Genomic DNA, 288,358 nt, shown 5'->3' on the forward strand with positions numbered 1-288,358 from the left:
TCCCTGGGGAGACTAAGATGCATTCTAATAGAGCTCACACTTAGTTTTAGCTTGTGCCACTCTGAAGTGTACAATTGAAAGGTTACAACTCAAAGGCAGCAAATAAAAAGAGTTTCTTAAATCACAAAAGATTGCCTTTTCTGTCAGAAATGCACATCCTGCCCTTTTCAGGAATGGAGTCAATGCAAATATCAGGTGAATGCTAAGTGACTGCTCAGAGTGACTCTTGTTCAGCTAGTGGCGATAATCCAGCCATTGGACACACATTAAACATCAACTAGGTGTAAAGACAGCACATTCTGGCAGTAACAAGCACTTCAGCTATTCAGAACTAATTCAGGAATGATTTCCTAGCACATTCCTGCTGTGATGCTGAAAGCAATGTCCAGGGGCGGGTGTACAGTGAGACAGCTGCTGGTGACTGGCATGAAACTCATCTGATCTGGAGGAGAATTTGCAGAACATGACAGGAATTAATCATTCCAAAAGTCTCATTTTATAGAGTACTGAGAGTTTGGCTCCAGTACCCAAAAACTCCAGCTGTTGGGTTTTATACCAGATTAGCCAGTGAAGACAAGACAGGTTAATTATACATTGCCAGTCTTTTAGCAAGAGGCTCCCAGCAGAGTTTCCCATGTGATAAATCCCATATACATCCTTAAAAAGATTTGTCCCTTTGGAGAGACATTACTGGCTCCAGGGGCACCTCCTCAGCTGATATAAATTGGCCTAGCTCCTGCTGAGGATCTGGCATCAGGACTCAGACCAGCAGCCCTTCCAAATGGATGGAGCTCTTTCAGAGGCTTGGATGGAGCGTGGGACTAGGGATGTGTGGTGTGGAATGAGAAGAGAAGCGATTCAATTGTAGCTGTAATGAGCTGGGTGAAATGCTTCAGGTTTCTGACCTCCAAAAATGTGACGAATTTTTCACGCACAAAAAAATCCCAGCCATACCCAAGACAAGTCATTGCCACTTGGCAAGCTCACTAAAACTACACGCATATGCTGGAAATCTTCCTCCAGTTCCGCACAAGACCCCAATCATGGTAGCCACCCCACCCCCAGGTACTGCACATTACATAGCAAGAGCCTGTCCCTGCCCCAAAGAGTTCACAGTCTCAGGGCAAGATGGCGCCTTACACTATGCATAATCCACAGTCTTCTCTAGCATCATGGCTCCATCTCCAGGCTCTTCTTTATCTTTCATCAGGGCCATCCTACACTTCACCCCATAGGTGGGCCATTGTGTCCTGCCCACCACAGGAGGGGGAGAAAAAGGAGGATGGGGGTGGAGCAGTTTTAGAACACACAAGTGGCTGTTATACCTATGGCTTCACCAAGCCACACCTAGTTCCACTTCCCTGAGTACTGGTGCCCCATGTCTTTTTCCTCTGGAGTGTCAGTAAGTTCTTTAAGCAGACAAGCCCCTAGCTGTAAGACCTCAGTTCTAAACCCCATAGCTCCTTCTCCTGGGCTGCCTTTCCTAACACTCACCCAGCACTCCTTTCTCTGGTGCTGCCTCTCTTACCACAGACTGAGAGGCCAAGAAATGGGTGGAGCCTTGACTCCGCCACAGATACTGCCCAGAACAGTTGAGCCAGTCCGAGGTGGGAAATGACCTTGTCTGTCCCTGCAGCGGGCTAAGGGAAAGCTTTTGCTCAAATACTCTGACACGCATTTACAGCAAACAAAATAAGATGGAGGCTGCAAGTGTTGTAAATCAGAAGATAAAAAATGGGAGTGTTAGTTTAGCAGTCTGCACACTAATGAGAGGTATACGGGTAACAAAAAATAATGGATACTTAGAGCTTAGTTACTGCTTTTCGTCAGTAGATCTCAAAGCACTTCACAAAGAAGGTCAGTAGCATTACCCCCATTTTACATATGGGGAAACTGAGGCACAGAGTGGTGACATGACTTGCCCAATCACCAGTAGGCCACTGGCAGAGGCAGGAATAGAACTCAGGTCTCTGAGTTACAATCCTCTATCCACTAGTCAACACTGCCTCAAGCACACTAGAAGGGATAAAGAAGAACTGCGATCTCCTGGGCATATCTGAAATATGGGGAGCTGGTTAGTGCAACTACCACATCAGTGGAGAGAGAGAGAGAGAGAGAGAGGAGAAATGGAGGTGGAATAATACTACAAAACCCTTGTCCTAGAGAAGTCAACAGTCTATAGAACATCTGCTCTGGGACAGCGCCTGAGCATCTGCTGTGGGTGAACTCTTCAGCCTCTGAGTGTGGCCAGCACGAGAGTGGGTGCCCACTTTCAGTTGTTGGTGAGGTTAAGTCTTTCCCAATGCTGGTGAGTTAGGAGGACTCCAAAGTTTATTGGGCAAACTCCGTGTTTCTTGCTCTGCTATCTCATTGCCTTTCAAGAGGACCAATTTTTGAGCAATTGGAAAACTGCAGCGGCAGCATCTCAGTTCTTTTCTTTTCGCAATGAAAGCCCCCGTTGCTTCATCGGGGGCGGGGGGGGGTGCCGGGGCACCTAGCTTCAGCAGAACATCTACCAAAGACTACAGCCCAGACTGTACTCTATTGGGTTCAAATGGAGTCTGTCCTCCAAGGTATTCCTTGGGGCAGGTGTCTCTGGAAGGACTTTTCCTCACCGCTTGGAGACCTGCTAAGGCGGAGCCAGGGGCTGGAGCAAGGCAGTGAGGCGGTGTGATAAATTAAACACACAATGTTTTTCATTCAGCTGACCAAGGTCAGCTTGAGAAAAGGAAAGCCAGCCTCTGCCCCTACCACGTACAGCGGCCAGGTCTGTGCTATTTGGGGAGGTTTAAATGCCCCAATGGGAGGTGGGTGCCTCCCTCCCGTGACGACTGTGCTCTCTAGCTGTATCAATAGGTTGTTTGTAGCCAGAGGGCCAGAAGCTGCTGCTCAAGAATAGGTTTCACGGACCTTGGGCTTTCACTGTCGTCATGCACTGCAAAAGGCTTGCCCTGTGCAGCTCTTTCTACCCGCTTTAACCACGCCCTGAGGCACCTTTAATCATTTTGGCAGCCTATATAGGATGGGATTTAAAAGGCACCTAAGTCCCATTGACTCTCAATGGCATTTCCGCTCCTAAGCCAGCTCAGTGCTTTTGACAATCCAGCCCCAAGACCCAGCCACAGCTCACAGCCCTGCACTGTGGGGTGAAATCCTGGTGTCCTTACCCATGTTTGACTTTCTCAAACTCCCATTGCCTGCATGCCCCAGTAGGGCCCTAGTGCTTAGCCTCGGGTAACTGGAACGTAGGGTCTACTGAGCAGTGCTCCTTTGCAGTGCACCCCATCGCCCCCCTCCCGTGCAGCGTGAACACAAACTCAGGAGGAAACTCACCAGGGTGTGGAGACCCTATGCCATGCCCTCTGCACTAGTGACATTCTGAGGCGGGGCTGTGCAAGGGGGCACTGTTGCAGCTCCATCTCCCTGTGTGTCACAGGTCGTGGGGTGGGGTGCATCTCAGCGCCAAATCCTGTTAGGCTAATATGGAGGAAGTCATTGGGGGTGACGTGGGGAAGGACCAGGAGAATCCACCCTTAGGCAAACCAAATGGCCCAGGACCCCTATGGGGGAGGTGCAAAGGGTAAGAAGCCACGCACTGACCTAGTGGCTGTAAAAGGTGTCTGCTGAGATAGAAGGGGAATAGAAGGGAATTCCATAGTCATGATCCCTCGCATAAGGCCCAGTTACTACGCAGGGCCAAGTGTAATTTCTCCCAGAGTGACTGACCCATCACATACAAAACCAATACTGATGCAACTTAGAAGCTGCACAGTTAGAATGTTATGCAATCAGGAAAAACAGAAGTGAAAGTGCCTACAAGATCATTATCTCAGGCACACAACACCTCTGATTAATTATCTATAGTCATTTCTTTGTTAAACAGTGACAGCGTGTTAGTGTAGTGGTTCATGTCTACTTTTCTTGTTAAATGTAGGAGTGTTTTTTTAACATACAATATCCTCTCGAAGCAAAATTAAATACACCGCACAGTTTGAAAGAAAATGCCTATTGAGTTGTCGGAGCATAAATCACTCACTTTCTATCCCGGTCATGCTGCAGAGAATGGATAAAGTGCTGCAGACTAGGAATGCAAAAGAAATCTATTGCAGAAAAAATCATTCTCCCAAATATACATTAGCCAAATCACAAGTGGTTTCTTCAATTTTTCCTTGAAAGTTTCATAGATTTGTGAGCTGATCTTACCGTCAGTTGCCCATTCAACTCCTGGACTACATTAGGAATTGCAGCAATCAATCTACATTAATAAATCACCCTTCTTGCACAGTACAACTTGCAGCCCAGCAGTGAGACACATGGTTAAAAGTATTGTCAGTGACAGACTCAAGGGCCAACGCAGAGCACATGAAATAGCTCACAGCACCTTCCACGCACCAACAGGGAGCTGGGGTGTGCAAGGCGTTTCACTTGTGTTGACTTGCCATCTAGAGGGGTCCCCCAGCCTTCCTCAGGCCAGCAGTCACCGAGGCAGCACATTCAACCCCTGGGAGGAGGCGTGGTGCACCAAGTAGCATCTGCACATTCAGAAAGAAGTCATATCCAGCCCTCTTTGGTGCCATGGCTGCAACACAAAGAGCTCTTTCAGGTAGGTGTGAAACTCGCCCAGGGCCCTGCAGAGATCTATCCTGGTCATAGGAACTGAAAGGCTGCATGCAATCTGAAAGAGCTGCTCCAGCTCCTTTATTTGCTCCATTCAGGGCCTTTTCCATACACCTGAGCAAGCCAGAAGGATTAGAAGAGGGCAGGGGTTACTGCCTTTCTGGGGCAGAACAGAGCACCGCCCTCAGAGCTGTGAAGATAGATAGATAATATGCATGTAGACAGATGGACTACCCTAGTTCACCTATCAGCCTGTGTCCATTAGAATATTAGTGTGGCATTCGAGCTGTGGAGCTGGGTGACTCATTTCCAGGTGAGTTGAGCTCTGCTCCCGGAGCTGACACAGCTTGGGGTCTGTGACATCATTTTCGCAGATGACTCCAACTTGATGTACAGAGCTTTAATGATTCACGGCTTGTGTCGGCAGGGTAAGGAACCCTCCACCCTGGGGACAAATGACAGAGAAGGTGGGAGATGGATGGGGAAAAGAGGGAGAGCGAATTCACTTTGGAAGAGCTGGATTCTCCATCACTTGGAGTCTTCCCATCAATATCAGGTTGCTCCTTCTGCTCAAGATCAACCAGTAATGGGCTTGAGGAAGGAAGCCCTGAGTGGTGTACTCTGGCCTGTGCTATGCCGGAGACTAGATAGTCATAATTGCCCCCTTCTGGCCTTAAAATCTGTGAATCTCTGAAGATAATAAAGGGAGGGAGGGGCCAGGGTTAAAATGGCTCAAGATAACATTACTCATGATGTTGCAAATGTCATTCACTGAGGCAATCGGCCCCACACCACTGAACAATGATTGGCTCTAGGAGATCATTTGGCCCTCATTTTTCACCTCACTGTGTTCCATAGCTGGGCTACTTTAGCATCATTCATTTCCCCCTCCTCACAGGCCTGCTTTAATCTGGGGCTTCTTTTCTCACCAATAGAGCACAGAAGCCATTCGCATTTCCCTGAGCCCAGCTGGCAGCACTAACATGCTCTGCATTTCTGCTGCCCTTCCTCTCTCCCTGCACTTTAACTGACCCCTTCTTTCCCAGAACCACCAGAGGCCAGGCAGCAGCACTTCAAGCATTCTTGGCACTATTTGTTCATAAACTTGCCCTGCTGTTTCAGGAACCTCTCTTCTTGTCTTGGTAAAATGAAAGCTGTTGCATTCCAAATTTGGACGCTGAAGGTGCAAATTTGCCCACCTCAAATGCTGCCACAAAAGGCACGTTCTTTATGAGTCAGTCATATGAGTAGCAGCATGCTATAAACAGCCTATTAAAAGCATGCTTTCTCGGGCAAATGCTGCTTCAGTGGCTAGTCAGAAGAGTATTTCCTTCACTGAGACACTAAATTAATATTGGTGCCTGGCAGACATAATGATGCTGAGTAAATAACCTGCAATTGAGTTTCATTGTTATGATGCTTTTTGTTGTTGTTTTAGCCCCAAGAAAATGGCAATGAAATGGAAAGAAAGCAAACAGAAGTCGGTGAGAGCCTGAAATAAATGTGTGTTTTGAGAGAGAGATTAATACTGAATCAAAGGTGGTTTAATATCCCTTCCAAAGTGTTTGTTAGCATTAACTGTTGTAACATCTTACCCACGTAAGTGTCCCATTGTTTTTCGAATCTTGCAAAGTTCTTTATCTCAGTGATATCACGTGGCAATAAGTTCCGCAGTCTAATTGCATTCCACTAAGACCAAACAGCGAGTGTGTGGGTTTGGGATCTCTAAGTACTGACACAACAGAGAAGCCATAGTAATTCCAGTTAACCAACAGAGTGAGTCTGGATTGAAGTAGAATTTGGCTCAGTGCAGCTAAAGCACAGAGATAGAAACAACGTGGCAAAGGGGGACATGGTCTAGTAAATAAAGTCTGGCTAGCACCATAGCATTTAGCAGCTCCCAGCACAGGCCAGGATGCCATTGTGCAGGGCAGAGACAGTCCCTGCCAAAGGAGTTTATAATCTAAGTATATGACAAGAGATAACGGCTGGAGACAGATCGGACAGCACAAGGAAATAATGAGACACTGCTGCTGAGCAGGGTGGGCAGGGCTTTCTGCCCCCCAGCAGCACGACTGCTGTCAAGTTCTTTGTGTTCTGTTCTTGGTACTGCCATAAGCTTTTGTGTGACCTTGAACCATTTGTAACACTGGCCTACATCCGTCACCATGGCTGGTTTGAGGAAGCTCAGTTCAATTCTCACAGGTCACCAAATAGCTGCCATTTGGGTGGTTTTCAGTCACTGCTCAGCAGGGCCAGATTGAACCCAGTTCCCTTTCTGGGCTGGTTTTTCTACCTGTGGGTAAGTGCTCGTTGGTTAGCAGCAGGAGGTGTATTTGGCACATCTGAGCTGATGCCAGTTGAAGAGGGGTTCTACCCTTTTGTAGAATAGACAGACTGGAGGTCAGTCAGGTAGCGATGGGCACAGCAGTCATATTAATTTACGGCGTGTTATTCTAAAAAGATGTTTTAAAGACCTAACATTATTGCCATACAAAGTGGCATTAGTCAAGTAGAATAGAGGCATCTCCATATGGGAGGTTAACATTACAAAATACACATTAGGGTTTTTTTAATTAATCAGTATAAGCAAGAAGAATGCATTTAAAAATCTAATTAGAAAACTCATTTACTTTAAAGAACCAGAATGAATTAATATTAAACCCCAGAGCCATAAAGTCGATAGAGCAAACTACCATGAGGTGAATTATGGACGCTTCCTTTCTTTTAAAGAGTCATCTTGTGAAAATGACAGAAGAGATCATGACATAGTTACCAAATTTGTCTGTTACTTTGGGGTATGCTTATTTATTAGGGTTACTCTTCTGGGGCAGGGTGCTGTAATTCTATCAATGTTCTGCTTGTGTCACTTGTGTTCTCATACGGCGCTCTACTTCTCCTTTCTGCAAGTCCCCGCCCCATGGAGCTATCCTGCAGGACCTAGGCTCCCCAGCACTAGGTTCTTCCAGCCCCAGAATCAGACAAACACACACACACACACACATTAACTGAGCCCATCTGAGAGGACCAGGTTAATCAGCACTCCCAAGCTGACCCTTTATATATCCCTGGACCTGGTAGGCTGAGTTGAGCAGCACTTCCAAGCTGTCACCCTCATATGCCATGGGCACCACACCGGAATAGAGCACACATGAGCAGACTGGGTCGAGCAGCACTTTCAAGCTGCCTCCCTTATACGCCACTGGACTCATCAGGCTGGGTCAAGCAGCACTTTCAATCTGCCACCCTCATATGTCCCAGATTCAGCACGTCCTTATCCCCACTTTCACATTACAATTGTTCTGGTAGTAACCCACTTGATGAGCAAACCCCACAGGATTTTTGGGCGCTGCAGGGATCTTTGGCTTATGTGTGAGAAGCGTTGCTGCAGAGCGAATGGGGAAGCCCAAAAACACCCACGAGGAGGGGGAGAGAGAGGCAAACAGCTTAACCATGAAATTTATTTATTGCCAGGTAATAACCATACAAGGGGAGCCAAAAAAACCCCAACCAGTTATGATATTAAATCTAACTTAAATTTGATTATAAAAGTCAGGTTTAGAAAACTATAACTGATCACACAAATCAGCATCAGAACCTAGAGAGAGAGAGAGAGCTGGGTTCTCACCACTCCGTGGAGCTTGAATCAATCAGGGGTCCCAGGTGATGGTGGTAGCTGAGGGTCTGGAGTGCTGGAGACAGGCAGAGCCCCCAACATGATCAGTCAGGAGATGAAGTCCCAATGAAACTGATGCAGATTTTGGATCCAGGCATCAGAGCACTTACTTGAGCATGGGTAGGGGTTTTTGTAGGGAAAGAACAATGGTCCAAGGGAGAACACCGGATTTCTTTATGGGTAAACTGATGGCTCAAGGGAGTATACCAAAGTTGTTTTGTTCAGGCTAGACAATAGAAACTGATCATTCCTGGCTATGGGAGGTGTTCCCTCGAGGGAGCTCACAATGCAATTAGGCAGCTTCAGTATTTAGGATACCAATAAAGGATTTATTACTAGAATTGGTCTGATAACTACTGAGCTGAGTGTGCAGGCGTGGGTTCATTAACATCTGGAGCAGAGATCCCCCATCATGCAGTGCTTTCCTGGTCCCAGAGTTCAGTGCAGTTCTTGCCTTGTAATCTCCGTTCTCCATTCTGTATGCTAATGCAGATTCCTCCCTCTCCTATCTTCAATGCAAATGAAGCTAGGGGAGTTTCCTTAATCCTGTCACTCTTGTCCGAAGGGTGGGTCTCCCACTGCCTTTCCATTGCTTTTTGTAAGTCTTTCTTCTGATTGGCTTTGGTTCAAGCAGAGGCTGGGACGGGGTGTGGGGGCAGGAAGGTCTTTCATGAGTCAGACAGGCTTCCCACGAACACAGAGCTGACAGGTAACAATATTTGATGCCCTCTCATGCTGTATTTCTAAAACCAATTGTGAGTCTTTCTGTAACCTTACAGAATAAATAAAGAGGAGACATCTTCCTAACTGTCAGGATGATTAAGCACTGGAATAAATTGCCCAGGGAGGTTGTGGAATCTCCATCGTTGGAGATTTTTAAGAGCAGGTTAGACAAACACCTGTCAGGAATGGTCTAAATAATACTTTGTCCTGCCATGAGTGCAGGGGACTGGACCAGATGACCTCTCAAGTTCTCTTTCAGTCCTATGATTCTATGTCTCTCTGCATCCTGTGAAATAATCTGCAAACTTCTGTCATTCTGGGTCAGCAACTATACCTGTGTTTTAGCAATAAGAAAATAAAATAAAATACAACACAGTAGAGAATCATAGAATATCAGGGTTGGAAGGGACCTCAGGAGGTCATCAAGTTCAACCCTCTGCTCAAAGCAGAACCAATCCCATATTAAATCATCCCAGCCAGGGCTTTGTCAAGCCTGACCTTAAAAACCTCTAAAGAAGGAGATTCCACCACCTCCTTAGGTAATGCATTCCAGTGCTTCACCACCCTCCTAGTGAAAAAGTTTTTCCTAATATCCAACCTAAACCTTCCCCACTGCAACTTGAGACCATTACTCCTTGTCCTGTCCTCTTCTACCACTGAGAACAGTCTAGATCCATCCTCTTTGGATGGTAGTTGAAAGCAGCTATCAAATCCCCCCACCCCATTCTTCTCTTCTGCAGACTAAACAATCCCAGTTCCCTCAGCCTCTCCTCATAACTCATGTGTTAGAATCATAGAATCATAGAATATCAGGGTTGGAAGGGACCCCAGAAGGTCATCTAGTCCAACCCCCTGCTCAAAGCAGGACCAATTCCCAGTTAAATCATCCCAGCCAGGGCTTTGTCAAGCCTGACCTTAAAAACCTCTAAGGAAGGAGATTCTACCACCTCCCTAGGTAACGCATTCCAGTGTTTCACCACCCTCTTAGTGAAAAAGTTTTTCCTAATATCCAATCTAAACCTCCCCCACTGCAACTTGAGACCATTACTCCTCGTTCTGTCATCTGCTACCATTGAGAACAGTCTAGAGCCATCCTCTTTGGAACCCCCTTTCAGGTAGTTGAAAGCAGCTATCAAATCCCCCCTCATTCTTCTCTTCTGCAGGCTAAACAATCCCAGCTCCCTCAGCCTCTCCTCATAACTCATGTGTTCCAGTCCCCTAATCATTTTTGTTGCCCTTCGCTGGACTCTCTCCAATTTATCCACATCCTTCTTGAAGTGTGGGGCCCAAAACTGGACACAGTACTCCAGATGAGGCCTCACCAATGTCGAATAGAGGGGAACGATAACGTCCCTCGATCTGCTCGCTATGCCCCTACTTATACATCCCAAAATGCCATTGGCCTTCTTGGCAACAAGGGCACACTGCTGACTCATATCCAGCTTCTCGTCCACTGTCACCCCTAGGTCCTTTTCTGCAGAACTGCTGCCTAGCCATTCGGTCCCTAGTCTGTAGCTGTGCATTGGGTTCTTCCGTCCTAAGTGCAGGACCCTGCACTTATCCTTATTGAACCTCATCAGATTCCTTTTGGCCCAATCCTCCAATTTGTCTAGGTCCTTCTGTATCCTATCCCTCCCCTCCAGCGTATCTACCACTCCTCCCAGTTTAGTATCATCCGCAAATTTGCTGAGAGTGCAATCCACACCATCCTCCAGATCATTTATGAAGATATTGAATAAAACCGGCCCCAGGACCGACCCCTGGGGCACTCCACTTGATACCGGCTGCCAACTAGACATGGAGCCATTGATCACTACCCGTTGAGCCCGACAATTTAGCCAGCTTTCTACCCACCTTATAGTGCATTCATCCAGCCCATACTTCCTTAACTTGCTGACAAGAATACTATGGGAGACCGTGTCAAAAGCTTTGCTAAAGTCAAGAAACAATACATCCACTGCTTTCCCTTCATCCACAGAACCAGTAATCTCATCATAAAAGGCGATTAGATTAGTCAGGCATGACCTTCCCTTGGTGAATCCATGCTGGCTGTTCCTGATCACTTTCCTCTCATGCAAGTGCTTCAGGATTGATTCTTTGAGGACCTGCTCCATGATTTTTCCAGGGACTGAGGTGAGGCTGACTGGCCTGTAGTTCCCAGGATCTTCCTTCTTCCCTTTTTTAAAGATTGGCACTACATTAGCCTTTTTCCAGTCATCCGGGACTTCCCCTGTTCGCCACGAGTTTTCAAAGATAATGGCCAGTGGCTCTGCAATCACAGCCGCCAATTCCTTCAGCACTCTCGGATGCAACTCGTCCGGCCCCATGGACTTGTGCACGTCCAGCTTTTCTAAATAGTCCCTAACCGCCTCTATCTCCACAGAGGGCTGGCCATCTCTTCCGCATTTTGTGATGCCCAGCGCAGCAGTCTGGGAGCTGACCTTGTTAGTGAAAACAGAGGCAAAAAAAGCATTGAGTACATTAGCTTTTTCCACATCCTCTGTCACTAGGTTGCCTCCCTCATTCAGTAAGGGGCCCACACATTCCTTGGCTTTCTTCTTGTTGCCAACATACCTGAAGAAACCCTTCTTGTTACTCTTGACATCTCCGGCTAGCTGCAGCTCCAGGTGCGATTTGGCCCTCCTGATAACATTCCTACATGCCCGAGCAATATTTTTATACTCTTCCCTGGTCATATGTCCAACCTTCCACTTCTTGTAAGCTTCTTTTTTATGTTTAAGATCCGCTAGGATTTCACCATTAAGCCAAGTTGGTCGCCTGCCATATTTACTATTCTTTCGACTCATCGGGATGGTTTGTCCCTGTAACCTCAACAGGGATTCCTTGAAATACAGCCAGCTCTCCTGGACTCCTTTCCCCTTCAAGTTAGTCCCCCAGGGGATCCTGGCCATCCGTTCCCTGAGGGAGTCGAAGTCTGCTTTCCTGAAGTCCAGGGTCCGTATCCTGCTGCTTACCTTTGTTCCCTGCGTCAGGATCCTGAACTCAACCAACTCATGGTCACTGCCTCCCAGATTCCCATCCACTTTTGCTTCCCCCACTAATTCTACCCGGTTTGTGAGCAGCAGGTCAAGAAAAGCACCCCCCCTAGTTGGCTCCTCTAGCACTTGCGCCAGGAAATTGTCCCCTACGCTTTCCAAAAACTTCCTGGATTGTCTATGCACCGCTGTATTGCTCTCCCAGCAGATATCAGGAAAATTAAAGTCACCCATGAGAATCAGGGCATGCGATCTAGTAGCTTCCGTGAGCTGCCGGAAGAAAGCCTCATCCACCTCATCCCCCTGGTCCGGTGGTCTATAGCAGACTCCCACCACTACATCACTCTTGTTGCACACACTTCTAAACTTAATCCAGAGACACTCAGGTTTTTCTGCAGTTTCGTACCGGAGCTCTGAGCAGTCATACTGCTCCCTTACATACAGTGCTACTCCCCCACCTTTTCTGCCCTGCCTGTCCTTCCTGAACAGTTTATAACCATCCATGACAGTACTCCAGTCATATGAGTTATCCCACCAAGTCTCTGTTATTCCGATCACGTCATAGTTCCTTGACATCACCAGGACCTCCAGTTCTCCCTGCTTGTTTCCAAGGCTTTGTGCATTTGTATATAAGCACTTGAGATAACCTGTTGATCGCCCCTCATTGCCAGTATGAGGCAGGAGCCCTCCCCTCACAGACATTCCTGCCTGTGCTTCCTCCCGGTATCCCGCTTTCCCACTTACCTCAGGGCTTTGGTCTCCTTCCCCCGGTGAACCTAGTTTAAAGCCCTCCTCACTAGGTTAGCCAGCCTGCTGGCAAAGATGCTCTTCCCTCTCTTCGTAAGATGGAGCCCGTCTCTACCCAGCATTCCTCCTTCATGGAACACCATCCCATGGTCAAAGAAACCAAAGCCTTCTCTCCGACACCATCTGCGTAGCCATTCGTTGACTTCCACGATTCGACGCTCCCTACCTAGGCCTTTTCCTTCCACGGGGAGGATGGACGAGAACACCACTTGCGCCTCCAACTCCTTTATTCTTCTTCCTAGAGCCACATAGTCCGCAGTGATCCGCTCAAGGTCATTCTTGGCAGTATCATTGGTGCCCACGTGGAGAAGCAGGAAGGGGTAGCGATCCGAGGGCTTGATGAGTCTCGGCAGTCTCTCCGTCACATCACGAATCTTAGCCCCTGGCAAGCAGCAGACTTCTCGGTTTTCCCGGTCAGGGCGGCAGATAGATGACTCAGTCCCCCGGAGGAGAGAGTCCCCGACCACCACCACCCGCCTTCTCCTCTTGGGGGTGGTGGTCGTGGAACCCCCAACCTCAGGACAGCGCATCTCATGCCTTCCAACCAGCGGAGCCTCCTTCTGCTTTCTCGCCCCAGACATATCATCTGGTCCACTCTCCGCAACGATACCTGTGGAGAGAACATGAAAGCGGTTAGTTACCTGTGTTCCAGACCCCTAATCATTTTTGTTGCCCTCCGCTGGACTCTTTCCAATTTTTCCACATCCTTCTTGTAGTGTGGGGCCCAAAACTGGACACAGTATTCCAGATGAGGCCTCACCAATGTCGAATGGAGGGGAATCATCATGTCCCTCCATCTGCTGGCTATGCCCCTACTTATAACAGCCCAAAATGCCATTAGCCTTCTTGGCAACAAGGGCACACTGTTGATTCATATAGAATCATAGAATCATAGAATATCAGGGTTGGAAGGGACCCCAGAAGGTCATCTAGTCCAACCCCCTGCTCAAAGCAGGACCAATTCCCAGTTAAATCATCCCAGCCAGGGCTTTGTCAAGCCTGACCTTAAAAACCTCTAAGGAAGGAGATTCTACCACCTCCCTAGGTAACGCATTCCAGTGTTTCACCACCCTCTTAGTGAAAAAGTTTTTCCTAATATCCAATCTAAACCTCCCCCACTGCAACTTGAGACTATTACTCCTCGTTCTGTCATCTGCTACCATTGAGAACAGTCTAGAGCCATCCTCTTTGGAACCCCCTTTCAGGTAGTTGAAAGCAGCTATCAAATCCCCCCTCATTCTTCTCTTCTGCAGGCTAAACAATCCCAGCTCCCTCAGCCTCTCCTCATAACTCATGTGTTCCAGTCCCCTAATCATTTTTGTTGCCCTTCGCTGGACTCTCTCCAATTTATCCACATCCTTCTTGAAGTGTGGGGCCCAAAACTGGACACAGTACTCCAGATGAGGCCTCACCAATGTCGAATAGAGGGGAACGATCACGTCCCTCGATCTGCTCGCTATGCCCCTACTTATACATCCCAAAATGCCATTGGCCTTCTTGGCAACAAGGGCACACTGCTGACTCATATCCAGCTTCTCGTCCACTGTCACCCCTAGGTCCTTTTCCGCAGAACTGCTGCCTAGCCATTCGGTCCCTAGTCTGTAGCTGTGCATTGGGTTCTTCCGTCCTAAGTGCAGGACCCTGCACTTATCCTTATTGAACCTCATCAGATTTCTTTTGGCCCAATCCTCCAATTTGTCTAGGTCCTTCTGTATCCTATCCCTCCCCTCCAGCGTATCTACCACTCCTCCCAGTTTAGTATCATCCGCAAATTTGCTGAGAGTGCAATCCACACCATCCTCCAGATCATTTATGAAGATATTGAACAAAACTGGCCCCAGGACCGACCCTTGGGGCACTCCACTTGATACCGGCTGCCAACTAGATATGGAGCCATTGATCACTACCCGTTGAGCCTGACAATCTAGCCAGCTTTCTACCCACCTTGTAGTGCATTCATCCAGCCCATACTTCCTTAACTTGCTGACAAGAATACTGTGGGAGACCGTGTCAAAAGCTTTGCTAAAGTCAAGAAACAATACATCCACTGCTTTCCCTTCATCCACAGAACCAGTAATCTCATCATAAAAGGCGATTAGATTAGTCAGGCATGACCTTCCCTTGGTGAATCCATGCTGGCTGTTCCTGATCACTTTCCTCTCATGCAAGTGCTTCAGGATTGATTCTTTGAGGACCTGCTCCATGATTTTTCCAGGGACTGAAGTGAGGCTGACTGGCCTGTAGTTCCCAGGATCCTCCTTCTTCCCTTTTTTAAAGATTGGCACTACATTAGCCTTTTTCCAGTCATCCGGGACTTCCCCGGTTCGCCACGAGTTTTCAAAGATAATGGCCAATGGCTCTGCAATCACAGCCGCCAATTCCTTCAGCACTCTCGGATGCAACTCGTCCGGCCCCATGGACTTGTGCACGTCCAGCTTTTCTAAATAGTCCCTAACCACCAGAGGGGTGGCCATCTCTTCCCCATTTTGTGATGCCCAGCGCAGCAGTCTGGGAGCTGACCTTGTTAGTGAAAACAGAGGCAAAAAAAGCATTGAGTACATTAGCTTTTTCCACATCCTCTGTCACTAGGTTGCCTCCCTCATTCAGTAAGGGGCCCACACAATCCTTGGCTTTCTTCTTGTTGCCAACATACCTGAAGAAACCCTTCTTGTTACTCTTGACATCTCTGGCTAGCTGCAGCTCCAGGTGTGATTTGGCCCTCCTGATAACATTCCTACATGCCCGAGCAATATCCAGCTTCTTGTCCACTGTAACCCCTAGGTCCTTTTCTGCCAAACTGCTGCCTAGCCACTCAGTCCGTAGTCTGTAGCAGTGCATGGGATTCTTCTGTCCTAAGTGCAGGACTCTGCATGTGTCTTTGTTGAACCTCATCAGATTTCTTTTGGCTCAATCCTCTAATTTGTCTAGGTCACTCTGTATCCTAGCCTTACCCTCCAGCATATCTACCACTCCTACCAGGTTAGTGTCATCTGCAAACTTGCCGAGGGTCCAGTCCACGCCATCCTCCAGATCATTAATGAAGATATTGGACAAAACCGGCCCCAGGACTGACCCTTGGGGCACTCCACTTGATACCGACTGCCAACTAGACATGAAGCCATTTATCACTACCCATTGAGCCCAACGATCTAGCCAGCTTTCTATCCACCTTATGGTCCATTCATCCAGCCCATACTTCTTTAACTTGCTGGCAAGAATACCGTGGGAGACTGTATCAAAAGCTTTGCTAAAGTCAAGGAATAACATGTCCACTGCTTTCCCCTCATCCACAGAGCCAGTTATCTCATCATAGAAGGCAACTAGATTAGTCAGGCATGACTTGCCCTTGGTGAATCCATGCTGACAGTTTCTGATCACTTTCCTCTCGTCTAAGTGCTTCAGAATTGATTCCTTGAAGACCTGCTCCATGATTTTTCCAGGGACTGAGGTGAGGCTGACTGACCTGTAGTTTCCAGGATCCTCCTTCTTCCCTTTTAAAAAGATGGGCACTACATTAGCCTTTTTCCAGTCATCCAGGACCTCCCCCGATCGCCATGAGTTTTCAAAGATAATGGCCAATGGCTCTGCAATCACATCCGCCAGCTCTTTTAGCACTCTTGGATGCAGTGCATCCAGCCCCATGGACTTGTGCTCATCCAGCTTTTCTAAATAGTCCCAAACCACTTCTCTCTTCACAGAGGCCTGGTCACCTCCTCCCCATGCTGTGCTGCCCAGTGCAGTAGTCTAGGAGCTGACCTTGTTCGTGAAGACAGAGGCAAAAAAAGCATTGAGTACATTAGCTTTTTCCACATCCTCTGTCACTAGGTTGCCTCCCTCATTCAGTAAGGGGCCCACACTTTCCTTGACTTTCTTCTTGTTGCTAACATACCTGAAGAAACCCTTCTTGTTACTCTTAACATCTCTTGCTAGCTGCAACTCTAGTTGTGATTTGGCCTTCCTGATTTCACTCCTGCATGCCTGAGCAATATTTTTATACTCCGCCCTGGTCATTTGTCCAATCTTCCACTTCTTGTAAGCTATTTTTTGTTTCAGAGTAGCAACTGTGCTAGTCTGTATCCGCAAAAAGAAAAGGAGTACTTGTGGCATCTTAGAGACCAACAAATTTATTTGAGCATAAGCTTTTGTGAGCTACAGCTCTGATGAAGTGAGCTGTAGCTCATGAAAGCTTATGCTCAAACAAATGTGTTAGTCTCTAAGGTGACACAAGTACTCCTCTTCTTTTTTGTGTTTAAGATCAGGAAGGATTTCACTATTAAGCCAAGCTGGTCATCTGCCATATTTACTATTCTTTCTCCACATCGGGATGGTTTGTCCCTGTAACCTCAATAAGGATTCTTTAAAATACAGTCAGCTGTCCTGGACTCCTTTCCCCCTCATGTTATTCTCCCAGGGGATCCTGCCCATCAGTTCCCTGAGGGAGTCAAAGTCTGCTTTTCTGAAGTCCAGGGTCTGTATTCTGCTGTTCGTGGTCACTGCCTCCCAGGTTCCCATCTACTTTTGCTTCCCCTACTAATTCTTCCCGGTTTGTGAGCAGCAGGTCAAGAAGAGCTCTGCCCCTGGTTGGTTCCTCCAGCACTTGCACCAGGAAAGTGTCTCCTATACTTTCCAAAAACTTCCTGGATTGTCTGTGCACTGCTGTATTGCTCTCCTAGTAGATATCAGGGTGATTGAAGTCTCCCATGAGAACCAGGGCCTGCGATCTAGTAACTTCCATTAGTTGCCAGAAGAAAGCCTCATCCACCTCATCCGCCTGGTCTGGTGGTCTATAGCAGACTCCCACCACGACATCACCCTTGTTTAAGGTGTTTGAGGTTTTCCTTGGGGTGTAGGTGGGGCCTTGGGCTACACACAGTGGTAGGGTGTTGTCTCGGGTTGCCCCTTCTGGTATCTGCTCCAACTGCTACCAGCTTTCTTCTTCTCTGCCACCTCCACCCATTTGGTTCTGATCTCCCCAGCCTCAATTACAGTTTTGGGCTTCCCATCTAGGATGTATCTTTCTATTTCCTCAGGAACACCCTCTACAAACTGCTCCATTTGCATGAGGAGAGACAGATCTCCCCGAGATTTAACACTTGCTCCTGATATTCGGGCATCTCAATTTTTTACAACGTGGTAGGCGTGTCGGGAAAATGCCACCTTAAGGCTCTGAACCACCAATGGGCATCCTGTGGTGTTAGCCCCATTCTAATTCTGGCCTTTTGTTTAAAAAGTTCATACTTGTTCATGTGTTCTTTAGGCATTTCAGCTGCCACCTCTGCTAAACATCCACTGAGTTGCTGCCTCAGCTCCACCATATACTGGTCTATAGGCGTGTTGCTCCCAAGGCAGGCCCTTTCGAAATTTTCTAAGAAGAGCTCTGTATCATCACCTACCTTATAGGTGGGGAATTTCTTGGAATGGGGAGTGGTACCTGGAGAAGGACTGTTAGGGTTACCTGGTTGATCCAGCTTAGCCTTTTCCAGCTCTAATCACTTCATCTCTAACTCCACTTCCAAGCGCTTCGCCTGCATTTCCGCCTCCAAGTGCTTCGCCTGTCTCGTCTCCTCTCCTCCGCTTCCAACTCCAAGCGCTTCACCTCCCTTTTGTCCTCTGCTTCCAAGAGCATCATCTTTGGGAAGACTGGTTTTTCTAAGGTTTCGGTGCCTGACCTCAACCTCATGCACAGGGTGCTGCACTCTTAGCCTAACTATTTTGTTGCCACGAAGCTAGAAAAGAAAAAAAAATAAACTGCTTGTTAGATTCCCTGGCTTGGCAGGCTGAACCCTCTGGTTGCCTGTTCCCCCTCAGGCAGCAAAGGAAAAAGAAAGAAAAGAAAAGAAAACTCCCTGGCTTTCAAGCAGCCAAAAGGAAAAATAGGTCATTTTCAGATTCTGAGGTCTGTGCTTCTGGTTCAAAATGATCCCACCGCTCTGCCACCATGTCAAGGCTGAATCCCCACTCTGTCACTGAGTGCAGAACGTGGGGGCCCCCAAGGATTCTAAAAATTAATACTGGCCACTCCAGGCTTGTATTAAACTCCCAAGAGTATAGCTTTTCTCTGACCTTGGCTTGGTAAATGCTGCCGCCACCCAAATGCAAAAAAACAAAAACAAACAAAAAAAACCCTTGGACCCAGGAAGGAGTACTTGGGAATTCCTCCCTATGGGGTACCCTCAAGCCCTTTCTCGCTCACACACACACACCCGCCCTGCCTCCAGGGAAGAGTTAAGGAAGAAAACAAAGGAAATTAGCTGTTGCCACTGGCTAATCAAACAGCATAAGCACAGACATCTTAGGATACCAAAAATCCAATCCTGTTCTTAAAAACGTAAATTTTATTAAAAACAAAAAGAAATCATCTGGAATTTAGACTTTTGCTAGATTTCAAAAGAGCAATTCCAAAAATCAAGTACCCAAAATAGCTTTCTTGGGGGTTCAGCTTAAAGGTTACACGCAAACTAAAGCATCTGGGGTTAGCACAGAAGTCATCCACAAGCCAATAAGAAATAAAAGAAATAACCCTAATCGCGTTTTTTTTAGACATTCCCTAATTTTACTTACATATCTGAGGCTCTAGATAAGTAGGTTTGAGGTATGCATGTACTGCTCCATGTCCGTGCAGTCCAGAGAACAACAGACAAAGGGAAAGTTTCTTTCCCAATTTTAAAAAGTTCTACCTTCCCATTGGCTCCTTTGATCAGGTGCCCACTCCTTTTTTTTTTTTTTAACCTGTGGGAGAGTTAACCCTTTACAGGTAAAGCAAGCAGAGAACAGACCAAGAGGGATTTTACAGCTGGCTGGCTGGGTGTCCATCAAAGGGAGCTACTCTTGATGTATCACAGTGCCCACTGGCATGAAATCAAATTGACACCTTATAAGTCCTTTCCAAGGGCCTGGGAGGAGGAAATGGTTGAGGGTATGTGTTTATTCTCTGTTTTTCCCAAGAGTCAGAGGGAAGAAAAAATACCAGGCAGCTAGGAGTAGGCTCACAGTAGGTGTGAGTTAGATGTAGTATCAGAGAAATTCATCATAGGAGTTAGCTCTGGCTGTAGAATTCAACACGCACTTTCCCAGAGAGTGTAGCTGCAGCTTCCTAGAGATTTTTGTGACTTCCTCCCCCACTATAGCCCCCCCAGCACTATAACCCCCCCTGCCTCTCCCCAAGGAAGCAGAATGACAATGGGGAAGAGGATCAGTCACAAGAGGCAAAGGGATTAGGACGTAGGCTAGGGCGAGCACTGGGAGTGAGGATGGTGTAGGGCAGGAACCAATGAGCCATAGCAACAAGCCACAGAGGGCTGTTTCTTCCTTTGAACTAACCAGAGGGAGATGAGGTGGTGCGGCGCAGTGCAGGGTGAGCTTTTGGGAGCCGCACTCACTTTCCCAGGTCCCTGCAGATTGGCAGCCAGTACCTCCCCATGGCTTCACTCTCCATCTCCGATCACACCAGCAGTAAGTCACCCCAGGCAGACCCTGCCAAGGCCTTGACAGAACGTCTTGGCTGGCTGAGTCTTGTGCCCTGTAACTAGAGTGGGTTTTGTTTTGCAAAGCTAAAAGCTGCCCTGGCACTAGGTCTGGGCTGGGGCCTGGTTTGGGATTTACATTGACAGTTTATAAACACAACACAATGAATAATTATTTTATAGGAATGTAGCACAGATCTAGCCCAACTTGCCCCATATGTTGGGCCATTCCTTAGACTGTGAGCTCTCTGGGGCAGCGACTGTCCTGTTTGTAGGGCACACAGCCCAACAGGGTCCTGATCTGGGGTATGGTTCCTAGGAGGTGCGACTTTAATTGGCTGAGCAAGGCAAGGCCTTGAAGCCTTACAGACAGAGAGAGGCTGTGGGGCTGAATGTAATGCAATGGCTTTTGAAATCCGCATCAGAGAATTGAAAAAAGTTCAGGGAACCATCTATGTATCAATGGGCAGAACCTTAGTGACTGACGGGTAGGAGGACTGGCTGGAGTTGGGCAAGGGGCCTGGGTGGGCATACAGCTCAGCCTACATAAGCAAAACAGCGTATGAACTTCTAGTACAAATAAATAATAATAATGATGATAATAATTAACTGTTTTTTACTACATCACAGGTGCTTATGGCCTGATTCAAAGCCAGCTGGGTCCATGGAAAGACTCCCAAAGGTTTTGGATCAGCTCCTGGTGCCTGGACAGACAGATATTAACATACTGGATAAATCCGAATAAACATGCATCCCAAGGGAGGAGGGCGTTCCCATGAGGGAGGGAAGAGGAAAGCATGGTGGATTCAGTCCTTACCTAGCGCCAGAGGAGCCAATCCCACCCAAAGGGCTGGCTGGGGGGAAGTTGAGACAAACACCTGCAGTTCCGCAATGGGACAGCAGCTGGAATAGCCGAAGCAGGGAACTTTTAGCTCGCATTACAATGATCCTCATAACTTGGAGGGATTGCAGGCTTTTCACAGCTCCATAGGGCAAAGTCAACAGCATGGATGTTGCTGCCAGACTGACTAGCTCTGCAAATGCTGCACCCCTCACTCACTGCACTCCAGACTGAACACTGATCAGTAGGGTACGTGGCCCCGCTCCCATGGTCTGACTCTCCAATTCAGTCCTTCCCTGCTTTCCTTGGTCCTTGTTTCTCCAGAGCAGCTGTGGGGCTTGTATGTATCAGAGGCCTCTAGCAGAACAAAGAAGAACTCAGGCTCTACTTGCCAGTGTGCTAATAAAAGCTGGGAGAAGGTGAGAGTTGGCGGAAGCTGAAATCCACCTCTGAAATGGCTGGCTGCCCCAGAGTTAGTTGTTCACTGGCCTCTGATGTGCAACTGGCCAAGCTACACACCAGCCTGTAACTCAAATATTTATTAGCAATGCTCGGTGCTAAAATCAAAGCACAAGATGCAAGCGATGTGATGCTCTGTACCAGACCCAGCTGACACAGAGCCCACGGGTGAGACGGGAGCTTGCTGGGGCTGCCTGCTCCTCTGCCTGAGACAGCAGCATGCTAGAGGAGAGGAGAGTGACTAGCTGGCTGGCTGCTGGCGCGCTCTCCACTGTAAAGACAACTGCTCAGACACTCCTACTTCCGGCACTCCCTCCAGGTAAGAGACTATGTCCTTTCTGTTCTCTCACACAAGTGTAAATCCAGAGTAATTCTGTTCGCTACAGTTCTCAAGTCATTATCCTTCATACACCCCATTGACTTCCAGTTTGTCTACATCCTTCTGTACCCGTGCCTTAGTGGGTCACAACTGAGAATGTCAAATTCAGGATAAACTACTGAGAAATAGGGCAAACACTACCTAAAACTGGTGGTTATTCTTTTATAAGATATACCAAACCAGCCACAAAAGTAAACTCCTGTTTCACCACACTGGCTAACAACAAAACGTAAAGGCAGTTTCCTCAGGCATTCCAGTTCTTATATCACCACCAAAAACACTGGATTCAGAGATGAGTGGTTCTTTACTCTCATCAAATAACAGGGTCTTCTGATCCCAAAGGACTAGCCACACTCCCAGGTCAATATATAACTTAGATCTTACCCAAAAATCACGCTGGTGTCAATCCTTTAGTATCTAAAAATCTAAAAGTTTATTCATAAAAAGAAAGAAAGGTGAGTTAAAATTGGTTAAAGGAATCAATTATGTACAGTAATGGCAAAGTTCATGGTTCAGGCTTGTAGCAGTGATGGAATAAACTGCTGGCTTGAGTCAAATCTCTGGAGTACATCCACAGCTGGGATGGGTCATTCAGTCCTTTGTTCAGAGCTTCAGTTTGTAGCTAGGTTCCTCCAGAGGTAAGAAGCAGGACTGAAGACCAAATGGAGGTGTTTCCAGGACCTTTTATAGCTTTTGCGATGTAAAGGGCATCCCATTGTTCTCACTGTAAAAAATTACAGCAACAAGATGGAGTTTGAAGTCACGTGGGCAAGCCACATATTCATGCCCAATTTTGCTCAGTCATTGCAGGAAGCCATTACCTACACTCCACACAGCATGTTTCCATGACGGTCCACTCAGTGTAGATGGGTATCTCCCATGGTCCACTGTCAAGTAGGAGAAGGGAGGTGGTATTTCCTCTATATTTGACACAGGTGAGACCACTGCTGCAATATCGTGTCCAGTTCTAGGGTGCACCCTCCATAAGGGATATTGACAAACTGGAAAGGGTTCAGAGAATAGTGACAAGAATGATTCAAACTCTGGAAAACCTGCTTGCAGAAGCTCTATTTAGATTATCAGAGAGAAAGTTAAGAGGTAACATGATCACAATCCACAAGTCCTACATAGGAAGATTTTTAATACCCAAGGACTCTTCTGCTTGGCAGAAAAAAGCAGAAGAGAAACCAATGGTTGGAAGTTGAAGCTAGATAATTCAGGCTAGAAATAAGGTGCAAATTTTAATAGTGAGAGGAATTAATGGAACAATTTACCATGGACTGGGGTGGATTCTCCGTCATTTGGAGTTTTTTAAGCTAGAAAGTCACACACTTTGTTGCTTATGCAGGCTGAGCTGCAGGTGATGGGAGAGCAGGAAAGTAATGTCTATCCCCGCCTGAACCCGTATCAATTGTACAGGATACTGCCACTACACCTACATTTGCTTGTCTAGTTGCCTAAGCCACTCACCTTCTTCACACTTCCCTTTGACAGTGCCCATGTTGTGCTGCAACCGAGAAGCCTGAGCAGCAGCACTGTGACATCAGAGGTAACTCAGCCAATCACCACTCCTCTCTCCAGTAACCCTAACCTTAAACCCTGCCATCTGCCTTCATCATCTCACCCCTTGCCAGAGCCCACTTGGTGCTGCAGGTGAAGCAATCCCTTTGCCTGCTGCACCTAATGGGAGCTGCCTAGATAAACAGTTCTAACTGAGCAAAGGTCAGTGACCTCGCCTGAGCCAGGCAAAGTGTGAAGACAGCCTCACTCCTACTCAGCCAATACAGCTCCTGAACTGAAGCAGCCCCTGTCACTCCCACCCTGAACCCCTGACCCCACTGCACGCACACAAAGCAGCTCAGCCCTGACCTGCAGTTTCATCTGCTGACTCATTTCAATGGGACTGAAGTATGCAAGTGAACTGCGGGGGGAGCGAGTGATGAGGGACTGTTACCTCTGCAGTCACAATGCTCCTTTGCCCACAGCACCCCCAGATGAGTACTGTATGGAAATCAGGCCTTACCAGTTTTTACCAGAATCCACAGGGTTCTTCCCACTGATGCCTTGAATGTTCCTTGAAACATTACAGCCAGACGTGCCCCTCTGGTGAATGATGGCCGTACTCTGCTCAGTGAATCAACGCTGGAAGCCTCTTTCTTAAAAACATGCTCTAACCGAAGCTGTGCAGGTCAGATTCGATGGCCATAATAGTCCCTTCTGTCCTTAAAAACCCATGAACTAAAATCAGTTGAGCCATCTCTGAGCTTGCTGAGCTTGGTGTTTTTCACCTTTTGAATAACTGTTGCTCAGATACTTTTCTTGTCGGATAGCTCAGGCCTGGGCTCTTTTAAAACATCAGATTTGGCACGAGATGGGCTGAGATCTTCGTCTTGTTCAAAGACATCGAGCAACATTTTTAAAAGTGGGGAGGCCTAACGTTAGGTGCCCCAGTCTGTATTTAGGCTCCTAAATAAGTGGCCTGGATTCCAAAGTGGCGAGCTTGCTCACACTGACCTAATGGGCTGCCAGCCTGGTGGAATGGGGAATGAGTGGAGGGGATTCAACACTGCCAGCAGAAGGGCTTTGGCACAGCCAGAGGGCTGAGAGATGGGGAAGAGACAGAGAAACTGAGCAGGGAAAAGAGGTGTCCCGGCCTGGAGAGAGCAGGAGGGCAACAGCAATGCTGTTGGTGGAGCTCTCTGCAATGTCTGGGCAGCCTCCTGCAGTGCTGTGTGTAGGGGAGCTGGGAACTGTTTCACCCTGGGACGCCTTGGACTGTGTGTGACCCTCCCCACTCCCTAGGGTCTCATGGCAGGTGGCTGAGTCATGAAGGGGGGAAGCGCGAGGATGGGGGGGGGGTGTCGGTTACTATTTGTGAGACACCCTTGGTAAATGAACTCCTCACCAGGAGCACTCAGAATAAAGCCTGCAGAGGTGAATGCACCTGACTAACCACCAGCTCCCCTAGCTGCAGGAGTGCAGTACGTCGAGGGCCAGATGCAGGAAACCCAGCGGGAAACAGAGATATACTTGGCTGGAAGTAACTACTCCCAATTGCCCTTCTTTACCAGCAGGCACAATATTGTGGGAAGCAGAGACTGCAGATGACTCACTCGCTTTTTTCAAAGTAAGCTTCCCTCGTTTTGGCTTCAAGTAGGTTGATGCTCTGTTATTTTTGGAGGAATATTTCTGAATGTGAAATTCAGCCCAGAGTTAGCAGTTGCTTAAATATTCAGGGCCAATTTCATTTTCCTAGCAAGATGTTTGGAAAGCAAATAATTTGGTCAGCAGGCACCAATTACAGCAGAGAAGCGGGTTAAACAGCAGCCATGTACAAATACCTCCATGGTATTGTATTCAATAGATACACATGGAATATTTACACTTGGACGGCACAGATTCCATTAATAGCCTCCTCCTGGGATATGCTTGGAAAGAGCTCTTCATCCAGAAGTGGTGTTTTTGAGCTCTTAAACAAAGAACATACACTGCAGGTGGAAAAGCGCAATTGAAGGAGCATAAAGAAACACTGCATATTTCCAAGTTCCTAACAGTGGGGCTGGCTGCAGAGGAGTTCCTGTTAACAGGACTAGCTGCAGGTGTTATCAGCCCAACATCTGAGATCCATCTCAAGTCCTGAATCTTGATATGAGTGACCGGTCGGGTGCGTCTCATCTTCCAAGTCCTTCCATAGGATCTGTGGTGTTCATCATTTTAGATAGAGGCACCAACTTCCAAATTAGCTGATCGCCCCCTACCTAATCCTCTTTCTGAGAACAGCCATGAGATCTCAGCCTCAAACCTGAACAGTTCTGTTTTACTCCATGCTAAAACACACCAACAACATCTCGACATTATTCTTCTCTTCAAGGGATTTTTGCTTGGCTCCTTCTAAACAACTGTTCATAATACCTGCCACTTATCTCAGATCTTGGAGCTGCAATGCTACCAGTCTTCTCCAGAGATTCTGTTTAGTCTCTATCCCCATCCAGTCTATTCTCTATGATAGTTCATATCCCTCTTCTTCCAAAGCCACCAAAAGTCTTAGTTTTGACACAAACTTCTGTGGCCTTGGACAAATCACTTTAACCTCTGTATATCCCTGCTGCTTGACTGCAAAATGGGGATTAGAACACTTCCCTCCTTCACAGGAATACTGTGAGGCTTAACTTAACCTTTGCAAAGCACAGTAACATCAGCATATGAATGGAGTTGCTTGAATCTTCTTTCTGTTGTGGCAGCACTTTTCAGTGGGCAACCTTTACAAACTTCTGGCGTGACCCCGAGCAAGTCATTTGGCGTCTCTGTGCCTCAGTTCCACATCTGTACAATAGGGATAACAGCAGCAGCCTGTCAGAGGCCTGCGTGTGAGGATAAACACATTCATGATTGTGAGGTGCTCAGGTATAACAGAAGTGGCACCTCAGTTTCTCCCATTCCGTGCCTGGGGAACACAGCAGATAAGTCTCCTGAGGCCTGAAATGCTTTAGTTTACCTAAAATCATTGGGCTCAATACACAGATATCTGGGTGAAATGTAATGGCCTCTGATATACAGATCAGACTAGTCTTGCCTTAATACTCTATGGAAGATGCTCTATGAAAGTATCTAAAATAGATAATTAAACTCACTTTTCTTCCTAACTGGCTGATCTCCTCTGCTATGGGTCCTTCCACATTGCTTTCTTTAGTACAAATATCTGAGATTGAGTAGGCTTTGCAGTTTTGGAACAAGTGGATTATACATTACTGGTGGTTGAGAAAAGAACAGAACAAAGTCACCCTCAGCAAGGGAAGGATGACTCTAAAGAGGCTCAAATAGCTAGGATTTTCCAGGCTATAACTTTACAAAGGCATCTGTGCTTGTTCCTGTTCTGGTGGGCTGGTCTTGTATTTCTAAACTGCCAGTGAAACAAATCTAAAAGGACCATATCAGGTGCTTAAGACCCCAGATACTGTTTAAAAACATTTAGAAATCTAGTCTGACTAGATATGGTTCCATGATTATTTGATTCAATTCAGTGACTAGTACGTTTATTTGTAACCTCTCAGCAGTGTTGTAAATGAAAAGGCAACAGCTTTGACCAACTCATGAGAACCAGAACGCACACCTCTCCACTTTCAAACCTGCCAGTGTGTTACAAATAATCGAAGCGTATGACCAGTCACTAAAATGTTGAACACCTGGGTTTTGTTGTATGTTGCACCATAATTGACAGGCTATACTTTAACTTTAAAGGAGACTTTCTTACTGTGCAAATTAAATAAAAAAATCAGGAAGAACAAATTATCTCACTTATACCCATGAGTTTCCATCCCATGATACTCCTAGGGGAATTCTGGTGCCACTAAACATGCACAGAATTCACATCCCCCGCAGGTTTCTTTGCTCCCCCGCAGAAAAATGACTTTCTGATAGGGAAGCAAAGGGAAGCTGCAAGAGCAATGTCATAAATATAAAGGGAAGGGTAAACACCTTTAAAATCCCTCCTGGCCAAAGGAAAAACCCTTTCACCTGTAAAGGGTTAAGAAGCTAGGATAACCTCGCTGGCAACTGTTCACAACGGCCAATGAGGAGACAAGATACTTTCAAAGCTGGAGGGGGGGAGAAACAAAGGGTCTGTGTCTGTCTGTGTGATGCTTTTGCTTGGGACAGAACAGTAATGGAGTCTTAGAACTTAGTAAGTAATCTAGCTAGACATGCGTTAGATTATGATTTCTTTAAATGGCTGAGAAAATAAGCTGTGTTGAATGGAATAGATATTCCTGTCTTTGTGCCTTTTTGTAACTTAAGGTTTTGCCTAGAGGGATTCTCTATGTTTTGAATCTAATTACTCTGTAAGGTATTTACCATCCTGATTTTACAGAGGTGATTCTTTTTACTTTTTCTTCTACTAAAATTCTTCTTGTAAGAAACTGAATACTTTTTTTCATTGTTCTTAAGATCCAAGGGTTTGGGTCTGTGGTCACCTATGCAAATTGGTGAGGATTTTTATCAAACCTTCCCCAGGAAGGGGGGTGCAAGGTTTTGGTGAGGATTTTGGGGGAAAGATGTTTCCAAATGACTCTTTCCCAATAATAAACCCGGTTAGACATTTGGTGGTGGCAGCGAAAGTCCAAGGGCAAAAGGTAAAATAGTTTGTACCTTGGGGAAGTTTTAACCTAAGTTGGTAAAAGTAAGCTTAGGAGGTTTTCATGCAGGTCCCCACATCTGTACCCTAGAGTTCAGAGTGGGGAAGGAACCTTGACAAGCAGTCTCACATCACTCCCTAGCAGTGCATGTACATAATTTCAGGCACCCGGAGCAGCTGGTGGAGAGGTAAATCACCATAGGGCTAGGGACACCCCAGCCAGTGGCTTCTACCCTGAGCAGGGATCAGCTGCTAGTCCCAGCTGGGCTGGAGGCAAGAGAGGATTGGATTTCCTCCTCCCCTGCAAGGAGTGGCTGGGGCTGTGTCAGACCCACCCTCAGAAACCTCTCCCAGCTGCAGGAAGCTCAGCATCCTACCCTGCTTCCTGCCCTCATCACTCATTGGCTGTAGGGAGAGGGGCTGTAAGGGGACCTGTTCCTCCATCTACCCAACCCCCAGGCATCCAGACCTCCCATACCCTGACACCCCCGCCAAGTCTCACCCCATACACCCAACCCCCCCCCACCAGCACTCCATACCCAAACCCCACCCCACTGAACCTCAACTCCTGCATCTGGAGCCCCCTGCCTCCAGACCCCCCACCCCTGCACCACCCTGAGCCCCCATACCACTGACCCCCAACTAGTTGCACCCAGACCCCCACCCCACCAGGCCCCACTCCCCCCAGCAACCAAACTCCCCTGCTGAGACCCCCCACACTCACACCCCTCCACTGAGCCCCAACCACCTTCACCTGTAGGTCCCTGCAGAGTCCTATTACCCCTGAACCTGGAACCCCCCCCATGAGCTTCTGTGCATCCAGATCTCACCACAACTAGACCCTCCACTGAGCTGACTGCACCCAGATTGTCCCAAACAGAACCCTCTCACCACACACCTGGATCCCCCCACAGTGAGCCCTTTCACACTTGGATCCTGCCTGGTTGAGCCTGCCTGCCCCACACCTGGTGCACCTGGTGCAGAGGGGCAGGGCCCCCGGGGTGTTTCTGGGCCAGGCCCAGGACTTGTGCTGTGTTAGGGTCGGGTGCAGTCTCACCACTGAGTCCGTTTTCCAGGGGTGGGGTTGCTGCAGGGTGATCTCCCACCTTCATGCAACCAGTCACCTGTGCTCCCCACTGCTATGCTGGATCCTCTGCATTTATTTATTGACAAATAAAACTTTCAGAATTTTAAAATATTGTGCACAGAATTTTTAATTTTTTTGGTGCAGAATGTCCTCAGGAGTAACATGAGCTGCCAGCAGGGCTTGAATCCTGGACCTTCAGATCCCCAGCATAGACCACTTGAGCCAGAGGAGTAACTGTAATCTTCTATTTTGTGCAGCCACCAAAGGCAGATCTGATGCACACTTTGCCAGTAGGTCACACAGCTATTTGCTAGACAGAAGTTTAATACCGGGGATAACAGATCCAAGGTTCTATTGCAGGCTGAAAGGAGACTATGGTCAACTGAGAGTCAGAGGTTGGGCAAAAATTTTAGCTGAAAATTTTACCTAGAATAACCCAAGCACATATATTTGGAAACTTCAATCTGAAAAGCAGTGTGGTAGACTGAATAAGCCTTGAGTCTGCCATAAGAGGCCTGAGTTCTATTGCCATCTCTGCCTAAGGTTTCCTTGTATAACTTCAGCCCTCTCATTTTGCAAAGCAGTTAACAGAGGGTATGAGGCCTTAGCCAGTAATAAGGACTATGAAGTGTACAGAAATATGAACAAGTCAGTGAAGGTGAGACCAAAATTCAGAACCATGTGGCTGCTATCTCAGTGCACCTTCCCCAAGGCCACAGGGTACCTGGATGCTCTCCTGTGGAACACTGCCAGATTTCACAGTGCAGTGGCAAAGGCCCCCTTCAAGAGTATGCTTCAGATCCAGGCATTTTCACTAGAAACACAGGGCCTGATTCTGCGTGGCCCTTTGTGTTATTCACACCTGTGCAGAGGGGCATAAAATGCTACCAGTCAGAAAAAACGGCTACTCAAGTTTCATAACTGTTGTTCTTTGAGATGTGTTGCTCATGTCCATTCCATTGTAGGGGTGTGTGCTCACCACTGCCAGAAGTTTTTCCCGCAGTGGTATCTGTAGGAGACCAGCTCTGGCGCCCTCTGGAGTGGCATGCATTTGTGCCAGAATAAGGGGCGCTGCTGGCTCCCTCCTCCCTCAGTTCCTTCTTTCCAGATCTCTGACAGAGTAGGAGGGTGGGTCATGGAATGGACATGAGCAACACATCTCAAGGAACAACAGTTATGAAAGGCTAGTAATCGTTATTTCTTCAAGTGCTTGCTCATGTTCATTCCATTGTAGGTGACTCCCAAGCAGTGCCATCGGAGGTGTGTAGGAGTTCATGGACATGTCAATTGCAACACAGCTCTGCCGAAGCCAGCGTCATCTCTGGCCTGCTGGGTGATGGCATAATGCATCGTGAACGTGTGCACTGAAGACCATGCCATGGCCCTGCAGATGTCCTCCACCAGGAAAGCAGCCGAAGACGCCTGAGCCCTTGTCAAATGAGCCTTCCCTATTGGTGGACGCACAGCCTGCGCCAACTGGTAACAAGTTGTGCTGTCCTGTTTGTGATAGCTGTGTCTCACCTGATTTCCTGACACCACCTTGCATAGAGTAAAAGTTACCAAGAGCTTTGGGTTGAAAGAACTCCAGGTAACAGGCCAGAGCTTGACAGGTGGCTTGCAACGTCTCGACACTGTGCTGAATGTGGACTCTGGAGTGGCCCTTGATGAGCCAGTCATTGAGGTATGGGTAGATCTGGATACTCCAATGTCTGAGGTAGGCTGCCACTAACAACATGCACTTTGTAAACACCCTAGGTGCCGCTGCTAGGCCAAAGGGGAGTACTGCAAATTGGTAGTGGGCAGTCCCAACCATGAATCATAGGAACCTTCTGTGTCCATGAAATATCAATGTGTGAAAGTAAGTGTCTTTCAGATTGAGAATGGCTGAATCCAGAGAGTCATAGAATCATAGAAAATCAGGGTTGGAAGGGACCTCAGGAGGTCATCTAGTCCAACCCCCTCCTCAAAGCAGGCCAATCCCCAATTAAATCATCCCAGCCAGGGCTTTGTCAAGCCTGACCTTAAAAACTTCTAAGGAAGGAGATTCTACCACCTCCCTAGGTAACGCATTCCAGCGTTTCACCACCCTCCTAGTGAAAAAGTTTTTCCTAATATCCAACCTAAGCCTCCCCCACTGCAACTTGAGACCATTACTCCGTGTCCTGTCCTCTTCTACCACTGAGAATAGCCTAGAACCATCCTCTTTGGAACCACCTCTCAGGTAGTTGAAAGCAGCTATCAAATCCCCCCTCATTCTTCTCTTCTGCAGACTAAACAATCCCAGTTCCCTCAGCCTCTCCTCATAAGTCATGTGTTCTAGACCCCTAATCATTTTTGTTGCCCTTCGCTGGACTCTCTCCAATTTATCCACATCCTTATTGTAGCGTGGACACAGTACTCCAGATGAGGCCTCACCAATGTCGAATAGAGGGGAACGATCATGTCCCTCGATCTGCTGGCTATGCCCCTACTTGTACATCGCAAAATGCCATTGGCCTTCTTGGCAACAAGGGCACACTGTTGACTCATATCCAGCTTCTCGTCCACTGTCACCTCTAGGTCCTTTTCCGCAGAACTGCTGCCTAGCCATTCGGTCCCTAGTCTGTAGCGGTGCATTGGGTTCTTCCGTCCTAAGTGCAGGACCCTGCACTCATCCTTGTTGAACCTCATGAGATTTCTTTTGGCCCAATCCTCCAATTTGTCTAGGTCCCTCTGTATCCTATCCCTGCCCTCTAGCGTATCTACCACTCCTCCTAGTTTAGTATCATCTGCAAATTTGCTGAGAGTGCAATCCACACCATTTTCCAGATCATTTATGAAGATATTGAACAAAACCGTCCCCAAGACCGACCTTGGGGCACTCCACTTGATACCGGCTGCCAACTAGACATGGAGCCATTGATCACTACCCGTTGAGCCCGACAATCTAGCCAACTTTCTACCCACCTTATAGTGCATTCATCCAGCCCATACTTCTTTAACTTGCTGACAAGAATACTGTGGGAGACCGTGTCAAAAGCTTTGCTAAAATCAGGAAACAATTCATCCACTGCTTTCCCTTCATCCACAGAACCAGTAATCTCATCATAGAAGGCGATTAGATTAGTCAGGCATGACCTTCCCTTGGTGAATCCATGCTGACTGTTCCTGATCACTTTCCTCTCGTGTAAGTGCTTCAGGATTGATTCTTTGAGGACCTGCTCCATGATTTTTCCAGGGACTGAGGTGAGGCTGACTGGTCTGTAGTTCCCAGGATCCTCCTTCTTCCCTTTTTAAAAGATGGGCACTACATTAGCCTTTTTCCAGTCATCCGGGACTTCCCCTGTTCGCCACGAGTTTTCAAAGATAATGGCCAATGGCTCTGCAATCACATCCGCCAATTCCTTTAGTACTCTCGGATGCAACGTGTCCGGCCCCTTGGACTTGTGCACATCCAGCTTTTCTAAATAGTCCCTAACCACCTTTCTCCACAGAGGGCTGGCCACCTATTCCCCATGCTGTGATGCCCAGCGCAGCAGTCTGGGAGCTGACCTTGTTTGTGAAGACAGAGGCAAAAAAAGCATTGAGTACGTTAGCCTTTTCCACATCCTCTGTCACTAAGTTGCCTCCCTCATTCAGTAAGGGGCCCACACTTTCCTTGGCTTTCTTCTTGTTGCCAACATACCTGAAGAAACCCTTCTTGTTACTCTTAACATCTCTTGCTAGCTGCAGTTCCAGGTGCGATTTGGCCATCCTGATTTTATTCCTACATGCCCGAGCAATATTTTTATACTTTTCCCTGGTCATTTGTCCAATCTTCCACTTCTTGTAAGCTTCTTTTTTATGTTTAAGATCCGCAAAGATTTCACCGTTAAGCCAATCTGGTCGCCTGCCATATTTACTATTCTTTCGACACATCGGGATAGTTTGTGTCTGTAACCTCAACAGGGATTCCTTGAAATACAGCCAGCTCTCCTGGACTCCTTTCCCCTTCATGTTATTCCCCCAGGAGATCCTACCCATCAGTTCCCTGAGGGAGTCGAAGTCTGCTTTCCTGAAGTCCAGGGTCCGTATTCTGCTGCTTACCTTTCTTCCCTGTGTCAGGATCCTGAACTCAACCAACTCATGGTCACTGCCTCCCAGATTCCCATCCACTTTTGCTTCCCCCACTAATTCTTCCCGGTTTGTGAGCAGCAGGTATAGAAAAGCTCCCCCCCAGTTGGCTCCTCTACCTGTTGAGGTTTCACAGGTCAAGAATGGGGCATAGACAACCCCCCCCCCCAGGTTGGGATCAAAAAATAGTGGGAGTAAAACCCTTTTCCGCACAGGTGTAAGGGGACTTCCTCCATGGCACCCACCTGCAGGAGACCTTGTATCCCCTGAGCGAGCAGACACTCGTGAAAAGGATCCCTGAAGAGGGACAGGGAACGAGGGTGGGGGGAGAGAGAGAAATAAACTGGAGCGTATATCCCCCTGCTACTGTGCTGAGGATCCATCGGTCTGATTTTATAGAGGCCCAGGCAGTGATGAAGGGGGACAAATGGTTGGAAAATAACAGAGGTGTTGCATCCAGGATACATGCTGGAAGGTCACCCTTGAGCGCACCCTCAAAATGCCTGCTTGTTACCCGATTTGCTGTGGGTAAAGCTCTAGTGAGCTGAGTGGGCTGGCTGACGGCCTTCCTGGTGCTTGTAACCCTTTTCCTTCTTGCGGAAGAGCTCCAATTGGAATGGACTCCTGAACCTGTGGGACTGTTGCAGCTTGAACCACTTTCTCACAGGTGCCGGTGTGTAAAGGCCCAGAGAGCGCAAGGTAGCCCTAGAGTCTTTCAGGCCATGTAATTTGCTGTCTGTTTGTTCCGAGAACAGTGACATGCTATCTAATGGGAGGTCCTGGATGGACTACTGAACCTCCACTGAAAGGTCTGATGACTGTAGCCAGGATGCAGGCTTCATGGAAATGGCCAAAGCCATGGTCCAGGCCGCAGAGTCTGCCACATCCGAGGCCATTTGAAGGCCTCAGCTCTGACCACAGCCCTACCCTCATCAAGGATCACCAGGAACTCCTTCCTGAGCTCCTCTGGCAGCGAGTCCACAAACTTGGCCATGGACTGCCAAATACTAAAATCATAACGGCCAAGAAGGGCCTGATGGTTGGCCACTCTCGGCTGGAGGCTGGCCGTAGAATAAATTTTTCTGCCAAAGAGATTGAGCCTCTTTTCCCTCCTTATTCTTAGGCGTTGAGCCCCGTTAGTCTCATCTATTGTGCTCATTGGTTGTTGATACAACCAGTGAGCTTGGAGTATGGTGGATATACAGGTATTCAAACCCCTTAGCAGGGATGTAGTACTTTCCTGCCCCCCATTTCCAAACAGGTGGAGAGAAAGGGGGTTTGCTGCAGGGACTTGATCAGTTTCACCACGCCCTTGTGGACGGGCAATGCCATCCTGGAAGGGGCTGCTGCACTTAGCACATCAAACAGGGAGTCAGAGGGTTCAGCCAACTCCTTGGCTTCCAGCCCCAGGTTCTATACCACTCTCTTCAGAAGCTCCCGGTGAGCCCTTGCATCATCCCGGAGAACGGCATGGGAAGGCCCTGCTATCACCTAATTGGGCGATGACAAAGATGATGAGGCGGGTATAGGGTGTCTGCCAACTCCGCTGCCTCTGCCAAGGGAACTTCAGCTGAAGCTGGCTGTCCCTGGGGACCTTGCTCTGACTCTGCTTCCAAGTCTGGGCGGGTTGGAGACTGTCGCTGACCGTCTTTCACATGCCCCTGATACTAACTGGTGCCACTGCATCGGTTGGGGAAAACTCCCAGGGGTTCCATAGCTGCCAGAGTACCGGCCACTGGCCCTGGGGCCATGAGGCCTCAGGTGGCCCAGAGGGAAATGCCAATGCCCCTGGTGGGTGGCCTTGGCCTGCAGGCAGATCTTCCTCCTCACTTTCAGAGCCTGAAGAGGGGGAGACTTGTCTGGGGGACCAGGACAGTACTGATGCTGCCTGTCTACCCCTTTCCCGTCAGCCCTCTCCACAGACCTCTGCTAGGGACCTACACAGGGATGATGGCTCTTGGTGCCGTGACTCTGGTGACTGTTGTCGTCGCTTGGCTGATCGGTGATGGTACCCTGGCGATCAACACCTCACACTTTGAGAGCAGCGCCACTCCATGAGTCGGGAGTGAGAATGGGAGCGAGAAGATCGACATCTTCCTGACACAAGGAAGAAAGGAAAGCAGCAGAATACGGACCCTGGACTTCAGAAAAGCAGACTTTGACTCCCTCAGGGAACTGATGGGCAAGATCCCCTGGGAGAATAACATGAGGGGGAAAGGAGTCCAGGAGAGCTGGCTGTATTTTAAAGAATCCTTATTGAGGTTACAGGGACAAACCAACCCGATGTGTAGAAAGAATAGTAAATATGGCAGGTGACCAGATTGGCTTAACAGTGAAATCCTTGCTGATCTTACAAAAAAGAAGCTTACAAGAAGTGGAAGATTGGACAAATGACCAGGGAGGAGTATAAAAATATTGCTCAGGCATGCAGGAGTGAAATCAGGAAGGCCAAATCACACCTGGAGTTGCATCTAGCAAGAGACGTTAAGAGTAACAAGAAGGGTTTCTTCAGGTATATTAGCAACAAGAAGAAAGTCAAGGAATGTGTGGGCCCCCTTACTGAATGAGGGAGGCAACCTAGTGACAGAGGATGTGGAAAAATCTAATGTACTCAATGCTTTTTTTGCCTCTGTCTTCACGAACAAGGTCAGCTCCCAGACTACTGTACTGGGCAGCACAGCATGGGGAGGAGATGACCAGCCCTCTGTGGAGGAAGAAGTGTTTTGGGACTATTTAGAAAAGCTGGACGTGCACAAGTACATGGGGCCGGATGTGTTGCATCCGAGAGTGCTAAAGGAGTTGGCGGATGTAATTGCAGAGCCATTGGCCATTATCTTTGAAAACTCATGGCGATTGGGCGAAGTCCCGGACGCCTGGAAAAAGGCTAATGTAGTGCCCATCTTTAAAAAAGGGAAGGAGGAGGATCCAGGGAACTACAGGCCAGTCAGCCTCACCTCAGTCCCTGGAAAAATCATGGAGCAGGTCCTCAAGGAATCAATTCTGAAGCACTTAGATGAGAGGAAAGTGATCAGGAACAGTCAGCATGGATTCACCAAGGGCAAGTCATGCCTGACTAATCTAATTGCCTTCTATGACGAGATAACTGGTTCTGTGGATGAAGGGGAAAGCAGTGGACGTGTTGTTCCTTGACTTTAGCAAAGCTTTTGACACGGTCTCCCACAGTATTCTTGTCAGCAAGTTAAGGAAGTATGGGCTGGATGAATGCACTATAGGGTGGGTAGAAAGCTGGCTAGATTGTCGGGCTCAACGGGTAGTGATCAATGGCTCCATGTCTAGTTGGCAGACGGTGTCAAGTGGAGTGCCCCAGGGGTCGGTCCTGGGGCCGGTTTTGTTCAATATTTTCATAAATGATTTGGAGGATGGTGTGGATTGCACCCTCAGCAAATTTGCAGATGATACTAAACTGGGAGGAGAGGTAGATACGCTGGAGGGTAGGGATAGGATACAGAGGGACCTAGACAAATTAGAGGATTGGGCCAAAAGAAATCTGATGAAGTTCAAGAAGGACAAGTGCAGAGTCCTGCACTTAGGACGGAAGAATCCCATGCACCGCTACAGACTAGGGACCGAATGGCGCGGCAGCAGTTCTGCAGAAAAGGACCTAGGGGTTACTGTGGACGAGAAGCTGGATATGAGTCAGTGTGCCCTTGTTGCCAAGAAGGCCAATGGCATTTTGGGGTGTATAAAGTAGGGGCATTGCCAGCAGATCGAGAGACGTGATCGTTCCCCTCTATTCGACACTGGTGAGGCCTCATCTGGAGTAGTGTGTCCAGTTTTGGGCCCCACACTACAAGAAGGATGTGGAAAAATTGGAAAGAGTCCAGCGGAGGGCAACAAAAATGATTAGGGGACTGGAACACATGAGTTATGAGGAGAGGCTGAGGGAACTGGGGATGTTTAGTCTACAGAAGAGAAGAATGAGGGGGGATTTGATAGCTGCTTTCAACTACCTGAAAGAGGATTCCAAAGAGGATGGCTCTAGACTGTTCTCAGTGGTAGCAGATGACAGAACAAGGAGTAATGGTTTCAAGTTGCAGTGGGGGAGATTTAGGTTGGACATTAGGAAAAACTTTTTCACTAGGAAGGTGGTGAAACACTGGAATGCGTTAACTAGGGAGGTGGTGGAATCTCCTTCCTTAGAAGTTTTTAAGGTCAGGCTTGACAAAACCCTGGCTGGGATGATTTAATTGGGGATCGGTCCTCCTTGAGCAGGGGGCTGGACTAGATGACCTCCTGAGGTCCCTTCCAACCCTGATATTCTATGATTCTATGATCTCGGACACTGTCAACATGCCCACAGGGATCCGTACTGGCGATCCGGAGACCTGTGACGGGACTCCAGGGACTGGTGTCTCGACTCTCTGGAGTGGTGCTGTGAGTTTGGAGACTAACTCGGATGCTCCAGGCACCGTGACTCTGGGGACTGGCGATGTGTCTCCACAAGTCTGCACCAGACAGCCGGTGATCAACGCCGGGATCATGGGGAACGCTGCCTAGAGTCTGGGGAATGATGACGAGCACTTAGATAGGTAAGCCGACCTGTATCCGGGGGCTGGTGGTGCTGTTCAGGCAAGCGCTGGGGGGGGCACCCCCTGCAGCAGAGACCGGTGCTGCATGGATGGTGACCACTGGAAGGGTTCCAGGGCGGGTATAACCCTCAAATGGGGCTGTCAGGGTTCCTTCCCCACTTTGAACTCTGGGGTACAGATGTAGGGACCCGCATGCAAGACCCTCTAAGGTTATTTTTACCAGCTTAGGTTAAAAACTTTCCCAAGGCACAAACTCCACCTTGTCCTTGAACAGTATGCTGCCACCACCAAGTGATTTAGACAAAGAACCAGGGAAAGGACCACCTGGAGTTCCTGTTCCCCCAAATATCCCCCCAAACCCTTACACCCCCTTTCCTGGGGAGGCTTGAGAATAATATCCTAACCAATTGGTTACAAAGTGAACACAGACCTAAATCCCTGGATCCTTGGACACTGAAAAAAAAAATCTATCAGTTCTTAAAAGAAGAATTGTATTTAAAAAAAAGAGAGAGAAAAGGTAAATATCCCCTCTGTAAAATCAGGTTGGAAGATAACTTTACAGGGTAACAAAAGATGCACAAAACACAGAAAAAACCCCTCTAGCCTTAGTTTCAAAGTTACAACAAAACAGGGATAAACCTCCCTCCAGCAAAGGGAAAATTCACAAGTTGAGTAAAAGATAAACTAATTCGCCTTGCCTGGTTGTACGTACAATTTCTGGAATATGAGAGACTGGTTCAGAACAGTTTGGAAGACATGGGTTGATGTCCGGTCCCTCTTAGTCCCAAGAGCAAACAAACACAGAAACAAATAACCCAAAATAAAGCCTCTCCCCTAACCCCCCAAGATTTGAAAGTATCTTTTGTCCCCATTGGTTCCTTTGGTCAGGTGCCAACCAGGTTATTTCAGCTTCTTAACCCCTTACAGGTAAGGAGGAATTTTAGGCTACCCTTATGGTTATGACAGGGGCACCTCGCGGGCCGACGTGAGCAGCACCGGAAAGGACAATATGTTCTTAGTGGCCTGAAAGGCCTCCAGCATGGACGGCACTGCCAAGTGCCGAGTGCTTCTGCGACTTCCCAGGGCGGCAGGCGGGTCTTGAAGAGGACTCTACAACTCAATGGATGCTGAGGCCTGGCCACCATCCACAGGGGAAGAACTGCCCCGCACTCTCCTCTGACTGACTCCTTCCCTTTACAGGATGTAGGTGAACGCCCTCTCCTGGCCTTTCTTTGCTTTTTAGCCGGTACTGGGGATAGGGATCGGATCGGTGCCAGACGGAGGTCAGTGCCTTCAGTGCGCTCTGCACTGAGGCTGCAGTGCTTGGAGTGAAGGCTGATCTAGCCAGCTCTGAGGCTCGTGCAAGGGCTGACTCCATAAAGAATGCTCTAAGTTGAATGTCCCGCTCCTTTTTGGTTTGTGATCTGACGCTCTTACAAATGCGACACTTCTCACTCACATGGGTTTCCCCTAAGCACTTCAGGCAGCTTTGATGGGAATTGCTGACTAGCAGATTTTTTGCAGCGGTCACAAGGTTTGAAGCCCAGGGGTTGGGGCATGCCCTGTCCCTAGGCTAAATCCTGTATGGGACTAACTATTTCTAACTTAGGCACTAATAAACTCTACAAACTTTCTAATAACTATCCACAAATGATTCACAACTAGGCACAGTTGAGAAGGTAAGGAGGCAAGGAGACAAGCCAAGGCAAGGAGACATTCCTGCACCGACACTGGCGGTAAGAAGGAATTGAGGGACGGAGGATCTGGCAGCGCTCCTTATACTGGTGCATACGTGCACCACTCTAGTTGGTGCCAGAGCTGGTCCCCTATGGATACCACTGAGGGAAAAACTTCCAGCGCCGGTGCATGTGGTGAGCACACACACCTACTATGGAACAGACATGAGCAAGCACTCAAAGAAGACCTCTCCACTCATGGCGGTGGCAGCATTTTAAACCCACTTTATACATTGTGCGAACGAGTACACGAGATGCAAGGCCATCGGAAATCAGGCCAAGAAAGTTAAACTGGCTAGTTTCATTGCCCGGATGGTCTCAGGTGCAAAAAGTAACCAAATGGCATCAGTGGCATAAAGACAATTGGTTTTTCAGATGATTCCAGTTTTAACATTGCTAGGTGACAGCCCCAGCACCAGTAATAGTGGATTTAAGGTTTGTTCTGACAGCGTCCCTTCAATAACACAGCTTGTCTGTGAATATGATTTGCTTGTGTCATGCAGTAAATACAGCTGCCGAGGACTCTTTGTGGCTGTTTTTATAGCAACACAATTTTTACATTTCTCCAGAGAGGAAATAATCAGGGTCAAGTAGGGCACCCATGCTCTGCCAGTTCCAGTCTAGACTGAAATGGGATTGTCCGGTGAATGTTAAAAACACACTGCATTGTAACTACTGTGTACTGACAAATATTTGCAGTTAGGAAATGAGTTCATGTCCTGGTATTAAAACCAGAGTAATGATTGCTAGCTTAAGTGGATACAAGCTTGGCATACAACAATATGACAAGACTGGTGAGCAACAGGCTAGAGATGAGCTAGAGCTGCAGAGTGCAGAACCAGCTCTGTGTAGGGCATTTGGACGTGGTTCTGTGGGGAGTATCCCGGGGAGAAGAGTTTGGGGATTAATATTAAGTTTGGGGACATAAGTATTAATACAATCATTCTCTCTACTTCTTTGGGGCTTACGCACAGAACTAAACTTTCTCACAGCATCGGCTAGTTTCAAGGCCGCACTATGGTGAGCCCTGGCCAGAGCCCATGTGATCCCTGCCACAATAGCTGGATTACTCTACTAGTGCACTCAGGTACCCCAGTACATGGGAGCCCAGCCTTCAGCGTGGCTCACAAAGGCTTCACACACCACTGCACCCCACTCTGCTTTGGTCTATGGGAAATATGGTACGACCTCCGTACTGAAGACATGGGTAGCTACACTCTGGCCCACATTATGCAAATGAAGTGCACTCCTGTGTTCTCTGGTAGGTTGGTGACATGGCTTTCAGTTGGGCCAAGGCTGGGCACCCAGCTCTTGCTCTCCGCTGTCTTACACCTGGCATCGTCATTGACACCCATGCACAATGCACGAGAAATGCCAATGATAGTGCAACTCAGCAGAGAATTCAGATCTGGCAGCGGAATGAAGAGTCAGTCCTTGCCCTTCTCCCCCAACCTTACTTCATCTCACAACAATGACGATGCTAATACTTGAACATGATAATGTCCTTAAATGCACTTTTACTTTTGGTTTTTGAGTCACAGGCAACTGTTAATCACCCAAACAGAAGAGCTGGGAGTAATGGACAGAAATCTAAACTAAGGTAATCCTGCTGCTCATTGCAATTCACAAATGAAAAGCAAATTGTGTTTTTATTTCTGAAGGAAAATCACAAGAATAAAAGCAGTTTCTTACTGAAAGCAAACAGAAAGGGATGAAAAGCTACTGTCAAATGAAAGGCTTTACTTTCTGGGGGGGATGTCTCCAGATGTAGACGATGGGTTTCTTAAAACCTGGAATTTAAGGCCTTATTTCTATTTTACAGAAACATTCTCTAGTGAAGGAGTACTTGTGGCACCTTAGAGACTAACCAATTTATTTGAGCATAAGCTTTCATGAGCATAAAACAAACATAAAACATAAAACCTTACATGAGCATAAGCTTTCGTGAGCTACAGCTCACTTCATCGGATGCTTCCGATGAAGTGAGCTGTAGCTCACGAAAGCTTATGCTCAAATAAACTGGTTAGTCTCTAAGGTGCCACAAGTACTCCTTTTCTTTTTGCGAATACAGACTAACACGGCTGTTACTCTGAAACCATTCTCTAGTGAATATATAAATTATATTACTGTGCTTCATAACTGAATACATAGTTTAATAAAAATGGGTGTTTCTATAGAGAATCTGATCATTTGAAGTGCATCATGCCTGTGTATATAGAAGATGTCACTTTTATTTGCTACTAAGCATTTTGTATCTGTTTTGTGATAATTGTATGTATTCTGTGCCTTGCCACACAATATATAACTAGCTGAACTAAATAGCAGCCTTTTCTGCACATTCTTGGTGCTTTGCATACCTTTCAGCATCGAAGGCCGCACTCATCTCTGCTCAGTATCTGGGGTTTTATGAGTCATAAATACGCTCACTTGCTGGTAAATGCTGAATGCAATTAGTATTTCAGTCTGCAGACCTGCAAATACCGTGTGTCTAGAAACAGAGAGTTCTGAAAGTGAGCCTGTGCCTGGCAGAAGCATCAGAAATCTACATGGAGAGATTTAAAAACACCCCACGCCCTCTAAAACCTGCTGCAGAATTTAATTGGTAAGGTAAGTAATAAGGGACAGCAGACAGAACCATTAAGGGTGCAGTGTTCTGGCCCCAGTGCATATTATAAAGAAGTGACAAATTTTGTTTTCAAGGCTGAGAATTAGAACCACATTCAGCTCTTCGTTTTACCCACTCTCAGACCATGGTTTGTAATATGTCTTCTGATCAAACAGCTCTATTCCCTTGTCCTTTCTTGAAGAGAACTTATCTCTTCATAGGTGGGATACAAATCACTCCAACCAGCCCTTCTGCAATCTCATCCAGCTTATGTCTGCACTCTTCCTGCAGCCGCTTCAGCTCCCTCTTCAGAGTGGCCTCTTCCATTTGCAGTTTGCTGATCACCTCTGTGGCATTAACAACATTTGTAATGGGCTCCTTCGATACTGAACTGAGGAAACCTGTTTTGCTAGCAGAACGCTTGTCTTTAAATACCAGCCTGTATGGACCATGCATTCCATTTTTTTTATGGGCACAATGGTATTTAAGATCTGATAGTTTTAGCTTGACCGCTTCTGTTATTGTCCTGACAGCAGCACAAAACTCCCTTTCATCTGGTAGTGTTCTTTCTCTTGATTTGACCTGTAGAGAGAAAAACATGGTCAGGCTTATGTGCAGAATTCCTCACTCCAGACACCAATGCAAAATGTCAAGGCTGGAGTGTGCTGTACTGGAAATTCTCTATTTCACGATCAAATGTAGCAAGTAGAAGCAGTGACTGAGCTCAGCATGTAAACCTCTGTGCTTTTAAGAATAAGAGACTGACAAATCTTCAAAGCCCTTGCTCCTCTGATGACTGACATATGGCGATTTCTTCTCCACTCCTTATGGCAATTACAAAAAGCATGGGCAGTTTGAGCCTGGATGAGATGTGTGAAAAAATGTGCATGGCCTGTTTCTCCATTCACGCCTGTAGAAAGGATGTGTAAAACACTACTATTGTAACAGGGTAGTGGGTAATGCCTCTTTTGCACAGGTGTGATTGCACAAAGGGCAGGACAGTGAGGAACCATGTCTGTGGTGAGAGAGCTGAGCCAAAGAAGGATTCTCTATACGGCTTTAATATAGGCCAACTGAGAATACTGTATGAGACAGGGCTGTGTGTGATACTAATTGTGCTGTAACTGGCTGGTGATACAATATGATATGATAGTCCAGATTTGCCAGTAGCAAAACTAATACAAGATACACTAATGACTATGGCCCAGTCCTCAAATGCATACAAAAAAAATGAGTAACTTAACTCACATGAGCAGATCCACTGAAGTCAATAAGACTAAGTACACTACTCAAGTTACTCAAGCATGTGCTTGCAGTAAGGGGCCCTTCAACTGCAGCTTCAGGACTTCTGGTACCAAGGGGTAAATAAGACTTTTAGGGAGATGCAGGCAGAGATCAAATGTCCCTGCTGTTTGCAACAGCACCCCTAAATAGACTATGCATCACAAAACTAACATCACAGCATGTCTTCAGAAACTGCTCACACATTAGAAAAAGAACATACAAGACTATGCAACAGTGTCACCAGGTGACTCCTGGCACCCACTGCAAATGGATCTTACACCTCTTATGATTATAGTTTATCTTTGCCATGTTTCATTTGACTTGATTTCTAGAGTATGTGTTTTGTGATGGGAAAAGAGAGCAGGCAATAGCCCACTGCTCCCCATGGTTCAAGAGAAGACGTTAGTGCTCATGTCTAGAAGAATAAAATTAAAAGGCCTAGAAATACTATGCAGGATTTGCAAAAAATGGGAAATAATAGAATTGTTCAAAGTTGGAGCGAGATCAACCCAAGGGCTTGATTCTCTTCCTGTGCTTACATCAGTGAGTCATTCAGTATAACGCATTTGGTTCTGCTGTTGAACTCTGTGCCTTCACAAGAGAGGACTTTTCAGGCAAAGAAAAGCACGGCACTCATTTGATGCAAATATCAAATCTTTGTCCTTTAATCAAAAAGCCTTTTTATAGCACTCCCACCTCAAAGTCAGGATTTTTTTCTCCACAACAAATGCCTAGCAGTCGAGTTTCAATCTAAGCCTCGGATACACTTACACGCACTCTGTAGTCCCTGCTCACTGTGGCTTGTTATTCCAAAGAGCCCACCTACAGGAGATGGGATTACCTATATTTGATTCTGATTTAAGGCGCGTTGGCCTAATAGACCAACCACACCTACCACGGGGTGGGTTTCCGGAAGAGTGACATTTATTTTCATTGGGCTAGACATCACCACATTCTTTCAGTAGATTATTTAATTACCTTCTGTTTAACAATGTTACTTCAATTTGCAAATACAGCTGTATAGTATACAAACTCAGAGTTGTTAGGATATAGATATTCAGGTCTGTCTGCAAAGGCTTATACTTCAAGAATTTAGGTGTATTCTTATCACTTACCTAGTTATAGAGGTATAAAAGAAAGAATCAAAATCAATATCTGCCGGTGTAAGGGCCTTCCCCTACTATGACAGTCTGAGGCCCTGTTCTTAGGCTAAGGCCTTTGGTTAAGCAGCAGAGGCATCCATAAACTGAGAAATGTATGGTCACATCCTTACATTCCAAACTAATCACATTGAAAAGGTGCTATGGGCTGTTAGGAATACAGTCCTGTCCTGATAATGCCTATCACCTCCAGAGAAAGGGAAGAGCCTAGAAGATGTAAAAGGAAACTTAGTTTGATAGCATCCTGTCTGGCAAGAACTCACTTATCAATAGTTGGGATGTGAAATCCTCATTTCTTTGTTGTTCTATCACTGTAGTCCTCATTTCCCTTTTGTTTGTCTGTATAATCTGTCTGGTTCTGTGATTGTTTCTGTCTGCTGTATAATTAATTGTGTTGGGTATAAACTAATTAAGGTGGTGGGATATAATTGGTTAGATAATCATGTTATAATATGTTAGGATTGGTTAGTTAAATTTCAGTAAAATGATTGGTAAAGGTATACCTAAGCAGAACTCAAGTTTTACTATGCAGTCTGCAGTCAATCAGGAAGAAAGGGGGGAATGGGAATGGGGAATAGGGGTGGAGGAATTGGAATCATGTTTTGCTATGGGAGGGGGAATAGGAACAGGGACACAGGCAAGGCTCTGTGGTGCCAGAGCTGGGAAGGGGGACACTAAGGAAGGAAACTGGAATCATGCTTGCTGGAAGTTCACCCCAATAAACATGGAATTGTTTGCACCTTCGGACTTCGGGTATTGGTGCTCTCTATTCATGTGAGAAGGACTAGGGAAGTAAGCGGGTAAAGGAATAAGCCCTCTAACGTCTGTACCTGGTGCCACTAAACAGTGTAGACATGAATAGCTACTTATAGATTCATTAGTTCTCATTACAGACTCCTAACTGATTTGCTAATTGTCTTGCTGCACGTGACTGTGTCCCATTTTTCCCAAAGGGTGCCCATATCTCAGCTCAATAGGCCGTAAGGATGTAATGAAATTTGGAAGAGGCCGCAAGCAAAAATTAAAAGCAGATCCCTCCCTAAATGCAGTGTCCCCACAAAAGTAGCTGCAAGCATACGCAAAATATTTGAAAACAAGTCAATTTTCAAGTTAAGAAAAAAGTACCAGTGGGTAAGGGCAGGTACATGATACGCTCAAAAGTGCATGCAGCTGGTTTAATATAAAGAAGAGGAAATACTTTTTCACACAATGCACAATTAATCTGTGGAACTTATTGCCCTGGGATGTTGTGAAGGCCAAAAGTATAACTGGGTTCAAAAAAGGATTAAGTGAGTTGATGGAGGATAGGTCCATCAATGGCTATTAGCCAAGATGGTCAGGGAGGTAGCCTCGTGCTCAGAGCAACCCTAAACCTTTGACTGACAGAAGCCTGGAGGGGAAGACAGGGGTACAGCTCTCCAAAATTGCCCTGTTCTGTACACTTCCCCTGAAGTTCTGGTACTGGCCACTGTCAGAGAGAGGATACAGGGCAAGATAGATCACGGTCTGACCCAGTATGGCCGTTCTTAAATTCTTATGCATGATAATTCATTTATCAATTTGCTCTAGGTTTCTTTGTGGCAATTCCCTCCACTTATTTTGTATGTATTTTAGATGGAACAATGAGCTTGTGAGAGTTTCTGGCAGGTTTTCCATCAAGGTATCACTACAGAGAAAGAGTTAAATTAAACCTCCCCATCCATCAGGGTTTGTTGGTGTCAGCACTATTAATTAACCGTAGCTAGTGATTTCCAAATTTCTCATTAAAAAGTGATGTGCATAATGGTACATCTCCTTTGGACTAGACTGAACAATCTTAACTATCATCTAACATAGTTTGGGAACAGCAGTATAAATATTTAAGATGAGACAGCTAATAGGCCATTGAACTGTGTTCTGTGGCCACTATAGGATTACTCCCTGAAGCACATTTTCTAGCATTTTATCTAATCTACTTTTAAGTAGGGCTGTCAAGTGATTAAAAACATTAATCACGATTAATCGTATAATTCAAACAAATTAACTGTGATTAATCGTGCTGCTAAACAATAATATAATGCCATTTATTTAAATATTTTAGGATGTTTTCTACATTTTCAAATATATTGATTTCAATTATAAACACAGAATACAAAGTGTACAGTAACAACAAGGAGTCCGGTGGCACCTTAAAGACTAGCAGATTTATTTGGGCATAAGCTTTCATGGGTAAAAAAACACTTCTTAGATTGAAGTTTTTTTTTTACCCACAAAAGCTTATGCCCAAATAAATCTGTTAGCCTTTAAAGTGCCACAGGACTCTTTGTTGTTTTTGTGGATACACGCTAACACAGCTACCTCCTGATACTTGACATCATACAAAGTGTACAGTGCTCACTTTATATTTATTTTTACTACAAATACTTGCATCATAAAATACAAAAGAAATAGTATTTTTCAGTTCACTTAATACAAGTACTGTAGTGCAATTTCTTGATCCTGAAAGTTGAACTAACAAATGTAGAATTATGTATAAAAAATAACTGCATTAAAAAATAAAACAATGTAAAACTTTAGAGCCTACAAGTCCAGTCAGTCCCACTTCTTGGTCAGCCAATCGCTCAGACAAACAAGTCTGTTTACATTCGCAGGAAATAATGCTGCCTGCTTCTTGTTTATAATGTCACCTGAAAGTGAAAACTGGCGTTTGCATGGCATTGTTGCAGCCGGTGTCACAAGATATTTACGTGCCAGATGCGCTAAGATTCATATTTCAGAGTAGCAGCCGTGTTAGTCTGTATCTGCAAAAAGAACAGGAGTACTTGCGGCACCTTAGAGACTAGCAAATTTATTAGAGCATAAGCTTTCATGGGCTACAGCCCACTTCATCATATGTCCCTTCATGCTTCAACCAACATTCCAAAGGACATGTGTCCATGCTGCTAATGGGTTCTGCTCAATTACGATCCAAAGCAGTGCGGATCAACGCATATTCATTTTCATCATCATGAGTAGACGCCACCAGCAGGTTGATTTTCTTTTTTGGTGGTTCAGGTTCTGTAGTTTCCGCATCAGAGTGTTCCTCTTTTAAGACTACTGAAAGCATGTTCCACACCTCCTCCCTCTCAGATTTTGGAAGGCACTTCAGATTCTTAAAACTTGGGTCAAGTGCTGTAGCTATCTTTAGAAAAATCTCACACTGGTACCTTCTTTGCATTTTGTCAAATCTGCAGTGAAAGTATTCTTAAAATGAACATGTGCTGTGTCATCATCGGAGACAGCCATAACATGAAATATATGTCAGAATGCAGGTAAAACATAGAGCAGGAGATATTCAATTCTCCCCCAAGGAGTTGAGTCACAAATTTAATTAACACATTTTTTTAATGAGCATCATCAGCGTGGAAGCATGTCCTCTGGACTGGTGGCCGAAGCACAAAGGGGCATACAAATATTACGCATATCTGGCATGTAAATTCCTTGCAGTGCCTGCTACAAAAGTGCCATGCGAATGCCTGTTCTCACTTTCAGGTGATATTGTAAATAAGAAGCGGGCAGCATTATCTTCTGCAAATGTAAACAAACTTGTTTCTCTTAATGATTGGCTAAACAAGAAGTAGGATTGAGTGGTCTTGTAGGCGTTAAAGTTTTATATTGTTTTGTTTTTGAGTGCAATTATGTAACAATAAAAATCTACATTTGTAAGTTGCACTTTCACGATAGAGATTGCACTACAGTACTTGTATGAGGTGAACTGAAAAATGCTATTTCATCATTTTTACAGTGCAAATATTCGTAATAAAAATAATATCAAGTGAGCACTGTATACTTTATACTGTGTTGTAATTGAAATCAATATATTTGAAAATGTAGAAAAACATGCAAAAATATTTAATCAATTTCAATTGGTTTTCTATTGTTTAGCAGTGCAATTAAAACTGCGATTAACTTTTCTGAGTTAATTGCGTGAGTTAACTGCAATTAATCAACAACCCTACTTTTAAATATTCCAAGCAATGGAGCCTTGAAAATTGTATTTATCCCTCTCCATGATAAGTTAAACACCCTTTAATCCCTCTCCCATACTGAGACTGGGTGAAATTCTAGCCCCCTTGAAGTCAATGGCAGAAGTCCCATTTGATTTCAACACTGTGAGGATAGCACCCAATGCACTTATATCAAGCCTTTCGTCTGATTATTTTAAAGTGCTCTGCAGATAATCTATCCTCTCCACACTCCTGCAAAAGTGAGCAATAGCCCCATTTCTGATATGAGCAGTGAAATCAAGTAGGAAAAGTTCCTTAGAACAGTGCTACTCAAAGTGGTAGTCCGCAGACTGGTGCCGGTCCGCAAGCCATTGGCTGCCGGTCTGCACGCACATTGGAAAAAAAAATTGCTGGTCCCCCACATCAGATAGCTTGAGAAGCACTGTCTTAGAACACACGAAGTACTTTATCAATGCAGAGACTTTTGCTAAATTGGTCCCTGTGCTTGTTAAGGGGTTTGCTCAAGTACAGAGGAGAGGGACTTGGTCTTGTAAAACAACCAAAAAAACCAAACCAAAACAAAAAAACACCCCAAAAAACCAAAACACACACACCACTATCACAAACACTGATGAATCCCAGAACATATCTTAGCTAAAAGAATGTCTGAGGACCAATTTTCTCACGCAGACTGAGGAACAGATCTGAAAAAATAAAGAATTCATGTGTTATTTGGTCACCTCCCCCCACACTGTATGTGATTAAACAAGATGTGAAGTCTGTACATAGGGAACTTAACAATATGGAACACTGGAGGAGAAATGCTCCTATTACTTATATAAAGTGAAGTCCCCAGAAACTAGAGTGCAAATCATGTTATTTTGGAATGACAGAATCATGCAGGACATTTGCTAGCCTGGACATTTTCTAAATGGAACACCTGTTTTTTCATGCTCTTTACTAACCAAAAGGAAAGAGTTTTTATTAACTGTTATGGGTGACACATGATACCTTTACAGGACTTCTTGGAATATCTTGTTCATTCCAGTAGAGAGAGCACGAATTTCAAATGATTAGAGGAACATTTAATTTTCTGCCATGATGCAGAGCCTGCTTTAAGGATACAGACAACACCATATTCTATCTGCAAATCAGCCAGGACAGCAAAGCTGTAACAAGAGTTCTATCCATTCTACCATGGGAAAGGCCCTACATATTTACTAGTAAAGTGCACCTAAATTCTGCAGCAAGGCCCCTACTTTCTGGGGCAGTATTAAGTGAAGTCAAAAAAAGAGGTTTTCAAAGAATTAAATATGAAAACAGATAATGCAACCAGCACAGATCTACTCATGTCATTTATGACTGGGAGGGATTAGGAAGGAAGTTTGGGTTTTTTGCACTGAGGAGGCGGCTGAAGTCTTTGATAATGAGTAGCCTAGGTGGCAAAGTCCATAGCTATGGAACTGCAGAATGCTCTAGTTGCTGTTTAGAGATTTTACTGGTTAACAGACATGAAGGTGAGTTACCTGACCTTAAAGTAGTTTGTTTCTCTCCCTTTTTACACCTTAGGCGCTCAAGGCAATTTCAGCAGCCTCCTCCTGTATATTTAGTTAATTGCTGCTCCTTAAGCTCTCATTGTCTCTCATTAGTCAGCAAATCCTGTTATTCTGGAGTGAAAACAATCTCAGCAGACCACTTTATATTAAACAAACATGTTTGAAGAGATAAGGATCCTCAGCATTTTAAGTCATCAGAATCAGATGAGTTTCAGAGTAACAGCCGTGTTAGTCTGTATTCGCAAAAAGAAAAGGAGTACTTGTGGCACCTTAGAGACTAACCAATTTATCTGAGCATGAGCTTTCGTGAGCTACAGCTCACTTCATCGGATGCATACCGTGGAAACTCACGGTATGCATCCGATGAAGTGAGCTGTAGCTCACGAAAGCTCATGCTCAAATAAATTGGTTAGTCTCTAAGGTGCCACAAGTACTCCTTTTCTTTTTGAGAATCAGATGAGTAGCTCATCTAGTCCAGAATTCTGTATCCCAAAGCTCTGCTTTTCAATTTAGATCTACCAGCTGTAACTGAAATCCACCATGTGCTATGTAGTGCAGTATGACAGCTGCTGCGCATCCTCTCTGAATAAAATAAAGCGACAGTCATAGTTTCTACATTTCTAGAGCCCACTTCACCCCAAAGGAGTCCAGAGTGTTTTAAAGAACCATACAGAGAATACATCAACTAACAGTGACACGCAGCCACCCCTGAAATGGAGCAAAGCATGTGTTGAACAGCTCACAGTGATACTTTACAAGAGATTAGTATAGGAAAATAGGGAAAGAACAGGTTACAAAATATTTAGATAAGTTAGATCTATTCAAGTTGGTAGGGCTTGATGAAAGTCACCCTAGGGTACTTAAGGAACTAGCTGAAGCCACCTTGGAACTGTTAGTGATTATCTTTGAGAACTCATGGCAGACAGGTGAGGTCCGATAGGGCCAGAGGAGGGCAAACAATCTGTATCTGTAAAAAGTGGAACAAAGAGGACCTGGGAATTACAGACCAGTCAGCCTAACTTCGATACCTGGAAAGATACTGGAACAAATTATTAAACAAGCAATTTGTAAGAACCTAGATGAAAATAGGGTGATAAGGAATAGCCAAGATGGATTTGTCAGGAACAATTCATGCAAACCAGCCTAATTTCCTTCTTTGACAGAGTTACTGGCATAATGAATGGGCGGAAATAGTGAACGTAATATACCTTGATTTTAAGTAAGGCTTTTGTCACAGTCCCACATGACATTCACATAAGCAAACTAGAGAAATCCAGTCTAAATGAAATTACTACAAAGTGGGTGTACAACTGGCTGAAAAAAGGTACTCAGAATAGTTATCAACAGTTTTCAGTCAAACTGGGCAGGCATATCTACCAGGTTCCACAAGGGATCTGTCTTGGGTCCTGTACTGTTCAATAGTAGAATAGGTGGAATACTGTGTCCAGTTCTGGTATCCACAAATTCAAGAAGAATGTTGATAAACTGGAGACGGTTCAGAGAAGAGCCATGAGAATGATTACAGGATTAGAAAACCTGCCTTATAGTGATAGACTCAAGGAGCTAAATCTGTTTAGTTTAACAAAGAGAAGGTTAAGGGATGACTTGATCAGTCTAAGTATCTACATGGCGGCACTTCAAATTAGCAGAGAAAGGTCTGACACAATCCAATGGCTAGAAGCTGAAGCGAGACAAATTCACACAGGAAATAAGGGTAATTAACTTTTGGAACAACTTATCAAGGGATTATGATGGATTCTCCATCACTGACAATTTTTACATCAAGAGTGGATGTTTTTCTAAAAGACATGCTCAAGGAATTATTTTGGGCAGTTCTCTGGCCTGTGCTATGCAGCAGGTCAGACTAGATGATCACAACGGTCCCTTCTGGCCTTAGAATCTATATTTTACTGCTTTCCTCTAGTCTAGTTTTAAATGATTTTTAAAAATCCACAGCTAATTAAATCTTTTACATTAATATAATCGCTAAACGAATATTTAAATTTGACCACTTCCATTGGGATACTATTCCAAAGGCTACTATTGTTTAGTCAAGAAATGTTCCTGACAGCCTAAACTTTCTCTTTTTAACTTTATTCCTTGACTCCTCTACAACCACTTGTACCACTCTCTAAAATAATTCCTCTCCTCTTTTGGTGTTTGAACTCTTCAAATTCTCATAGGTGATTATTACAGGGACAAAAGGATCGCCATACCGAAATCAGATCATCTAGTCCAGCAATCTCTCTCTGACAATGGCTGGTTAAGATGCTTCAGCAGAATGTGCAAGGAGGCCCATAGCAGACAATAAATGGAATACCTTTCCCAAAATGGAAGTTTCTCCCTACTCCCATAAATTGGTGACTAGCTTATGCTTTGAAGCATGAGGATTTATAGGCTTTGATCCTGTCAACATTTGTGCATGTGCTTAACTTTACTACCACAAACAGGACTACTCATGCTAGTAAAGGGACACACATGCTTGTTTGCAGGATCAGGGCCATATAGCCCTTCTAAAAACACGTTTTTATCCTGTCTAACATAACCCTGGATGTTCTCATTATCCATTGTGACAGGGTCAGGTCAGATGGGTACAGGAGAGTGATCCTATTGGGATCCACGAAGTGGGCAGGCAGAAGCCCACCCATTGCTAAAGGGTCCCCCTCCAGCCTAAGGGGACCACAGGACCTGGAAGCCAAGTGATTTCACGGGACAACTAATCAAATAACAGGAACAGGAGTGTGGTCAAAGGGTCAAACAAAGGGAACCTGACGGGGACACCGAGCAGAGAACCCCGGACAGTGCTCACTGCTCCTCGAAGACGTCAAGGGAGATAGAAGGCAGATATATTAGCCTTAGATTAAGCAGGTCCCTTTCCCCTGGGTAAGGTAACAGGGGAGACTCCAGAATAATCACTAAGTTCCCTTTTACATCTTCTAGGCTCTTCCCTTTCTCTGGAGGTGATAGGAATACAGTCCTGTCCTGATAATGCCTAACAGCCCATAGCACCTTTTCAATGTGATTAGTTTGGAATGTGAGGATGTGACCGGTCGCTTCCCAGCTTATGGCTGCATCTGTTGCTTAGCCAAAGGCCTTAGCCTAAGAACAGGGCCTCAGACTGCCACAGTAAGAGAAGGCCCTTACACTGGCAGACAGTGGTTTTGATTCTTTCTTTTATACCTCTTTAACTAGCTAAGTAATAAGAATACACCTAAATTCTTAGAGTGTAGGCCTTTACAGACAGGCCTGAATTTCTATACCCTAACAGGCAGGCTAATCAGGACACCTGGTTTAAAAAGGACCTCGTTTTAGTCAGTGAGGGGTGCGCAAGGAGTGGAGAGTGAGAGGGCATGCTGCTGGAGGACTGAGGAGTACAAACACTAACAGGAATCAGGAGGAAGGTCCTGTGGTGAGGATAAAGAAGGTGTTTGGAGGATACCATGGGGAAGTAGCCCAGGGAGTTACAGCTGTCACACAGCTGTTACAAGAAACACAGTAGACAGCTGTGATCCACAGGGCCCTGGGCTGGAACCCGGAGTAGATGGCAGGCCCGGGTTCCTGCCATCCCTCTTCCCTCTATTGGATATAAGAGGAGCTGACCTGGACTGTGGGTCCCACCAGAGGAGAAGGTCCCTGGCCTGTCCCCCAACCCACTAGGTGGATCAGCAGAGACTGCGGGGATTGTTCCTTCCTTTTCCCCATGCTGGCCAGTGATGAGGTTAGCTGAGTGAACTAGCAAAAGTGGCCAAACTGAGGGCTGCCATGAACCTTTGAGGAGAGCAAATCCGCCAATAAGCGCAGGACCCACCAAGGCAGAGGAGGAACTTTGTCACACCATATAAATACCCCTTTTTTTAGTATCCTGATAAGCTCTTTTCCTCAAGGTCAGCATGTGGCAATGAGTCTACAGCCACATCATGGACTGTGTTCTACTTTTATCATTTTTAAAATTTGCTGCTTTTCATTGAACATTCCTTTGGTCTTGTTGCACTAGAGATGCTAACTAGGAGCACCTGATTTTCTCCTCTAGACCATTTATTATGGTCTCATTTCACCTCTCCTAAAATACACAGTCCCAGTCTTTTTAGTCTCTCTTCCTAGCAATTGCTTAAACAAGCTATACATTTAGTTCTTTTAATCTTTCCCCAGAAATCAGCTCTTCTATCCCCTTATTAGTTTTTGCTGCGCTTTTCTGAACTCCCTCATTTGTCTGCATCTTACTGGTAATGTGGTGCCCAGAACATAGTGTCTGATCCTGGAGGGTGCTGAGAGATTTCTGAGAGGAGCTGAGTTGCCTCATCAGCATTTATTTAACCAGCTCAGGAGGTATGGCACACTGACAGTCATGCAGAAAATGGTTCCTTTCCAGCTAAGCTCACATTCATCCTGCTTTTACTTACACAGAACTGGGTCAACATGTGAGATATCCCGAAGAAGTGCTGGGGATTAGGCACCACCATATGACATTTAAATCTTTTTCAATAATAACTGTAAACCTTCCAGCTGCAGAATGACAAGTTCACATCTCCGCGTGTTCAACAGCATTTCACAAGGTAACCCGAGTACTGCAGTGTGTAGCAGTGCACCCTTTGCATCTCACAGTTGTGTATTTGAATGCTGATGCTACTAGCTAAGGATGAAGTTTAAATCTGAGCAGCAATGCGGGTCTTTGAGTTCCCATCACAGGAAAGGACGTGCGTGTGGGTGGCTGGGAGCGGTTCGATTCTGCAAATGGATCGTTGCCAAGATCAGGCTTGACAAAACCCTGGCTGGGATGATTTAGTTGAGGATTGGTCCTGCTTTGAGCAGGGGGTTGGACTAGATGACCTCCTGAGGTCCCTTCCAACCCTGATATTCTATGATCTGTAAAACTGTAGTTAGTGTCACGTGCAAGAGTAGCTGGAGAGCTCTGGGAGAGGACTTACTCCTTTCATTTTTAAACTGCATTCTCTCTTACCAGCTGCAGCCATTCCCAGGACTTTTGCAGCAAATTATTTCAGAATATCAAAATGTTACTGTTCAGAAAAACTGCAGCAAGCCTAAAAATAGTAAATGTTCCTCCTCTAATGATAATCATCCCTTCACTGTCACTGATCCTCCTTTTACTCCACTGCCTATGACATGAAAAAATGTATGACTTCCAGTTCAATACATGCAATACAATAGTACCGTTTGTCTTTTGTGTGAACAATGATGTAACCCACTGTCTACCCTTCAGACCTACCTTTTGAGGTTTGATGACATTTGGGGAGTGCATAGTCATTTTATCCAGAGTGGTCATGGAAAAAGTTATTCTCTGATCAATATTAGGGAGGTTGAAGAGGTTAGATAGAGTGAGGCACCCAGCCCAAAGTCGCACGTGGATAGCATAGGAACTTCCATGGACCACATGCAGAGAGCAACAAAATCAAAGGTTGTGGACTCTGGCCTCAAGTCTCTAATCAGAATTCAGAAACAGCAAAGATCTAACAGGTCATATGGTCTGTCCACCAGGCCAGTTCAGGACTGTTCCTACAGCACATTTAAATATTCTGAACAATGGGTTTTCTGCCATTGCCTTTGGGATACTATGCCATAGGCTACAGGATCCTACCGTCAGAGCCTTCTCCTGACATATAGTTGACAGGTTCACAGTTACAGGCCAGTATTCAGGGTTTTTCTCTGGGACAGCAGGAACCTGTAGCCCAAAATTAAGCTTGGAAGGATCTGACGGTTATCGCTACATGTTGGTAAATGTCAATTTCACCGCACACACAAAAAACAATGTCAAAATATTTCCAGTAAGAAAAATGCTGCTTGAGAACTCATTAGTGTTTGATTTAAGGATATTTACTTTGTATATTTTGACATGTGATGTGATGCTGACAATTTGTGAACTAGTTATAAAGCTGGTTATAAAGCTTTACTTTTTGAATCTCAATGTCTACTGTCATTAAATAATTGTCTGACTCGCCCCAGAGCGTCCCATAACTGAAAATTTAAAACGAAAAATAAGAAAAAAATGCTTAAATATAAACAATGTTATCAGTCAAATTACAAAGAAATAAAAATCAAATTCTGCCACGTTGGATAGCACTGAGATACTACAATAAGAGGTGCTCAAGAACTGGGGATGGGTGCATTATAAAAACTTAGATAAATGGATGTGAGAGGGGAAGGTGTTAGCATTGGAAACTGAGGATTTCCAGACATAGACATGGAGGTTTGAATATTCTAACTTACTGATTTTCAAATATTTGTGTTTAATAACTACAATGTTCAAATCATACTGGTTTAAATTAACTGATAAGTATTTTCAACATGGATTCTGCCTTACAGTTGGTGTCTAGGAATTTCTTTTTCTTTAAAGAAAAGCTTCTGGAATGTTCTATTTTATTGACATTGTTTTTAATTATTTACTCAAAAATTATTTTAGAAGAGAATCAAGGAAAGTTCTTACACCTTATAGACAGCACGCACACCTAAACCAATTTCCTTCATGTGTGTTTAAACCACCCTGCTCCATCCCTCCATTTATATGCACAAGGCACATATACAAATGCATAAACTAGTGCTGAGCGGGGGTGAGGGAATAACAAGATGAGTCACCATGAACAGTGTGCATACAAAAACTTTGGCAGACATTCCACTCTTGCTCATCTAAGAAGCTCTGAATAGTCAAGGCCTTGCTCTTAATCTTTAAGGCCCTCATCAAGTTGGAACCTGGCTACATAGGAAACTGCTTCAACAACGCACCATAACAGCTCCATTCCCCTGAGACAAAGGAGCAAAGTGAATCCAGGACAAGGCTTGCCGAAGCCAGAAATACAGGGAGTCAGTTGAGAAGTCCCTGCCTCTGGCACAATCTACAGACCAACAACAGAGTTGGGAGCTAAGCATTTGCTGAGCACCTGTCAGAAAGCCTTCCTGCCATAACTGAAGAAATTACAGCAACAAGCATGAAAGAAGATGTAGGCAGAAGTAAACCTGACAAACCCAGGAAAGGGGGAGAGTAGAGTCCACCTAACAACTCAGTGCAAACAGTATTTGCTATAAAAATGGGCTCCCTGGAAATACCACAGACAGATCAGACAGCTATGTGAGGAGAAAAGCCTCAAAAATTATTCTACTGCAATCAATTTGTGGGAGAAGAGTGATACAGTAAAGACACAACTTCACATTAATGAGCTGTAAGATATGCACAAGATCATATAGGCTTATACATTTGATTTTGGGTTATATTACCTCATATTATTTTATAGTTGATTGTTTTATTTCACAAAGCAGAGAAGTATAAAACAAGCAGGAAAGTTCCCTTTCGAAAACTCTCAACCTATTTTCTCCCAAAAGAGATGACACCAAGCTAATAAAAACAAGAGACCCTAGTCATAAACCTTCTCTCCCCTGGCTCTCCTGCAGTCACCACTGATGATTACTTTGTTGGTCACCCATAAGAGTTTGTATTTTGCTTTCTAAAATGCTGACTAGATTTTACTCATTCAGGGGCCTAGCTCCTGCTGAATTAGCCATGCCTGGAGCTGGGGAGCTGTGCACGGTGCAGAGCTTCTCTGCAGAAGCTATTCCAGCCCATGGCCCATTCAAGGTAGGAAGGAAAGAGATGGCTTGCAAAGCACCAGATTTCCTCTCCCTCCGTCTAACCCAGTTCCATTCCCTATGCCAGGGGTGGGCAAACTTTTTGGCCCGAGGGCCACATCTGGGTATGGAAATTGTATAGCGGGCCATGAATGCTCACAGAATTGGGGGGTTGGGGTGCGGGAGGGGGTGAGGACTCCAGCTGGGGGTACGGGCTGTGGGGTGGGGCCAGAAATGAGGAGTTCAGGGTGTTGGAGGGGGCTCCAGGCTGGGGCAGGGGATTGGTGTGGGGAGGGGGGTTGAGGGCTCCGGCTGGGGGTACGGACTGTGGGGTGGAGCTGGGGATGACGGGCTGGGGGTGCAGGAGGGTGCTTTGGGCTGGGACCGAGGGGTTCAGAGGGCGGGAGGGGGATCAGGGCTGGGGCAGGACATTGGGGTGCAGGAGGGGGTCAGGTGTGCAGGCTCTGGGTGGTGCTTACCTCAAGCAGCTCCCAGAAGCAGCGGCATGTTCACCCTCCAGCTCCTACGTGGTGGCGTGGCCAGGCAGCTCTGCGTGCTGCCCTGTCCACAGGCATCACCCCTGCAGCTCCCATTGGCCGGGAACCACGGCCAATGGGAGCTGCAGGGGCGGCGCTTGGGACGGTGGTAGCGTGAGGATCCCCTTGACTGCCCCTACATGTAGGAGCCGGAGCGGGGGACATGCCAATGCTTCCAAGAGCCGCGTGGAGCAGAGCAAGCCGCTGACCTTGCTCCCCAGTAGGAGCTCAAGGGCTGGATTATAACATCTCGAGGGACGGATGTGGCCCCCGGGCCATACTTTGCCCACCCCTGCCTTATGCCCTGCCTGGGACACATGCACAACAGAGTTTGCACTGGTTCTGCTGCACTGGACTCTTCAGCCCTACAGGGTGGCCTGCATTTCCCTAAATGCTCTTTGATGGGGCGGGGGGGGGGGGGGGAGAATCTCACTACATTTTACCCGAGATTTGACTACCGACCATTTCCAACATTTATTTGAAAGACAAAATAAAAGCATCATCTGAGGACAAACCCATGCTGTCAGCAAAGGCATCTGAGAGACGTAATTCTTTTCTCAAGAGCAGAATATCATCATCCACAATTTGCTTGTTAAGAGAGAACTGGTTTTAATTTTAACAAGGGTGCAAAATGGTTGATTAAAGCTCCATGCTATCTGTTTAAGCAATAAAAACAAGGTAATAAAAATTAGGCCTTCTTTCCTCCCCACGTCCCTTAATAAGACTTAACTCAAAGCCACAACAAATGCTCTCTCTCATTTGCAGATTTTCAGCACTGCACAAATTCTGGAATAAGTGTTTAACCAGTGATTTTACTAAAACACACTCCAAGAGCTGAATCAAAATTATTTGAAATCCAGAATGTGCTTAGACTTAATTTAGGAAGTATTTATAAAACTTTATCCAAATTCATGCTTTTAACTTTCTGCTCTTACTCATTAATGTCTCTGAAGTATATATGCAACCCTTCCTTTAAGGTTTTTTTTTAAAATACGTTTTGGAACATAGGCATTGCTTATGATTTCTATGGAACCAAACACTTTGTTATGATTGCTTTAATATTTCTATGATTAATACTTACAAATTTACTCAAACGTATAAAATATCACTAATTCATGAACTATTTAATTGGTGTGTTCGTGCAATTTATTCTCCAAACACAGACATATTCAGGAAGAATCCTGGAGAACTGAAAGAAGAACAGATTACTCACTTGGTGCAGTAACTGGTTCTTCAAGATGCATTTCCCTATGTGTGCTCCACTTCAGGCACATGTACCTCTCAAACCCTTGATCGGAGATATTCTGTTAGTGTCCAGCCCACAAGTGTCCTATGACTCCTCACGTTGGATACTGAGGCTATACAGGGGTGCACAGGCGAACCACCCTCTCTTCCTTCTCCCCCAAATGTCCCCTAAGGAACAGTCTGAACTAGAGGGCAAGGAGGACGCGCCCATAGGGTCACACATCTCAAAGAACCGCACTTACAGCACAAAGTGAGTAACTCTTCTTCTTCGAGTGTCGTTCCTATGGGTGATCCACTTCAGGTGACGTCTGAGCAGTATCCCCAGATGGAGGAGGGAGCTTCACAACAGACTCCAGAATGGAAGACAGTACCAGAACCAAGTGTAGCATCACATCTGACAGCACAGATCAGGGCATAATGTTTGAAAAACAAATGTATTGAAGTCCACGTAGCAGTGCATCTTATTTCAGAAACTGGTACATTCTTCAGTGATGCCGTAGATGTTACCTGCAATCTGGTTGAATGTGCTACCCTCTTTGTGGGAGATGGATGGCCGCAACACTATAGAAAATAACGCATTCAGAAATTAATCTCGGTAGTCTCTGAGTAGAGATTGAGGACCCCGTGGATCTATCCATGAAGGAAATCAAGAGCCTAGGTGACTTCCTAAATTGCTTGTTCCTATTTAAATAGGAAGGCTAATGCCCTTTTAATATCTAGGGTACCTAAACAGAATTCCTGTAGAGAACAATGTGGCGTTGACAAAAAAAGTGGTAGATGAATAGATTAAGGTGGAACTCTAATAGAACCTCAGGTAAGCATTTCAGGTGTAGACATAAAGCGACCTTATCCTTGAACACTGTAAAGGAGGGATCAGCCATTCAGGCTCCCCAACCCTCCAGGCTGACGTGATGGCTACTAAAAAGACCGTCTTCCTACATAAATGCAACAGAGTACATGTTGCCATTGGTTTGAATGGAGGTCACATAAGAAAACTGAATACCAGGTTGAGGTATATGTCTTGACCAGTATGGAACTGGAAGACAATCTTGGGCAGAAAAGCCGGGTGCGGGCACAGCTGGACCTTGTCCTTATAGAAGACTGTATAAGGCATTTCAGATGTGAGCACCATGATTTCAGACACCCCATGGGCCAAAGTTAAAGCAAACGAGAAGGCGACCTTCTAGGAGAGAAGCAGGAAGCCAAGGGCTGGAAGGGGGGAGTCTCATACTGAAATGGCCACCAGATGAACATTGACTGAGGATTGCAACAGGCCCTGGAGTTTAAGATGGAGCAAATAGTCCGGGATGCCTTGCAGTGGAGCCCCTTCTGCACAAATGTGATGAACTGAGGCCCAACACGTGAAGCGCTTCCACTTCGCCATATAGGTGGCTCTGGTGAAGGGTTTCCTGCTACCCAGCAGAACCTGCTGGACAGCAACGGAACACCACTGTTCGTCCCCACTCAGCCATGCAGTAGCCAGGCTGTCAAGTGTAGCACCACCAGGTTTGGATGCACCTGTGGAAGATTAGGCTGACCACCTCCGGATGGAGCGACCATTTGTGGCGAGATGAGAAGGTCTTGCTGAGATGATCTGCCAAAACATTCTTGGTTCTGTGGGTGGCTACTAGATGATTGGCATGTCGCACATAAAAGTCCCAGAGGCTGAGCACTTCTCGACAAAAGGCCGAAGACCTGTTGCCGCCCTTCCTATTGATGTAATACATCGTAGCGGTATTGTCTGTGAGGACCTGCACCACCTGGCCTTTTAGGTGGGGCAAGAAGGCCTGGCAGGCCAATCATTTTGAGCTTCCTGACATTGATATGAAGGGCGAGATGGTTGTGGAGCCAGAGGTCCTGGGTGCTGAGCTCGCCCAGATCGGTTCCCCAACGCAGATCCAACGCGTCCAAGACCAGGATGATCCGTGGAGACAGGATAGTGAAGGAGACTCCCCGCAGTACCTACCTGGGATCCCGCCACCAATACAAAGACAGGAGGATGTGGTTCGGCACCATAACCATTTGGTTCAGGGGATGCCTGCTGAGGGTGTAGACCGAGGCTAGCCACGCTTGCAGAAGCCACAGATGAAGACAGGCATAGCTGACCACGTATGTGCACGCGGCTGCGTGGCCCATCAGTCGCAGGCATGTGTGGGCCGTAGTGAGTGGGTGGCTCTTTATGTGGGAGATTAAACCCAGCATGGCCTGAAAACATGCTTCTGGAAGGAAGGCCATGGCTCATGTGGAGTTGAGGACCGCGCCGATGAACTCTACGCATTGGACTGGCATTAACATGGACTTTTCTGTGTTAGTAACAGGCCCAGGTCACTGCAGGTGGATCGCACCAGATCGAGGCTCCTGCACACCTGCCCCGGAGACCTGCACTTGATGAGCCACTCACTGAGATAGGGAAGATCTAGACCACTCACCGTCTCAGGTAAGCTGCTACCTGTGCCACGCAATTCGTTAACACCCTGGGGGCCGAAGACAGACAAGAGGGTAGTGCTGTGAACTGGAAGTGGCGCCCGGCCACTATGAAACACAGGAAATGCCTGTGTCCCAGGAATATGGAGACATTAAAGTAAGCATCCTTTAAGTCGAGAGTGGTGTACCAGTCCCACAGATCCAGGGATAGGATGATGGAAGCCAGGGAGACCATGTGGAACTTCAACTTCTTTAGAGACTTGTTGAGGCCATGCAGGTCCAGAATGGGTCTGAGACCCCCCTTTGCCTTCCAGATTAGGAAGCAGCGGCAGTAGAATCCTCTTCCTTCCATATCCTGAGGAAGCTACTCCACAGCCAAAAAGCCCAGGAACTTTACGACTTCCTGAACAAGGAGTTACTCATGAGAAGGGTCCCTGAGGAGGGACGGGGAAGTCGGGGGGGGGTAGGGGGGGCGCAAGGGAGGGGTGGCCAAAAATTACGGGGTATAACCCCGAGTCACTACATCCAGGACCCAACGGTCCGATGTAACCCACAACCAGGCCGAGAGGTAGGGAAAAAGGCGGTTGAGGAAAAGCTGGGAAGGATCCGGGCAGTTGGCTGGTGCATTGCTCCCGACCACACTCTCAAAATGAGCGCTTCTGGCCCCCTTGGTGCTTCGCTGGGCCAGGCTGAGCAGGAGAATAGGATGACAAAGGGTGGCGGTGACTAAACCCTACGTCCCTTTTCCTTGCAGGTGCCTGCTGAGGCTGCTACTGTTGTGGTGGTGGGGGAGGCTGGAATGACTGCCTCGACGCCTGAGGAGTATGCATCCCCAGAGAGCGGAGGGTCGCTCACTCTCCAGAGGCATGCAGATGAGCATCCGTTTGGTTGGAAAAAAGGCCGACACCATCAAATGGGAGGTCCTGAATAGAGGCCTGCATCGCCTGGGACAGGCCGGCAGTCTGGAGCCAGGAACTGCGCTGTATGACCATTGCCGAGGAGACCACTCAGGCAGCTGAATCAGCCACGTCCCAGGCCATTTGGAGAGAGCACCGAGCTGCCACGGTACCCTCCTCCACCAGAGTTGCGAACTCCTGGGCTGCTTCCTGGGACACAGAGTCCTTGAACTTGAGAAGAGAGCTCCACAAGTTAAAGTGATAGCGTCCCAAGAGGGCCTGGTGGTTTGCCACCCAAAACTGCAGGCTGGCCATAGAATAAGTTTTTTGACCAAACAAATACATCCTCTTGGCCTCTTTATTCTGAGGGGTGGAACTGGTGGGCCCATTTATCCCTCTCGTTGGCTGCCGACAAGATCTATGATCCCAGTGGAGGGTGGGTGTATAAGTACTCGAACCCTTTCGCAGGAACAAAGTATTACTTTTCTGCCCTTTTGGATGGTTTTGACGATGTTCAGGACCGCACTGGGAGCGCGACGCGGGCCGGGGTGGATGCTGATAACATTAAAAAATGTGTCTGTCTGCTCCTCTCTCTCCTCCGCCTTAAGGTCCAAGGTGAAGGCCACCCTGCGGAGCAGTGCCTGATGCTCCCTAAAATCATCTGGTGGGTTAGCGCTCAAGGGGCCCGCCGCTGCCTTGTTGGGAGGATGACTGGACAACCAGGGGAGGGCTGGCAGTGTCCTCTCCCGCCGGAGAGGGCAGCCTGGGGTGGTACCAGCTCCTCACCTGCAGTGGCTACCAGAGTGTCCTGCACTGAGCCCAGTGCCATTGGTGCAATGGGCGCGGCCTTCAGCCTGTCCGACTCAGCGACCAAGGGCTGGTGAGAGTGGGGCAATGGCATGACAGGAATGCCCAAAGTGTTCCAATAAGGCCATTGGGTCAGCCACTAGCCTTGCTGCCAGGTCAGCATCGATGCCGTAGACACGCCCTCTGGAGCCCAATCGCATTGCTTTCTGGGGAAGGGGCTGAACTGTGCCTTCGAGCCCAAGAAGTAGTCACCCTCCAGTGACCAGTGTGGGGCTGTCAAGGCTTGGGTCAGACAACTCACTGGTGACTGGCACTAGGAGCGGTCTGACCAGTCCCAGGTGTAAGGAGAGCGATGCAGTGTCTGGGAGCGGCCTCGAGGTTCAACCTAAAGTCAATCTCTCGAGAAACACTCACAAAAACACACACATGCTACTGGTTTTCATTTAGGAGGGGAGAGTGAAGTGTGCACTTGTTTCCCAATAAAAACAAAGCCACCGAACAACAAAAAGGTTTTTTAGGATGTGTATGCAGAAGAAAACTTCCATGGCTTGATGATAAAGATGACGGCTAAGGGAATGTTGATATAATTATTACTTTCCAGCAAATATTAATGTACAGAGTAGCAATAAATTTAGGCCCTGGGAATTAATGGGGAATAAATGAAAGGGATGCTCCAAGGCTAATGTTTATAGGAAGCATTATTTGCACTGTAAATTGTGAAGACATTTTAGAAGAGTTGTAAAGCTGAGCTACAGCCACTAATGGAACATATAATTATACAAGCAGCTGCATCCCAAATTTTGCCAGGACTTCCAATTAGTTTAGAATGTATGCATCTCTACCGTATGCATTTTAAACAAGAAATTCACTATTCAAAAGCTAGCTCCCAGGTGTCATTCCAAAACAAACTGAAAGGGAAGTTGCAGCGTTCCAAAGTACCTATTTTATCTAAAGCAGAGAGTCACCATCTGAGCGGCAGCAGTCAATGAGAAAGGGATCCTCTGAGTACAGAAGAGCCCCACGTAAGCTCGAAAGCTGACACTTTTTGACAAAAATTTTGTTTAGTTAAAAAACAATTTTCCACTGAAAAACAGTTTGGATGGAAAAATGTTTGAATGGGCCAAATTGGAGGTGAGGGACCTCTCCATCACCATGATCAGTAGCAGGGAGCCAGGACTGGGAGGGAAAACATTTTGTTACTTTTCTGGGAGAAGGAGGAAGAGGGTTGTATTTGGGGCTCAGAGGAAGGGTGAATTTTGAGGTGTGTCTGTGTTCAGGGTTTGTTTGGGTCTGGCTCTGAGTGAAGGAGGATTGATGATACTTAATTATGGATTTGCCAACAGCCTCATTTTATGTCATCTCCTATGCCAGCCTCACTGGCAAGGGGTCTTGTATGAGCTGGGTATTGTTTTTCCTGTTAGGGTTGGGAGGGACTATCAGCACATTGGAGTGGGGACTAATTGCCCTATGCTGGGGAAAAAAACAGTGGGGAGGTTTAGTATCTCACAATAGTGTGAGACCCTGCAGCATTTGAAAGAGAGATCTGGAGAGTGAGAAGCTGGAGGGTCGGGCTGGGTGATAAAGAAAAGAACCAGAAAACAACCCTATGATTGTTTAAAGTAAAGTTAAAGTAAAGCTAGGCCTCTGTCTTTTTTCTATGCTTATCTGTCTTCTCTCTAAGGTTATGGGTGGAAGGAATGTGAACTGTGTGTAACCTGTACTCCCTGTTTTGGGGAAAGAATTCCTTATACAGATAAGCCTCCATGTTTATACCTACCCCAGAACTTCAAACAGACTGGGTTAACCAGCTTGAACTGGAAGAGATATCACACTGTATGTTGAACCAGGCTATAAAAGCCCATCTCTGTTCTTTGTTCGGGGCTTCACCATTTTCCTCTGTAAAGGAATTGGTGAGCCCTTCAGCTGTCGTACTTGCTAGCATTAAAGTGCCTCACTTTATCAAAGAGCCAAGGCTCTGTGTTTTGTTTGGCTAATACAGAAGTCCAGGGAAGGCTACCCTCCTAACCCTAGACGGGAGGGAAAACCTTTTTCCCTAACAATGGCGGGTGAGCATGCTGTGTAAGAGACTTTTGTAGCCTGCCCTGATGTCTTCATTCTGGCATTCTACTATGGCAGGAGGGTCCCATAAGACTGAAAAACACTACTGGGTGCTGCTGATAAGGAGGTCAAGTTGAAGGCAGGAGAAACAGTGTAGTTCTGGTTCCCCAAGGCAGTAAAAGACCATGGCCAAGACTTTTAAAAATTGTCCTAAAGTTAGGCTTTATAATCATTATTTGGGCACCTAAAGAACTGGACTGTTTTCCAGACTTGTGGAGAACCCATCAGCTCCCACTGAAGACAATAAAAACTGCTGGGTGCTCAGCACTTTTCAAACACCTGCCATTTTGGGATGAGGAACATGTTCTGATGGTCTGTCCTTGACTGTAAAGGGCACCAGAAGGCCATTACTGTTCTTCTAAAAGGCCACTATTAAGGGATTATTGACATGTTATAACAAAATTTTAGCCTGGGGACTACTTTTAAAGTACAATAGCACCCAACAAGCTATTTGCCAACTGGGGATTGCTGTAGCACAGCAGTACTTTGGAAATGTCCCTGACAAACCACTTACACAGGGGGATGGCGCAGGAGCTTGTTATGCTAGCTCTGCACCAGCTGATGACTCCTCCTTGCAAAGGGGATCCCTGTCTAGGATGATCTACCAGCTTTCTGGCTCTTGGCATCACCAATTTGCACCAAGAGGCTGCAGTGGGAGAAAACCCTTGCTCTACAGGCCCAAACAGTAGTCTGAGTGCAGACGGCTCAGGTGAAGATGGAGCATCCCATGTTGAACTCTGACATTCATGGGTTGCATGATCATATAAAATGAAGGCAACATTAATTTGCCTATTTTGGGAGGCCCTCAGTTGGGCAAAGTTTTTCCCAGGTTACTGTACAAGTCATAATATCGTGTGACAAACGCAAGTAACCCCACTGACTTCAATGGAGATAGCCCATTGTGTCACTAGCTGCAAAGTCTGGCTCTGTGTGTGCTCGTTAAAGATACACTTATCAAAACCAATACTACACTAAACTACATGCCCCGGTTATGACTGACCCTAAATTAAAACTGATTTCTCCAGAATAAATGGGTAACTTGCAATGTAAAGCTGGTAATTTCACCTTTTCAAGCACCTAACCACTTTTTTCAATTCTCCTGTCACAGCATGGGAAACAGTCTATCGCTTTCCAAACTTCCCAGAGTAATCAAACAATATGGCATGAAATGATATTTATAAACTGATATTTGCAGTGATCTCCTCCAGCCCATACACACCTAAAGTCTTTTAGATTCAAATGACAAAGGCAGAGCTAGGATTTTTCATACCTTACACTCTGGAACCCCACAGAACTTCTCTACCTTTATCTCTAGATATTACATTTTAACTGTGAAAACACAAGTAACTCTGCATATTTCCTAAACAGGCACTAAAATATTTACAATGCCTAAAAAAACGAGTTCCCTCATTGGAATGGGATTTCTTCCAGTTTTCCGTTAAATAAAGCTCACCCAAGATTTAGTGAAACATAATTTTTCAGCTGCATTCACGACGTGTTTTATTGACATGGTCAGTATCCAACTTCTTAGCAAACAATATGGATAAAATATTTATGTTAGTTATTGATTACATTATAACTAACTTTGGCACCTGAATCAGCATGCTGCATGTCCAAAGAGATCGGTATTTTTACCCCAGATCAGAGTTAATCCACGTGCCAAGCCGAGGTGACACTCATAGGATATCTGAAGGGGTAGGGAAGTAAAGAGGATATAGCAATGAGAGTGCCAAAAGACCTGAGAAAAGACAGTTACCTTTTCCGTAACTGGTGTTCTTCGAGATGTGTTGCTCATGTCCATTCCACAATAGGTTTGCGTGCTCGCCACGTGCACCGGTGCCAGAAGTTTTTCCCTTAGCAGTACCAGTAGGGGAGCGTCTCTAGCGACCCTTAAGAGTGGCGCCACTATGGTGCAGGATAAGGGGCGATGCGCGCTCCCCCCACCCTCAATTCCTTCTTGCCAGTCAACTCCGACAGTGGGGAAGGATGTGGAATGGACATGAGCAACACATCTTGAAGAACACCAGTTATGGAAAAGGTAATGGTCTTTTCTTCTTCGAGTGATTGCTCATGTGCATTCCCCAATAGGTGATTCCAAGTTATATCTGTTGGAGGTGGGTAGGAGTTCACAGACACTCGGGACTGAGTACTTCCCTGCTGAACCTGGCGTCCTCCCTACTCTGGGAGACTATCGCATAGTGCAAGGTGAATGTGTGGACCGAGGACCATGCGGCAGCCCTACAAATGTCCTGAATAGGGATGTGAGCCAGAAAGGTGGCCGACGAGGCTTGCGCCCTGGTCAAGTATGCCCTCACAATCGGCGGAGGACGAACTCCCGCCAGGTCGTAACAAGTACAGATAAAGGAAGTGATCCAGTTGGAGAGCAGCTGAGTGGAGATCAACCAAACTTTCATGAGTTCGGCCGTGGCGATGAACAGCTGCGAAGACTTCCTGAACAGTTTTGTCAGTTCCAGGTAAAACGCCAGGGCCCATTTCACATCTAGCATGCGGAGGCGGCGCTCCTCACTAGATGCATGGGGCTTGGGACAGAGCACTGGAAGAAAAATGTCCTGGCCCATATGATAGGCAGAAACCATCTTACAGAGGAAAGAAGTGTGTGGGCGGAGCTGGACCTTATCCTTATGAAATATCGTGTACGGGAGTTCAGAGGTCAGGGCCCGTAGCTCTGAGACCCTCCTAGCAGACGTGATTGCCACAAGAAAGCCTACTTTCCAGGAAAGGTGGGACCAGGAGCATGTAGCAAGCGGCTCAAATGGAGGCCCTGTCAGCCTGGCCAGAACCAAGTTCAGGTCCCACTGTGGGACCAGGGGTCTAATGTAACGAAAGAGGAGATCCAAACCCTTAACGATTTGACCGGTCATGGCATGAGAAAATATTGTGTGGACTTGTACTGGCAGGTGGAAGGCCGATATGGCTGCCATATTGACGGACGAGGGTGCTAGGCCCTGGGCTCTGAGATGAAGGAGGTAATCCAGTATAAGCTGGATCGGGGCAGCCACTGGCAAGACGCCCCAATCAGCAGCCCATCGGGAAAATCAAAACCATTTTGCCAGGTGGGCCTGATGCGTGGAGGGCCTCCTGCTCTCTAGGAGGACGCGCTGGACTCCCTCCGAGCAAGTCCTCTCCTCTTGGCCTAACCATTGAGCAACCACGCCGTGAGGTGGAGGGCTGCTAGGTTGGAGTGGAGGAGGCGACCTTGGTCCTGAGAGAGAAGGTCCAGGCGGGTTGGCAACAGCTCGTTGTCAAGCTCGTGAGAGTCCCGTACCAGTGCTGCCTGGGCCACGCCAGGGCAATCAGAAGGACACGAGCCTTGTCCGTCTTGATCTTTGCCAAGACCTTGCCGATCAGTGGAACCTAGGGAAAAGCACACAAAAGCTGACCCGACCAGGACAGAAGGAAGGCATCGGAGATCATGCCCGTGCCCAGAACTCCCCTGGAGCAGAAATGAGGACACCTGCAGTTCTGCCTGATCACGAAGAGGTCCGCTTGGGGAATGCCGCACGTTCACAACATCCTGTGCACCACCTCCGGGTGCAGCGACCATTCGTGTTGAGAGAAGAAGTCCTGGTTCACGCAATCCGACTGAGAATTTCAAAGCCCAGTAAATGGCGGGCTTCCAAGTTGATATCGTGGGCTATACAGAAGTCCCACAGCCTGAGGGCTTCCTGGCAGGGGGCTGAGGAGCAGGTCCCACCTTGCCTGTTGATGTAGAACATTGAGGCCGGGTTGTCAGTGAGAACTCTGACCACCCTGCCTGCCAGTCACTAGCAAAAGGCCAAGCAGGCTAGACAGACCACCCTGAGCTCCCTGACATTTATGTGCAGGGCTAGTTCCTGCATGAACCACAGACCTTGGGTCTGGAGGTTTCCCACATGGGCTCCCCACCCCAAGTCTGACGCATCGGACACCAACTCTACAGTTGGAGGCCGGCCCCTGAACAGGACCCCTTGGAGCATGTTCCCCGGGGTGGACCACCAGCGGAGGGAGGCTAGCATAGGTTCGGGCACAGTGAGAATCTTGTTCATCCTATCTCTGGACTGGGAGAATGCCGAGGCCAAATCAGAGTTTAAGAGGCCACATCCCGAGTCTGGCGTGACGAACCACATATGTGTACGCCAACACATGACCCAGGAGTTGGAAGGACGCTTTGGCAGTCGTCATTGGAAACCTCATGACCACCCCGATGAGTTCCCTCAAGGTTTCAAATCTGTCCGGTGGGAGGGAGGCTCTGGCTGATGTCACGTCCAGAATCACACTAATGAACTCTATGCATTGCACTGGTACCAATGTGGATTTGGTGCTGTTTACCAGCAGCCCCAGTGTAGTGCATGTGGACAGGAGGAGTGCTACGTGATCCTGTACCTGTGATCTGGAGCTGCCTTTGACCAGCCAGTTGTTGAAGTGGGGAAAAATCTGGACCCCCGATGCCTAAGATAGGCCGCTACCACAGACATACACTTTGTGAATACTCTGGGAGCCATCGAGAGGCCAAATGGGAGGACAGTGAACTGGAAGTGTCCCTGTCCTGCTGTGAAGAGGAGGAAATGCCTGTGGCCCTCTAATATGCGAATGTGGAACCATGCGTCCTGTAGATTGAGGTTGGCGTATCAGTCTCCGGGATCCAGGGCGGGGATGATGGATGCCAGAGAGACCATGCAAAACTTAAGCTTTACCATGTACCGGTTCAGGCCTCGCAGGTCCAGGATGGGCCTGAGCCCCCCTTTGGCCTTCGGGATAAGGAAATAGCGGGAGTAGACCCCTTGTATCTGAACTCTGCCGGCACCACCTCCAATGCTCCTAAGTGGAGGAGCCGTCTCACCTCTTGCTCGAGTAAGTTCTCGTGAGAGGGATCCCGGAAGGGGGGCGGGTGGGGTAGAGAGAAACCAGAGGGTATAGCCCCGGGAGATGGTGTTGAGGACCCATTGGTCCGAGGTCAGCAGTGACCACTCGAAGAGGAAAGTACATAGGCGGTTGCAGAAGGGAAGGTCGGGTGGATGCCTGGTACAAACTGGTAAGTCGTTCCAGGGCGTTCCATCAAAACTGGCACTTACCCACCTGCTTGCCCTTGGAAGGCCCAGGCTGGGGCACAGGCCGAGACTGCCGCTGTGGGCGTTTTTATAGTCCCTTGATTTTTTATAAGGAGGCTCATATTTGTAGTGGGTGGTCTGACTGGGGGCCTGCTGCGGCTTGAACTTGGTCCTGGCTGGGGCTGGGACATAGAGACCAAGAGTCTTTAATGTCATGCAGGAGTCCTTGAGACAGCGTAACTTCACGTCTGTTTGTTCTGCGAACAGGGCCTGCAAGGAGTTCTGTGCCTCACCGGACAAACCCAACAACAGGAGCCATAACGCTCTTCTCAGAGACATCACAGAGGCCATAGATCTTGCAGCTGTATATGCGGCATCCGAGGCTGCCTGAAGGGCCGCCCTGGCAGCAGCTGTGCCCTCCTCAACCAGAGTCTTAAACTCCTTTTTATCACACTCCTGGAGGGAGTGTGCAAACTTCGGCTTTGAACCACACAAGTTAAAGTCATATCTGCCCAGCAGGGCTTGTTGGTTCACCACCCTCAGTTGGATGCTCAAGGAAGAATAAATCTTTCTACCGAGTAAGTCTAGTCTCCTCAAGTCCTTATTCTTAGGGGTAGGAATGGGTTGGCCCTGACGCTCTTATAGTTGACCGCCTCAACCACTAGAGAGTTGGGGGCGGGGTGGGTATATAGATACTCGTGCCCCTTGGCGGGCACGAAATGCTTCTGCTCTGCCCTCTTAGAGATGGAGGGCAAGGAAGCCGAGGTCTGCCACAGGCATTTGAGATCTTTGCCACCCCTTTGTGGAGGGGGAAAGCCACCTTGGCCAGGCGCTGCAGCCAAGAGGACATCATAGAGGGAGTCTGAGGGTTCCTCCACCACCTCAGCTTGTAGATTGACGCTTAATGCCACCCTTTTCAAAAGTTCCTGGTGGGCTTGTGTGTCCTCCTGAGGAATAGGGGGAGGAGGTGCCGTGATTGCCTCATCTGGGGAGGATGAGGATGGGGGTGTGGTACTCTGCGTCCCCACCGGTGCCAACACTTGGTTCCCTTCTGAGCGCAGAACTGGGGAGAAGCGCTCCGCTGACCCTTTCCTGGGGGGCTGAGAGAGGGAGGCCGATGGTCTTTCCAAGGCTCCGGCCACCAAGCGAGCCACCACCGAGGGCTGCATCGGGGTCCACAGGACCATTGGCACCAGGGCGCTGGCCAGGGAGCCCGGTGTCATTGCACCTGCTGTGGCACCGTCGGAGCAGACTGCCCTGCCTGGCTCACTGACTGTCAACTCCGAAGGGAGGCCAGGCTGGCATATGATCTACCTCTATCCCGGGACGGGAACAAGTGAGGACGTCAAGAGTGGTGCTGGGCTTGAGACTATGAACCAGGTATGGAGGAATGGGAGTACTGTCTGTAACAGCTATTCCGCAAATGGCTCTGACAGGTGGATCCATGACGGCCTGTTGCCGATGATCTATGCTTTGGGCTGTGGGAGCAGTGCTGTGGCAGGGACCTCACCCGGGACGAAGAGCGGGTGCAGCATCGACATCGGTACCGCGAGGGGCTACAATAGCTTCTCGGAGTCAGCAACCTCCGGTGCCGTCTGTTCCAGTCCCAGCAGGGCACGCTCTGATCGCTAGGTCTGCACTCCCTCGAGGTGGAGCGGTGCCTGGATCCCCTGCTGCTTGGCACCCAGCAAGACAACCTGGTGGGGTTCGATGGGGACCAGTGTAGGCTGTGAGTGGAACAGTCACTCTGCGTAGAGTGGCAACGGGAACCTTCCCTCGACTGTGTGCAGTACCGTCTGGGCGGCAGCTGTGGAGGTCTGAGCGCCGGCTTGCCTCTGGACTGGGGAGCTGCTGGCGTCAGTGCAACCCGTACCAGTAGAGATATAACATCTTGAGCTGCCTGCAGGGCCTCAGGCACGGAGGCTACTCCACTCTACTTGAGTCGGAGGCCACGAGGTCGATGGGGATCGAGAGCTGCCCAACACAGGTCTAGTCTTGCCCCCAACCTTGCCCCGGTGCCTTGATGGAGAAGACCTCTTCTTCGCCTTTTCAGAGTGTTCTGTGGACAGGAAGCTGTGTTGACTGGTGGAAGGCACCATTGGGTTGCCACGCACTGATGCCACGGAGCTCGGTGCCAACTCGGAGTGGTGCAGCAGTGCTGGGGTCAGGGCCAACTCCATCAAAATGGCTCGGAGCCGTACGTCCCACTCCTTCTTGGTCCGAGGCTTAAAAGTTCTGCAAATTTTGCAGCCGTCACTGGGGTGGCTTTCCCCCAGACAGCGTCAGTGTGTGGATCACTCACAGGCATAGGCCTTTTACAAGTGTTGCGTGACTTAAAGCTACTTAACTATACTACTTCTTTTTTTCTTTTTTTTAAACTACAGGTACTAACTAACTACAAACTAAACGAAGTCCAAACAGAGAAAGCTACAGCAGAGCTGGAGCAGAGCAGTTCCGAAGCACCTTCACTGGTGGCAAGAAGGAACTGAGGGTGCGGGGAGCGTGCAGCGCCCCTTATACCGCACCATGGCGGTGCCACTCCAGGGGTCGCTAGGGGCGCTCCCCTACGGGTACTGCTAGGGGAAAAACTTCCAGCCCCGGTGCACATAGCGAGCATGCACACCTATTGTGGAATGCACATGAGCAATCACTCAAAGAAGAGCCAACATTGGTGAGCCTGCGTTGGGGTTTCTAAAATCATTTGAGCATTTTCTTGTTTGAACTTTCAATTACTCAGTCAGAGGTACTGGCGGTAAGGCATAATAGGGTCCAGAAAACGGGAGCCAAAAAGTCTGGATCTAGCCTGAATGTCAAAGAAACCCCAAGCTGTTCCACCATGACGTCAGTACTGCGATGACCTCAGAGACTCCACATCAAGCCACAGCATCAGACACATAACAGGCTGTCCTTCGGGCATGTCTGGATACTTGCCTCAGCTGGAAGGTGAGCTAAAATAGACAGTGATTTATTACAGGAAATAAAATAATAAAGACCCTTTGGAAATGACTTCTTTACAAGGCAGATCAAATACTATGCTGTCACAAATGGAGCACCTCTCGAACATCAACTGCTTCAACCTGGAGCAGGGTGATGAGACCCAGTCAAGAATGGAATAGCCCAGAGCCAACTGGAATAGCATCCTTATTCTTTGTACTGCAGCAGTGCCTGATTAAGTGGGGCCCCAAATAGGACTGGAGTCCTGCTGTGCTAAGAACTCTACATACTCAGAGCGAGATGCAGTCCTACCCCAAAGAGCTTGCAATCTAAACAGCCAAGACAAAGGGCAAGTGAAAGAATGGATTATCATCACACTTTTACAGATACGGAATGGAGGCACACAGAAATAAAATGATCTGCCTAAAGTCTGTCCGTGGCAGAGCTGGGAAATGAACCCAGTCCCACATCTCCAGAGTCCTAGTCCAGTGGTTTAACCACAAGGCCAAAATATGTCAAAGATGCACATCTTATTAGCTACATTACAACACACACAACAAAACAAAAAACTGCATCTTAATCCCATCTCCTGCTGCCCTGGTGACCCAGCTATCCTGTGTTACAATTGCTAATCAAACGTTCTATCCTTATTCAACCCTGTGCACCCAAGAGTGAAAGATACACCACCATCATTGCTGCCACCTCTCCTTGAAAGAGTTGAAAAATAAAGATTCCAGAAATGGTGCTTGTGTGACAACCTCTCAACAGGAACAGTGCTCTTGCCCCACTTATCCTGTACAGGTCCAGCCTCTCCCCAGCAATCCCATGGAGAGAAGGGGGTTGTAAAGAGTTCTGTGTGTTGGCTTTACCTTTTAATAATGCAGCAATAACACTAGCAGAAGACAGAGTGGCACTCAGGCCCTGGTTCTCATGGGAGACTTCAATCACCCTGATATCTGCTGGGAGAACAATACAGCAGTGCACAGACAATCCAGGAAGTTTTTGGAAAGGGTAGGGGACAATTTCCTGGTGCTGGAGGAACCAACAAGGGGCAGAGCTCTTCTTGACCTGCTGCTCACAAACCGGGAAGAATTAGCAGGGGAAGCTAAAGTGGATGGGAACCTGGGAGGCAGTGACCATGAGACGGTCGAGTTCAGGATCCTGACACAAGGAAGAAAGGAGAGCAGCAGAATACGGACCTTGGACTTCAGAAAAGCAGACTTTGACTCCCTCAGGGAACTGATGGGCAGGATCCCCTGGGAGAATAACATGAGGGGGAAAGGAGTCCAGGAGAGCTGACTGTATTTTAAAGAAGCCTTATTGTGGTTACAGGGACAAACCATTCCTATGTGTAGAAAGAATAGTAAATATGGCAGGCGACCAGCTTGGCTTAACAGTGAAATCCTTGCTGATCTTAAACACAAAAAAGAAGCTTACAAGAAGTGGAAGATTGGACAAATGACCAGGGAAAAGTATAAAAATATTGCTCGGGCATGCAGGAGTGAAATCAGGAAGGCCAAATCACACCTGGAGTTGCAGCTAGCAAGAGATGTTAAGAGTAACAAGAAGGGTTTCTTCAGGTATGTTAGCAACAAGAAGAAAGTCAAGGTAAGTGTGGGCTTACTGAATGAGGGAGGCAACCTAGTGACAGAGGATGTGGAAAAAGCTAATTTACTCAATGCTTTTTTTGCCTCTGTCTTCACAAACAAGGTCAGCTCCCAGACTACTGCACTGGGCAGCACAGCATGGGGAGGAGGTGACCAGCCCTCTGTGAAGAAAGAATTGGTTCAGGACTATTTAGAAAAGCTGGATGAGCACAAGTCCATGGGGCCGGATGCGATGCATCCGAGAGTGCTAAAAGAGTTGGCGGATGTGATTGCAGAGCCATTGGCCATTATCTTTGAAAACTCATGGTGATCCGGGGAAAGTCCAGGACGACTGGAAAAAGGCTAATGTAGGGCCCATCTTTAAAAAAGGGAAGAAGGAGGATCCTGGGAACTACAGGCCAGTCAGCCTCACCTCAGTCCCTGGAAAAATCATGGAGCAGATCCTCAAGGAACCAATTCTGAAGCACTTAGACGAGAGGAAAGTGATCAGGAACAGTCAGCATGGATTCACCAAGGGAAAGTCATGCCTGACTAATCTAACTGCCTTCTAGGACGAGATAACTGGCTCTGTGGATGAGGGGAAAGCAATGGACGTGTTGTTCCTTGACTAAAGCAAAGCTTTTGAAATGGTCTCCCACAGTATTCTTGCCAGCAAGTTAAAGAAGTATGGGCTGGATGAATGGACTATAAGGCGGATAGAAAGCTGGCTAGATTGTCGGGCTCAACGGGTAGTGATCAATGGCTCCATGTCTAGTTGGTAGCCGGTATCAAGTGGAGTGCCCCAAGGGTCTGTCCTCGGGCCGGTTTTGTTCAATATCTTAATAAATGATCTGGAGGATGGCGTGGATTGCACCCTCAGCAAGTTTGAAGATGACACTAAACTGGGAGGAGAGGTAGATACGCTGGAGGGTAGGGATAGGATACAGAGGGACCTAGACAAATTAGAGGATTTTTGCCAAAAGAAATCTGATGAGGTTCAGCAAGGACAAGTGCAGAGTCCTGCACTTCGGACGGAAGAGTCCCATGCACCGCTACAGACGAGGGACCAAATGGCTAGGCAGCAGTTCTGCAGAAAAGGACCAAGTGGTTATAGTGGACGAGAAGCTAGATACGAGTCAACAGTGTGCCCTTGTTGCCAAGAAGGCTAATGGCATTTTGGGATGTATAAGTAGGGGCATTGCCAGCAGATCGAGGGACGTGATCGTTCCCCTCTATTCGACATTGGTGAGGCCTCATCTGGAGTACTGTATCCAGTTTTGGGCCCCACACTACAAGTAGGATGTGGAAAAATTGGAAAGAGTCCAGAGGAGGGCAACAAAAATGATTAGGGGACTGGAACATATGACTTATGAGGAGAAGCTGAGGGAACTGGGATTGTTTAGTCTGCAGAAGAGAAGAATGAGGGGGGATTTGATAGCTGCTTTCAACAACCTGAAAGGGGGTTCCAAAGAGGATGGATCTAGACTGTTCTCAGTGGTAGCTGATGACAGAACAAGGAGCAATGGTCTCAAGTTGCAGTGGAGGAGGTTTAGGTTGGATATATTAGGAAAAACTTTTTCACTAGGAGGGTGGTGAAACACTGGAATGTGTTACCTAGGGAGGTGGTGGAATATCCTTCCTTAGAAGTTTTTAAGGTCAGGCTTGACAAAGCCCTGGCTGGGATGATTTAGTTGGGGATTGGTCCTGCTTTGAGCAGGGGGTTGGACTAGATGACCTCCTGAGGTTCCTTCCAAACCTGATATTCTATGATTCTATGATATACATAGATTAGATAAACTAGAGATGGGGTCATCCCAGGGAATGAAAGGTGCTTTGATGGGAATAAACAATACTTTGCACCCGATGGGCACCATGACCATGGGGAAACTGACCATGTCCTGAAATTATTTTCAATAACTGATTTTAAAATGGTTTCCACTAGCACATTCAGAGCAGTGGGACATGGCACAGCTCTGCACTCAAGGGTCCTGGAAATATCACTTTCCAAAACATATTGAAAAGATCTGTCCAGCCAGCCCTCTCTGGAATCCCAGGTCACTTCATAGATCACTGGTTTCAGAACAAAAATAGCAAGATCCCACTACACCTTCGTATACAGTCCTAATCCTGTCCTTGGATGTACTTACATGAGTTCTCCCAAACTCACCTGCTTCCAATGCTCCCTGGAGCCAAATATGATTAGGAGGGCCTCAGACCTCAGCAGAGAAGATGATGCAGCAGTGTTGTGATGTCACCAACTCAGGCCTTAAATTTTTTTGGCCCCAGGGGGCTGCACAAGCAGGTGAGTCTGGGAAGCTGATGTAAACGTATTCAACAACAGGATTAGGAGTCCACAGGAAGGTATGGCAAGGAGGCTTGGATATTCCTTGGGTTTGTATGATGGCAGTATCCTCTTGTTTGTTCCCCAGCCCTGGGAGTCACTTTGGCATGGCAGCTGGCCTTCTCTGCTGTTTCACTTCTGAAACAGACAGCACTAAAGACTTCTGCCTTCGTCACAGCTGCATGTGTTGCGTAGAATATTCAAAGTAAAAGGGACTGATAAAATAAGTAATGAAGAGATCCCCCAGAATGGAAACCACTACTTATAACAATACAAGTAGTAGTCCAGAAGAAGAGATAGACATATTTGGGGCATCTTTCAGGAATGCCTGATTATAGGCTACCTAATCAGGCATTTCTTTGGTGACCCCAGGGCAAGAGATGGAGAGGCCTACCTAGAGCACACTCCACAGCACAATGTGCGACAATCCGGTTCTCAGGGGAGGAAGGGGTAAATTACATGGGATGCCCAGTTCCAAGCAATGTCCATGTGCACCCATAATAAGGAGCACGTTCTGAGACAGATAAATGAGGCACAGCTCTTGGGCTTGTGGGATATGCAGGGGCTCACTACAGGAGCTGACCTTCAAGAGATCCAGTCAGTGCTTACACTAGTTTATTGCAAGTGGCCCTTTTCCAGAAGGCCCTATTCTTCCTCCCTACTACATAATGAGACACCTCTCAGAAAACAAAACCATCAACCATAGCAGAGGGAGGCACACCACCAACTCAACCACTCAAAGTGTCAGCAGGTTTCACTCACTGGACTTTTGGAAGCAGTTGAGGAACTTAGGGCTGCCACCTGCACCTTAGAGCCATGACATTCCATAAAATATTACAAAGAAGAGGCAAAAGTAAAGAAAATATACACTGAGAGATGAGACCTCAAGAAATGAGAGACCCAGCAGATACTGTTCCTAATGAGCAAGCTGAAGAAACAGGAAAAATACAAAAGCACAACTACCAGTAGCCCTAGATGATACCTGCACAGAATGGGAATATGCACCACAACGTACACAAAGAAAGTAGTGGGTTCCAGTGCTCCATACAGTCATGGTTGAAAACTTATGGCATGAGCCTGGGGCAATAATCTCTAGTATACTCATAAGCCTCAATATTCAGATCCATGACTGGGCAAGCAGGCAACCACAATGAGTTGTATGGAGGGGTATACGCAACTTCACATGAGCAGATCTACTCAATGCGACCTCATCCTCAAAAGAGATTCATTAGTAGCAGTACAGCATAATTACAACCATAACCCCAAGGGATTCTGGCTTGACTTGGACTGCTGAAGAACACGGAAGACTCCCAGGTTGCAGCATTACACGCCTCACAGAAACTCAGCAGGGTGTAAGTGTCTATCTGAATAAAACTAAAGAAATCATCATCCACAGTCAAACATCTTCAGTGTTTCAATGTGCATTTCTGAATGTTTAACTCAGCTTGAAACCAAATCCCCTCTCAAACTGGGGAGTAAATAATAAATGAAATGCTCAGAAAAGAACAAACAAAGAACAATTTCTCCTTTGGAAGAAGGACATTTCTGCTTTTACAGTTTAATTTATTTCTGAGCAGAGAGTCATTTTTAAAACTTAGTCATTTCATACAAGTTTTTGATCCTTTGCAAACCCTGAAAATGTCTCCAAAGAACAAAGTTTTTGCCTGATTCTAGATGGAATAAAGCCTAGAATTCAGGTCACATTTCTGGATATACAGGTATGTTTTCTCTCTCCCCTCCTCCAAGTTTCCGAACCTATTACTCCCTCACACACAGGTATCAGTAAAACTGTCACATCAGTCGAGGTGGCAGAAGTCTGGTAATTGGTACTTATGCACAGAGAAATTCTTTCAGAGTTTGGATTGATTAAAATGTCATTCCAACCACAAGTTCAAAGAAGAGCTGCAGGATGACAAAAACTTCTCACCCAAGAGCTAGTTTTTAATTTTAAAAAGGGATTTAGGACAAATCATTTTAAATAAAAGACCTGCTATGTGCAAACTAACTAAAAAGTCGACCATATGAGTAGCTGAATTACTTTCTATGTCACAATTATAATCAGTCAACAAAGAGCTGGTTTTCTGATGAAAAGCAGACATCACCATTACTATTCACTGAGAAATGCCTACAGTCAGGCTGCCAAAAAATTTTGTTCTAGAAGGCCTTTTTCAGATGCTTATTCCTTTGCTAAGCTTTTTTTACTTTAGGGCTGAAGTTTGGGAAGTTTCTCCTCAGGTTTTTCTTTTTATTTTGAAAGTTTCAGCAAAAATGCTCTCACCCTTTTCAAGACGGAAGAGAGTGGGGAAACAAACTTATGCATTTATTAATAAAAAGCTTGGGAACTTTAAAAAAAAGACCTAAAGATTCAGTGGGAGGTGACAAGAACTTGAAGTTTACAAAGGAAATAAGCTATGAAAGTTGGAGATGTGCCTTTAGTGGTTGGATGAAAATAGATTTTCACGTGACTGAGATACAGTGGTTCTAATAGCATACTTTGTGGATGCACACATTTTTGTTATACGATCCAATCTAAGCAAGTGGGCACAAGGCTGTAATAAAGACCCATGGGAATCTTCTTAAGAGATCCAAGATTATTTCTGGCCTCAGTAACCCAGGACCGGTCCATATCTAAGACAGATCAGTCAGTATCCACTGACTCCACTGGCTACTGTACATCTTCTCTTTTCTGACACATCAAATTCTTCCCTCTGCAGTCTTTTTTCACAAGAATCTCATTTCTCCTGGGGAAGAGGTAGAAGATTGTTTGAGTGGGGGCTAGAGAAGGCTCGGCATTCAGCATGCCCGCAGGAATAAGACAGACTGAGGGGAGACCGTATTATGCGTAAGGAGGATTACTGACAGCTGGGAGGATTGCTATAAGAAAGACTGATGGAGAATCATCTGACTTTCTGCTTCCCAAAAGGCGCTGTCATCTAGTGTTACAGAATGGTTCTTTGTAGGATGTGGAACGGGTGGCACTTCTGATAAACCATCCTTTTAACATCACATCTCACTGTATTGCCTTTGTTTCAATGGTTATACCTTCCATTACATTCACTGAATCTCAGACATACTGCAACGTATGACCAGGACATCAACCAAGTACACAAATCCAGGACAAAAAGAAAAGGAGTACTTGTGGCACCTTAGAGACTAACCAATTTATCTGAGCATAAGCTTTCGTGAGCTACAGCTCACTTCATCGGATGCATACTGTGGAAACTGCAGAAGACATTATATACACAGAGACCATGAAACAATACCTCCTCCCACCCCACTCTCCTGCTGGTAATAGCTTATCTAAAGTGATCACTCTCCTTACAATGTGTATGATAATCGAGTTGGGCCATTTCCAGCACAAATCCAGGTTTTGTGCTGGAAATGGCCCAACTTGATTATCATACACATTGTAAGGAGAGTGATCACTTTAGATAAGCTATTACCAGCAGGAGAGTGGGGTGGGAGGAGGTATTGTTTCATGGTCTCTGTGTATATAATGTCTTCTGCAGTTTCCACAGTATGCATCCGATGAAGTGAGCTGTAGCTCAAGAAAGCTTATGCTCAAATAAATTGGTTAGTCTCTAAGGTGCCACAAGTACTCCTTTTCTTTTTGCGAATACAGACTAACACAGCTGTTACTCTGAAATCCAGGACATTTATTTCAATGTGCAATTAATGAATCCTTACCTTTTTCTTTTATAAAAGTAAGGAAATGAAACCCCAAAAGTTACATTAATGCAATCTTAAAGTGGAGATTTTAAATACACAATGTTATTATGGCATTAATATTATTTAATATGAAGGCAGTATTTAACAGCATTTATGGTAATATATATATAGAAGTCAGAGTTTACTTTGCTCCGGGAACCATACACTGGAATTTTATTTTTTAAAGTTCAAAATCTCAGCTCCCTTATTGCTTTAAAGTAGATTTTCCCATTCAACAGAAGAATGCTATTGGTTGGCCAATGCAATCACAGCTTTAGAAACAGTGGTCAGCCCGTACAAAGCAGCCAAACAAAGGGAAAGAGCTAACTGCAACCATCTCCCCTGCTTTTTGATCCCACATGACACTCTCTCCACAGCTGCTCTCTCCTGTGGTGACCTCTCCTCTCACATCCATCACCCCAAAATGGTTCATGTACCTGTTTTCCATATATCAGCAACTTCTACCTCACTCTCTTGATCAACACTCCATTAGCCTCTATTCTCCCCATGCCCTATTGTCTTTCACCCTACAGTTTTTCCAACCAACTTCTTGGATTTTGATTGCTGTCTCTTCCTCTCATGACAGTCATCCTTCATGACTTAAGCCTCCTGTCTGACACCTCAACATCCTGTCTTTCTCCCCCTCTGACTCATTTGACCTTCAACCCTGGATCAACCCCACTTGTCAGAAGGGCCACTTACCCATCCTTGTCTTCATTACACCTGCTCCCCTCACCGTTTCCGAATATCTGAGTTCCCCCTCTACAACCACCACCAGATCCTTAACACACACATTCCCTGATTCACCTACCTCCACCTGGCCTTGTCATGAGCTCCAATCCATCAACTTCTAGGACTTCTCTTCCACACTCCAATGTCAGATGTCCAATCCTTCCACTACACTTGGTTCTTTTGCCTGTCCCACCACGAAGTCCATTTCGCTAACCCCACAACCTTGGCTCACTCCCAATGTTCTCCTGCTCCTGGCCACTGAATGCCCCTGGAGAAAGTCCACTGGCCACAAAGACTTCTTCCACTTCAACTGTGTTCTCTTCTCCTTCAGTTCTACTGTATTCCTGGCAAGCAACACTATTCCTCTCTTGCTGACTCCCACTCAATTCCTGTTACCTCATTGCAACCTTCCACTCCCTTCTGAAAACCTCCTCCCTCTCAACTTCCTCAGCCATCTCTAGGAGATGAAAACTGACAAGACCTGCTGTAATAAATGGAGTGGGGGTAGCTCCCTTTTATGGACACCCAGCCAGCCAGTTAGCTATAAAATTCCTCTTGGTAGCTGTTCTCTACTTGCTTTACCCGTAAAGGGTTAACAAGCCCACAGGTTAATAAAAAAAAAAGAAGAAGAAGTGGGCACCTCACCAAAAGAGCCAATGGGAAGGTAGAACTTTTTAGAATTGGGAAAGAAACTTTCCCTTTGTCTCAGAGTAGCAGCCGTCTTAGTATGTATTCGCAAAAAAAAAACAGGAGTACTCGTGGCACCTTAGAGACTTTAGTGTATTTGTTAGTCTCTAAGGTGCCACAAGTACTCCTGGTTTTTCCCCCTTTGTCTGTTGTTCTCTCTGGGCTGCAGGGACACGGAGCAGCAATGCTATAAGCAGGAATGCTGTGTAAGGTTTGAACCAGGTATGAAAAATTATCTTCCATATCTAGAAGGAATCATTGGAAGGCAGGGAATGTTTAGAAGATGCAGTTAGGTTTATTTCTGTTTATTTTTTAAGGCTTGTGGACTCCACTGTGCAAACCCCAGATGCTTTTGTTTGCTTGCAACCTTTAAACTGAACCCCCAAGAAAGCTATTTTGGGTGCTTAATTTTTGGAATTGCTCTTTTAAAATCTAGCAAAAGCCTAAGTTCCAAATGTAGTTTCTTCCTTTTTGTTTTTAATAAAATTTACCTTTTTTAAGAACAGGATTGGATTTTTGGTGTCCTAAGAGGTTTGTGCATATACTGTTTGATTAGCTGGTGGCAACAGCTAATTTCCTTTGTTTTCTTTCTCAGCTCTTCCCCCCGGGGAGGGCTTGAGGGTACCACACAGGGAGGAATTCCCAAGTGCTCCTTCCTGGGTTCAAAGGTGTGATTTTTTGCATTTAGGTAGTGGCAGCGTTTACCAAGCCAAGGTCAGAGAAAAGCTGTAACCTTGGGAGTTTAATACAAACCTGGAGTGGCCAGTATTAATTTTTAGAATCCTTGTGGGCCCCCACCTTCTGCACTCGAAGCGACAGAGTGGGGATTCAGCCTTAACACCTGCCATGACCGCCCACACTTTTCTCTTTGATTAACCTCTCCTCCTTTGCCACCACCACAAACACTATGATTTCCCATCTGATGTCCGATTCTTCCCCTCCATTAGGCCCAATGATCCCATCCTCTCCTGCCTCCCTCTCCTCCATAGTCACTATCCTCTTACTCCTCCCCTCACTATGCAAGCACATCTGTCTGGTTTCAGAATGTATCCTCATTGGAGTAGGGACCACCACATCTGTCTGGTTTCTGAATATAACCTCATTGGGGTTGGGACTGTACCTTATTTTTTGTTTGAAAAGCACTTAACACTCTGTGGGCATTATCTGAAACAAGTAATAAATAATCATAGTAAGAGTCACAGGAGTTCTGTGGTGAGAATCAGCTCATGGTTCATACACAGTAGCAGTCATCTTGTCCATGACAATAAAATGGAACAATGAGGTATTTTCCTTAAGTCAAGAAATAAATACAATCCTTACCTTTTCATACCATGCTGACTTCTTGCAAGTTACTAGCTCATGCAGCCCATCATGTAGAGTCACTAGATCTTTGGTCAATTTGTCAATTTCTCCAATAATATTGCTAGCAATGTGGCAACACAAGTTAGCATTTGGCAAAGTGTTTTTCTCTTTACAAACACCTTCTGACTTGAATGTATTCGCATCTTCAGATAGGGTATCTAATACAGTTTCCTAAAGGAAAAAATACATGGTAAAAGTTCATTAACTTTATAGTACCAACCGGAAATAATTTGCTTGCCATGTGTTTCCCCAATATTTAATGTTAAGAACCTACTGTGAATTGACTGTGCTGATCTCAGACACAGTTACTCCACATATTTAAAAAAACAGTACTATTACTGAACAGAACCTGCTCAGCTTGCTAATAAATACATGTTTTAAGGTATTTCTGAATTAGCAAACACCCAACGGACAGGAAACTACCTACTGTAAGCTATACTGCACTGCTGTTATTGAAACCAAACACAATCCATGGAATGTAAGATGGTCACAGATCAGTGCTTCAGAAGCTCTGAACATGGCCTCCAGAGATCTGAGGAAGGGGTGTTCTCTTTATGACCTCTATGTTCAAATGTCAGGACTAGAGGGAGAATTTTTTTTATATATGTATATATGTATTTAAGGATTATTAATATAATTACTGCACTCAAAGTGAGTAGTGATTATTTCAAACTCTGGCCTAAAACAGTTAATCTGTTTTGTCTTAAAACTTACCCATACAAGCATCAGTCTTGAATTCAGTGCACAATGGCTATCTAAGGCCATGTCTACACTACAGGGACTGTAATAACAAAGCTACAATGTCATAGCTATGCCAGCATAACTCCATAGTGTAGACGCAGCAATGGAAGGGGTTTGTCTGCTGCCATCTGAACTCCACCTCCCCAAGCACTGGTAATTAGGTCAATGGAAGGATTCTTCTGTCGACCTAGTTGAACCTACACTGGGAGTTAGATTGGCATAGCTACAGCACTTGCGGGTGGGTGGATTTTTCACACCGCTGAGTGCTGTAGCTATTTAAATGTAGACCAGGCCTGAGGATTTGTCCTGCAGCTCGTCAATATTAGTAGTAGTAGCAGCAGAATAGCACCTTCTACATAAAGTAAACGGGCAAGAGTGAAGTGCTATAGCCCACCAGACCAGGAGTATCAGGTAGATGAGGCTTTCTTCAGACACTTAACAGAAGTTTCCAGATCACAGGCTCTAGTTCTAATGGGGGACTTCAATCACCCTGACATCTGCTGGGAGAGCAATACAGCAGTACACAGACAATCCAGGAAGTTTTTGGAGAGTGTTTGGGACAACTTCCTGGTGCAAGTGCTGGAGGAACAAACTAGGGGCTGAGCTCCTCTTGACCTGCTGCTAACAGGGAAGAATTGGTAGGGGAAGTAAAAGTAGGTGGCAACCTGGGTAGCAGTGACCATGAGATGGTCGAGTTCAGGATCCTGACAAAAGGAAGAAAGCAGAGCAGCAAAATACGGACCCTGGACTGCAGAAAAGCAGACTTTGACTCCCTCAGGGAACTGCGAGGCTGAGGGGGAAAGAAGTCCAGGAGAGCTGGCTGTATTTTAAAGAAGCCTTATTGACGGCGCAGGAATAAACCATACCGATGTGCAGAAAGAATAGCAAATATGGCAGGCGACCAGCTTGGCTTAACAGAGAAATCTTTGGTGAGCTTAAACACAAAAAGGAAGCTTACAAGAAGTGGAAACTTGGACAGATTACTAGGGAGGAGTATAAAAATATTGCTTGAGCATGCGGGAATACAAGTACTGTAGTGCAATCTCTATCATGAAAGTTGAACTTACAAATGTGAAATTATGTACAAATAAAACTGAATTCAAAAATAAAAATGTAAAACTTAATTGCCTATGAGTCCAGTCAGTCTTACTTCTTGGTAAGCCAATCAATCACTCAGACAAACAAGGTTGTTTACAATTTGCAGGAGATAATGCTGCCTGCATCCTTTTTACAATGTCACCTGAAAGCATTCGCATGGCATTGTTGTAGCTGGCGTTGCAAGATATTTACATGCCAGATGCGCTAAAGATTCATATGTCTGTTCATGCTTCAACCACCATTCCAGAGGACATGCTTCTATGCTGCTGATGGGTTCTGCTTGATAACGATCCAAAGCAGTGTGGACTGGTGCATGTTCATTTTCATCATGAGTCAGATGCCTCCACCAAAAGATTTTTTTTTTTTTTGGTGGTTTGGGTTCTGTAGTTTCCACATCAGAGTGTTGCTCTTTTAAGACTTCTAAAAGCATGCTCCACACTTCGTCCCTCTCAGATTTTGGACAGTACTTCAGATTCTTAAACCTTGGGTCGAGTGCTGTAGCTATTTTTGGAAATCTCACATCGGTACCTTTTTTGCGTTTTGTCAAATCTGCTGTGAAAGTGTTCTTAAAACTAATATGCTGGGTCATCATCAGAGACTGCTATAACATGAAAGGAAACCACCTCTAAATGGGGTTCGTGAAATGTCTGCTTGAAGTTCAGTGTAAAACTGGTTTATGGTACTTTCTTCTGCATATGTTGCAGGTGATTTATAGTCACAGGACCACCTTTACCTGGTAGTTTAATGCTCATTATATGTGAAGACATGAACCTACAGCTTTTCAAAGAACTGTAATCTTTTTCTGATAATATAAAGGCAACTCTGACCAAAAGCACCCTTGTACTCACACCCTTCACACTATCGTAATAATCACTGTACAATATATGTCTTGTGAGGTTTCATTTGAAAACAAATAACTCACTGGTCAATAACAGCATGGTGAAATGTATGTAGCAATATTATATGTAAAGTTATGAAATCGCCTTGTACGATATAGTTAGCACATGTTCAAATACACACAGGCCTGACTCAGCAAAAGTTGTTAAACAGATCTATCCAGGGCCGGATTTCCAGTTACTCACAGTAGACTCAAGCTTAGGGATGCCGACGTTCTAGGGGTGCCTAAAAATTCAAGGTTTGTTGCTCCTGGCTCCCAGCAGGGAACGGGGCCAGATGAGGGGGAGACGGCCCCACACAGCCCGGCTGAAGCATTCCTGGCAGCATGGAAGGTGAAGCAGCCTCCTGGGGCAGGGGAAGAACTCAGAGCAGTCCAACGCAGGGGGCGCTGCTGGGCAAGTGGGTCCTGAGGGAACCCGACCTGGGCAGGCCCTGCTCCTGCTCCAACCTGGCTGATTATGCTCCTTCCAAAGGGCCATGGTGATCCCCGACCGGCCCTGACCACGCTGCTGGTTCAGCCTGGAGGACAGAGTCATCTCCCAACAGGGCCGGTGAGTGAGGCTGGCGGGCAGAAGGGCGCGGGAGAGTGGGTCTCTAGGGGAAGGTTGTGGGGGGGCTCTGGACAGTGGGGGATGGGGGAGGTCTGTGGGTGTTGGGGTACTGGGCAGTGGGCAGTTGTGGTGGTGGGGCTGTGCGGTGGGGTGCCTAAAAGTTAAAAGTCGGGAGTAACTCCACTGCATGTGGTGGCTCAGCGCTCCTGGCTACCACCGGGCAGCAGGAGCAGGACCTCCAGAGTTCTGAGCCACCATGAGTGCCCCCTCTACAGCTCCGAGCTGCCACAGGCAGTGAGAGACCCTGGAGCTCTGAGCTCCTGCGGGCGGTGGGGGGAAGTGCAGAGCTGGGGCCCCCGCAGCTGCCCATCCACCCAGGGGTGCTTAGGGGCTCGCAAGGTGTAAATCCGGACCTAGATCTATCATAAACCAAGGCACGTTTGTTTACCTCAATTTACATATATGTAGTAAACATGGTCCTCAAGGCAGCAGGAAGAGGAGTTGGCAGGAGACCAGGCAAATTTGCATTACAGCAAACACAGGGGGGTGAAAAGAAAGAACACGGAGCCTTCTTCACCACTAGACTCCAAGTCACGTTCTTTACAGTTTGACTAAACTTTGTTTTGAGGGGTAGCCCTCAGAAGAATCCACTTCAAAGGTTCACTAAAATATATAAAAAAAAAGAGCAGAAAACAGAGAGCTCTATCTCTCTCATGCACCTTAGAAGACGAAGGAACCAGCCCTTTGACTTTGTGGAGAGCTCCTGACCTGAGAATTTGGTCAGCCCTTTTGCTGGGAACCTGTGGTAAGGGTTTTTACCTTGAACCAATTCTAGCTTCTTAAGTTCTAGCTACTAGGAATCGTCTTATCTTTATTTTTCTTGTAACCATTCCTGACTTTAATACCTTACACTGTACTCACTTAAAATCTCTCTTTGTAATTAAATAAACTTGTTTTATTTTTAACCTAAACTAATCCATTGTTGTGTTTAAACTGATCTGTTTGGTAACTCCAGCTAAAGAAGTAAACTGTTGAATATTGGCCTTTTACAGGGGCAATGGACTTTTAATACCTGAACTGCCCAGGAGAGGGTGGGACAGTGCAGAATGCATATTTTGGGGAAATCTGGGATTGGTAGTGTGTTGGGGTCACTCTGCAGGCAGTAACCAAGGGTGGTGGAAGCCAGAGTGTGACTGGAGAGTTGCTGACAGGCTGCTGGGGTCACAGTTGCTGGACCAGGTCTGTGGTTACACACAGACACTCAGGAAGTGACCTGCATGCTCTTAGGCTGTTAGTGCATGGCCCAGGTTGGGAACTACAGCACCCACGTTGTGGGGCAGGCAGTGACACAGCCCCTCACTTTGCATGCCAGAATGTGACAAATGCCTTCTCTGTGAACGCTATCTTTTCATTGTAAAATGATTTTACAATGCTTTATGGAGAATTTGCTACTTCCAGTCCAGTGGAGTTCACAAATACTGAGAATGTCTATGGGAAAGGATGCAGCTCTAGTTTTAAGTTCACCAATTAACATTCCTGCTTTGCAGTGTAGTTGTAGCCATGTCAGTTCATACTGCATTCTCACATTCCATGTTCCAATGTGCATTCATTTTGGTACTGTGCAATCTGTTCTTTCCTAGCAAACGTTTCACAACTGCCAAAGTTCCCAAACTGCTGGCATGGACCTTTTAAGGCTGGGCGTCATCTAAACCAGTACGGACGTTGTTTTGATTTTTGCTCATTTTGCCAGTTTTTTGGCTTGAGAGAGTACCTAGACTCCCAGCCACCCCAAGTTTAGGCAGCCCCTCCTATCAGTTACCCATTGAGGGTGCCCATGTTGCCCCATGAGAAGATTGGAGAAGCACATTGGAATTGTGGCCTAGTCGGATCCCCACTCCCACTTAAGGTACCATGGGGTTGTCCCTGCCAGTTTTGACTCACCAGCAAGATCTGCTAGCAGGAAATCCACTCAACCTTTGCAAACCCCAAAACCTACCAAGAAGAAAAAATGGAAGTGTATCAAGAACATCTGTAAACTTAAGACTACTCTCAGTAGAAAAACAAATGCAGAAAGCTCAGCAAGGAACTAAAAGTCACTCTCCAAAAGACTACAACTGAGTGGCTCCAGAGAAAAAGCTAACAGCTTGAAAAACAAACACTTTAAAAAAAGGAACATAAGAGGACTTTTTCAGGAAGTTGGATTACTTATCAATAAAGTTAACATGTAACAAGTCAGCTATATAGTAGATAAAGATCAAAAGAATATTTTCATCAGCTACTGAATGTGAAGAGTCAAATGGACCCAACTTTCCCCTGAGACCATCAACTGCAAAGACAATAACAAAGAACATTATAGAAAAGGAGTAGTTGTGGCACCTTAGAGACTAACAACATATAGTGGAAACAGAAACCAAAACCACAATCATGTCTCTGAAAAATAACAAGGCACCTGGTCCAGATGGTATACCGCCTGAACTGTTAAAACATGGCAAAAAAGGCACTGTCATGCTCCTTTGCAAACTGCGCAACCTCAATTGGAGGAAGGGTGAAGTACCTGAATGTTGGGAACGCTCAACCACCGTAGCACTCTTCAAGAAAGGTGACAATTGTAAAACAAGAATACTGACAAACCATCTGCAGAAAAGCTGCAAACATTTGAAATGAGGTGCCTGTACTGTACCCTAGATGTGACAAGGCTAGATAGACTATAAAATGACATTTACATAAAAATTGTAGAGTTGAAGTTTTCCATGCTTGGTCTCTGTTTGATGGCAAAAATCCTCTCAGGCATTTTTAAGTGCTGAAAGGGTAAAAATATATATATTTGTCCTGTTCTTTAATTTTGATATTTAACTCAAAAGTGGTTGAAATCTGAATTTTCCAAGTTGACATGGAAATAGTTATTAATAATTGCTTTAGTAACGCTGTCCAATACTTTGCTAATGTTCATCTGATGAAGTGGGTTCTAGCCCACAAAAGCTTATGCCCAAAAATGTTTTTAATCTCTAAGGTGCCACAAGGACTCCTCGTTTTTACTAATATCTATATTTTGTAATAATATCTGTTTATACATTTAAAAAGTTGTTTTAAAACAATGTTACAAACATTTGAAAACAAAGAGCTGAGAAGTTGTAGTTGAAAATTCTCCAAACTGCTAGCTAGCTGCACACTGAAAATGAATGCAGTCAGCATGCATGCACATAGAGGAGTTCACCACACAGGTATTTTGTTACAGAAATGTAAAAACTCAGCTGCTGAAGCTGGAGGAAATTAAGAGTGTGAGAGGCTTAATCATTTCAGAGCAACAGGTCTCCAGCAAGTCAGCAGCAGAGCCCACTTGGATCTTATATGCCTTGTGTTTTGCTGTGTGGAGCATGAAGATACTTTGGGGACTGATACTGTATTCTATGAAGGGATAGACAGATTAGAGAGAGGCTTGTGGGCAAGCCCTTCAGACCCGCTATAAGGAGATTAGAAACACCTTGGTAGCTGCTGAACCCAATTAGAACCAAACAAGGTTGCTAAGATCCACCAATGAAACCTGGCCTCGTTTTTCCAGGTCTTTTATATTCAGACATAATGATGCTGCTTCAGCCATTAATGTGCTACAGAGTGTGCTCTAGGGCAGTGGTGGGCAAAATGGAGCGCGACCCCAAGAGGGGTGCAGAGGAATGTTCAGGGGTGAGCGTTAGTGCTAGGCGGCTGGTGCCAGCCCCGTACAGCGGGGCCCAGGCCAGCCCCCACGGGGCCAGGGAGGAGGTACAGTCTTCACCCCCCCCTTACTCACCTCAGCAGGTAACCCAGCCTGTGGGTCAATGTGACACACTGATTGCCGTTCCCAGCAGCCTCTGCTCCCAGTACTGGCTCCACCCCCAGGGAGCATCACACATACCTTCCCCCACCCTGAAAACCTGAGGGAGGAGGTACTGGCCCTGCCCTAGCAATGTAGCCTGTGTGCAAGGTAGAAACAGCGCACTGCTGAGGTAGCCTTGGCTGTGCAATAATGGAGGCGAGGCATGGACAGACTTTTAAGGATAAGGGAGGGCGTGACTGGAAAAGTTTGCACACACCACTGCTCTAGGGAGGCCTATCCATCTCTTGCACTGGGGTCACCAAAGAAATGATTTTTTAGGTAGCCTATAATCTGGCATCCTTAAAAGATGTGCCAAATATGTCCAGCTCTTCTTCTAGACTACTTAGAATCACAGAAGATTAGGGTTGGAAAAGACCTCAGGAGGTCATCTAGTCCAACCCCCTGCTCAAAGCAGGAACAACCCCAACTAAATCATCCCAGCTAGGGCTTTGTCAAGTCAGGCCTTAAAAACCTCTAAGGATGGAGATTCCACCACCTCCCTAGGTAACCCATTCCAGTGCTTCACCACCCTCCTAGTGAAATAGTATTTCCTAATATCCAACCTAGACCTCCCCCACTGCAACTTGAGACCATTGCTCCTTGTTCTGTCATCTGCCACCACTGAGAACAGCCTAGCTCCATCCTCTTTGGAACCCCCCTTCAGGTAGCTGAAGGATGCTATCAAATCCCCCCTCACTCTTCTCTTCTGCAGACCAAACAAGCCCAGTTCCCTCAACCTCTCCTCGTAAGTCATGTGCCCCAACCCCCCGATCATTTTCATTGCCCCTCTGCTGGATTCTCTCCAATTTGCCCACATCCTTTCTGTAGTGGGGGGCCCAAAACTGGATGCAATACTCCAGATGTGGCCTCACCAGTGCCGAACAGAGGGGAATAATCACTTCCCTTGATCTGCTGGCAATGCTCCCACTAATACATCATAGAAGGCAATCAGGTTGGTCAGGCATGACTTGCCCTTGGAGAATCCATGTTGACTGTTCCTGATCATCTTCCTCTCCTCCAACTGCTTCAAAATGGTTTCCGTGAGGACCTGCTCCATGTCTTTTCCAGGGACTGAGGTGAGTCTGTAGTTCTCTGGGTTCTCCTTCTTCCCTTTTTTAAAGATGGGCACTATATTTGCCTTTTTCCAATAGTCCAGGACCTCCCCCAATCGCCATGAGTTTTCAAGATAATGGCCAATGGCTCTGCAATCACATCAGCCAATTTCCTCGGCACCCTTGGATGCATTAGATCTGGACCCATGGACTTGTGCATGTCCAGCTTTTCTAAATAGTCCTTAACCTGTTCTTTCATCACTGAGGGCTGCTCACCTCCTCACCATACTTGCACAGGACAGAAGTGTGAGAGCTGAACTTATCTCGGAAGACCGACGCCAAAGAAGCATTGAGTACTTCAGTTTTTTCCACATCATCTGTCACTAAGTTGCCTCTGCCATTCATTAAGGTCCCACACTTTCCCTGACCTTTTTCTTGTTGCTAACATACCTGTAGAAAACCTTCTTGTTACCCTTCACATCCCTTGCTAACTGCAACGCCAGTTGTGTTTTGGCCTTCCTGATTACACCTCTTCTTGTATTGTTGTCGGTAATGATGCCCATTCTAGTGTTTCTTCATTACTTATTTTATCAGTCCCTTTTACTTTGAATATTCTAAGCCGACACATACATTGAGAGCTATTAAGTTTGTGCTGGATTGACTTATTTTTCCAGGACTCATTCTTGGAGGATGTTTAGGACATAGCTTCTAAAGATTTTAAGTTTGGTGTTTTTGCTAACCACATTAGACTTTCATCCTGTGTTAAGTTTTTTTAAATACAGCACTTGCTTCACCTATGCTGTCACCAGTATCACGAATTATGCTACCCATATAATTAAATTTATTAACAGTTTTCAAGGTTTCTCCTTCCAAGTACATAAAATCAGTAGGTAAATTAACTTTCATAATTTCCATCTTTGATTTAGTGATAATAAGACCTATTTGTTTGGTACAGTATTTAATTACACAATCATACCCTACTATTTTCCCCTAAGACTGGGAGTTCAGTATTTAAATATTTAAGGCAAAATTCTAAGCCAGGCTTTATTCAGTCAAATTTTAAGTAATCTAGACATGCCGATTTATACAGAATTACTTTTTTTACCGTCCCCCATCCCCAAATTTAACATTTTTTATCAACAGCTCCTCATTTCTCATGGTTAATTATCCATATTATATAGTCCTCCCCACGCCCTATTTTTCATACTAGAATTTTAGAAAGCATTTCAGTAGCAGAGCTATTTTAGAAACCTAATTAATTTAATCTCCCTCACTACTGAATGAGCCTTGTTCCTCTCTAGCATTTTTATACTGACAGATTTGTAACAGCCATTCTTAAACCAGTCCTGGCCAATGAAAGGGTTGAAAACATCTAGTATTCCTGATAACAGGGATAGTCAACATTTGGTAGCATTAACACATTTTGCTGTCCTTTTCTTGCCCCTACAAGCCTTAACTGACACTGCAGTCTCATTTAGTTCCTGCCCCCTTTCTTCATTTCTAGGACAGTTTCATTTCTAGGTTCACGTCTTTGAGCAGCCCAGCAAGAGGGTATGTCAATTAAAAACCCATGGCTGGCCCATGCCAGTGGGCTTGAGCTAAGGGGGTGTTCAACTGAAGTGCAGACGTTTGGGCTTGACCCTGTGAGGTGGGAGAGTCCCAGAGCTTGGACTTCAGCCCCAGCCCAAATGTCTACACATCCATTAAACAGCCCTTTAAGGCTGAGCCCCATGAGCCAGAGTCAGCTGGCACAGGCCAGCCACAGGTGTCTAACTGCAGTGTAGACATACCTTAAAATGGTCACTTTTTCCATGAATTCTCCATTTCTGGGGAAGTTTAGTCTGTTGTCCTTTGACCATAGTGCTTTTTTAAATGCTCCAATCTTCTTCCACACTTGTGAGCAATAACACTTCCTCCTCCCATTGCTCCATGCTCACTAACTTGTTTTATTCCCCACAATATACATTTTTGAACCTAATTCCTTTGGAGGGCTACATCCTGTAAACCTATTGCTCACCACGTGTGACTGATACTAAGATTTCCTATTAGTCTCATACTTTCAGTTCTTCTCTATTAGAGCAAAGTGGATCAAGTTAGTGTCTCTATTTAAATTTTTTATTAAAGCTAATGTTAAAAAAAGTATATAATACATAGGTTGAGAAAAGAGTGTCTGTACATCTGGGTATAGTCCTTAGATTATCCACAAATACAAAGTTTGTTTTTAAAAGTCATATGATACATAAAGTACATAAACAGCAATAACCCAACTTTAGGTGAATAGATTTAATACAGTTTAGATATTAAAATCCGAATACTCGGATACATCAGCCATGAAAAGTTGTGCAGAGATTTGGTTGTGGAAAGCAAATATATCAATGAGTGGAGATTGTCCCTCAGTAATTGAGAATTAGGTAGGTTGTCCATTTAGAAAATACAATCCTCAAGGAAAGTATTTCAGTTACTTTCCTGACTGCGCTTCTCAAACTTGTGTTCTATAACTATTAGAAAATATACTTGTTGCATTAGAACTACTCTTCCAACTCCTCTTCCCATTCCAGGCCTTCTATTATTATTTTATGACACCCAAGAACGTGTTCAATGTCTCATACATGTACAACCTTTGCTTAGACTATACACAAATTTATGTGAATTTCCATTTGTGAAAATCATCAAGTCACATTTCTGTTAGGCCCACTATGACAATTTAGGATATCCTGCCTAATTCCTAATCTGGACCCTGCCAAATTCCAGATGTTTCCGCAGAGAACTCTACTGAATTTAGAAGCCAAGGGGCATAAGAATTAGTAAAGCATGACAACCAGGCTCGGACTTCTGCTAACAATGCTCTGTAAAGGAAGGACATTCCTCTTTGGATTTGCATGGTTCTCATAGAAAAATCAGGAAGAAAGCAGGCTCAGATATTGATGAAGGCAAACACAGAATGCTATCTGTCACAGACTTCAGCACAAGGAAATCTTACAAACTTTTGTCATTACCATTCAAAATGCAGAGACCAACTTCTTTTCTGTCACAGGCCTGTAATTCACAGACTGCTTCCATCTGGTCACAGAACTCAGCCATGCTCACTTTGCTGCAATGAACTATCAAACCATTTCTCAAAGATCCCTTGCATCAGGACAGACTCTGGGGACACCAAGTACAGCAAGATGAGCACTGGACCAACACCACCCTATTTCTAAGAATTCATCCCACTCAGACAACAAGATGTCCCTGAGGTCAAAATACAGTCCAGGCCACCACCCGCCACTCTAATGCAGGCCAGTCCTGGCCAATGAAAGGGTTGAAAACATCTAGTATTCCTGATAACAGGGATAGTCAACATCTCCTGTGAAGAAGGGAATCTATCACTCCAGCCAACACTTAAGACACTAATATGCAACCCCAGCAATATCACAAAACACTGCCCACTGTTTTTGAAAAAGCTGTCTGAGAAGCTGGAAAAGAACGGACTTCAACTTGATCTACCAGTTGCCAGCATCCTAGATCCCTCTCAAAAACATTTCAGGCCAGGGCACAAAACCAAGACAGCAGTGGTTGTTCAGGTGGATGACTTCCTCTTATCCAAGATTCTGCAGATGTCCCTCTGAACTTTGACACAGCATTACATGCTGGCTGATGGTTCTGTCTGGCATGCTGTTTGCATTTGTCCCCTCCAGTTTTCTCAGCGCCTGGCCAAAAAACAGCATCTGGACTAAGAGCAGTTGCCTAAAGCTGGACACTGGTAAGACAGAGGTGATACTGATGGGGACAAGAAGAAACTTACTTCCTGCACTCCAGTCATTAACTGGAACCACAGTCTCTGTGATGTTCTGGACTCCAAATGCATAGAACATGCTGGTGAGCTCAATATATAAATCTGTTAATGACTGGTTATACTAGAAAGATAAATAAACCTAAAACGGTAAGTTGAAAGGTGTGAGGGGCTGGGTAGAAAACTGTACGAGAGCAAGAGACCAAGAGAATAGAATATATTTTTGTTGGAATGGAGTGTACACCAGGCCTTTCTCACACGGCTTCTGCCTCCATGCTTGTGAGTTTAAGGGTTCTGAAAATAAAGTCTTCAAGTTGGCAGATGAGATAAAGCCTGGAGACAGAGAAAGGAAAGAGGAATGTGACAGCCAGAATCCAAGAGACTTGGCTGGCATAGATGACTGGAGAGAAGAGGCCATTCATTGTAAAAATGTTAAATAATCTGGGAGTAAGGAAGCAGATCAGGGAATCTGAACTAAATGTAATTGCCATTCCTCACAGTGAACAGAAGAGCTGCAGGTTACTGTGAGGGAACCACTCAGTCCATCAGCTCAACACACAGCCACAGTAAAATGGAGAAATCAGAAAAAGAAGGTTACTCTCCTGTAACTTGAGTTCTTGGAGATGATCTCTGCGCATTCCCAGAGTGGGAATGTGCAGAGATCATCTCAAAGAACTAAAGAGACCGAATATAAATGGACCGAATATAAATCAAGGCAGTGAGACTGTTAGCCTAGCTCTAAAGTATGTAGACTCCTGTAGAGATAATAGGTGCAGTTCTGCACACTTCCACAGAAAGGGGCTGACAGCACAGATTATACTACTTGGAACAATCTACATGATAAAGAAAGGTTAAGGAATCGGAGTTTATGCTCACTGGTAAAAGGTGGCCTCCAAAATATGAAAGGGATTGATACAGTTGATAGAAATATATTTTTATACTGATGATGACTTAAAATACTAGAGGATGTAATCTAAAAGTTGAGAAAACTATACATAAGAGTAAACAGGAAATCAGATAGAAGTATCCCATGCAACTGGTGATAAATATATGGGGAAAATTCATCAGGAAAAGTAGCTGATGCAAGCAAAGAGACACTGTGGCTTGCTTCTTAAGGGGAGAATGGATGGGGTCAAATGAAAACCACCGTAGCGTGGAATTAAGAAATGTAGAAGCACTTGTTTTCTGAACCAGATAACCTTTTTCTAATGCAAAAAGTTCTTATGATAATTTTGCTAGATAGAGTTACAACATGGGTCAAAATACATCTTATCTGGGTTCTTTAGTATGTTCTACAGCATTCAAGAACAACAAAAACAGAAAGGAAAGAAAACAGAAATTGATCCCACAGACTGACAGAAAATACACATTTCCAATTAGGAATGATAGTGTGTTAGATTTTCAAATAACGATGTACTATTGGCCAGTATTTATTCAGGACCTCATCCAGCGAGGTGCCGAGCCCATCCTATGATGTTCTCATAGCCTCCACAACCAGCTCAGCACCTCACAGTAGCAGGCCCCTGGTGAGTAGATCAAAACTCCATAGCAACTGCAGTTACAGTTTGCCTGATCTGAACACTTGCTTATATGATTCTGGATCTGTGCCAATCCTAATGCTGATACTTTTCAGAGCAGCACAATAATAGAGATAAATAAAGCACCCGCTATTATGGAAACAATCACCTTTGCTGACAACACACACGTTCTAGTGGGTTTTGAAGTACTTTTCAATACAGGTTAGATGATTTTCTACTCCTTTATTTTACTCTCTGTATAGAATAAGGTACACTGACAATTAATGGTCCTGCCTCTACAAATTCTGTAACTCATTTTGTTAAATTGCTGTTTAAGCATTATTTTCAGCAGCTGTAAATGCGTGAAAGTTTAATACAGAAGTGAGATGTATAGAAGTCATCAGATGCACAGAGGAAGACACTGATTTTTTGATGATCATTCAACATAGTTCAAGGGGATTTCAACACACTATCTGGCTGGAAAAATGAAGTTGTCTGAAATTTCAACTGCTTACAAATTTAGTTGTCTTTGAGTCTGTTTCTCTTCTGACAATCCATTTAATTTATAACAAAATGTGTGACTGCTATGTTTAAGAAAACAGAAAAGATCAGGCATTTCCATTTGTGATAACTGTAGATGCCTGCAATTCAGCTTCTCTTCCCTCCAGTTTCTTAACTTATCTGAGTAAGTCATACAACAGAGGCTAGAATGATGAGGGAGATCTACTATGTCCTTTAATTTAACTGGCCTCATCTTCAAAAGGAAGTTGTACAGGTAGTTGACAACATTCATTTTTCCACATATATGGGAAGAATGTTTGAGGAGCAGTCAGTTGTTTGTTAGATGTAAGAAAACTACACCCTTAATATTTAGTTTGATTCATTACCATCCAGTGCCAATAAACTGGTTCCAGTCGTTTCCATTCCAGAAAGGCTTCTAATCGAGAGGTTTCAGACTCGAGTGACTGCAACAACTGGGGAGGGGGAAAAAAGAAAAGAAAATCAAGTCCCATTTAGTCATCTGTGCAACATATAAAGTGCAATTTTTAACATCTGTTTGGTCTGAATAATGAAGGCTAGCCAATCACATACCAGGTGCCACTTCTTACGTAGTACACATTCATCATAGTGCACCTTATAGATTGACATTTACATGCAGAAAATTGGTTTGCTAAAGATATAAGGATTTAGAATACATATAAACTTGTCTGGATGTATACATCTCACCCTATTCTGAACTGCAAACATAAATGCTTCTTTCAGAAGGCAATGGGGTACACAGTGAGGAACGGAGTCATGTGTCCAATACTCCAGCAATTTCTTCCTTCTGACTATATGCTGCTATGACTGGGGATTGCACTATACATTATTTAATGGGAAGCAATGTAAATCCCAGCTATGCAAATATGGCATGGAAATGAAGAAAAGCTTTTCCTCACATCCATAAGGTATTCCACTCCCCAGCCATACAATAACCATAAAGCCCATATACACGAACGTGGCTTGACATGTCATTTTGAAGAGATCAAGACAATACAACTCATACATAAAAAGGTCTTTACTCATGTAGATCCTGAAACCTCATGTACTTCTTAGATACCAAAATTAACAACACGGCTCAGCCACACTCCACACACTGCTGCTAAAGTGGTCGGTCACTGTCACATTTGGATCAAACCATGTCCCCCACTATTCTTTGAGTCTGGCCAACATACCAAGTTTCAATCCCTCTCCTCTTTGAGGTCATGCACAGCTGTATCCCAGCCAACATCTCGGACCTGGTCTCTTTTTGCATCCCCTCCAACTCCACCATTCTAGAAACCATGTCAACACCGACATCCAGTTATTTCTACTTCTCCCATCTCTGTGCCTTTTTCCACACTGCTCCTATGCACGGAATGACCTCAGAATCTCAGGATGCCAAGCCCATCTCCCTGTTCCTTATCCAAATCATTTAGAAACACTCACTTCTCCTGCAGTGTCCACAAATAGTAACTGACAAAGAGGAATTCTTTCTGAAATGTTATGTATAGCCAAATTGTCTCCCTAACTGCTCCTGTTACACAAGGAGCTCCTCTACCACAGTTCCTACTTATAGGCAATGCAAGAACTGAGGGTTTTTACAAATGATTTTAAAATTGTGTATACCTAGAGGGGGAGAAAATATATATCACCAGATTCTTCCCCCAGTTTCAGATTGTATATGTATATAATGGCCTCCATTTTCAAAAGGGGTAGCCTAACTTGAGTCATCTTAGAGAGGAGTGGAAATTACTGTACACCTTCCCTCCAGAAATCAGGCTACTATGTATGGCAGCTCAAGCTGGGCACACAAAATTAACAGTCCCTTCGGAAAATTAAGATGAGTATTTAAAGTTGGAGACAGAGATCCCAAGAATGGCTAGTTATACAGCAGTATAATAAAGAGATTCCTAAAACTCTCCTAGCTAGAACAAGATTGATGGGAAAACAGGAGATAAATAGAAGATAAGTAAATTATGTGCAAGTGCCAAAGTCACTCACCATCTTTGTGACAAAGAAAGGCATCAAGGTAAAGGCCATTATTCAAAATGAATGAGTCCATACCACTATGGCATCGCAGGCAAGTTTTTGAAGAACTCCAAAAGCATTTTTCTGTCATGATTTCAAAGATGAAGATCAAGACTGGAGCTCTAATTCAATCTACTTAGTGCTGACATAACTATTTTCAGACAGCTTTGTGTCTTTTACTTACTTTGTACTGCAACGGCTAAGAGAGAACTCAAAAACAGGAGTTATTTGCTGTGCTATTTAACCCCTCAGAAATAATCTGCAGCTGATAGAATGAGGGGAGGAGAGGTACTATGATAAAATACTTGCTACAAATAACTGAATGCTAGATCCAAAACACGTTACACACTGTTCATGCAAACAACACAGGCTGATGTGTACTTCTTTCCTGTTGTCAGTGACTGCCAGTTATGCAATAGCAGGATTTTATGTTTGTATAATTTAGAATGAAGGATAAAGAATAATAATGTAGCATGTATTAAATGTATTGGTGTATGAGTTCATCATATCCTGCCAGCCACCCTTTTTGAATAGCAGAAAGGATTGGCCTAATGGGCCATTTGGTAAAGATGTGTCAGCCGGAATCTGAGTCTGGGCTGATTTCAAGGCAGTAGTAGACTTTTACGGTCACTACTTTGTTGTAGGTTTAGCATTTTAAAATAAGTAAAAGAACGCCATGATTGTTTTCTTGTGCATTGCAACTTGATATTCCTGTTCAAAATGTTCTGTGTAAATTAAATCTGTTTTGCGTGTGAATGAGGAATGTATGTGTAAAGAAATAAGCATGAAGGCCATCGCTGAGCCAGATGTACAAGGGAGGAACCGGAGACAGACGCAAGGGCGCCAGGAGGTTGCAACGTGCCCCTATTGAAATGTCAGAGGAGGGCAGATTGACGACTCTAAAGATGAGACAGGCATCTTTAGAGGGGGACGAGATCGTTGTGATAAAAAATGAAAAGGACAATTTAAGAAAACAAGCACTCGTCAAACAACAATTGATTACAGCATGACGGTGCAAAACTCACTGGTCCCAATGAAGGAAAATCACTATATAAACAGGGTTCATCCTGCCAAGACTGCCCCGGAGCATCGTGTCGCGAACGACAGAACCCAGGTCCTCCTACTCATGATCAGCCTAGCTGGCCACTAGATTGATCTGGACTGGTAACTATAACATCAACTGGCGGGACAGCGTGTGTGTGTGGTGTGACTGAATGCATATTCTAAATTGTTGTTTCTTCAATAAACGCAGCATATTGCCTTTTCCTCTGAAAAAGATCCCCTGTGCTTCTTAAAAGCATAACATTTTCAGGATTAGCAGGGATGTTAAAGGTGACCTGCAAAGAGGAAGGGGAGAGAATTGGACTTCTGCCCCTTTTTTCTGCAGTATGACAGCTAAAGAGGGGCTGATGGTTGAGGGGGAATCTTTGTTCATTTGGGTTTTTCTTTTTGTTAAAAAAAAAACTTAGAAATATCACACGTCAGCTTTGATCTTCCCTAGTTTGGCTGAAGGAACTATGGATATTTGAGAGGATGTATGTTATTAGCTCTCACACCTTAACTGAAAGGCTAAGAGCATTGAGCCTTCACCAAAGGCTTTCTTTCTCTAACATGTTGATCCGTGGAACTAAATATGAGTTAAGTAAAAACAAAGCATCTTAATAAGTCTGGCTACTAACCCCTTCCCTATTGCTCAGCTCTCACACACTTAGCTCGTGTGCTTTCATTTTCCCCAGTTCTCCCATAATCCTACAGTCTTCAGGTCTGGTTAGGACTTGAAATTGTAAAGAACAAGCAGTATTTTTTAAAGAAACCTTCCATTAGTCATGTGATGTAAGAAACTACAAAAGGCGTCTGCTTTTCTCATGCTCTTGTTTTAACTGGTTTTATTCAACTCAATTAGCACATGGGAAGCATTCATTTAATTCACCACAGGTCAGAGACAACTGTTAACTAGACGGCTTATGCCATAAATCAGTAATGGGATGATTACAGAGCTAAACCTAGGGGATAGTATTCAAACCCACTGGAACGTTCAGTGACAGGCGACTGGCAGCGTCCAAGATGTTAGTTTCCATCCCTTGAGATGGTTGCGACTATTTCTGGGTGACAGGACTCTGTTATCCTTTTCACAGCTATTGCAGGTTTATGAGGTTATTGCAGCACAGAGACTAGAAGGAAGCATAATATAAATGGAATCTCTAAGGTGGAATCTCCATCCTTAGAGGTTTTTAATACCCGGCTTGACAAAGCCCTCGCTGGGATGGTTTAGTTGTGGTTGTTCCTGTTTTGAGCAGGGGATTGGACTAGATGAACTCCTGAGGTCTCTTCCAACCCTAATCTTATCTAATTCTATGATAAGCTAATGTTCTAAAAATATCGTTCAAATTTTACTGCAAAAATATACAAACAAAAGCTAGCCTATTTCCAAAAAGTTGACTTCTGAGTCCAGGTGCCACTAATCCAGACTCATGGGCTCTCTCCTGGTGTCCTAACAGGCAGAGGCTTTCAGTCACACATACCTGCCCTCAGCAGGCAAAGTCCTTGCTGTGATGGGATGTGCACCCCACACCTGAGAGGCCAGTTAGGTTACCTAGCATCACCTGAGGATATGTCTACACTACAAACGTAGGTCGACTTATAGCCACCACAGCAATTACTGCGGTGGTGCATGTCCACACTACCCTCCTTCTGTCAGTGGTGCGCATCCTCAGCAGGAGCGCATCCACTGACCTAAGAGGGGCAGTGTGGGGAGCCAAGAGCCTGGTGTCTCAGTTCTGCTGGGAGCCTGGCTGCCCGCACAGGATCTCGGGCTCCTGGCACGCTGCCCACTCCCCCCTCCCCCCCCCATTCCCCACTGAGAGCTGGAGGAAGCCACTTCTCGCCCCCGGGGAGTGGGGTCAAACTGCCCCAGCTTTTTGGCCACCCACCTACCCAGTCCTACTGGGAGCTGGGCAGCCTTTTCAATTTCACAGCTTAGTTCAAAGCCAATGGGCTGGCTCCCAGCTAGGAGTGGAATCCAGCCACCCAGATCTCCAGGGGAGCAGGGAGTAGCTGAGCTCTAGCTGTCCGGCTTTCTTGTCAACTTCACAGTTCCTGCCAAGTTATCAGAAGCTGTTTGAGAGCAAGCAGAGAGCAGAAGGGGGCATCCGATGCCACAAGATTTTCCAGATCTAGACAAGAGGTGGCACGCTACTGGTGAGTGGGAACCCCATTACCCTGTCATACCATTCAAATTCTCAAGGCCTCCCTCCCACAGCTCTAATGTCCATCTCTCTCCAAACAGCATTTTGTACCTTCAAAGCCATTTGCCAACATTAAGTAATTAATATTAACCGCATCCATTTGAGGCTGGGATTTTCAAGAGTCTCTTATCCTCATTTTGCAGATGGGGAAACTAAAGCCTAGATATGCTGCTGTTTTGCATCTTTCAAGAAGACAACTTTCCTCTTACTGCCCCCAACACATATTAGGTTCTGCTTTAATGTGTAATGAGCAATCTAGTCCTCTACTCCCCAAAGCAAGTGATCCATTTAGAAATAACTCTAGAAGAATAAAGCCCTCCATTTGAGCTAAGGACCGATGTGCTTCTCCTTTCTAATAAAACAAAGGCTTCAACATCTCCAGGAGGAGGAGCATTTGCTGTCTCTCACGATCAAAGGGAAACATTATGTAAAGCAAATTTTTGCTTTGAATGGAAATTGAAGTGAAACTTAGAGATAACATATGAAGATTGTCTCTCTTTGTGCAAAACTGGGATAATGGGAGTCTCATAAGAGATCTGCTATTTTCCCCAGCTTTCTGCAGAAAGTAACTGCCTCAAACTACTTACACTGAAAGACAAAGTAACGCCAAATTCCAGTTACCAAGACCTGTTGCAAAATAACTCCATAATGGATGTTGAAAGCAAATGCTTATTGATAATTTCTTCTGTAAGCCCTTGTTTTAAAAAAAAAAAAAATCACTTGTACAAATGACTTGTCAAGCAATAGAATCATAGAAAATTAAGGTTGGAAGAGACCTCAAGAGGTCATCTAGTGCAACCGCAATTAAATCATCCCAGCAAGGGCTTTGTCAAGTCGGGCCTTAAAAACCTCTAAGGATGGAGATTCCGCCACCTACCTAAGTAACCCATTCCAATGCTTCACCACCCTCCTAGTGAAATAGTGTTTCCTAATATCCAACCTAGACCTCCCCCACTGCAACTTGAGACCATTGCTTCTTGTTCTGTCATCTGCCACCACTGAGAATAGCCAAGCTCCATCCTCTTTGGAATCCCCCTTCAGGTAGCTGAAGGCTGCTATCAAATCCCCCTTCACTCTTCTCTTCTACAGACTAAACAAGCCTAGTTCCCTCAGCCTCTCCTTGTAAATCATGTGCCCCAACCCCCTGATCATTTTCGTTGCCCTCCACTGGACTCTCTCCAATTTGTCCACATCCTTTCTGTAGTAGCACTAAAGAAACCACATGTATTGTGGATGTCCACTTGATACCGGCTGCCAACTAGTTATCGAGCCATTGATCACTACCCGTTGAGCCCAACAATCTAGCTAGCTTTCTATCCACCTTATAGTCCATTCATCCAATCCATACTTTTTTAACTTGCTGGCAAGATAATAATAATGATAATGATAATAATGGGTGATCACTCATTACTGAGTATGATCATCTTCCATGGGAGTTTTATTAGGTGGCTAATAAAGCCAATCCTTGAACCACAAGTTCTATTGCAATGAGGGCATATGTTTTCAGGCTCAGCAGGAGACCGTTGACCATGACTGGAAGCCAGTCTCTCCTTCCTTCTGCCTCTTATCCTCTTCAGCTTGTCGGCAAGCAAGTTCAAAATGCAGGGGACCATCACGTAGGACTACACTCCAATTTTAACAACCCCGGGCAAGTGTCTTCCAAGCGTCAATGTCAATATTACACTTTCTTAGGTTGTCCTTCAGTAAGTCCTTATAACGCTTCCATTGTCTACTCACGTTACGGTACCCTTCTTTTAGCTGAGAGAACAGGACCTGTTTTGGGAGGCAATGATCTGGCATCCGGACAATGTGACTAATCCAGAGGAATTGCTGATGGATGATCATTGCCTCAATACTGGTGGTCTTTGCCTCTTCCAGGACACTAATATTGGTGCACTTGTCTTCCCATTTGATCTTCAGAATCTTTCAAACGCAGCGTTGATGGTGCCTCTCAAGGACCTTCAAGTGATGTCTATAGGTTGTCCAAGTTTTGAACCCAAACAACAGTGTTGGGAGAATAACGGCTTGATAAACAAGAAGCTTGGTGTCCATTCGAATTTCATGATCTTCAAAAACCCTGCGCCGTAAACTAGAAAAAGCTACACTGGCACAGCTCAGGTGATGTTGAATTTCTGCCTTGGATGAAAGATGACTTTCAAGGTAAAGGAAATGATCAACTTTCTCCAGTGCCACTCCATTAATTTTGATAGATGGGGCATGTAATACCTCATTTGGAGAGGGCTGATAGAGCACTTCAGTCTTCTTGATATTAAGAGTGAGACCAAGACACGTGTAAGCATCGACAAACACATTCAAGATAGTTTAAAGATCTTTCTGAGGGTGGGCAAAGATTGCGTTGTCATCAGCATCCTGAAGTTCTACAATAGATGTTGTGGAGATCTTACCCTTGGCTTTCAGCCTGCTAAGCCTGAACAGCTTTCCGTCCATTCTGTTTCAAAGCCAGCTGTAAACTTCCCAGCAACTAGGTAAAGAATGACGGCGATAAAAACCACAAACATGGTTGGAGCAATGATACAGCCCTGTTTTACTCCTGTTTGTACTTTGAAAAGTTCACTCTGTGAGCCAATGCTGCTCAGAACAGTCGCTTTCATGTTATCATGAAGCAATTTTAGGACACTGATGTATTTATCAGGACATCCAATCTTAGCGAGTACAGTCCAGAGGGCACGACGATTCACTGAATCAAAGGCTTTAGTTAAATCAATAAATACAGCGGTTGGTTTTGCTTCCGACACTTTTCGTACAGCTGCCGTGCTGTGAAGATCATATCCACAGTTCCACAACATGGTCAGAAACCACTTTGTGACTCTGGTAAAATTTCTTCTGACAGGGGCAGAAGGTGAGTTGTAAGGATCCGCGCCAGAACTTTGCCTGCAATGGCTAGGAGGGAGATAACACGGTAATTTCCACAATCCGCTTTATCCCCTTTCTTGAAGAGGGTGACAATCAGGGCACCCCTCATTTTACTGGGTATCTCTTTCTTTATCCAGAATTTAAGGATAAGCAGGTAAAGCTGCCGAATTAGCTCTGGTCCACCGTCTTTAAAGATTTCAGCAGGGATCCCATCTAGACCTGCTGCCTTGTTGTTCTTCATCTGCTTGGTGGCATTGTGTACCTCATACAAATTAGGACGGTCTCCGAGCTCATCCCTTAACGGTCAGAGGGATTTGCTCAAGGATTTCATCTGCAACCATAGAATTACGGTTAAGGAGATCTTCAAAATGTTCTTTTCAGCAAGAATTGATGGCTTCATTGTCCTTCAGAAGTGTGGTTCCATCCTTGGAGCGACGAGGATTCAGACCATGGCAAATTGGCCCATAAACAGCCTTGGTGGCACTAAAGAAACCACATGTATTGTGGATGTCTGCGAGATGTTGGAGTTCTTGTGCTTTCTCAGTCCACCATTTGTTCTTGAGTTCTCTGGTTTTAAGTTGGACTTCCGCCCTCGCCTTGGCTTGGGCTTCTCTCTTTAGTTTACAATTTATGTCATTCTGCCAAGCACAAAATGCCATTCTCTTCTCATTAATGAGCTGCTTAAGTTCAGCATCACTCTCATCAAACTAATCCTGATGTTTTCTGGTTTGGTAGCCTATGGTTTACTCACAGGCACTGATGATTACTGCTTTCAACTGGCTCCAGTGTTCCTCAATTACTTCTGGAAACTCTGAGGGGAGCTTTTCTTCTAAGACTGCTTGGAAGTGGTCACGCTTAATAGGATCCTTCAAATCTTGAATCTTCAACTTGCGCCTGACCTGCTTCTTTTGCAACCTCCATTTGGGAGCCATCTTAAATTTTCATTGTGGATCAAAGAAGGTGATGATCAGTCCAACAGTCATCAGCACTTGTCATTGCTCTTGTGAGAAGTACGGCACTATGATCTCGGGCACGAACTATAATGTAGTTGAGGAGATGTCAGTGCTTTGACCATGGGCGTCTCCAAGATGTTTTGAACCTTTCCTTTTGTCAGAAGAGAGTGTTCGTTATAAGTTCATGTTCAGCACACTTGGTCAGGAGCAGAATTTCATTTGAATTGCTTTTGCCAACTCCTTCTTTCCCAATTGTTCCCTTCCACAGGTCTGAGTCTCGTCCCACACGTGCACTGAAATCCCCCAGAGGGATGATCTTGTCTTCTGTAGGGGTCTCCGATAAAATGGTTTCCAACTGAGAATAAAAATCTTCCTTTACATTCTCACTGGCATCCAGTGCTGGTGCATACGCGCTCACAACAGTTGCCTGTTGATTTTTGGTGAGCCTCAATCGGAGTGTCAAACGGCTCATTGATACCAACTGGTACCTTGGAGAGGCACCTTACGAGCTTGTTCTTTGCAGCCATCCAGCCAGGAAAAACAGAGGCAAAACTATTTTCAGGGTTCCTTTTCTAACCCCTGCCCCATGTGGGGTGAGCAGAGTGGATTCTAAAAAGGACTGTTCAGTCATGGGTGCAGCTGCCGAAATGCTCAACCCACCTCAATCCTCGAGGAAGACGACTGTATCACACACCCACCACCTGTGTGTTGGTCTGTAACTAGGAACTTCCGGATTTCACTGTCCTGTTCCCGTCGCCACTTGCCAATCACCACCGGACTTTTGACTTGTGCAGAGTTATTTTTCCCAAAAACTGGAAGATGCCTGTGTGGGACTTGTTTTAAAGTGGGGAGACTGATGCACAACAGTCACCACACTATCCTTGACAGATAGAGAACTTGAAACCAATGGCATGGGCACCATGACGATTGGAGAGCCTCTATTTTCTGCAGCCTTCATCTACCTTCACAGCCGTTGTAACATTACGCAACAGTTTCACCTCCTTTGTGCAGTTATCCTCCATCTGCTCTGCTGTTAGGGACTTCTTGGATCACACTTTGTCTGGAACCTCACCCTTAACCGTTCTGCCATGGGTAATCCTAAGGGAGTACATGACTCCAGGCAGCATCACTCTTGGGGTCATTGAGACATGCAAGCCTCTCCACCACTACAAGATGGTGATCCATGGAGAGGTGCTGGCAAGAATACTGTGGAAGACCGTATCAAAAGCTTTGCTAAAGTCAAGATATATCATGGCCACTGCTTTCCCCATATCCACATATTTCATCATAGAAGGCAATCAGGTTGGTCAGGCATGACTTGCCCTTGGAGAATCCATGTTGACTGTTCCTGATCATCTTCCTCTCCTCCAACTGCTTCAAAATGGTTTCCGTGAGGACCTGCTCCATGTCTTTTCCAGGGACTGAGGTGAGTCTGTAGTTCTCTGGGTTCTCCTTCTTCCCTTTTTTAAAGATGGGCACTATATTTGCCTTTTTCCAATCGTCCGGGACCTCCCCCGATTGCCACGAGCTTTTTAAGAAGCCTAAACTGACCTTAAATTTACTAGTACCCCAGCACCCTCCTAGGAGCCCAAGAGTCATATGATTTACATGACATGGAACAGATGACATGCACCCTCATCCTTTGCTATACAGGTGTGAACTGCAAACGCTGCAGTTCCCATTGTTTGATGGAGCACACTGCATGACTGGATCTCAGATGGGTTTTGGAAATCTCAGCCTGGGCTAGCACATCTCTTAAAGTGGCTTTGAATAGCTCAGTCAGCTTCTGCGAGTTGCCCACCTGTATTAAATTTGAAGGCAACTTCAGGTACATCACTCAGAAGCAAGCCCAGAGAGAGAGTTCATCTGGTAGTTTGACTTTGACTATGAGAGATCTCTGCAATTGGAAGATATGCCTATTTGTATCTCAGTGTACACATGGGCTAGAGAAGAAAGGTGACTTGAAGACTGGTAGTTATGTCAAAACCACCCTTTCATCCACTATGCTACAATAGGAAAACATGCAGATAACATCTCATATCAGTCAGATCACTATGCAGATAGCACATCTATCATGTGTGTAAAGGCAAAGCTACATCCACATTATACAGCTCATCCCAAACATGGTAATAAAACTTGTATGCTACCCACATTATCATGCATTCTGTATATGCCATCTACTTTACAAATGACTCCAAATTTTTGAAAATATTAACAGGACTGTGCATTCCTCCACTTATACAGCCGGGTGCCTCAGTTACAATCATCTGACCATTCTTGGGCCCGGATTCTGAGAGGAAAGCACCCTCATTTCCTGCTGACAAAGCTCAATGGATTAATCTCTGAATGACGCAGTTTCTGTGTATTTGCAGAATTTGGTTAGGCCACACCACCATCCAGAATATAAGCTGCTGTTGTTTTGTCTTCCCTGCCCTTCACTACATCCACAGAGGACAGTTTTTGCCTGTGTGGTGGAAACACTCTTCCATGAGATCCATGCAGCTAAATCAGTGGGTTCCCTCACACCCAGAATTAGGGCTACATGCTCCTCTCCACACACTTCCACTAATGAGGGGGAGTACAAATCAGTGTACCTGGCAGCTGAGGACACAGAGGGCAGAAGTGCCAGCTCCAAACCATCTTCCCTCCCCCTCCCTCCCATGGAAGACATTCTTGCAGGGATCAGGTTTTCTGGACTGGAAGAGCACAGGAGAGGCTGGATCAGTTGCTCAACAAGCTTCAGATGCTTGGAGCATCCTGGCACAAATCTGTGCTGTCTGGGTTAGAAGTAAAACTTGTGCTGGTTTCAGTGCCACACACTGACACTGGAGGGCGGTATAGAGGGTAGAATCACACAGCAGCATAGCTCCTCTGGTATGGAAACAAACAGTCAAGAAGCATTGCACAGGGAGCCATAGCTTTCCAAGAGTGAAACCACTGCTCATTATGAAGGAAGGAGAATGTACATCAGCTGCCAATGGGGTAGACACTCCAACAGTGGGCACTCAGTTTCCTAAGTCCTTATGTAAGTAGTATCACGGATGATGCAGCCTCTAAACATTATTTTAGTCTGGTTATTTGAAGCCTACTTGCACTTGTTTTTGTGTTGTGCTGCCTATTAATCTTTTTTGAGATAGTTATTGTTACACTGCAAAGCATCCCAATGCATGCAAAAGGTATTCTATAAATCGATAGTTAATAATTTGTAGGATAATGCCTCCTCTTGGTAGGCTGGGTTCCAGAGATCTCTGATGCAATAAGTATTTAATTTCTGGTGCAAATAGATCATAATTCATCTACTATACCCCTGGCAAAAAGGTTCTCCTGGATACTGGTCTACCTAAATATTTTTAAAAATCACCTCTGTATTTTCAATGTGAGCACAAGACAGACTTTCAGAAGTAAGTGGTGTTTCTCTGCTCATCAGAATAGCATCAGTGACTGTTCTACCGATTCATCATGTATTTAGATATGAGCAATTCTACCCTTAAAATGCTGCATCAGTGCTGAGCCACTATAACACTTTAATGAAGGTGCTCTATGCTGACAGGAGAGAGATCTACCATCGGTGTAGTTAGTCCACCTTCCTGACAAGCTCTCCCGCCGACACAGCACTGTCTATGTGGGGGGTTAGGTCGATATAACTATATTGCTCAGGGGTGTGGATTTTTCAAACCCTTGAACGATCTAGTTATACCGATATAGGTCTGTGGTGTAGACCAGACCTATGACTGCAGACAGAAAAATCAAATGAGATTACAGATGATCTCACACCTTACTCTGAGATTCAAGCAACTCTTGAACTTTGCGGCTCTGGCCCTTTTCTAGTTAAGATGTGAGTATAAGGACCTGAAAGCCAAGGAATTCAAAATTGAAGGTCAAGTTAAAGAAGTATCAAGAAATTGGTAAGCAGATAGGAGATCTATTGTGCTTTTATTTGTTTGATGAGAAATTTAGCTGTATTCAACTTGAATTGCAGATATGTACAATAAAGACACAAAATAAAAAGCTAAAAGGCACCAGTCTTCAGCAAGGCCAATAAAACCAAACAAATTTGGAATTAGCAGGCTAAGCCATTTTGGACCTCTAATGAACGAAAAACATTAGCATATTTTTCAAGAAGTCAGTGGAAGGGATTCTCTCTCTCTCTCTCTGTGGACACAGATCCATGGGGAGGAATGGTTCTACTCCAAGACCAACAGTGGTATACTACTTTTGAGAAACAGCAGCAGGAGGAACAACCCACATGTTATGCATTGATTGCTGAATTTATGCTTTTAGGAGAAAGTTCCTATGTGAGCTCTGTGCAGGTACTAGGCTTCCAGACATCATAAAACTGGAAAGAAAATCATAACGACTTGGAAAATAGAAGAATTATAGCCTAATTTGAACACTTGCTGCTTGTCTCATTCTTACATTGAGAGACCTTAGATGAAGAGAGACATATCCAGGCTCTGAAGACTGGGCAGTCTGTGCTTTACAGAGGAAGTGTTAATTTTTCTTTTCTTTTTTTTCCAGTCTTAGTTTCCCCTAAAGAAGGGTTTTCAAATTCTGAGAAGGCCCCATTTGAAATATCCTCAGCTGGCCCTCTCCGTCTTCTTTGTCCCTAAATACAGATGGAAGTGTTCTACTTCTAGATTAACAAAAGCTTTGTTTAATGGACAGTCTAATTCTAGGTGCAGACTAAATTCAAGAGGACAGCAACTGGAAGCAAAGGGCCCACTTCTCCATTCATCTACCAGTTTTATGCTGTTGACTTCAGAGTTACTCCTTTCTTACATCTTCATGAGCAGAAAATCTAGGGTGACCAGAAGCAAGTGTGAAAAATCAGGACAAGAGGTGGAGGGATAATAGGTACCTATATAAACAAAGCCCCGAATATTGGGACTGTCCTTATAAAATCGGGACAGCTGGTCATGCTAAGAGAAGCAAACCCACAGTTAAGAACTTAAGTGACAAAGATGATCTTTATAAAACAATTATATATATGTGGAAGGGTCAGAAAACAGCTGTTTAAAATTAAACTGAAAGAAACTGCAATTTAAAGTGAGCAAGTACAAAGTGAAGGATTTGGGGTATAAAAACTGTAGTGCAGCCTCCACAGGGATAAGCAATGAGCTGTAATGTACTGACTAGTACAGGAATTAACAGATTCATGAAGAGATTATTTTCCGTCATTTTGACTTAAGTTTGCTCCAGTGCCATCAATTACCTTCTCAACAGTTATAGTAAAATTTAAATACTGTGGTGCATATTTAACACACGAGGCAAGGAGCAGAAATGTATGGAGTTGGGATTTGAATTTTAATAGACATGATCAAGTTGAATACGTAGCACAAAGTACCTGGAAAAGAAAGAATACAGGCTAAAATTTTCCAAAGGAACTAGTGATTTTTGGATGCCTTAACTTAGCACCCAACTTGATTAAGAAACTGGAATGATACAAATTAACATGAATTATAAATTGACTAATTGATAGGTCTCAGAATATAATTGTAAACAGGCAATCATCCTCAAATGGGTGTATTTCTAGGGGAGTCCTGCAGGAATCAGTTCTTGGGCCTACACTATAACATTTTTATCAATGACCAGGAACAAAACAAAAACATCACTGATAAAGGTGTGCAGAGGACACACAGATTGGGGGAATGGCAAACAATATAGATCACTGATACAGAGCAATCTGCATTGCTTGGCAGACTGGTGCAATCAAAAAATCTGTGTTTTAATATGACCAAATGTGAAGTTACACATTTGGGAACAAAGCATGCAGACCATACCTATAGGACAGGGAACTCTGTCTTGCGAAGTGTTGACCCTGAAAATGATTTGGAGGTCATGGTAGACAATCAATTGAAAATGAGCTATCAGTGCGATGCTGAAGCCAAAAGGGCTAATATGATGCTTGGATGTACGAATAGGAGAATATCTAGCAGAAAGACATTATCTCTGTATTTGGCACTGGTATGACAGCTACTAGAATATCGTGTTAATTTCTGGTGTCTACATTTCAAGAAAGATGTTGATAAATTGGAGAGGGTTCAGAAAAGAGCCAAAAGAATAATTAAAAGGATTAGAAAGCCTGCCTTATAGTGATAGGCTCGAGAACCTCAATTTATTTAGCTTAACGAAGAGAAGTATTAGAGGTGTCTTGATCACAGTCCATAAGCACCTAAATGGGGAAACAGAAAACTGATATCAGACCGCTCTTTAATCTGGTGAGTGAGGGAATATCTTTTATTGGACTAATTTCTGTTGATGAGAGAGACAAGCTTCCATCCACAGAAGTTGGTCCAGTAAAAGGTATTACCTCGCCCACCTTGTCTCTCTAATATCCTGGGACCGACATGGCTACAACTACACTACATAGCTCTTTAATCCAGTAGACAAAGATATAACAAGATCCAGTGGCTGGAAGTTGAAGCTAAACAAATTCACACTAAAACTAAATTGCAAAATTTCAACAGAGAGGGTTATTAAGTATTGGAACAATTTACCAAGGATTGTGGTAGACTCTTCATCACTGACAATTTTTAAATTAAAATGTGATGTTTTTCTAAAGGACTTGCTCTAGTTCAAACAGGAATTAATTCAGGCATGTCGCATGGCCTGTGTTCTGCAGGATGTCAGAATAGATTATCACAATGGTCCCTTCTGGCCTTATAAGAATCTATGACACTTTAGCAGCATGATTTTCAGACAGTGCTAAGCACCCATCTTCTGAACATCAGGCCCTTTCAAAGATGCATCTAATTGGGCACCCAAAATCACTATTCATTTTAGAAAATCTTTGCCATATAGTTTAAAAGGATATCATCAACTTAAATCACAGCTCAGTCTGGAAATTTGTTCACATTCTGTGGCTACAAACAGCACCTATGTAGCAGAGATCAGATAAAAACAAATAATTTCTCAGCTTTTCCTCAGTTTATTGCCTCTGTGCATTTAACAATACTTCATCCACAGTCAGTTTTACCATTTTCCTTGTATAGTCAGTTTTCCCTGTTTCTGTGGGTTTTCACACAGCAGGGACAAGAAAAACATTTATAGAAATTGGCAGGGTGCTCAAGGGCTGAAACTACTTCTAGCTCATTTTATGGACTTGACTGGATTTGAAATTAATGGTGCCTTTTAAATTATTCCATTTACAAGTTCCCTAGCTTGACTTGTACACTTGCTTGGTTTGTGGAATGGTGCTAGCCACAAAAGGGATATTTCCTTGGTGTATGGGGAAATCACAAAGCTTAGCAGAAATGATTTCATTAGATTCCCCATTCATTAGTTACCTCCTCCTCACCCAAGACCTACTTGTTTGTCTCATCTAAGTGTTGTGCCTTGTCTTTGAATCCCGATCTTGCGATTTACAGCACATGGCCAACAGCTGCACCCGCACAGAGCCTGTAAGCCAGAGGGCTAACTCATCAGGCCCCTGCACCAGAGAACTATGTTACTAGGAGATCACTTACCCAACATTTTGGTTAAGATGTACTGGGTTGGACTAGCAGAGTTCTTAGATTTCCATTGCCCAACACTGGCAGTAAGCAAGTGCTTCTCATTTGTAAGCCCCTACCTATGGAACTTGCTCAGACCAGTGGTCTGCCAGGGTCCAGGTGCGGAGATCTTATATGATTGTTGCCATTGGTATTTGAGTAACCATCTCAGCAGATCTTCTACAGTTAACTGATTTTAACTAATTTGTCTCAGAGGGAGACTTTTATAGTATGCTGGTATTAATTTTTGACACAACGCTCAGGTTCTATCATGCTGGGTGTTACATAAAAAGAATAAGGCCAAAGAAGCATATTGGATTTCAATACACCTCTGCCCATATGTCTGTCTTTGGCAATTGTTTAATCATAAGCACAAATGGTCAAGATTTTTTTTTATTTCATATGCCAACTTTCAGCCCAGAATATTACTGTAAGGTGGAGAGAAAAACGTTAACAACAAGGAACAATGACAAATCCTTGACACCAACAGGAGATGTAATTCCTGCAGACTGTATAAACAGGAAAATATTTTCAGTCATTTTGCCAGTAAAGCATGCTTGGATAATCAGCTGTTCACATCAGTCCAGATGCTTGATACAGAGATTCTGCTGAGATGCAAAAGCTGACTCTTGCATTTCACGGATAGCTTCATTTCTTACTCTATATGAAACTATCACTACACAGTTCAGCAGTTTATGGAGTTGGTGATGAACCACTGCATCATTTTTCAAGGACCAAGAACTCTACACACTTGGTCAATAAAATGTGCTAAGTAATAATTAATCACAGAAGCTTACCTTTAAAATATGATGATGACTGGAGAATTGTGGCTCTATTAACTCTTTTCTTGTCTGGGGAAGTTTAGCTGGAGGCAATATTAGTGACAAATTGCAGCCTGGGGAAATTTTCAGATCAAGGTAAAATGATTTGCTTTAGTGTTGTTATATATCGCTGCCAGTTCTTTCAATGGGACACTAATTGCAGCCAGAGGCCACCTTGCTTAAAAAAAAATCTGAAGAAATATTTGAACACTAAAACTGTCAGAAGTCATAAAAAAATAAAGCACCCGTCCCAAGATGTGGCACTGGGAAAGTGAAACTTGAGTGCAGAGTTCACTATGCAAATGCTTGGAAACTCAGTGTAGCAAACAAATACTCTGCCTATAGGCTGTAGAGCTCAAGTATTACAATAATGCTACCACTAACTGACTTGCAGCACTCAGGGTTTCTGCAGATATTTTTCCTTTAATGATATATAAATATGCACGCACACCCCTTCTGCCCTCAGCTGCCCTCCTGTGTTACTTTTTTGAACATCTGTGCTTCTTTGGAAGGCGATTGTTTTGCATCACATTGGAAGTGGGTTGTCAGGAAATCTGGGGGAGTGGATGGGTGATGTGGCAGAAGTAGAAATGCACTAGTGTCTGATAATGGAATGAGAGAGGGAGTAGCAGCAGAGGAGAGGGAAGAGAGGACTGGCAGCAAGCACAGAGTGGGAGCCAGAAAGTGGAAATAAGTTGTTGGTAGTTTTAAATGCTTCACTCTTGATCACTAAGGACAAGCACACACCTTATCCTAAGGATTCTAATATCCATTTTATTAGCTCCCCTATACTGCTCACCTCCTTCGCTTCTTTGCCCCTCTCCACTGCAGGTCAGAGCCATTCCCCACTCCCCTAGACCCTCTCCTTCCTTCCTAAATCATCAAAAGTGCCCAGCATTGCCCAGGTACGCAGTAAGCATCACATCCCCGTTAGCCTGACCTTCAACTGCCTTGTGGCTCCGGGACAATTTTGCTTCATCCCCAGGGTCACTGATCCCTTCCTCCAGGGCCCAACCCTCCCAGAAGCAGAAAGAAAAAAGATGGACTGAGGAGTAGATGAAAGGGAAAGAAACATTAAAAAGGAAAAAAAGTGGATACAGGGAGGGGTGGACCTGCCACCACTCCAGTTCCTTCTCAACCACAGAAGTCCCAAGGAAGAGACTCCTAGGCAGAAGAGAAGTGGGGGGGTGGGAGGGGGTAGTGGAGCACCCATAGAGACACACATCTCAAAGAACTCCAGTAATTGTACAAAGTACATAACCTTTCCTTCTTTGAGTGGCATCCCTATAGATGCTCCATATAAGGAGATTCCCAAGCAGAACCTGCATCGTGGAAAAGGGTGCCAAGGAAGTGGATTCAGTACGGCTCGTAAGACAGCTTCACCCAAGGCCACATCAGTGCTGGAGACAGGCATGAGAGCATAATGCTGGTAAAATGTGTGTGGCAAAGAGCAGGTGGCTGCCCTGCAGATGTCTGGGATTGGTACATTTTTGAGAAGGGCTACCTAGAGTGAGCCCTGGTGGAATGAGCAGTAAGTCTTGGAGGGGTAGGAACTCCCAAGGCTCAGTACCATGACAGGACACAACCTGCAACCCATTTGGCCAGTTTCTGGGAGGAGATCAGTTGTCCCTTCATTTGTTCTGCAACAGAAACGAAGAGTTTAGAGGATACCCAAAGGGGCCTAATCCTGTTGAGGTAAAAGGCAAGAGCTTGCAACATCCAGTGTATGGCAGCTCACTTCTTCTCTAGAAGAGTGAAGCTTGGGGGAAAATACCGTTAGGTGAATCGACTGATTAATGTGGAATTCAGAAGAGACTTTAAGAAGGAAGGGACATATAGATATAGAGTCATCTTATTTTGATAGACCACCACATACAGTGGGTCCACCCTTAAGGCTCCAAGCTCCCCTAACCCCCAGGATAAAGTAATGGCTATGAGGGAAAAGGTCTTAAGGGATATATGAAGGAGGAAACAACTCCCCATAGGTTTGAATGGGGATTTCCTCAGAGCATTGAGAATTAAGGTGATGTCCCATGGCAGAGTTGATTCCTTGATAGGAGGGAAGAGGTTGAATGGACTTTTGATAGATCTTACAGTGGTGGATGGGCAAAGACTGAGAACCCTTTTATGGGAGGGTGAAAAGCTGTGATGGCAGCTAGGTGAACTTTAATGGATCTCAGTGATAAGCTATGATCTTTCAATTGAGCAGGTAATCGAGACAGTGATCCAAAGAGGATTAGACAAGAACTATATCTTGGCAATTGCACCAAGCCTGGAAGCATTTCCACTTCTGTAGATAAGTTTTTCTAGTTGTGGGCTTTCTGCCATTGACTTATAAACTTTGAATTTCTGGACAGCATACTTGTTCTATACCAGAGAGCCATCAAGAAGCCATGCTTTGAGGTAAAGTGCTGCAAGACTGGGATAGGACACCCAATCCCAATACCTGGGTGAGGAGAGATGGGGTCAGAGTAAAAAAGACAGGAGGCTGTTGGGACATGCAGATCAGCTCCAGAGCCACATCTGCATCAGCAATAATGATGCTGGCTGTAAGGTTGGCTACTACTTTCTCTTGTCTCAATTTGTTTAGGAGTTTGAGCAGTAGAGCAGGACTTTAGGCCACATAATGACATGGGAGTCTCCCACTGAGTTGTGGACACGTCCTTTCCTCAAGCAGAATCATCTGCACTTTTCACTGGAGGGAGTTGCAAAGAGATCTATCTACCTGTGGATGGCTGTTAGGATATAGATATTCAGGCCTGTCTGTAAAGGCCTATACTCTAAGAATTTAGGTATATTCTTATCACTTAGCTAGTTATAGAAGTATAAAAGAATCAAAATCACTGTCTTCTGGTGTAAGGGCCTTCTCTTACTGTGACAGTCTGAGGCCCTGTTCTTAGGCTAAGATCTCTGGCTAAGCAGCAGAGGCAGCCATAAGCTGGGAAGCATATGGTCACATCCTCACATTCCAAACTAGTCAGATTGAAATAAGGCAATCTGGGGCTGTTAGAAAGGTGATCTGATCCATCACCTCCAGGGAAAGGGAAGAGCCTAGAGGATGTAAAAGGAAGTTTAGTTTGAGTTTTCTTTGTTCAGTAAGAACTCACTTATCAATAGACACAGCTAGGAAAACCCTTATATCTTTATAGATATAGCTGTGAAATCCTCACTTCTGTATTGTTTTGTCATTATAGTTCCCACTTTGTTATTGTTTGTCTGTGTAATCTCTGTCTGGCTCTGTAATTGTTTCTGTCTGCTGTATAATTAATTTTGCTGTTGTACACTAATTAAGGTGGTGGGATATAATTGGTTAAATAATCATGTTACAATATGTTTGGATTGGTTAGTTAAATTTCAGTAAAATGATAGGTTAAGGCAGAACTCAAGTTTTACTATATAGTCTGCAGTCAATCAGGAAGTAAGGGGGGGGAATGGGAATGGGGGGGAAATTGGAATCATGTTTTGTTAAGGGGGGGGGAATGGGAACAGGGACACAGGTAAGGCTCTGTGGTGTCAGAGCTGGGAAGGGGGACACTAAGGAAGCAATCTGGAATCATGCTTGCTGGAAGTTCACCCCAATAAACATTGAATTGTTTGCACCTTTGGACTTCGGGTATTGTTGCTCTCTGTTCATGTGAGAAGGACCAGGGAAGTAAGTGGGTGAAGGAATAAGCCCCCTAACATCTTAGTGCGGTGACTTGGATACATCGCATCAGATAGGTGAGTTGCAGCCTGTTCATCCCCCATCTCCAACAGTCCGCGCAGCTGCTTGGAGGGGGTATCGCGAACTCTCGTGATGCTAGTTGCAGGTTCTGGCAAGCCAGGGTAAAGGATTTTTTGGATAAATGGATAAGGAAGAACCAGGGCCCATACCACATGCAGGGGTCAACCTGGGATGAGATTAAAAAGGAAACAGAGGAAGCGTTAGGGGACCCAGAGGGATGGGGGGTGGCTAAGGAGCCCACCCTCCTTGGCACATGGGTAGTGGAAGAAGGTCCCTGCCCATGGGGACTGAATGCCTTCCAGGGAAAGGAGGCACTTCAGTCTGCTTGTGAGAGGTCTGAAGTAAGGGCAGCATTATGGGAAGCTGCCAGTAATCTTTCAAGTTTGGTGCTGCTTCAGCAAGGGCTGCTGAAGGGTTGTAAATTAGTTAGGGGTAGTGAAAAATGATTTGGCACAACAGGGTTTAAAGTCAAAAGCAGAGTTAACAGACTACCTTTAGAGACTGGAGCTGGGACTTGGTCCTGGGGGAGTGGAAGGACAGAAAGAAGGAACGAAAGAACGAACGAAAGGCAGTTTTGCAGGAGCAGGTAACAACCCCCACTCTTCTCCCAGAGCCAGTATGAGAACCTGGGGATAAGGGTTCCCAACTGTTTCAACCCAGGGAGCCTACTCTTGCCTCAGAGCTAACTATGTCCTTTTCTTCTTTTCCTTCTTGTTTTTCTCAGTTTACTTAATTTGCTGCTGGTAGCCTATACTTTAAACTGACCTGACAGGCTTAATTGGTTTCTTCACACCTCTTCCCCCTCCTCTCCCCCTGCCTTTCCACACTTTTGTTTTTCTAAAGTTTTAATGGAGGGTACTTTGGATACTTATGAGAGACGTTTTGGGGTTTTTTGGACAAAGTATGAGGGAGGTCTGCTGTATTCCACTGGAATTTTTTTTTGGAGTAAAAGATCCATGGGCACCCATAAAGACAAAAGTTTTACTGCCTTTTTGAACAGTCTCAAGGTAAAGACAGCACAGGTTAAGGCAGGTGTGTGGCAATAATTGTACTTGATGGCTAAGGTGTTACAGACAAATTGCACTACCTTAAAGAACTAAATGTAGGAGTAAGTGATTTAAAGAAGTGAGTGAAAAGTTACAAATAGCTTTTGCAAAAATTGATAATACAGGGTTTGGAGGAAAGTAAACATTTGGGAGCTGTGGAAATGGTAAAAAGTAACTGTTGTGAAGATGTTAAAAGAGTAACAGTTATGGTGTTACAAGAAAGACTTTTTTGTTTAATGATAAAACCCATATATATATAAATGTAACTGTATGTACAACTCTGTGCAGTCGCATTGGATGGAAGCTTGGTAATTAAATTATCCAATGGGGTCAGGTATAGTGGCTACAACTACTATGCTTCTGTCCCCAGAAGCCTTTACAGCTATTCTGAGGGAAAATGGGCCCTTTCCCCACAAAAATGGTCTATAAGGGACTGCTGCAGGCAGCAGGCAGAGAGATAATCTGATCAAAATTATTTGACTATTGGGTAATGTAAACAAAATCACTAAAGGAATGTAAGGAGTTTCTATTGGAACTTAACTTGGCTGCCCCTGGTTGTGTCTAGTTGTACAAGATGGGAGTGTAATCGGGGTACAGTTGTATAAAAAAGAGTAATCACAGTGCAACGGGTGTTAGGCAAAAGAGTATTTTCTGTGTGCACAGGTAAAAAAGGAAAAGGGGAGGAATGATGGGAACACTAAGCCTTGGGGTGGCTCTGGGGGATGGGACTGTCGCTTTGGTGGGTGTGCATAAAAACTCTGTGGGCATGGGGGAGGCAGTTACACCTTGTGTAAAATTAATATGGCTAATATAATGCTATGGAGGTTAAACTATGGAAGGAATGTGCATTTTCCCAGGATGAGTGCAATGTATATTAGAGAAGGGGTAAAAAAAATGCAAACAAAACATGGTACTTAATTAAAATCCTATTATGGCTCCAAAAGTAGGTTGTGCTTTCTTTTTCAGATCTTTGTGTAATTTGGAGCAGGAGATGAAAGTGGAAAGTAATCAGAACTCTAGTGGAAGTGGAATGTTTCACTTTTAAGACAGTCTCTGAGCTGCTAATAGCTTTGGATCCAAAAGCAAGCTAGAAAGCCTCTGTGTAAATGCAAATTACTTAACTGATGGGCACAAAGGAGCTGCAAATAATGAATACATCTGGTCAGCAAACCAGCTACTAGAAGACTCAGATTATGGCCCTCCAAGAAAGGGAGCCACTCTACAAGCAAGCTGGTGCCAGCGAAAGAATAACCCAGAATACCATGGATCTATGTTTTGTGTTTGTCTGTGGTGTTTGTCTTGTTGCTAGCACTGTTGTGTTTTAATTAACAAAAAACCGCATGACCTGGGAGGGGGGTTGGCTTCAAAAGGCTGACCTTGGGCCGGAGGGGTGAGATGTGTATGGGAGTGCAAAATGCTCAACTAGGAGGCCAGCACCTGTGTAATAGCTACCAGGGTACCTGGAAATGGAACAGCAACTAAGATGGTACCCACAAACCAAACTACACACATCTACATGCTGCTATCTGAACTTTGGTGCACAAATGGATCTGTGAATCTTATTGCTGTAAATAATCAAACCAGGGTATGTTACCTGATTCCATACCAAGTGGTTAAGTTTGAACAATATCCCATTTCTCTGTGAACATTCAATGGACTTATATGGACAAAAGCACGCAAAACTTGCAGGGGCAGCTTGTTGCAACTGCCAGCAACTGGACACAAGATTGTGACCCTGACGAAGGAGGAGAGGCAGTGTTTTGGTGGTGGCTCGAATGTTGGACCATACTGCAGTGGTCAGGACTCGGTGTTGCTGTGGATTTTGTATTGTTCACAGTACTTGTGTTATGTTGCATATGGAGATAACCTATAAGTAATGTAGTAAGCCCTCCCCACCCTACAGTGTACCAGACAACCCAGACCCAACCTCTTCTGGCCCACTTTAATGGGAAGAGTGGAACACTAATGGGAATAGGTGTTGCATGCCCGTATGAGAGAAGGTGCAGGGCACTATACTACATAAGGGGCAGTGAGACACATGGAGCAATGAGGCATTCCACCTTGATGCCTGGCCCTATCAGGAAATGTGTCGCCATACGTCCTATGCTTTTCCAGGGATTCCTGGGCAGGAGGATCCCAAAAGGAAAAAAAAAGGGGGGGGGGGGAGTGGAGTGTTAGGATATAGATATTCAGGCCTGTCTGTAAAGGCCTATACTCTAAGAATTTAGGTATATTCTTATCACTTAGCTAGTTATAGAAGTATAAAAGAATCAAAATCACTGTCTTCTGGTGTAAGGGCCTTCTCTTACTGTGACAGTCTGAGGCCCTGTTCTTAGGCTAAGATCTCTGGCTAAGCAGCAGAGGCACCCATAAATTGGGAAGCATATGGTCACATCCTCACATTCCGAACTAGTCACACTGAAAAAAGGCAATCTGGGGCTGTTAGAAAGGTGATCTAATCTATCACCTCCAGAGAAAGGGAAGAGCCTAGAGGATGTAAAAGAAAGTTTAGTTTGAGAGTTTTCTGTTCAGTAAGAACTCATTTATCAATAGACACAGCTGGGAAACCCTTATGTCTTTATAGATGTAATTGTGAAATCCTCACTTCTGTATTCTTTTATCATTATAGTTCCCACTTTACTATTGTTTATTTGCATGGTCTCTGTCTGGTTCTGTAATTGTTTCTGTCTACTGTATAATTAATTTTGCTGGGTGTAAACTAATTAAGGTGGTGGGATATAATTGGTTAAATCATGTTACAATATGTTAGGATTGGTTAGTTAAATTTCAGTAAAATGATAGGTTAAGGTATAGCTAAGCAGAACTGAAGTTTTACTGTATAGTCTGCAGTCAATCGGGAAGTGGGAAGGGGAGAAATGGGAATGGGCAATAGGGGTGGGGAAATTGGAATCATGTTTTGCTAAAGGAGGGAATGGGAACAGGGACACAGGTAAGGCTCTGTGTTGCCAGAGCTGGGAAGGGGGACACTAAGGAAGCAAACTGGAATCATGCTTGCTGGAAGTTCACCCCAGTAAACATCGAATTGTTTGCACCTTTGGACTTCGGGTATTGTTGCTCTCTGTTCGTGCGAGAAGGACCATGGAAGTAAGTGGGTGAAGGAATAAGCCCCCTGGAATACTGTGTGCAGTTCTGGTCTCCCATGTTTAAGAAGGATGAATTCAAACTGGAACAGGTACAGAGAAGGGCTACTAGGATGATCCGAGGAATGGAAAACTTGTCTTATGAAAGGAGACTCAGGGAGCTTGGCTTGTTTAGCCTAACTAAAAGAAGGTTGAGGGGAGATATGATTGCTCTCTATAAATATATCAGAGGGATAAATACCAGAGAGGGAGAGGAATTATTTAAACTCAGTACCAATGTGGACACAAGAACAAATGGATATAAACTGGCCACTAGGAAATTTAGATTAGAAATTAGACGAAGGTTTCTAACCATCAGAGGAGTGAAGTTTTGGAATAGCCTTTCGAGGGAAGTAGTGGGGGCAAAAGATCTATCTTGCTTTAAGATTAAACTCGATAAGTTTATGGAGGAGATGGTATGATGGGATAACATGGTTTTGGTAATTAAATATTCATGGTAAATAGGCCCAATGGCCTGTGATGGGTTTTTAGATGGGGTAAGATCCAAGTTACCCGGGAAAGAATTTTCTGTAGTATCTGGCTGATGAATCTTGCCCATATGCTCAGGGTTTAGCTGATCGCCATATTGGGGTCGGGAAGGAATTTTCCTCCAGGGCAGATTGGAAGGCCCTGGAGGTTTTTCGCCTTCCTCTGTAGCATGGGGCACGGGTCACTGCTGGAGGATTCTCTGCTCCTTGAGGTCTTCAAACTACAATTTGAGGACTTCAATAGCACAGATATAGGTGTGAGGTCTTTTTTAGGAGTGGTGGGTGAAATTCTGTGGCCTGCATTGTGCAGGAGGTCAGACTAGATGATCATAATGGTCCCTTCTGACCTAAATATCTATGAATCTATGAATGGCCCCAGGTAGATATGCTTCTCGGGACACTTTGTTGTCCAGTTCTCACTTGTGGTTGATGCTTAAATGTCTGCTGAGGAAATCCACCATTGCGTTCTGTAGTCTCAATAGATAAACAGCTGAGATCTGTATGTGGGGTGATAGGCACCAGTTTCATAGTTCTATGGATTTGATGCCTAGCATTTGTGGACTCTGTTGGATTGTAGAAATGAGGTTGGACATTCGGCTGAATCTGACCCTGGATAAGTATGCTTTGGCAGAAGAGCAGTCCAGACTGGCCCCTATGAAGTCTATACATTGTGTTGGTGTTCGGGAAACTTCTCCACATTGAGGCAGAGACCCAGAAAATGAAACAGAGACAAGGACCTAGCTGACTGTGCTTCAAGAAGTGAGCAGCCTTTCAGGAGCCAGTTGTCCAGATAGGCATCATCCATCGTCTTTCCCTATCTGGCAAAAATAGATTGCTGAGGCCAAAAGAATTTTGATAAAGACCCTTGGAGGGTGGAGAGGCCAAAGAGTAGGGTGTCATATTGGTAGTGGTCCTTGCCTACTATGAAATGTAGGAAGCACTTGTGTGAGGAATGAATGGCAACATGAAACTATGCATCCTGAAGGTGGAAGAAACCAAACCAATCTCCCACATTGAGAGAGGGAATTATTGTTGCTAGGGTCACCATTCTGAACCACTGGGAGTGGACAAAGGGGCTTAAAGTCCTGAGGTTCATGATTGGTCTCCACCTCCCCCACCCCCACTTCATCTGTACAAGGAAGTACCAGGAATAGAACCCTTTCCCAATGAATTTCACTGGAACAGGTTTGACCACCCCATATCCTAGAGAGTTGTACCTCCTGTCTTAAGAAGTCTTCATGAGAGGGACCCTGAAGAGGAACGGGGAAGGGGGGATGGTAAGGAATTAAACTGGATGGAATAACCTGTGGAAATTATTCTAGGATCCATCTGTCCAAGGTGATGTGCTCCCAACAAGGTTGGAAATGGGAGAAAGACTCCCCAAACGGGTGGGAAGGGATTAGGTGCAACACAGGATCCCGAGTGAGAGGTAGATCATGAACCTCAAGCAATGGGTCAAAACAGTTGTTTTGAATATGTCGCTGCCTGGAACGTTGCTGAAGAGGCGGCCCCCTTCTTAGGAAATCTAGGCTTCTTCCCGAGAGTTCAGCTGCTCTCGTGGACTGATGATTGACTGGGTGAGATCACTGAGCCATCTGCGACCGGTTATATTTTCTTTTTGTCATAACTGTATAGATGCTCAGAGACTATAGTGTTGCTCTGGAGTCCTTAAGAGAATGGTGGGAGACCCATCCGTGGTGTCTCTCAACAACTTGGGGCCTTCAAAAGGAAGGTCTTCTCCAGTATTTTATACTTCCCCAGGGAGACTGGAAAACTGCAGACAGGAAACTCGGCACATGACTACTGCCATAGCCATGGAATGTACAGCTGTATCAGCAGCATCTAGCAAGCCTGCAGAGGTGCCTCGGCAACTATCTAACCATCTGTAATCAGGGCCTAAAATAGTTCTCTGTGCTCCTGAGGCAAGTATCCAATAAAAGATGAAATTTTCTGAATATTCTGTGAAGTTATATTTAGCCATCAAGACTTGACTGGCCACTCTGAACTGCAAGGAGGCAGAGGAATAGCTCTTGTGGCCCCGTTCCAATCATTTCAGCTCTTTATCAGATGGTGTTGAACAGCACCCATGTTGCATGTTCCATTCGTTAGGAGCTTCCACCACCTGGAGAATTAGGAGTCAAGTGGAAGAAAGAATATTCTGAGCTGGGGGGGATGCGTGAGGATATAATACTTTTTGTTGGATAATTTACATGTAGGTGGGACAGTGACTGGAATCTACTACACCATACGTGCTGGAGTGAGCAAAGCTTCATTGATGGGCAAAGGGATCTTGCCCTGAGGAGTTGAATGAAGGATATTCAACAAGGGAGTACCCGGTTTCCTGAATTTCTTCTAACAGGATCTGTAAGGTGTCTGTGTGGCAAAACTTGGGGCATCAGCTGATGTTCCTGATGTGACCTCTTTTGAGATGACACCTTGTAGCAAGAGTCGCCATACGGAACCCACAGGTTCCAGTAGGCTCTTGTGGTGGAGCACAAGGGATTGGTGCAGGACTCCAAGGATATCCTTGCCATGGTAATCAGAACTACTTCCATGACAAGGGCCAGGAAAAAAACCCTGAGAGCCCAAAATGGGAAGACAAGGAAAGAGGGCAGGAGAACTCCCTGAAAGCATGAACTTGTGCTAATAATAGCAAAAAAATACATTAAGAAAAACTAAAATGAAAAAAAAAAGTATAAGAAATCAAGGTGTAGAGAGCCACATGTCTCTGCTAACAGACAATGCGATGTTCCATCTCAAACTGCAGGCAATTGAGAAGGAACTGGAGTGACAGCGGGTCCACCCCCCCCCCCATATACCCTTGTATCAGGGCACGAGAGTGTCTCGGACACAGGCGCAGACCCTGCTGACAAAAAATCTCCCATCAAGCATGCACAGCCACACGCATATCCTGATGCGGAGCACCAATAGGGGCACTACTTGAAGAACTGACTCATATTTCAAGGCACAATCACCATGGGATCAGTACTGCCCAGCTGGACAGGAGTATCACCTCCCTCAGAAGCATCAGAGACTGGCCACTGCTAGAGACACTAGGAGTTTGCATACTCTGGTTCTGATGCCAGTTACTCACTGCAACCCTTCATAATTTTACACACATCAATCATACCTCCTTGGGCCTCCTCTTCTTTAATGAATGTTTGACACTGTTTCCCACAGGTTTCAGTAATTACCATGGCAATCCATGCATTATGTAGTAAATCTCTGGAAATGCTGAAAATAATAGCGTATGGAATTTGAAAGAAAATAGTATAGCAATCTGCCTGCCACCTTCTGAATAGGGAATTGTTTAACTACCAATACCCAGAGACAAAATCCATTGTTCTCACCACACTCTAAGAGTGGGGCGGGAGCAGTCAATGTCAGACACATTCATTGCTTTCTGACATCTACTGCAGAGGAAGTGTTTCTCCTTCTTGTGCTGAAGTGTGAGGAGGAGAAACACCATGAACTACGAAAGGTTATTTGTTTTTATTTTTAATTGTTTCCTCAATGAAGAATCACTCTCCTTCTCTTTGGGAGATAAAATGTGTCAACTCAGTTATCCCATGCCATACGTATCTATCATTGCTTCAGTAACATCCGTAAGGAAGATTTTGCCATGTAAGCTGACAGAACAAAAACAGGGAACAGTTTTCTCCTAGCTCCATAATCTTCAACTCACCACACATGAGGCAGCTGGTGCTTTATCTCAGAAAGCCTATCTGAAATAAAATGAGAGAAAATGTTCTTGTTTTTAGAGTTACTTTTTAAAGGTGACCCAGGTGGACAAACCAGTAAGAGCAAAACGTTTTAGTATGATGAGCTGAATGTCCCAAATAATCATGGGAAGAGTAGCCTTCCCAATGTAGCTCATCAGTTCTGCAAGTCCTACAACCCTGACCCCTCACAGGTCACTAGCTCTCATGGAGTGCAATGCCCCAGCATTCTATCTGCTCCACTCCTGGCCCCGCATTGCCGGCTCCATATTTGGGGCCCTCACCCACCCCCAGCTGCGTCCCCAGCCCCCTTACCCCATCTGCGTCCCCCTCTCCTGAAGCCACAGCCCAGCTCCCGGCCCTGGCTCCAGGGGGGGCAGACAGGGGTAAAGTGGGGCACGAGGTAAAAAGGTTGGGGACCACTGTCCTACAGGTTGGCTGCAGCAGGGCACCATCAGCAGCAAAGGGCACTGAAACCACTAGAGGGCAGCACTCTGTGGCAAGGCTGGACTTCAGGACCTAGAGAAGCAATGAACATAAGATAGCTGTGTCTGCTTGATGAACTGAGAATGTCTTTCTGACCCAGGTGATTTGAGACATTCAGAACATTATATAACACCTTCAAATTCAATCTGACCTAAAGCTTCCAGTTTTTCTTATTAAAGCAGCCACCATCAAACCCTAGTGGTATGCGTCATTCAGTTTCCTTGAGTTTTTCCTATTTCAGCCTCCAGGCCACAAACAATGTTTAGGTTTTAAGGCCCAATGGGTAACTTAATACACTGTGTTTATATTTCACCTTTTCTTTATAACCACAATGTTTAATTTATCACATTCAGGCAGAGTTTTTTCCCTTGCTTATGGTATACATATTACATTGATGTCATGTGATCCTCTGCATGTCTCTTAGATTTTTTCCTATCTTCCTTATTGGCCATCCTACATTTTAATTGAATCCTTCATAGATTTTAAGGCCATAAAGGATTATTATTGTCATCTTGTCCAACCTCCTGCATAGAAAAGGCCATTGATTTGCATGGCACATAAAAACACACAGGAAGTCAAAGTTCTGATACTCTGTACTGAAAATTTTGAAATGAATCTTTATAGTTCATAGCTTATTGCTGGTGTTTCTGACAGATGAGAGACCTGGGATGTGTAAGGTGTTCAAACGTCTATACTGAAACATCCCAGACAGGCATGGACTTTTGTGACAATAAAGATTAGGTGGGTTTCCTGGGTGGTTAATTCAAGTTCCACAACACTGGTTATGCAAAAACCTAGCCTTTTAAAGCTTTGCCCTGAGAAGATAGCCATTGACCGGTGATTACGCATTACAAGAGGCCAAAGATCAAACACCCAAATGTATAAAGAAATGGCTGGACTGTCCCAAGGTGTTTCTGGTTCTTGATCTGAACCCCAACATGAACTCATAACCAAGAAAGCAAACCCAGTTCAGGGGTTTGAAAGACTGACACCTACTAGAGCCCTAGGGTGGAGCTGACCTCTGGTAGGCTTTTAGTATGTGTGTAGGTTTGTTTATTGTTCTTTATATATTTTCTCTATCATGCTTTTGTCCTACAAATAAATGCAGGTTACTTTGTGAAGGCTGGTTGGCAAAACTTGTGTATGCTGTTATAGAGAAAGGTTACCCACAACTGCTGGTCCCCGGTCAGACCTGCTGGGAAATCGCAGTGAGGGGCAGCAGGACTGCAAGCCTAAACGTCTAGTGTGGCGGGACAATGGTTTGGGAGCCTGAAATCTTAAGTGGGTGCTCTCTAGAAAGACGGGGGAGTGGGGGTTCAGAGTTGCAGTTAACCCTGAAACTGTGGCTGTGTTATTCTCACACCTACTAAAATAATTTGTGACATGTATATACATGGTATTTTACCCTTCTCATAACACTATCTCCTCAAGAGAGACAACTATTGGTGCCTAAGTTTGTGACTAGTTATAAAATCTACTCTCATTTACAACAGTGATATATTACCTTATTTAGACCTACTGCATGCTCTGTTCCCACCCTCCATAACTGCATGGCTCCATCCAATGTAAATGCTTACAGTACCTACCGATAGCACAAGTTAAAAGCAATTTAAATGAGAGAAAACTGGCATCGACTGACATTTTCCAGCAGTGATGGTAGTGAATTTTTTATTACACAAACAAATATGGTAAAAGAAGGTGGCCATAACAAGCACTCAAAAGTTAGGAAATGCCACAGTTAAGGTTGCTCATGCATTTGCAGCATAATAGTGTATTTAATTATATGATCACATACTGCTTTTTACATAGGATCCCTGCTTCATTAACTGCACAGGCTGCATGGGGCTCACTTAATGAGCAGGTATTCAAAATTATGTTTTCTCCTCATTGTTCAGTGTGCGCCCTCAGGCCTTATTTACTGCACACTATTCAACCCCTGATCAGAAGACAGGATCATTAATTTCCTCAAGCTTTTCTATGGGTCTCAACATAGCATCTGAGTGCTTCACAAACAAGTTAGTTCACCTTCACAACACCCTTGTGAGGTGAGGTATGATCCTTATTTTACAGATGGGGATTTGAGTCACTGAGAAATTAAGATAAAAAATGCCACTAAACTTGGGACACCTAGGAACTGATTTTTAAGAATACTTAACATTGCTTCCCATCAACTTCAGTTGCAGCTGTGAGCGCTCAGCAATTCTCCAAATCAGACCTATGATTTGATTGGAATTTGACTGGATTTGATTGGAATAACAAAGACTTGATGGGGTAGTTTACATGACTGGAGCACCGTCATGGATGGGTATAAACTGTTCAGGAAGAACAGGTATAGGAGGAAAGGTGGAGGAGTTGCACTGTATGTAAGAGAGCTGTAAGACTGCTCAAAGCTCCAGTATGAAACTGGAGAAAAGCCTGTTGGGAGTCTTTAGGTTAAAGTATAGAAGCAAGATCAACAAGGGTGATGTTGTGGTGGGCGTGTGTTATAGACCACCAGCCCAGGAGGATGAGGTAGACGAGGTAGAGTGTTGGAGACAACTTCCTGGTGCAACTACTGGAAGAACCAACCAGCAGCAATTCTCCTCTTAACCTGCTACTTACAAACAGGGAAGAATTGGTAGGGGAAGACGAACTGGGTGGCAACCTGGGCAGCAGTGACCATGACATGATTGAGTTCAGGATCCTCACAAAAGGAAGAAAGGAGAGCAGCAAAATACGGACCCTGGACTTAAGAAAAACAGACTTTGACTCCCTCAGGGAACTGATAGGCAGGATCCTCTGCGAGGCTAATATGAGGGGGAAAAGGAGCACAGGAAAGCTGGTTGTATTTTAAATAAGCCTTATTGAGGGCACAGGAACAAACCATCCCAATGTGCAGAAAGAATAGCAAATATGGCAAGCGACCAGCTTGGCTTAACAGTGAAATCTTTGATGAGTTTAAACACAAAAAGGAAGCTTACAAGAAGTGGAAACTTGGTCACATGACTAGGGAGGAGTATAAAGATATTGCTCAAGCATGCAGGGGTGTAATCAGGAAGGCCAAAACCCAATTGGAGTTGCAGCTAACAAGGGATGTGAAGGGTAACAAGAAGGGTTTATACAGGTATGTTAGCAACAAGAAAAAGGTCAGGGAAACCGTGGGACCCTTAATGAATGGAGGAGCAACCTAATAACGGATGATGTGGAAAAAACTGAAGTACTCAATGCCTTTTTTGCCTCGGTCTTCACAGACAATGTCAGCTCCCACACTGCTGTCCTGGGCAACACAGTATGGGGAGGAGGCGAGCAGCCCTCAGTGGTAAAAGAACAGGTTAAGGGCTATTTAGAAAAGCTGGACATGCACAAGTCCATGGTCCAGATCTAATGCATCTGAGGGTGCTGAGGAAATTGGCTGATGTGATTGCAGAGCCAGTGGCCATTATCTTTGAAAACTTGTGGCGATCAGGGGAGGTCCTGGACAATTGGAAAAAGGCAAATATAGTGCCCATATTTTAAAAAGGAAAGAAAGAGAACCTGGGGAACTACAGACCAGTCAGCCTCACCTCAGTCCCTGGAAAAATCATGAAGCAGATCCTCAAAAAAACTATTTTAAAAGCACTTGGAGGAGAGGAAGAAGATCAGGAACAGCCAACATGGATTCTCCACGGGCAAGTGATGCCTGACCAAGCCGACTACCTTCTATGATGAGAAAACTGGCTCTGTGAATACAGGAAAAGCAGTGGACGTGATATATCTTGACTTTAGCAAAGCTTTTGATAAGGTCTCCCACAGTATTCTTGCCAGCAAGTTAAAAAAGTATGGATTGGATGAATGGACTACAAAGTGGATAGAAAGCTGGCTAGATCGTCAGGCTCAACAGGTAGCGATTAAGGGCTCAATGTCTAGTTGGCAGCTGCTATCAAGCGGAGTGCCCAAGGGGTCGGTCCTGGGGCCGGTTTTGTTCAACATCTTTATTAATGATCTGGATGATGGGATAGATTGCACCCTCAGCACGTTCGCGGATGACACTAAGCTGCGGGGAGAGGTAGATATGCTGGAGGGAAGGGATAGGGTCCAGAGTGACCTAGACAAATTAGAGGTTTGGGCCAAAAGAAATCTGATGAGGTTCAACAAGGACAAGTGCAGAGTCCTGCACTTAGGACGGAAGAATCCCATGCACCGCTACAGGCTGGGGACCAACAGCCAAAGCAGCAGTTCTGCAGAAAAGGACCTGGGGATTACTGTGGATGAGAAGTTGGATATGAGTCAACAGTGTGCCCTTGTTGCCAAGAAGGCTAACGGCATATTGGGCTGCATTAGTAGGAGCGTTGCCAGCAGATCAAGGGAAGTGATTATTCCCCCTCTATTTGGCACTGGTGAGGCCACATCTGGAGTACTGCATCCAGTTTTCAGCCCCCCCCCCACTACAGAAAGGATGTGGACAAATTGGAGAGAGTCCAGCAGAGGGCAACGAAAATGATCAGGTGGTTGGGGCACATGACTTACAAGTAGAGGCTGAGGGAACTGGTCTTGTTTAGTCTGCAGAAGAGAAGAGTGAGGCGGGATTTGATAGCAGCCTTCAACTACCTGAAGGGGGGGTTCCAAAGAGGATGGAGCTAGGCTGTTCTCAGTGGTGGCAGATGACAGAACAAGAAGCAATGGTCTCAAGTTGCATTGGAGGAGGTCTAGGATGGATATTAGGAAACACTATTTCAGTAGGGGGGTGGTGAAGCACTGGAATGTGTTACCCAGGGAGGTGGTGGAATCTCCATCCTTAGAGGTTTTTAAGGCCCAGCTTGACAAAGCCTTGGCTGGGATGATTTAGTTGGTGTTGGTCCTGCTTTGAGCAGGGGGTTGGACTGGATGACCTCCTGAGGTCTCTTCCAACCCTAATCTTCTATGATTCTATGACCTCCTCAAATTGGGCACCCAGAAAACGAGGAACACACAATTAGTGATTGTCTTGGTTACCAGGCTAACTGCATTCCTGTCCCTTCTCAGGGTCTCAGCACGTACACCCCCACAGGAGCCAGGTCTCAGTCCTTGCACCCCTGCAGAGATCAACCATGACTCCTCCAGCAGGTCCAGTGACATTAGCTCCTGTAAGCCTTTTTTCTCAGTGACTGTAGATGTTTGCAGTGATACCAAAACAGCTTCTTCAGTATAAAGCATCATTTATTTATTCTTGAAAGGTGCAAAGCATTTAGAGCAAAGTGTAACTGACAACACCACAAAGACTACACGCATGGTTATTACACTTCTGTTAGCTCCCCTCAACCCAGTTAACCCCCACACCTTCCAAATTCCACAACAAATGAGGCAGAAGTCCTACAGACAACAGTCTGATTTACTACACAACCCTGATTCATTCCCAGGGCATGTCCATCTCTGTGCACTAAATGATGTGGGAGGTATAGAAGACAAATATCCTGGGATATATGGATAATAACTATCAATTCCTCCCAGCCCTCAAAAATCGGAAAAGCTACACAACACCTTTGTTTATCCCAAAATAGGGTCCTTCTAGCTCTGATCTCCACCTAGAAATAAAGTCAATAAAAAAAATGTAATGTGAGACAAGTTGTCTAAGAGACCACAAATAAGCTAAAGTTTGAGGTTCTACTCCTCCAAGAATAGAAATTGAGATGTCTAAAAATAAGACTACTGTTAAGTGCCCAGGCAAGAATCTCTCATAATTTATATAAAGATGAAAGTTTTCTCTCCCTCCCTGTCTAGCTAAAAAGAATCTCACATGTTGCCAAGCAGAGAAACATGCTGCTGACCTATGCAAAGTGGACCATTCCATACTGTGAGTGAACCAAGAGTTTAAAGCGGTTATGAACAGCTTGCTGTGTCAAGGGACCAATTTCTTTGATTCCCCAAATAAATCCAAGACACCTTTTCACCCCAACTTATAAAGTGTGCATTTGTCTGTCTTATTAATCAAATACCATATTGTTCCTTCAATGTCTTTCACCCAGAATTAGAAGCTGTACATTTATCTGCCTTTTGAATCAGATAAACCATCTCTCTATGTGTGGATCTCTCTTGTTCCATTGTAAACCCTAAGGATGTGAAGTCAAAGAATGTATGGACTAGGACTACTAAATTTAGAGGAATTACTTATAAAAGATTTTTATTTTACTTTCTAAATTATTGTTGCACTACTGAAGTGACATGAACAGCACAGCACAAGGAAAGGGGGATATTTAAAGATATAAGCCCTTAACCAGGGTACAATTTTGAATTGTTAAAAGAAATTGCTTAAAGATGAGGGACTCCAATTAACAGCCTAGGCAATACAAGAAAATACAGAATTACAATCCATGAAATGAATGAAACATAAAAACCTTCCAATTGGTAGAAACATCAAAGAAATTTTCTAAATGTCGACACCATCTACTTATATCAACAGAGGCAGCAGAGAAACAGAAAGCTGAAATCTAAGAGCTGTTAACCAGTGTCCAATAGGAAATAAAAGGATTGCCATCCTCCAACTAACCCTGAAAAATAGCAGACTTTGTTGACCCCTGGGAGGCTTCTTTCCTCCTCCAGGGTTACAGGACTAAGTGGAGTTGCTGAACCCATCAAAGAAGCTGCAAAACCAGAAGTGCTATGGATAGACTCTCCCCTATCTCTGGCCTGAGAAGAAGTAGTGAGGTTTCATTTCAGAAAATGAATTTCTCTTTTTGTTCTTTAAAATAACTGAAAGTTCCTTGGTGAGTCTATGCTCTTTCTGGCAAGACCTGAAGGAATGGTATTTTGGATTTTTACTAATACTATATGCATGTTTATAAGTCCAAGTACATCGGCCTATGTAGCAGAGTGTGGCAGGGCCCCCTCGGCTTTTGCCTCTGCTAGGTTCACAAAGTAACTCTGAGATCCTGGGTTTAGTAACCACTGGTGCACTTTATTCTCAGGCTTGTTCCCACCACCATTTCAACATGTACAAGTAGCTCTTCACCATCTGCAGGCAGGAGGGAGGGGAGAGCTACCTCCCTGCTTCCATTCCCTGCCTTTTTCCTTTTCTCCTGCTCTTCCCTGGCTTTCTTCCCCTGAGGCTTTTATGCAGCCCCAGGCTCATTAGGTAGCAGCTGTGTCTGTCTCCCCAGTTAGGGCCAGGTTATGTCCAGCCCATTCTAATTGGTTCCACTAACGAGGGAATCTGCAACCCTTTGCCCACCACCCTGTTACAGCTTAACAAATACCTCAAAATATAACTTTAGGCAATTGCTTTTTATATTTTAAACTGGTCTCTTTCAAACCAAACACTAGAAATAACTAGGATCATATTCACAAAAGTGCCTTAAGACAAAGTGCATCCTTACTCCTTGGAGAATGACTGGAAGGCTGACAAACGTATTTGATACTAAAGAACTGATAACAGATTATTTTCAATTAATGCAAAAAACTCTTGAGGATGTATATTGTTCTCTGGTATAACTGATTGACCGCACTATTGTTTATGACAACTGCCTACAAGTTTGGATTTGTTTATTCAGTATAAACAGGGGTTCTCAAACTGGGGGTCGGGACCCCTCAGGGGGTCGCAAGGTTATTACATTGGGGGGGATCGCGGGCTGTCAACCTCCACCCCAGCTCCACTTTGCCTCCACCATTTATAATGGTGTTAAACATATAAAAAAGTGTTTTTAATTTATAAGGCGGGGTCGCACTCAGAGGCTTGCTTTGTGAAAGGGGTCACCAGTAAAGAAGTTTGAGAACCCCTGGCCTAGAATATATGTTGTACAGTAGTTACATTTGATTGATGAACTGTATATTGTATATTTATGTGGTTCTTGGTGAACTGATCAAACTTATTTGAGAAACACTGTCCAAGATACAAGCTGACCTGAAAAGAACCTCACATTATAATTAGTAAACTAATGCTCACTGCAATCAATAAAAAGGGGTTATCCTAATTAAATTCTATCCCTGTTTTGGTTACAGCACATTTCAAACTGGGAAATCTAGTTTGTCAGAGTTCAGTTTTAAAATCTAACCAGCACCTCAGCAAATTCATAGAATTGGCTCCCCTTTCATAGAGAGACAGGGGTCCTTTGGGGAAAAAATAGCAGGTAATCTTGTAGTTAAAGACTAGCATAATACATATGCATAAGGCAACTGAATTAAGGTTGCACAGGCAATTTCATCATGGGGCATCGTGTTGACACACATGGGCCAGCAGCAGGATTAGAATCTTTAGATCCAATGCACAGACCTCTGCCACTTGAGCTAATGGAGTAACTGATAGCAGTAGTAAATTGTTATTGTTAGAGAATGAGCAGGCTGACCCATCTTGTACAATTGGAGGCAGTCAAGTTTCAGTGGAAACACCTTATATTTCTTTAGCAACCATTTCTGTGGGAAAAGGGCCCACTTTCCTTCAGAATAGCTGTAAAGGCTCCTGGGGACAAAAACATAGCGGTGGTAAAAAGAAAAGGAGGACTTGTGGCACCTTAGAGACTAACAAATTTATCTGAGGATAAGCTTTTGTGAGCTACAGCTCACTTCATCGGATGCATGTATCGAATGTATACTCCTTTTCTTTTTGCGGATACAGACTAACACGGCTGCTACTCTGAAACCTGTCATAGTGGTGGTAGTAGCCACCTGACCCCCATGTATAATTTGTTTAACTACCAGGATTTCACCCAATGTGACAGTACCAAGTTGCACATATATTTACATTTACATAACTGTTTTATTCTTAAACCACAAACTTTTTTTTAATGACATTAAACTGTTACTCTAACATTTTTAGAACTGTTAACATTTAACATTTCCATAACTCCCAACCATTTACTTCTCTCCAAATTTTGTAGTATTAATTTTTACAAAAGCTACTTGTAACTCTTCACTTAAATGCAAAAGTAAGCAATTTAAAGGAATTTTTTTAAGGTGGTACATTTTGCCTCTAACGACATAGCCACCCTGCAATACACAGCTGCCTCACCCTGTGCTTCCTTTACCTTGGAGTTATTTTAAAAGGCAGAAAAATATTTGTTTCCATGGTCACCTATGGACCTTTTACTTTAAAAATTTCAATGGAATGCAGCAGACTTCTGTCATGCTTTGTCCAAACAAACTTTTCACTAAGTGTGCAAAGTACCATCCATTAAAACTTCAGAAAACCAAAAGTGTGAGAGACGGGGGTAAATTCGGGTCTTTATAAGCAGGAGGGGCTAGGGGGGTGGATAAATGGGGAACAAGAATTTTGCTTTAAGGCATCTATTTGACCCTTCACAGTCAGGTTCTCTAACTTAAGACGATTAAAATCATCCACACAATTTCAGCCATTTTGACTGCCAGCACACTGATGACTTATCATGAGCTATTCCTCAGCAATTTGCTGCAAGGTTTCCATTTTGCTTTTAAGACTGGTAACCTCCTCCCATAAACCTGACACACCCTCACACAGAGCCTGCAACAAAACAGAGTTTTTCTTATCCTGGGAGTATTTGGATGCCAGGGAAGCTTCCACCCACCCCTGGATGGCTGGCCAATCCTGACAATCCTGGAGGTGGGGGGAGGGTGGCAGCGCATAGGGACCCCCCATTTCCAAACTTTGAAGATACATTTCTTGGCAGTAACTGCAGCCACAAGTTCCCTTAATCAGCAGTTTGCAGGGAAGGGAGGAAGGGGCCATGACCCCGAGCTCGTTTATGTAGCTGGAAAAGGAAGTGGGGGGAGATAACACTTCTTTACACAAAGGGTATTCTTTAAACAACCATATTTCTCATGCAGCTGCACCGCTTATCTATCCTTAACAAGCAGAAGGGAAGGGAGAGGGATGGCACTTTATCAAGTGAAGAAACAGTGCATGTCTGTGCCTCACTCCCTATTACCATGCTAGCAGTTCCCCAGGTCTTTACTTAACTCTTACATACCCCACAGTTATCCTCTATGCAGACCAGCCCTAAAGGCAGATGAGAGATTTTGCTAGTAGGTTTCATGGGTATTTGCTGACACCAGAGGAATGGTGAGACTAAGGAATCCTCGGTTACATTCCAGGCTGTAGTCTTCTGCCCATTTCCTGCTAAACTTGACTCCTTTTGCCTCGTGGTCTACTCCAACCTATCCTTGACCCAGTTCTATCGCTTCCCCATTCCTGGCTCCTTATCCCAGCACCATTATCTTAGATTACCCAGTCCCAGTCTCTACCTCTCAGACTTCTCATCCCAGTCCCTGTCCCTCCCTCCCTCTCCCCCGCCCCCGGGCTCACTAACTCCTAATCTCCTGCCATACTCCCAATCTCTAACTGCACACACACAGAGTCTCTTTGCCCAGACAGACCCAGCTCCCCCCTGCTGGCTCTTCATCCAATTTCAGTCCCCCCAACCTCATCCTGGCTCCTGGCCCCTGCCTCTTTACCCAGCTAGTCCAAGTTCTTCTCTCAAACCCCAAATTTTTGTCAGATCTGTCTCTTCCCCTCCTGCCCCCCGCCATGACCTCCTCCTGGCTCTCAGTTTCCCCATTCCTACTGCCCTAACCCACTTCCAGTCCCAGTTTCCCACCACTGCAGATGCTAGTCCCCAATCGTCTTACTCAGCCAGTATCAGTTTCCTATGTACTTAAAATCATAAAAGATTAGGGTTGGAAGAAACCTCAGGAGGTCATCTAGTCCAACCCCCTGCTCAAAGCAGGAATAGCACCAACTAAATCATCCCAGCCAAGACTTTGTCAAGCCGAGCCTTAAAAACCTCTAAGATTCCACCACCTACCTAGGTAACCCATTTCAGGGCTTCACCACCCCCCTACTGAAATAGTGTTTCCTAATATCCATCCTAGACCTCCTCCAATGCAACTTGAGACCATTGCTTCTTGTTCTGTCATCTACTATCACTGAGAACAGCCGAGATCCATCCTCTTTGGAACCCCCTTTCAGGTAGTTGAAGGCTGCTATCAAATCCCGCCTCACTCTTCTCTTCTGCAGACTAAACAAGACCAGTTCCCTCAGCCTCTACTTGTAAGTCATGTGCCCCAACCACCTGATCATTTTCGTTGCCCTCTGCTGGACTCTCTCCAATTTGTCCACATCCTTTCTGTAGTGGGGGGGGGGGCTGAAAACTGGATGCAGTACTCCAGATGTGGCCTCACCAGTGCCGAATAGAGGGGAATAATCACTGAAGAGCTACCTTAATGGAGCAACTATTTAATAGAAGCTAGGTAGAGAGCAGAAGCAGAATATTTCAAAAGGGCAAGCATTTGCTATTTTTGTTCAGAAAGCTGTGGTGAACATAATTATGCAAATTCTAAAGAGCTGTCACGCTGACCTTTTGAAACCATGTGTCCATGGGTGCAATATATACTTTACTAGTGAGCCCTGAAATTCATTAAAGGTCAATAACTATACGATTTTTCTGATTAAGTCTTTAAAGAACTTATTTAACAGGGAAAATAAAGTTAAGCAAAACAGTTATACTCTCTTAGAAACATTAGGTCAGAAAAGCTGCGACTAGAAAGAGTTTGGTAAAAAGTAGGAGAATAACGCTGCAGAAAGGAGTCTATCAGCTCTGAAGCTTAGCTGCTTTGGCTGCAAACTAACATCACATTCAGAGGGTGCTGATTTGTACGAGTCCCTCAGTCAAAGTGCTAACCTTACCAAGTCCATGAAGAGCTTACACAGCATCTGATCTACTGCCTAATAAAGTCAAATGGTAAAGCTCCCACTGATTTCAGCAGAAACCAGACTAGCGCCTCCATCCTCACAGAAAAAAAACTGTAGCAAACAAAAAAAAAAATCAACAAAATTTCTAAAAAACATTCCAAGACAGCTGATCTTATTGAATGCAAAGGAATGAAACAAAGTGGAGTCACAAGCCAAGCCACTTCTGAAAATATGATGTTCCAAAAAACATTTTAACAAAAACGGGGGAAAATCGTGTTTTTTTAAACTTTCACATCTCTGAAACACCTTACCCAATTAATCTAAAAATTTCCCCACAATTTTCCTTTGGCAGAAGGCCACCAACAGGAGAATTTGTGCTAATGTTTAAGGAATTTGAGGTGGGAACGGGGGAAGTTGTCAAAGGAGCCTTAAAGTAGAAGGCAAGTTACAACATGAACTATGGATCGAGTATGATAACTCTAATACATGAAGTGATAAAACTGTGAAATCAATAGTGGCAATGGAGGAGTGAAGAAACGGTTACCTACCTTCTTGTAACTGTTGTTCTTCGAGATGTGTGGCTCATGTCCATTCCAATTAGGTGTGTGCGTGCACAAATCACCAGAAGGTTTTTCCCTAGCAGAACCAGTCAGGTAGGCAGTGGAGCCCCCTGAAGTCACACCTTCATGGCACTGCAGATAGGGCCCTGCCAACCCGCCATCTCTCCAGTTCCTTCTTGTTTACTCCGACAGAGGGCAAGGCAGGTGGGTTTGGAATAGATATGAGCAACACATCTCAAAGAACAACAGTTACGAGAAGGTAGGTAACAGTTTCTTCTTCGAGTGCTTGCTCATATCTATTCCAATTAGGTGACTCCCAAGCCTTACCTAGGAGGTAGGGTTGGAGTTCATGGAATCGCTGATTGAAGCACAGCTCCGCCGAATGCTGCTTCATCCCTGGTATGCTGGGTGATAGCATAATGGGAAGTGAATGTGTGCACTGAGGACCATGTTGCCACTCTATAGATTTCCTGGTTCAGGACCTGGGCCAGCAAGGCTGCTGAAGACACCTGAGCTCTGGTGGAATGCACTGTCAGAGCAGGGGCAGGAACCTTGGCTAGGTCGCAGCATACCCGGATACAGGATGTGATCCAAGAGGATATTCTCTGGGAGGACACCAGGAGACCCTTCATCCTGTCTGGCACCGCAACAAACAGCTAGTTCGATTTGCAGAACAGGTTTGTTTGTTCGTTCAATTTAAAAAGCCAAAGCCCGCTGAACATCCAGGGAGCAGACAAGGAGAAGGACAAGCTCCTGGCTGTTGGCATGAGGCTTTGGGAAAAAGACTGGGAGAAATGTGTCTTGGTTGGCGTTGAAGTTGGAGACCACCTTTGGGAGGAACACTGGGTGTGATTGGAGCTGCACTTGTCCTTGTAAAAGATGATATAAGGAAGGTCAGATGTGAGGGCCTTTAGCTCAAACACCCTTCTGGTTGAAGTTATGACCGGGAAATCCACTTTATATGATAGACAGAGCAGTGAGCACGTCACTAAGGCCTCGAATGGAGGCTCCATCAGCCTTGAGAGCACCAGATTAAGGTCCCAGGCCGGGGTTGGCAGCCGGATCTGAGGGTATAATCTGTCTAGTCCTTTAAGCAAATGCTGCACCATCTGTCATAAATATAAAGGGAAGGGTAACAACCTTCATGTATGCGGTAACATAAAATCCCTCCTGGCCAGAGGTACAGAATCACTTTACCTGTAAGGGGTTAAGAAGCTCAAATAACCTGGTTGGCACCTGACCAAAAGGATCCATAAGGAAAGAAGATAGTTTCAAATCGGGGGGGGGGGAGGCAGGGGGGCGGAAGAGGTTTTGTTTGTGCTCTCTTTGGTTGTTCCCTCTCTGGACGGAAAGAGAGACCAAGCAGCTAAAACATCTCCTGAAAACATATCTAAAATTATAGAAATTGTAAGTAAAGGCGAGGAAATGCATTAGGTTATCTTTTGTTTTAGCGTGTGAATTTTCCCTATGCTAAGAGGGAGTTTTATTCCTGTTTTTTGTAACTTTGAAGCAGAGCCTAGAGGGGAATCCTCTGTGTTTAAATCTTTTTATTACCCTGTAAAGTCACCTTCCATCCTGATTTTGCAGGTGTGATTCTTTTACTTTTTTCTTTAAATAAAGTTCTTCCTTTAAGTACCTGTTTGATTTTCAGTGTCCTAGGGACAAAGGGTCTGGTCGATACTCACATTATTCTCAAGCCTCCCCAGGAAAGGGGGTGAAAGAGCTTGGGGGAATATTTTGGGGAACAAGGGACTCCAAGTGACCCTTTTCCTGAATTTTTGTCTAAATCACTTGGTGGTGGTAGCAATACCGTCCAAGGACAAGGAAAGGATTTGGGCCTTTGGGAAGTTTTTAACCTAAGCTGGTAAAAATAAGCTTAGGGGGTCTTTCATGCAGGTCCCCACATCTGTACCCCAGAGTTCAGAGTGGGGAGGGAACTCTGACACCATCAGGTTAGCAAAGATGGAGAGGTCAGCCTCTCCTGGGTGAAACTCTAAGATGGCAGCCAAGTGAACCTTTATCGATGATTGTGACAGACCCTGCTGTTTCAGCTTAAGCAGGTAGTTCAAGATAAATGGAATTTAAGACTTAGTCAGAGGGATACAGCTCTGCAAACACCAAATCGAGAATTGCTTCCACTTGGCTGAGTAGGTAGCCCTGGTTGAAGGTTTTCTACTACCAAGAAGAACTTCTCTAACACGGTCTGAATATGCAATTCAGTCAGATTCAGCCACGCAGCTTCCAAGCCACGAGGCGAAGAGATTCGAGATTGGGCTGCTGGAGCCGTCCACAATATTGAGTGATGAGATCTGGAATTAATGGCATCTCCACCGACAGTTCCAGCAACATGATTTACCAATGCTGGCACCACCAGGATGACTGAGGCCCTGTCACTCTGGATCTTGAGGAGGACCCTGTGGATGAGTAGGATAGAAGGGAAAGCGTAGAGGAGATGATCCCTCCATGGAAGGAGGGACGCATCTGAGAGAGCGCCCGGGTTGTGGCTCAGGAAGGAGCAGAATTGCAGGCACTTCCAGTTGCTCCCTGTGGTGAACAAGTCGACTTGGGGATATCCGCACTGTTGGAAAATGTTGTTTATTATGTCCAGATGAATGGACCACTCATGGTTGTGAAAAGACCTGCTGAGATGGTCCAGTAGCTTGTCCAACTGAAACAGAAGCTCTTTACCCCATTGCAAGAAATCAATCCACAGATAAATCATTCACAGGGAAAAAAAACTGCTGTAAACAACCAATCTGCTTTTTTCAACGGAAGTTGTCAGGAGATCTAGGAACCAGAATAGACCTATCCTAAAACTTGTTTATTATACAATCCCTTTTAACTTGCCAGTTTTGATGAGAAATTACGAAATCCCACCTGACTGACATAGACTCTATGCACAATGCACATGTGCTGCTTAATATAACATGTGAGTGATCTGTAAGGATTGACTTAACAAGAATTGGGAGAGCTGAGCCCTCCCTAAAATCACACTCTATGAGAGTCGATTTTTGTATGTACTCCACTGCACTATTTAAAAAAAAAAAACTCAACTTCTTAGAGTTCTTCCTACAAAGAAAAACGTGCATTCATGCCATGACAATGGATTGTTCATGGGCACAGATTTGTTTATGTGTACAACCAACATGAAATCAGATAGGTTCATTTATTTGCCACCAAGATCTGGAAGTTAAACACTTTACATCAGAGGTTCCTTAAATTAAGGGCTTCTTTACATAGGAAAGTAATACAGAATAAGTTCAGGTCCAGATCTGAAGTGAAATAGCTACTTGTAGCAGGAAAGGCTGCTGGCCTAGTAGTCAGCTTGTGGCCTTATCTTTAAAAAAGGGAAGAAGGAGAATTTGGGGAACTACAGAATGGTCAACCTCACCTCAGTCCCTGGGAAAAATCATGGAGCAGATCCTCAAAAAAACCATTTTAAAAACACTTGGAGGAGAGGAAGGTGATCAGGAACAGTCAACATGGATTCACCAAGGGTAAGTCATGCCTGATCAACCTGATTGCTTTCGATGATGAGATAACTGGCTCTGTGGATAGGAGGAAAGCAGTGAACGCGATATATCTTTACTATAGCAAAACTTTTGATACAGTCTCCCACAATATTCTTGCCAGCAAATTAAAAAAAGCATGGATTGGATGAATGGACTATTAGATGGATAGAAAGCTGGCTAGATCGTTGGGCTCAAAGGGCAGTGATCAAGGGCTCAATGTCTAGCTGGCAGTCGGTATCAAGCAGAGTGCCCCAGGGCTTGGTCCTGGGGCCGGTTTTGTTCAACACCTTTATTAATGATCTGGATGATGGGATAGATTGCATCCTCAGCAAGTTCGCGGATGACACTAAGCTGCGGGGAGAGGTAGATATGCTGGAGGGAAGGGATAGGGTCCAGAGTGACCTAGACAAATTAGAGGATTGGGCCAAAAGAAATCTGATGAGGTTCAACAAGGACAAGTGCAGACTCCTGCACTTAGGACAGAAGAATCCCATGCACTGCTACAGGCTAGGGACCGACTAGCTAAGTGGCAGTTCTACAGAAAAGGACCTGGGGATTACAGTGGACGAGAAGCTGGATATGAGTCAACAGTGTGCCCTTGTTGCCAAGAAGGCTAACAGCACATTGGGCTGCATTAATAGGAGCACTGCTAGCAGATCAAGGGAAGTGATTATTCCCCTCTATTCGCACAGATGAGGCCACATCTGGAGTACTGCATCCAGTTTTGGGGCCCCCACTACAGAAAGGATGTGGATAAATTGGAGAGAGTCCAGCAGAGGGTAACGAAAATTATTAGGGGGCTGGGGCACATGACTCATGAGGAGAGGCTGTGGGAACTGGGCTTATTTAGTCTGCAAAAGAAGAGAAGAGTGAGGGGGGATTTGATAGCAGCCTTCAACTACCTGAAGGGGGGTTCCAAAGAGGATGGAGCTAGGCTGTTCTCAGTGGTGGCAGATGACAGAACAAGAAGCAATGGTCTCAAGTTGCAGTGGGGGAGGTCTAGGTTGGATACTAGAAAAAGCTATTTCACTTGGAGGGTGGTGAAGCCCTGAAATAGGTTACCTAGGGAGGTGGTGGAATCTCCATCCTTGGAGGTTTTTAAGGCCCAAAAGCCCTGGCTGGGATGATTTAGTTGGGGATTGGTCCTGCTTTGAGCAGGGGGTTGGACTAGATGACCTCCTGAGGTCCCTTCCAACCCTGATATTCTATGATTGTATGAATGTAAGTTTTGTCATTGAGGGGTGTGAAAAAATCCCCCCCGCCCCTCAAGCAACATAGCTTACATCAACCTAACTTAGGTCTACACTGCACTATGTCAGTGGGAGATGCTCTCCCACCAACTTAGCTTCCACCTTTCGGGGAGATGGAGTACTGAAGTTGACAGGAGAGCATGCTGCTATTGACTCCAGTGACACCGAATTAGCATGCCAGTGTAGACAAGCCCTCAGCGCAGAATGAGAATCCACCAAAGGAGTCAATGTTAAATAACTACTGCTCTTTAAATCCACACCCTAGCTTATTCTGTACTAACTTCACATGCAGACATGCTTTAGGGAAAATCCATTTAAAATAGAGAAATGTTTTGGTCAACATGTGACGAGTATAAATATTTTCATAAAATTCTGAAACCAAATGATAAGCTATTCACATCTAAGTGTTAATGAGTTTCTGTTAAGGTTCATTTGGCAGTTCCTTGCCATTACTTATTTGCTGTGTTTGATCTTGCACACAGTAGATTGATTTACTGGCATTTAAAGGTGACTGCTTTACTTATTACTTTAACAATTACACTGATCTCTCTAGTGCCACCAGCATTTTACCAGTGACCTCAGTTCTGCTTGCAGCTTTTAATCTTTCAAAGCAGAACAAAACAAGATTGAGTTCTACACATAAAACAGAGAGAGAGAGAGAGAGAGAGAGAGAGTGTATGGGTGGCAGTAAATGGGCTGCTTTTCCTTAAAGTTCATTGATCTCTGTGTGGTCACACTTGTGATGAGAATGTTAATTGAACAGGTCTGAAGGACAACATATATTTTAATAGCACAAAGTAAATCACCAGAGATGGGGACAATAATGTAGAACTAAGACATATTACTTTTAGACATGTTATAAGAATGGGCTTACATTGTCTTTCCAGGTATGAAGGAATATCATGTTTATCCCACATCATGGCCAGTGTCCTTATAGGCAGGAAATTAACACAACCACTCCTTCAGAGACAATGCTGCTAGTGGAAAATGAGAGGCACCCTTCTCGCCCCTCTGCCTTATGCTACATAGGCTGTGGTACTTGGGCACATGGTACTTGGAAGACCCACAGCACTCTAAGACCATCATGGCCCACAGTGCTAGAGGCCAGAACCCTGAATCAAACCTGGGACGTCACAAGACAGTGAACAGCAACCAAAAACCTAAAAAGACACCCAAGACTCTTATTGCTATTTATTGCTTAGAGCCTTAGATTGTGCCAGAAGCATGCCAGGAGCTTTACAGACAACAAGATAAACTCCCTGATCCAATCAGCTTCTGAGTTCAACAGATGACACACAGGCAAGGGAAGACGTAGGCTGTCTTCATCACTAGGCAAAGTTCTGGCATTTCTTTGGTGAAAGGCTTGGCACCTATCACCATGGGCTGGCAACAGCAATCAGGCCCCAGTGCCCTTGCCCTTCATGAGGAAGGAGAGGAGCAGGGTTGAGTGCTGAAATCTCTGCCTATGCACCATACAGTGAGAGGGGGGATACAGACATACTCTTAACCCCATCTGCTGCTCTCAGCAATGGCTGCCAAGGCATATCCACAATCAACTAACCCAATAATTTACATGCCAGAGAAAGTCAAAGCAGTCTCTTGATGCAGAGGGTATTTACACTCTCTTCCAGCTGCCAACAGGAATTGTGTGTGTAAATCCCCTGGTAACTGGTGAGGACACACTGTCATCCCCTAAAATCCAAGCATTTGACGTTTATAAAATACTTTTTAATCCCAAAGACACAGGAATAACTTCACCGACCACTGAAGTACTGCCATCTCAGGACTGAACACAGAATCGAACAGATCACACAAACTCTATCCAACCACTGACATGGGAAGTGATAAAACAATATCACATACAGTTTAAATTGCAGGAGACATTTGTGTAAACAGAACACAATTAACTAAACTGGAATATGACTTAATCCCTGACTAGTGAGAAAGTGGCAAAGATTCTATTACAAATGGAAAATTATCCTCCTATGAAGCCTGCACAGAAATTCAAGAAGACATAAGAATAACGGTTGCTAAAGTCCATATATAAAACTATGACAAAAAAACAAGAAATGGTCATTTTAAACAAGTGAACGTTACACGACTTTTACACTTTTTAACATCATAGCTATCTGTATTCTATCACATTTTGTCTCTCGGGATGAAATCTCTTGTTTTATTATAGGTCAGAGGAAATCTCTGATGAAGATGAATTATTGACATCAGTAAAACTAAGCCCAATGTTCCTTCTATAGTAGCTAATTATTGACACTTTGATCCACTCTACATTTCTGTCCATTGAATTATACCCAAAACAGGAATTTATTTATAATACCATCTACCAACAGGGTACATTACAATACGACAAACTGATATGCTGCCTCTTTTTGGTGATCCATAAAGCTATTATTTTTTAAGGTGACAATAATAGAAATGTCACATTACTTTGAGAGAAAAACAAATTTCACAATATTCATACCAAAACTATTTGGCAATGCACAGGCTAATTTGTGCTGCTTGCTGTCTACATTAGCATTTGAAACTCAGATGCTTAAAGGACACAGAACTCAAGTAATAATCTTTAAAAAACCCCAACAATATTGCAAATCAAAGGCTTGATGCTGGCCACCCAGGTGCCAGCTCATGCCCATGCCAACTCACTTGCGTATTAGTATTGATCAAAGTGATTGTTAAATGTATGAGAATGTATTTGATGTTTAAACTTCATAAAAACTAATAGGATGTTGCATGCATTGTTTTCATTTATCTGTATCCTGTTAGAATGCAATAGAAAATATCAACATTGTATATACCCCTGTAACTAAATAACCCTTCCTAAGAGAAAGGAGCCTTGTGTAATGTAAATGAAAAACTTTAACACGAAAATACCAAATCTTGCGCATTTCAAAGCAGGTGGTCATTATATGTGATGATCAGAGATCAAAGACTCAAAATGCATTCTGCTCTCTCTGTTATCAAAGAGCCCATATGTGTAGCCGAACTGTCAATTTGTTGACACAAAGAAAAGTTTATCATCTCTGGACTGTTTGGATTCTAACAGGGGAGAATAACTGAACAAGAAGATGGAGATCAAGAGACTTATTCTGGGTAGCCCTGAGATACTTTTGGGAAACTAGCAGATTACTACATCTCTGCCACCATTTGCAATTACAGACCTTTACTCACATGTACATATATTTTACCTGCTTTAACCTCTAAAAACTATCATTTCTTTTTCCTAGATAATAAGCATTAGTTAGTTTACTACAGAATTGGCTATAAGCATCGTCTTTGGTGTGAAATCTAGGATGTAAATCCACCTGGGTGAGTGACTAGTCTCTTGGGACTGGGTGTAGTCTGGAATATTTGTGTTTGTTAGTGTAAGTGACCATTTAGCACATAGTCCAGCTTGCCTGGGTGGCAAGATAAACAGGAGTGTGAAAGCAGACGGTCTATGATTCCATGGTAAGACTGTTACAGTGACCCAGGAGTTCACATTTGTTACTGGCTCAGTGAAATCTAATTATAGAACATGCCACCAATTTGGGATGTCTGCACTTCTTTGGACAGTCTGTCCTGAGGTAGGCACTCACGGTCGTGAGCGACTCCCGACAGTGTTACAAAAGGTATTTTTGTTAATTTTCATAGAGCATTATTTTGCTCACTGCTTATAACAGCCACTTGAAAACTTGATATTTGAAATGGTTCTGCCCTGGCAACTGTGCACTAGTTTGTTATTGCAGAGCTGCTCAAAAGTACTAGACAGCTGGCTTTTTGAAGTTACACTGAAACCTTTGTTTTGAGGAGGAAAGAGAGAGACAAAGAATTATACAGACTTTGAAAACAGAGACAGGACAAATTTTAGGTCCCTTGACAGTACAGAGCATCAGCCTTCACCAGGACTTCCTACAAATGCAAGTTTGTGATAGGAGAATGAAAGGGACATTCAAGGTGTTAAAAGCTTCATATCAGATTATCCTTAGAACATAATTGTCATTCTGAACCAGTTACAGCAATGAGTAACAAAACCAAAGCCCCCATTTATTATAGCCGGGACTCCCCTGGGACCACAAATGTCATTGAAACATGGAAGTCACAGACAGAAAACCACCTGTAGTTACCTAGTCCCATATTCATTAATAAAATGATCTGCAGATTTTCATTATAATTTTTGTCTTGTCTTGTCCTCATTTGTTCAGGTACAGGCAGCCGATCAGTTGTGTGGGAAAAGACTTCCATGATCTATTTCCACTATCTCAGAATGCCTATAACTTAGAACAAGAGGAATTCCCAGAGCTGTTTGATGCTGGAAGCTCAGCATCTAAAAATAGGCAATCCAGCATGCCAGTTAAAGATGAAAATATGTTAGAAACAGCCTCATTTTCTGTGGAATGTAGACCAGTATGTGTATAAGGACTTCTGAGCATCAGAATACAAAACATGATCTAGTACCACAGCATTACCTGTTTGTAGCTATCTGGTTGTCTAATGAGATCGGTTTCTGTGACAGAGAAATGACCGATGGTCTGGTCCATATGACAGCCACTAGTGTAAGAATGAATCTGAAACAGACAAAATTAGATAAACAGATACAAATAAATATAAACAGACCAGGTCATTAATGACTGAAAATTGGTATTATCTGAAGGCTGCTTGCATGAAGTGAATTGGTAGTCATGACCCAATTCCCAAAAGACAGGTGCACACACAACTGCCTCTTGCTGAATCGGCCCTGTTTGTGACAGTCTCATAGAAACCAAGGCTGAATGACCCTGCGGAGTGAACAACCTTCTTACTCATAAAATGGTCTCACTAGGTCAGCAGTGTTAGCCAGGTGGCATGTGGAAGTTTCCACTCTTGCTGCCTGGTCTAAAGTCAGAGGGTTTCGCTTCCCAAGATGTCTCAGGGTCTAATACTTTTACCCCACAACAGAATTCACCTAAAATATTTATAAAGCATAAAAAAAGTTATTAACACATTTACATGCATACCTGTTAGAGATATACACAATGTATAGCTTCTAATCTGTTCCCTTAATACAGAAAACGCCATTTAGGTGTATTAAATCTTTGCTGTAAATCATAACTAGCTCTTAACTGATGCTGCCAGAAACTTGCCCCAGCTGTTTTGATGATATCATCATCAATTACATGGGGAAGAATCTTCCCAAGTTAGTCAGGGGAACAATAAAAAGCAATTCCCCCTATTCAATGCTGATCCCTTTGTTACTGTAATAAGTGCAGCTGTCAGACAAGATACTAGTGCACATTTGTCATACAATCTTTCACATTTCATTAATATTTCTGTCCACATGACATGAAAATGTTAGTTTTCTTCCCTTGTTCTAATATTACTATTATCATGCATTTAGGAATTGACAAATATTTTAAATTGATGATTAATTATCCTGTCTCCTTAAAACTTAACATAATTCTGGTATTTCTTTTTCAAAACTCACTTCTGTTGGCAATCTGGCACAACACACAGGTCTGTGCAGAAGTTTTTAAAAAAGAAACAGCTCCAAATGCAGTTCTCTCACTCTAAATCATGTCACTGCTGCTTCCTTCCCTTTATTCAGTTCTAGACTCTCCGCCATCCTGATGTATTATGGCTCTGAATCCTTAGGCTTTCTGGAACTAGGATTCAGATCTGAGCTCTCGTCAGTCATAAGTCATGTCAAAGAGATCTTAGGACATAGTGACGTCAAGGACATCAGGGCCTTCAACCAAGCCAGAGTACTTGATTGGAATGGACATAACATTGGTGCCATTGCAAAGGGTCAAAGCATTTCCTTCATCGTGAAAGCCTAAAGACAGTTTTCCTGGGCTCTTGGGCAGAAGGGTACACAGATTAAACAGGACTTAGAAGAGCCTCTCCAAGAGGCATCACTAACAGGGCACACATTTTCCCAAAATAGACATTTTGCTGCCATAGCAGACCTGGTATTTCAACTCTGCCTTCTAGGCTAACACCTTCTTGGGAACGTAACGGACCAACAACACACACAGCCACAGAACAGGTTGAATCCCATAAGATGGCACCATGGCAGGCATTACATTTAAAATACACTACCATAAGCCTCCTTTAACAGACTATAACTCCATACTACTAAAGCCCAAAATCAGGCTGAAAGAAGGAAACAATTGCAAGAAAAATGAATTAATTAATGTTGGGGGACTCAGTTGTTTTTAAGCTGCTAGTGAAAAAAAATGGGCTGGAGTGGCAAGAAAGTAGCTCTTCATATAACCGTGCGCCAAGGAGCGCTGCGCTTCAGGAGGTTCCAAGCTCTCTGCTGAAAACACGTGGGAAGCCTGAGCTGCCACAGGAACTGCCAGGCCAAATGAGGCCAGGTCCACCCAGCCCAGCCACCTAGGACAGTAGCTAGCACCACATTTCAGCAGAAGACACAAGAAATTCTGCAAACGCAGTTATGTAACAACTTGTCCACAAGGGAAAGTTTCTTTGGTTGAAGCTGGTTCATGCTCTGAAGCATGAAGGTTTATAACCCTTTCCGTACGCTTCTTTTAAATATTTACTACTATAACTAAATAGTCTTGTGGTCTGGTCTGTATAAATGTCCCAACCTTTCTTGAATCCTGCTAAGCTTTTGACCTCAATAATTTGTGGTAAGAATTTCCACAGGCTAAGTGTGCAGCATATGTGAAAAAGTATTTCCTTTCATCAGTTTTAAGAACGACTGAAAGTCTAGAAAAATCTGCCTTACAGTGATAGACCAAAGAAGCTCAGTCTATTTTGTTTATCCAAGAGAAGGGCAAGAGGGGACTTAATCATTATCAAGAAGAACCTACATGGAGAGAAAATATCTGACAATAGAGGGTTCTTTAATCAAAGAGACAAAGGCAGAACAAGATCCAGTGGCCGGAAGCTGAACCCAGAAAAATTCAAACTAAAAATAAGGCATTTTTTTTAAAAAACAGTGAGGGTAATGAACCATTGGAATATTTACCTATGGATACAGTAGATTCTACATCATTTGAAGTCTTTAAATCTAGATTGGATGGATCCCTATAAAAGATGCTCTAGCTCATCCAGAAGTTATTGGGATTGAAGCAGGAATGGTCTGATGTAATTTCATAGCCTGTATTATACAGGTGGTCAGACTAGATTATCATACACATTATTAAGGGCAGAAGGGTTAACATTGCTCCTTTCAGTTTTGCTCATTTCTCTTTGTCTTTCTATTATGAGTAGAGCCCTAACAAATTCGCGGCCATGAAAAACGTGTCAAGGACCGTGAAATCTAATCTACAACCCCGCACTGGGCTCCAGCTGCTAGTCCTCCAAGGATGAGGAGAAAGGTGACTTCCTCCTTCCCTGCAGGCGCTGCTCCTGGGGCAGGTCACACTCACCTCTGGGGTCTCCCCCAGCACATGGGAAGGCTGGGGGCTCCAGCTGTCACCTCCCCCAGCACACGGGAAGGCTGGGGGCTCCAGCTGTCATCCCCCCAATGGGGCAGAAGACTGCTAGGAAAATGGTACCTATGGTAACCCACCCCTCATACCCTGTGACCCTCACTTCTCCACTTCTGTTGGCAGTGGCACTGGCTTTACAGCTGGGTCCCCAGCCACCAGCGTCCCTGTCTAGCTGCCCAGCTCTGAAGGCAGGGCCACTGCCAGCAGCAGAGCAGAAGTAAGGGTGGCAATCCCACAACCCCCCTACAGTAGCCTTGTGACCTTCCCACCTTGCCCTTTTGGGTCGGGACCCCCACAGTTACACCACCATGAAATTTTAGATTATAAACATCTGAAAACATGAAACTGACTAATTTTTAAAACATTTGGTTGTGAAATTGACCAAAATGGACCCTGAATTTGGTAGGACCCTAATTATGAGATCCCACATTTCCTCTCTAAAGGTCTGTCTATACTGCACTCCAAAGTGTGTGACTGCAGCTCAGGTAGACAAATGCATGTTAGCTTTAATGTATCTAGCATGGATAAAAACAGCAAGGAAGCTGCAGCAGCATAGGGTTGAGTGCCAGGCATTCTAATTTACCAAGTTTATATCTTAACTTTCTCACACTGGTGTATAAATAGACATGGTTATATTATGAGCAGGTGCCCAATTTTATAAATCGATGATCAGACACCTCATTGAATTAACAGAATTTACCTCTGTGATCATAACTTGCCCCCTTCCAGTTCAGTAGCAATTTCTGTCCTAGCCTTTTACCAGATACAGAGATACCTAACAATACCAAATGGAGAATTATCATGTTTTCCTGAAATTCAGGAAAATTCTGATATTTCTTTTCACATACTTGTTCTGGCACAAAAACAAAAAAATTCAGTTTTAAAAACAATGCCGTATAAATTTACAATGGACACACTTAAAAAGTCCTTTCCTGCTTTAGCCATATTCTGGTTTCCAGCAATATTTCCTATACCCAACATGCAGAATACTGCCAGAACTACTAGTATCTCTAAAACCAGAACGAACTTAAAGTGCATACCCAGTGTCTGTTTAATAACACTCCAAACACAGAGACTAGCCTTCCAGAACCGGTTTGAGTTAACATACTGAAATCTGTAGAAAGTTGCCACCAGTTTACTAAAACTATAAATTATGATCAGCAGTAATAAATTCTGTTCCATATTCAAGATACATATCCTGATAAGCTACTAAACACAATGAGTAAATGCAATAATTATAATTTTGTAGAGCCATCATTCTGAAAATCTGTCAGTACAACAAAAAAACATTACACCCCTTTGCATGTGGTGTTTATGGTTTCATACCAGAACAGCAAGATCTCATATACAAATCATATTAGGTCAGCTGAATTTCCAAATGAAATACCTCAAAAACGTCAATCTTTTGATAGATGGCAGCTTATTTTAAATGATAAAAACTATATTAGTGCAATGGTATGGTATATTTCTGCATCCAGAGGGGCCAGGAAATATATAATAATGGTGTACACAGCAGCTGTAACTTGCCTCCTTTGTGCATATATAGTGTTTTCTGTGACCATGTGTTAACTACTAAGCATTAACATATGTGTAATGGAGCACTGTTACAAGGCATTTAGAACTTTATCTTTCAATTATCCAGAACACAGAGCACTGTTATTGCTACTCTGCACTTAATTCACACTGTAGTGACTAGGTATCAGAGCACACATAATATCATTAATGGTTATGCACTGAATACTAGGGCTCAAATCCATCCTTAGATGCATGCAGCTTTAATTGCAGCTCTGTAAAAACATCAGAGAGCAGAATTTGGCTTAACATCTTAAAAAAATATGTACTTCTATCCTCAGGGACCTTAGATTTATATCTGGCCCATTTACTTGTGAAATCATAGACCCATAGACTTTAAGGTCAGAAGGGACCATCATGATGATCTGGTCTGACCTCGTGCACATTGCAGGGCACAGAACCTTACCCACCCATTCCTATAATAGGCACAGAACCTCTGGCTGAGTTACTGAAGTCCTCAAATCATGATTGAAACACTTCAAGTTACAGAGAATCCACCATTTACACTAGTTTAAAACTACAAGCAACCCGTGCTCCATGCTGCAGAGGAAGGTGAAAAGCCTCCATGGTCTCCACCAATCTGACCCAGGGGAAAATTCCTTCCCAGCCCCAAAGATGGTGATCAGTTAGACCCTGATCATGTGGGTGAAATAGACAACTGGGAAAGATTTCTCTGTAGTAACTCAGAGCCCTCCCTATCTAGTGTCCCATTACTGGCCATTGGAGATATTTGCTGCTACGAGTCGCAGATCACCCATATGCTATTGTAGCATCAGTTGTTTTACAGTCACCAGCTGTGCAGAACCCTTTATGATGGTGAAAGAATTAGTTGGATTCTCTTCTGACTTGCATATCATCAAAACAATTATTCTCTTGAGACCCAAGCATAATCTCTGTTGGGGGTGGTGCTGTACAGTACAAAAAATAAAACAAAACGAAAAAAACAGCTTGATTTGCACATCCCAATTTGACCCTGCAGTTCCGGAGAGGGGGGAGGAGAGATGACAGTCCCACATCATGAAGATACCTTTGTAAGTGGCACCATTGTTGTGGACCTTAGTAGAGGCCAAGGACTTGAATCGGCCATGAATCACAAACTGCCCTCTTTTGTTCCAGGTCAGGATTGAGACACATTTAAAATGGGTAGTGTGTAGTAAAAGAGTTCTTCACTACTGCACATGCAGAACCTAATCAATGCTACATGAAGGACTTCAGTCTCCAGGTTTTCAGTAAGGCATCTTCCTCTAGTGATACATTCATTTAAAAAACAAAACAAAAACTCATTAAAGTCTTATGGTTGTAGTGCCATATATAGTCATTAAAGTGGAGAAGGCATCTTCATTCAAATCCTCTTGTTCTGACTCTTAAGTACTTTCTGATAAGACTTTCCTTTGGGCTGCAATTTCTTGGGCTCATTTATAGGCTCAGAGACTTTATGGAGGTTCCCAGTGGCTCTATTTCAGTTATCCAAGCATATGAAAAAGGTCTTTCATTAGTGAAAGTATTTTGAGTAATTCTTTTTCCTTCCACGGCCATCAGTGCTCCGCACTGGGAGTTGCGGCTCTGAGACTTCCCTTCTACAGGCAATGATGCTCAAAGCTGTTGGCAAATTTCAAGTGAGCATGCAAAAATCAAGCTTAAAATGGAAAATAACCTGCAACCTTGACTTTGCAGCGGCTACTGCCTCTTTGTGATTTGGAATTGCTTTAGCTTTGCTGGTTTAATTCAGGCTTTCGCTAGTATTTTAAGAAGGGGGAGGATTGTATTTAATTTTCTAATTGTTGCTACTTTTGAAGCTGAAGTTGTGTCCAACACTTTGAATAAAAACACTGGAGAGGTGGACATCTTGCATTACATTTCTGTGTGTCTGTATGAGTAACCTGCACTTCTGTTCTTGCCAAGCAGCGCCCAATTAGGAGGACATGAAGAACAAGCTCAGACATGTTCTGATAAATACACAGTGAACCTATCTTGGTGGGGAGAAGGGTGAATGTGCCAAGCTGCAAGGGAGAGCCAGTCAAAGATTATAACCTTGTGGTCATGGTACATAATATATTGGTTTTCTCAGGATTTTGCATAGAGGGCTGCAGAGGGATATATTTGTATTTACAGGGGTCTACATTTATCTAGATAAAACATTGCACAAAACTACTGAACCAGTGTTAATTACAGACCTGGGATTTACTGGTAGGGCATTAATAATAAATAATTCCACTGTGCATCAGAAGAACTTTTACCTTATGCAAGAGTTTACATTGCTCCTGACTCTCAACGTGCAAACTCCGCCACTGGAACCGCAGCCTGCCATTTAACCACTGCAGATATCTGACATCCACTTCTCTTTTCAAACAAGGTTCAAGTGCTATTTCGGTCCTATCCTTCCAGCTGTTAGAGAGATTATCTTCACACTAAAAGCAGAAGATAGCAACAAAATGGTTTAAATCACTGTCTACATTTCCAAGTCATTAAGCAGTAAATAGCAGGCAGGATGAATAGGACAAACACCAGCCAAAATAAATAATCAGCACCAGAAAAGAAAATAATCCCCTGAAAATTAACAGGACCTTTCTGAACCTATGGTGGGTATGCCCTAAACTAATAGTATTTTGGAGGAAAGTAAAAAGAATTTTGAAGGTAACTAAAGACAGGCTACCCACAGAACACACAGTGATTCTACTAGGTTACAGCCTTAGAGGCCCAGCTAAGGTGAGCTTGGCTGAAGTAGAATTAGAGGCCCACAAACCTTAACCCTTAAGTCACTGCCTCATCCTTTTATCCAGAGTGACTCTACTGCCCTAACATAGACTGCCTCGTGCCTGTATCCTGAATGACCAAGGGGTGATTTTAGTGGAAACGAGATTTTTATCATTTTCCAACTTGCACCAAAATCAACAGGCTTCTGCCAACTGAAAGGTAGAACATGTCCTGAAATTGATCATATTACATAAAGACCAAAAGAGAAACGCTATCAAGTTCTGTGTAAAGCCTCACTTCGCTCTGCTAAAAATACTATCAGGCAAAAACGAAGTACTTGCATGGTTCCTACTTGACAGGCTGATTGTCCCTTCCTCCCTGTCTCCAAGGCAGAAGTTTTCACATGAAAACCAAAGAAATCACATTTAACTGCATGCAAGGAAACAACCCAATTCTCCAGAATAGCACAGCGCATTCCTATAAGAAAAATTCTTTGGAAGAAAAAGCTTTCTCCATCCAAAATGTGTATGCAGTGTAGTTGTTGAGTATCTTGAGCAACAGGAAAACCAGAAAGAATTCAATTATCTTCTGTCTTATGGTCAGTGTGGCAACCACCTGATTAAGTATTGCACCCTGATGTCAGCCCAGTCAGCTAGAGGAGCTGAGTCAGTGACCTCACAAAGGGACTTGTGTCTTGCCCTTCTCAGCCCTTGCAGGCAAGTTCAGCATCTTCTCCCAGCTCTGTTTTGCCTTCTACCAAAAGAAAAGGAGGCAGCATTTAACAGAAGATTATTTCAATCCATCAACCTCTGTGTTCTGGATCCTGTACGCTCCCCATTGTTCCACCTCTACCATACGTTGAAAGAAAAGTTCAAGTCTCAGCTTTACCAGGAGGAGTATTAGCTGGTGACCCTGGGATCCTGAATGCTCCCTTCACCTGGAGAAGTGGGTCAAATTTTGAATCTGACTATTCACTTCCTACAGTTTCTTTCTGCAAGGGAAGTTGGCTGCACTCAATATTTCCCTCACCCTTGCTTTGTAAATTAGCAAGGATCAGAACCACTTGTTAGGGGGCTTATTCCTTCACCTGCTCACTTCCCTGGTCCTTCTCACATGAACAGAGAGCAACAATACCCGAAGTCCAAAGGTGCAAACAATTCAATGTTTATTGGGGTGAACTTCCAGCAAGCATGATTCCAGTTTCCTTCCTTAGTGTCCCCCTTCCCAGCTCTGACACCACAGAGCCTGGCCTGTGTCCCTGTTCCCATTCCCCCCCTTAGCAAAACATGATTCCAATTCCCCCACCCCCATTTCCTGTTCCCATTCCCCCTCCTTACTTCCTGATTGACTGCAGACTATATAGTAAAACTTCAGTTCTGCTTAGCTATACCGTAACCAATTATTTTACTGAAATTTAACTAACCAATCCTAACATATTGTAACATGATTATTTAACCAATTATATCCCACCACCTTAATTGGTTTACACCAAGCAAAATGAATTATGCAGCAGACAGAAACAATCACAGAACCAGACAGAGATTATACAGACAAACAATAGGGAAATGGGGACTACAGTGGTAGAACAAAGAAATGAGGATTTCACATCCCAGCTATTGATAAGTGAGCTCTTGCTATACAGGATGCTATCAAACTAAGTTTTCTTTAAATCTTCTAGGCTCTTCCCTTTCACTGGAGGGGATAGGAATACAATCCTGTCTTGATAATGCCTAACAGCCCAACAGCATCATATTTTAATGTGACTAGCTTGGAATGTAAGGATGTGACCATACGCTTCCCAGCTTATGGCTGCCTCTTCTATTTAGCCAAAGGCCTTAGCTTAAGAACGGGGCCTCAGACTGTCACATTCAGAGAAGACCCTTACACAGGCAGACAGTGATTTTGATTCCTTTCTTTTATACCTCTATAATTAGCTAAATGATAAACATATACCTAAATTCTTAAAGTATAGGCCTTTACAGGCAGGCCTGCATATCTATACCCTAACACCACTGTCAAGGTTCCTTCCCCACTCTGAACTCTAGGGTACAGATGTGGGGACCTGCATGAAAACCTCCTAAGCTTACTTTGACCAGCTTAGGTTAAAACTTCCCCAAGGTACAAACTATTTTACCCTTTGCCCTTGGACTTCCATTGCCACCACCAAACGTCTGACTGGGTTTATTTTATTAGGAAAGAGCCCAGAATTCTCCCAACCCTTGCACCCCACTTCCTGGGGAAGGTTTGGTAAAAATCCTCACCAATGTGCATAGGTGACCATAGACCCAAATCCTTGGATCTTAAGAACAATGAAAAAAGCATTCAGTTCTTACAAGAAGAATTTTAATAGAAGAAACAGTAAAAAGAATCACCTCTGTAAAATCAGGATTACCCTTACAGGGTAATTAGATTCAAAACATAGAGAATCCCTTTAGGCAAAACCTTAAGTTACAAAAAAGACACAAAGACAGGAATATACATTCTATTCTGCACAGCTTATTTTCTCAGCCATTTAAAGAAATCATAATCTAACGCATATCTAGCTAGATTACTTACTAAATTCTAAGACTCCATTCCTGTTCTGTCACCGGCAAAAGCATCACACAGACAGACTCTTTGTTTCTCCCTCCCTCCAGCTTTTGAAAGTAGCTTGTCTCCTCATTGGTCATTTTGGTCAGGTGCCAGTGAGGTTATCCTAGCTTCTTAACCCTTTACAGGTGAAAGGGTTTTTCCTCTGGCCAGGAAGGATTTAAAGGTGTTTACCCTTCCCTTTATATTTATGACAACCACTAACAGACCCATCAAGGTTTATTTAAAAAACAAAGCTACAAGCAGAAACAATCTGATGGATGTGTTTGCCCAGCCCTTTCCTCCCCAGGTAACCCCTCTTAAAGGAACAGAGTCCACAACCTGAAAAAGGCTGGAAAAGAAGAGGGGGAAATGGTGAGGCACCACTCTGATTTCCTCTCCACTCCAGCCTCGGCCTGGACAGGTGCAAGAGGAGAAAACAAGATGACCTTGACTACAACTGACAGAAATGTGAGAAATTAGAGCGCCACTAGCCATTTTCCAGAAGCAGTTGAATTGGCTGTCTCTCCATGCTCCCCCTTTGCATAGCCTCCCTGATGTGTGTGTGTTTGGGGGCAGGGTGGGAAGAGGAGAAGCTGCAGCGGTTTCTTTAGCCCCATTATTTTCCCTTCAAACCCACTTCCATCAAAAGTTCTACCACCACAGGAGACAATGTTGCCACATGTGCTCCATGTGGGTATGATAATTCTGCCACCTACCCCTTGCTGCAGGGCTCCCTGTGATTACTCTGCTACTGTGTGGGAAGATTCTGCTGCCCCCTGCCTCCCTCGTGCAGATGAGGACTGTGCCACATGTCCATGAGATCTTTCTGACTCATTTCAACCAACACAACTGTAGCATGCAAATTAACTAGGGAGGAACGATGATTGATTATCTCTGATGGGGGGGAGGGATAGCTCAGTGGTTTGAGCTTTGGCCTGCTAAACCCAGGGTTGTAAGTTCAATCCTTGAGGAGGCCATTTAGGGATATGGGGCAAAAATTGGGGATTGGTCCTGCTTTGAGCAAGGGGGTTGGACTAGATGACCTCCTGAGGTCCCTTCCAACCCTGATATTCTATGATTCTATGATGTCACAATTACAATGCTTAAGATTAAGACCTGAGCTTTTGACATGGCTTGGACTAATAGTATAATTAGATACAATAATCATTAATAATTAAGCTTAATTACAAAAAATTCTTCAAAGGAGTAATGAAGATGTGTGCATGTGAGAATATTTGGGCCTTCAGAAACTGTGGTTCTGCACCTGACGAGAGCCTCAACCCCCATTCCCGCAAATAATGTCACCCCAAGGTAAGTTTCTTTTTAGGGGGCCATTTTAAAGGGTTTTCTCTGCTGAAGACCCCATTTTGAGAAAGCACTTAAGCAGGTGCTTATATCCCACTGACTCCAATGGAATTTAAGCACATGTGCTTTCCTGAATCAGAGCCTTCACTGTTAACAAGTAACATCTTATAAAAAAATTCAACTGGTCCATGAAGGGTGAATGTATTTTCAATTTCAGGCCTAAATTAAAACTGTAAATTGTAAAATAAAGAGATTTTAGTCCTGTCTTAAATATAAATTTCAACACAACCTTGACAGGTGAATTAACCACAATGCACGTTTAACTTAACTTCAGCTACTAAGATGCCCCCGTAATACTGTACAGGTGTATATTTATTAATGAAAATGAAAAAAGGTGGTCTGACTGCAGGGCAACCTACTAGACCTACTGTGAGTCTTTCCCCTGTTCTCTGGTTCAACTATAAGTGCTTACTATGGAAACAGACAGACATCCTCATTTTGCCAATAAGGAAATGCAGTCACCTTCCCTGGATCCCACTTGTCCAGAAGTTCAAGGCTGTTGCCTCTTTAGATAAGTTTACCAAGAGTTATTTAGTAAACAGAACAGCTGCCTATGACTCACATGGTTTTGCAACATTAGCAGAGGCTACTGAACTATGAAATTGTGTAAAAACAGCAGTGCAGTTCATAAACTTGACAACGCAAACAATTAGCTTGGGGAAAACCCATAGCTGTAGATAACATATTAAAGCATCAAATGTATATGCTGCCAAGGAGCTATATCCTCAAACTCAGTGGGTTACAAAACACTTATACTAGATTCTGCCTTCCCTGTTATTTACTGTTCAAGTCTTTACAAAGGACTTGTATTAGAGATTTCAGAACACCATTCATGATGCTCCCAAGAGGTTTACCTCAGAAAAGAACAGTATTAGATTTAATTGCCTTGCAAGTCCAGTGACAGAAACACCACCTGGAGCTAAATGTTATTGTAGCAACTTGTTTTATTAATATTAAAATAAGAAAGCCATTGCATTTTTCAACAGAAGCTTTCTATTCCACACCTACTTTTTGAAACGTCTAGGCCTGCTATGGAATATGTAGCCTGACATAAGTAAACAAGAAAAGGAAGAGAGCCCTTGGATATTAGACTGTGATCTCAATTTCAGTCCCATCTCTAATATCTAGGGTTATTTACTGCTCTCTCACAGACAGAAATCACTAAAATGCTGACCCCAGCTAAAGCCTTTGCTTCTAATATCACTTTGCATTTATCTAATTCTATCTAGCAATAGGCATTCATGCAAATTCAGTACTGTATGCTGAATGGGCAGAGCATTCTGTCAGCAACACAGAAAACATAGCAACGGCAGCCACTGAGCACTCAAACTATCCTTCCCCAAGCGGAACTGCACTAAAATAGCTACAGGGAAACTTCCCTTCAATCACATATCAGAAAAGCTCTTTCCCAATAAAATGAAGTGTTTGATAGAATGAACATTTCTCTTTACTTACTCTGATGGATGCTCAGGGAAAAAAAGACTCATTCACCCAAACTATGGAATGGTGCCGCCTGTGTACAGCAACGAAGTTGCATCAAAGCACGTCAATCCGCTCACCAGAGCTTTTAAGTCTTCTCTAATTGACCAATACAGCATTTGTCTAATCCTTGTATACTAGACTATCTAGAAATAACTGGGATGCCTGTGATGAGGGCAACTGTCCAACAGAATCTCAAATGAGGTCCTTAGTCTCACCCTCATTTAATATTACACTTCTGGAACATCTTCTGCCTCAAAACTGGAAGGTGTTGTTACAGGACCTCGCAGTCTATTTATTGGTGGGTTCACAAACATACACAACCCTGTAAAAATGACAACCGGCACTTGTTCATTAAACAAAAGATCCCCATCTGTGTCCTGCTGTAAGCAGCTCACCTCCTGTTACTGGAAGGGCTATTCTATTCACACTCACAGAGATATAACGCAGGCCCTCTCAGGATTACTTTCTGCACCAGAGACACTTCCCATATGAAAGGAACCATGCCCCTTTTAGAGCTCTCTGGATGCCAAGGAAGATTTATAGTGACTTGGCTGGATCTAAATATATTTTGTGCCTGCACAACACAGCATTAAACCCGTCAGTAACCACAGGCAGATAACAGCATGTCACCCCAGGCACAAGTCTAGAGAGTCTTTGAATCAGGACCTCCATTTTCTTTGTAGCTAAAAAAAAAAAAAAAAAAAAATCTTTACAATGATAAAAACATAAGCCACCTCAAAAGCTGGAGATGCCCTAATGCTTTAAACCACCTTAAATGTTTACAGCAGCATAAGCACTTAAACTGGCAACAAAGTACAGTGTCACTTATGAAACAACTTCAGCCATCTTTAGTCATTAAAAATGACTGGTGACTACTGAGGAGTTGAAAGGTGACCACTGAATAGATGCATATTTAGATTATTGCTCATGCAGGTACTTAGTACTAATGAACACTCACAGTTAATGACTTTGCTGTGCCCATGCACAGTAACCAATTATTAATTGGCCTAGCAGATATCCAACTGAACTGTTTTCACATGTTGCCATGGAAATTTTTCTCAATCAGAATGATTTACATGCCAACGTTTTGAAGTTCAGCCATTCAAGTTTCACAGGAACGTGTGTGACAATTATTTTAAACGGGAAACATTTTTCCCTCCACTGTCCCTCTGCTCAAAAATGAATTTTGCTGTTACACCTCCCTTCCCCACCAAAAAAACCCTCACCACACCATTGGGAAGAGACAAAGCAGTCCCCTTTGTTCTATGGAAAATCAAAGAACAGTGGTGTTACTAGAGCAGGCTAAAAGGGAAATAAAACAACAAGGCCTTCAATTATATAAATTGTTCATCACAGAACAATGTACATTTCAACATGGACAAATATATTTGCAGATAGGAAGTAATACGCAATATGGGAAGTGTTTCTTAGTGCTAATTATTCAAGGTGGGGTGCTAAGAAATTGGTGCCCTGGCCCTGAGGTGTAGGACTCTGGAATTGTCATGCCCGTTATCTGCACCTTGTCCCAGTGGGCCCCCTAATCAAATGCTGCCCAACATCCAACTCTGCATTACCTTTATTTTTCACACTGGAAATTGTTGCAAGATACAACAGATTCAGGGAGATCCCAAGGGACTCGAGGTAATCTGCCTTACAATACACTGTTGTCTGCAGCACTGCACAGAAACCTCTGCATTGTATGGCAGCATCACATTTTCCTGTATTTTTCCTTACCTTTCTAATTCACAGATACCACATCTTCACGTTTCCACAGCTTTTCCATCAATAAACCTACTGTGTTGGTAAAATGGCATATTCTTCAACCTCATCCTTTATAAGCAATGGGAAATTCAAAGACCTCTGCTCTCCGCATTGCTGTAAAAACAAGGCTGAGATGCTCTTTTGTGACTGTGAGCTGCCATCTGTTGGTGAGTTAAGGAATCCAAGGATAGATGCCTCGTTGTTTGCTACTGGCTTTACACAGTAAAGGTGCAGAATTCATCCAAAGGTGAACTTTCTGCTCCCATATACATACACAAACAACTAGCTACCTTCTTCAGATACCACCAGGGTGAATTAAAAAAATCTGATTTTTTTGATAAAATGCTTTTTGATGAAAAAACCTATCTAAACATAGTTTTAATTAAAATAGCTCAAAGACATCTCATCATGGAATAGGGATTATAAATTCTAATTCTATAGTATGAGACAATATATTAATGTAATGTTTAAGAAAAGTTTTGTAAATGAGTTCTAACCGTTCATGGATTAGGGACTCAATCTTATGGGATTCCAGGGGCTTCTGCATAAATTATTTAGGTTGATCTTTCTATCTATCCAATGAGACTCAGTGCTCAGTCTAGAAGATACCATCAGAGGTGCTTAGTTTTGCAATTCTCAAACTGGATTGATGTCTCCAGAGATAACATGCTTGTTAACAGCAAAAATGTTTCTAAATAAATCAATAAATATATAGAGGTGAGAAATAACAGACCTTAACCCTATTGTCCCTCTGCAAATTTGTGTACACAGTCAATCCCTTACCTCTCTCTAAAAGTTCAAAGTTTCAAAAAGTTCAATGAATAGAAGATGTTGGGGGTGGAATAGATCTGGACAAGGAGAAGAAGTCTAGAGATAAATGCGAGAAGGGAGAGACAGGCAGTAGAAACAAAAGTGAAACTGTTTGAGCAGCATATTCCAGAAGTCTTGAGGCCTTTCTGAGTGTAGTCTTCATTGATTTGAGATCTACCATACCATTCTTTCACTAGAAGGGAAATCCTATAATGGCAGCAGGCCATAAAAGAGACCCAGTTGGGGAACATTTTAATGAAGTTCCTCTACCTGTGGGTAGAGGAAACAGTGCAACAAAGAAATGCAAGGCCTGGTTTCTCTGAATGAAACAACATCATGAGAAGTGTTCCTTCGCAGTAGGAAGCTGCTTTGAAGATGATGAAAGGAACATGTAGGATCTTCAGGTTGGTAAACTTTTTTATTTCATATTTCTTTCTTAAAGAACTGTCTGTCTTCCTTCTGGACTATTCTTGAATTCTCATATTTCAGCAAAAAATATAGTTGTTACTCTATGATACTATCATTTTAGATGCAGTTGTAATAAAAAATAAAGAGCTGAAATAGGCAGATCTTCCTTTTACAATTTCACCTTTAAAGTATTACTGAGTGTCAGTGAATGCAATTGGTAAAACTAAATGAGCAGTAAGTTAATAATAATTGACTAACTGCATCGACTTATTTTGTTCAGGAGAATCCATCCTTAACATACAGGATTCTGAAGACAATCCACCTTCAAGATCACGGTCATTTTCTACAGTTTCAGAGTTCTCTGCTAATGATAGTGTTTCAGTCACATCATTTATGTCACATAACCACAGTATATGACCTGTAGCAAAAAGAAAAAAAATCTCCATCATCCAGAAACAACCATAGTTAAGTTTGTGATAAGAACCAGCAGATTACAAAAAGAGGTAATTGATGAAAAAATTTCCCCGTTTGTTTATGCAACAAACTCTCTTTTCCGTACGATTGAGAACCCACACTTCATTAACATGGTTCAGTCATTAAGACCAGGATACAGTCCGCCCAACAGAGCGGATGTTGCAGGCAAATTGCTGGATAAAGTGTATGAAAGAGAAATTGAGCATTGTGCAAAAGGACTAGAGGGTGAAATTGTTAACCTGAGTCTTGATGGGTGAAGCAATCTCCACAATAATCCTGTTATGTGTGCTTGTGTGACAACAGAAGAAGGGAATGTCTTCCTTACAGAAACAATTGCTGTATCAGGAAATGCACACACAGCAGAATACTTATAAGAAGTAGCAGTAAAAGCTATAACAAACTGTGAAAACAAATTCAAAGGTCTAGTAGGCAGCTTGGTCACAGACAATGCTGCAAATGTATCCAAGATGAGAAGAAATTTAGAAGAGAGTCCCAAACTAACAACATACGGTTGCAGCGTTCATTTGATGCACCTCCTAGCCAAAGACTTCAGTGTTCCAGAAATAAAGACTAATGATGTTGAAATTGCAAAGTACTTCTGTAACAACCACTTTGCAGCAGCTGCTCTGTAAAAAGTGGGAGGAACCAAGCTAACTCTCCCACAAGACGTGCGATGGAACTCAGCAGTGGACTGTTTTGAGCACTACATCAAGAACTGGCCTAACCTGATGACAGTTTGTGAACAAAATCATGAAAAAATAGATGGCACTGTCACAGCCAAAGTTCTCAAAGTTGGGCTTAAGAGAAAAGTTGAACACATGCTGACTACCCCTGAAGCCAATCATAATAAACTTCAGAGCTAAGGCTGAACCATTCAAGAAATATAGGTTTGCTGATGATGTTCTTCTACCGGTGTAAAATATAGGTTTGCTGATGATGTTCTTCTGCCGGTGTAGAAAGAATATTTTCTTCCTTTGGACTAATTCATTCCCAACTGAGAAATAGTTTGGGACCTGAAAAAGCAGGAAAGCTTGTTTTTCTTTTCCAGATTATGAACAAACAGGAAAATGAGGGTGAAGACGACTGAGTTAGCTGCAGAAGCCAATATTTTACATATTGGAATTTTCTTACATAGAACAGAACAAAAAACACCAAGGCTTGTCTACACAGAGCACTCATGTGGGCCTCTGATCTTGCCCTAATGTAACAGGACATCAGCAGACAAAGGTCCCCTCCTCAGAGCGAAGCTTCAAAGGCTGAGCTCTTACATAACCGGAGAGGATATATTTGCGTACACCTCGCCCTATAGTGGGAAACTCATTTAATTTTTAAATTTCATTCTTGTCTGACACACTGTTTCACATAGTCATCTGAAGCTCAATACACTTCCCAGGGTTTTTGTTAGTCATGTCTCCCCCTTAGAGATGTTACACACAATCCCCCAATACATAAATATTTTCATTTTTAATACAATGAACTCCTAACATTTAAACTTTATTCAACAAGGTTTGTCCAGGATATTACAGGAAACTGCTATATCTGTCACAAAACATCCCTTACCATGATGGCATCACTGCCTGCCCCAAATATCTACACGACAATAGGCAACACTCAGATAGCCACCCCAACCACATCACCAAATTCATCCATTTCATTCTCTGCATAACAACTACATTTAACAGCAAACGCTTTGTACAAACCATGGGAACAACCATGGGTACTAGGCGGATTCCCCAGTATACCAACCTCTTCATGGGCTGCCTCAAGGATGAATTTCTGGAAAAATGCACCAGGAAACCAATGATATTTTGAGATACATGATGATATTTTGATCTTCTGAACACAACAAACTCCACCACAGGTTTCCACCAATCACCATGTAACCACCAAACTCTCTCTTAGGGCATGGCTACACTTGCAGATGTAGACCACTTTGAGTTAAGCTAGCCTTTGGAGAGTGCAGTAGGGAAAGTGCTGCAATCTGTCCACACTGACAGCTTCAAGAGCACTGGCGTGGCCAGATTTGCAGCAGCATTGGGAGCAGTGCATTATGATCAGCTATGCCAGCATGCAAGTGACTGCAACATGCTTTTCAAATGGGGGGGGGGGTGGAGTGTGTTGTGTGTATGTGGGGGAAGAGAGTGGATTTGTGGGGGGCTGAGAGCATGTCAGCATGCTGTCTTATAAGTTCAGACAGCCTCAGACCCCCTCTTCTTCCCCTCAGCTCCCTCACACACACACACACACAGCATTCCACAGTAATGGTTGCTTTGTCTCAGAGCAGATAAGCATGCCGGATGTCAGAAATTGAGCTTTCAAAGGGCATATCCACATTCCTACAGTGATTCAAAAACAATGACAAGAGTGGCCACTTGACTTAAGGGGATTATGGGACGTTTCCGGAGGCCAATCAGAGCACAGTAATGCAACACCTCGTTCACACTGATGCCCGGGAATTGTAGCCAAGGAGCAGCAAATGTTATTCCACTTGCTGAGGTACAGTACCAGGAGCGCTCTACGTGCCTTGCCAGTGTGGACGGGTAGTGAGCTAGGGCGCCCGGGGCTGCTTTAATGCGCTCTAACTTGCAAGTGTAGCCAAACCCTTAGAATACTCCCACAACAGCATCAACTTCTTGGACTCCATGATCAGTTTCAACAATCAGCTACAGACAGCTGTATACGAGATCACCACACTTACCTGCACAGATCCAGTAGAACACCAAGCACAACAAGACATCCATTATTTACAGCCAGCTGCTCAAATACCACAGAATACGCTCCAAGGAAAAAGTCAGGGATACACACCTTAACACACTTAAAACTGCCTTTGTCAAACAAGGACACTCCACCAGAGAAGTAGATCCCTTCATGGAACAGCCAACCCAAATACTCCAAGAGAACCTGCTTCAACATGGGGAGGGGGGGGGGGGACAGGGGACTGTAACCGCACACTCCTAGTTGTCACCTACCATCCCACACTGGAACCCATATAGGATATCATCAAACAATTACAACTCAAGCTCGATGGGGACCACATCCTGAAAGAAATCTTTCCCAATCCCTCTTCTGGCTTTCAAGCAACCCCCCAACCTCACCTAGCTCATCATCAGAAGCAAGCTCCCCACAGACCATGGTATATTCAAAGCCGCTCCAAACCACGGTATACTCAAAGCAACCTGCCATAACAGTTGCAAAACCTGCAGACATATGTCCACTGCTATGATAATCAATACCCCCCACAACATACCTTTCAAGATCCACGGGTCCTACACATGCCTATTACAGGATACACCTCATCCAGCGCATCAAACATCCCAACGACAACTATATGGGTGAAACTAATCATTTTGCTCTTGTCAAGGTTCCTTCCCCATTCTGAACTCCAGGGTACAGATGTGGGGACCTGCATGAAAACCTCCTAAGCTTACTTTGACCAGCTTAGGTTAAAACTTCCCCAAGATACAAATTAATTTTACCCTTTGCCCTTGGAATTTCCACTGCCACCACCAAACTTTAACTGGGTTTACTGGGAAACGTAGTTTGGACATGTCTTTCTCCCCAAAATCCTCCCAACCCTTGCACCCCACTTCCTGGGGAAGGTTTGGTAAAAATCCTCACCAATTTGCATTGGTGACCACAGACCCAAACCCTTGGATCTGAGAACAATGAAAAAACATTCAGTTTTCTTACAAGAAGACTTTTAATAGAAGTAAAGGAATCACCTCTGTAAAATCAGGATTACCCTTACAGGGTAATTAGATTCAAAACATAGAGAATCTCTCTAGGCAAAACCTTAAGTTACAAAAAAGACACACAGACAGGAATAGTCATTCTACTCAGCACAACTCTTTTCTCAGCCATTTAAAGAAATCATAATCTAACACATACCTAGCTAGATTACTTACTAAAAGTTCTAAGACTCCATTCCTGTTCTGTCCCTGGCAAGAGCAGCATACAGACAGACACAGACCCTTTGTTTTTCTCCCTCCTCCCAGCTTTTGAAAGTATCTTGTCTCCTCATTGGTCATTTTGGTCAGGTGCCAGGGAGATTACTTTTAGCTTCTTAACCCTTTACAGGTGAGAGGATTTTTCCTCTGGCCAGGAGGGATTTTAAAGGGGTTTACCCTTCCCTTTATATTTACAACAGCTCTCAAATGAATTATGCTCTCACATCGAAAAATAAAAGACAAAAAACATCCTATCACCGGTGAGTGAACACTTTTCACAAAGCGATCACTCCATATCGGATCTCTTAGTCCTCGTCTTCAAAGGAAGCCTACACAATACCTTCAAAAGACGAGCCTGGGAACTTAAATTCATAACTCCACTAGACACCAAAAATCATGGGCTCAACCAAGACATTGTTTTTATGGCTCATTACAACAATTTATAACCTACTAACTCTCCTTTGTTCTATGAATGCAGAGGTGCTAATTTCCCACTTCATTTTAACAGGTCTCCTGCAATACCTATTAACCCCTTATGCTTAACCATTTGTCCTACCTTGTAATCAGCTGTGACTGAGCACTTTTCTGAGCTCTGTGTAGCTTGAAACCTTGTCTCTTCCACCAACAGAAGTTAGTCCAATAAAAGATATTACCATCCTTCAGATGGGGGCTCGTCTGGGATAGAAGCTTGTGAACTGATTGAGGGACTGAGACTGAGATCCAAAAGAGGTGAGTATGTTTAATTTACCACCTCATTAGACTAGGGATAGAAGTCACTCATCCCCTTTCAGACACATCTTGTTCCCACTTTTTAAAAATGTAAATGCAAAGGAACCTAGACACATGTAAACCAAGCAGAGGGGTTAACCGGGGTACCAACTGGGAGGGGAGACGTGTTCAAGAGGGTTATGTACTGTTTAAACTAAGGGGTGTGTTACGGAGGACTTGGACAAACCACCAGCAAGCGACTGGCCATGAGTTAAGCCCAGAACTGGGTGGGTACGCGAGTGGTAGGCGTGCAAACTGGTCCCATTTCCTCATTGCACGTAACATTGCAAGCCCTGCGGGGGAGTCGCACATCCCCATCAAGGCTAACAGCCGTGGAGATTGAGACCATGGTGTTAAGGGGAAGGAGATGTAAATTGCCAACAAGGTCAGCAGCCAGAGCAATTAACAGCTATGGCATCAAAGGGGGAGATGAAAGTCAGCCTTCAGGAATATGTAGAGTATAAACACATAAAAACTCGGCAGGCAGCAGTTAAAATAAAACAAACTATGCTGCAGCTGGACCAGAGAAAGAATTGGTTAAATAGCGAAATGACCAAAAAGGTGATAAAGCAGAAATAGTTTTATTGGATATACTCAACATAAAAGAAAAAGAAAATACAACTTTAAAAGCCGAGAATAAGGCACTAAAAGATAAAAGCCCATGCCAGAATGATAACACTCCCTTTAAAATGTATAACTGTCAAGAAACTGGAAAAGATCCCAGCAGGAGAATCACAATCCCTAGGCCTGGGACATGCATCCAAATCAGAAGAGTGGGAGCTCACACCCAGTTACAGCTCACCATCTGGAGATCTAAGAAATAAAAGCCTGTATCTATGAAAAGGGATGATTCAGCGAGGAAAGCAGGATCGGGCCCAAACAAGCAGACAGGCAACAAATAAAAAATTAAAAAGCAGGCTGGAAGCCCTGAGGGCACAGTGGCAGGAGTAAAAAAAAAAACACACACACCAAGGAAACAAAGAAAAACTGGTACCAGATGAAGAACAACCCAAAATACCATGGATCTACTGTCAAAACAAAAATTGTGTTTATGTTTTATCTTGTGTTGTTTGTCCTGTTGCTAACATTACTGTGTATTAAAAACTACTGCATTAGAAAAAAAAATTCCCAAAGTACAGGAATGGGGAATTCAGATCCCTGGACCAATGCTTGGAATGGTGAAATCTGAGTTAACAAAAGGTGTAGTTTTGGGAGATAAGCAAGTGATTTAAAAAGAAAATACTCAGGTAGCAAAACCATATTAAAAGAAATTAGTTTTAAGGCAAGAATCAAAATAGTCTCATCCACAAGCAGGCAATTCGAGAGTTAAAAAGACCACGGACAGTTAAGAAAGTCCGGAAAGTGCTGGGACTCCTTAATTACTGTAGAATGTATATACCGGAGTACTCAGAGATGGTGCAACTAATCCAAAAATTTACCAGAGGGGGAAATGACTCAGTAATATGGGGCACAGAACAAGAGGAGGCATTCATAAAGGTAAAGCAAGCTCTAGCCTCCGCCCCCAACTTGGGTTTACCCGATAATGGGAAAGCCGTTCCACCTTTACTTCACTCACAGTAAGACTCAATATGCTGCTGTGCTAACTGGTGCTGAAACCCTGAGGAATCAATGGGAGTTGACACTGTGCGTGCAAAACCCCAATTTCTCCATAGTAAGGAACAAAGGAATAAATGCAGCTGAATACCTGAACATAAATGAAAAGGTACACAAATGTCTCAGATAGGGAAGAGGAAGTGTTAAAAGAAGTTAAGAAAGAGCCATTAAAAGAATCCAGACATAATTTTGTAGGTAGATGTGTCAAGAAATTAAGAAAATAAAGTGCCAAATACAGAATGAGCAGTGGTAGTTAGTAATGGAACAGTAATAGTATCAGGTCAGCTGAGTGGTTCAAAACCAGCTCAAAAAGCAGAGCTGACAGCCCTCACTGAAGCTCAAAGAACGGGGGGGGGGGGGGGGGGGGAGGACAAAAGGCTCACAGTGTACACAGACAGCAGATATTCATTCAGAGTGGTCCACAACTACATGGACGGGTGGTCATGCAGGGGTTTTATAACAAAAACCGGCAAACCCATTAATAATATAAATGCAATTAAACTAACAAAAGCTGTCAAACTACCATCAGAACTGGCACTAGTCAAAATAGAATCATAGAATATCAGGGTTCTGTCTGGAAGGGACCTCAGGAGGTCATCTAGTCCAACCCCCTGCTCAACGCAGGACCAATCCCCAACTAAATCATCCCAGCCAGGGCTTTGTCAAGCCTGACCTTAAAAACGTCTAAGGAAGGAGATTCAACCACCTCCGTAGGTAACGCTTTCCAGTGTTTCACCACCCTCCTAGTGAAAAAGTTTTTCCTAATATCCAACCTGAACCTCCCCCACTGCAACTTGAGACCATTACTCCTTGTTCTGTCATCTGCTACCACTGAGAACAGTCTAGATCCATCCTCTTTGGAACCCCCTTTCAGGTAGTTAAAAGCAGCTATCGAATCCCCCCTCATTCTTCTCTTCTGCAGACTAAACAATCCCAGTTCCCTCAGCCTCTCCTCATAACTCATGTGTTCCAGTCCCCTAATCATTTTTGTTGCCCTCCGCTGACTCTTTCCAATTTCTCCACATAAAATAAAATCACATCATAAAATCTCAAGCAAGGAACAAAACAAACACCAAAAAAAAAAAGTAAGAAGGACAAATCACCTTCGGTATGGGCCGGTGGGAGGAGCTGGTAACCCCTGAGTGCATACGAGCTCCGCTGCTCCATGCCATCCACTCCCCAGCTCACCTGGGATGGAGGCAAATGAGAGCTGCCCTGAAGCACTGGTGGTGGCCAGCCATGAAAAAAGATGCCTTACAATTTCTTAAAAGATGTGCACAAGTAAATGTGGGTAGGAGGAAGAAAGTACCCCTGAACCATCAACCACGGCCAAAGGGACCATGTCAGAATCTGCAAATTGATTTTACTGGGCCCCTTGCAAACAGGTTGCAGAACTACATTAAGGTATTGAACAATGAATTAAAATAAATCTATACAACCAAGTAAAAAAATAATCAAACCCAGCTAAACAACAACAGCAGTCTAAACAAATCTGCATTTTAAGGTGGGGGGAGGGAGGGAGAAGGAAACATTTTGAAGGCACCAAAATCAGGTAAAACAGTTTAAACCATGCTTGCCAATACTAACATAGTCTCCACAGGTGAACAAGAAGAAGGACTGAAGGGTGACCATGAGGAGATTCCTGCTGTGGCTCCTGCTGATCCTGTGGTGCATGATGAAGGACACAAGTAGTGTGTGAAAGGGAGGACTGGATACCAATAGGGCCAGTTGACTAATCCTAGACAGCTTAAAGGATCTGTCAAACTCTATATCCACCTCATTGGATATAACAAAATACCTGGGTCAAGAATTCACCAGCCTGTTAATAAATGGTACCAAAATAAAGGAATTGAAGGAAAGTTGTTGGAGAGCAAGGCAAGCATTGGCCATCACCACACAGAGAATTGTAACCAATCTCCTGGATGGCCGGGTTCTCCCAGCCCTTATGGAAGTGGTGGGACCCCATCTCCCCAGTACCCCTCCATGGGTATGGGGAAACAGAGAATGAATGAGAGTCCAAAGACTGGCTTGGACAGGTCATAGCATAATCTTCAGTCTCCTAGTGCCTCTGGGAATCCCTCACTCACAACGAGCTAGAACGGTGACCTCCCTGCCAGTATGGAGGAGAGGTCATGTTACTAAAATAGAAGGCATTGCATATTCCGCCAGGAAATATTCCGCTAGGTCGCCAGGAAAGCGTTGTACTCTAGTAAATGTTGCACCCACTCTAAGAAGAAAATTCTATGTATGTGCCCTTATAACGTTCAAACAAATCTGTCTAGGTTCAAGGTGGCCGTCACTGAGAAACTGGTGCACACAGAGCTGGTCCAGATGAACGGTACCTACTGGTGTGTGATTGCCCAGAGCCACTCCATCGAGTTAAATGGAAAGCCCTACCCCTCGACACATCCATCCATGTGCATGACAGTCCCCTGAAAGGCAACCCTGGCTGTTGACGGGACACAGCTCTACCATACTCCGCCAATGACGGGTAACCTTACATGGGATCCAGAATGGCTCTACGGCGGTAAGTATCTAGAGGAAGGTCTTCTGGCCCTGCAGGCGAAGATCGAGGAGTTGGTAGCCAAGGCCCAAAGACACATTGGGGAAGGCCGTCTGAGGTACACTCGGATAGGGGAGACCGTGGACCAGGCCAATGTTAAGTACTCTCAGGCGCGGAATCAGGCAGTGGAGGTTAAATCAATAATTACGGGCAATGCCATCTCAGATGACAAGTCAGTGAGCAGAGTCAGCATAACTCCGAATGCAATTGGGCATCCTTATCGCAAGCTATAGACACATGAAGCGCTGAGAAAGGCCTCACAGTTATTCCGTAACGCAGGGAAGAGATAGTGGTACAATACCCCTCAGATCCCAGACAGAGTTCGGGGAGAGGCCTAATATGATTGACATGCGTTATGACACCCTCCCCTCACAGATGTATGCCAATCCTAGCCCACAGAAATGCAAGGGTAAATTTATAAACAATTGTTATTGTTAAATACTAATTACTGCTTTTTTGCTTTAAAATCTCCAAGAATGTACCTGTTGGTCAACCGGGAAAGCTGCTACCTCATTCCCCTGCACCCCAAAATTAGGATTTAACCTATACACTTTAATAGACATAGTTTGGGGGTAATTACCTGTGTGTCAGCAATATGTTAATTTGAGCCTTGGGCGGAGCCATTATGTAATCTTTTAGACCACTGGCTTATTGTGCTTATCATGTCTTGCTGCTAGAACCTATCCAGTGGCTTGGGAAAACCTGTCCCCATCGCTTCTCTTTGCCCAATGAGCGCCCTATATAATCTATTGTCATTAATTGTTCTGCAGTGCCTCTGAGCCGAATAAGCAAAGTGACACTCCACCAGTGCTGTGCATAATAAACTCCTGTGCTTGACTCTACACCAGGGACAGGCAAACTTTTTGGCCTGAGGGCCACATCGGGTTTCCAAAATTGTATGGCGGGCCGGTTAGGGGAGGCTGTGTCTCCCCAGATAGCCAGCTGTGGCCCAGCCCCGCCTCCTATCTGACCCTCCCCTGCTTCTCGCCCCCTGACGACCCCCCCCGGGTCTCCTGCCCCATTCAACCTCCCCCCCCCGTTCCCTGTCCCCTGACGGACCCCTCCCCCCCCGGGGATTCCTGCTCCATCCACCACCCCCTGCTCCCGGTCCCCTGACCACCCATCCGTGACGGCCCCCCTGCCGCCCCATCCAATCTCCCCCTCATTCCTGACTGCCCCCCCAGGACCCCTGCCCCATCCAACCCCCCTGTTCCCCACCCTCTGACCCCCCCCCCGACTCCTATCCACGCCCCCAACCCCCTGACCACACCCTCAAACTCCCCTGCCCTCTGTCCAATCCCCCCGCCCCCCTTACCGCGCGGCTCTGGGAGGCCAGGCCGCGCGGCTGCAGAGCGTGGTACGGCACGCGGAGGCTGCGGGGGAGGTAGAACAGCAGGGGAGAGGCCAGGGGCAAGCCTCCCGGGCCAGGAGCTCAGGGGCCAGGCAGGAGGGTCTGTAGTTTGCCCATCTCTGCTCTACACGGTGTGGATTACTGTTCCTTCAGAGCACTTTCCTGAGCTCTGTGTAGCTAGAAACCTTGTCTCCTCCACCAACAGAAGTTAGTCCAATAAAAGATATTACCTCACTCACCTCGTCTTCCTCCTATCCTGGGACCACTACAGCTACAACACTGAAAACACAAGGTATTGTACATAATGGATATCTAGGAATCACTTAGACCACTAAAATATATCTTCTTGAGTAAAATGCAGCAAGTGTTTAACAGTGCACAGCAAGGCTGTATATAATATTCAAGGGCAGGAGACTAAAAATGCCACTTACATTTTAGTCATTTAATATATTCAAATGGGAAAAAAAAGCATGATTCATCTATCTACTATGAAAGAGATAATAAAGGAGGAGACCAAAAAACAAGATACTGTACCTACCAAAATCAATGGACCATACAGCGTATATTAGGGCTTATTTACATGTGAAAGTCAATCTGGAATGAGGTAAAGTGTGAATTTAAAGCAGATTAACTCTTTCTGATTATCTCCATGTGTGAACACTCTTATTTCATACTACTGGAAATTCAAACAGGGAGTTAGGCCTAGTCTAGTCTATTCTAAAATATTCAGTTGGTTTAACTATGTTGGTCAGGGGTGTAAAAAACCCACACATCCCTGAGTGCGGTTGTTATGCCCACCTATGTGCCAGTGTAGACAGCACTAGGTCAACGGAAGAATTCATCTTCAACCTAGCTACCGCCTCTTGGGGAGATGGATTACCTACACCAATCGGAGAACCCTTTCGCATCAGTGTCTACACTGACACCCTACTGCGGCACAGCTGTGCTGCTATAACATTTTAAGTGTAGCCAAGCCCTTATATAATCAGGGCCCCTAGAAGCTAACAAGAAAGAAGGCCAGTGGTGCCCTATGGTTGCTCTCACTTGCACTGGGAGCTGGTTCAGTCTCCAGCAACCAAAGGGCTGGAGGAATAGTAAAGCTGGTTTAGGACTATGTTTGCCTCACCGTTATACATGCTGAGCATGAGCTCAGCACAGTTTAGGATTATACTCTCAGATTTCACGAAGATAAAAGTGCTACCTTTAAAGTCCCCACATCAGCACTGCCTCCCACCCTCCACCTTCCCCATATGCTCCTCTCCTGGCAAGAAAAGCCGAGGAGAGAGTGCAAATCCTGCAGCATGTGCTGAAGGTCATCAGATCTGGGTTTGGACAAACAAAGATAGCGAGCAACTTTCAGAACCACTGAATCAATGACATCTCATTGAGAATGTGCTATCACCAACACCCTCACAGTTAAAGTAGGGAGCTACTTTGACAGCCTCTGACAAATGCATCTTCCATGGTATCACAAAGGAAGAGAGGCACTCTCTTTAAATGACATGGCCTATTTAGGGCTTTATAGACAATCATCTGCTGGACAGTGCAGTACACAAGGCGTCAGTGAAACGGGCTCTCTGCAAAAAACACTGCTTAATAAGCAGGCTTCCTCACACAGCCCTCTTTGCAATTCCTGGGTAGTATGATGGTGCAACCCCATGCAGAACACATCATGTGTAACTTCAGATTCAAGCAATACTGTGCATATTTGAATTTCCTGGGCTATCAAATAAACTTGAAAATTCAAATGAATGGTGAATGTGTAATACCTAAAATATAAGCCCTTCTGATCATTTCAACAGACACATCAAGAAAACTATGCCTTGAAGCATTTGTTAAAAATTGTAAGAGTGTATTCAGTACATCAGACAAAAGTAATGCTATTTATTAACCACATTCCTTTCAAATTGCCAAAGGCTCTTGTATTCACTGGATAAAGAGTCTGAAATTCTGAATGAAAAAATCTGAATTTGTAATAACGGTGTGTGTAAGTGAGAGAGACAGACAGACAGACAAGGTGAGTGAGGGAATATCTTTTCAAACGAACTTCTGTTGGTGACGGAGACAAGAGCTCTTCCTCAGATCTGTGAGGTGTCTCTCTATAAACATACACCTAGCACAATGGAGCCTGATCTCAACTGAGGGTACATCAATACTAAAACAACAAAACTACAAACTTCACGGCAACAACTGTCAGAGCTTGGGTCAATTGACTCGGACATGCACTATGGGACTAAATTTAGTGCTGCAGTTGTTCACACTTGGGCTGGAGCCTGGGCTCTGAGACCCATCCACTTTGGTAGGTTTCAGAGCCCAGGCTCCAGCCAGAGTGGGAATGTCTATACTACTATTTTTAGCCTTGTAGCAAGAACCTGAAGGTAGGTCTACAGTGCAATCAGACAACCTCAGCTGGGCCGTGCCAGCTCACTCAAACTCACTGGGCTCAGGCTAAGGATCTGTTTAATTACATTGTAAATGTTCAGGCTCTGGCTGCAGCCCAAGCTCTGGAGCAGTGGTTCTCAACCTTTCCAGACTACTGTACCCCTTTCAGAAGTCCAACTTGTCTTGTGCACCCCCAAGTTTCACCTCACTTAAAGACTACTTGCTTACAAATCAGACATAAAAATATAAAACCGTCACAGAACACGATTACTGAAAATTTGCTTACTTTCTCATTTTTATGATATTCTAAAATAAATCAATTGGACTATAAATATTGTACTTTACATTTCAGTGTATAGTATATAGAGCAGTATAAACAAGTCATTGTTTGTATGAAATTTTAGTTTGTACTGACTTCGCTAGGGCTTTTTATGTAGCCTGTTGTAAAACTAGGCAAATAGCTAGATGAGTTGAGATGAATTATTTTTCAAATAGAATTTTATTCAGTAACAAAATCAATGCAAAAAAAATCTGAGCAATTTAAAACAAATACATTAAAAACTGAATAAATTAATGGAACAGAACTTTAGAAGGAGAAAGAACATTCATGTCTATTTTACCTGCACGTACAGCAACTGGGGCTGTCACAAGTGTATGTGAAGCTGTGGTTGTCCTTAATGTCCTCCAGGATGGAGTGATAAAGGTAGGGATGTGGCCCCTGATGCCATGTGGAATGCTGGAGGGAGTGCGGGAGGAGGTGCTGCATTGGAGTTTTCTGTGGATTGTTGAACCTGTAGGTCCACAAGAGTCTGCAGCATCTGTTTGCAGTTGGAGAAGCCCCATTATGTCCTGGTGCATCTCCCCCTCCTTTTCCTGCGGCATGTCTTGGGCCGTTCTCCTGTCTGCTCTTTCCTTCCCACTCAGTTTGCAACATTCACCCTCCAGGCCCGTTGCTCACTGTCTGATACAGCCCTGGCTTGCAGGATCTCACTGAACATGTCATCCTGAGTCCTCCTTAGACACTTCTGCTTCAGAGAGCTTATGAATGGCACCACTCAGCTCCAGCCATGGTGAGCACGGCCTGCTGGGGGGAGGGAAATGAGGAAGGAGTTGCTCAGTTGCACGAAACTATGAGTATAGGGCAATGGCTGTAGTGATTTTAGTGGATATCTCACTCCCGAGAATAACCAAGGCACAGATAGCGCAGCTGCTTCTGGCATCCCAAAGCTGCTAGGGCCCGTATGTTGTTATGCCTATGTATTACAATGGTGTCTGCCAATGTTATCACTGACTAGTGTGGGAAAGTGTCCTACCACAGAGGAAGAAATAAGGTTGCAATCCCTAGAAACCTTCGGGAGAGTACTGCAGTGTAACCTCCGTGAAAGGTTCATTGAAATCTCTCTGGAGGATACAAGGGACAATCCTGTATAAACAAGCTGCTCCGCATGGTCCCCCCGCCTAATCCTAGAGGAATGTAAAGCAGATAACAATGTTACTTATCTTTGCTATACCGCCACCTCTTCTAGTACTAGTAAATTAATGAAAATTCAATAGCTGTGTCTGTTAAATTGGAGGCACCATCAATACATCATTGTAATGGGAAATACAATTCCACACTTACCCAAGCTTCCTTCCCCTGCTTTGGGCTCTTCCATGCTGATCTGCTGGCACTGACTGGACTCACAGAGTCTCAAACAGGTCCTGGCTCACAGCATAGCTTAAACCCCTGCTAGCAGGTCCCCCATCCTCTTCCTCCTTCACCCTCCCATCCTCTCTGATCACACCAGGGGCCTGTGACTCGGGTTCCTCAGAGGTATCCACAGTGTTCTGTGGGCTGGTGGCGGTGTCTGTGCCAAGTATGGAGTGCAACTCTTTGTAAAAGCAGCGTGTCTACGACTCAGCACGGGACTGATCATAGGCCTCCTTGGCCTTGATATGCTGCAGCACTTCCTTCGCTTTCACATAACAATGGTGCTGATACCTGTCGTACCTCTTCTCCTGCATCCTCCCATTCAATCTGCTCGTAGATGTCCACGTTTCTGGGGCTGGTCCGTGGCTGTGCAAGCACAGCCTCTTCTCCCCACAGGCCCGGGAGAGCCAATATCTCCTGCCTACTCCAAGAAGGGGCATGTCTGGAGCCTGAAGCCAGCATGGTCAGCTGGCCAGTTGCACACAACAATGGAGAGATGCTAGGTATGCTCACCAAGCCAAGCCAGACAATCAGGAAAAGGCATTTTTAAAGGGTAGAGGAGAGCCTTCTGGTCTCCATGACCCTAGGCAGTGGAATTCACAATTTTGACCAGAGCAGTCAGTGCCAGGCATTGTGGGACAGCAGCTGCAAGACTGTTAGGGTCGATATAAGTAACATAGTATCTACACTCAGACTTAGTTGACTTAAGTGCATCGACCATGGCTCAGTGCTGCTCTGGGCGGTGATGTTACTGCATTGGTGGGAAACAAATTTAAGAGTAGACACATGCACAGCTGGGTCGATACAATGCAGCTTACTTCAACCTAACTTTGTAGTGTAGACCAGGCCTGAGTTTATTTGGTCTTGCTGGGGAAAAAAAGGTATATCTGCAGGAGGCATAAATTCTGTGGTATCATCAGTAATTTCTTATTATGAGATCACAAAGAAGGATCAGTTTTCAGATGTACAGAAAGAACCAGGAGCTGATTTAATTGACAAAACCAGGATCCAATGTCCACGCCAATTTCCCTAGTAATAAACAAGAGAATAAACACCACTATCACCCCCTAAAAACCAGGAGCAGCTACACACACTTAAATTAGTTTCCATTTTAGAGCTAATACTGGTGTCAGCAGTATTCCTCATTGTAAGCATAGCGAATACGTAATCACACAGAGTACAGCTATTCTTTGCACAAGTCATCATTTATTTACAGAATGGGAGAAAGTTGTGTTTCTCACTTCCTAAAACACAGCACTAGTAATTAGGTTCCTGTGAAAGTGATAGATTTATGACCAATGATTACATAAAACTGAAAGAGCTATCAACCTATTTCCATTTATCCTGCAGTATACTTGAAAACTGTTATGATCTGGCAGAGACTGTAATTGGAATTCTAAATAGTTTTGCTGGTTTTTATTTAACTCACTACACCAAAGAACCTTAAACCATCCCAGTCTGATTTGCACAAGGCTAAGTACACATGACTTCAAATGAAGTTATGGGGAACTATAGCTACTCAGCACTTCCATAAATTAAGCCCCATTCTTTACACTGGACAGAAAAAAACATTCTTGCACACAGTCCCTGACTAGGCAGCAAATAGCCTTTCCCAGTGTTGTACACCCCAGCTGATCCTGCAAGAGCAGTGATGCTAAGATATCCATTCCAAAGACTGCCGTGAGAAACTATGATGCAAATTCACAAATAATGAAACCAAAAAAGCCATGTTGAATTTTACATATTTAGAAACAAAAGGAAAAAGTCCAAAAAATGGGCACCACATTTTAAAAGGCAAATATTTTTCTTTAGAGAGATTGTAAACAATACAATTTTAAAAAAAAATAATAAATTAGAATGTTGGCTGCTGCACAGAAGTGGCAGCACAAGGTTCCCAGAAAATTCTTGATCTTTCAAGGTGACTGTCATGGCCAGATGGATGCCCCAAAGGTCTGAAGCACACACCTGCCTTTGGAGAACTTTTACAATAAACCCCACCCACCTTTCGTTGTTTTCATGTAGTGGTGAAGTATTTAATAGTGTTCCATTAGTAAGCACTTACTACAGTACAGTAATGACGTAAAGCGTATCAGCAACATGAATGAAGGGAACCAGACATGGCTAAAGGCATGTCTACACTACAATCTTAAGTTGACTTCTGTTAGGTAATTACTGTGATGGCTGATGTCCACACTATGCTCCTACACTCAGTTACCAGGAGCACTTCCAATGACTGAAGAGGAGCAGTGGGGGGGGGGCGCTGATAGGCACAGTTCTCAGCTCCGCACAGCTCCCCACCTTCTCGCCTCACCAGTACCAGCTGATAGATCCACACCTGGAGTCCAGTTGGCTGCTGTACTCCTGGCAGGGAGCAGGGACCCCAGGAGGCAGCAGGGCTCCCTGTGGGGAGCGGGGAGCCCAAGCAGCAGCCCAAGCCAGAAGCCTGGGTGGCAGCCCAACTTGGAGCAGAGACCTGTCAGCAGCTGGACTGGGGAGCCTGGAGCCAGCTTTCTTGACAATTTCACAGCTACAGCAGAGCCATGAAATTGACAGCCAACAGCCAAGGTGAGGAACCCAATGTCCATAGGGACACTACGTTGCCCGAACTACACCAACATAAGCCCTATGCCTCTTGTGGAGTTGGAATTATGTCGGTGTAGTAGGGAACTTACATCGGCGGGAGTAAGGCTGTAGTGTAGACACTGACATAGTTAGGTCGACATAAGCTGCCTTTGGCAACCTATCTCTGTAGTGTAGACCAAGCCTAAGTCAATGGTTTTCTCTGAATGATTAGGTTTCTGTTTTGCAGTTTAAAATATTAGATGAAGGATAATACATCATCTCACCCACACACATCAAGCAATTCATTGTTATGTTCCTCACTGCAACTCAGCTACATTGCTCATATGCAATATGTATTTTATACTACTCCAGGGACACGCATTTTCTCTCATATCACTATGCAGAATTATGCTTGGAAAGGTTTACAAATCCCTCAAAATTTGGTAATGGTCCCACCAAAGCATTTATAGACCTTGTTAAAAGCTGGTAGGTTTTGAAAACAAATGTTTAGTATAAATGGTAATGCTTCTTTTTTGGTGTTCATGGAGGAAATGTTTAATAATTTAATACAAAAGATAATTCTCAGATAAAAATTACATTAGGATGGAGTTAAAGCTGAGAATATTTCGGTGCAAAAAAAATTACCAGAAACAAGGATTACAAAGCCAGAAAATTCAGAGATCAGGTTAAACTTAAAAGAAATCCAAACAAGTTAAGGTCTGCAAATGCTCAGTTCAGGCATCAAAATAACACTAACTCAGCCCCAGTATTGACACCATGCGGGGGAGGGGGACAGGGAGGAGAGAGCCTCATATGCCTTTAAAACTCAGTTTCATGTAAATCACACACTAAATTGCTTTAACCTCTATATTAGAGTGAGATAGTATCATAATATAGTTATTGCATGGTATGACTTTAGATGGTGTATAGCTATTCCCAGGTCAGGCACTAGCCTCTAAAATCATGTGGAAATCCAGCTGTGGGAGAAAAGGAAAAAATGGTAATCAGAATGTTGTGATTTTATGTCTGATCTCTCTCATGAACTATTAAGGCTAGCAATATGTTTTAAACCACTAAAAAGCTAGAACTCACAGCATGTGATGCTCTGCATATGCATTAATATGTGCACTAGTAAAAGTTACCTTCGTGCAAACAAGCACAAAGATTTCTGAAAGTTTGTACCAATTTCTAAAAATGTTTGAAATATGTCAAAAGCCTAAGTCTATAGCAAATATGATTTCTCAAAGAAAACCTTGAAGTCTCAAAAATAAATAAATAAATAAATAAATGAAATCACACGAGTAAAAGTGCAGACAAAGTACCTGACAAGTTCTGTAAGAGGAAAACATTTTCATTCTCTGGTCTATGAAACACCTGAACAGAATTCCCCAAAAATTCACTTCTGGGATGGTAAAGTAGTCTCAGACCAAATGGAATTTTTTCAGACATTTAAAAACACCTGAAAATAGGATCTTGAAATGGAAGTGCTTCCTCAGCAAGAACGGCACTGTGCATTTAAGTCTGCAAGCTGCTGAGAACTCCGGCCAAAACCAGCTACACACTTTAACATGTGCTTAGCTAGAAGTACGTGTGTAGTCCCAGTAAAATCAATGCAGTTACACCACAGTAACCAAGAGAAGAATCCAGCCACTTTGTGTTTATCTTAAAGACATAACAGAAAGTCAAGAACAGCTACTATGCTTGTTCAAACAGAAATGAATGTAAGTTTAAACATTTTGCACTTAGTGACAAGCCCATCTAGTGAGGCAGACATGAAGGGCCCACCCTGTCAAGGGAAAAATGCAGTTAATCCCTAATTACTCTACAATGACAAGTCTTTTAGATTTTAGAATTAAATTCTGACTACTCTACCCAGAACAAGCTATGTCTGAATCACAAATGAGATCTGAAGCCCACTAAATAGCTCATGATATGCCAAACACCATACATATCAAGAGCCAATTATATTAATTCCATTCATTTGGTCTCAAGCTATTGCTGTATGACTCTTCCTTCTTTGCTGTTTCTTAGCAACACAATTTTGCTCTCATTTGCAGTGGATAAAAATGGGTAAATATTTCCACAGACTCCAAAGAACATCAGACCAATTATTTATTTAAACTGAGACACTGGTGTGCATAACATTTTCCAGACAAACAACAAAACCTCCACAAGGAGTTTACAAGCTAAGGCCCCAATCCAGCAAAGACTTATGCACATGCTTAACTTTGAACATATTTACATTTTTTCAGAATCAGAACCTAAACGATTTCTAACACAATAAGCTAAGCAGTGGAAAGGGGCTCAGGGAGGGTTATAGCCAGTAAGATATTGTGAGGTCTTCTTATTGTGTATGCTGTCATATACACAATCTTTTATAAATTACATTAAAATTTGAGTGGTAGCTGTGTTAGTCTGTATCAGCAAAAAGAACGAGGAGTACTTGTGGCACCTTAGAGACTAACACATTTATTTGAGCATAAAGCTTTCGTGGGCTAAAACCCACTTCATCAGATGCATGCAGTGGAAAATACAGTAGGAAGATTACACACACACACACACACACCATGGAAAAAATAGGTGTTGCCATACCAACTATAATGAGAGTAATCAGTTAAGGTGAGCTATTATCAGCAGGAGAAAAAAACCTTTGTAGTGATAATCAGGATGGCCCATTTCCAACAGTTGACAAGAAGGTATGAGAAACAGTAGGGGGAAAAATAAGCATGGGGAAATAGTTTTACTTTGTATAATGACCCATCCACTCCGTGTCTTTATTCAAGCCTAATTTAATGGTGTCCAGTTTGCAAATTAATTCCAATTCAGCAGTTTCTCGTTGGAGTCGTTTTTGAAGGTTTTTTTGGTTGTAGATTGTTCTTTTAGGTCGTAATCGAGTGACGAAGGAGATTGAAGTGTTCTCCAACTGGTTTTTGAATGTTATAGTTCTTGACATCTGATTTGTGTCCATTTATTCTTTTACATAGAGACCGTCCAGTCTGGCCAATGTACATGGCAGAGGGGCATTGCTGGCACACGATGGCATATATCACACCCATTTTTTCATGTTCTCTGTGTATAGGTCTTCCTACTGTATTTTCCACTGCATGCATCCGACGAAGAGGGTTTTAGCCCATGAAAGCTTATGCTCAAAGAAATGTTAGTCTCCAAGGTGCCACAGGTACTCCTCGTTCTTTTTATTAAAATTTAAGACAGTGGCCAGTAATGATCAGGATGGCTAGCAACCAACAACAGGAACAAGCTGTTTAACTGCTACAAAATAAAACCAGTAAGTGACAGAGGAAAAAAAGAGCCAGTTCATTTCTGTTTATTATTTCATGTTCTGGATTTTTGGTTTCTGTTATCACTTTTTAATTCACCATCTTTGTAGCCATGGGATTTTCCATAGCACCAGCGAACATGGAACCAAAATGAATCATAGCGTGTGCGATTCGCTGATTTGCTATCCAGTGGTTGCCATGGGGATGTAGTACCAGAACCCCAGGTTCCCCTCCAAATCCCTAGAGGGAAACAGCCTTAGCACACTTTCATTTAATAATTCCATTGTTCTCTGCCCTGAAAGCCACAGCTTTTCTAGGGCTTTGGGGTTTTTGTTTTTGTTTTTAAACCTAGAAGCATTTGCTAGAGAACTCTTGCAGAACCAGAGACTATGAAATCACAACATGAGACTGAAACCCCAAACTGAGAAGGGAGGGGATTTTCCAGTAGACTGTTTAAAATCCATTACTTGTTTTTGTTAAATCCATTCACCCTGTGAAAGATTCAGCCTTCATCATTATTATTATTTATTTATATTACCTCAGCCTAGGAGGCCCAATCCTGGATCACGATCCCATTTAAGATAGACACTGTATACACACAGAACAAAAAGATGGTGCCTGCCCCCATGGGCTTACAATTTACCCAAACTCTCTACATCTCAGGGCTCAGAAAGCTTACCTCCCCAATTCTCTAGACCTCCGAGGGGTTATCAAGCAGAAACTGGAAAGACAAGACTTGATATCTGGGATATTTCTATGATAAAGACAAGCAAAAAGAACTTTTCAGGCCTTCTTTATACACAATAAAGAGCAAGTTGTGTCCCCTTTGCCCAGCTGCTCTACCTCACAAATGGGAAGACTCTGGGAACTAGAGGATCAGAATTATCAAGGATTTCAATGCTTTTGATGCAACTGAAAACTCCCCTGTGAAGAGCACGGGAACTATCTGTGGACATGTCAACATTAGAAGCACTTTACCAGTATAGCTATACCCATATACTATATTAGGCCGGCAAAGCACTCCTAGTGTGGACACAGCTTATATAAACAAAGCTGCCCTTTTACAGGAATACCTTACCCCACCACCCTCAAACAAATCTAGCTATCCCAATTAAAATGAAGTTTTGCTTTTATAATTAGGTCCACACTAGGGATTTCTATCAGCACAGCTACGTCAATCAGGGATCACAGCTCTTAATACTCCTGACCAATACAGCTATGCTAGTAGAAGCCTGTAACGTAGACACAGTCTGTATTTTTATGAATATTGTGGAAACCTCTATTTGATTATGAGTGTGTGACTTCTATAGAGAAGCCTAAGGGTTAACTCAGTCCTATGAGGCTCTGTAAGACCACAGGAAGGCAGATAATGAGGGTGAATTAAGCCCAATCTCCAATACTTGATGAGAAAGATAACTATCAGTACCAGTGGAACTGGTGGATCCAGCTTGTAATCTTCCTCGTCTATAGGGTCAGGAGGAAGTTCCAGTTGCTCTCTTGGACAAGAGAGGTGATGTGACACCCTATTAGGTCACACAGTCCCTGGGTATCATGCACAGGCATTTCATGGGCACCAATAGGAAGGTCAAAGTTGGGTTGTGGAGGTCCCCAAAGGATGGGGCACCTCCAGTCCCAAGGAGAGTGTCCTGGTTTGGGTAGGGGATGCTGGTTCCAGGAAACTCTTGACTTCCTGTCTGTACAGATCTTGTTGGTGGAAGCAAGGATGGTTCCTCCAGAATATCTGATTTTCCGATTATAAGAAGCTCAAATCTCGCTCAATCAGCAGTGCCAATGGTTCTGTCAAAGTTAAGTCATGGCTAGTAGACAGGAAGGGGGTAGACTTCTCCCAGAGCCAGTGTCTCTTGGTGGAGTCAAAATCTCCCTGGTGAGGTTCAGTCCTGACAACCAGTGCAGATCCAGGAGAACAAAGACATTCACTGAAGTGGTGTATCTTTCCATTCTCCTTGGGTCACCCACGGGTTTGTCAGCCCATACAGACAGAGCTGAAGTAGGAAGGTTCTGATTTGGCAGATCCACAAGGGACTGGGATGGTACCCCCAGTGGCTAAGGCTCCTGACGGATGCTCTTTGTTGGTACTAGCAGTCCAAGGTCTCTTGATCTGGACAGTACTGCTAGCAGTGGCACTGCCAGTGCAGAGTCCGGTAGCAGCGGAGCCTTGCTCCTATGCACCTTTCTATCATCAACATCCTAAGCCTTTGGAAGCTGGGCATGAAGACCTGCCCGACCTGGACGGGGTGAGCGTGGGATCTGTCCTCTTTGGAGTGGACTTCGAAGCGGATCTCCTCTTGTGCTTATGAGACTGTGCCCTGCTCTCCTGCAGAAATCCTGAGAGGTTCCACAGGTGTAGTCTCCTGCATTAGACTTCATGGTAGGAAGTGTGCTCTTTGATCACTCTGGCCAATGTACTGCAGGGTTCATCCAGCCTGGGTCTGATTGAGACCTCTTAGCCTTCTCCATTAGGTGCTTTTTAAGCCAAAATGCTTGCACCTATCAGTTCCAGCTAAGAAAGGAGTGACAGGTGCTGCACCTGCCAGAGATATGCACTTCTCCCAGGCAGTACAGGTGGTCATCACTGATCAGGAAGATACAGAGACAGGAGATGCAGCTTTTCAAGCTTGCTATACTGTGCATAATCTAATTCCCATTCTGGGAAGCCAGAGGGATCCCCAGGGTGGGGATTCTAACTACCCACTAGCTATACTAATAGAGTGGTTTCCAAGGTGGTGCCCGCCAGGGCATTTTTGTTCACCCACAGGACACCCCGCTGCCAAAATGCTGCAGCCAAGTGCAGCCACCAGAGAACCACCCGCCAGAATGCCGCCGAGAAGCGTTGCCGCTTCTCGGCAGCATTTCAGCGGCGATGCTTCTTGCCACTGCCACTTCTCGGCAGCATTTCGGTGGCCAGTTCTCCAGATGCATTTCGGCGGCGGGGTGTCTGGTACCTGCCACAGTCTTCTGGGAATAGCAATATGCTATTCCCACAGAAAGGGGGACCACTGTACTGATAGAACCATTAACACTAATTACACTAAAGATAACACTAATAAACTTTGAAATATTTACAGGTTTGAAGACAAAGGAGAAGTTCTGGACACTAAAGTTTCCAATTCAAGCCATACAGCAGTAAGAAGGAACTGAAGAGGTGGTCGGTTCACCCAGTGCTACTCCATGGATCCTAGATGCAGAACACAAGCAGAGCAGGGGTGCAGACACGGATCAACAGACACTGCTTTCAAAAGTTCTCAAGTCTCAGGTGCATGGAGCACACATGTACCCATAGTGGAATGCACAGAGCAACCAGTTCTCAAAGGAGGCTAAGTTTACGTAAGGCAATATGCTTTAAGCCTTAAAGCTTTTGTTATTTTTAACCTTTTCTCTGTTTGTGCTGCTCCTATAATAAATAAAGCAGACACTGTTTTGAACAAGCTGTTTTCTGTCATTTCTGGAGAAGATTCCATAGCAGGTGTCAAAAACAGATATGGTTGGTCAACATGGAGTACTGTAGACTGGTGATCCAGTCTAAAAGTGCGGTGAATCAGAGTTCCACTCAGAGAAATGCACATATAGGTCTGCCACTTGAAAAAAGTACCCAAAAAGAGATTACAGATGAAGTTCACCCCAAACCATAACATCCTCCTGAAGAGAATAATTTTGACATTTCTCTCTCTCTCTCGTTGAATATTAGCACTACATTTTTAGAGCTGGAATAGTTATACACACGGATGTATCAAGACAGTTCTTGTTCACAGTACTCCTTGAAGTCATGTGTTCCTTTTTTTTATTGCTCTTGATGTTATTTTGTTTAATGTCAGACCATTCTCTACAGGCCTAATACATGGAATTTTAATTCTTAAAACTACAAATAAAATCAGAAGAGCAAGCCCACATGGATTCACTCCACACAGTTGCTCAAGTGAGCAGGACTTGTAGGAAGAACTTTGCCCATCTAGAAATGCTGATGAACCTCGGACACCCAGGAAGGAGAAGATCAGACAAAGGGAGGGGTGTCGCAGGACTTTTGTTGTCTTCAAAAATCTGTAACTCTCAGAGTAAAGTCTCTGCAGCCAACAAATTCCCTTACCAAGCCTGTGTTCCATCCTTTCCTACCACATAGTCCCCAAAGGGACGAAATTAGAAGTCCAAAGTGCCCACAGCCTAGATGGAGAGCGTGCAAGCAATTGGGAGGGGACGTTCAGGAGGTTATCGGGCAGCAGTGCCCCACGTCCCAGGGAAAGACGTTGGGCAAGAAGTCTGAGCCCAGGAGTGTGCTCTATGGCTAAAAACAGTGACAAGACTCTACCCTGACCTAGTTGGCTTGGAAGTGCATGGGACCCAGAGACTGGGTCCACTCGCATCTCACTGGTGAACATGCAGAATACAACTGGGCCGGTTGTAACACTTAGCACTGGCCATTTTAAAAATTTAGCTTGTGTGTCCTTTGGTGCTAAGAGCAGGGAGTTTATTTGGAGTAGGTATGTAAGTGTGGAGGGAGAAATCACCTTTTATAGAATCACAGGACTAGAAGGGACCTTGATAGGTCATCTAGTCCAGCCCCCTGCACTCATGGCAGGACTAAGTATTATCTCTAGACCATCCCTGACAGGTGTTTGTCTAACCTGCTCTTAAAAATCTCCAATGATGGAGATTCCACAACCTCCCTAGGCAATTTATTCTAGTGCTTAATCACCCTGACAGTTAGGAAGTTTTTCCTAATGTCCAACCTAAACCTCCCTCATTGGTGAGGCCTCATCTGGAGTACTGTGTCCAGTTTTGGGCCCCACACTACAAGAAGGATGTGGATAAATTGGAAAGAGTCCAGCGAAAGGCAACAAAAATGATTAGGGGTCTGGAACACATGACTTATGAGGAGAGGCTGAGGGAACTGGGATTGTTTAGTCTGCAGAAGAGAAGAATGAGGGGGGATTTGATAGCTGCTTTCAACTACCTGAGAGGTGGTTCCAGAGAGGATGGTTCTAGACTATTCTCAGTGGTAGAAGAGGACAGGACAAGGAGTAATGGTCTCAAGTTGCAGTGGGGGAGGTTTAGGTTGGATATTAGGAAAAACTTTTTCACTAGGAGGGTGGTGAAACACTGGAATGCGTTACCAAGGGAGGTGGTAGAATCTCCTTCCTTAGAAGTTTTTAAGGTCAGGCTTGACAAAGCCCTGGCTGGGATGATTTAATTGGGGATTGGTCCTGCTTTTGAGCAGGGGGTTGGACTAGATGACCTCCTGAGGTCCCTTCCAACCCTGATATTCTATGATTCTATGATTCCCTTGCTGCAATTTAAGCCCATTGCTTCTTGTTCTATCCTCAGAGAGAAAAACAAGAAAAACAATTTTTATCCCTCCTCCTTGTAACAACTTTTTACACACTTGAAAACTGTTATGTCCCCCCTCAGTCTTCTCTTTTCCAGACTAAACAAACCCAATTTTTTCAGTCTTCCCTTATCTTCATTTCTTCATTCCCCAACATATTTTATAACACTCGGGCAGAGTTTAGACAGTATCATATGCTAGACCTTGTATGTGAAGTAGAGAATTTTAAATGGAAAGTTATCAAACGTTATTTGTCTGCGCAATTTGTTTGGCCACTGTTTCGGATTTCCCAGTTTCACCAGATCCAGCAGATTCCCACCCAGCCTTAGCTCGCTCCAGAGCAGGCTTTCTGCACAATGACATCTTTTTATTGGTGGAAGCATAACAGTAAATCTCACTACTCCCTCAGGAAGGCTGAAAGTTCATTAGTTACTCAATGAATAGTGATAGCAGCTATTAGGCACTCAAATATTTCTTAAAATGCTATTTGCCACTTCCTGGCATATTCCACGCACTGAGAGAGAACTCATACAGCCCACCCCTTTGCCTAAATTGTAGGAGAACCCACAGGTATTGTCTAGAAAGGGAAAATCCAGAAACCCACAGTTGCGATTTTAAATCCTACTATTATAGTACATTAACAATTGATGGGGTGGGGAGGACAAACAAAAAAAACCTGCTCACCGTGCAGACAGAGGCTTCATCCCTGATTTTCACTCTATTCACAGTCAGTAGCTGCTCCAGCAGGCTGATTCTGTTTAGGAGCCAGGAAAATGCCAGCAGTAACTCCCTGCTACCCTGTGAGCCGTCAGAAGGGAGCTGATAGAATTCTGGCCTGCCATAGCCATGGTACCATAACACTGACTTTACAAACCGAATTTGCGTGCCTGAAAAGTAGAAAAGCAGGAAAATGTGTCACATTGCACTACCCACCCTTTTCCAGGAACAGCTGCTTCCTGGAGAAAATTAACCACATTTCATATCATACTGAGGGTAAGGAGACTGATGTTCTCTGGTTAGGCATGAACAGATACAGTACAGGCAGCAAGAATTCAAGCTTCCCCTGTGCTGCCCCACCCTGACACACTGGAACCACCTCTATAGAGGGGAATAGAAATTCAGTCTCCAGACCCATTCAGCCCTTTGCCTCTCAGAGACTAACAAGGCCAATTTGCAACTGGCTTGCAGCTGGTGGGTGCCTTTCCTACTAGCCACTGGACTCAAACCGACCCTCCTTTCATATGGGCCACCAAACACGCTACAAGATGGCAACTCTTCTAGGTCACTGTTGACCTGAGGTGGATCAAAACCTAGAGATGAAAGGTTCCACAGCCTACTACAAATCTCTGAGCACTAGTGAGCAAATAAAGTTACAGTAGCATACATACAACAGGCACAGCAGGCTGCAGAGACTGCATTTTGTGCTCAGCTATATTCTCTTCTATTTTCCTTCATCATGGATTTTACCTGACAATTGCAATGTGACCTGAAGAGAGGTCTGCTTGCCTCTTTCACCAATAGAAGCTGGTTCAATGAAAGATATTACCTCACTCACCTTGTTTCTCTCAATTACAATGCAAATACTATGGATTGTAAAGCAAGAGTCACTTCACTAGGGGAGAAAGAGAAAAGGTTAAACCAACAAATAAAGTTTCTTCCCTTCCCAAGTGAAGTGTTTCAATATCTCCATGTTGTTTCACCACAAAGCATCAGTAAACCCAAACTCAGGGCCCCACGTAGTCAATGCTTAACTTCCATGTCCTCTATCACATCTGCATGTTCCTCATTTGCCTACTCCCTGTCACTAGCATGATAAACTTCTCGTCTGGTCACATGCATTGTGAGCTTTTTCCCCTGAATGCTGTTGACTAATGAAGCTCAAAATAACATAATGCCTGACTGCCAAAGAAAAAGCATGAATGGAAAGAAACACCTGTGACTCTAGAAAAGTTATTTGTTAATCTTAAAAAAGAATTCCTTGGGGAAAAGTGTCTAACCACATCACTTGAGCTGTGAAATGTTAAGGGAGTTTTGCATGCTAGGGGCAATCATACCAAGCTAAAACACAGCCACTAGAAGCCCGAAACTTGAACGTACTCGTTACATTCGAATAGCACTCATTACACTTAAACAGCAGCACATCCTTAACAGTAGTCACTAAGTAGCTGCCTGCACTGGCAAGAGCTAGTAAATCTACACAGGCAGTAAGCCCACTTCATTTCTCAATTTGGAAAGGAGAGTCTTTAAAAAGTGGGAGGAACCAAGCTAACTCTCAGCAGTGGACTGTTTTGAGCACTATATCAAGAACTGGCCTAACCTGATGACAGTTTGTGAACAAAATCATGAGAAAATAGATGGCTCTGTCACAGCCAAAGTTCTCAACACTGGGCTTAAGAGAAATGTTGAACACATGCTGACTACCCCTGAAGCCTATTTCTATAGCCTTGAACAAAATGCAGAGAAATAACTGTTTTATTGCTGATGGTGTTGAAATTTGGAAGGAACTGAGTGAGATCTTAAAAAGAGAAATATGCAATGACAGAGTTAAATTACAAGCATTAAAAAAAAAAAAAAAGAATGGGACAAACACTATCTCCAGCTCATTTTCTTGCAAATATTTTCAATACTTGGGTCAAACCTGAACTCCTGAAGAAGAGAAGTTGGCTATCGCATGGACATCCAGCAATCATCCCTCCATAATGCCAACCATAATAAACTTCAGAGCTAAGGCTGAACCATTCAAGAAATATATGTTTGCTGATGATGTTTTAAAGAAAGTCACATCAGTGACTTGGTAGAAGTCACTTAAGCACTTGGATTTAGAGACTGTTGAAGTGATAATCTCATTTTTAACTGCAGTAGCTTCTTCTGCCGGTGTAGAAAGAATATTTTCTTCCTTTGGACTAATCCATTCCCAATTGAGAAATCGTTTGGGACCTGAAAAAGCAGGAAAGCTTGTTTTTCTTTTCCAGATTATGAACAAACAGGAAAATGAAGGTGAAGACCACTGAGTTAGCTGCAGAAGCCAATATTTTACATTTCTCATGTTGACTTGCCTCACATAGTCTATTTAATTTTTGTTTTTGTTTTTTTTTAATTTCATTTAATTATTTTAGTTAAAAACAATTTTAACAAAAACAAACCTGATTTTAAAAAACATACATGTTTAACTAAATTCAAAAATTCATATGCTTGTTTTGTTAAAATAGGATGTTTGCTGTTGAAGAAAAAAATCCAGAATCCATAACATTGTTGTTTTAGTTAAATAAAACAATTTAAATATCTGTCTGGTGATGTTCTCCTCCTAATACAGCATGGCAAGAAAATCCTCCAAATACTAATGATTAACCTGTTGAATTGGAGATAGTTCACCTCCCAATGACTTCATAAATATCTGCTTCAGTTACCTTTGGTAAATGAAATAACCAAACAATCATTCGTTTTCTGATATAGCTGTAAAACTAATCTAAAAAGTTTTCAAAATAAATCACTTTCAAAATGTATAGTGTGTACCTTCTAAAAATGAAACCTACATCTGTCTGAGTTGTGAAGAATATGTATTAAGTTTATAAACCAACAAGAATGCACTTTTATGTAGAAATCGATGATTAAATCGACTCTTCCTGACTAGTGATTTAAATCAAATTGATTTAAATCAAATCCACCCTGTTTAAAAGAGTATGAGATGTTCATATGCTATAGCAGTGATGGCCATATAAGTAATCTAATCTAATATAGATAGATGCACTCTGCCAAAAGAAGAGTGTGATAGTGTAGAATAGAGAGAAGAATGCTCCTTATATAGCAGATAATGCTAATAACTGCGGTACAATACCTGTTTTTTGGCCAATACTTTACTGAGGCACTTCATTAAGGTAAGGGAATTTGCACAGAATGGTTCTGTTGATCTTTATAATAAACCCCTCTCAGCATGCACATTTCACTTGAAAAAGACAGTTTAGTGAACACGGGCCAAGCCGTGATACAGCACTCATGTTGTGCCCTTCCTTTTTACGACGCCTGCAGAACCCTTCCAATGAATTACAGCTTTGTATTCAACAGAGAACTACACATTATTCTGAGTTTATGCATGCTAGGAAGAAAGAAATGTGAGTCAAGGCAAGGAATGAAAATGGATGCATTACTTCGTGTGCTCAGGCAAAAACCACCTGTAGAGATGTCACAAATCAGAGTTATTAAGGAAAATTATTGCTGCAGAAAAACAGTTCTGGTTTGACAGGTGAGAATGAAAGAGATACAATAGCTACAGAGCTCTTTTTGGCAGTATCAAAATTGCTACACCAAAAGATAACTGACACGTCAAAAGGCAGATCCCACTGGCATTTTAAGAGTTCATGCAGATTGTAAGCTAATGGAAAGAGCAGTATGAAGGTACTAGCCGTGACTTCATTAAAGTTAATGCCAGAGTTCCAATACAAGGCTGACTTTGACTCACTCTCTAACTTACTTGATGAAGGAACTATTGTTCTGAATTTTGGGGGTATGTGTGAACTTTTTTCCCCCCAGAAGTTTAGGATAAGAAATAATTATATAGAGAAAGAGGGAAAATATTCTCTTCCAAAACAGGATGACTTCCAAGATTTTCCAGCCACTGAACACTGGGGAGATTTGCTGGTGTGGTGTGGTTTGGTTCTAGTTTTGGGTTTTCTGCACAAGTGCAACAGCTCATTCATTTTAAACACACTGTCTGTAGTACATAATACTTTCTAAATGATTTCCCAAATTTGAAGTTATGTACTATCACTCATTAAAAATATGACAATCTTTTTCTATATGAAGTATAAAGTGACCATTGGTCACTCCATAATTACGATTGTTTAAAACAGAAGTTTGAATCCTCCCTAAAATTCACATACATAGTAAAAGTGACTTGAAAACCCATATGCTAGTTCACAAATTGGGGTACAGCCTGTAGTATAAATCTGAGGGTCATTTAATCAAAAGGTTTCAGAGTGGTAGCCATGTTAGGCTGTATCAGCAAAAACAATGAGGAGTCATTGTGGCACCTTAGAAATTAACAAATTTATTTGCGCATAAGCTTTCATGGGCTATAACCCACTTCATCAGATGCATGGAGTGAAAAATACAGTAAGCTGTATAAATATTACAGCACATGAAAAGATGGGAGTTGCCTTCCCAAGTGGTGGGGTCACTGTTAACTAGGCCAATTCAATTAAGGTGGAAGTGTCCTATTCTCAACAGTTGAGAAGAACGGGTTGAATATCAAGAGAGGGAAAATTACTTTTGTAGTGCTAACGAGGCCAATGCAAAAGGATTCCCAAGCCAATCTCTCTCCAAAATGACCAGTTTTTAAAATTTGGAAAGTCTATCACTTTTTTGGAACACATGCTGAATAAAAACACATGGGCAGAAACCACAGGATACTTGTATCCTGGGGATACCCTGCAAGAGCTAGTGTCTGGAACAATAACCAGTTCCAAAACCTAACAATAGAAAATAACTAGAGGTTGTTTTGGTCCTACAAGTGGCAAGGATTGCTCAGACCTCTGGCAATGCGCACAGACTCCAGGTCAAAACTCAAAGAGCAATCTCAGAGAAAATACTTTTAGTCTACAAGGTGCACTGGCCTGGGAGCCAGGAGACTGTGAAATCAAGTGTCCTCCTCCACTGACTGCTTTTAATATTTGTGTGCACTTCATAACTTATACTGACCAAGGCGTGATACTCCTGTTCTAGGGCCAGGAAATTATTACTTTCCCTCAATTTTACAGAAAAGGTAACTGAGAAGTTACACAAAGAAGGGAAGGATGGCCCAGTTGTTAAGGTACTAGTCTAGGTCTCGGAGACCCAAGTTCAAATCTGCTACGAACTTCCTGTGTGACAATGGGCGAGTCACTTAGTCTTTCTGTTTCCCAGATTGTCATCTGTAACATGGGATGTTGTGAGAATAAAGTACATCGATAGAACGAGGAGTAATGGTCTCAAGTTGCAGTGGGGAAAGTTTAGGTTGGATATTAGGAAAAACTTTTTCACTAGCAGGGTGGTGAAACACTGGAATGTGTTACCTACAGAGGTGGTGGAATATCCTTCCTTAGAAGTTTTTAAGGTCAGGCTTGACAAAGCCCTGGCTGGGATGATTTAGTCGGGGATTGGTCCCGCTTTGAGCAGGGGGTTGGACTGGATGACCTCCTGAGGTCCCTTCCAACCCTGATATTCTATGATTCTACACTAAAGATTAGGAGGCACTGAGATACTGCAAAAATGGGGGATACATAATAGAACACTGGTCTTGAATATGGCAGACCCAACTTTCGTTCACTTAGCCATGTGATACATGGGCTAAATCTGTATGCTTGGCTATCCTGCCTGTACCACTGCTTTAACCACTAAACCAGACTGCTTGAAATCAAACCAGAAAGAGACTCCAGGAATCCTAATTCCCAAAGTCCAGCAAAAACTGTGCAACTCACTAGCAAAGTGTGTGTCAACTTTCTGATTACAGGTTCATCATGTGCACATGAAGATCTCAAGTTCAGACTCTGCCAACAACCAATGTGGGAGCAATCAGAGTTCCATATGATGGCATTTCTATTTTCCCAATTTAATATTTTAAAAATCCAATCAACCTGTAAATTAACAGATTAGAGGCCAAATTATGTGTTCAGCTATGCTTTCTGCATGTCTATCCCTATCAAGGTGCAAGAGACACAGCTGAATTGCCTTAGCACATAGGTGCACATGATGGAACTTCAGTGTTAATGTCTGTGCATAGCAATTGAAGCAGCAAGGAAAAAAATGATGATCCTGTGATTAAGGCAGTGGACTGGGAACTGAACCAGGGGGAACCAGTGTTCAATTCTTGGCTCAGCCATGGATTTCCTGAGAGATCCTGGCCAAGTCATTTAATCTCCGCTTCATTTTCCACAACTGTAGGCTACTTTGGCTCTTCAGAAGCCTGACAAGCATAGTTTGACTCATGGAGATTTCAGGAGCCAATTTTGGCTGGTTTGGGGCTGAGAAACCTTCTAAGGCTGTGGGAGGATTCCACAGTCACGTCATCCCTGCTTTAGTGAAGGGGCACACTGTAGGGGATCACTGGGGGATATCCGGGGAAGGCATAGCCCTGGGAACTAGCACTGCGTCTGTTGTAATGTATATTTAAATACCAACAGTGATTAAGCTCTTTCATTTGACAAGATGGTAAAAGAGCCAACCTGTACGCAAGCTTTCTCTGCAACATGGTTCCTGATTATAGCTGTATTTTACATCCTCTCTAAAGTACATACACATAGTGGATTCCTTCTTCACTCCGAGACTTGGCTCTACAACACAGGCTGTATAGCTCTGAGGCACAGTTCATCCATTATAATCCGCAGCCCTAAGGTAGGATTTAATGGCACTTTACTGTGGAGTCAAGTGTCATGTTTGGAAGGAGAAAATAAGAGATTAGAGAGGAAGTAAAGCTGTTTTCTGTAATTATCTCTGAGCACTCTGGGGACTTGTAAGGCCAATGCACAGTGTAAATGCAACTGCAGTGACCTGTTAGGTAAAATGCACCAAACAAGCAAGAGCCTACAGCTGATGAGAGAACATCCAGCTTGCCTGACTGACACCTCATTAACATGGATAAAACAAGCTGAGTATGAATCAACAGCCATCTTCACACCTTTGATGCAAGAATTAGGGTCAATGGGATAAACTGAGATGTTGAATGGAGTCTGAAGCCCCCATTGCAGGGAATGGGCTGCTGAGGAAGGGGAGCTCTAAGTCCAGCTCAGGTCACTCCCAGAAACAGAGACAAACCTTACAAGCACTGGGTGGGAAAATACTTTATTACCTATGGTATCAAGCTCAGTCCATCCTCCATCATGGATTTGCTTTAGAAGAGAATACAGCAGCCTCCAAATCTGCAAGCTCTATGAAAGAACAAAAAGGAAACATCAGCATTCAGAACAGTTGCCATGTATTTGTCTTTAATTACTCAGCACTGGCCATTGTCTTGTATTGCCCTGTGCTTCCTCAGATTAATGGCAATAACGTGAAGATTGTGCATTCAGCAAAGGAAAAAGTGTTACAGGATTGTTGACTGCCTGGATCAATTTGGCACCTCTCACACACAACAGTACTGCTTCTAAAAAGGCACAGCCACATACTGCACACTTTATACTTACACTTGTACCAGTTCGTTCTGGGATGCCTGAAAGAAATGTTCTATAATGTTGCAGAAGCAGGGGCTTTAGGGTAATTTGTAAACACGAGGCATTGCATTGTGGGCTATTATTACAAGAACTAGCTCAACGAATGTAGTTAGAAGCTAGGATAGCACAGTTACAGACTATGACAGTTTAAGCCTTAAACTTTGAGGCAAGCCAAGGAATTGCAGCCAACATTTGTAAAATGCCTACACAAATACAAAACAGCCTATATGCAGAGGTAGGTCAAGGCCTTCCTGCCAATGGAGTTTCCAAAGCCCTAGTACAGAGGGGGCCTAAGATCGTTCAGGATGAAGGGAGGGAAGTATACTCGGAGTGACAAGTAGAATGTGCTGCACACCAGAGAGAAGTGTCAAGCTTCAATTTTGAAAATAGAAGTTTCCAGGAAATTCTCCAGAAGCCCTGAAAAGTTCCTTGCCTTGGACAAAATTCTAAGTAAGAGAAGACATGGAAAGAGATCATCCGACTGAAAAGAAAGGAAGGGTGGTATGGAGAAAATTTTGCTCTTGGACTTAGAAGATTATTTCCCTCTAACATAAATGAGAAGGGATCATGCATATCTGGCTGTTTAGGCTTTTTATTTCCCACCACGGGAGGAGGAGGAAGCTGGTGTCATTACAGGGATGGCGGACATATCATGACTAAAGGGCCTCAGGTGGGTTATGAGGGTACCTTCATGGTGGGAGGTGAGGAGGTGACATTACAGAGTCAAGGCTTCAGGGGGAATGTAACCATCAGGCACGGGAGGGGGGAAGGTAATTCAAATTAAGGTAGGGTGTGAATTTAGAGCTCCAGAACTATTCCTGAATAACTCTGTATGTGGAGATTCTTAGTACAGAATAAGGGCAGCCACACATCGAGTTATTCAGCAGTTATTGCAGAATATCTCCATGTGTGGACAAACCCTTAGGTGGTGACATTACAGGGATCACAGCAAAGGGATGCCAATGCAACCAGGTGGTAACAAGCTAGCGAAGAACACCATGGAGAGCTGAAGGGCACAGATACACAGAGTTGTACAGATTAGCTATCCAAACAGTATGGAGGAATTATTTGAATTAGAACTAGCAAGTAACACTGAATATTCATACAGCACCATCCCATCCACACACCTTAGAGTGTTTTATACTGCTCACTGTTACTATTGCTCCTTTACAGCAGGCAAAACCGATGCACAGACCTTGTTGCCACTGGGGATTTGTTCCAACCCCACTCACTGGTGTAGCTGCCCAGTGCAGACTTTCCTACAAGCAAAGCTGTTACAAGCCACAGTTTGCACCGTTGCAGTGTGACCTGGTTGCACACAGGGCTGAGTGGCAAACTGTGCTTATATCAGCTGCACCCGTCTCACCAGGGGCTTGCAACTGGGCAGCTATGCCAAAGGCAGGAATACCCAGTATGAAGAAGGCCTGAGAGCACAAGGAAGTTGCCTAGGGTCCCACCACAGGGGGTGATGGTATGGGAGAAGAGATGACATTATAAGGGCAAAGGGAGAAGCAGACAATGTTATGGAGCAGGGGGGATGATGTGGGGTAACGGGGGCAAACCTAGGAGGCGGAGGGATATTGCTATGGGGCAGGGGGCACCGAGAGGGTCAGGGGGGCTGCTGGAGTGCAGTGAAGGGGCATTGTTAGGGGGCAGCGGTGCTGCTATGGGGCCCGGAGGAGCCAGTGATGATGCCTTGGGGCAGCGGGGCATTGCTACGGGGCAGTGGGGGCGGGGGCCGTTGCTATTGGGCCGGGGGGGGGGGTCCCGGCTTCCCCCGCTCTCACCGCCTCGGGCCGGTCGAACTTGGCGAGGCGGAAGGCCTCCGGGGCGGGCCGGCTCCCCGGTGGCAGCGCCCGGCACAGCGCCCCAATAGCCGCCGGCAGCGCCCCAGCCCGGCCCCGCCACATCCCGCGGCAGACTCCGACACTCGCCAGCTAGCGCCGCTCCCTCCGCTTAAACGGCGCCTCCGCGCTACTGCGCAGGTGCACACGGCCCCGCCTCCCAGGGCGCATGTGCACGGTGCGCGTGCGCAAGTGACGAGTGAAGCCACGCAGAAGCCGTCACCCTCGCCTTGCACCCTCAGTACTGCCCTTCCTGGGAGCACGTGGCCACGTGCTGGGCTCCGAGCGCTGGGTCAGGCTGCCGCGGCCCGGTGCCTCCCGGCTGGGGAGTGACTCTTCCCTGCGCGTGCAGCGCTCTGCGCAGTGAGGCAGAGCCCAGCAGCCCGGAAATCCCGCAGCAGGGCTCTAGCGGGTCGAGCCCAGAGCTCGGTGCCAGGCTGGCCTCTGCTGCTGCCCTGGGGGCTAGACGTGTGCAGAAGGGTTTGCAGGAAAGCCCAGAGTCTGAGCTCATGTTACCTCAACAGCTGGGGCTTTATGTGGGGCATAAAATAGCGGAAGATTGGCAGTAAAATCACCAGAGTGGGCAAGTTCTCTGGGCCCCATCATGCTCTAAACATTTATTTCTGTGTGACCCGGCAGGTTCCCTCCAGGAGCGGACACAGCTGTGCAGCACCTTGTTGCTGGGACTCAAGAGAGCTGGGGACTCTTGCATACTAGATAGGGCATGTGGTCTGTCCGGGATTTCTTTTTCCTAGGGTATGTCTACACTACGAAATTAGGTCGAATTTATAGAAGTCGGTTTTTTTGAAATCGGTTTTATATATTCGAGTGTGTGTGTCCCCACAGAAAATGCTCTAAGTGCATTAAGTGCATTAACTCGGCGGAGCGCTTCCACTGTACCGAGGCAAGCGTCGACTTCCGGAGCGTTGCACTGTGGGTAGCTATCCCACAGTTCCCGCAGTCTCTGCTGCCCATTGGAATTCTGGGTTGATATCCCAATGCCTGATGCGGCAAAAAACATTGTCGCAGGTGGTTCTGGGTACATGTCGTCAGGACCCCGTTCCCACCCTCCCTCCCCCCGTGAAAGCAAGGGCAGACAATCATTTCGCGCCTTTTTTGTCTGCTGCCAGCCAAAGATGTAAAGGATCGATGGAGTGGGTCAGAACAAGACATAGACCAGATTTGTTTTGGACTCATTTTCCTCCTCCCCTGTCTAGATCACACTGCAGTCAGTCACAGAGAAGGCGCAGCGAGGTTAATCTAGCCATGTATCAATCAGAGGCCAGGCTAACCTCCTTGTTCCAATAAGAACGATAACTTTGGTGCACCATTTCTTATTGGAACCCTCCGTGCAGTCCTGCCTGAAATACTCCTTGATGTACAGGCACACCCTTTGTTGATTTTAGCTCCCTGAAGCCAACCCTGTAAGCCGTGTCGTCAGTCGCCCCTCCCTCCGTCAGAGCAACGGCAGACAATCGTTCCGCGCCTTCTTTCTGTGCGGACGCCATACCAAGGCAAGCATGGAGGCCGCTGAGCTCATTTTGGCAATTAGGAGCACATCAACCACCACACGCATTATCCAGCAGTATATGCAGCACCAGAACATGGCAACGCGATACCGGGCGAGGAGGCGACGTCAGCGCGGTCCCGTGAGTGATCAGAACATGGACACAGATTTCTCTGAAAGCATGGGCCCTGCCAATGCATGCATCATGGTGCTAATGGGGCAGGTTCATGCTGTGGAACGCCGATTCTGGGCTCGGGAAACAAGCACAGACTGGTGGGACCGCATAGTGTTGCAGGTCTGGGACGATTCCCAGTGGCTGCGAAACTTTCGCATGCGTAAGGGCACTTTCATGGAACTTTGTGACTTGCTTTCCCCTGCCCTGAAGCGCATGAATACCAGGATGAGAGCAGCCCTCACAGTTGAGAAGCGAGTGGCGATAGCCCTGTGGAAGCTTGCAACGCCAGACAGCTACCGGTCAGTTGGGAATCAATTTGGAGTGGGCAAATCTACTGTGGGGGCTGCTGTGATGCAAGTAGCTCATGCAATCAAAGATCTGCTGATATCAAGGGTAGTGACCCTGGGAAATGTGCAGGTCATAGTGGATGGCTTTGCTGCAATGGGATTCCCTAACTGTGGTGGGGCTATAGACGGAACCCATATCCCTATCTTGGCACCAGAGCACCAAGCCGGCGAGTACATAAACCGCAAGGGGTACTTTTCGATAGTGCTGCAAGCTCTGGTGGATCACAAGGGACGTTTCACCAACATCAACGTGGGATGGCCGGGAAAGGTGCATGACGCTCGCATCTTCAGGAACTCTGGTCTGTTTCAAAAGCTGCAGGAAGGGACTTTCTTCCCAGACCAGAAAATAACTGTTGGGGATGTTGAAATGCCTATATGTATCCTTGGGGACCCAGCCTACCCCTTAATGCCATGGCTCATGAAGCCGTACACAGGCAGCCTGGACAGTGGTCAGGAGCTGTTCAACTACAGGCTGAGCAAGTGCAGAATGGTGGTAGAATGTGCATTTGGACGTTTAAAGGCGCGCTGGCGCAGTTTACTGACTCGCTTAGACCTCAGCGAAACCAATATTCCCACTGTTATTACTGCTTGCTGTGTGCTCCACAATATCTGTGAGAGTAAGGGGGAGACGTTTATGGCGGGGTGGGAGATTGAGGCAAATCGCCTGGCTGCTGGTTACGCGCAGCCAGACACCAGGGTGGTTAGAAGAGCTCAGGAGGGCGCGGCACGCATCAGAGAAGCTTTGAAAACCAGTTTCATGACTGGCCAGGCTACAGTGTGAAAGTTCTGTTTGTTTCTCCCTGATGAAACCCCCCGCCCCTTGGTTCACTCTACTTCCCTGTAAGCTAACCACCCTCCCCTCCTCCCTTTAATCACCGCTTGCAGAGGCAATAAAGTCATTGCTGCTTCACAGTCATGCATTCGTTATTCATTCATCACACAAATAGGGGGATGACTACCAAGGTATCCCAGGAGGGGTGGTGGAGGAGGGAAGGAAAATGCCACACAGCACATTAAGCACAGCACTTTAAAAGTTTACAACTTTAAAATTTATTGAATGACAGCCTTCTTTTTTTTGGGCAATCCTCTGTTGTGGAGTCGCTGGTTGGCCGGAGGCCCCCCCACCGCGTTCTTGGGCATCTGGGTGTGGAGGCTATGGAACTTGGGGAGGAGGGCGGTTGGTTACAGAGGGGCAGCAGTGGCAGTCTGTGCTCCAGCTGCCTTTGCTGCAGCTCAACCATACACTGGAGCATTCTGGTTTGGTCCTGCAGCAGCCTCAGCATTGAATCCTGCCTTCTCTCATCACGCTGCCGCCACATTTGAGCTTCAGCCCTGTCTTCTGCCCGCCACTTACTCTCTTCAGCTCTCCACCTCTCCTCCCGGTCATTTTGTGCTTTCCTGCACTCTGACATTATTTGCCTCCACGCATTCGTCTGTGCTCTGTCAGTGTGGGAGGACAGCATTAGCTCGGAGAACATTTCATCTCGAGTGCGTTTTTTTTTCTTTCTAAGCTTCACTAGCCTCTGGGAAGGAGAAGATCCTGTGATCATTGAAACACATCCAGCTCGTGGAGAAAAAAAAAGGGACAGCGGTATTTAAAAACACACATTTTATAAAACAGTCGCTACACTCTTTCAGGGTAAACCTTGCTGTTAACATTACATACATAGCACATGTGCTTTCGTTACAAGGTCGCATTTTGCCTCCTCCCACCGCGTGACTACCCCCTCAACCCTCCCCCCTCCCCGTGGCTAACAGCGGGGAACATTTCTGTTCAGCCACAGGCAAACAGCCCAGCAGGAATGTGTCCCTGAAGAAAAGCACCCTATTTCAACCAGGTGACCATGAATTATATCTCACTCTCCTGAGGATAACACAGAGAGAGAAAGAACGGATTTTGGTTGAATGCCAGCAAACATACACTGCAATGCTTTGTTCTACAGTGATTCCCGAGTATGTGTTACTGGCCTGGAGTGATAAAAGTGTCCTACCATGAAGGACGAAATAAGGTTGCCCTCCCCAGAAACCTTTTGCAAAGGCTTTAGGACTACATCTAGGAGAACCGCAAATGCCAGGGCAAAGTAATCCTTTCACATGCTTGCTTTTAAACCATGTATAGCATTTTAAAAGGTACACTCACCAGAGGTCCCTTCTCCGCCTGCTGGGTCCAGGAGGCAGCCTTGGGTGGGTTCGGGGGGTACTGGCTCCAGGTCTAGGGTGAGAAACAGTTCCTGGCTGTCGGGAAAACCGGTTTCTCCGCTTGCTTGCTGTGAGCCATCTACAACCTCCTCCTCCTCCTCATCTTCTTCGTCCCCAAAACCTGCTTCAGTATTGCCTCCATCTCCATTGAAGGAGTCAAACAACACGGCTGGGGTAGTGGTGGCTGAACCCCCTAAAATGGCATGCAGCTCATCATAGAAGCGGCATGTTTGGGGCTCTGACCCAGAGCGGCTGTTCGCCTCTCTGGTTTTCTGGTAGGCTTGCCTCAGCTCCTTCAGTTTCACGCGGCACTGCTTCGGGTCCCTGTTATGGCCTCTGTCCTTCATGCCCTGGGAGATTTTCACAAAGGTTTTGGCATTTCGAAAACTGGAACGGAGTTCTGATAGCACAGATTCCTCTCCCCAAACAGCGATCAGATCCCGTACCTCCCGTTCGGTCCATGCTGGAGCTCTTTTGCGATTCTGGGACTCCATCATGGTCACCTCTGCTGATGAGCTCTGCATGGTCACCTGCAGCTTGCCACGCTGGCCAAACAGGAAATGAGATTCAAAAGTTCGCGGTTCTTTTCCTGTCTACCTGGCCAGTGCATCTGAGTTGAGAGTGCTGTCCAGAGCGGTCACAATGGAGCACTCTGGGATAGCTCCCGGAGGCCAATAACATCGAATTGTGTCCACAGTACCCCAAATTCAAGCTGGGAACGTCGATTTAAGCGCTAATCCACTTGTCAGGGGTGGAGTAAGGAAATCGATTTTAAGAGCCCTTTAAGTCGAATTAAAGGGCTTCACTGTGTGGACGGGTGCAGGTTTAAATCGATTTAACGCTGCTAAATTTGACCTAAAGTCCTAGTGTAGACCAGGGCCTACACTAGCACTTATGTCGGTATAACTTATAGGTGTGTGAAAAAAAACCCTGAGTGACATGTTTCACCAACAGAAGCACTAGTAGCAACAGTACTACTATGTCTCCCTCTGACTTAGCTTCTGCTTCTCGTTGGGTGTGGTTTAATTCTGCTGACAGGAGAGCTCTCTCCCATCAGCATAGAGGGGCTACCCAGGAGACTGTACAGCAGCGCAGTTGCATCGGTACAGCTGTGCCACTGTAAGGTGTGTAGTGTAGACATGACCAAAGATGATGACGTGTTTCTTTCATCTGTCCTGTGAAAAACGTAGCTATTTTGACATTTCATCTCAGTTTGGGACATAGTCAAATATTGAAATACCAGAATTGGATGTTGGACAGGAATTCTGATTTTCAATCAGCTCTGAGGGGACTAGTAAGTAACCAGAATCAGTCATTTAAACATTCACATAGCGGATAACAGGTTTCAGAGTAGCAGCCGTGTTAGTCTGTATCCGCAAAAAGAAAAGGAGGACTTGTGGCACCTTAGAGACTAACAAATTTATTTGAGCTGTAGCTCACAAAAGCTTATGTTCAAATAAATTTGTTAGTCTCTACGGTGCCACAAGTACTCCTTTTCTTATAGCTGATAACACAGTCCCAGGCTAGCATCCTAACTCCCCGGACAATTCTTCCTTTCCAGTGCTCTTTCTTATTTATCCAATGGCCACACAGACATAAAACATGGTTTAGAATACTAATAGGAATCTACCAGGATTCGAACATGGCTACTTAGCTAGGCCCACATAGGCAAGGAAAAGATGCACTATAAATAACATTTGAGCGACAAACAAAAGTTGTGTTATTATAGGATTACTTTTATTGTGCCTGATCCTGCAAATATTTATGCAAGGGAGTAGAGTTGGCTGAAATGGCATGTGAATAGCTTTACTTAGGCAAGGTAGTTCCATTGACTTCAGTGAAACTACTTGACCAAGTAAGTTACTTACATATAGAGCTGCTGGAAAATTTAAAAAGAAAGTCAGAAATTTTTTTAAAAAAATGTTTCCATTTTGCTGGGCTGCAAAGGGACCCACATCTCGTTTTTTCAAAATTTTATTAAATACTTTTATCAAAAATATTTTTGGACCATTATGGAAATTTTTTGTTTGTCAAAATCCTGCTTCTTTTTGAGTAAAAAATGTCAGTTACTCTACTGATAATGTTTAGGATCAAAAATTCCCTTCAAAATGTGGCCAAAAATATTACTGGAAAAAAACTGGAAACAGTACGTCACATAAATTTTAATTTTTAAAAAGGAAAAATAAAAATTTCCAATTAAAAAGCTTTTTGGTCAAAAAATTTCAGCTGTACACCTCTGCAGACGTTTGCAAGATTGGGTCTAAAAAGCATGCTCTATGTTAGCCCCCACATTCTAACCCTGCTGGATACCCTGGCTAAAACATAGTTTATGTTTGGCCACATAAAATAGGGGCTTGGACCTTGCAAATAAAGGTACAATGCTGATATCTGCAAGATAATGAGTGTAACTGTCCAACTCCCCTTCTGTCAAAAACAGTAGAACTCTGGAAACGTTTCCCTTTGAACCAGCCACAGTGATCTGGGGATTTATGAGCTTGTTCCCCCACCCACTCACACATACACCTCACTGAGCATTCTAGTCACCCGTCACAGGAGAATGCCCCTTACCTCCTGGCAGGGATTTGTCTGAGCTCCTCTCTCTCAGCTCTTGCCACTTCTTTATATTTGCATTTTGTCGCTCCCTCCCTTTCCATGTTGTGTCGCCATGGCCAAGACACGGAGCATCCAGCTGCCCTGCTCTCACTCCGGCACTGTGCTGACCTCACCCTAACATCACAGTGCTGGGCTCTGTGCAGGCAAGATGACTTCTTGATGCTGAGATGAGACAGGAAGCTCCTCCAGAAAATGTTATGGGGGTGCGTCTCTAAAAGTAGCAGTTCCTGGGACCGACTCAGAGTCCGATCCCCCTTCCTGCAAAAGCCCAGGGGAGAAGGGACTGGCACACTTTGCTCACAGGAGACCCAGGGCTGCTCTACAGATGCCCAGTTCCATGAGCTCTTGCAATAAGCAGGAAGAACTAGATGGGCCACTCGGAAATTAGCAGAATCTGACCTAGTGGAGGCACAACTGAAAACTGAGTGGGGGGAATGCTTGCCCATATGGCCGGCACAATCCCTGAAGGGGAGATAGAATGGGAAGACGAGGCAGAGGGGGCATTTTACGTCAAAGGGGTTTACCAGGTCAGTAAGACACAATGGGACGGTGAGAAGGGGTGGGGAAAATACTTTGGACAAAGCAAAAACTGTGATGGCATGGACTTAGCAAGAGTAAAAACTTAAATACTTTACTGCAGCAACATTTCAGGGAGCTAACTCTTTTGGAAGAACACACTTCCAAGCCTAGAATTACACTGCAACTTGCTCCCACTTTTGAGTTTCCTCCCCCATCTACGTCAGTGAGTTGAATGTAGAGGGCAATTGATCCCTGTTGAGAGAGAAAGTAGGGAGTAGGTCCTGCAGGTCAGTCCCATGATGATTATCTCTTTATCTAGCAGACATCACCCAAAACTGAAGCGTGGTGGGAATGCAACTTAAAAACAAACCAGAGGGGACTGTGCAGACAAGTTTGCGCTGGTTTGAATCACCCTGCAGAGAAAAAGAGAGCTCATCTTAACTTGCTTGGCCCTGACAGTTATCACTTGTGTCATGAGTATAGGTGTGTGGCTATTGTGCAGCTGAAAGCCACTCAGATTAGCACAGAGCTGTGTAATCATTGTGCTTCCTCCTGTAATGTGCCCAGTGCAAATGTTTGCTTATCTAATGACAGATTTTAAAATAAGCTGAAGCTAGTCCCAAAGGGCAGGCACTGAGCCTGAGAGAGCCAAAGGACTCTTCTCCAAAAGGCTGAGCACTTGACACACTTTAACAAGGGTGCCTTTCTCTGTTCTGAATATCGTTCAATCTGTTTGAGGCTGTTGGCTCTGTTATTCTGGAGATCAGTGTCTTGCAGGAATACTTCTGCCTGCAATGGAGCTGTCAGTCCACTGGGTGTCATGATTGTTCCAGGCAAAACAAGCTCCAGAGCAGCAGGACCCAGCCCAGCCAAACACCACTTCTGCATTGAATGGAGTCAGAGATCCCTAAATAGTGCAGTGCCCTGATGCTGTGCTGGAATCAGCATGGCACAAAGCCCTGGTCTACACTAGGACTTTAGGTCGAATTTAGCAGCATTAAATCGATGTAAACCTGCACCCGTCCACACGATGAAGCCCTTTATTTTGACTTAAAGGGCTCTTAAAATCGATTTCCTTACTCCACCCCTGACAAGTGGATTAGCGCTTAAATCGGCCTTGCCGGCTCAAATTTGGGGTACTGTGGACACAATTCGACGGTATTCGCCTCCGGGAGCTATCCCAGAGTGCTCCATTGTGACCGCTCTGGACAGCACTCTCAACTCAGATGCACTGGCCAGGTAGACAGGAAAAGAACCGCGAACTTTTGAATCTCATTTCCTGTTTGGCCAGCGTGGCAAGCTGCAGGTGACCATGCAGAGCTCATCAGCACAGGTGACCATGATGGAGTCCCAGAATCGCAAAAGAGCTCCAGCATGGACCGAACGGGAGGTACGGGATCTGATCGCTGTTTGGGGAGAGGAATCCGTGCTATCAGAACTCCGTTCCAGTTTTCGAAATGCCAAAACCTTTGTGAAAATCTCCCAGGGCATGAAGGACAGAGGCCATAACAGGGACCCGAAGCAGTGCCGCGTGAAACTGAAGGAGCTGAGGCAAGCCTACCAGAAAACCAGAGAGGCGAACGGCCGCTCCGGGTCAGAGCCCCAAACATGCCGCTTCTATGATGAGCTGCATGCCATTTTAGGGGGTTCAGCCACCACTACCCCAGCCGTGTTGTTTGACTCCTTCAATGGAGATGGAGGCAATACGGAAGCAGGTTTTGGGGACGAAGAAGATGAGGAGGAGGAGGAGGTTGTAGATAGCTCACAGCAAGCAAGCAGAGAAACCGGTTTTCCCGACAGCCAGGAACTGTTTCTCACCCTGGACCTGGAGCCAGTACCCCCCAAACCCACCCAAGGCTGCCTCCTGGACCCAGCAGGCGGAGAAGGGACCTCCGGTGAGTGTACCTTTTAAAATACTATACATGGTTTAAAAGCAAGCATGTGAAAGGATTACTTTGCCCTGGCATTCGCGGTTCTCCTGGATGTACTCCCAAAGCCTTTGCAAAAGGTTTCTGGGGAGGGCAGCCTTATTGCGTCCTTCATGGTAGGACACTTTACCACTCCAGGCCAGTAACACGTACTCGGGAATCATTGTACAACAAAGCATTGCAGTGTATGTTTGCTGGCGTTCAAACAACATCCGTTCTTTATCTCTCTGTGTTATCCTCAGGAGAGTGAGATATAAATCATGGTCACCTGGTTGAAATAGAGTGCTTTTCTTCAGGGGACCCTCAGAGGAGCCCATTCCTGCTGGGCTGTTTGCCTGTGGCTAAACAGAAATGTTCCCCGCTGTTAGCCACAGGGAGGGGGGAAGGTTGAGGGGGTAGCCACGCGGTGGGGGGAGGCAAAATGCGACCTTGTAACGAAAGCACATGTGCTATGTATGTAATGTTAACAGCAAGGTTTACCCTGAAAGAGTGTAGCCACTGTTTTATAAAAATGTGTCTTTTTAAATACTGCTGTCCCTTTTTTTTTCTCTACCAGCTGCATGTGTTTCAATGATCACAGGATCTTCTTCCCAGAGGCTAGTGAAGCTTAGAAAGAAAAAAAAACGCACTCGCGATGAAATGTTCTCCAAGCTCATGCTGTCCTCCCACACTGACAGAGAACAGACGAATGTGTGGAGGCAAATAATGTCAGAGTGCAGGAAAGCACAAAATGACCGGGAGGAGAGGTGGCGGGCTGAAGAGAGTAAGTGGCGGGCTGAAGACAGGGCTGAAGCTCAAATGTGGCGGCAGCGTGATGAGAGGAGGCAGGATTCAATGCTGAGGCTGCTGGAGGACCAAACCAGTATGCTCCAGTGTATGGCTGAGCTGCAGCAAAGGCAGCTGGAGCACAGACTGCCACTACAGCCCCTGTGTAACCAACCACCCTCCTCCCCAAGTTCCATAGCCTCCACACCCAGACGCCCAAGAACTCGGTGCGGGGGCCTCCGGCCAACCCGCCACTCCACCACAGAGGATTGCCCAAAAAAAAGAAGGCTGTCATTCAATAAATTTTAAAGTTGTAAACTTTTAAAGTGTGTGGCATTTTCCTTCCCTCCTCCACCACCCCTCCTGGGCTACCTTGGTAGTCATCCCCCTATTTGTGTGATGAATGAATAAAGAATGCATGAATGTGAAGCAACAATGACTTTATTGCCTCTGCAAGCGGTGATTGAAAGGAGGAGGGGAGGGTGGTTAGCTTACAGGGAAGTAGAGTGAACCAAGGGGCGGGGGGTTTCATCAAGGAGAAACAAACAGAACTTTCACACCGTAGCCTGGCCAGTCATGAAACTGGTTTTCAAAGCTTCTCTGATGCGTACCGCGCCCTCCTGTGCTCTTCTAACCGCCCTGGTGTCTGGCAGCGCATAACCAGCAGCCAGGTGATTTGCTTCAACCTCCCACCCCGCCATAAACGTCTCCCCCTTACTCTCACAGATATTGTGGAGCACACAGCAAGCAGTAATAACAGTGGGAATATTGGTTTCGCTGAGGTCTAAGCAAGTCAGTAAACTGCGCCAGCGCTCCTTTAAACGTCCAAATGCACATTCTACCACCATTCTGCACTTGCTCAGCCTGTAGTTGAGCAGCTCCTGACTACTGTCCAGGCTGCCTGTGTACGGCTTCATGAGCCATGGCATTAAGGGGTAGGCTGGGTCCCCAAGGATACATATAGGCATTTCAACATCCCCAACAGTTATTTTCTGGTCTGGGAATAAAGTCCCTTCCTGCAATTTTGAAACAGACCAGAGTTCCTGAAGATGCGAGCGTCATGTACCTTTCCCGGCCATCCCACATTGATGATGGTGAAACGTCTCTTGTGATCCACCAGAGCTTGCAGCACTATTGAAAAGTACCCCTTGCGGTTTATGTACTCGGCGGCTTGGTGCTCTGGTGCCAAAATAGGGATATGGGTTCCGTCTATGGCCCCACCACAGTTAGGGAATCCCATTGCAGCAAAGCCATCCACTATGACCTGCACATTTCCCAGGGTCACTACCCTTGATATCAGCAGATCTTTGATTGCGTGGGCTACTTGCATCACAGCAGCCCCAACAGTAGATTTGCCAACTCCAAATTGATTCCCAACTGACCGGTAGCTGTCTGGCGTTGCAAGCTTCCACAGAGCTATCGCCACTCACTTCTCAACTGTGAGGGCTGCTCTCATCTTGGTATTCATGCGCCTCAGGGCAGGGGAAAGCAAGTCACAAAGTTCCATGAAAGTGCCCTTACGCATGCGAAAGTTTCGCAGCCACTGGGAATCGTCCCAGACCTACAACACTATCCGGTCCCACCAGTCTGTGCTTGTTTCCCGAGCCCAGAATCAGCATTCCACAGCATGAACCTGCCCCATTAGCACCATGATGCATGCATTGGCAGGGCCCAGGCTCTCAGAGAAATCTGTGTCCATGTTCTGATCACTCACGTGACCGCGCTGACGTCGCCTCCTCGCCCGGTATCGCTTTCATAGCAGGTTCTGGTGCTGCATATACTGCTGGATAATGCGTGTGGTGTTTAATGTGCTCCTAATTGCCAAAGTTAGCTAAGCGGCCTCCATGCTTGCCTTGGTATGGCGTCCGCACAGAAAAAAGGCGCGGAATGATTGTCTGCCGTTGCTCTGACGGAGGGAGGGGCGACTGACGACACGGCTTACAGGGTTGGCTTCAGGGAGCTAAAATCAACAAAGGGGGTGTCTTTACATCAAGGAGTATTTCAGGCAGGACTTCACGGAGGGTTCCAATAAGAAATGGTGCACCTAAGTTATTGTTCTTATTGGAACAAGGAGGTTAGCCTGGCCTCTGATTGATACATGGCTAGATTTACCTCGCTGCACCTTCTCTGTGAGTGATTGCAGTGTGACCTAGAGGAATGAGTCCCCTAGACAGGGGAGGAGGCAAATGAGTACAAAACAAATCTGGTCTATTTCTTGTTTTGATCCACTCCATCTATCTTTTACATCTTTGGCTGGCAGCAGACGGTGCAGAAGAACTGCATGCCATCCACATCTCATGGCTGCTCGGCAGAAGATGGTACAGTACATCTGCTAGCCATCCTCATCTCTTGCCTGCCCAGCAGAAGATGGTACAATACGACTGCTAGCCATTCTCATCTCTTGCCTGCCCGGCAGAAGATGGTACAGTACGACTGCTAGCAATCCGTATCGCCTGCCTGCTCACCATAAGACGGTTCAATAGGACTGACTGCAGGACTAAAGAGAATGACCTGGTCAAGTCACTCCAAATTTAGTCCCTGCGCCCATGTCTGCCCAGGTGCTCCCAGCCGACGTGGCCAGGAGCACCTCGGACATGACGATGACGGCTACCAGTCGTAATGTACCGTCTGCTGCCACAAGGCAAGGGGTTGCTGCTACTGTGTAGCAATGCCGTACCGCGTCTGCCAGCACCCAGGAGACATAGGGTGACGGTTACCTGAGCGGGCTCCATGCTTGCCGTGGTATGGCGTCTGCACAGGTAACTCAGGAAAAAAGGCGCGAAACGATTGTCTGCCCTTGCTTTCACAGAGGGAGGGAGGGAACGGGGGCCTGACGATATGTACCCAGAACCACCCGTGACAATGTTTTAGCCCCATCAGGCATTGGGATCTCAACCCAGAATTCCAATGGGCAGCAGAGACTGCGGGAACTGTGGGATAGCTATCCACAGTGCAATGCTCCGGAAGTCGACTCTGGCCTCGGTACTGTGGAAGCACTCCGCCGAGTTAATGCACTTAGAGCATTTTCTGTGGGGACACACACACTCGAATATATAAAACCAATTTCTAAAAAAACGACTTCTATAAATTCGACCTTATTCTGTAGTGTAGACATACCCAAAGACAGACAGTGTGGGTGTCAGACAGGCGGTCTGACAAAGCCTTGGCAGGGTGAGCATGGGTCAGAGGTTCCAACACTGTGAGAGCCAGAGGTTGATGTTGCGCTCTGTGTGAGCTGCATGGCAGTGGACTGGTTCAGACACAATAACTGGAATGGGTTACCTAGGGAGGTGGTGGAATCTCCATCCTTAGAGGTTTATAAGGCTCAGCTTGACAAAGCCCTGGCTGGGACGATTTAGTCCTGCTTTGAGCAGGGGGTTGGACTAGATGACCTCTTGAGGTTTCTTCCAACCCTAATTGTCTATGATTCTTTGATTCTATGAACTCCCTTCTGAAATTAGAGCAGTTCCCATCTGGGTGCACAACTGAGTCGCACCGGCCTTCCATGGAGTTAACACAGGAGTTAGCCTGCATTGTGGCTGGAGAGCTATGTGGAGTTCTGTCAGCAGAAAGAACTTTTAACTCTGCGCTTCAGTGACGCCAGTTTCCAGTCTTCTTTCCTTTTGCATATCCTTCAGCCCTTTAGTCATGCAGCTGGTTGCAGAAGATCCCTCTGATATTTAAGATCAATTTCAGAGTAACAGCCGTGTTAGTCTCTATTTGCAGAAAGAAAAGGAGTACTTGTGGCACCTTAGAGACTAACCAATTTATTTGAGCATAAGCTTTCGTGAACTATAGCTCACTTCATCGGATGCATACTGTGGAAAATACAGAAAACGTTTTTATACACACAAACCATGAAAAAATGGGTGATTATCACTACAAAAGGTTTTCTCTCCCCCACCCCACACTCCTGCTGGTAATAGCTTATGTACAGTGATCACTCTCCTTACAATGTGTATGATAATCAAGGTGGGCCATTTCCAGCACAAATCCAGGTTTTCTCCCCTCCCCCCCCCAAAAAAAAAAACAAAAAACCCGCTCTCCTGTTGGTAATAGCTTATCTAAAGTGATCACTCTCCAACATTTTTATGGCTGACTTAGAACAACGCTTCCTCAGCTCTTGTCCCCTAACACCCCTACTCTACTTGCGCTATATTGATGACATCTTTATCATCTGGACCCATGGAAAAGAAGCCCTTGAGGAATTCCACCATGATTTCAACAATTTCCATCCCACCATCAACCTCAGCCTGGTCCAGTCCACACAAGAGATCCACTTCCTGGACACTACAGTGCTAATAAACGATGGTCACATAAACACCACCCTATACCGGAAACCTACTGACCGCTATTCCTACCTACATGCCTCCAGCTTTCACCCTGACCACACCACACGATCCATTGTCTACAGCCAAGCTCTGCGATACAACCGCATTTGCTCCAACCCCTCAGACAGAAACAAATACCTACAAGATCTCTATCAAGTATTCTTACAACTACAATACCCACCTGCAGAAGTGAAGAAACAGATTGATAGAGCCAGAAGAGTTCCCAGAAGTCACCTACTACAGGACAGGCCTAACAAAGAAAATAACAGAACGCCACTAGCCGTCACCTTCAGCCCCCAACTAAAACCCCTCCAACGCATTATCAAGAATCTACAACCTATCCTGAAGGATGACCCAACACTCTCACAAATCTTGGGAGACAGGCCAGTCCTTGCCTACAGACAGCCCCCCAACCTGAAGCAAATACTCACCAGCAACCACATACCACACAACAGAACCACTAACACAGGAACCTATCCTTGCAACAAAGCCAACTGTGCCCACATATCTATTCAGGGGACACCATCACAGGGCCTAATAACATCAGCCACACTATCAGAGGCTTGTTCACCTGCACATCCACCAATGTGATGTATGCCATCATGTGCCAGCAATGCCCCTCTGCCATGTACATTGGTCAAACTGGACAGTCTCTACGTAAAAGAATAAATGGACACAAATCATAGATCATAGAATATCAGGGTTGGAAGGGACCTCAGGAGGTCATCTAGTCCAACCCCCTGCTCAAAGCAGGACCAATCCCCAATTTTTGCCCCAGATCCCTAAATGGCCCCCTCAAGGATTGAACTCACAACCCCTCCGAAAGCTTATGCTCTAATAAATTGGTTAGTCTCTAAGGTGCCACAAGTACTCCTTTTCTTTTTGCAAACCACTGAGCTATCCCTTCCCCTCAGATGTCAAGAATTATAACATTCATAAACCAGTCGGAGAACACTTCAATCTCTCTGGTCATGCAATTACAGACATGAAAGTTGCAATATTACAACAGAAAAGCTTCAAATCCAGACCCCAGCGAGAGACTGCTGAATTGGAATTCATTTGCAAATTGGATACAATTAACTTAGGCTTGAATAGAGACTGGGAGTGGCTAAGTAATTATGCAAGGTAACCTATTTCCCCTTGTTTTTTCCTAAACCCCCCCCTTCCTCAGACGTTCTTGTTAAACCCTGGAGTTGTGCTGGAAATGGCCCACCTTGATTATCATACATATTGTAAGGAGAGTGATCACTTTAGATAAGCTATTACCAACAGGAGAGTGGGGTGGGGGGAGAGAAAACCTTTTGTAATGATAATCACCCATTTTTTCACGGTTTGTGTGTATAAAAACGTCTTCTGTATTTTCCACAGTATGCATCCGATGAAGTGAGCTGTAGCTCACGGAAGCTTATGCTCAAATAAATTGGTTAGTCTCTGAGGCGCCACAAGTACTCCTTTTCTTTTTATTTAAGATCAAGAATGTTTTCTTAGGGCTAGTGGAAGTTGTCAGGTCCAGGCTGTTCTAAGGTTTGAAAAGCCAGTATATCAAAGTCAATTGTCCATATCACTCCCATCCTCATCTTCCCTTTGTCATCTGCGTTTTGTAAGGTCCTGTAGAAGTTTGCATTCTACAGCTGAAGAATTTGTACAGACTTGCATGTAGAAATCGGTCAACCCTACACTCGGCTGATGCAGCAACTCATGGTGTCGGATGCCATCAGATGGTCAAGAGACATCTACATAGAACACATCACTGGACATCAGCAATACCAGGAGGGATGAGCTGGAGTGCCGATGAGAAGCGCAGTGGGGAAAGTAACTGAAATACTTCCCTGATAGATTGTATTTTCTAAATGGACAAAACTACCTAATTCTCAAATACTGAGGGACAATCTTCACTCATTGATATATTTTGCTTTCCACAAAAAAATCTCTGTACAACTTTTCATGAGTGATGTACCCGAATACTTGGATGCTAATATCTAAACTGTATTCTTAAATTTATTCACCTAAATCTGGGTTATTGCTGATTATGTACTATTTGTATCATATTGGAATCATATGACTTTTAAAAACAAACTTTGTGGATAATCTAGCACTACACCTAGATGTAGAGACACTCTTTTCTCAAACCTATGTATTATATAATTTCAACATTAGCTTTAATTAAAAAAAAATATATCAGTTGTATGCATGATGCCTTGTCACAACACTAATTGTTATTCCTCAAGTCGGCACTATACAATGAGAGACAAGGTCGGGGAGGTAACATCTTTTATTGGAACAACGTCTGTTGGCGAGAGAGACAGGCTTTTGAGCTTCACGGAGCTTTTCTTCAGGTCTGAGCTTAACAATGATGTTCTGGACCTCGGAGGGTTGTTTATAGAGAGAGGCTGAAATTTTCAAGACTGTGTTAAGGGACTGAAGTTGGGCATTCATTTCAATGGGAGGGGCGTGGCCAAATCCAAAAACATAATGAATCTGCATCTACTAATACTTCTATAAGTGGCGGGTCACAGAATCTTTATGAAGATTGGTGAATGGTGCCTTCATTATCACCTGTTTGTCCAATCAAGATGTGAAAAGTATCTGTATTATTCAGTGGATTGTATAAGGCTGTAAGGATGGCTAAAATCCCTGTGATAGCTGGAGGTTTATAGTGGTTCCATTTTAACATTTCTGGTCACAGACTCAAGGAAACTGATTTTAAAATATAAATTAGTTATTTCATCATTTTTTCTTCTCAGTGGCAAAGAGTCCTATGGCACCTTATAGACTAACAGACATATTGGAGCATAAGCTTTTATGGGTGAATACCCACTTAGTCGGATGCATGTAGTGGAAATTTCCAGAGGCAGGTATAAATATGCAAGCAAGAATCAACCTGCCTCAGGAAATTTCCACTACATGCATCCAACAAAGTGGGTATTCACCCATGAAAGCTTATGCTCCAATACGTCTGTTAGTCTATAAGGTGCCACAGGACTCTTTGCCGCTTTTACAGATCCAGACTAACACGGCTACCCCTCCGATACTTTTCTTCTCAGGTCACACAAGTCTCATCAGGAGGCCATACCACTCCCCTATCCTCAATGTGTCCTTAATCCAAGTGCCACATGAGTGGGAAGGGTGGTCTGGAGCATAAGTCACTGGATTGGGACTCAGAAGACCTGGCTAAGCCACAGATTTCTTGTGTAACCTTGGGCAAGTCCTATAGTCACCCTGTCTCACTTCTCCAGCTGTAAAATGGGCCTAACATTCCCCTCTTTCACAGGTGTGCTGTGAAGATACAATCAATGAATGACTGTGAGGTTCTCAGATACTACAACAAAGAGAGCTATAGACCTACTGTGACAAAGTTCCTCCTCTACCTTGATGGGTCTTGCACTTATTGGCGGATTTGCTCGCCTTAGAGCTTCACGGCAGCCCTCAGTTTGGCTGTTTTCATGAACCCACAGTCCAGGTCAACTCCTCTTGTGTCTGACCAGGAGTTGGGAGGTTTGGGGGGAACCTGGGCCTGCCCTCTACTCCGGGTTCCAGCCCAGGGCCCTGTGGAATGCAGCTGTCTAGAGTGCCTCCTGGAACAGCTGTGCGACAGCTACAACTCCCTGGGCTACTTCCCCATGGCCTCCACCCAATACCTTCTTTATCCTCACCATAGGACCTTCCTCCTGGTGTCTGATAATCCTTGTACTCCTCAGTCCTCCAACAGTATGCGTTCTCACTCTCAGCTCCTAGCACCTCTTGCTCCCAGCTCCTCACACATGCACCACAAACTGAAGTGAGCTCCTTTTTAAACCCAGGTGTCCTGATTAGCCTGCCTTAATTGATTCTAGCAGCTTCTTGATTGGCTGCAGATGTTCTAATCAGCCTGTCTTAATTGTCTCCAGAAGGTTCCTGATTGTTCTGGACCCTTCCCTGTTAAGGAGCCGGAATCGTTCTTCACTCGCTCCTGAGCTATTTGCTTTCCTTTCTTTCCTAAAGCCCCCCGGCCCGGATTTTTCACACTTTTCCTTTTGCTTAGTTTCCCCCCCCGCGTTTGGGCCGGACGCTTTGTTTTTTTGGTTTCGTTTTTTCCCGTTTTTTTGAGCTGCGTCAGTGTGCTGGCCGGTCGCCAGCACCCCCCCCCCCCCGATGCCTGCTTTTGGACTTTGCTCCTTGCTTACTTGAAACCCCCGGAGGAGGGGGGGAGGACTGCCAACCTGCTGTCCGGAGAGGGGAGTGGACCCCCCCAGACCCAGCTGTTTTGCTTTTTGCCTGGACTTTTTCCGAGAGCCTTGGGACAGAGCCAACAGCTGTAGCAGACGCCAGAGGCCGGAGAACTCCCGGGCAGCTATGAATCATCGTGGAGAGAGGCCGTAAGACTGAGGGATTTCTTTTGAATTTCTACCCTCGGGGGGGGGAGTTGACTGCATTTCAGCTGCGCCTGCGGCGGCACAGGGGTGTAGCAGGGAGCTACCCCCAGATCCATCGGTGCCCCCAACCCCCCCCACCACTATTACAACTATCACGGCCCCCGCTGCTTCGTCCCTGCTGGCAATCTGCCATCTGCCTTCGGATCCAGCTGTTTGCTTTGGACTTTGCCTTTTGGACCAGGCATAACAACCAACCAAGCGAGACTCTTTGGACACTTGTGGTGGGTTGTCCTCCCCCCACCCCCTCCCCCCGGATTGTTTACCCCATAGCCTACCCCTACTACCGGACCCCGATTTTTGCCCCCCCCCCCCCCAGTGTTTCCCTGTCTCTCCCTGCTTACAATGGCAGAGAAGGAGGGACGCAAGGCCCCTCCACCGAAATTGGTTGCCCCTTCCCCATCTACCCTCCTGCCCACCCCTCAAGATTTCCCCACCGCCTCCATTGTTAGAACCCCTGCCACCACCCCCGCTGGGGCATCGGCAGTGGGAGGCACCGGGGCGATTACTACTGCTGCTCTGGTTCCTGCCCCACTAGATTCTAGGAACGCCCCCCCAGTTAGACGGAAAAATCGAAGCGGGCCAAAAGGGAAGGGCCCCGCTAATGCCGCTGGACCCTCCGTGGCAGAGGCCGCCCCCACCACAGTGGCCTCGTCATCGATCGCGGCACCCCTCCCAGCTGTTCCCTCCACCAGCTCTGCGACCATCCCTCCCCCGGCCCCCAGGACGTATGCCCGGGTGGCGACAGGCCCCCCCTCACCTGCCGCCTCCTCATTTCGCCCTCCCACTGCCTCCGCTGCCATTACCAGTAGTCGGGGCCCTCTTCCCGCCCTGACCAGGAAGCACGGTGTTCGTTGCCTCTTAGTACCCGCCTCGCCCCACGTGGAGGCACACGTGCAGGCGTTGGCGAAAGTGGTAGGACCCATGGCCATTGTGGCGGCCTCCAAGATGTATGGGAAGGTCGTTCTCTTTCTGGCCTCGGAGACTGCCGCCCAGGAGGCGGTGGAGAAGGGCCTAGTGGTGGGGGGGGTGTTTCTCCCCCTAGAACCGCTAGAAGATCTGGGCGTTCGCTTCGTCCTCACCTCCGTTCCTCCCTTTTTACCTAATGTTGCCCTGTTACCTGCTCTTTCTGCCCTGGGGAAGCTTGTTTCTGTTATTAGCCCTCTCCCGTTAGGCTGCAAGGACCCCGCCCTCCGTCACGTCCTATCGTTCCGCCGGCAAGTGCAGATTTTACTGCCGGCGGGGGTGCGTGATGGAGAGGCGCTCGAGGGGTCCTTCCTAGTTCCCTACCAGGGAGCCCGCTATAGGGTCTTTTATTCCACCGGAGAGGCCCGGTGCTACCTCCGCCGCTCGGCAGGGCATGTCCGCAGGGACTGCCCTTTGGCCCGGGGGAGAGGGGCACCTGAGACCCCCGAGACCCGGCGGGATATCGGCCCTGTTGTTGCCGACACCCCTGGCCACCCGGCACCCGACACCACCCCCCCTCCCACCCGATCCACCGCTGCCCCCGTCCGGGCCCAAGAGGCACCCCTCCAACAACGCCCGGGCGACCACGGGAGTCCCACTCTTGCCGTAACCACCTCGGCAGAGCCTATGGAGGGGGGTGTGGCAAAGCTTTTACCGGGTGCAGGAGAGGGCTCGCCCCAAGGAGAACCCCCCGCCCCTAATGCTGCCTTACCGCTACCCCCCCAAACCCCTGAACCTCTGCCTCCGCGCCCCGCTCCGTCCCCTGCTACTCAACCCCCGGACGACGCCATGGAGGGCTGGACTGTAGTCCAGGGGAAGCGAGGCAAGCGGAGGGCTCGAGCCCCGCTGCATTCATCTGACGCGGAAGCCCCCCGGAAGACCAGGAAGGGAGGTGCCGACCCTGAGCCTCCCGCCTCGGCCACGAGTGAGATCCATTCGCTGGTGTCGGGAGGTGAAGATAGACCAGCATTGGAGGGTGGAATCCCCCCTCCGCGGGGGACCCTCCCCTCCGAAGCCCCGGGGGAAGCCCCTTCTAACCAGATACCACCTGAACTCCCAACGAACCCCGATGTGACCGCCGAGGCGGGCCCTAGCGGAGAGGCCCCTGGGGTGGTGGGAGTTGGCCTCTCCTCTGTGTACGCAGAGATTGAAGCCCTGGATTTGACCCCGGTCACCCAGGGAGGGGATGATTTACTGCCGGCCGGCCTCGATTTGGGCAATCTCACCCCAGGCCCCCTCTCCCCATGCCCTTTCCCCCTGACTGCCTTTCCGGGTGAGCACCCCACGGAAAGTGGTTTACCGCCTGGGGCCATGGCTGCCACGACCACCCCGGAGCCAGTACCTAGCATTCCTCGGAGCCCCCTCCCTTGCCCCTTCACCCCCGACCCTGCTCGGGAGGCGCCTTCTTTTCGCTGTGCGCCTCCTGAAGCCCAGGGCCTTACCTCTGCCCCTGCCCCCACCCCTATTCCGGTTCAGTCTCCCTCCTCCTGCAAGGCTACCGCCGCCCCTGGGGTTATTTCTTTTCCGCCTTTTGCAGATTCCCCCCAGGGAGCAGTCTTTATGTTTTCTAGTTGCGACTCCCCAGGAGTTGCACCTTTCCCCCTGCCATCCCCGTCCGCCCCAAGGCACGAGATGGAGTTAATAACCCCAGCCTGTCAGACACCCCGTCGGCGGTCCGCACCCTGCCTACCCGCCTTAGCGGACCACGAAGCTGCATCAAAAGCCCCACCAGGGACTGCTCTGGGAGTTGTAACCCTACCCCCCCATGAGCTGCAGCATGCATTACGGGAGTTCTTGAAACGATGCCGTGGTGCCCGCGATAGGGCACAGCTGGCTCTCCAGCAATGGGGGGACTTTGATCGACTCCTTCGGGCCGCGAGAGCCCTTATGAGGGAGGGTAGAGGGCAAGGGAGGGGCGGTGCCGCGGCCTACGAGCGGGCCCGCAGCTTCCGGAAAGAGTTACTTACTCACGGGATGGGACACGGGTTGCTACGCGACCCGCCGGGGGCCATGAGTACCCCCACCCCTGAGAACTCCCCACCCCCCCAGCCCTCCGCATGACACCTCTCATCATTGTAACCCTGAACACCAGGGGCTGTAGGATGGCTCTCCGCAGGTCCCAGGTGCTCTCCTACCTTCGGGAGGGGAGGTACTCTGTGGTTTTCCTGCAGGAGACCCACACGGACCCAACCGCCGAGGATAGGTGGCGGCTGGAATGGGGGGACGGGGTATACTTTAGCCACTGCACGGCTTGGCAAGCTGGAGTGGCGACCCTGTTCTCCCCCACCCTGCGGCCCGAGGTGCTCGGAGTCACTGAGGCCGTGCCGGGCCACTTGTTGCACCTCCGAGTTCGTTTGGAGGGGCTCGTGGTCAATTTTGTTAATATCTATGCCCCGCAAGTGAGCTCACAGCGGCCGCAATTTTACCAGCAGGTGTCCGAATTTCTCGACACCCTGGATTCACACGAGTGCCTGATCCTGGGAGGGGACTTTAACACCACCCTCGAGGAACGGGACCGCTCGGGGGCCGAGCCGAGCCCGGCCGCCGCGACCATTCTTCGAGACATAGTCGATTATCACTCCCTAGTGGACGTCTGGCGTGACCATCACCCAGATGATACTTCCACGTTTACCTTCGTTCGGGTGGAGGCCCGTCGGTCGCACCGCTCTCGGTTAGACCGTATTTATTTATCCCGTCTCCATCTTTCACAGGCCCACTCCTCCACCATTCGGCCGGCCCCTTTTTCCGACCATCATTTGGTTGCCGTCACGGTCTCCCTCCGTGCAGAGGGACCGGGGCCGGCTTACTGGCATTTTAATAACAGCCTGTTGGAGGACGAGAGCTTTGTGATGTCCTTCCGGGAGTTTTGGCTGGCCTGGCGGGAGCAGTGGCGTGCCTTTCCCTCGGTGCGGCGCTGGTGGGATTTAGGGAAGGTGCGCGCCAAGCTCTTCTGCCGCAACTACACTCGGGGCACCAGCCGACGGAGAAATGCGGCGATAGAGCAGTTGGAACGGGAGGTCTTAGAGCTGGAGAGGCGCCTGGCCGCCAGCCCCGGGGACCCGTCCCTCTGCGGAGCGTGCCGGGAGAAGCGGGAGGAACTTCGAGCCCTCGAGGACCACCGGGCCCGAGGTGCCTTTGTCCGGTCCCGCATCCGCCTCCTTCAGGAGATGGATCGCGGCTCCCGCTTCTTCTACGCCCTGGAGAAAACGAGGGGGGCCAAAAAACACGTCACCTGCCTTCTAGCGGAAGACGGCACCCCCCTCACGGATCCGGAGGAGATGTGTGGGAGGGCCCGTGACTTCTACGCAAACCTTTTCTCCCCGGATCCGACCGATCCTGGCGCTTGCGGGGTGCTCTGGGAGGAACTCCCCACGGTCAGCGTGGGCGACCGAGACCGGCTAGAGCTGCCTCTCACCCTGGCCGAGTTCTCGGAAGCCCTCCGTCGCATGCCCACCAATAAATCTCCGGGCATGGACGGGCTGACCGTGGAGTTTTACCGCGCGTTCTGGGACATCCTTGGCCCAGACCTAGTCACTGTCTGGGCTGAGTCCTTGCAGGGCGGGGTCCTCCCTCTCTCGTGCAGACGAGCGGTGCTCGCCTTGCTGCCGAAGAAGGGGGACCTCCGCGACTTACGAAACTGGCGTCCCCTCTCACTCCTTAGCACGGATTATAAAATCGTAGCGAAAGCAATCTCGCTGCGGCTAGGGTCCGTGATGGCGGACGTGATTCACCCAGACCAGACCTATACTGTCCCGGGTCGCAGCATTTTTGACAACCTCTTTTTAGTCCGAGACCTTTTGGAACTCGGGCGGAGAGACGGTCTGTTGTTCGCCCTCCTGTCTCTCGATCAGGAGAAAGCGTTCGATAGGGTAGATCATGGGTACCTCCTGAGCACCCTGCGAGCGTTTGGATTCGGACCTCAGTTTGTGAGTTTTCTCCGGGTGCTGTACGCCTCCGCGGAGTGTCTGGTTAGGCTCAACTGGACCCTGACCGAACCGGTCAGCTTCGGGCGAGGGGTGCGGCAGGGGTGTCCCCTCTCAGGCCAGCTGTACGCTCTGGCGATCGAGCCTTTCCTCTGTCTCCTCCGCAGGAGGTTGACGGGGTTGGTGCTGCGGGAGCCGGAGCTGCGGCTGGTCCTGTCGGCGTACGCCGATGACGTCCTCCTCGTGGTCCAGGACCCGGGCGACTTGGCGCGAGTGGAGGCATGCCAAGCCATCTTTTCGGCAGCCTCCTCCGCCCGAGTCAACTGGGTCAAGAGCTCTGGCTTGGCGGTGGGGGGCTGGCGGCAGGTAAGCCCCCTCCCACCCGCGCTTCAGACCATCCGGTGGAGTGCCGGCCCTCTGCTCTATCTCGGCGTTTATCTTTCTGCCACGCACCCTTCTCCGCCGGAGAACTGGCAAAATTTGGAAGGCGGCGTGATTGAGCGGATCAGGAAATGGACGAGGCTACTCCGATGTCTCTCCCTTCGGGGGAGAGCACTGGTGCTTAACCAACTAGTCCTGTCCACGCTCTGGTACCGGCTCAACACCCTAGCCCCGGCCCCGGGTTTCCTGTCCCACCTCCGGAGATTGATTCTGGAGTTCTTTTGGTCAGGATTGCACTGGGCCCCTGTCGGGGTTCTCCACTTGCCCCTGAAGGAAGGAGGGCAGGGCCTGAAGTGTCTGTACACTCAGGTCCGCGTTTTCCGCCTCCAGGCCCTGCAGAGGCTCCTTTATAGTGCAGGTAGTTCGCCGTGGAGCATATTGGCGCATGCCTTTTTACGCCGCTTCCATGGGCTCCGCTATGACCGACAGCTCTTTTATCTTTGTCCGAGAGGTTTTCCGCGAGACCTCTCCGGGCTGCCGGATTTCTACCAGGACCTCCTTCGGGCCTGGAAACTGTTTTCAACGACCAGGTCCGTGGCGGCCATCGTGGGGGCAGATCTCCTCACGGAGCCCCTGCTTCACAACCCCCAACTTTGTGTGCAAGCGGCGGAGTCCCGCACGGTGCGCCAGAGGTTGGTCCTGGCGGGAGTTACGAGGGTCGGGGACCTCCTGGACTACGACCGGGGGGACTGGCTGGATCCCCTGACGCTCGCTCGACGCATGGGGCTCTCCAGCCTTCGCACCCCCCGGCGCGTGCTTCAGGAGGTGGAGGCCGCTCTGACCCCCGCCGCTCGGGCTTATGTTAGCCGAGCCTTGTGCGAGGGCGCGCCCCGCCCATCCCTTACCCCAGGCCCGCCGGACCTTTCCATCGGGCCCCTACTCTGTCGATCCCAACACACCCCTCATCCTTTCACTGCGAGCCGGCTGCATGAACTGCAACCGGTCGGTTTTCAAGTTGCATCACGGAAATATCTATATACACTCACGCTCCATACCCTTCATGCCCGCACCCTGGTGTCCCGCCCCGATACAAAGTGGCGAGATCTCTTACCACCTTTGGAGGGTGAGCAACCTCGGTGGGCCAGCCTGTACTCCACCTTGGTCCCGAGGCCCGTCGGGGACATCAGTTGGCGGCTCCTTCACGGGGCTGTGAGCACGGGCGTGTTTTTGACACGTTTTACCTCCCTTCCGGAGACTTGCCCTTTTTGCAACGTGAGGGAAACCCTGGCGCACGTCTATTTAGAGTGTGCCAGATTGCAGCCTCTTTTTCGGCTCCTCACAAATATTCTTTTGCGCTTTTGGCTTCATTTTTCTCCCCACCTCTTTATCTATACACTCCCCATCCGTGGCCCCACCAAGTCGCGGGATCTCCTGGTTAGCCTCCTCCTAGCCTTGGCTAAAACAGCCATTTATAAGACCAGAGAGCGGAGGTTGGCTCATGAGGCGTCCTGCGATTGTGAGGCCGTTTTCCGACTCTCAGTACATTCACGTATCCGGGCGGAGTTCCTCTGGGCAGCGTCCACCGACTCCCTTGACACCTTCGAGGAGCGGTGGGCGCTGTCCGGGGTTCTCTGCTCGGTGACCCCGTCCGGTTCCCTCCATCTGACCCTCTGATTGAGGGAAAGAGCGAGAGCCGCCAGTCACAGCCGTTAGTTGCTGTGAATACCATCATTACTGTTTTCTAGGAGGGGTCCTATAATATATGGGTGTACCCCCCTCCCTCCCAACCACCCACCCCGCAGCCGTGCCCATCTTGTCGGGCACTCTCAGGAGAGGGAGGGTCGGTGACCCTGGGCGCGGCGCTAGGTAACTCGAGAGGGTGGAAGACCACGAGTGTCGAGGAAGCCCCCCCGCTCTAGGCCACCAGGTAACTCAGGAGGGTGGAAGACCACGAGTGTCGAGGAAGCCCCCCCGCTCTGGGCCTGGGCTAACCTGAACACCTCTCCCTCCTGAAAGCTGTTGTGTTATACCTTTTGATTGCGTTGTTTTGTTGCTAAGTTTTTTTTTTATCCCTTTGTATTCTTTGTAACTGTTACAAATAAATTTCCTTTCTGTTTCAAAAAAAAAAAAAAAAAAAACCTTCCCTGTTACCTTACCCAGGGAAAAGGGACCTACTTAACCTGGGGCTAATATATCTGCCTTCTATTACTCTCCTGTAGCCATCCGGCCCGACCCTGTCACAATATGTACACAGAGATTCAAGATTTGAAGGATGGTCCTGGGCCAATATCCTGAACCTCGGCACCTTTCCTTGTTGAAGCCTCTGCTTACTAGGGCAAGAAACACACACTGGGTCAGACACCACATTGAGAAAGAGCCTTCAAAGCACTGCAGGCTAGCATCATCACACAGACTGGTCTCAGCTGGAGGCCTCCAGAAATCCCAAGGAGCTCTTTCTCCAGAGAGCTTGGGGAAAAGTCTCCAGGGCAGGAATGATCACTGTACTACCCTACCACTCTTAACCTCTGAACATCACTGTGTCTCATTTCTCTTCTTCTAGACAGGTCCAGTCACAAAAGACTATGGTCTCCACAAAGCAAGAAGGCGCCAAAAGGACAGGGAACTCGACACTTCCGGTAAACACTGAGAACTTGGACAGCGGAAAGGGAAAACTGTCAGCAAAGCATTGAGACAATCAGTGCACCAAGCGCCAAAGGAATATCGACCTTCGAGGGCAAAGACCAGTTAAACAATCTGCAGCTCAGCAAAATCGCAGATGCATGTGAACTACAGTGGCCGAAAACCCTCCTCTCCTCGAAGGCACTGACATCTCAGAGCCGTAGATAAAAGGAAACTGGCGCTGAGAGGAGGCACACCAGGGAACTGAAGTGCAAGCCAAGCAAGAGACACAGAATCACCCTCTAAATTAAAACCCAAGTTTGCAGGGACAGCAGGGAGCTGGAGCCAGCCTGAGAGGTTGCAGCGCTGATTGGGGGGTGGGATGCTCCTTAGCTGAACACAGAAAGAAGTGACTGAGGGAGCAGGGGCAGGGGCCGTTGGACCAGAACACAGGGCAAGGGCTCAGCTCCTGGCCGACCGCCAGCGCTTCACAAGGGTAGAAATTCTAATAGGGAGCTTTGGAACTGTCTGCCACTGGAGACCTGAGACCCAAGTGTTGATACCTGTGTGATGAGACCATCAGAGAAGCAGGGGGCAATCCCAGCAGAAATATGAGAGCCTGGTCGTGGTTGGAATAAGATGCAAGATATGTTTTCTCATTCAGGCTTTCCTCTAAGTACATTTGGTCTTGAGGCTGCTCTCTGGAAAGCCACATCGGCTGCTGCAGGAGGCCATGGCACATGCTCCAGTTCTGAAGAAGCTGTTTGGCACCTAAAGCGCAGCGGACTATTACAGCGATAAATGCTTCTTACAGCCACAATGAAATCAACATGCATCATGTTCTCCTGCTCCAGTTTTCCAGTTACCAGGGGCTCTGCTGTGATTGTTAAACAGAATGTGGCTCTCTGATCTCACTCTGGGTGCTGCCCACAGTCACAGATCTGGAGATTGTGGCCAGTTGAGAACTGACACTTGAGCACATTGCTCCCAGAGCTGTGCCAGCACACCACCAGGGGATTTGTGAAAAGCCAAGCGCCGCATCACCATCAGTATCAAAATCACTGATGTGAGGATCCGCCCCCTGCAGGTGTTTGGACAGCACATGGAAAGGGTTCCCCTTGGCAGAAACAGGATGCACTTGCTGAATCTGTCTGGGTTAGGAATATCATGTAAACAGTAGGGATATTATTACAGCAGGAGAACAGGGCACAGCAGGAGAACACCCCTCACCATAACGGTTCTGTTGTCATGCCCTTGAGCCACCTCGGAGAAAGGGTTTTGGTGATTCAGACATTGCCACTGCTCTGTGGATACTAGAGAAGGGCTCTCCATCTTACTGTTTACTCCTGTGATAAATGAAGGGGGGGCGGTGGATCCCTTTTATGGACCCAGCCAGCCAGTTAGCTATAAAATGCCTCTTAGTAGCTGTTCTCTACTTGCTTTACCTGTAAAGGGTTAAAAGTCACTGCAATGCATAGGTAAAAGGAATTGAATGGGCGCCTGGCCAAAAGAGCCAATGGGAAGGCTAGAACTTTTTAAAATTGAAACAAGACTCCCCATTTGTCTCTCCGTTGTTGTTCTCGAAGAGAGGCAGATAGGGCTGTAATTATGCTGTAAGAAGCTTGGAGCCAGGTATGAAAAATCATTGGTATCATACCTAGAAACTACTCATTTGAAACCCCAGATATATAAGTAGATCAGAAAATGTCGAAGAAGATGTGATCAGGTTTATCTCCATTTATTTCTATATGGTTTGTGGACTCCTCTGTGCTAACCCCAAATGCTTTAGTTTTGCTTGTAACCTTGAAGCTGGACCTCAAGAATGTTATTCTTGATGCTTAATCCTTGGGGGGGGGGTTTAAAATCTAGCAATAGCCTGAGTTTCCAGATGTATTTTCTTTCTTTTTGTTTTTAATAAAATTTACATTTTTTAAGAACAGGATTGGATTTTTGTGTCCTAAGAGGTCTGTGCACATGTTGTTTAATTAGCTGGTGGTAACAGCTGATTTCCTTTGTTTTTCTTTCTGAGCTCTTCCCCAGAGGGTGGGTGAAAGGGCTTGAGGTAACCCACAGGAAGTAATTCCCAAGTGCGCCTTCCTGGGTTCTCAAAGGGGTTTTGCACTTGGGTTTTGGCAGCATCTACCCATCCAAGATCAGAGGAAAGCTGTGAACTTGGGAGTTTAATACAAGCCTGGAGTGGCCAGTATTAATTTTTAGAATCCTTGCGGGGCCCCACCTTCTGCACTCAAAGTGCCAGAGTGGGGAATCAGCCTTGACAATTCCTAGTAATGGCTGGATTTGCTCTGTAAGAAGACAAAGGAAGGAAGCACACAGCTCTGGCAGTCATTCCTGCAGCACTGCTGTAGGGCAAGGCAGCCTCAGGGAGAGATTATAGCTGTGTGTAACTCAAGGCAGAGCTGCTTTATAAATGCCGATTGCAGACACCAGTGGGCTAATCAATAATTCAGGTCTAGCCCCTGGAGGAGGAAGGATGTGTCTGAGAATGTTGAAGCCATGTGCATGCTGTAGAAACACCCTAGGTGCTTAATTGGAAGTGCTGAAGTTGCTAGGCAACTGGGGTTCAGGACCGCTTCTGTTCTCAGCTCCCTTTTCCTCCCAGTGTGGTACCAACTGTAGTGAGTGCTTAGAATCTGTTTAAGTGGCACTGGCTTTGGTAAGGTCTAGTAACCCAGGAGGTGAGAGGCAGCTATGGTACACAGCAGGCAAGCACTGTGCAAGCTTCCCTCTCCCTGCCTCAGAATAGGTAGAGCTGGAAAGGACAATGTGATGGGTTGGGTCACAGAAACCCCCTTGGGACTGCCACCTGATGTGTTGAGACTACTTCAGAACCCTGCCTTGTTGAGCCAGACATGCCAGTCTGCTCCAGCACAGACCCAGGGTCTGAACCACTTCCCCCAAAAACTGCAGACATAACTGAAAATGGCTTAGAAAGTGCTCCTGTCTCTAGCACCCAGATACCCAGCTCCCAATGGGACCCAAACCCCGAATAAATTTGTTTTACTCTGTATAAAGCTTATCCAGGGTAAACTCATTAATTGTCCGCCCTCTATAACACTGATAGAGAGATATGCACAGCTGTTTGCTCCCCCAGGAATTAATTACTTACTCTGGGTTAATTTATAAGCAAAAAGTGATTTTATTAAATATAAAAAGTAGGATTTAAGTGGTTCTAAGTAATAACAGACAGAACAAAGTAAGTTACCAAGCTAAATAAAATAAAACACACAAGTTTAAGCCTAATATAGTAGGAAACTGAATACAGATGAAATCTCACCCTCAGAGATGTTCCAATAAGCTTCTTTCACAGACTAGACTCCTTTCTGGTCTGGGCCCAATCCTTTCCCCTGGTACAGTCCTTGTTCCAGCTCAGATGGTAGCTAGGGGATTTCTCATGACTGCAGCCCCCTTTGTTCTGTTCCACCCCCTTTTATAGCTTTGGCACAAGGCAGGAATCTTTTGTCTCTCTGGGTCCCCACCCCTCCTTCTAAATGGAAAAGCACCAGGATTAAGATGGATTCCAGTACCAGGTGACATGGTCACATGTCCTGTGAGACCCCAAACCTTCATTCTTCCCAGCCTGACTCACAGGAAGGCTTACAAGTAAATAGAGCCATCTAGTCAGTTGTCCTGGTTAATGGGAGCCATCAAGATTCCAAACCACCATTAATGGCCCACACTTCGCATAATTACAATAGGACCTCAGAGTTATATTTCATATGTCTAGTTTCAGATACAAGAATGATACATTCATAGAAATAGAATGAACACATTCAGTAGATTATAAGATTATAAGGGGAGGTTTAGGTTGGATATTAGGAAAAACTTCTTCACTAGGAGGGTGGTGAAACACTGGAATGCGTTACCTAGGGAGGTGGTAGAATCTCCTTCCTTAGAAGTTTTTAAGGTCAGGCTTGACAAAGCCCTGGCTGGGATGATTTAACTGGGAATTGGTCCTGCTTTGAGCAGGGGGTTGGACTAGATGACCTCCTGAGGTCCCTTCCAACCCTGATATTCTATGATTCTATGATTTGTAATGATACCTTACAAGAGACCTTTTGCATGAAGCATATTCCAGTTACAATACATTCACACTCATTAGCATACTTTCATAAAATCATATGGAGTGCAACGTCACAGACCCCACAGCAACACTTACAGAGGCCATCTCCCCCACCCCTCATTGCTGTACTAGCTGAACAGGTCACCATCAGTAACCCACACACTGCTCAAGGGGTGGGAAATAGCCCTTTCAAATATAACAGTTTTCAAATGGGGAAACTGAAGCACAGACGGATTAAGTGACTTGCCTAATGATGGCTGGTTGAGCTGGGAATTGGTCTCCTGTAGCCTAGTCCAGTGCCCAAGGCCATCCTTCCTGTGCCCCACAGCTGCTTCCGCCTTACTGTCAGCTTTTCCATGGACTCTGTAATTAGCTAATCTCATCCTGTGTGGCAGCAGGTGGGTCACAAAGGTGAAGGCAAGCCATGAGGAAGGGATGGGGGAGTTGGTCATTAGGTTAATAGAAGGAACCGGGAAATGCGATATTTAGATTGGGTCCGACCAGGAAAAGCAAAGGGAGGGGAGGGCTGACAACAGGAAAAGGATGACATAGCAAATAGGCTGGTGTGGCATCCCCCTTCTGCACATTTGTTTAATGTCTGTTTAAACTCTAACTCGGTCTTACCAGACAGTAAAAATGTACCTTCTGCACTACTGAAATATTATTTTGGTGCTTTGCGCAATCAGGTTGAAAAGGTTCCAAGTAAGGAACTTTTGTCACTTAATTTGCAGACTATTCTGCATCCTTGGTCATCTCCCTGCTGGAACATTCCTTCTGCTCATCCCTTTCTTAATTTCCTTGCGTTACTTGCCCTGTTAGTAAAGGGTATAAGTTAAGGTATGGTGAGGTGATGCCCAGAACTGACAGCTAGAACCTGCACTTCTGAAGTCAATGGGAGCTTTGCCAGACTGCAGGAGCAGACCTGAAATTCCAGGTGTGATCTGACCACAACTATACTGAAAGGGATTATTACCACTAGCCCTTCCTTGCAGCAAATGCCTCTCAGGTGCACTGCCTGCTATGACTCCAGCACTAATTTCACCATGACCCTTTTCCTACCAATTTTTTAATTTTCTCCCAAAACAGCTGTTTCCTTAAATGTTCTTGGCTCCTATGCAATTAGCTGCATCTTTCCAACCTGAGTCTCATTCTCTGCTCCTGCTTCTAGTTTCCCAAGTCAAATCTACTCGTGCCCCTCAATCCTAATCTGCAGCCCCTCCTGTTACTGCAGATAGGAGGCAAGCCAACTCTCTGCAGCTGTCTGTCCAAGCTGCCAGATAACGCTATTATGGAGGTGCCAGTCACAGCTGTAAAGTTAAGGCTGAGTTTTGAAGCAGGGATTCATCCTCTGTGTTCTATTTGAAGATTGTGCTGTGTCCAGAACGAGGAGTAATGGTCTCAAGTTGCAGTGGGGGAGGTTTAGATTGGATATTAGGAAAAACTTTTTCACTAGGAGGGTGGTGAAACACTGGAATGCGTTACCTAGGGAGGTGGTAGAATCTCCTTCCTTAGGGGTTTTTAAGGTCAGGCTTGACAAAGCCCTGGCTGGGATGATTTAACTGGGAATTGGTCCTGCTTTGAGCAGGGGGTTGGACTAGATGACCTCCTGAGGTCCCTTCCAACCCTGATATTCTATGATTCTATGTCTGCCCCCACCTCACAGCTCCTGCTCTCTGAACACAGAATGAATTTCCTGGGAATTTCTGTGTCAATTTGTTAATTGGTTTATGATTAGTTTCAGGTTAGTAATTTAGTTTAAAATTCATTTTTAATGGGTCCTTTGGGGACAATAGCTGTCGGCCGTTGGTCCCAAATGATCTCAGTAAGGGGACACCACAGACTCTTCAAACTTCCCAGTTAGCTGAAACTCACTGGAATCTTGCACACTGGCTGCATTTGAAGAAATTGTTTTAGGATTCATGGGTCCCTCCTGAGATCTGCAAATAGAACAGGGAGTCAACACAGAAAAGGGCTCCCAACCCCACACCCCAAGTACAGCCCTTACCACATTCTTCGTGGTCCTCACTAGTTCCCACTGCCATCCATCTGTGGAGCAAATCAGCTCCTTCTGAGTCCATTGCAGTAGGTGGGGGGCAGAGGGAACTTGCTAGTTCTGCACTGAACAGCCTGAAGGGATGTCCTTTGCCTGAACTCTGGCCCAGACTACTTCTGTCCTGAACTCCTAGATGGACACTCAGAGGGGAAAGAAGCCATCTATTTAAGCACAAACGGCAAGAAAAGCAGCAAAAGATATGAAATTTAATGCAAAAAAACAGTACAGAAGAAATGACTGAGAAAAGAATGAAATTACATTCCTTTCCTGCTCACACCACATCCTCCTGCCTGCCGAGGCACTGAGCTGGTTCATGCTAAAGAACTGGGCCACTGCAACCTGCACGGGTCTGAGGAGCCATGCAAGCTGCAACAAAGCAGGGCATACACGGGATCACTGTCTGTTCAAACTACTAGCTTTGATGCACAAACATGTAATCCCCCCTTTGGTTGCTCAGAGGGGCAATTCCACATGTCCTCTCCTAGTCCTTGGAGTGGAGGAACTGCTGTTGTGTTCTTTCCATCCCCCACCCCATCACTATCCTGTCTCTTCCTGCCCCTCCCAACCTGGTCCCACCCAGTTTTTCACATTATCTCCCACTACTCCTCCATAGTTTTGTTCAATGAGGGACAAAGGCTCCACCTCCAGCCAATCAGATTTAGAACTGTGTGGAGCCATGGAACACTTCCAGATGGCCACTAGGCTGTGTTTGTTGTGGATTGCAATAAGAATTAGTGAGCCCCAGCACCCAAGAGGACGCTAGAATTTCTCTCACTCCTCAGCTCTTGGGGTATATTTTGTGCCTGGCCTGGATTGAGTCCATATTTTTTTATTCCAGAATAGTAAAACTGTCTGTAATCTTCTTGGGAACTCAGTTTCTAATTTAGTCCAGCCCCGAATGCCTCTGACCCCAAACCTCAGCATTCTCCAAAGCTTTATGTCATGTTAATAATGATTCAGTGCATTTCCCAGGCCCCCGAGTGTCAGGACAAAAATGTAAGTTGTTAATGTTCCCTGCTTTTCAAGTAGGAAATCCCAACTATCAGTGGAATCTGGACTGACTCCAGTACTCCCAACCCTGACAGTCACCTTTTTCCTCTAGCTTTTAATAGCTTGCTGGGGCTGGGGATGGGGGAGGAGTAATATTTTTACTTTTCACTCTCATAACTCAGCCCGTTAAAACAAGAGAGTGGCTTGGGGTATTGGCATTGGGGCATGAAGCCATTCACTTTCAGCTCACTGCTTCCAAAGTCCAAACCAATGAAGCTCTTTCCAGCTAAGTGGAGAAGTGCCATCATGACAACTGGCGATTATTGGCCCATTGTTGGCAGTGTCAATAGAGGAGACAAGAGTCAAATAGACCACAGAGAAAGAGCTCTTCTGTCTCCCCTGCCAGGGATGCTCCTGGGCAGAGCTGAGCCACAGTTTCAGGGGCCAGTATGAGTGAAGCTTACGCTTCTGCTGCCTGTGTTGGACCGGCTCTGTGGATCGTTAGAGAGCTGCCATCTGCAGGACTGACAACATTAAAAACTGCAGTAGCTCCAAAAAAGACAGCTACCCTATGGAAAGTCACCTGAAATAATTGTTGTAAGCCAGGGGGTCTGTTTCTTTAGTGACTTCATTCTGCAATCAGGAAAGGGAATTTCATCCTGATGCTGACGGGAGATGGGGAAAATGTCAGACTGGGGGGACATGGCTGGGCACCCTGGGCAATTATTTCTGGAGAGTTTAATGGGACAATTTCATATCCTTGTCTTTCCAAATACGTGTGTACCTAAAGTGACACAATATGTTTCTCTGATATAGCACTTTTCATGTCCCAAGACATTTTATATTCTTAAATAAGAGAATTGCAGCTATGAATAATACACATCAGCAGTAGGAGAGTGAGATTTAGAGGCTGAAGCAGCAGAAAAAGATTCTTTCAGCTGGGCTTTGAAAAGATAGGGCAAGCTGATACCGCAAAGAAAAACAGTGTTGTAGGAACTCCAAGAGAGAAGGTGCTCATACCCTGAGATCCAAGCCTTTCAGAAAGAATCTGCCAAATTATGTCCCTAACTACCTCTCCACCCAGGAGACTAGTATCTATCCAGAGCCACACACAGAAGATGAGGAATCCTGATAGTCAGTGTTCTACTGCTGTCTAGCAAACAGCTGTGCAGTGTGTGGTGTCCTCCTCCAGTGGTTTGTCCACACAGAGACTAACTGTCCATCTCTGCTGCCATTTACTCCTTTAGCTCAAGGGGCAGAAGATTTTGTGTGTGTATGTATTTAAAAATTCTGGGTTCAAACTGACTGTCTCCGGGGGTGGGGGGCATAGTATCCAGGATCAGGCCCTACTTTAGTTCTGAATGGGATCCACTCCTACTCATTTATCAAACAGCTAATGAACATAACTAATATCAATTCACGCATACCAGCACATGAAAGAGGAGCGAAATTATGACTGGTCTTTTTAAAAGAAAACCTTGCATTTACATCTAGGAATTATACCAAAATACAGCCACGATTCTAAAAGAGTCTACATGGGTGGGACTCTATGCCCACAGGGGACCACCCTGAATTCAGGCAGGCTCTTCCTGTGAGCCAAGAGGCTGCTCCTATGGAGTTTGTTGCACGATCAGGCGCTAAAAGACAGGCTGTGTTATGTCATCTGATAGCTGAAGACCCTCCATCAATTACTGTGAATTACAAGTAGTATTTTCAAAGGACCCTGGGTCCAAGCCAGGATCAGGGTCCCAGAATACTAGATGCTGTACATACACCTAAGACAGGTCTACAATGGGCCACTATAGCAGTGTCAGGTCAGGGGTGTACTTCTTTTTTTCGTGACATTTCTATCCTGGCACCCACCCACAGTTCTGCTGGCATAAAAGTCCTTTTACTGATCTAGCTTCTATCGCTCACCAAACCAACATCAGCTGGACCATCAATAGCACTTTTTTGCTGGTGTAAACTGCAGCGACACTAGGAGGGTTTGCTGGCATAGCTACACTGGCAAACTTTTTCTAATGTAGAATAGGCCCTTATAAGAAAGGGTCCTTGTCTTCAAGAGCTTACTGGCTAAATAGACAAGAACAAAGGCTGGGGAGAAATGGCTCTTTTCACCATCAAAACAGAATGAGCAGGGCACTGACATAAGCCTGGTGTGTTAGCAAATAAACGAAAGAGAAAAAAAGAAAGAGAAACTGGAGCTCTCTCCTGGCAATGGTCTCCTATCCCTTAATGTTACTTTCAACACCTTTCTCATTTTTTAAAATATATTTTAATAATTGCCCTGGACGGTTCCAGGTATTTGTAGTAACTCTCTGCCTGTTTCTAATCCCTCTCCCTCCCCCCACTGCCTTGTGCAACTGCAGTGTTGCTGGCTCTCACCCTATTTAGTGATTTTCTTAAAGTCCGGCTTTTGTGTAGAAACACAACACAATTTAAACCAGGCCCGACTGTGGGGAAAAGACTGAACATGTGACCTAGTGCACACGAAAGACTTTGCCAGAAGCCAGAGAACAACACCACACTTAAAAAAAAAATCACTCATGATTTTTAAGACAATCAATCTCATGCTTTTCAGTGCTTGGGTCTGGCCATGCTACAGCAATCCCACCCAGTGATTTGAGTGGCTTCTCCTGGGAGTCCTGCCCTTCCTCTGTTCCTACCCATGTTACCCACCAATGGCCAATTCTCCCCAGAGAAGTCTGCTCACTGTATGGTGGCCACAGAAGTTGGTGATCCAGAGCAGAAGGACGGCCTGCCTGGGGATATTAGCACCTGCACCAATGCACCTGAAATTAACACTGTACAGCAAATCCCAGCCCGAATGCTCAGAAAGAAATCCTTCCCCCTACTCCCCATAATTCCCCCACTGTACTTGGGAAAGAAAAGCGCTTGTGGAAACCGAGGATTCACTGCGGTATCACTCCCCCACTTGGTGCTGAGCACGTGCCCCTGTGCAGTGTTCTGAGCCCTTTGCACCCTGTGCTCTGACACTCACAGAGTGGGAGGGGTAGCTTGTACTGCCACTCCCTGTGCTGTGCCAGCTCTTGGGATAGAGGGAAGACTTCAGTCCATAGGGCCAAGTTGGCACTAGTCACACCCTCCCCAACACAGGTTACAGGGCACACCCTCCCCAACACAGGTTACAGGGCACAGGTTACAGGGCACACCCTCCCCAACACAGGTTACTAGTACTGCTGTGTGATCCCTGGGCATGTTCTCTCCTACAGTCGCACCTTCCACACTCCTTCCCATGCTGACCCCTCTGGGAAGCTGCCAGGGGCTGAGGGCCAGCTGGGACAAACAGCTCTGCATGGCGCCAGAGCAACAGACACTCCTCCACAAATGCAGCAAAAAGGAGGCACTTGCCTCCCAGAACGTTGGGATGGAGGCAAAGGGAGCTGCATAAGAGTCAATACATGTGATATGTCTGCTCCGCCCCAGGGCCCAGTGTCAACTGGCAGTCTGCAGTGCTAGGCTGCACACGTCTGGGCACAGCACGGTCAGGGGAGCTGTTCTCAGAGCAATGCGCTCGCTTACTTGGATTACATTGCAATCAAAAGGGTTTTGTCTGAACTCTTTATCGTACATTCGCCTTCATTCTCAGCTCGCTGGAAACAACAGAAGGAGCGATTCATTACATGGGAGTGTGGCTGTGTTAGAGATCGGGAATAACTGATTTTTGGTGTGCTGGCAGTTCTGGAAAAACAGACTGTTCAGGTCAAAACGAAGTGAAAAATTCTGAAATTTTCACTGTGTAAACAATGTCCATTTTGGGTCAAATGAAAAAGTTTGTTCAACCTGAAACATCTTATTTCTGGGCATCTTTACAGGACTAGTGGTCAGAGAAGGTGCCGTCTGCTATTAACCCCGTGGTTAGGCCTCTCCTCCAGTATATGGCAGACTGACGTTCAATTCACCCCTCTGCCTGATGTAGAAACATGATTGTATTTGGGTCTCCCACCTCCTAAGAGAGGCCCCCCCACCACAGGGGTCTTCCGGGGCAGCTTTCTCTCAGGGCAAGTCTACACTTGAAATACTACAGGTGCAACTGTGCCACTGTAGAGCTTCAGTGAAGGCACTATCTACGGGAGGGGTTCTCCCATCGACATCGGTAATCCACCTCCATGAGAGGTAGTAGCTAGGTTGATTAAAATATTCTTCCATTGGACATTAGGTCAGCTTAACTATGCCACTTGGGGAGTGAATTTTTCACAGCCCGGAGTGACATAGCTAAGCCAACTTAATTTTCTAGTGTAGATCAGGCCTCAGTCTCTTCTCCTACTCAGTCAGTACAGCTCCTGACCAGCAGCAGCCCCCACTATTCCAGTACTGACCCCCCCAAACCCGAACACACACACTCCTGGCAAAGCTCCTGACCTGCAGTTTCATCGGCTGAATTTATTAAGCCAATGAGATTGAAGTATCCAAATGAACTAGAGGGAGGGAGTGATGACAGGCTGATTTACCTCTGAGGTCACAATGCTCCCCTCCAGGCAGCTCCACCTGGGCAGTGTGGAAATCCAGTTTTCCAGTGCTCAGTTTTCCAATTGTCACAAAACCCACACTAGACGTACACAAAAAATAAAAGAAAAGGAGTACTTGTGGCACCTTAGAGACTAACCAATTTATTTGAGCATGAGCTTTCGTGAGCTACAGCTCACTTCATCGGATGCAAAAAATAAAAACGCTTAACCTTGTGACCTTCGTGCTACAGTAACAGAAGTGTGTTTTGCAACAGATATAGGCTGAAGGTGGCAGCATTGTCCTCACGGCTTTACAGGCTGACTACACAGCCATATAAACCCACCTGTCAGAGTCAGGTTAACACATCCTGAAGGAGTCTGGCTATCACCCAACCCACACATGTGGAGCACTAGGAAACAAGCTTAGCTGGAACCAGAGGCTTTCTGCGCTGCTCCCCAGCCTGCCCACTGCAGCCTCTGGCTTTTTTGTTGGCCATCAGATATTTGGGAAGCAGGGGACAGGTTTTCCTCCCAGCTACCATGAGACACACTCTCTACCCCAAATGCTGGAGGCAGGTGTAAGAGTCATTCACGCCCTTCCATGGACAAGCCCCTCTGCAGAGAATGAGTGACCTAGGGGCTGGTCAGGCACGGGAGAGAGAGCCCTGAGGAGTTCCATGATCTCATAGGGGGGGTCGAGACTGGGCAGGAGAGAAGAGCTCTGGGGTGGAGGATCAGAGAAAATATGCAGAGGATTCCCCGCAGAGAGGCAAGGCTAATGGGAAGTGCTGAAAACGAGAGAAGGGATGGCTCATCCCCTCCGCAGAGAAATAAAGGGGCGTGGCCCCTAGTGCTGCCACACAGGAGGGCAAGGTACCATCTGCCTGGACATTAAGAGATGCCTCCCTTGCCAGCACCCTGGGAGTAGGTCAGATTTTGCAAGTCAGTAAGTCCTCATCTATGGCCAGGGCACTGAGGCGCCACGATAATGTGGACAGATAATAATACAATACAAATATTGTGCAAATTGGAGCTAAGACTTTGAGAGGCCTAGTGCAGCCCAGTCTTGCCACTTAAGCTGCCAAACACAACATTGCAGAGATGGGACATCAGGGCCCTTATTATAATCAGCAGTGATCTCACCTGCCAGCTCAGACCTACCCCATCTCTCTCTCTGGCCCAGCCTCCCTGGGCCCTACCTAGACCTGCCTGACCTCAGGATCTCCAGTCCTTAGGGCTTCTCTAGGAACTGCAGTGCTTTTGTAGGAGTGCCAGGGCTACACAGCAGTGAGAGGGCTGCTGAACAGAACAGGATGGGGACAGGAAATGCTGGCCCAGTGGTTAGAGCCCTAGCCTGGGAGATCCAGTTGAGTTCCTTGCTCTGCCACAGAGTTCCTGTGTGACCCTGGGCAAGTCATTTCATCTCTGTGCCTCAGTTACCCTCTGTACAGTGGGGCTGTAACCCTACTGCCAACAGCATTGGCAGCAACAAGGGCCAGATCCTTATTTTAGGGGATTCTCTACAATTTATTAATTTTTGGCTTTAGCTCCCATTCAATAATCTGGGAACCTATAACCACTCTGGGCACCTTCGCTAGGCAAATCTGTGCCCGCTCATAAGCACAGAGGTTTAAACCAACTAACTTTATGGTGGGAGGGAGAGAAAAGGGAAAGGCCAGCTTGAGTGGGACAAATATTTACAATTTAACATCTTCCACCCCCAGGTACCTCAGAGAGCACGGAGCACATGTCAGAGTCCCAAACAATTGGACCCTGAATGGCTGACGCAGTTTGTTCTGCCCTCTGCCTCTCACTCTCAGTTTGTAGGTTCCCAGCTTCCTCACTCACAGCTTGTGGTTCCAAGAGTCCAGGAAAACCAGGGTCCCTGGTTGGTAGGCAGCTCTCGGGCTCTCCCACCTGTCCTGCCATACTGATTTCAGCAACTAGGACAAGGAGGCCTCCCCAGAACCACCAGGCTGATGCAGATGGGTGCTGTGAATCCTTCTGCTCCTGCTGTAGTGCATGAAACTGCTCTCACTCAGCTGCTCTCCTGCTGGGAGCTGTGGTCTCTGGGTGAATCCAGCTGCTGCTCTGAACTGCCGACTGCTGGGTTCTCACCTCTGCTTGCCTCTAGCTAACCAACAGAAGCCTCTGGTGAGTTCTGCTCACAGTAAAACAATTCCAGCTCTTAACTCAGCTTTTGTAGATAAGTGAGAATCAGTAGCTTTAAGAGCACCTCAGAGTCCTTAGCACACAGAAAAGTATTCACAGTAGCAAACCAGAAACATGCAATCTCTCTCTCACTCTTTGTTATCTGGCTCTAGCCAGGGTCTCTTACCGCACCTCGGCAAACATCAGTTTCCATTAGGGTGACATCATACTCGGTCATTGTCCAGACTTTGCCCAGGTGGGTTCCCAACAGGGTAAACTCAATAATATGCTCCCAAGTATAAAACTTAGTCAAATTATACCCCTGTGTCCCCAAACTACCTGCAATTACTATGTAAACGAGGCCCTGCCTTGCTCCGTCGACTCCCTTGCTCTCCAGTAGATGCCATCAGAGAGCTCACTTAGTTATCTTCTCCCATAGGCTTCAGGCCACAGGGCCGACAGAGCTAATTGCACTGCCCCGCCCCAGTGCGGGGTTATGAGGATAAAATACAAAGAGTTTGAGGTGTTCAGACACTACAGTGATGGAGGCCAGATAAGCACCTTCGATAATCATACAGTGATGGCCCTTGCCATAGAGGGGGCACTTCTGGAGTTCACCAATGATACTGCAGGTGATATATCATTTTCCTGATTGAAAATTTGGTTTTCCAATGGAAGACAGAACCCCAGGGACAGGTTTCGGGTGATTTAACTAGGAGGGAAATGTCTGGTTTACGATTCCCCAAAGCAGGCTCTACCTCTTCACCTCAGTTCTTATACCTTAAGCTTCTGGACATAGCATTAGTAAGACTAGTGGATTACTAGGAAGACTAGGAAGATTAGTAGATACTGCGTCCAAGTCTGGTGTCCACACTGGAAAAGGAATGTTGAAAACCTGGAATGGGTTCAGTCAAGAAGACTGATGAAGCTCAATTTAGTATCAATTTAGTAAAAGAGATGATGGAGAGGTGACTTGATCAGAGTTCATGGGTACCAACAAAGGGAAGAGATTTCTGATAGCGGAGGGCTGTCTGATGAAGCAGACAAAGGCATGAGAGGATCCAATGGGCAGAAACCAAAGCCAGACAAACTCAGACTAGAAATAAAGTGCACATTGTTAACAGGGAGGATAATTAACCATTGAAACATGGGGACGTGGTGGATTTGCCATCACTCGGAGTCTTTAAATCTAGATTGCAAGTCTCCTTCCAGAGATCTGCGTTAGCTCAACCAGAAGTTATTGCAACTGATGCAGGAATCAAAGGGTGAGGGTCTCTGGCCTGTGCTATGCGGGAGGTCAGCCTAGATGATCACAATGGTCCCTTCTGGCCTTGGAATCTATGAATCCATGAAAACCCTTACTCCTCCCTGGGGCTGAGTCCCTCGCCCGACTCTTTCATTGCGTGTAGGACCCACACTGTGTTGAACTCACTGTGACTCTCTCCCTTGCCACTGGGACCATTCACTCTCTCTGCCTCCCACGGGTCTGAGCCCCATCTCTCTGCTGCCTGAGCTTTCTCACAGCTTTGGCCCTAGTGCCGTATTCCTTCATGATAGATTCCTGGTACTAGGCTCTCCCCCTAGGGTCCTAGACCCATCACTGTCACTTTGCTGAAGTTCAAAACACACTTTTTTCTTTCTTCTCTGGTACTAACATGCTACCAGTCTGGGACCCAGGGCCTTTGTCCCTGCAGCTACACAGGCAATTCTGCACTTCTGGCTTTGGTATCGTTTGCCCCTGTCCTGCTCCAGCCAAGACTCTGTCTGGTATCAGAGCATGCCACCCTGCCCCCGCCAGCATGACCTTGCACACAGGTCATGGCAGCCAGGGTGGTGTCAGGCCCGTGTTGTTCCAGAAGTACCTGGATGGCCAATATTCGGGGGTGCAGTGGCCACCCTACTTGCAGCATCTACTGCTATTCCAGCCCCTGCTGAGCACAGGCCCATTCAGACACAGGCTCTGTCTACACGGCAACTAGCCCCCGCAAATGGCCTGTGCCAGCTGACTCAAGCTGCAGGGCTGTTTCGTTGCTGTGTAGACTTGCAAGCTCAGGCCACGGCTCTGGGACCCTCCTACTTCACAGGATCCTAGAGCCAAGACACCAGCCCAAGCCCAAAAGTCTGTACAGCAATGAAACAGCCCCACAGCCTGAGCCTGAGTCAGCTGGTGCGGGGGCTAATTGCTGTGTGGACATACCCTGAAAGACTAGTCATCGCAGAGAGAGGGGCAGTGTTGAGGTGTGTTTAATTCATTTCCACTTGGGACAGTGGGAAGAACTGAACCCATCTCTCTGGAGGCAAGAGGTGAGTCACCCACCCAGGTAACAGCAGGCTGGATTTTAAAGAATATGGTTGTTGGGGTGTGGTTCTCCTCTTAATTTTAAACCAACAACCATTTCCTCAAAGTCTGACTCAACCGGTGACAAGCTGTGCTTTGTTTATGCCGGTGCCGTGGTAACCAACCACATTCATGGCACCCCTTGCCGCACTGTTTGCTGTCTGTTTCCAGGGATGACGGATGTAGCTCATGGTCTCTTGCTGATTGTCCTGTGAACACACCAGCAGCAGCAATGGAGCTCCCTGGTGTCTCATCATCCTGACCCAGGACTGAGCCCACACCCGCGAGACAGCATTAGCCTTTCATTCGGGGAATCATAGAATCATAGAATATCAGGGTTGGAAGGGACCCCCAGAAGGTCATCTAGTCCAACCCCCTGCTCAAAGCAGGACCAATTCCCAGTTAAATCATCCCAGCCAGGGCTTTGTCAAGCCTGACCTTAAAGACCTCTAAGGAAGGAGATTCTACCACCTCCCTAGGTAACGCATTCCAGTGTTTCACCACCCTCTTAGTGAAAAAGTTTTTCCTAATATCCAATCTAAACCTCCCCCACTGCAACTTGAGACCATTACTCCTCGTTCTGTCATCTGCTACCATTGAGAACAGTCTAGAGCCATCCTCTTTGGAACCCCCTTTCAGGTAGTTGAAAGCAGCTATCAAATCCCCCCTCATTCTTCTCTTCTGCAGGCTAAACAATCCCAGCTCCCTCAGCCTCTCCTCATAACTCATGTGTTCCAGACCCCTAATCATTTTTGTTGCCCTTCGCTGGACTCTCTCCAATTTATCCACATCCTTCTTGAAGTGTGGGGCCCAAAACTGGACACAGTACTCCAGATGAGGCCTCACCAATGTTGAATAGAGGGGAACGATCACGTCCCTCGATCTGCTCGCTATGCCCCTACTTATACATCCCAAAATGCCATTGGCCTTCTTGGCAACAAGGGCACACTGCTGACTCATATCCAGCTTCTCGTCCACTGTCACCCCTAGGTCCTTTTCCGCAGAACTGCTGCCTAGCCATTCGGTCCCTAGTCTGTAGCTGTGCATTGGGTTCTTTCGTCCTAAGTGCAGGACCCTGCACTTATCCTTATTGAACCTCATCAGATTTCTTTTGGCCCAATCCTCCAATTTGTCTAGGTCCTTCTGTATCCTATCCCTCCCCTCCAGCGTATCTACCACTCCTCCCAGTTTAGTATCATCCGCAAATTTGCTGAGAGTGCAATCCACACCATCCTCCAGATCATTTATGAAGATATTGAACAAAACCGGCCCCAGGACCGACCCTTGGGGCACTCCACTTGATACCGGCTGCCAACTAGACATGGAGCCATTGATCACTACCCGTTGAGCCCGACAATCTAGCCAGCTTTCTACCCACCTTATAGTGCATTCATCAAGCCCATACTTCCTTAACTTGCTGACAAGAATACTGTGGGAGACCGTGTCAAAAGCTTTGCTAAAGTCAAGAAACAATACATCCACTGCTTTCCCTTCATCCACAGAACCAGTAATCTCATCATAAAAGGCGATTAGATTAGTCAGGCATGACCTTCCCTTGGTGAATCCATGCTGGCTGTTCCTGATCACTTTCCTCTCATGCAAGTGCTTCAGGATTGATTCTTTGAGGACTTGCTCCATGATTTTTCCAGGGACTGAGGTGAGGCTGACTGGCCTGTAGTTCCCAGGATCCTCCTTCTTCCCTTTTTTAAAGATTGGCACTACATTAGCCTTTTTCCAGTCATCCGGGACTTCCCCGGTTTGCCACGAGTTTTCAAAGATAATGGCCAATGGCTCTGCAATCACAGCCGCCAATTCCTTCAGCACTCTCGGATGCAACTCGTCCGGCCCCATGGAGAGCATCCCGGATTTATTACCCTATCAAAGGCCCCTCTGCTGGGCCAACCTAGCTTCCCAGCCAGGAGGTTTCCTAATTTGCCCTCTCTGCCTTCCCCAGCCCAGCTATTGCACACTCCAAGTTTCCATCTTTGCAAGTCAAGGATGAACTAGCACCTTCCCCAAGAGCCAGCCTCTCGCCTGCCAGTCCCACTGTGCCAACACAGGCAAAATGCACCCCAGGATGTGGCTGTGGCTTCCTGTTTGGTAAGCCATGAACATAGGTGGCAGTAGGATGCCACTCCTTGAGGTGATCTGATTCTCTACTGGGCCAATGCTGGAGTTACATGTACACTGAGCCCTCAGACTGCAGGCTTTTCCGGTTCCTGTCCTAGGTCTCTCAAACACTTGGTCACTCCATTCCTTCATTCATGCAGCATCGCCCCCCCACTGGGCCCAAAGGCCTTGATTGTACCTGCTCCCACTCAGGAGGTTAGAGGAGGAATTCACACGCACACACGTGCCCCAATGCTGACCTCTAGCTTGCTCAACAACTGTTTCAGCCTCAGCAGAAGGGCTGATCAGGCCTTTGCTCCTGGCTAATCTATAGAGGGCTCCAGCTGGCCAGCTCAGCAAGCTGGGACTTTTTTTGAGGCCGGCTGCCATTTTGAGTTAGCTTCTGGGCCTTCCCCTGCTGCCTGGCTCCATCTAGGCGCTCTAGGGGCATTTCTGCTCCTGGCTCAAAACAGGAAGTGAGGAAGGATGTGAAAAAGAAAATAGGTTTAGTGAATAGCCCCAAATGCAACACAACTCACTCCCCTTTGTCAAGCTCATTCAGCCTGCTCCTTATTGGCTCTTTCCCAGCATTTCCATGCTGTGTCATTGACCATCCCAGGTTGCTCCTTCCCAGGCACAGGCCAAAAACAATCCCTTAAACAAGGATCTACTTAGTTCCAGCTCAGTTCTACCAATGTATCTCCATAAGTCTGCTGGCCCTTCCCTCCAACTTCAGCAAGGAATCATGGGGCCAGGCCCCAGTTTTTCGTTTTTCTGCCTCCACCTCCAGGAACCCTGTGAAATCTTCTTGCCTTGCTCTTCGCAGACTGGGGCTGTTAATTTGTTTCCTTTCTTTATGAATCCCCTTGAGAGGAAATGCTTCATTAGTCACCCTGCAACCACCAGGCAGGATTTCTTTCCTCCTTCCAGAGGCAGTGCAGCTTGTGCTTGGGGCATTGTTGCTTTACTGGAGGCATAACGTGTCAGAAGGCTCCAGCTAGGAGCTGCAGAACCTGGAAATACCTAGATCTTTCCATAAAGCCCATCACCAGAGTATCTGTGCGACAGCCTCACAGCATTTGCCACACAGGGAGGTGTGCTGTATCTGGGTTAACTGACTCAGTGTCACCAGGGGCCTGGACAAGACCAGCAGTGGTGCTTGAGAGAAGCACCTGGCTTGCTAGGTGGTGGTGGAGGAGTGTTATGGCAAAGCTAGAACTGCCTGAGGTCCCAGCCACCCAGCCAGACACAGGTGCCGCTTGATCAGCCAAGGGTCCAATAAGGCATCTTGATCCTTCACTTGAGTAACAAAAAGGCAGACGGACATTTTATCCCTCACTATTTGCTCTGGATTTTCCCCCTCCCCCGTGAAGCACCATCTCTGCCTTCTCAGGACACATTCCACTGAGCTAATCCTCACCCAGCCCCCTGCACAGAGGGGAAAGCAAAAAATGCACAATGAAAGAAATATGAAGTTGAATGTCATCAGCATCAACTGCGGCACCTGCTGCCTTTCTATCTCCCTAGCCACATGGGACTGTGAACCTGGGGGAGGATCAAAATTGAATCCTGCAAAACCCCATGCCTGGGAGCAGAAGAATAGTTAACCCAGGGAACCCTACGGGAACCCTCAGAGAGTAAAGGACAGTCCTGTTTTGGATACATGTATTTTCAGTTGGTTTTTCCTTCTGTCTCGTAGCTATAATTCCACTCTTCTTTCATTAGCCCCTCAACAGCGGGAGTGTTTGAACCAGATTTCTCTACTGCTCTTCCACAACAGATACATCAGATGCTAGCACACCATCAGGGGACAGGGCACTAGACAGAGGCAGGAGACCTGGGTTCTATTCTGGAGTGGTTTTACCTCCGTATTTGGCACTGATGTGACTGCTGCTGGAATAGTGTGCCCAGTTCTGGTGTCCACAGTTCAGGAAGGATGTTGATAAATTGGAGAAGGTTCAGAGAAGAGCCATGAGACTGACTGAAGGATTAGAAAACCTGCTTTGTAGCAATAAGCTAAATAGATTGAGCTCTTTTGAACCTAACAAATGAGGTTAAAAGGAAGGACTCAATCACAGACTACAAATACCTGCATGGGTAACAGAAAGTTGATAGAGGGCTCGCTCTAGCAGGCAAACGTCTACCAAGATCCAGTGGTTGGAAGTTGAAGCCAGACAAATTCAGACCAGAAATATGGCATACATTTTAATCGGTGAGAGTAATTAAAAGTTACAACAACTTACCAAGGGTCATGGTGCATTCTCCATCACTGACAATTTTTCAATCAAAATGGGGTTTTACTTTATTCTTTTAAAAAAATATGCTCTCATTCAAACAGGAATTCATTAGGGAAGTTCTCTGGCCTGTGTTACACAGGACATCAGACTCAATGATCAGACTGGTCCCTTTGGGCTTTGGAATCTATGAAACACACACACACAAAACCCTAGAGCTGGTAGGAAATGTTTTAAAATGTTCAAAACCAGACGAGATTCTGTGGATTTTCCCTCCTCCTCCCACTTCTGTAAGCAGCTGCATCAGTGACACAGAAAGAAACACAGTTCAGAGTCGTTCTTAGCAAAAGGCACATGGGCTTGTATAAAAATCAGAACCAGCACAGGTTCACTCCAGACCCAAACCTTGCCTGAGACTGTAGGACAATCACTTCAGTTTTGTTTTCTTTTACACACCCTCCCTCACTTCCTGTTTTTTCAGCCACAAGTGGAAATACCTCAGATTGATGAGAATAGCTTCTGTGGCAGATTCGGGTTTTCTGAATTCACAAATCAAGCACATTCACAGACTAAGGAGGTTTTGAGAAGCACCACAGCTATTAGATGAGCATCTAACGATTCTCCGTCATTCAGCCCCTTACCCTTCCTTGTCATGGTCTCTCTCCTCCACCGGCTATGGGGTGGCAGTGAAAGTGGCTGTGAAACAAATGTTCATCTCCTGGCTTCAGGGAGTAGAGATTCTGAAAGCCTGCACTCCATGAGACGGCTCTGGAAAATCCATCAACCCTGGAAATCCAGAGGGCGTCATGAACATTTCTGACTTACCCTGTGGCCGTTAGAATTTTGTTTGGAGTTGTTCATGGCATGAAAAAGAGTTTGGCTTAGTGTCAATAATTCTTTTTCAGAAGGTTGGGCTAACAGAGGAGCAGCCACAGGGAGTAGGCCGTGGGTCTGGTGACTGTTCTGTATGACTAGGGCCCTACCAACTTCACGGTCCATTTTGGTCACTTGCACAGTCATAAGATTTTTTAAATAGTAAATTTCATGATTTCAGCTATTTAAATCTGAAATTTCATGGTGTTGCAATTGTAGGGGTCCTGACCCAAAAGGGAGTTTTTGGGGGGGTCACAAGGTTATTGTAGGGTGGGGGGGGGTGCTGTACTGCTACCCTTACTTCTGCACCTCTGCTGGCGGTGGCCCTGCCTTCAGAGCTAGGTAACTGGGGAGTGCTGGCTGTGAGCCCAGTTCTGAAGCAGCCGGGCAGCAGTAAGGCTGGGATGGTACGGTATTGCCACCCTTACTTCTGTACTGCTGCTGGCGGGGCACTGCTTCAGAGCTGGGCACCCGGCCAACAGCCACCTCTCTCCAGCTGCCAAGCTCTGAAGGCAGCACAGAAGGGTACGATACTGTGACACCCCTCCCCCAAATAACCTTGTGACCCCCCTGCAACTCCCTTTTGGGTCAGGACCCCCAATTTGAGAAACGCTGGTCTCCCCATGAAATCTGTGTAGTATAGGGTAAAAGCACACAAAAGACCAGATTTCATGGTACGTGACGGGTTTTTCATGGCTGCGAATTTGGTAGGGCCCTATGTATGACATTAGAAGAAATCCTGGCCACATTGAAGTCAATGGCTGGGCGGGAAATGCCTTTGAGGGTTAGAAAGAAAAAAAAGATACCTTACAGAGAGAATCTGAAAGAGCCCAGTCTGGTTAGCTTATTAAAAAGAAGATCAAGAGGTGACTTGATTGTAGTGTACAAGTACCTTCATGGGGAGAAGGTACCAGTACTAGTGAGTTCTTTAATCTAGTTATGCCTTTCATCACAACAAGAACCAATGGCTGGCAGTTAACTCCAGACAAATTCCAATTAGAAAATTAGGCACAATTTTTTGTTTAAGGGCAATGAACCACTGGAACAAACTATCAAGAAGAGTGGTGGAGTCGCCATCTCTTGAATCTTCAACTTTGGTTCCTTGTACTCCACCATCTGCCTGTCTATATCCATCTGTTAGCCTGTACTTGGATCATAAGATTTTTGGGGCTAAGGCCATCTTTTTCCCCCTGTGTCTGTACAGCACCTAGCACAGTGGGGTCCTGATCTATGCCTTGGGCTTCAAGGTGCTTTGGTAATACTATAAAGAATAAATCCAGACAGGATGAGTCCATGGACGATAAGCTTTAGTTAGACACAAGTTATTGGGCTCAATACAGGAGTAACTGGATGAAATTCTCTGGTCTGTGTTATACTGCAAGTCAACCTAAATGACACAATGGTCCCGTTTGGCCTTTAAAAAAAAAAAGAAAGAAATTCAAGGAACCATGTGAGTTTTGCTATTAACTTCAACACAGCCAGGAATTTACCCATTGTGTTTTACAGGATCTTTGAAGACGGCTTCTTTCTATACTATCCTCAAGAAGCAACACATGAAACAAGTTACTGTTTTTCAGATTCATCCTCACATTTATAACCCACAGTGGTTCCATTTCATGCTCTTAATTAGCTGATATTTGTCCTGTACTTTGAAAGCTACAATTTTGTCTTTAATACAATAATGTTGGACAGGTCATATGCAGCGTTATTTATGATCAGACTGTTTCCTGGGCATAATCCTTGGTGCTTAAGACAGGCACTAATTATTTACAGGTTTGCAGGAGGGAGCAGATAAGCTCACAGTAAGGGGATCTCTCATACATTACTGCCCCCTGAATAACATCAGGAATATTTTTACCCTGAATATAAAAGGGATATTTTGCAACTGACCAATGATTTTGCAATCACTATTTATGCTGATACAGATCTTTCCTTCAGCTCCAAGATATCTGATCATACAGTTGATTGTGCATTCAGTTTCCCCAGAGAAGAAGAAGCATGTGGAGTTTGGGACTACCGCAGTAGCAATCCAGAGATGCTTCTTTGAAGTGAATGGGGCACTCTGGAATTACACCAGTATACATGAGAAAAGAAACAGGCAGTTTATCTCAGGGAGTTGTGAACTGCCCTTGGCATGCAGGCCGCCATAGTTTGTAGAAAAGTGGGTGCACTGATAAACATGCAGCTATGCCCATTTCACACCACCTCTTTCCCCTCAAGGAATTTGCCTTGAAGTCAGATATAGAAACAAGAACCAGAGTGACCATCCAAAACAGGTACTTCTATACGGTCCTCCGTGAGCAGAGGTGGGGAAAGCCACTTTCACCACACACAAGCTGAGCAGGCCCAGCACACAGGTATGCACACCATGAGCAGATGTGAAAGGCCTTTAGAAATTGATCGAGAATTGCTGGAGTGAAGCAATCTCAGCAAAGCCTGAGGTACGTAGCATGACTGGAGCAAGGAAATCCTTTGTCTGCTGATCAGTTACATGAGGCCAAGATCAAAGGCCCAAACTGCATGAAGAAAAGACTGAATCTGAGACAGTTATGAACTTGTCACCATGGGGAAAGCCCAGCTGTGGGTTTTGAAGGACTGACACCTCCCAGAGCCCAAAGTTGGAGTGACCTCTGGTAAGCTTTTTAGCAGGGAGTTTTCTCGATCATGCGTTCACCTTAAGAGTAAATGTTCTTGCTTAAAGAGCTGTGTGGTAATTTATAACCGTGGGTCATTAGACTGTTCATAACCTCTGAAGGGAAAGCAAAGCAGGCATGGGCCTGTTTAGACAGCCTGGTTTTCTGGGATTAACACAGTGTAGGCAGGGCACTGTGCACCCTGGTCGGGGAGAGATGCAACTGGAGCTATGACAATTTACACTGAGGACCTGCCCCCCGTAGTGCAAACTGCCCCTCTCTTTCAATGGCGTTTTTATCTATTTGCATGCACTGATTCCTGCATCGAGTCCATAACTTCTGGGTGAATTTGAGCTGTTTTTCCCCCTAAAAGACACCCAGCTTCCCTGTCATACTTCAAGTGGTGGAGAATCCAACACATCCCTAGGTAAGGCGTTCCTATAGTCACTGTTACAAACGTGCACCTTGTTTCTAGTCTAAGTTTGGCTAAATTCAGTCTCCAAAAATTGGAACTTCTTATGCTTTCATCTGCTAGCTTAAAGAGCCCTCTACTAACAGAAATCTTCTCTCCATGGGGGTACTTATAGATCATGATCACGTCGCCTCCTAGCCTTCTCTTTTCTAAGCTAAACAGAACAACCTTTAGTCTCACTTGGAAAGCAGGTTTTCTAGGCTTCAGTTCATTCTCAGGGCTCTTTTCCGAACCCTTTCCAGTTTGCCAACCTCCAATTTAAAATGTTGATACCAGAACTGGACACAGTATTCCAGTAACGGCTTCAACAATACCATATGCAGAGGTAACACCACCTCCCTACTTCTGCTCCATATATCCCTGATTATGCATTTAAGAATCACATGTGCTCTCTGAGCCACAGGATCGCAGAGGGATCTCATGTTCAGTGGTTTCCTCCATGACCCCTAAGTCCTTTACAGAGTCACCGTTTTCCAGGATATAGGATGGGGGCCTGTAACTGTGACCTACATTGTTTCCCAGAGGTGTGGCCTTGCATTTAGTTGGATTAACACACATTTCACCAAGTGACCCAGATCACTCTGTAGATCGGGGTCAGCAACCTATGGCACGTGTGCCAAAGGGGGCACACGAGCTGATTTTCAGTGGCACTCTGCTGCTGGCCTGGGGTTCTGTCTGCCAACCCCCAGCCAGCCGGGGTCCTGGCCGCCAGCCCCGTTCAGCCCACTGCCAGCCTGGATGGACGGAACCCCAGGCCAGCAGCGGGCTAAGCAGGGCTGGCGGCCGGAACCCTGGCTGGCAGGGGTCGGCAGATGGAACCCCAGACAGGCAGCAGGCTGAGCTGCTAAGCCCGCTGCTGGTCTAGGGTTCCATCCACCGGCCCCACTCAGCCTGCTGCCCGTCTGGGGTTCCGTCCGCCAGCCCCTTGCCAGCCGGGGTCCCAGACGCTGGCCCTGCTCAGCCCGCTGCCAGTCTGGGGACATGGGAAAACTCAGCAAGGAAAAGCAAGGGCAAGGATCACACTAAACTGATAAGATCTGCATTTTAATTTAATTTTAAATGAAACTTCTTAAACATTTTTAAAACCTTATTTATTTTACATACAACAATAGTTTAGTTATATAATATAGACTTAGCGAGAGAGACCTTCTAAAAACGTTAAAATGTATTACTGGCACGTGAAATCTTAAATTACAGTGAATAAATAAAGACTTGGCACACCACTTCTGAAAGGTTGCCGACCCCTGCTGTAGATCTTACAAGAGTGAAAAAAGGATCTGAAAACTTTCCTAGCCCCTGAAAAATGCATTTGTTTCCCAGGCTCAGCTAGAAGTAAGAGAACTGGGTTTTATGAAGCAATCATCAGAACAGTTTACTTCTCGGCTGAGCCCCAGCTGGAGAACATGCAGCCCCTAATCTCATTTAGTGACAGACTGAGGTGACAGAAATAGAGATTCAGAACAAAAGAGTGTCCATTTTAGCCTTAATTCCTGGAGCAGCACTGGGAAACACCCCCAGAGCCATGCAACCGAGTCACTCTGTCTAAATGAGGCTGGTCAGGACCATGAACTAGAATTGCTGCCAAGTCCTGGAGGTTCTCCCCTACACAGACCATGCCCCATCTACCAACATCTCCATCCTACCCCTCATGGTACAGCGACAGACTAGAGAACCCAGTCCTTTGCAGGGGCAGAGGGAAACAGGGAGCTGCAAACAGCTTGCGGGGTGGGGGAGGGGAGAGTTGTTGTGTTCCTCTACAATAAAGAAAGATCCTTGACTGAAAACTTGCAGCTAGTTAAGATGCTGCTTTCACAGGGTTTGTTCTACAAGTGTAACAGGTGGTTCCCCTGTTTTCTTGCTTGTGCAGAATTTGGTAAGGAAGTCCTGCTTATCAGAATGAGCTCAGAGCAATTTCCGGCAAGGGCTGCTTTGCTCTGTGTCTGTTTTATGTTCCCCCAGATAACACTGAGCACCAGGGCTGTGCCAGGAGCTGTGTGAGCTGATGGTGTTAAGAGATGAGTAAAAAGTTTCCTGACCCCAGTCCCCTCACGAGCTTGCTGGTGTTATCAAGATGAGCAACAATTTTGCTTCAGAAACAAGCACTGTAAGGGGACAAATACTAGCTACAAATGGCGTACTCAGAGACCAAGTGTGTGCAAAGCACTTCCTCCTTATAGAGCCATCGGGTTAGAAGGAACTGCCAGGGTCATCTGCTCTCACCCCTGCCAAGATGCAGGATTTGTTGTGTCAGCTTCTGACAGGCCAGGAGCTGTGATCACCAGGAGGGCAGGGAGATTCTCTGTTCTGGGCTCCTTGGATGTCTCCATCCAGGGAAGCACAGAGCACCGGCTCAGTTGGTCTACTGCTGCCCTCCTGCTCCATGCCCTAGTGTCAGTGAGCCCCCTATTGCCATCCATATAGATCACATGAAGACAACATGTTAAAGCTTCCTCCTCTGTCCTGGGCGTTAGGGGTACCTGGCGTAGCCTCACCGTATCCATGGTCTGACTCACTCGCCATCCCCCCAGCAAGAGGAATGGGAAGCAGAAGCAGCAAAGCATGACCCAATTAGCACTGGCATAAGCATCCCGCATTCCCAGCCCACCGAAATCAGTGCCACTCCATGATTCTCTGCAGGGAAAAGGAGGACACCGCTTGATTTCCAGAAACCCAACGTCACAAGAATAAACAAGCATCAATCACAAACATCCACCAAATCAGCACATCCAGAACAGATGCATGGCACTACACCAGGCCCTTGGTGAGTGCAGTAAGGTGACCCAGCAAGGGCTAGGGACAGCTTTCCTCTTCTTCTCTGGGTTCTCAGGCTGAGCACAGCTCTGGGGAGAACTGAGGTGCCTCACACAACAGGATCCTCGCAGCAGCACAAAGATCTAGTTTAAATGGGATGATGCTACGGTCAGTATTCTCAAATCAGTAACTGATCCATCATGTTACTGCCCAGCCTAGGAGCTGGTAGACACGGCCATGCAAGAAACACACTCGCCCTTCATGGAGTAAAGCAACCATCCTTCCAGCTAGTGCACCATGGAGCCCTCCAAGAGCATGTCCCCTTGCGAAACAGAGCTTCTGGAGAGCACCTGTGATTTGACTCCAATACATAGGCATGCTCCCAAGGTGAAAGCTGTGCTTGCTCCTCATTTCGGAGACTTGAGCCTCCCAGGCATGGAGTTCAGCTAGCACTCTGGATGTGGAGCAATTAAGATGATGCTCTGAGGCCTGACTTGGTGGATGGGCTGAGCCATGAAGCCAGACAGAAGTGTTTATGAACCTAGATTGAGCTCACGTGTTCCTGAGCTGTGGCCATGTAGACTGCAACAAAAAGATACAGAAGAAATGGGCCAACATAGTCGTGATGGTGCATCAGACTAATGCCACATTAGGCAACATAGGGCTGAGCAAGCTGATTTTACATGTTTTTGCTGTGGCTGAGCAGACCATTAAGTGACTGGTTGGTATTTCAAAGGGGAGCTGTGTCAAAGATCCATAGAAAGGGACATAAATAAACCTCTGACAAATACAGCTCAACAACTTTAAAACTAAAGTGTCACCCAGCAGCTTTGCCCCAAGGAAGCCAAGCATTTGGTAGCACTGCTCACAGCCACCTTCTCTTAGGTGTTGCCACGTGCCTTTCTGCTCCTGGACCAATGATGCTTTGCAGGACTCCTCACCTCTAGCTTTCCGATGGTTGTTCCTCATGGCCACCAACTTGCCTTTTCTAGGGATGCAGAAACTATGTAATTGTCTTCTCTGAGCCATCAGATGTGAGATTCTCTGGGGATAAGACTAGAACCTGGGTCTGCACGGTGGCTGATATCTCCATGCCACTGTCTGCCACCCATGGTGGGGCTGCATGCATGCTCTCAACAGGGTCTATGTGGTAAATGCCACAGGAAGTACCACCTCACAAGACCAGACTGACAGCTTCCCTTGTGATCCTTATTGGTCCAGGTGACAGACCGGCAGCTCAGCTTGTTCTTGGATTCCCAACCCTGGCTTGAACCATTGGCTTTCACCCTTGGACTCTAACTCCGGACCCAAGCCTTGGCTTTGGCCCTTGGGCTCCGACTCCAGACCCAAGCCTTGGCTTTGGTACTCGGGCTCTGACACCGTGTTTTGGCCCCAAGCTTTAGCACTTGAACTCTAACTCTGGCTACAAACCCTGGCTTTGCCCCTTGACCTCGGCTCTGTTCCCACCCCTTGGCATCGGTACTAGGACCCTGACCCCAGTCCCAAACTCAGGTGACCGCACTTAGGCTCCAGCCCCAGTTCTGACCCCTGACCTAGGCACTGGATACAGGCATTGGCCTGACTACCCAAGCCCCACTCATGACACCCCAGACGCTATCGGCCTTCCACAGAAACACCTTCCTTCTGAAGACACAGCAGCCCCTGGGTTCTGCATTCACAACCCCTGAAGTTTTCAGCTTTGCCTCCTTCCCTAGGCCGCACGTATCACTCTGCATCCATCGACGCCACAAAGATGAAGGGAGCAGGGTTGTTTCATACACTTCTCCCCTTTCACACAGCAGCTGCCTTTCCCCGTGGCCACAGATCCTTAGGTTCCCACATTCCACCTGCCTCCTTGCCCACCTGGCCCTCCACTGGGCAACATGCTCAGAGTACCCAACCTACTTTTCCCTACAAGCCAGTCTCTTCATAAGGCTCATCCTACTGTAACAGGCTGCTCCTCACTCCACTGAGGGTACTAATACACTCATGCGTCTGACTTCACAGTATAGAGGTTCACATGGGGAACAGAACATTGTTTTCAAGGCCTCCTGCATGAAAGTTTCTCTCTTGTCTTGCAGAACAGTTTGGAAGAGAGGTTACTCTGAAGTAGGCAAGGAGAAGGCCGGGAAAATGCAGTGGCCAGATTGGACGACCCAAGTGGTCTTTGCCAGCCTTGCTATCCTGAATTCTATGTTAAGCCAGAACTCTAGTCTTTTTTTGGAATCAGGAAAGTGCTCCCCCTTATAGTCTCATAAATCAAACAACTTCAGGTAGAGGGGGAGAAAATGAGCTGATTTGAAAGAGCCACTCCCTCCCTCTCTCTCCATTTGTCTTGCAGAAAACCACAGAATGTCGTTGGCTTTTCTCCTTGGTTTCTAAAACCTTTCTGCTTCCTGTTCTCTGTCCTTTGCAGAAACTGTTCTGCTTTTTCCATCCAATGACTTTCAGACCTAGCCCACTGTCAACTGCCAAAGCAGCAGTCTTTTCTTCCTGTCTTGAGGAGGAAATGTTAATAGTAACTGAAACCTAAATGAACCTCCAAATTCACTGATCTCAGTCCAGCCTTCAAACATAAAGCAAAAGCAGCCTGCTTCTCCCTCTTTGTGTGGGGTAAATAAATAAAAATATCAGTAGACTGTTATCTGTTCTTTGGGCATGGCCTACAAAGGACAGGATTTCAGATGCTCATTCGAGCCAACCCTTGCCTGCTGCTGCTCCATTTGAGTGCCCAGGAGCCTTCTCTTTTGAACTTTGCCTTTCAGTTGGATCCCCACCAACAATATCTCAGTGTGCCCTGACTGGGCACCAGTCACTGCAGGATACCCTGCTGGGGGCTTTCACTACTGTCATCTCATGAGAACCCCTTCTCTTGTCTCTGTCTACACTAGGAGCTGTTCAGGAAGACCATGGACCTGCTGTTTGTGTCCGTGACCTCAGACTGCTTCTTCATGCCTAGTGCACTGAACTCGCCTGTAATTCACCTCCAGGAACTTCGTGCATTGGAGTGCCCCTGTATTTAATATTCTCAGGATGCTGTAGTGCGATTTCCTATTGGCTGAGGATGTAACAGTCAGTACCTGTACTCACTACTGCCCTCTATGGATAGAATTTGGCACCTGCCCACTGCATGTATCTTTCCCTCTACTGGTCATGGAGGTGCTGTCTTAGTTCACAGGGTAGTTTTGGAGCCAGAGTTTGTTACAGCAGCACTGAAGGGTGTGACACACCAGAGCACTGAGAAGAGACTGAATTCTATTTCCTGGCCCCAATCATATAATATTGAGTCAGTCCTCGGGCCGGTTTTGTTCAATATCTTCATAAATGATCTGGAGGATGGTGTGGATTGCACCCTCAGCAAGTTTGCAGATGACTCTAAACTGGGAGGAGAGGATACACTGGAAGGTAGGGATAGGATACAGAGGGCCCTAGACAAATTAGAGGATTGGGCCAAAAGAAACCTGATTAGGTTCAACAAGGACAAGTACAGAGTCCTGCACTTAGGACGGAAGAATCCCATGCACTGCTACAGACTAGGGACCGAATGGCTCGGCAGCAGTTCTGCAGAAAAGGACCTAGGGGTTACAGTGGACGAGAAGCTGGATATGAGTCAACAGTGTGCCTTTGTTGCCAAGAAGGCCAATGGCATTTTGGGATGTATATGTAGGGGCATTGCCAGCAGATCGAGGGACATGATCGTTCCCCTCTATTTGACATTGGTGAGGCCTCATCTGGAGTACTGTGTCCAGTTTTGGGCCCCACACTACAAGAAGGATGTGGAAAAATTGGAAAGAATCCAGCAGAGGGCAACAAAAATGATTAGGGGACTGGAACACATGACTTATGAGGAGAGGCTGAGGGAACTGGGATTATTTAGTCTGCAGAAGAGAAGAATGAGGGGGGATTTGATAGCTGCTTTCAACTACCTGAAAGGTGGATCCAAAGAGGATGGATCTAGACTGTTCTCAGTGGTAGTGGATGACAGAACAAGGAGTAATGGTCTCAAGTTGCAGTGGGGGAGGTTTAGGTTGGATATTAGGAAAACTTTTTCACTAGGAGGGTGGTGAAACACTGGAATGCGTTACCTAGGGAGGTGGTGAAATCTCCTTCCTTAGAAGTTTTTAAGGTCAGGCTTGACGAAGCCCTGGCTGGGATGATTTAGTTGGGGATTGGTCCTGCGTTGAGCAGGGGGTTGGACTAGATGACCTCCTGAGGTCCCTTCCAACCCTGCTATTCTATGATTCTATTCTATGATTCTAATATTGGTCAGGGTTACAAAAGTCACAGCCCTGTCACCTGACAGGGCTCATTTTCATTCAGGACTCTGTCCAGCGTCTCCAAGTCCAGCAGCCGCAGTCCAGTCACCACTTGTTCCTTTGCACCCAGCTGCAAACCATTTGCCTCTGGTAGACAGTGTGCATGGGGAGAACCCTGTAGCCTCCTAGACAGTGCTGGAAGCCAGGCTGAAAACATGCTGGGCCACATAGGCCAGACAGCTGAGATTTACCATTTAAAAAAAAATTGTTTGCTAATGGACAGCTACAGGCCATCTGATTTCTCCAAGCCTTATCCTTCCTTCTAGCCTGACCCTTCTGGGACCAGAGCAGATCAACAGAAAACCCTGGCTCAAGCAAATAGGTTCCTAAATAAAAAACTACGGCAGCTGTTTCTTCCTCTTGAACCCCTGTGCCAAATGCATTGATGTGTTTATTTGGCCACAGCTACAGCAGGATGTGGTGTAGTATTAAATTCTCCAACCGCACGCTTGGGTTTGGCTTCAGCTTCCAGCAGCATCCACTTAAACAAGGCTGACTCTGCTGAGGGCTCCATCTTAGACTTCCTGTTCGTTCCAAGCCCAAGTGCCTCTCTGTCTGGGCAGGTGTAATGGATCGAGTGACACCACCAAGAGTGCTGGCAGGATTTCAGTCGGTGAAGCTGCTGTTCCTTGTACTTAGCGCCCTGTGACTGGCTTGGCAGCCCCTTAAACTGTGCCTTTCTGCGACCAGAGACAGGGATCAGTGCACCAAGCGCTGCACAGATGGACCAGAGAGACTGAAGCAGCAGGGACAATGTGTCTGGCAGCCATCCTGAGCAGAGCTATTCTATAAGTGATACTCCATCTGGCAGCTATAAGCTCCCATTTGCTTTTGCCATCTCCCAATCCTTGTGCACTGATGGGCATGTTTCTTCTAGAGCTTCTTCAGCTACAGTTTGCTGCATCTGTGTCCACTCACCTCTTGTTCTACCAGGAACCAGCCCACCCTTGGAGTCCAGGCTTCAGCTAAGCACTGGGCATCCAGGCAGCATGCTCTGCTGTAATGCGGGCTTGGGCTCCAGTAGGAGAATCCAGCCCTGGTGAGGTTTCAGCAGATGTTTTGCTTGCACATAACTGATGTGTTTCTCCAACCCTGAGAGGCTGCCAGATCTCTGCTGCACTCAGAGGGTGACAAGCCCAGAATATCCTGAGTGCTGAGGATAGCTGGGGAGCCGGGCGCCACACCGCACTGTGTCAGATTTCAGGCACTCTTGAGGACACATCACTTGATGGCTGGCCTGATGTCAGGGCTGCACTGAGCCTCACACCAAGCGGTGTGCCAGAGATTGGGATGGCATGCCTGGTGACTGGAGCAGTTAGACCTAGTGAGTAGAGCAGGAGTCGGTAGCAAGGAATAGGAATCCAGAGTCAGAACCAGAGTCAGCAATCAGACCCCAGGGTCAGAGCTGGGTTACCTGCAGCGAGGCAAGGAAGGAGAAGGGATAATGGTAGCATGACAAATGAGAATGAGAATATGGAGGTAGATATTACCATATCTGAGGTAGAAGCGAAACTCGAACAGCTTAATGGGACTAAATCGGGGGGCCCAGACAATCTTCATCCAAGAATATTAAAGGAATTGGCACATGAAATTGCAAGCCCATTAGCAAGAATTTTTAATGAATCTGTAAATTCAGGGGTTGTACTGTATGATTGTAGAATTGCTAACATAGTTCCTATTTTTAAGAAAGGAAAAAAAAGTGATCTGGGTAACTACAGGCCTGTTAGTTTGACATCTGTAGTATGCAAGGTCTTGGAAAAAATTTTGAAGAAGAAAGTAGTTAAGGACATTGAGATCAATGGTAAAGGGAAAAAATACAACATGGTTTTACAAAAGATAGCTCGTGCCAAACCAACCTGATCTCCTTCTATGAGAAAGTAACAGATTTTTTAGACAAAGGAAACACAGTGGATCTAATTTACCTAGATTTCAGTAAGGCGTTTGATACCGTGCCACATGGGGAATTATTAGTTAAATTGGAAAAGATGGGGATCAATATGAAAATTGAAAGGTGAATAAGGAATTGGTTAACAGGGAGACTACAGTGGGTCCTACTGAAAGGTGAACTGTCAGGCTGGAGGGAGGTTACCAGTGGAGTTCCTCAGGGATCAGTTTTGGGACCAATCTTATTTAATCTTTTTATTACTGACCTCGGCACAAAAAGTGGGAGTGTGCTAATAAAGTTTGCAGATGATACAAAGCTGGGAGGTATTGCCAATTTAGAGAAGGACTGGGATATCATACAGGAGGATCTGGATGACCTTTTAAACTGGAGTAATAGTAATAGGATGGAATTTAATAGTGAGAAGTGTAAGGTCATACATTTAGGGATTAATAACAAGAATTTTAGTTATAAGCTGGGGACGCATGAATTAGAAGTAACAGAGGAGGAGAAGGACCTTGGAGTATTGATAGGGTTATGAGCCGCCAATGTGATATGGCCGTGAAAAAAGCTAATGCGGTGTTGGGATGCATCTGGCGAGGTATTTCCAGTAGAGATAAGGAGGTTTTAGTACCGTTATACAAGGCACTGGTGAGACCTCACCTGGAATACTGTGTGCAGTTCTGGTCTTCTATGTTTAAGAAGGATGAATTCAAACTGGAACAGGTGCAGAGAAGGGCTACTAGGATGATCCAAGGAACGGAAAACCTGTCTTATGAAAGGAGACTCAAGGAGCTTAGCTTGTTTAGCCTAACTAAAAGAAGGTTGAGGGGAGATATGATTGCTCTTTATAAATATATCAGAGAGATAAATACCAGAGAGGGAGAGGAATTATTTAAGCTCAGTACCAATGTGGACGCAAGAACAAATGGATATAAACTGGTCATTGGGAAGTTTAGACTTGAAATTAGACAAAGGTTTCTAACCATCAGAGGAGTGAAGTTTTGGAATAGCCTTCCAAGGGAAGCAGTGGGGGCAAAAGACCTATCTGGCTTTAAGATTAAACTCGATAAGTTTATGGAGGAGATGGTATGATGGGATAACATGATTTTGGTAATTAATTGATCTTTAAATATTCATGGTAAATAGGCCTAATGGCCTGTGATGGGATGTTAGATGGGGTGGGATCTGAGTTACCCAGGAAAGAATTTTCTGTAGTATCTGGCTGGTGAATCTTGCCCACATGCTCAGGGTTCAGCTGATGGCCATATTTGGGGTCGGGAAGGAATTTTCCTCCAGGGCAGATTGGAAGAGGCCCTGGAGGTTTTTCGCCTTCCTCTGTAGCATGGGGCACGGGTCACTTGCTGGAGGATTCTCTGTTCCTTAAAGTCTTTAAGCCACGATTTGAGGACTTCAATAGCTCAGACATAGGTGAGAGGTTTCGTTGTGCAGGAGGTCGGACTAGATGATCATAATGGTCCCTTCTGACCTTAGTATCTATGAATCTATGAACAGGGCAGGAGCTGTTGTAACCATGGCAAATGGCATAAGCGTCAACCGAACTGCTGTTGCTGTTGGGTTGGAGAGCTGGTCTGCCGACTCTTCCCATCAATCAGCTGGTGTCGTCGACTACATGTTAGGTTGCCCAGAGACTGGCTCTGCTGCAGACCGCGATTCCTGACAGTATTGCTAGCAAGTGGGGGAGGAGAGCAGGAAGGCAATATGGACCTGGTCCTGGATTTGTCAGGAATAATGGTCAATCGGAATTAAACACCAGAGATGCTTTTTGTGGCCAGTAAGAGACTCACTCAGTATCCCCAGCCGTGGGCTTGTCCCTAGTTCCAAGCCTATCTGGGGCAGCTTGCAGCCTGGCCTAACATAGTAATTCAGGGGGCAAGAGGGAGTAAATGCCCCATCCGCTGCTCGACTGGAGAGCCAGAGTGGTACACCAAGCATTACTCCCATGAGCAGGTGGGGGGAGAAGCAGCCAGGGATGGCTCTGCTCCATTGTCATGGGGTTCACTTACCATCAGGGCACCTCCTTGTGGGCGTGTCTGGGGATTAGCTCCACCCACATCCGAGGCCCCCTTCTGTCACTTGTTCATGCACCTTGCAGGCCTCCACACCACAGTCCCTTTCTGCTGCCTCTTTCCTGGCTTTATGATAGGCCTGTTACTGCTCAGCTGGGTTCTATTCCCAATCAGGGGGTGCTTGTCTGGCCTAATTCCCCTAAAGTGTGGTCTATCTAGTTAATTGGCTCCTGTCTCAACCTTATTAACCCACTGAAGGCTGGTGTGGGATGAACACCCTGTCACATCCATCAAGAGATCTGAGCCAGTAGCAGGCTGCCAGAAGTTTCTTCTCCCCGGGGAAGGAAGTTGCAAGGAAGAAGTTATGCTGAATCCCAGTTCCTTCCCAAGCCTGTACCTGGGATCCCCCCAGGTGCTTTGAAAGCATCACAGGTCTCCCATAGATATAGCCCACAACCCTTTTACCTGCCTGCTTCAGAGCTTGCCACAAACACTGCTGATGGGCCCCTGAAAACTTACCCATCAAAAAATCACTAGTTGCTTTGGAAACATGTGGACACCTGTTTCCAATGAAATTATGGATGTTATAGTTAGTTCACTTGCTCCTGAACTCCTGTCTGCTCGGGGGAGTGCCTGCAGTGACTGGGCACTGAGAGGGGCTCACTTGCACTTGGGATCGAAGTACAACAGCTCTTCTTGTACTCCCCACCAATCCTGGAGATGCCAGTTTGGTTCTACCGCAAATGTATCCACAGAGCTCTCCTTCTTACACTGTAGTCTCTGCTGTGAAGGCATTTTGGAGATGGTAAACATAGGGAAAGCGCTCATTTAAGCCAAGATGAAAATGTACGGAGATGTTCAGAAAAAAAGTTCATTATAAATCCCAAAGTGGGCAGCTGAGCCACTAGAGTGTAGACAGTAAAAAGAAAAGTGCATATACACATGTGCATTGTTAGTGTAACAGGTACACACACAGACACACATACGTACCCGTGTGCTAGCACAGAGCACTTAAACTCATGTACATTCAGACTTTAGAAACATTTTGTGAGCCAGTTGAGGTTGCTAGGAGACAATGTCAAACAGAACTCTGTGGAGCACAGAATGAGGTTATTGACCCACACACACACCCCCCAAGACAATTCCACCCAACCAACACACCCTACACAACCAGTCACCAAGACTGGTCAAGTCTACAAAGCACTAAGGGGAACTATAGAAGGACCTAAGAGAGCTTCCTGACTGCCAGACGCTGGGACTGGGTTGACAGGGGATAGATCACTTGGTAATTGCTCTATTCTGTTCATTCCCTCTGAAGCATCTGGCACCAGCTGCTGTCGGAAGACAGGATATTGGGCTAGATGGACCATTGAACTGACTCAATATGGCCCTTCTTATGTACCGTGGGTTCTTGGGCAAGAGTATGGAAGATGAAATTCAGTGAAGAAGTGCAAGGGGATATCCAATGGAAGGAATCATTTGAATTACTCACACTCATTGCTCAGTACAAGTTAACACTGGAAAAATATAAAGGTCGTATTGTGGATAGCTTAAAGAAAGCATGTGGTTAAGCATGAAAAACCTGAAGCAAATGCACTGTAAGAGAGAGTAATGCTAAAAATAGTATAAGGCCGTGGTCTCAATCATTGGTACAGACTTCATGGGAATGCTATGTTCTATCCCCGCCATCTCATCTTGGAAAGGATATAGCAGAAATAAGGTCTGGTATAAAGATTATTTAACTCACTGAGAGGCTTTCCACTGACTTCAATGGGCTCTGGATCAGGCCCATAGAACATGTCCAGAAAAGAGCAGCAACAGCAAATTAAGTCCTGAAAAATTTCCATATGAGAAGAGTTTATGGCTTAGAGAGGAAATATGAGAGAAGTAAACACATTAATGAACAGCATTAATCAGCTGCTCCTTTTTGTCCTCCTAATAACAGGGCAAGGAGACATCTGGTGAAACTAAAAGGCAACACATTTCAAATGATCAAAGGCAATCCTTTTCTCACCCTTCCAAAAAGCACAACCCACATATCCTATGGAACTCACTGTCATAAGATATTTAGGCCAAGAGCATACAAGAGAACTGGAGTGAAGCCTTCCCACTCACATGTTCCTAAACACTCCTCTCCCTAAGGAAGGGAGCAGAGCTGTCCAGATGGACAGAGTTTTCTACTCCTTTGGTTTTTTTTGCTAGAGAGGGATCATGGTAGTGACACAGGGGAGTAGACCCCTCCCTACCCTTAGGAGTATCGTTCTCAAAGACCCCCTTGCCATCTTTCCAGTGGCTCTTCAGCACCCAGTCAACGGATGGATCCCTGGCAAGGTGATTTCCCACCTTACACTCATGCTCCTTCCTCTCCTAGCTGTAAACATCCACAGGGAGCTGAAGAAAGCCAGCCTTGCTTTGTGTCAAGGTAACCACACTGTGGAGGGGCCACGCACGAGCAGTGCACCCCCTCTTGGCCAGGCACAGTGCAGCAGCCTCTGACTTTGGCACTCCTGGCAACAGCCCTTCCCACCCTGAAGTGATTTGCCCCTTCTCACAACTCAGACCTCCCGGCCAGGTCATGTATAGTCCCACCCCTTCCAGGGTAGTGGAGAGGCTAAAACAAAAAGGCTACTGACCTTACGCCAGGGCTTCAGCCCCACCCTGGGCTCATCGGGCCTTGAATCAGAGGGCTTGTACATCCCTTTTCCTGTTGCAAGTACAAGAATGGCTGTATTGGGTAAGACCAAGGGTCCATCTAACCCAGTATTCTGTCTTCCGAAGTAGCCAATGCCAGGTGCTTCAGAGGGAATGAACAGAACAGGAAATCATCGAGTGATCCATCCCCTGTCGTCCACTCCCAGCTTCTGGCAGCCGGAGGTTAAGGGGCACCCAGAACATGGGGTTGCATCCTTGACCATCTTGGCTAAGAGCCATAATTACAGAATTGCTGAACATTGTAAGTCAAGTTCACCCCAACGAGAGAAGGAATGGCAGTGAGAATCACAAGCAGCGCAGAAAACTTTAGGTGCCCGGTTCAGTCTTATAGCTCACTGAGTGGGCAGTAAGAAGGAAAGTACCTCATGTTAGATTTTAAATAAAAGTTGGTCCTCATAACAGTTTTATACTGGTGTGCCCCCATTGACCTCAATGAAATTACTCCTGCTTTACACCAGATTAACTGGCATCCTCTCTCTTACCATAAAATATGCATTTTATATAAGGCATGACCGGAAAACATTTTACACTGAGTAACTGTTATTGATCATTTATGCTCCCTGTTTCCGGCATATATCCACACATTTATTTTTCAGTTGCACCATGACTGTTCTACAATTTTTATATGTGGCTGTATGTGGATTTTTATATGTGGAACTCTTTGCCAGAGGATGTTGTGAAGGCCAAGACTATAACAGGGTTCAAAAAAGAACTAGATAAGTTCACAGAGGATAGGTCCATCAACGGTGATTGGGCAGGGATGGTGTCCCTAGCCTCTGTTTGCCAGAAGCTGGGATACTGGACTAGATGGACCTTTGGTCTGCTCCAGTATGGCCATTTGTATTTGGTTGATAGAAACACAAGTAGAAATAGACTAATTTGAATGTACTTTTTAAAATGGTTTGTAACAGTGGTTCTCAACCAGGGGTACATATACCCCTTGGGGTATGCAGAAGTCTTCCAGGGGCACATCAACTTATCTAGATATTTGCCTAGCTTTACAGCAGGCTACATGACAAGCTGAAGTCAGTACAAACTAAAATTTCATACAGACAATGACTTGTTTATACTGCTCTATATACTATATGCTGCAATGTAAGTACAATATTTTATATTCCAGTTGATTTATTTTATATGGTAAAAATGAGAACGGAAGCAATTGTTCAGTAACAGCATGCTGTGACACTTTTGTATTTCTATGTCTGAGTTTGTAAGTAGTTTTTAAGTGAGGTGAAACTTGAGAGTACACAAGACAAATCAGACTCCAGAAAGGGGTACAGTAGCCTGGAAAGGTTGGGAGCCACTGGTTTATAGGATAGGCACACACAAAAGTTAGATTTAGAGTATATTACATTTTCAAGTAAGAACCCTGATTCTAAAAGTTACATCTGATGGATAGACATTTTTACCCACTATCAAAATGCACATAGTCATTCACCGATTAACTGTGTGATCCTATGATTCTAATCCCTATCAGCTCTTCCTGTATCAGCCTTTGGTTTGTTCATTTGCTTTGTCCTATTTAAATTTAGGCCTTTATCCTGTGAAGACTTAGCCAAGTCCTTATCCTTCGGCACTGTGAATGGTTTCATTGAAGTAAACTGAAGACTGCTCACAATCGGTAAAGTTGAATAAAAGTGTAAGTTTTTGCAGGATTGGGGCCCTTGATTTTACACTCCTGTGGGCACATTTTTTACCTGTTTTTATAAAGTTTCTAGCACACATCTAGATGGACAAAAAACAACAATAAAAAATGTTAACAGTTACACTGCTCAGTACCCTTGGATAGAGAGTACTGCCGAGGCACAAAGAGGGTAAAGGTCTGAGGAAAGGAGAGAAAGTCAGAGTCAGGCAACCTCCCTGGACCTGATCCTACTCCCACTCCCACTTGAGCAGTGGTGGGCAACCTGTGGCCTGCGGGCTGCACACGGCCCATCAGGGTAATCCACTAGCGGGCCGTGAGACAGTTTGTTTACATTGACCGTCCACAGGCACGGCCGCCTGCAGTTCCCAGTGGCCGAGGTTTGCCGTTCCCGGCCAATGGGAGCTGCAGGCGGCCGTGCCTGTGGACGGTCAATGTAAACAAACTGTCTTGCGGCCTGCCAGCGGATTACCCTGACGGGCCGTGTGCAGCCCTGGGGTCACAGCTTGCCCACCACTGCATTTGAGCTAAGTGCAGTTTCTCCACTCATTTAAACAGGGCTTCCCAGGCAGAGCCAATTCTGTGCTGGGAGCACCAAAGAAGCCTGGCTACATGTGCCTTTACTGTCATACTTTCTGCTTCAAGTGAATCCAGAAGACACAATATCAGGCCTGTGACATAAAACCACCACCACCACGCAATCCCTGCCTAGATAAGGAAGTAGTTCTGCTTCTTTAAATCCCTTCATTTTTACTGGCATCTGCATTAGCCTTAATAGATGAACGAGGAGTCCTTGTGGCACCTTACAGACTAACACATTTATTTGAGCATAAGCTTTCATGGGCTAAAACCCACTTCATCGGATGCATGGGTTTTAGCCCACGAAAGCTTATGCTCAAATAAATGTGTTAGTCTCTAACGTGCCACAAGGACTCCTTCTTTTTGCTGATACAGACTAACACGGCTGCTGCTCTGAAACCTTAATAGATGGAACACCAAGAGGTTATTTTGGGTGAGAAAATGTACAAATCTAAGTAATGTTGCAATGCCCAATGAAATATTCAGAAGTACAGCACTAGTGGCTTATTGTAAAACTTTGTCATTAGAAATAGACTAACATGAGGTCCTCAGCTCTGCTTCTGTGGAATACAGCATGCTTCTCTTGCAAACCTGTTCTTTTACTTATTTGTCCCTGCCCTGCTGCTAGTCCGGAGAGGTTTCCAGACCATATCATCTTTCATTTCAAAGGTTTTTTGTTGGGGATTATAGTCAGTGATTAGCTAGTTTGTTGTAATGCTTGGCAGAGCATCCTCAGGTGAGCAGGTTACTATAATTCTGCTGTGAAATCATATTAATCGAGTTAATTCTATCAGCAGCATTTTCTGGGGGTTTTGAAGGGAGAACCCAGGTGCTGCTCTTTGCATAGCTTTCCTCACTTCTTTGCATTTTGACTTTTATTCCCCTGTGAAAAAGCCATGTGTTCCTTTCTAGAGTGTTTAAACAAGGCTCCAATCATTACAACATGCTGGAGAAAAACAATCATCAAATGGCCCATTAAGCTTGATGCCAGCTCTGAAGAGAGGAACAGCTTCCTTCAGTTGGCAATATGCTTGCAGCTTAGTGGTGGTGCAAAGAGTAGCAGGCAACTGCAGTCTGGTTGCACTTCTGTGGTTCTGTCTTGTCCCATTTTGGAGAGTCAGTGAAGTGCTAGAAGGTGCTCGCAGGAGCTTTCCCTTTTTACTGTTCTGGCACCAAACTCTAGGGAGAGCGGGGTAATGTCAGCTGCTGCTGTCAGACGTTTAGGTTATACTGCTTAAAGTCCTTTTGTTTAAGGGACAGATTCTCCAGCCCCTCCTCTCTTAGCACATACCCACACCCCTGAGCACAGGCTAAACTGGCTTGAGCACAGGCTAAGCAGGATCCCCTTACTGACAATTCACTGTCACATCACTAGGCCACTTCTCCCTGACAATTGGGCCAGAGATTATTTGCACCTACAGATCCATCCCAGTGGATTTCATTGGGCAGTCTTGTCTTGGGTGACCAGGGAACCAGTTAACAGGCACCTGACTCATGCAAAGTCTATGGCTTATCTGGTTAATACCATCCATTGTTAACTGAGGACCAAACCCTATTTTGCATTCATTACCGAGGCCTGGCTGGATATTTTAAGTCCAATGTTTTCTAGATGAGAAGTAGGTTCAGCCTGAACCAGTAGAGGGTTTGGTATCAGCTATAACAATTACAGTATTATTGGTATTTATTGTTATATGTAGGATGATAGAGCAGGGATCAGGACCCCTCTGAGCTAGGTGCTGTACACAAGTAAGAAAAAGACAGTCCCTTCCCCAAGGAGCTTGCAGCTGCCCTTAGAAGTAGGAAGTGCCTTACCCCAGAATAGGGTTTGTTTTAGTGTATCTGGCAAGGCGAGGGTTAAGATGGGAATAGCTGTCATCCCATCTGTGTGTCAGAGTCTGTGTCTTTGCTTGGTGCTAGCTAGCTTGGCAATCTCACCATCTCCGGGGGGGGGGGGGGGGGCGTGTCTTATCCACGAAAGAGAACTCGCAGGCTCGCACGGCTACTCTGACAGCCAGCAGACAATGCCAGGCTGTCTGTGGCTCAGTGTGCCCAAGTGGGTGTTTCTGGCTATCTTGGGGGGCTCAGAGGGGGGGCATAGAGACTAAACATTAGTTGGGAGTGGCCCATCACCTCCATCAGCTCACACCGGTGCCCCCCTCAGGGCAGAGGGTCTCTTTCACTGGGTTACTCTTGAAAAGTGCTGGCACTAGGGGGGTTTCAGATCAGAGCTGGAGTCCTGTCTTCCGGGGCTGCTCCACTGAGGGCCTTGTAGGAAACCACATTTATCTAGTGTCATCTCCATGGCAGCTCCTAGATAGCTGCACTCCCTTTACTCTGGTGACACATGAAGCCTGAGGGGAGGAGACCAGAGTATTGGGGAAAGCAACAGCGCTTGCTCTCACTGGCTTAGCATCTGCTGTCCTGTGGCTGTGTAGGGGCTTTCCTCTACTAGAGAAGCTGCCAAGCCTCGCTCAGTGAATCTGCTGCAGACAGCACAGTGGCACCTTCTCACTGTGGGGAATTCCCCTCTGCTTCACGGCCACCCTCGACTGGCTCTGAGGCAGCAGCACTGTTCGGATCTGACTTTCAGCTGCTCTTGCTCCCACGGGTTCTGGAGCTGCTTGAAGAACTGGGGTCTGCCACATGCGAGATGAGCCATAGGATGGGTCACTGGGTAAAGAGAGCCGCCTGGCACTTGAGGCCTAAGGGCAATTCCCTGCCCTGCCACAAGCCTCCTGCTGGACCTTGGGCACGTCGCTTACAGCCAGATTGTTAAAGGGGTGTCAGCACCTGGGGGGGTTCAAAAGCACTGAGGTGGGTCAGTGATCTAACCAGGCACCTAAGTACTGTGCCCATTCCTGTCTCTGGGCCTCCATTCCCCAGCACTGCCCTGCCTCGCAGATGATTGTGAGATTAGAGTGAAATCTATGGGTGCTCAGACACTGTGGTGATGGGGGCTGGATAGCAGCGGAGATAGAAAAGGCAGGGCTGGGAAATAAGGCTTCCCTTACACAAATGGCTATCTGATCTCATTCTTGCCTGCCCTCCCTCTCTGCTCTTAGGACACCTGTCAAGCACAAATGATGCCATCTGACTCCTTTAACCCCTCCGAGTCCCGCCCCCATCTCTGCAACTGAGCTAGGAATGGGTCTATCAGCAAGTCTATAAGCAGCCACGTCTATCAGCAGCCAGGCCCAGAGCTACAGCGGAAGCAGAGGGGGCAGGCAAAGGGGATATTTGCCTCCCCAAATAATCTTCAAGGGACCCCAGATTATTATCAGAAAGGCCAAGCTATGTACAACCTTCATCCTTTATAAATCACAGCTAATACTGACCCAGTAGCAAAACGTTCCTTTTTTAACCTGGGCGGGACTCCCAGAAGGCTGTTGTCTTTTAACTAGCAGCATCCAGGGACCCCAAGACACCCGCTTGCCCCTCGTAGCAGTGAGACCCTAGAACCAGCCCCATCAGCAGCCTCTACTGCAAACCACGAGGTTTCGTTTGCTGTGCGGTGAGCCTGGCAGGAGGGGGTGGGGTTGTGCTTGAGACTCCGAGGGAGTTACTGGGGGGGCTGCTTCTCTGCCCCAAGGGCTGTCACATGAGACGCTGCAGGACTGTGTTTCACTGGGTGTTGAGGCTATGGGAGGAATAGCGAGGTTGCCGGCTCTAGTGCCAGCTGGATGCTGTTCACGCTTGGCTCTGAGATGGACTTTCATTGGACTCAGCCAAAGCCATGTCTCTGCTCTCCCAGCGCCTGGCCAAGGCAGCAGCTTGGTGGAGGGCAAGCTCAGATTCCATGCCGGCCGGATGAAAGCGACATGGCTACTAGCCCTTGGGTAAGAACGTGCAGTGATCAAGGCCTCAGCTGGCATAGCAGGCTGCAGCAGCACAAAGCTCCAAGTCCCATATGGGCTTCATCCAAAGACTGCTGAGGTCCTTTAAAGCTCACAAGCGCTTCATTATCTGATCCCTGGAGACCCTTGGTCAGCAGAACACGCTACTACAGCGAGGAAGCAGCTTTCATTCTGGCTTTATTAGTGGCTACAAATACAACTGCAGACTCCTGCCGCTAGAGGTTGGGTGTGAAAGCAGGGCTACATGTTTGGCTGGAAGGGGATCTGGGACCTTCTCTTTTCCACAAGACTTTCAGTGATATTGGCCAACTCCTCCCCTCCCCCACGCCACATCCTGATAGATAACAGAGCAGAGACTCTCCCATCACTGCCAGCTAAATTCCTCTAGGTAATTTATTGCTTTTAATGTGCTAGTTAATTACATAGTGAATTAAAAATGCATTTGTCAAGGTGCTTGCGCTGTCCTCCGGCTCCACAAGGAATCCTCTCCATCCAGCCCTACAGACGGAAGAAAAGGAAACACAGGTGAAAGGTCTGAAAACAGGGCTGCAGCATAGCGCTTGCACGGGGGGCTCAGTGGTGAATGGACGCAGCTCTTGGGTGGATATCCAGGAAACAGAGCAATGCCTGTCACAGCCCCCATCTTAGACTCCAGGGACTGAACTGGGGACCACCAGAATTAAGGTGTGAGTTAGAAAGCTAGGCTCTCTAGCTAGGGGCTGTCACAGACTCATGTCCTCTGGGGATCGGGCACCAAGTTGAACATCTAACACACGCTAATCAGTGGGTTGCAACTGAACAGAGGTGCCAGGACGTAAGGGGCAACATTCAAAGCTGGCCAGAGCATGACTGGAGCTCTCGGATGTAGAATGAAGTGTGAATCTGGCTATGCTCTTGAGTACGCTAGCTCTGGTGTACCAAGGCTGAGAGAAGGCATGTGACTCTAGCCACTTTCCTGTGGACACAGATTCTGAATCACATGGGCTGGAGGAAGGATGCCAGCCCCAGGGATGCAATGGGAATCCAGGAAACCAGGGCCTAGGATGCTAGGGCTGGCACAATGCAACATGACCATTAAGAGAAGCCTTTACCTGAGGATTACTTGAATGTGTGACTCTCAGTTCCGCCCCGGCCAAATCCTGCAAGAGAACCAGAACGGGGTCATTACCACCTGAGGCTGGAGGCAGGGAGCAGGAACCAGTGCCACGGCGGGAAGAGCCCTTGGGCCAATGAGACAACTGCCTCTCCTGCTGACCCATATTTCCTCAACTGTCTGTAGCCGTCTGTCGTTCTTCTCTTACACCGATTGGCAGCTCTTTGGGGCAGGGGCTGCTGTGTTTGTGCAGCGGGGGCCTGGTTCACAACAGGGATCCAAGGCACTATGCCAATATGAATAAGAGCGAGTACAGTGAGAGACATGCCTTCCAGTGTCCTGGAACTGCCACAGAGCACAGAGACCAAACACAACACCCAAGCTGGGGGGAGGACGATGACCACAGCCTGAATATTCCCAGGGCCATGAGCCAAAAGCCTAGGAGACACCTCTGACAGCCCAAACCATGGCTTTAGATGGGACTTGGACAGAGCCGTCTGCAATACGACATTTCAAATGGAAACCACTCACACACTGGGGCCCAACTTCCCTCCAGATAGAGAGGGAAACACTAACTGGGGTACAGAGGAGCTGGAACGAGAGTCAGAGCCTCTAATAGCTCGGTCACGAGGTCAACGTGGCCTGTGGCCAGCAGTGACCCAGTGCACTAAGGGCTGAGAGCCGGGCAGCAGCCTGTGTGAAGTGGGGCATGGGGTCCTAGTCCCTCAGTGGCACAGGAGCCCAGGTCACAAATGTAGGAGCACTAGCTAGCTGGCCCAGTGTTGTCAGCCTCGGTGGAAAGGGCAAGCAAGGAGCGCATGGGCTGAACTCCCTGCTCAGCAGGAGCACGCTGACAGGAGGCAGGCCCCAGGGAAGCCAGCCCCGGAGCTGCTCCTGCCATGCCCATCCTCTGCAGACGCAGAGGATTTCAGTCTCATCTTTAGCAGCAGCAAATTCATGTTCAGATGGCAGGGACTGAACTAGGAGACCTCTTGAGGTCCCATCCAGTCCTACATGTCTATTTAAAACCTGTTCATAGTGTAAGGCCCCTCCCTACAGAATGCTGGAAGTGAACAGCCCCCCTGCTGGTAGCCTGAGCCCTGGCATGGTCTGTTAGAACTCCAGCCCTACAAGTGCTGATTAGACCCAGCCCACAGAGCATTACAGGGGGCCTACGTGCGGGGAACAGCGAGTGGCTTTTCCCCCCAGGGGATTGGTTCCAAAGAGCAGGAGAATCAAAAGGGGAAAGGAGCTCAGCCCTATAGCCATGGAGTTCCTGCCTCAACAGCCCGGACAGCACTCAGCCCCTGCATGGCTGTGAAAGGGACTGGGGTGTGAGTACACGTTACCCAGCCTTGTGGGGCTGTTCACAACAGCACCGCCAGAGCTCGCTCCTGCTCCCCCTTGGGGAGTCGCTGCTGAAAAGGAGGCTGGGGAATGACCTACCTGCCTGCCCCTTCCCCGCAGGCCTGCAGACCAGGAGAGGGAGCCATTTGAGGGCAGCCCAATGACTGGCACAAGGTGCGCGGGAGCAGTCCTGGCAGAGACACTGCCTCCCGTAGGCGCAGCTCCACCCCACCCCAAGGCAAGAGCAGCAGGAGGAATCAAGGGTGATGCATAAAGAGGCCAAGTGGCACAAAGGGTGTGGAGTCCTCCTGGAAAGCCAGCTCCAGGTGCCAAGCTTTGAAAACCAGGCCCAGGGGAAGGGCTAGGACAGGACAGGGTGAGCGTGAGGCTAGCAGCCCGGGAGGCACCTGCCTACCCCTGGTGGGGAACATGCCTTTGTTACGGGGTTACTGGGTGATGGCTTCCCTCTTATCAGGCGCCTGGAAGCAGTGAGCTGGGGAAGGGACTTGAGACCAGGGCACTAAGGGAAGGAAACCCCTGTTGCGTGTGGAAGGAACATGGTCACCGTGTGGGTTATCTTTCAATTTACCCTCCAAACCAGCTGTGCGGAGCAGTCTGCCCTTCTCTCTGCTGTCCGAGAGCTCAGGCTGCAGCCCAAGCCAGAATGTCTACACTGCAATTAAACAGCTAGTAGCCCAAATCAGCTGGCACAGGCCAGCCATGGGCGTCTGATTTTTGTGTAGATGTACCCTCAGGGCTCTCCTTCCCCGCCTTGCCCCCACAATCCTACCCAGGCTGCATACTCAGGAATTAAGGAATCTGAACTGGTGTCATCAGGGTTCCAGCTACTGATCTGCTAGCCCTGCCCTGGCAGCAGGACTGCAGCTCCTCTGAGCCCACTGAGGTGTCTTGGGGGGATACAAGTGGGTCCCATCCTCCAGAGACTGAGGATGCTGCTAAAAGAACCCTTTGCCTAGCGGCAGGAGGGGGCAGACTACAGTCACTCCTGACTCTAGTTCTCCCACTAAATGGCCTGGCGCAGCCTGGCATTTTACCCTTGTAGCTTCTAGAGATAAAGAGAGGGATTCCATGTTCCCAGCCAACCCACATGCTGACAAGCAACAGCTGCATAGCTCAGCCAGGGGTCTGGCTGCCTCATTGTCCAGCATAGCCCACTAGCTGCTGTTAAGGCTTAAGTCAATAACCTGCTGACTTGGAAAGGCATGTAGATTGTAGATGACACTTCACATTACACCCCAGCAGCCACAGAGTGGATGGCGGGGCAGGAATTCAAGTGGAATTCCACAGCCTCTAGCATTGAAGCCACATCAACAATTGCATTCAGCAAATCACATTCCAAAGGAGTGCGTACTGACGTATTGACCCTGAAACCAAAGAGCTGTGGGGACTTTGGGTGGCGGCAGCAGAGAGGGGAGAATTCAGACCTGAAACTCAAAACTTTCTAAAGCTTGCTGAGTAGCAGTGTCTGGAGCCCTACAAGTTTTGAGATTCCTTCTCAGCATTCTCATCTCTTCGAAGCCTCTAAGATATTCTGGCAAATTGCATGGGCTTGTGGGTTTTCACACCCTTCAATCTGTGACTACATGGCTGGGATGGGCAGCGAGGCCGGCCTGTGAAAGTGTCCATACACCTTCACACTAGAGTGCCTCACTACAGTGAAATGTCCAAAGCACTTAAGTTGACTCGTGCCATGTCCAGATGAGCAGGCCCATTTGTGCCATCACTCACACTGGTACAATGCCCATCAGCTCCATGGAGAGTTACACCTGTGCAACAGAGGACAAACCTGTGACCGTAGAATCCGAACACGGGGAGGGTGAGATTTCTTCCAAACACTCAGGGCACGTCTACACTACAGCGACAGTTACAGCGCTGCAGTTGTGCTGCTGGAGCACTGTAGCGTAGATACCTCCCACAATGACAGGAGGGGGCTTTCTGTTGACGCAGGCAATCCACCTCTCTGACTGGCGGTAGGAGAATCCCTCTGTCGACCTAGCCACCTCTATATCATGGGTTAGGCTGACCTAACTACAGTGGTCAGGGCATGAAGCTAGCTCAACCTAAATTGTAGGTGTAGGCCAGGCCACAGCATTGACCTAACTCTGCTCCTGCTGAAGTAAAAAGCAAAACTCCCACTGACTTCTGAGCTGGGCCAGCGTTGAGACCTCGAGACCTTTTGAACATCCTACCCAGAGAGAAACCACAGTGCAGATCCAGAGGAGCACCTCTCCGGCCGATGTGACTGGAGACTGTGAGAGACAGAGCTTCTGCTCCAAAGGCCACAATTCAAGTTTGAGGCAGTGCCTATAAAGAGGTCAAGGGAAAGTTGCCCGGCCCCTGGAGAAAGGGGAAGAAGGCGTGAGTAGATGTCGAAGGGTGACTGCACACAGGAGGATGTGGGCTGACAGCCTTACGAGTGGAGATTGTGAAGGGGAGGACAGGTGTAAAGTGTAAGGGGTGTGCACATGGCTCTAGCGGTTTGCCCACAAGTTTAGGAACATATGGGGGAAGATAAGGGGCTAAGGGGGAGTGGCTGTGGGGAGTGCATGGGGGGCTTGTGAGCTGGGAGTTCAGGCAGGAGTGGCTATGGATGGACACAGGGGGTGTGTGTGCATGGATCTGTGTGCTGGAACATGCGATCATGCTTCTGGGCAAGAATCCCAGGAGACAGACACCATCAGTCCCAGTACCCAATATCCCACCCCTCCCTGCTGGAAGCCCCAAGCATGGAGAAACTTACCTTTGGGTCCAAACAAGGCAGAGTAGCACGGCTGGTTGCAATAGGGCTTCCCATCATGCTGCAGAGAGAGAAGAGACTCCTCAGTGCCACATTACTCAGGGGAGTCTGAGACAAGCAGGCACCAGGAACTGGGCACCAGGCACTAGGCCCACTCTTAATCCTGTGTGTATGGAGCTAGATTCACAACTCCTGGGCCCTGCTCTCTTGTCCCAGCTGTGTCAGTGACCTCCCCTACTGCCTGCCAGTCCTGTCCTGGGCCCTGCCATTGTTCTGCCAGTCACTCCGAGTGGAGTCCTGACCTCATTACAGCTTTGCTAAACTAAAGAAACAGCCACGTGCCGGGAGAGCCAAATCAGAGCCTCGTCTAAGGTTCACTCACATTCCTCCTCACCTGAGGCCTGCTCTGGATGTAGGTCTCTGGATAAGATTAGAGCACCCTGCGCCACCCAGCCCACAATCCTAGTGACACTCTGCCCTGTTACACACAATGGAGAGTTCCCTACAGGATTTCTCCAACTCAGCAAATCCCGACTGCAGGGGACCTGGACTGGCCCAGTGTCTCCGCCCTGTCAAGTTAGTTCAGTTACTATGGCACCCCGCTCACTGGGCTAGCTGTATATCTGAGCTCTGGCAGCCTGGTGCTGGCAAACCAGCCTGTCCGCACACACAGCAAGCCCACAGCTTGGAGCTGGCTAATGCAGAGTTCTTGCTACTTTGAGGCAGGGCTCCCAGGTAGTCCTATATTCCATGGAATCAACCAAAGAATTAACCCCTGCTGCAGAATCTCAGCTTCCCCTCTTTTAAAATTCAATTTCTGGCCCTCAAGTCTGAGAGCTGAGTAACTGATGCAGCAATGGCTGCTTGCATCTGCAAAGCACTTGAACCAATAGCTCCAAGAGCTGTGAACTCCCCGCTCATCTCAGGCAGGGCCCCATGCACCCTGTGATTCTACAGCAGTGGAGCTTGCCATTGGCCCCAGGATGCCACGGAATGCAGCCTTCTTGCCCTGGCATTAGCTGTTTTGCTGCAGCCAGACCCCCTCTGGCCAGCTGCAACCTGCCTCTTGCTCTCCATATTTCCCCACAAGGGGGAGATGATTTTACTGTGTACAGCACGTGCACTAGGAGTCCAGCTTGCAGCCAAGGAGCAGGGAGAAGCCAGAAACATCGGCTGGGCAGCTAGGTGGCCTGGAGATCCCCCAGCGGTCCAGGCCCAGGGCAATGAGCTGCTGAAGCTTGCTATAAGCTCCCTGCTTCCAGGGGTGAAGGAGGGTCTGAGCTGGACAGCACTGCAGTAACAGAGGCCAGGGGAATAGAGCCAGGCTGGCTGGAGATAGGGTGACCAGATGTCCTGATTTTATAGGGACAGTCCTGATATTTGGGGCTTTTTTATATATGGGCTCCTATTGCTCCCACCAACCCCTGTCCCAATTTTTCACATTTGCTATCTGGTCACTCTAGCTGGAGAGTAGAGTGAGAACCCCACCCTCAGAAATAGCCAGCAACAATTTGTACCTCAGTGAGCCTTACAAGTCTGAGCCTGTGCAGTGAGTGTGTGTGAGGGGGATGGGAACGAGGGTACTGCATGGTGCGGGGATAAAGTCATGTTGCTGCAGAATTTCGGAGCTGGGACTGTGAAATATGGGCCCTTTGGGCTGTGGAGTACCTGGGGATCCACTTTGCAAAGGCAGGGTACACTATGCTGCCGCCCACAGGAAGCAGCTGATTAAAGGTTCTAGACAAGTCTCTCCTACACGTTGGAAGATGCAGCTAAGAGTTACAGTGACACAGAACTGGTGGCCACCTCACCCCTTACCTCAGCATGGCCGCCTGAAGTCAGGGTCTTGTTGCATTTCTCACACTTCAAGCATGGTCGATGCCAGTCTTTCCCCAGGGAGGTAACCTTCTCAGCTGTCAGAGAGCGGAAACAAAATAGCACCATTCAGGAGGCTGTGATGGGGCATATCCACCCCACACCAAGCCAGCAAGGTTTGGAGAGCTGCTGTGGGCTCTCAGTCACCCCGCTATACCTGTACTCGCTGTCAGGTAATGGAGGGGCTGTTAATGAGGGAAGAGAACCGCTCAGGAGCTGGCTGGCCAGAGAGAACAGTCCTCTGTGCCCAGCCCAGCCCCTCTGCAGAGACTGCTGGAGCCCTCCGGAGGAAGGTAGGGCTGGCACAGGACAACTGAGTTCATCTTCATGGCACTGCTTCTTTGCTTTGCTACGTAAGGACTCTGGGGCTGCCTGTGCAGGCTGGGACAGGCCAGAGAGTTGTAAGGAGACTGACACAGAGAGAAGATGCCGCGGAGGAGGTGGGGAGCTGCCTCAATAAACTCTGTGGACTTTTGCACCCTACACGCTTCTGTCCTGTCATTTGTCCTGGACCCAAACAGTGTGGTCACTGTAAGAGTTCTATACATCGAAAAATGCCGTGTGTTCCCAATGATTAAATCCAAAAGCTACTGGGGCATTCCTCATTCCAGCTTTCAGTGGGGCTCACTCACTGTTTGACACTTGCTTGTCCTGGAGGGGGACTGCCAGTTTTCAAATTCAGACACCTATACTGCACTTGCAAAATAAATAAAAATCCATGCAGCTGGGGGGGGGGGGGGGGAAGAGAGCAGAAAAACAGGCAATAGCATGCGTAGTACTTGCTCTGCACACACAAAAGCATGGTTTGCACAAGCATTTTTCACACAGGCTTGGGTGTCTGATTTCTAGACAAATTATTGCCAGTCGGAAGATTTGAGCTCTGAAGTGCCTGCTGCATCATTACCTCCCCATTCCTTTCTGGAAGGGCCTATGTGTCTCCATTTGACATGGATTCATTACGGTTCATGTTAAACCTTGTTCAGATGGGGAGACTTGCAGAAGGAAAATGGCAACAGAGTCAAATTTAGGGAGCACCAGAGTACAGCCAGCCCTAACCCAGCATGGACTGCCCTCCTCTAGTCATAGAATATCAGGGTTGGAAGGGACCTCAGGAGGTCATCTAGTCCAACCCCCTGCTCAAAGCAGGGCCAATCCCCAATTTCCCCCCCCCCCCCGATCCCTAAATGGCCCCCTCAAGGATTGAACTCACAACCCTGGGTTTAGCAGGCCAAAGCTCAAACCACTAAGCTATCCCTCCCTGAAATTGTGTAGAAATTCTTCTGCACAAGTTGGCATCTGACCTTGAAAACCACCCGTGACCTCAACTGACACTAGTTACAATAATCCCTTAAATTCCAAGGTAACGACAAACTTAAGATAGGCCCAGAGGCAGCTACAACAGGAACAATGAGGTTACTCCCCTAGTCCAGAACAGGTTTACATTAAGAAGAACGAACACAGGATGGAATTTAACTACAGCATAAAGGATGTAATTTACTAAAGAGGCTAGTGTGTTATTAGCAGCTGCACTCCCGGATGTGTATTAAGTGATAACGCTGAGCTTTCCACAGGAACCCTTTCAGTGCCAAGACCTTCGAGTGGATTTTCCATGCCTGAAAAAGGCAGGGGTCCGAGATCGGGGACAAAAAGTTTTGGGGACAACCAATACCTCTCCATTCTATGCTCTGCTGCTTCAGCACAGTGCTGGGTGAGGAGTGTTGGTCTGCCAGGGCTTTGGCATTACACCACCTTTCCTGGGTAGGTAGGGAGCCCGTGACTTAGGAGTAACCATTAACTCCAGGAGAGAAGTGATCACTAGAGAGGGGATCTCAAAATGTTCCTATCAGGCAGGCCCCACATCACAGACACCAACATCATGGCGAGAAATGGCACCTTTGTTTGTAGCTCCAACAAAGCGGGCTAGGGACTATCTGGGGAAGGGGGCATGAGCCCAAATCCTCTTTATGAAAAAGCCTTATAGAATTCAACGGGGAGGAAACTGACAGGGTTACACTGAAATTAAACACGGTTCTTTAGACGTTGTTCTAAAAGGCTTCAGAACCTGACAAATTTCAGTAAGGCTTTTTACAGCAACTCCTTGGATCTCTCTTAGATCGTAACGGAGACTGCTTATACAAGATCAATGTTACTGCTGTGATCTCAGACATAGGAGCTTTCAACTGATTTTGGACTCTCCTTGGCCTTTGCATTAAACTCTGTCTTGTACAGCTGAGGTCATATGACTAACTTCATAAAAATAACAAGGAGTCCTTGTGGCACCTAAGAGACTAACACATTTATTTGGGCATAAGCTTTCGTGGGCTCAAACCCACTTCGGATGCGTGCAGTGGAAAATGCAGTAGGAATATACACAAAACATGAAAAAAATGGGTGTTGTATAACTCTCGTTATAGTGGGTATGGCAACATCCTATACAGCCAACAGGGAAAGATTAAGAATGACCTCTCAAAACTGGAGACTCTCGTAAAAAACCAACTTTCCACACAAACTTCCTCGTGGCTGGACTTTGTAGAGAAGCAAAGTGTGTGTTTCTGTAAAGGAAAAAGGACACTAAACTCTTGTTATAGTGGGTATGGCAACACCCATCTTTTCATGTTCTCTGTATTTTCCACTGCATGCATCCGATGAAGTGGGTTTGAGCCCAAGAAAGCTCATGCCCAAATAAATGTGTTAGTCTCTAAGGTGCCACAAGGATTCCTCGTTGTTTTTGCTGATGCAGACTAACACGGCTACCGCTCTGAAACCTGTCTTCATAAAAATAGCACTTCCTTGCTCAGACTCATTCTCTAAGTGCACTTACAAAGCCACATCTTTTACTCCTGTTAGCCCTGCAGGGCTAGACCAGCTGTGCAAGTGACAGCTGGATTCTTTTCTGAGTTGATCAACTGAATTAATAACGATAGATTGAGAGTATATAGTGTTTATGCCCAGAGATGTGCAAACCAGAACAAAACCAGCCTGACTTTAGACCCGGGGGTTTTAGGTGCCGACAGTTCTATTAAAACCTTTTTTTTTTTTTTAAACTAGTAAGCTTAGCAAATGTTACCTGGAGTAAATGAGCTGCCATAGACGTGAAACTTCACAATGCCAATTTTAGTCACCATTCTGAGAACTGTACTTTAAGGGGAGGTTTACGCCTTGTTTACACTGAGGAAACTTACAAAAAATTCCCATTGGTCCTACCACCATTTTATTGGAATGGGTATTAGCACCAATGGTGTAGACAAGGCTCTTGCCACCAGGACTGATTTTTACTTCCTTTTGGTTGAATCTGTTGAAAGTAAGGTTTCAGAGTAGCAGCCGTGTTAGTCTGTATTCGCAAAAAGAAAAGGAGTACTTGTGGCACCTTAGAGACTAACCAATTTATTTGCCATAAGCTTTCATGAGCTACAGCTCACTTCATCAGATGTAAGTAACTAAAATGGTGGTAAAAATGCGTTCAGCCATCAGAATCTTGTCTATACCTGGCCTCCAGCCAGTGCTAACCCCAGGTCAGGATTCTTTAGTAAATTTCTCTAGTGTAGGCACTACCTTAAATGACAGGCAAATATGAATGGATGGGGAAACAGTTAAGTCTCCATCAGAAAGAGCTGGAACGTACAAACTCTGGAATTCTTGCGTTCTGAGCCATTCCCTGTTTTGTTTTTTTTTCCTGGCACAGTAGACAGAAAAGTATGACACACCCCACAAGCAAACCAGAAATATAAGACAGAGAAAGAAAAAAAAATCAATGTGTTCCCAGGCCATGGCTTACAGATTTGATAAAATTTTAAAAAAATAAAGTACTTATAGGGCCAGCACCCACTTCTAACTCTCAGCAAAACACACCAGAATTTTTATGCCAGGGACATGGGGAAACCAAGAGATTGGGGAACTGCTGTACGTGGTTTTAGTAGCTGGAGTTAAACAATTTCAGCAAAGGTTATTTCTAGGACTAGCTACCCAAAGCTCTTGAAATACACCCATAGCAGGAAGGGGGATCATGTCACCCAATTAAGTACTCTCAGTCAGTACAGAAATCTGCGTCTTTTGGGGAATTCCTTCCAAATCAGGGTGTGGTCATCCATCTGCTGCTTACCAAGGGCTGAATCCAACACCCAGGGGAGTCAGTAGAAGTCAGGTCAGGCCCAAAGTCTGTTCAAGGCATGTAGTGATAGTTTTAAGAAAAACAAGCCTTACAGATGCATGTCTCCTCTGCACTGTAACCTTATTACAATAAGATATTCACAATTACATGGTGCCCTCTGTTACGCCCAGGTACTCATGACTGTGATTGAAGGCAGAATTTGCTGTTCAGAATCTAGCTAATTTCCAATGTAAAATTTTTAGGAACCACTTTAATTGATCCTGTTGTTGGACTCTGGACTGGAGCGTCCAGAGTCTCTTCGTGGCTCACTCCCTGCCCATCCAATGTGTCCACCTTAAGCAAACAGCTATGATGAAGCTAAGAACAGCACTGTTGGAACAAAGGACCAAAATATTAGCTTGGAGGGAAGGCTTACAGCCATGTTACACAGCGCCTCTGAACCACGCCTCTAGTGATTTGCCTCAGTGCCCATCAAATGGCTTAGAGACAGTCAAAGCACTGAGGCTCCATGTTAACCTATTCTGTTCAGTGGGGCAGACAGCCTGAGAGAAAAGGGCCTTGGTAACAAGACGTCTCAGCACAGAAGAAAACAAAGAGGGAGTAAGTTGCAGTGGGGGAGGTCTAGGTTGGACATTAGGAAACACTATTTCACTCAGAGGGTGGTGAAGCACCAGAATGGGTTACCTAGGGAGGTGGTGGAATCTCCACCCTTATTGGTTTTTAAGGCCCGGCTTGACAAAGCCCTGGCTAGAATGATTTAGTTGATGTTGGTCCAGCTCTGAGAAGAGGGTTGGACTAGATGACCTCCTGAGGTCTCTTCCAACCCTAATCTTCTATGATTATAAGTTGCAGAAGGATCTCCCAGAGCAGCTTTTCAGAGGTGCCCATTTGCACACACAACTTAGTGTTGCAAGTTCTCATATGTACGTTTGGTGACATCTGAAAGACCTGGCCTCTGATTCATGGTCACCCTTCATGACTAGCAAGTGGTGTAAACCATCACCGTTCATCCTTAGGAGTGGAGCAAATAATTGAGGTTTTTGGTCTGGTGGCCAAATTGAAAAATTCGCTTTGTTTCTAACAAATGGATTTCCTTTTTGGTTTTCTCACCAAAACAAAAAAACACCAAAATTGTGTTTGGGTCAAATGAACTGTTTTGAAGATGATGATTCAAAACAAAATATCCAAATTTGCAAAAATAAACCATACTGACAATTCCAAAATTTGTTTTCAAGGTTTTTTCAGCTGAAACTATTTGCTGAATTTGACCTGAAGTCACGAACAGATTCAGTGCCCTGAAAAATGCATTTTTCAGCAAATTTCCTGTCAGCTCCTCCCCCTTCCTTCCTGTTTCCTGTCCTTTCAGACTCCCAACAGCCAATTCTAATAATTACATGCAACATCTAAACACCACACCTTGAACTGGTGTAAATGACCACACAAGGCACAGGGACTGATGAACTGAGCCCCTGATATAAAAGATCTGAAAACAGAGTATTCGTTGTTTGACATGTTTGCCTCTGGAACCAAATGGTCACTGACAGTACAACCTACTGCCAGAAGAATCCTCTTTAGATGTTAGACAGAAGATACACAATAGACACAGATTAGATGGAAACATCTCAGAATCAAAAACAGATTTAGTGTTTAATACTAAAATATAGCCCATCCCTCAGCCCTCCCTTTTAGAGGTCAGCATATCTGACCACTCAGACCCACACAAACAACTTTTTATTTTCTATGCTATCTTCTTCTTCTTTCACCCCCAAATTACAATCTTGTGTCCTAGACACAACTTCCCAACTGTTACACGTTTATATTTGCTATTGTATGGATGGCTGGTCTTGCAAAACGTATGGCAAGAACACTATTTTAGATTTCTCTACCAAACCTCAACAACACACAGCCCTCACCAAATAATAATGTACCTGTCCAACTGTTCAGCTAAAATGCGCAGCTGAACAGAGAAACGGCAGGACCTCTTGCATATAGAAATTTATACGGTTTCACTCATTTTATAGAAGACAGTGTGGTCTCGGATTCTGAAGATTTTTTTTCCCCACTGTGTAGAAGGGAACGGGAGACTTCCTCGATGATGGGCAGCTATATAAGAACATATGTATTTTCACTGGCTTTGGATATTATCTCTCAACAGAGATCAGAAATTGTATCAGTCTGTGGACTCAGAATCCAATGGAAGAGTATAAAAGCACTACAATGAAACAGTTTTAAAACTACAATGGAAACTCCCCCCATCTTAACCGTGACTTATGTGCTTTGTTATTTCTCACTAATTAACCAGGAAATCTTTGGTTTTCTAGGACTATCGTTTATACCAGTGGTTCTCAACCTGCATCTGTCTTGCAGCCCAATCAGCAAACAGCGGTGGCCCATGTAACATCCTCAGGGCCATACAGGTAGCAAACATATTGAGTGGGTGTGGCCCATATAACACATAGTGGGCTGCATAAGCAGCCCACACTGGTAAATAGGTTGAGAACCACTGGTTTATACAAATGGGTTGCCAGTTCCTCTAGCCATTAGTAGAGATCTGAAAGCCTAAGGGGCATGGGCTATTGGGGGGGTGTGAGGAGAGGGGAATTAATTACAAAGAACTTTTTATTAATGATGATTTGTAAAGAGAACTTGGTAGGTTTTGAGAGCGATTCCTTCCTCGCTTGTAAAGCATACAGCTGTTTGCAATAGTTCGCTGCTGTTCAAGTCTCCTTACTCGTAGCTGGGAGGCATGCAAGAGATCCATAAATCAGAGCATCTTCCTAAGGCTGCAGGGAGGCCCAGGGAGAGGAACCCTGCTCGGACTCCTCCTCCCACCATGGCTCTGCACAGCTTCCAAGCCAGTCAGCCTTCCCCAGCCCTGCCCGTTCAGAGCCCCTGAACAAGGGGAGAGGGGGCAATGCTTGCACTTGATGTTAGCAGGAATCTGTGCAGCCCACACAGACCAGCTCAACACACGAGGACCAGCACTAATGCCGGTCTGCCAGAACCCTGCAAACCCAGCTCCTTCCAGGCTGCATGGAACCCCTGAGCCGTGCAGGCAGACGGGGGGGGGGGGGGGGGATTTGAGCCCTTCTCACAGAAAGCGGGGGTCCTCAGATCAGACGGCTTGTTCCGGAACACTGATCTCCTCCCACACAGCTGTGCAGGGGGAGGCAATGACAGCAGCCAGCAGCACTGGGCATGAACCAAACACCAGCTGCAGCAGTGTGTAGCCAGCACAGCCTGGGTCCCAACCCGGGGCAATGGCCTCCCCTGCCCCACCCATCTATGCTGCTGCCAGGGTGCTGGGCTGTGCCTCAGCAGGAAGCCAGGTACCAGGGAGCCCGCAGAGACAATGGGGGTGCAGGAGGCAGGGCACCCCTATTGAGAAGCTGCGTTCAGGGTCAGGCAGCTGGGCTGTATCCCTGCAGGGGGATAGGAAGGTGGGTGTAGGAGCAGAGGGGTGGGCAAAGTCTCTGGCCACCCCCCGCAGAGCTCTTGTGCCAGGGAGCCCATATAAAGAGGGGGTGCAGCTGGCAAGGCACCCCATGGGCACAGGCAGCCACAGAGTCCCTTGCACCCCCAACAGGGAGCTGGGTGCCAGGCATGCTGTGGGGAAAGGCGGGGCAGGGAGGGTGCCTGGCAGCCCCAGCAGGGAGCTGTGTGCAGGAGCAGGCACCGCATGGGGAAGGCGAGGCAGGAGTAGGCAGGGTGCTTGGCAGCCGCAGCAGGGAGCTGGGTGCCAGGAGCAGGGCGCCAGGAGCAGGGCACCCCGTGGGGATGGCGGGGGCATGGGCAGGCGAGGCGCAGCACCCTTACCGAAGTAGACCTCCTTCTGGCAACGCGGGCACTTGGGCATGGTGGCAGCTCCGCGAGGACCAGGCTCTCCGCTGACTGCTGCTGCTCGAACGGCTCTGCGGCCAAACGCGGCCCGCGCCGGCAGGGTCACCCCGAGGCCCCGCCCCCCAGCTGTGAAGCCCCGCCCCCGAGCTGGGGTGGCGGCGCGGGGGGAACCCTGGCACAAGGGCAAGGGAGGGGAGACAGGCGGGACGGAACTGCCCTACCGGGGCGGAGGGCTGGGGGACGAGACGGGAGGCAGAAGGGCTGGGCTCGGGGTTGGAGTGGAGTGGAGGCGCTGGTGGACAGAGGGGGCTGGGGGGCAGCCAGGTGCATCTCCTCTCCTGGCCCCAGTGTCCTGTTCATTTTTGCCCCACGCTCTTTCCTAAACTCAGGGGCTCCCCACATTCCTGCCCCCAGCCACCTGCTCCATGAGTCCTTCAGGACATTTGGCCCTTGGGAGCCAAGAAGCAGCACACTTGGTGTCAGGCCCCCAAACTGGCCCAGATTCGTTGCCAGGAGCTCCAGAGCTGCGCTGGTGGAGCAGAGACGAGGGCATCGCGGCCACAGTGGGAGCTAATCACCCACTGCCAGGGCTGGATTACCCAATAGACAGACTAAGCATGTGCTTAGGGCACCAGCAAAGCAGGGGGCAGCCCCAAAAAAAAAAGATTTTTTTAAAAAAGATCTGATATTTGATATTTCAAAAAACCATCAAAGTAGTTGTCATGGGAAAAATCAGAGCTTTGCTAGACTTCCTAACACTCCACTACACACTCTTCCCCCATTTTTCTGTTCTCTTTTTATCACTTATCCCCACCTAAACCAGGGGGGCGTCCTACTAACATAGATCGAAATAATGTGAGGAAATCAGATCCTGTCACGTATTGCAATAAATTTATGTTTTATTATTGATATATTCTTCTGAGTTATACGTACTTGATTCATTGTGTGTCTACACACAAAAATAGTGTACATTGTGTAATTATTTTTTTTTAAGCTCAGATAACTGAGATAAGGGGCAGGATGAAACATAACCAACTGAGTGGAGCACAGAAACAAACTGGCAGAAGAAAAGAAAAAACTAGTGAAATTTTCCAAAATCTCCAAAGCTGACATTTTTCAAAGCAAATCCAACAGAAGCAACATCTTCTTTCAGTAGCACAGACACCGTTCCAAAACCTGTAGCTGTTTCAGAGACTGACCCTTCTTCTATTGGTGAAACAAACACCATTCCAAAACCTGTGGATGTGTCCGAGACTGTAACTGATCATCCTACTCCTGGTGGTAAAACAGACATTGTTCTAGATGCACCCAATGCACCGCTACAGACTAGGGACCGAATGGCTAGGCAGCA

At 46.0% G+C, this 288,358-nt stretch overlaps 2 protein-coding genes across 4 annotated transcripts; both read right to left on the minus strand.

Moving 5' to 3' along the window:
- Positions 1-13,200: 13,200 nt before the first annotated feature.
- TEDC1 (tubulin epsilon and delta complex 1) lies at positions 13,201-201,279 on the minus strand. 3 transcript variants are annotated; one of them, XM_084637024.1, is made up of 9 exons: positions 201,079-201,279; positions 198,931-199,009; positions 191,796-191,998; positions 156,291-156,461; positions 149,512-149,610; positions 98,491-98,577; positions 84,081-84,293; positions 18,275-18,545; positions 13,201-13,429 (listed from the first exon to the last, which is right to left on the minus strand). In XM_084637024.1, the coding sequence occupies exons 1-8, from the start codon at positions 201,199-201,201 to the stop codon at positions 18,309-18,311; spliced, it is 1,212 nt and encodes a 403-aa protein (XP_084493150.1). In that variant the 5' UTR covers positions 201,202-201,279; the 3' UTR covers positions 13,201-13,429; positions 18,275-18,308. The 3 variants fall into 3 exon arrangements, with proteins under 3 accessions (XP_084493150.1, XP_084493149.1, XP_084493151.1); XM_084637023.1 differs by lacking the exons at positions 13,201-13,429; positions 18,275-18,545 and adding an exon at positions 39,762-42,743 and having other exon boundaries at positions 201,079-201,275; XM_084637025.1 differs by lacking the exons at positions 13,201-13,429; positions 18,275-18,545; positions 156,291-156,461 and adding an exon at positions 39,762-42,743 and having other exon boundaries at positions 201,079-201,276.
- A 71,075-nt stretch (positions 201,280-272,354) lies between these two features.
- CRIP1 (cysteine rich protein 1) lies at positions 272,355-287,143 on the minus strand. Its single transcript, XM_084635913.1, has 5 exons — positions 286,984-287,143; positions 279,003-279,097; positions 277,188-277,245; positions 273,078-273,125; positions 272,355-272,484 (listed from the first exon to the last, which is right to left on the minus strand). Exons 1-4 carry the CDS (start codon positions 287,021-287,023, stop codon positions 273,085-273,087), a joined length of 234 nt encoding a protein of 77 aa, XP_084492039.1. The 5' UTR covers positions 287,024-287,143; the 3' UTR covers positions 272,355-272,484; positions 273,078-273,084.
- Positions 287,144-288,358: the final 1,215 nt, after the last annotated feature.

Source organism: Lepidochelys olivacea (assembly GCF_965140295.1).
Source record: "Lepidochelys olivacea isolate rLepOli2 genome assembly, chromosome: 8".
Classification (NCBI taxonomy): domain Eukaryota; kingdom Metazoa; phylum Chordata; order Testudines; family Cheloniidae; genus Lepidochelys; species Lepidochelys olivacea.

Coding starts and splice junctions, on each gene's coding strand:
- CRIP1 (XM_084635913.1), bottom strand. CDS start 287,023: ATGCCCAAGTGCCCGCGTTGCCAGAAGGAGGTCTACTTCG. Junction 279,098..286,983: donor CCAGAAGGAGGTCTACTTCG/GTAAGGGTGCTG, acceptor GCTCTCTGACAG/CTGAGAAGGTTACCTCCCTG. Junction 273,126..277,187: donor TGCCTTGTTTGGACCCAAAG/GTAAGTTTCTCC, acceptor GTTCTCTTGCAG/GATTTGGCCGGGGCGGAACT.
- TEDC1 (XM_084637023.1), bottom strand. CDS start 201,201: ATGTGGCGGGGCCGGGCTGGGGCGCTGCCGGCGGCTATTGGGGCGCTG. Junction 98,578..149,511: donor AACCAGATAGCTACAAACAG/GTAATGCTGTGG, acceptor CCCCCTCCCCAG/TTGTTGCAGTCACTCGAGTC. Junction 42,744..84,080: donor AGTCAGCATGGTATGAAAAG/GTAAGGATTGTA, acceptor TTCTCTCTACAG/GTCAAATCAAGAGAAAGAAC.